This window comes from Nycticebus coucang, chromosome X (genome assembly GCF_027406575.1).
Source record: "Nycticebus coucang isolate mNycCou1 chromosome X, mNycCou1.pri, whole genome shotgun sequence".
In the NCBI taxonomy this organism is placed as follows: Eukaryota; Metazoa; Chordata; class Mammalia; order Primates; family Lorisidae; genus Nycticebus; species Nycticebus coucang.
Window position 1 is genome coordinate 157,093,605 of NC_069804.1, and position 285,598 is coordinate 157,379,202.

Consider the following 285,598-nt stretch of genomic DNA (forward strand, 5'->3'; position numbering starts at 1 on the left):
AAATGTAATTTAGAGTACCCTGAGAGAAGTGGCAAGCAATTCCCAGTGATGGAGAGGTTGACAAGAACTAGAGATTTTTATTTCACCTTAGTCATAAGCAAGACTAAAAGCCAGTAAAAAATTTTTATTATAACTAACATTTATTGACCATTAACTGTGACAGGTAGAGTCACCCCCTCAGTATTTAAGGGAGATTGGTTCCAGGACCCTCGTGGATACCAAACTCCATGCATGCTCAAGTTCCTGATATAAAATGGTATAGTATTTGCACACACCCTCCTGTATACCTTAAATCATCTCTAAATTACTTAAAATACCTAATGTGATGTAAATATTATATAAATGTTATCAGTTTTGTATTATTATTTATTTTTTGAATTTTTTTTATCCTTGGTTGGTTAAATCAGCAGATGTGGATCCCGAAGATGTGGGGGGCTAACTGTGCTATTCCAAGGATTTTCCACTTACTCTTCAGTTTTATGTAGATTAATTCATTTAGTCCTCCCAACTACCCAATGTATTATCATCCCCATTATAAAGATAAGGAAACAAAGGCATAGGGGAAGTTAAGTGGCTTATTCAAGAATTACAAAGCTAGAGTGACAGGGCTAAAATTCACTAGCATCAAAACTCATGCTATTCATCAATATGCTATTTCTTTCTTTTCCTTTTTTTTTTTTTGAGACAGAGCCTCAAGCTGCTGCCCTGGGTAGAGTGCCATGGCCTCACAGCAACCTCCAACTCCTGGGCTTAAGCGATTCTCTTGCCTCAGCCTCCCAAGTAGCTGGGACTACAGGCACCCACCACAATACCAGGCTATTTTTTGGTTATAGTTGTCATTGTTGTTTGGCAGGCCAGGGCTGGATTCAAACCTGCCAGCTCTGGTGTATATGGCTGGCGCCTCAGCCACTTGAGCTACAGGCACTGAGCCCATCAATACGCTATTATGTCCCCCTTTTCTATAAGATTGCTGCAATACCACAAGCTTGAAATTGCAAAGGTCAGCTCTCTCTCCCCTCCTCTCTTCTCCTCTCTCTTCTCTCTCTCTCTCTGTCTCAGTCTCTCCTCTCTCTCTCTCTCCCCCTCTCTTTTTCCTCTCTCTCTCTTTTCTCCCCTCTCTCTTCTTTTCTCTCCTCTTTGGTGCTGTTCTGCTGCATTCCTCCCTCACCAATAAAAACCTTTTGTACAAGCAAAAAAAAAAAAAAAAAAAAAAGAAATTGCAAAGGTCAGAATTAATGCAATGGTAATAATAATGGAAAAGTAGGGCGATTATTCTGAGAAATTTGGTAAGTGAAACTGACAGTGTGGGAGAACAACTGTGGCAACAAGAGGAATCTAAGATGACTCTCAGACTTCTGATTTGACTAACTGGGTAGTGGATGGGCCAGTCATACAAATGGGAAATTCAAGACAAGAACTCTGGCGGAAAAGATATAAATTATTGGTCATTTCATGTTTGATGTGACTGCAGACAAAAGGATAGCCCGGAGGCAATCAGAGATGCTAAAGCCTAAGAAAGAGATCCAGGCAAGTGGGGTAGATTTTGGAGTTTTCATGCAAATTTTTTTTGTAGTTTTTCATGTTATTATTTTACATGGGTTGTGGGCACAAAGCAATCCTCCTTAATAAATCTGACAATTATCTTCACTCAGGACATTTTTAATAACACACATTAAAAAAAACTATTCATCTTACAAATTGTTCCACAATCCAAACATACAATAATAGCTTGGAGCACATTTATAAAATAAAACCAAGCTCAGCACCCGTTGCACAGTGGTTACAGCGCCTGCCACACGCACAGAGGCTGGCAGGTTCGAACCCAGCCCGGGCCCGCTGGACAACAATGACAATTGCTACAAAAAAATAGGCGGGCGTTGTGGTGGGCACCTGTAGTCCCAGCTACTTGGGAGGCTGAGGCAAGAGAATCGCTTAAGCCCAAGAGTTGGAGGTTGCTGTGAGCTGTGACGCTACAGCACTCTACCCAGGGCGACAGCTTTAGACTCTGTCTCAAAAAAAAGAAAAGAAAAGTTTTCAATGAAGCCATGAGCTGCCCAGTGACCAGCTTACAGGACGTTGTGGAACACAGAAAGGCGTTGAAGTCTTTCCTTTTGGATTAGACAGGGACAAAAGAATGCTCGGACTCAGGCCCTGACAACAGGCAACGCCCCAGCCCTAAGCTCACCCACTTTAGACCGCGTGGAAACTAGGGGCCAAGAGGACAGACACCGGCGCCCCAGAGAAATGCAGGGTGCGAAGAGACAGCCTGGCTGAGGAAACCCGGGCCACGCCCGCGAACACTCCCACCAGCCCCAGGCTCTCGGTTTCCTACAGACCCCTCCCGCTATGGCTCTGGTTTCTCAATCGCCTCGCACAAAGCGGAAGTGACGTGCCCTGTCGCACCCGATTGGCGGAAGCAAAAATTGCTTTGCGGCCGATACGGAGATTGGTTTTCTTTTGGCTTCCGCTCTTGGTCCATGTGAGAAGTAGGTTGCTGAGATGAGCATGAACCGAGCTGCGGAAAGGTGAGGAATAAAGAGGGGGTGGGGGTGGGGTTCTGGGTCTCCTTGAGGGCCAGGTTCCCCAGCTTTTGGGAAATGGGCGCTGCCTTTTAACAGACAATGGTTCCCCTCCCTAGACGTTACTATTGGTAACCTACTGGTTACTATTTTCCGTGACCCATCCTTTCTACCCCATTTAATTTAATTTAATTTGCTCATTCCACTCTTCAGCATTTTAGAAGCATCCTTGTGGTCCTGATGTGGCCTCTATGTCTCCAGCTAAGTTAATATGTTGCCACTTTCCTTGTCACGTGACCCCTTTTCCTGCCTATGCTGCGGCCCGGCTTAACTCCGCGCAGGCGGTTGTGGGGGTTATAAACCCTACGTCTTGTAAACCTTTGCTGATTGGTATCGTTCACAACGTTTTCACTTTTGTGATGTTTCATGCCCCCGCCAGAATTAAATGTAATCCGTTTAATAATGTTTGCCTTGCAAATACCAATACGTCCTGTTAGATAACAGACGTTATAATTTGTTTGCGGGTACCAATCTCCTCAATTAAAAGCACCAACCTTGCCAAGCAAGCCGCAAGAAGAATGGTTTACTTAACTGCTTTGGATCAATTCCTTGTTTCCCCCTTCCCGGGAGCAAGTGGTTAAAGTGACACTTTTGAGGAGGCTGCACCTAAAGGGTGTCTAACATGTGGAGGATGCTTAGAAATAATACGCATGAAACTGCCTTATCTCAAGGGCCAGTATCAGCGTCCTCTGCCACCTCAAACCCTAGAATCTGACATTTTTATAGCTTCCCAGAGGCCAGTAGGAAAGGTGCCAAACACTGCAGTGTTAGAGCTTTTTCAGATAGTTTCGAATGGGTTACAACTGCTGCTCACCTCTTAGAGGTAATATCTGACTTTGGTTTAAATTCGATGTAGACAAATTTCCAAAGACGTTCACTCTGTTTTTTTTTTGTACATCTTTCAAGAGTTGGGGCTATTATGTGCTGAGAACTGAATGTTTTAATAGACTAGAAGTTTTCCAAATGCTACTATTTCTCTCTTGCCTCTTTTAACAGCCTCCTGGCTTTGAGCCAACATGAAGAACTAGTGGATTTGTCAAAAGACTACCCCTCGAGTCATAGTGAAGATGAGGTAGGTGACAACTGCTAAAACTGCCCTCAAAATCAGAGTAGACAGTACAGTGTATTTCTGGAAAAGAAGGGGATGGTAACATTGTATATATTTGTTCATGTCTTTCAGATTACACTTACTTAGTGACGTACAAAATATTGTATGAAGTGCTTTGGATATTTGAAGTCTGTAATTACAATCACTGTTATCAAGTCTTTTAAGTATAGTTCATGAGACCAAAACACATGGTCCTTGTCACATGATTTCCCCATTTCCCAAGTTTGGATTTCTATGGAGAGTTATTTAATTATCTGACTGAAATATACATGTATGTATTTTTAAGCTGGATCTCCAGCAGATGTTACAGGAATTCTAATTCTTTATTCCCTTAACAAAACTGCTTAAATTGTTTTTTCTTGGGTGGAAGCATACAGCATACCTGTTTCAGTAACAAGGAGGGTTTTTTTTAATTGTTTCCTCCCTAGGAATTGCTACCTTGGTGATTGTGACTATGACTTATACTGTATATTAGGGGGGGTTGTATCAGATCACACTGTATATTCTATACAGAAATATCATTCTCAGCCCTTTTTGTCCCAAAACAAGTTAGAACAGAAGCATGGCATTAGTTCCCAAGTTACTAAGGATCTGTGTTTCTTATAATAAAGAGTTTGGATTTTGAAACAGTTCTTTCAGTTTGAACTAGAATGCCTGCACACCAGACCTCATCTGATTCCCAAGTTATCCACTGATCAAAAGAATGAATGAGAAATTTTATATAGGCCTCAATCTTCATGTTGTCTTTTCCCACCCTTCATTATTCTGATGGGTTTTTCCTTTTCTGTGTCTAGGGGGACAATGATGGAGAGAGAAAGCATCAAAAGCTTCTGGAAGTGATCAATTCTGTTGGTGGAAAGAATAGGTAACATTCCCATCAGTTTGGGCAGATTGTAACTAGCTGCTTCTTCCATGAGACTTCTCTGCAGCTAACATTTATTGAGTGCCTAGTGTAAAGATCTTAATACCATTGCTTGGCATATAGTCAGCATTATGTAATTGTGAGCTTTATTATCCTTACCGCTATAATTGTGTTAGGCCTTCGTGCATTTGAATTGTTAGTTCGCACTTACAGTCTTTTGGAGCATTGAGTAGGCGTTACTTATTCCCATTAGAGAAGTTAATTGACTTACCCCCTTGGTCACCTGGCTCCCAAGTGGCAGATTCAGTTGTGTTTGAATCCAAGTCTGTTGTGTTTTCCACTATGCTTACCTTGTATAACCTTGTGTTCTTGAGGGGCTGAGTTTACATAAAGAGAAGAGATGAGGATTAGACTACCAGGTCCAGATTAGAAATAGGTATTTCTCGTTTGCTTCATGACAAAACCTGACCCTAGGAAATCAAAAACCTAAAGCCTTGCTTGAAGAAAGAAGTTCCCCTACAAAATGTATCCATTCTTATTGTATTGTTTTGCCTAATTTCAGGCAGAAATTGGCTGAGCGATCTGAGGCTAGTCTGAAAGTGTCAGAATTCAATGTCACTTCTGAGGGTAAGTTGAACAAAGAAAGATACCTAAGTGTGAAATTTGTGGAGTTCCAAAAGCACAGTGGTCACCTCATCCCCCCAGGAGCTGTCTTTGATGTAGTTCATGATTCATACCATAAGTACCTAGAAAGGTGAATGAGGAAGGGTAGTCAGATGACCTTGAGTTTCTTCCATTTCTCAAAGAAAGCCTGGAAGGCAGTAGTAGTCAGGGTTTCCTATGGAGCTTGATGAGATACTTTTGGCATAGAGGCTGACTTTTACTAGCTTAGTCATGTTTCATAATTGCATAGCTCTTTAGTATTCACAATTTCATTTTTATTTCAGTTCTCTCACAATGCTTTGAGTTAGGACAGGTAAATGTTTTCTTCAGCTGGAGTTCAGAGGTCAAGTTACCTACTCAAGGACCATCACCTAGTACAGTGTTTCTCAACCTTTTTTTCTTTAGACTTTTTTTTTTCTTCACTGCCTTCCTACTACCATAGGAAATCAAATACTCAGGAATAAGATTTTTTGGATAGCACTGAACTTTATAGAACTTTGTAATATCTGAGATTTTTTTTTGAACTTTGTAATATCTGAGATTTTTTTCAACCCCCTCCCCAACCAATTTCCACCCCTGGGAAGAGGGGTACAAAATCACCCCTATTAAGAATGCATTCTCACCACACCTATGGTGCATCTTACAAGGGTACATGTGAAACTTACTAAATGTAGAATGTAAATGTCTCAATATAATTAAGAAAATGCCAGGAAGGCTATGTTAACCAGTGTGATGAAAATGTGTCAAACGATCTATAAAACCAGTATATGGTGCCCCATGATTGCATTAATGTACACAGCTATGATTTAATAATAAAAAAAGAATACATTCTCCACAAGTATAGTGTAGGGAGGGAGAGGGGAAAGGAAGGAGAGTGATTGGCTGGATCTCACCTAATGTGCACAATGTGAGGGTGTTCAGCATGCCTCCTGTAGTTCAAGCTACAACTTGAACTTTACCCCAGAAACGAAAACAATGTAACTTAAATATCTATACTCTATATGAGTCTGAATTTTTTAAAAAAAATTTAAAAAATATGTTCTCTAGGGGCAGCTCCTGTGGCTCAAGGAGTAGGGTGCTAGCCCCATATACCAGAGGTGAGACGGGTTCACACCCAGCCCCAGCCAAAAACTGCAACAACAACAACAACAAAAAATACGTTCTCTAGTAAGTGTGACAGAATTGGGATTTTAGCCTAATACCAAGTCTAGATGCCAAATCATTTTTACCCTCTTCACAACTTAGGCAGCTGAAATGTGTTTTGTTTGTCGTAACTACTGATACAGCCTCTCAGAACAAGTAACAGTATATTCCAAGCATATTAATTCAGAAATCTATTGTACTTCTATGTATCAGTAACTGTTCTAGATACTAAAGCTACAGTGATAGTTAAGATATGATCTCAGAAGGCTTATATTCTAATGAGAGGAGACAGTGAATTAAACAAGATGGTGGATCCTAGTACTTTGGGAGACTGAGGCAGGACGATCACTTGAGGTCAGAAGTTTGAGACCAGCCTGAGCAAGAGCAAGACCTCATCTCTACAAAAATAGAAAAATGAGCTAGGTGCAATGCTGTGCACTTGCAGTCCCAGCTACTTGGGAGGCTGAGGCAGGAGGATCACTTGAGCTCAGGAGTGTGAGGTTGCTGTGAGCTATAATGATGCCACTGTACTCTATCCCAGGCAACAGGGTGAGGCCTTATCAAAAAAAAAAAAAAATGATTCGAGAAACTAGCTACTTTTAAATTGGTTAAGATCATTGAAGAAGCAAAATTTGAGATCTTAATAACAAAGTCAGCCATGCAAAAATAGATGAAAGCAGGTGGCGCCTGTGGCTCAGAGGAGTAGGGCGCCGGCCCCATATACCAGAGGTGGCGGGTTCAAAACCCATCCCCTGCCAAAAAAATAGATGAAAGCATTTCAAGCCAGGGAATAACTAGTGCAAAGGCTTTGGGGAAGAAACAACTGTTAGATGAATAGGAAGAAGGGCCACGTGACTAGAAAGTATAGTGGAGAATCGGGAGTAACATGAGGTTGGAGAGGCAAATAGGGACCAGATCCCCTAGGGCTATGTTGATGGGATTCCAGGTATAATATGGAGTCTCTGGAGGATTTTCAGCATGATCAGACATGCTGTGGTTTGTATTTTCAAAAAATTACTGGCCACTATGTTAAGAATGAATTGGGGCCGGCGCCTGTGGCTCAGTGGGTAGGGCGCTGGCCCCATATACCGAGGGTGGTGGGTTCAAGCCCAGCCCCGGCCAAACTGCAACAAAAAAATAGCCGGGTGTTGTGGCGGACGCCTGTGGTCCCAGCTACTCAGGAGGCTGAGGCAAGAGAATCGCCTAAGCCCAGGAGTTGGAGGTTGCTGTGAGCTGTGACGCCACGGCACTCTACCGAGGGCGATAAAGTGAGACTCTGCCTCTACGGAAAAAATAAAATAAAATAGAGAATGAATTGGAGGCTTTGCGCTGATAGCTCAGTGGTTAGGGCACCGGCCACATACACCACATGCAGGAAGGTTCGAACCCGGCCCAGGCCTGCTAAACAACAGAGATAACTGCAACAAAAAAATAGTTGGGTGCCTGTGGTCCCAGCTACTTGGGAGTTTGAGGCAAGAAAATCACTTAAGCCCAAGAGTTGGAGGTTGCTGTGAGCTGTGAAACCACAGCACTCTACCGAGGGCGACATAATAAAACTGTCTCAAAAAAAAAAGAATGAATTGCATTAGGGTAATGTAGCAGAGTGATGGTGTTGCCATAGTCATGAATAGGGGATTGAAGTAAGAGAATTATTCTTGATTCTCTGCATATTTGATATTCTACAAGCATTTTCTACTGAGGCTACTCCCTGTGTTATATTGAGATTTCACCTCACTTCAGTCTGACCAAAAAGTTTGGCCTTTCTGTAGGATCAGGAAGAAAGCTGGTCCTTGCAGATCTGCTTGAGCCAGGTAAAACTTCATCCTCATTGGCCACTGTGAAAAAGCAACTGAATAGAGTCAAATCAAAGAAGACTGTGGAGTTACCCCTTACCAAAGAAGAGGTTGAAAGGGTAAGTCACAGAGAAAATGGTCCACTAAGGGGAAGAAGTTGAAATGACAAGGGAAAGTGGGGTAATAGAAGAGCAAAAGGGGAAAGGCTTAAGAAATGTGAAAAGGGGGAGTTGTTATTTCCCCATCATGGACAAGATTAAAAACAATTAGGGGAAAATGTAGTCCTGAGAAGTAAGAGGTAATCTCTAGCATCCTGAGTCTGTCTTGGGCTAAGAAACATTGCCTCTAGTTCTTGTTAGTCCTTGGAGTTGGATGCTTAATTTTGTGGCTCTCTCCTTTTATGGACTTTGCCTGCTTTAGATCCACAGAGAAGTAGCATTCAATAAAACCTCACAAGTCCTCTCCAAATGGGATCCTATCGTCCTGAAGAACCGGCAAGCAGAGCAGCTGGTTTTTCCCCTGGAGAAGAAGCAGCCAGCATTTGCTCCCATTGAACATGTGCTCAGTGGCTGGAAGGTGAGTGCAACAAAAAGAAACTGAACCTGGGAAGGTGATTCATTGTCAGTCATGCAATACACAGGGGCTCTGTAGTCACTTTCATTTGCTTTTAGTATATGGTATTTGGCTATTTCCATTTGTGTTAAAATATCTGATTGCCAGTATAGAGGGAACATAACAATATTTTCTTTCTTATATTCAAGGTCATCAAAAGCACTTTTAAAACCACATTCTAATCCTAGGAAAACTGGGAACTGGATAGCATTAATGATGCCTTGAGATATATATGCAACAGAACCCAAAGTTTGCTTATAAAGGAGTACCACTTTGAAAAATGTGTTGCTACTAGTGACTAGAACTTCAGCAAGTAACTCATAATGACTGAGCCGCAAGGGGCAGAGGGGAGGTATTTTAGAGCTGGGTTTCCCAAACACTGACCCCTGACAAAGTTTTTATCCATCTGAACCAAAAGAATAATTCTGAGTATGTTTGTTTGGTACGCATCAAATGTTGCCAGCTCTTCTTTATTATGAGGTAATCCTTTCTACTTTAATGATCTTGATATCCTCTTTTATGAAATTATGGTGGTAATAAATGATGGAGTTGGGGGTGGAATGGTAGTTAGGCTTTTGGCAGAATTAAAAGTTGGTAATCGTATATGTTTGTCCCTAAAGTCTTCAATTTTTAGTCTATGAATGACTGCTTTAGAGCAGCTAGCCTACTTTTCCAATACACCATTGGTATGGAGTCTATAATGGGATTCTCTGTCTTAAATAGAAGAATGGCAAAAAACAGTAGTGCCCGAGCCATGAATAGATGCCTTGTTTTATGCTTCTCCTCTGTGCTTTCTAAAAATCCAGAGAATGATAGTATCTTATGTGCTGAGAAGTTTACCTAAAGCTAATTAAAATAAACATTGATTGCCACTATAGCTAGAAATTGAGCAAGTAGTAACTTATTAAGGGGATAAGCTCTGTTTCTGATTATGTTGTTGAAGTCACTACCATTCTCTTTCTAGGAGGCTTCCTTTTCCACATGAAAAAGAGATCAGGTTTAAAGTGTGGCTGCAGAATGAAGGGAGACTTTAGGAAAAAAAAATTTAAGAGGTAATACAATTTGTAGGATTCAAAAATAAAAAGCATAGAAGTTATGTAGTGAAGTCTGACCCCACCCCTGTGCCCTATCTGATCATTTTTACCCCCATGCTCACCCAAAAGTAACCACTGTTATAAGTTTTTGTTATTGTTGTTGACTTAACAGTTTTATTTATATATTCATGTTTACCTCCTTTTTTAATCAAAAAATGGTAGTACGCACTGTTCTGCACCTTGCTTTCTCCAGATACCAGTGTAATCTTGGAGACAGCAGGAGAATACCAAGTTTGTTATTAATGATAAGATGGTGGGCTAGGCGCCCGTAGCTCAGTGGTTAGGGCACCAGCCACATACACCTAGGCAGGCGGGTTCAAACCTGGCCCAGGCCTGCTAAAGAACAATGACAACTACAACCAAAAAATAGCCGGGCGTTGTGGCGGACGCCTGTAGTCCCAGCTACTTGGGAGGCTGAGGCAAGAGAATCACTTGAGCCCAAGAGCTGGAGGTTGCTGTGAGCTGTGATGCCACGGCACTCTACCGAGGGCAACATAGTGAGACTCTGTCTCAAAAAAAAAAAAAAAAAATGACAATATGGTGGTAGAGGAGGGTACACTAAGAATGGCACAGCTTCTTCAAGACAGAGTGGGGCCAGATGCTATACATTGAATATAGTGTACCATTTACTTATTCTGAGATTTATTTTTGAAAAATTATGCCAATATGGCACAGAGGAAATGCAAGTGCTAGAAATGATGTATAATAACTTATCACCTTCTTTCCATTATGTGTCTACACTAGCATTTCCTAAAGTGTTCTCAAAACCTTAGTCTCTCAGTAAACGCACAAAATAAGCCCTCACAAAGGGGATCGGGGTGCTAGAAAAGCTGCATGTCCCTGCTGGAAATTAGAGAAGCACAGCATAGCATTTTAAAGGCTGTGAAATTGTGGTGAAGATACCTTTCGGACCTAATCTAACCAGGGTATACAAGCTGGTTTTGTTAAAACTTGAATAAATTGGATTTCAGCTTTAAAAAATAAAGTAAGCCTTGTTGTTTGATGAGGAATGCATGTGGGGAAGAGCTAGTATCCAGTGCTGCCTCCACTCTCTCACTGTCTTACCTGACTGCCCTGTTGAAACTTCTCTCAAAGGGCACTACCGAAGGGCCTCAAAATTGCCAGATCCTAAGCCCTCTTAGTCTTTAGCCTATTTTACACCCTTGGCACATCACATTCTTAAAAACTCTCCTCCCGTAGTGTCTGTGACATACTCTTGGTATTTTATTTCTCTGACTTTTCTTAGTCCTTTTTATTGTTGCTCTGTAAATTCCATGACTTTCAACCATTCCCAATCTCTTCTTAACCTCCAGCCCCATATTCCATATACCTAGCAGGACACCTGGATTTCCATATGCACCCTAAACTTAGTACAGTCCAAACTAAGCTCTCGGTTTCCTTCCCCCAGGCTCCCAAAACATACACCACACCTTCACTCTGTAACTCAATTAACAGCCCAACTCCCTACCCCAGTCACTTAGGTTGGAAACTTCAGTCATCTGGTTCCTGCTTGTCCCCTTAACTGCCCTCTCCCCAGCCCATACCATGGGCTAATACTGTAAATTCTCTCTTTAATAGCTCTCGGATCATGTTGCCTCTTCATTTTCACTTTCATTGTCCTAAAGTACTTATCCTTTGGAACTGTATATGTATCCTCTCTACAATCACTGGGTTTTTCTTGCTGAAACACAAGACTGTCTCTCCTACTTAAAATCCTTCAAAGGCTTCCACTTACAGAATAAAATAAAAGCACCCATCATTTTAGCTACACTGGACAGCATGTTCTCTTACATACAGTCAGTTTTTGAGATAAAGTCTCACTTTGTCACCCTCAATAGAGTGCCATAGCATCACAGCTCACAGTAACCTCAGATTCTTGGGTTCAAGTGATCCTCTTGCCTCAGCCTCCTGAGTAGCTGGGACTACAGGTGCCCGCCACAACATCCAGTTAATTTTTCTGTTTTTAGTAGAGACAGGGTCTCACTTTTGCTGAGGCTGGTCTCAAACTCCTGAGCTCAGGCAATCCACCTGTGTTGGCCTACAGAGTGCTGGGATTATAGCCATGAGCCACTGCACTCAGCCTACTCAAATACAATTTAAAAAGTCACTTCCCCTAAGCCTTACCCACCTCCTAGTAAGAATTTATGACTCTCCCTTTGTGATTACCCCTATAGAATAACATTTAATGTATTAAGTTATGTTGTTAATGTTATATGTATCTCTTTGCTCTGAAAGGCTATGAGCTCCATGAGGACAGGAGCTATCTTAATCAATTGTGTATTCCTAGCACCCCACACAAGTGCCTAGAAAGTCTGCAATCAATAAATGTTTGTAAATTGAATTGAATTGAAGGGAGATCACAACATAGTAATATAAATCACTGTACCCTATGATTGATCACTGCTGCAAATACCAAAAATGGAAGAACATGTACCTTTACTATTCAGTGGAATAGGTTTATGGTTAAATCAATAGCACCATGTAATGTGTGATGATGTATGTTTATGTATTTGTCCAGATATTTGTAAGTTTAATACTGACCATGATGTATATGACTATTGAAAAAAACCACACATAATGTGTGTGTGAGGTTTGCAACTGCCTCTTTTGCCTAGGGCTGTCTTTGTGCCTTGCGAGAGTGGGCTGTGGCATGATTGGCCTGATTATTTTAGCCATCCTCACAGTATCAGTCAAGCAGCAAACTAGGGCTTTTATGAACATGTGAAATATCTGGTTCACATTTAATTCATTTCATACATAAAACAGACACTTTGCCTAACATGCAAAATGAACTGGAAACTGAGGAATTCGAGCCAGAGTTAGAAAACAGAGTTTGAACTGTCAGAAGCAGGCTAATTACATTGAAGGTCATATTTTAAGGCTATGTCTTTTTGTGCCCAGGAAATTAAAACACATACCCTTAAGCTAAATTTGTACAATGTGCCAAAGAATGTTATATTTTTCTTGTTTCCTTTCAACAGTAATGAATGATACCAGGAAAATACACATACATTATTTGTAGCAGTTGGCTATGATTTGAAAAGTGGAGGTTCCCCTCTGAGCCATTGTTTAGATCTATTTCCTGGTTATACCATCAATGCCAAATAATACTTACCTTAAGATCTAACCTCCCCTTCCTTCTAGAATTTTTTTTTTTTTTTGAGACTGAGTTTCACTTTGTCGCCCTGGGTAGAGTGCTGTGGCATCATAGCTCACAGTGACCTCAAACTCCTGGGCTCAAGCAATTCTCTTGCCTCAGCCTCCCAAATAGCTAGGACTTACAGGTGCCTGCCACAAAGCCCAGCTATTTTTTAGAGATGGGGTCTCACTCTTGCTCAGGCTGGTCTTGAATTCGTGAGCTCAAACAGTCCACCCGCCTCAGCCTCCCAGAGTGCTGGGATCATAGAAATATTCTTAAAAGGAGGCTTATAGTGTGAATCTGAGATTTCCTAACTATAAGGCAATAGTTAGGTGCTTCAAATATACAGTATAAGGACTAATTAACTATCAACACTGTTGTTAAGTTGGTACTGCTGTTCCTCTCCTACCAGCATTTACCTTAAGGGCATCCTGCTTAGATTCTTAAGAGAATAGAATTCTGTTTTACATATACAGTAGAACCTCCTCCATAGTTGACCACCTCCCTACATTAATCACCTCCTAAAGTTAACCTAATTTTCATAGACCAGACATGCACCACATGAACATATCAATACAGTAGGTCTAGTTCCTTAGGGTGACTACCTCCATGTATCAGCCATACATTACAGTCCCAAAGGTGGTCAACTTACTATATGGGTAACCTAAAAACAGAGTGATTCTCTTCAGTAATATTAGAGTAACCTCAAAATTTGTTTGTTGAAGTTGTCTTAGATCAGAATAAAATAAGGTTTTATTTACACAACTGAACTGTAAACCAAAACCCCCTTTTACTGTAACAGCCAATCCCATCCAGTTAGTGATTCCAATTATAGTTTCATAAATTAGACAGTCATAGGAATGACTATAAAAGAAAGAGAAAGCTATAAAAGCATGGCTTAAGACTCAGAATGTTTTGTTATCCCCTTAAGGCAAGAACTCCCCTGGAGCAGGAAATTTTTAACCTCCTCCATAAGAACAAGCAGCCAGTGACAGACCCTTTACTGACTCCTGTGGAAAAGGCCTCTCTCAAAGCCATGAGTCTAGAAGAGGTAAGTGTCATTGGATCTTCAATATACCCAGGCTTGCTATGCTTCTCCCAGCATTTGCTGCCCTCATAGTCTAAGAGCCACTGTTAATGTCACTCATTCATTGTAGGCAAAGATGCGCCGAGCAGAGCTTCAGAGAGCCAGGGCTCTCCAGTCCTACTATGAGGCCAGGGCTCGAAGAGCGAAGAAAATCAAAAGCAAAAAGTAAGGAGGCCCTGTGAACTGTCCTTTGGTTCTATGGGAGAAAGTGATGTCACTAGTCATAATTAATTCTTAAGAGAGAACCTTTTATGTGGTAAGAAGAGTCATATAAAAGTCCAAAATAGGAGTGACTAGCCTTTTTTCCCCTAAAACAACTTCATATAGTTTTACCTAGTTCAGTAACATCCTCTCCTCTGGTTTTGGCTTTCATTCTTGGTTTTGCCAAAGAAAAGTACTGTTCGGTTACTTTCTGTTTCCCTATATCATGGAGTGGTTCTGCAGAATAAGCTCTTACTTCCACAGCTTCCTTCCTGCCTTTTTGCCTCTTTGAAATTCATTCTACTCTTCCCTTTGGCTATAGAAGGAAAATGGACTCTGTGGGGACCAAGAATTCTGGCATTTGTCTGATGCCCCAAACTGGCTCCCTGTGGCCAACTAGCTCTATGATGTCCATTCGAGCCCCTTGCTTAGAGAAACCTTTCGGGTGGGACGGGCACTTGTGCCTATGGCATCAGTGCTTCAGCTAAACCTCTGAACTCTTTCCTCCTACACCTTCTCATCCTATAGGCATCACAAAGTCATGAAGAAAGGAAAGGCCAAGGAAGCCCTAAAGGAGTTTGAGCACCTGCGGAAGGTCAATCCGACTGCAGCCTTGGAAGAACTGGAAAAAATGGAGAAGGCCAGGATGATGGTGAGACTTTCTCTAACCCTTCTCACCTCCATTCCTTTGAACCAGCTTTTCCTGGAAGGTGCTAGGGATCTCATACTGTCTTCTCTTTCCAGGAGCGAATGAGCCTTAAGCACCAGAACAGCGGGAAATGGGCCAAGTCAAAGGCAATTATGGCCAAATATGACCTGGAGGTAAGAGACCATCAAGGTGAGAAAAGATTTGGAATTGGAGGAGAGAGAGGAAAATCAGTCATTAAGGATGCTAGCAGAAACAAGGTTGGGGAAGATCCAGGAGGATGGATGGAAAACAAGCAGTCTAATAAGGCATCAGGAAAATCTCTAAGGCGGAGAGGACAATGACCAGGAACAAGGTAGAAAAGGAGAGATGAAAGGGAAACAGCATTGAAGGCCAAGTCCAGCAAAGGGGAGAGGAGCTTTTATTTTATTTTATTTTATTTTTTTGTAGAGACAGAGTCTCACTTTATCGCCCTCGGTAGAGTGCCATGGCATCACACAGCTCACAGCAACCTCCAACTCCAGGGCCCAAGCGATTCTCTTGCCTCAGCCTCCCGAGTAGCTGGGACTACAGGCGCCCACCGCAATGCCCAGCTATTTTTTGGTTTGCAGTTCAGCCGGGGCCGGGTTTGAACCGGCACCCTCGGCATATGGGGCCGGCGCCCTACCGACTGAGGCACAGGCGCCGCCCAAGCTTTTATTTTTTAATCTTGTGTTGAAACCTTAAGGGCAAAGAACTTGTTTTCCATTTTATTCCATAGCTACTAATACAATATTGTATGTGCAGTTGAAATCAGTAAGAAGCAATAAGAAATAACTATTAAATCAAGATGAAACAACTTTAAGAAATGGACCAGCCTGGTCGGGCATGGTGGTGCATGCCTATAGTCAGAACTACTCAAGAGACTGAGGTGGGAGGATTCTTTGAGCCCAGGAGTTCAAGACTGCTCTGAGCTAAGATGGCACTGCTGCACTCCAGCCTCAACAACAAAAAGAAACCCTCCCTGTCTATAAAAGAAAAAAAGAGGCTAGGTGCAGTGGCTCACACCTGAAATCCTAGTACTCAGGGAGGCCAAGACAGGCGGATTGCTTATAGGTTCGACACCAGCCTGAACCAGAGCGAGACCCCATCTCTAAAAATATCCAGGCATTGGCGGCGCCTGTGGCTCAGTCGGTAAGGTGCCAGCCCCATATACCGAGGGTGGCGGGTTCAAACCCGGCCCCGGCCAAACTGCAACCAAAAAATAGCCGGGCGTTGTGGCGGGCGCCTGTAGTCCCAGCTACTCGGGAGGCTGAGGCAAGAGAATCACTTAAGCCCAGGAGTTGGAGGTTGCTGTGAGCTGTATGAGGCCATGGCACTCTACCGAAGGCCATAAAGTGAGACTCTGTCTCTACAAAAAAAAAAAAAAAAAAAAATTATATCCAGGCATTATGGCAAGTGCCTGTAGTCCTAGCTACTCGGGAGGCTGAAGCAAGAGAATCACTTGAGCCCAAGAATTCGGGGTTTCTGTGAGCTATGACACCACAGCAGTCTACCAAGGGCAACAAAGTATAACTGTCTAAAAAAAAAAAAAAGAGGGTGGCACCTGTGGCTCAGTGAGTAGGGCGCGGACCCCATATACTGAGGCTGGTGGGTTCAAACCCGGCCCTAGCCAAACTGCAACAAAAAATAGCCGGGCGTTGTGGCGGGCACCTATAGTCCCAGCTACTGGGGAGGCTGAGGCAAGAGAATCACCTAAGCCCAGGAGCTGGAGGTTGCTGTGAGCTGTGAGGGCACGGCACCCTACCAAGGGCAATAAAGTAAGACTCTGTCGCTACCAAAAAAAAAAAAAAGGAAAGAAAGAAACAGACCAAGAAATGTGTTAGTGTGGTTATTAATGACAAGGCTGTTGTGCTTTCTCCAGGCTCGGCAAGCTATGCAGGAACAATTGGCCAAGAGCAAAGAACTGATGCAGAAACTCCAGGTAGTCTCAGAGAGTGAAGAAGAAGGAGGCACAGAAGAACTCCTTGTCCCTGATGCAGTAAATGAAGTGCAGATGAATGCAGATGGACCAAATCCCTGGATGTTCAGGAGTTGCACCAGTGACACAAAAGAGGCTGAAATCCAGGAGGACCCTGAACAACTGCCAGAGCCTGTGGCCCACAAGATTTCCGAAAGTGAGGGAGATGAAAGACCAGTTGCAGAAGAAATGTTGTTAAAAGAATTTGAGGAAAGGCAATCCCTTAGAGAAATGTCTGAGCTCAACCAGGAAGGCAGTCAAGAAACACAAGGTAAGCTGTGACGAAATGGAAGGAAGAACTTCATAGTGCTCTGAATGGACTATGAAAGAAAAGTGTCCACCTACACATGCTGCATAGTGATTAGGCCCTGGGGACTTTGAAGAGTGAGGGCACTGGGTCCCTAAAGAGAAATTAGATTCATAATAATAGGTGTTTAAAAAGCAGTCATCTGCATGGCTGTGCAGTGTGTTCAGACACATTTTCTGCTCTTGGGGGCTTACAGTCTCCAGAAAGATATAACAATAACCGTCCTTAAAGTAAGGGCATGATTTAGCATTCTTGGCACCTACAAACCAGAGAATAAAAGGTACAATGGGACAGCAAGTCTGTTCACATTTATAGGCATAGAAAGGTGGACTTTGAGACATTAATGAAACTTCTCAAAATTGCTGGAGTTTTTGTTTTGTTGGTAAGTAGAAGTGGCTTTTTCTTTTTTTTCTTTCTTTTTTTTTTTTTGAGACAGTCTCACTCTGTTGCCCCAGGCTGGAGTACTGTGGCATCAGCCTAGCTCACAGCAACCTCAGACTCCTAGGCTCAAGCAATTCTTTTGCCTCAGCTTCCCAAATAGCTGGGACTACAGGCACCGCCACAATGCCTCCTTAATTGTTTCTATACTTACTAGAGATGGGGTCTTTTCCTTTGCTCAGGCTGGTCTCAAACTCCTGAGCTCAGGCAGTCCACTCACCTTGGCCTCCTAGAGTACTAGTATTATAGGACTGAGCCACTGTGCCCAGTCATTTTTTGCACTTATTGCTGGTTTAGATGTGTCTATGGGGTGAGGCTTTATGGGAATGAATGGCTCCACAGGCTACCTGGTAAATTAGAATTGTGACCCCATGCTCAGACTCTATTTGTGTATTTTCTAACTGTTATCTTGAAGAGATTTTATATTAACAATATTAGTACCCTTGAGATTGGTCAGAGAGCTCCCATTCTGGGGATAAACCAGAATATTAAAAAACCTTAGGAGGGGCGGCACCTATGGCTCAAAGGAGTAGGGCGCCAGCCCCATATGCCGGAGGTAGTGGGTTCAAACCCAGCCCCAGCCAAAAACTGCAAAAAAATAAAAAATAAAAAACCTTAGGAGACTACCTACATTCACAAATCACCTGGCTATCTGGACAGATTCTCAGGTCTCATTTGGTTTCACACAGGAATGCATTTAGATGAAAGGAAAAATCTGTTTTTACATGGTAAAAATTAATTTCTTAAGACCTGTTAATTTGGAATATGTTATAGTGAGCTTTACTTTAAAGGTTTCAGCTAAAGATTTCTGGGATTAATAGTTACAAGTAGCCACTTCTGAGAGGATTTTGGAGAGTAGCACTGCAGGCTGAGATTGTGAGGCAGATCATATACAACCACAGGACCCTAGCAGCATTCTCTTGAGTCTTTTTTTTTTTTTTGGGAGACAGAATCTCACTATGTCACCTTCAATAGAGTGTTATGGCATCACAGCTCACAGCAAGCCCAAACTGTGGGCTTAAGTGGTCCTCTTGCCTCAGCCTCCCAAGTAGCTGGGACTACAGGCGCCCGCCACAACTCCTGGCTGTTTTTTGTTGCAGTTGTCGTTATGATAGCAGGCCCGGGCTGGGTTCAAGCCTGCCAGCCTCTGTGCATGTGCCAGTGCCATAACCACTGTGCTATGGGTGCTGAGCCACTCTTGAGCCTTCTTAACTGAACTGGCCATCTAGCTAAATGTATAGAACAGTTGGTTGCAGTCTGAAAGTGGATTTGGATTTCCTCGGATAATAAATATGTAGAATTTTCCCAAACCTTACAACAAAGAGTGTTCTAAAATAATAAGTCATGGACTCCAATCAAAATGAGCATACCTTGACTCTTGAGAAATAAACATATATGTGTGTCCAAAGGCCAGATCTGAAGAGCTGCAATGGATTTAAGCCAAAGCTTAGAGAACAGGATAGACTTGGGAGTGAAGGCAACTTGAGTCAGTACAAAGGACAGTTTATGCTCTGTTTTTTTTTGTTTGTTTTTTGTTTTTTTTTTTTTTTGGCTGGGGCTGGATTTGAACCCACCACCTCCAGCATATGGGGCCGGCGCCCTACCCCTTTGAGCCACAGGTGCCGCCTCAAAGGACAGTTTAGAAGTCTGCTGCTGCCATGTTTACCTTCAGGCTTAGTGGTATTTGAGACTTAGTGGTATTTGCTCAGATGTTGCCAGTGACTGGAGGGTGCAAGCTACATCCACTATTCAAAAGCAGCTACTTCATTTGTTTTTGACTTGGCCATAGCAGATTATTAAAGATAGGTAGTGGGAAGGCCAGGTGTAGTGGTTCACACCTGTAATCCTAGCACTCTAGGAGGCCAAAGCGGGTGGATTGCCTAAGCTCACAAGTTCAAGGTGAGCCTGAGCAAGTGCGAGATCCCTCCTCTGAAAAATAGCTGGGCATTGTGGCAGGCACCTGTAGTCCCAACTACTTGGGAGGCTGAGATAAGAGAATCACTTGAGCCCTAGAGTTTGAGGTTGCTGTGAGCTATGACACCATGGCACTCTACCGAGGGTGACAAAATGAAACTCTGTCTCAAAAAAAAAAAAAAATGATATGGAGTGCGAATTCTTTTTTTTTTCCCCCTCCCCCCCCGAGACAGAGCCTCAAGCTGTCACCCTGGGTAGAGTGCTGTAGCATCACAGCTCACAGCAACCTCCAACTCCTGGGCTCAAGCAATTTTCCTGCCTCCGCCTCCCAAATAGCTGGGACTACAGGTGACCACCACAATGCCTGGCTATTTTTTTGTTGTCGTCGTTGCAGCCATCATTGTTGTTTGGCAGACCCAGGCTGGATTTGAACCCACCAGCTCAGGTGTATGTGTCTGGTGCCTTAGCCACTTGAGCCACAGGTGCCAAGTCTGGAGTGCGAATTCTTGAGTCAAGATAAAACAATCCTGGATAAGGTTTTTTTATAAGTAGTAAAACAAATTCAGAGGCCACCTATTAAAATGGTTTTTGTTTTTCAATTTGGAACTTAGGGCAGTCTTCCCTAGCAGAGTTTACTGTACAGAAAAATTTAAGCAATAGTACCAGTTAAATAGTGAGTCATTGCCAAAGATTGGAATAGGACCCAGGATGTCTGCATCCCAACATGCTCCTTTTAACTACTAAACTCTATTGCCTGCCATTTGACAGGTCATGACTGGTGACCTTTCAAGGAGATCCAGCTTACAGAATCTTCCTCATTTGTCATTGTTAGAATGTGTTAGGTGGTATCTAGTGCACCCAGTGGATGCTCAACAAATGCAAAGAAACTTCCCAATATCTTTTTTCTGATGGCTTTCACCTTCCCCCTACAGATTCTAGCAGCCAGGAGGTGCTGTTTGAATTGAGAACACTGTCTCTGAAGTGCAGGAAAAAACATCAGTCCAGGAAGCAAAACACAAGTTTGCTGGGAACTGTTCCCCAGGTCCAGAGAGAGGAACCTGTCCCTGAAGATGAAGAGCCCCAGTTGTTTCAGAGGCCAGAGAGAGTACAGACTCTGGAAAAGCTGGAAGAGCTGGAGAAAGAAGGATGTTTTCAAAATCAGGAGCTTCCCAGACCTGTGTTAGAAGGGCAGCAGTTGGAGAGGAACTTAAATACTCAGCCCGGTGGCCCTAAGAAGAAAAAGGAGGAGCAAATGATTGACCTGCAGAACCTCCTAACCACAAAATCTCCTTCCATGAAGTCTTTAGCAGTTCCCACAACAATAGAGGAGTCGGTGAGCAGAGCCAGGGTCATGGGCCATTGTGGGGGATCGGAGCTGGTGCAGAAAGTATCCTTGGACAAGGAGTAGTGAAGCTTTATTTCACTGAGGATACTTTTCAGTAATTGAAAGGTCCAGAATAGTATGGGGTCAGGCTGGTCCCAGTGACATTTTTAATAGATGGAAATATGTGGATACTGCCAAGGCCCCCACATCCTAAATCCTGAGCTACCAAAACTTGTCTGATGTGGCTCTAAAACTGTCCTCAGAGGAAAGCTCTGACCAGACCCCAGGCGGGACAACTCAAAGGTGAGTCATTGAGCAGTTGGCCAGGGTTTTATTCAATGGGATCTCATGTGGTCAAGGAACCTTTTATTTTTTTTTTTTTTTTTGAGACAGAGTCTCACCATGCTGCCCTCAGTAGATTGCTGTAGCATCATAGCTCACAGCAACCTCCAACTCTTGGGCTTAAGGGATTCTCTTGCCTCAGCCTCCCAAGTAGCTGGGACTGCAGATGCCTGCCACAACGCCCGGCTGTTTTTTTTGTTGTTGTTGTCATTGTTTAGCAGGCCTCGGCTAAAACCCGCCTGCCTCAGTGTATGTGGCTGGCACCATAACCACTGTGCTAAGGGCACTGAGCCCTGTCTTTTGAGGGATACAAGCTAGAGGAAGCCCACATTCTGGCCAGGCTACTTGGAGTCCTGCTACTAACACAGACCATTCCTTCCTCCATCCTGCAGTTCCCTTACTGAAAAGTTTAAAATTGTGTCATGATAATGAGCTAGGAATACTTACCCTAGGGAAAAGAAAATTAGAGCTTGATTGGCTGCTGATTGGTTTAGACTGCAAGACCATCATTGTTCACCAATTCCCCCTAGGGGGCGCTAAAGTGTCACGACCTAAAATTCAAGGGTGCTTGCTATGAACCATGGCTCATTAGGCAAGCTTGTAGTTCTCACTCTTCTTTCTTCCCAGGAAGATAAAGCAGAGAGACACCAAAAGCAGATGATAAAGGAAGCTTTTGCTGGGGATGATGTCATCAGAGACTTCTTGAAAGAAAAGAGGGAAGCTATGGAGGCGAGTAGGCCAAAGGACGTGGACCTGACGCTGCCTGGCTGGGGCGAGTGGGGTGGTGTGGGCCTGAAGCCCAGTACCAAGAAAAGACGCCGGTAAGAACAAGGAAGAAATCCTATCAGAAAGGCACTTGGTTCTCTCACCTTGCCCTTAAGTGTCCTCCCTGTCCTTTTGATTAAGTCCTTAATGGTCCTAGTCAAGACATCCTGCTGTTTTGCTTTCCAGGTTTCTCATTAAAGCCCCTGAGGGTCCTCCAAGAAAAGACAAGAATTTGCCAAATGTGATTGTCAATGAGAAGCGAAACATCCATGCAGCTGCTCATCAGGTGAGTCCTTAGCTTTTTAGCTGCCTATTCTCTTTGCCTGGCTCTCTTGCTTGAGAGGAGAAATCTAGTGGTCTGTGGTCAAGAATCAAATCCATTGTTTTCACTGACTGACCGTGAGATTAATAATTCCAGATAGACTATGTTGTTTTAATTACTGACTGGAAAGATTTAGACTTAAAGGGTAATTTGGGCAGCAACAGTAAGCCTCCCAACTCTGCATTTTCAACTAGGATACTAGATAATTCTGATGCAGCTGGGTTTACCAAACTCAGAGTTACCATTCTGCAGGCTCGTATTTATAGTCACCTCCATAGTATCCCTTTTCTCGTTCAAGAAGTCTCTGATGACATAGGCAGGGGAAAAGGGTCCTTCACCAAGCCATGATTCCATGTAATAGGTAGAATATGGATCTCAATAAAAATCACTCTCCCCTTCCCAGGGTGATTAGTCTTTTGTTTTTTTGAGACAGAGTCTTACTATATTACTCTCAGTAGAGTGCTGTAGCATCACAGCTCACAGCAATCTTGTAGTAAGTTATACACTGCAGATTCCAGCATACAATAGAATAAAGTGCTTCCAGTTGGGGTGGTTGGGGAACTCCTGAGACTGAATACTTTGTCCAGGTGTTCTTTTTCTTTTCTCTTCCCCAGGGTGACATGCACTCATTTAGCCATGGACCCAAATAAGACATTCTCTTCACCTAAAGAGAATCTGTTTCCTTCACTACTGTCAAGACTACCAGATAGTACTCAGCTTCTCTTGAATGTTCCATTGGATATCTCCAAAGACTCCTACTGATTTTTACTCCCCCATTTTTTTTTTTTTTTTTTGCCTCCTCTGGCCACTAGGGAAGTGTTTAAAGATTGTTTAAATGTCTGAAGGTAGCAATGTAGTAGAGTACCAGGAAAGGAGAAGGAGCCATAGGTTCTGTTTTCCCATGCTGCTCCTAATTTACTTAGGTCAAGCACTTCCCTTCCCTAAGCCAGACAGGTCAAGGGAAATGACAGTTGCCAATATTTAGGGCCTTCCAGCTTTTTATTCTGTGATGCCAAAAGATGAAGCTAACTGTGACATCCTAGTAGATATCCAGGATTCAGTCTATCTTTGGGTACCTTAAAACATCAATTATAGGGTGGCACCTGTGGCTCAGTGGGTAGAGTGCTGGCCCCATATAGCGAGGGTGGTGGGTTCAAACCTGGCCCCGGCCAAACTGCAACAAAAAAATAGCTGGGCTTTGTGGTGGGCAACTGTAGTCCCAGCTACTCGGGAGGCTGAGACAAGAGAATCGCCTAAGCCCAGGAGTTGGAGGTTGCTGTGAGCTGTGATGCCACAGCACTCTACCAAGGGCCATAAAGTGAGACTCTGTCTCTACAAAAAAAAAAAAAAATCAATTATATGTATCAAGGAGAGGTTAGGAAAGGATTGAGAACATGAAGACGGTAGAAGTGTCATAAAATCCACAGGGATACACAAAAGCCTGGGTACTTCCTGCAGTCATGGTGTTATATAGGAAAACACGCTCTGGGACAGAAGCCTTGAGCCACTGTAGCTAGACAGATAATGTCAGAGTATTTTTTAATTCCAAATTGCTGGGTAAACCCAGGGGATCCTGAGCTAACTTAGGTTCATTTACTCCTAAAAGTCCTCAGGCAGATTGGGACTCCTAAGATTAGATGGGAGCACTAGGATGCCTTACCATCTCAGTAACTTAGTCACTGGCAGTTCTCATGTAGGACTATGACCTCAACCAAAACAGTACCTGACTTGAGTTGTCATTAGAGTATATAACTGCACCTCTGGCTAACACCAAGTCACTCTTCCTTCCTTTCCAGGTGCGTGTACTCCCATATCCATTCACCCACCATCAACAATTTGAAAGGACCATCCAGACCCCTATAGGATCCACGTGGAACACCCAGAGGGCCTTCCAAAAGCTGACTACTCCCAAGGTTGTCACCAAGCCAGGCCATATCATTAAGCCCATAAAAGCAGAGGATGTGGGCTACCGGTCTTCCTCCAGGTCGGACCTCTCTGTCATACAGAGGAATCCTAAACAACTCTCTGCATTTCACAAAAAGCAGTTAAAGAAAAACTCTATAGATTGAGTTGCTCCTGGAGGAGTGACATCTTGATGCCTGGGACCAGGAGCCCTGTATGCTCCTCCTTTGGCCCAGTTTTACTCTACTGCAGGATGGATTCCAAAAGTGGCTAAGCACACTGTGGGTATAGTTAAGCTGCATTTTAGAAATAAAGGCATTTTTATCTATTTAACTAGAGTATATTCTGTGTTATCCCCCAGTTGAATCATGTTTTTTAAGTCAGACACCTTTGGATGCTCCAGTGTACATTTCTCAAGTTGTACTTGTCAGCTTTACCCCTGCCCCTCATTTTCTTACCAAGGATTATGTAGTGGTCCTAAATCAGAATGAGAGAATGTATCCTATTCCATGATCTTAAATATAAATATGTCACATCATATGATCCACCATAGATAACTGCCAATTTGAAGAGTGAAAAAGTGAGTGATACAATGTAATGTATTTTAGCCTCTCCACCTAGAAACAGGATGTACAAACTCTGCATTTAGATTATGCCCCAGATGGATCCTAAGACCAGGGTGGTGCTGAAGCTGAATTCTGTCCCCACAAATCTAGCCAGTATTATTTACCTCATGTTTGTGAATTTCCCAGCTTACACAGATTGCTGTCCAGAGTATCTCATACTTATTTTCTCATAACAAGATAAGGAGGGTTTACCTTACTTTACAGATAAGGTAAATGTGATTTCAGAAATGAACCTCAATTCCATTTCTTTCATAGCTCAGGGCCAAGCACTCACCATTGATTCAAAGTATAGTTATTACTATTACTTGCATTACTTTGCAATATGGCAGTTCACACAGGATTCTCAGCTCTGAGGAACTTGCCTTTGCCCCTGCAACTAGAGATTCCTACCAAGGAATTTGGGGAACCCTTCAGTTTCCAAAGACATACCCACTACTGCACTTCACCTCCTGCCTTGGAAGTTCAGCCCCACCCTGAGCATTTTGGGGCCAAAATGGGTTAATTGTTCTGTGTCACCGGCCCCTCTGAAAAGTTGTTGAAAGTTATGAGCCCTCTCCAGAAAAACGCACAAACATGTACATATTTCCTGTAAAATCTCAGGGGCTTTAGAGACATTTAGAATCCCTTGGAGCTCCATCACCACAAGTTTTCTTTTGCAATTCCTCCCAGAGATATGGCCCACTCTTCCAAGCACATCACTCTCCAAATCAGTTCCAAAATGTTTAGACCTCAAAGGTAGCTAGTCCCAAACCTTTATAGGCAAACGATTTCAGATAAGAGTGGTATATCTAGTGCTACACATTAGTGACTGAGCAGGGATTAAACTCGTAAATTAACTCTGAAGCCAAAAGCCACAGCAGAATTTCTGTGAACCCCTACAATTGCTAATCCTAAAAAACAGCCTGGGATTTGGGAGGAAAGGGTAACGAATATGTTGAGCAGCGTTCAGTGCCCAAAGGTAATTTTTAAATTATACATTGACTTGAGATTATCCAAGATCTACTTGCTGGCTGACACTTAAATCAGTAGCCAGCAGTGAGAAATCGGGGACCCCTGCACCCGGCTGACCAGTCTGAGAGACCACAACATGCTCTCACTCTTTCGAACACAAAGCTGCCACCTCTGTCCCACCCACCCCCAAATTGAAGGGCCCAATCAAGTGCCCCCAGTAAACGGCCAATCCCCTACTTTCCCGGGACCCTCCTCAGCTCCGTTTGCTCCCCGCTGCCCAGGAGTGATGCGAGCGACCCCATCCTTAAAAGGGGAGGGGCAGGCGCCAGAACATGCTATAAATGACGCCCACTCCCAGCCTTCCAAGCCCCCAAACGGATTCGATTATTGTTTCGTGGGGCTTTTTTTTTTTTTTCTTCCTCCGAACCTCCGAAGTGTTCTCCCTTCCCATTGGCCGAAGCTGCCCCTTGACGCCACCCTGGCCTTGCTTGCTGATTGGTCCATTCTGGATGTGCCCAAGCCTTTTTCCCAGGGTGTGGCGCCCCCCCCCGCCCCCTACAGGGTTCTGACCCCTGGCTCCTCCCTTCCCCCCCAACCCCCCCTCTCTGTTCCGAATGGTACCGCCCTGGCTCGGCTCCCCCACGGCCCAGGCCTCTGCCCTTAGGGCCCCCGGACGGGGCGGGGCACGCTGGGGACGGGCAGAGGGCGGTGGTGGCGCCTTCCTGCCGAGCCCGAGGCCGCCCCCGCCACCTTCTCCAACCCTCGTAGGTCCCACTTTCCCCTGGGTCGTTTTCGACCTGCCGTGGTAGCCCCGTCCCGTCTGTGCAGCCCCCACCGAGCTCTTTTGGTCATCTGGAACAGCAGCGTTAAATCCCAGATCTCAGCGCTCCACACACGCCCATCCGCCTCCGCCCTCGGGATCTCTCAGCGCTCCCTTTCCCCGTGTCTGCTCACCCTTCTCCTCCCGAGCCCGCCGAAGCCCCAGCCCCCTTTCCCTGCCGAGTGTCCATCCTCAGAACCCTCTCCTCATGTGTGGCCAGGCCTCCCCTCCCCTTCGTGGCCAATGTGGTGGAGCACTCCAACCCCCACCTTTCTCCGTACCCCCGCGCTCCCTTCTTATGTTGTCCCTTCACGTCCCTCTCTAAGTCCCTCCTACACCATGTCCCCGCACACACATGCCCCTCCCTCCCAGGCGTCCCCCGGCGCCCCTCCCCTACCCCTGCACGTCTATGCCCCTCCCACCCACCCCGTCCTTTTGTCTCCTCTTTGGTCTCTAAGTCCCCCGCCCCTCCCTCACTCCCGCCCTCGTTTGCTGCGAGCACGCTCTTATCTTCCCCAGGTCCCCGCGCCCCGCCCCCTGGCCGCGCCCCGCTGGCCCCCTCCCTTCGGCGGCCCCATCTCCGCCCTCCGCGCTCCGCCCTCCCTCCGGAGGCTTTGGCCCGCCAGCCGGGCTGACCTCCCCGTTCCTCGCTCGCTCCTCCTGCCGCCACCGCCGCTCCCCAACCCACCCTTCTCGGGCCGGCAGCTCGAGCTCCCGAGCGCTCTCCCCACATACGCACTCCCTCCGCCCTGCCTCGCTCGCTGCTCGCCAGAGCCCTGCAGCGGCCTGGCCCAGAGCTGCGCGCAACCAGCCCTCGTGGGAGCCTTTGGCACCCCGTGGCCGCGAGCACCCCTCGGAGGGCATTCCGCCTAGGAGTTCGAACTCCCGCACAGCCAGTTCGCCCCCGCCCAGCCTGGCCCTCGGAAGCCGCCTGGAGCGCAGGCGCCTGTCGGAAGTGTTTTGGGGGCCCGCCGTATGTGCTCCTCTTGTAGCCTAGGCCTGTCAGGCGTGCCCTGGGGCGTCGCCCCGACCTGACCTCCAGGGATGACTTTACCCAGAACCTTCTCCCACCTCCTGCTCCAAACCTATGTCACCAATGCCGAGCTTGCGCTCGGCTGGTGAAGTGAGGGTGGGGGACCTGACAGTTCTACGACCTGTCAACGTAGAACTGTCAGGCCCTAAGAGGGAGGTCAGTGACACACCCGGGTCACCCTGGGAGAGAGGACGAGGCTTTGGCCCCTACCTCTTTGCCCCGAATTTTCCCTTCCACACCGCTCAGAGCGACATTGCCTCTGGCGCTTTGTATTACCACCCAGGCGGTGGAGGACTGGAATCAAACCCTCGAACTGACTTAGGATGAGGGATGTGGCTCGATTAAATAAAAATTCCAGCCACATGGCAATAGGCACTAAAAGGAAAAAGTCTATTCATTGATGCCCAAGTTGACGTGTTTCCTCACTTGAACCTTTTCCCCCAGCCCTCACTCAGTCAGGCATACCTATTTACCCACCAGAATGGAAGCTCTTTGAAGGGGGACCTATGGCTCACTCAATGGATCCCTTGTGATTGGTGGACAAATGGATGTATTTGTTAACTGCCCGCCTTGGGGATCTGTGTTATTATTGTGTGACTTAAGGTTGTACACTCGGGAGGGCCAGGACTGGGTTTGGATTACTAGCTCGTGCCAGGCACAGCATGATGCCCAAAGGCATTATCAATGCTTTTTGAGGCTGATGTAACCTAATTATGCAGGAGGCAGATGCCTACCTCTTGGTCCCCAGAACACCCAGTTCCAGACCATGTCCCGAGTGAGGAAAAACTAAGGAGCTGTCTTAGCTCATCCCCAATAGGAGGCTGACTTGCTGGGGCCAGATACAGTTACAGCCACCATCACAACACACTGGGTGATGTAGCTTTCTAGTACTGGGAATGGTTTGCAGGACTTTAACTCCATTTGCAAATGGAGCTGGGAGCAAAGTGTAGCCAGGTTTTCTCAGTGTGAAGCAAACTGGCCCATATAAGGATCAAACCTGTAGCACTCCATCCATTTGCCCCAAGGTCGAGCAGAACACCAATCTGTCAGAAGAGGGAGGCTGCAAAAAAATTGGACTTGATCAACAGAGCGATGATCAACAGCAGTTATTCTAGCGGTAGGGGGACAGTGGAAGTGCTCCTGTCTCCCCTTTATGGATGCAAGATTCACCCTGTACTTTGCAGCAGGTCATTTGTAACCTGGTCATTTTAGAGTTACTCCAACTCCCTGCCCACTTCACATCACTACCCCCAGCCAGAAGGGTCTTCTTGGTCCTTCTTAAGCCCTACCCAGTCTTCACTCAAGCCAGCCTGCTCTAAATGGACAAGGTCAGTGATCCAAGCAGAAACTGAAACAGTAACAATCGGACAGTGTCCAGAGACTCCGGCAGAGATGCCTCGGAGCACCCGGCCTCCTCCTCTGCCTTGGCACAGATGTTCTTATTGTCCTGGAAAGAAATACCAAATTCCCTCCCCAAGCACAATACTCTGGGAATTAGCTCCCAAAGACAGAGTCCCCTGCCCAGCCTAGTTCCTCTACCCCTTAAAATTATTCAGACTAGGATTGTTATCATCCCTCGTCCTCATCCTAGCCAAGATTTCTCCCCCTGATGAAGGAAATTATGGGGAGTGGGGCTGGAGCTGCATTAGAAGATTGCTAAACTGTTCTGTAGTTCTCTTTAGAGACTGTTAGCACATCAAAATACATATTTGGAAAATGCTCACAATTGACACTGGGAGAAAAACAGTAAACACAGTGTCACTTTGCCAGGCTCAACAGTTTTGTTTTGTTTTGTTTAAATGCTAATGGCCTCAAATGGGGAGCAGCATCCATCAGTTAAATAAACAAGCCATTAGACTGAGACTAGAAGTGTCAACACATGACTAATCTACTAATTGGGAGAAGGCTTCGCGTAGTGAGGAGCAAGGCAGCAAAGCATGCTGGAGGCTATGCAGTGGACTGCTCATGCACGTAGCACCTGGGGTTACAGCCAACAAGACCTGAGTTTGAGTCCTGCCTAGTTGTTAGGGGTATGGCCTTCAGTGAGTTATTTCATTTCTCTGAGCCTCTGTGTCCCATTCTGTAAAATGGGGACATTAATAGTACCTACATATCACAGGCTTATTATGGGGATGAACTGAGATAATACAAGTAAACTTTAGTGGTGCATCATACAAGCCTGCTCCATCATTCATATTTGGTACCTATTGGCTAGTATTGCTAAGGTCCCTCGCACATAGTAGACAGTCAAAAAAAGATTTAAAAGAATTGACTTATAGTTGCTGGATATTAGCCATAAAAGGTGAATATGGTCCCCAGGCATGGACTCCTGGTGTCCCCAGACCCCTCCCAATACAACTGGCAAAAGGATGCTTTTGGTTGGTTAATTCCAACTTCTTAAGACCATCCCTTTAACCTGGAATTCACTCTAGCCCTTAAGGATGGACTGTCTTGTCCCAAGGTTGCTGAATCCTAGATTCTTCTCTCCTGGAACCACCCTAAAAAGCGTGGGTTAAGCTGGCCCTCCCAAGTGGGGACCAGCTAGGCAGTGTCATTCTAGGCATCCTTCCCCAGACAACTAGGCCCATCCTTATAGAAAGTATTGTGGGCAGTTTTGTTTTTTTTTTTTGTTTTTGTTTTTGTTTTTTTTGTAGAGACAGAGTTTCACTTTATTGCCCTCGGTAGAGTGCCGTGGCGTCAACCTCCAACTCCTGGGCTCAAGTAATTTTCTTGCCTTAGCCTCCCAAATAGCTGGGACTACAGGCGCCCGCCACAACACCCAGCTATTTTTTTTTCCCCCCGCAGTTGTCATTGTTGTTTAGCAGGCCCAGGCTGGGTTTGAACCTGCCAGCCTTGGTGTATGTAGCCAGCACCCTACCCACTGAGCTATAGGCTGAGATAATACATCCTATGGGATGTTCTTGATTGCCTCCTTCCGCCTATGGGATGTTCTTTTTTTTTTTGGTTTTTGGCCGGGGCTAGGTTTGAACCCGCCACCTCCGGCATATGGGACCGGCGCCCTACTCCTTGAGCCACAGGCGCCGCCCCATGGGATGTTCTTGATTGCCTCCTTCCTGTTACGTGTGGAGACAGGTGGTGATCACAGTATTGAGGAGGGCCAGAGTATGGGGATTGGAGGCAAGAACCCTCAGGAGAAATAACTCTGACCTAGACAAAGCCCACTGTCCTGGTCGTCTGTGAAGAACACATGTCCTCAGCCAAATTGAGTCTCCTTCTTCACTTGCCAGCCCTACACTCCTTCACAGACACTCTCTTAGCCTTCTCCTCTCCTTCCTTCCTGTTTCAGGAAAGTTTTGCTCTCTATCTGAAAGGTTGGTAAGTTTAGACAATTCCTTCTGTGCAGGTAAGGAGTTAAGCTAATGGTTGCTTCACATGTCACCCCCACCCCCAGGTCTTGAAAAATCCTTGAAAAAATCCTTAAGGTGCCTGGAAAGGAATGAAAACAAATATCAGGTAATTTCTGGCCCTTTGAGAACTGATATGGCATGAGCAGGAAAAAAAGTTTTACTCTTCAGGGCCATCATGTCTCCTTATAAATTCTGTCCTGAACTCAGGTCCTTGAGTAGACCCATATTAGGCACTCTCCTCTCCAGTTCTACACCTGAATTAACCCCTTCCCCAGAAACCAGATTACTTCTCGCTTTTTTTTTTTTTTGAGACAGAGCCTCAAGCTGTCACCCTGGGTAGAGTGCAGTGGCATCATAGCTCACAGCAACCTCAAACTCCTGGGCTCAAGCAAGTCTCCGGTCTCCGCCTCCCAAGTAGCTGGGACTACAGGCACCCACCACAACGCCTGGCTATTTTTTGGTTGCAGCCGTCATTGTTGTTTTGGCAGGCCCGGGCTGGATTCGAACCCGCCAGCTCAGGTGTATGTGGCTGGCGCCTTAGCCACTTGAGCCACAGGCACCGAGCCTACTTCTCACCTTTTTGTTGTTGTTGTTGCAGGTGTTCTTGTTGTTTAGCTGGCCCAGGCCAGGCTCAAACCACCAGCCTCAAGTGCATGTGACTGGCACCGTAACCACTGTGCTACAGCACCGAGCCCAAAACCAGATTAGTTCTAAAGCTACATTCTTCTTCATCTACATCTCCCAGCTGAGCCAGGAACAATAGGTCCCTTCCTGGCTCTGCACTTAATTAGCAAATAGCAGGTTAATCTGATCAACGAAGCCCTCTCTACAACTGTTGAGTGGTAAAGAGTTAATGTATTTTCTTGCCTGCCACACCCAACTGAACTGCTATTCGCAAAGCATACCAGGTATGTCCTGTTCCAGAGTCTGTACTGTTAGCAATCGTTCTCCAAGCCTGTAACCAGGTCCTGTGACCAGGACCCCACCTTGTTCTTGGCAAATCAAACTATTCCTCAAAGGACCAGCTGAATTATCCCTGCCTCCAAGAAGGTGCCCACAGTACCCCTCAGGTGAAGTCATCTTCCCTCCCCTATGGATTTACAGCACTTTGTCCCTCTTTGAGGGCCCCTTTGCCCATTCTGCCTGGGATAAAAAATAGTTGGTTGGTTGTTCTCTTCTATGGGAAAGATGTAACCTTTTTGGGAACAAAAAAGATGTAACTTTTTGGGAACAAGAAGTGCTTCTACTTCTTTTTGTATGAAAGTTTGTTACAAACCTACAAAAATAAGGAGAAAGATGTAACTTTTTTGGGAACAAGAAGTTCTTCTACTTCTTTTTGTATAAAAGTTTGTTACAAACCTACAAAAATAAGCAGATCATAACATGAACCCCCATCACCTCCATTCCACTACTGTGCCTCCCACACAAACAGTCCTAGCACTGCCTTGAACAGCACTTTGAACAAAGAAGCTAGGACTTCATGGTAAATGGTGGGAATTCAGGTTTTCGGAGTAAATTCCTGGGAATGGCATGGGATTGGGGTTGGTTACTAATTTAAAAATCCATGCTTGAGCACCTACTATGAGCCAAGCACTTTACAGATTATCCTGTTTCACCCTTCCTACAACTTTACAGGGTGGGTACTATTATTATCCCCACTTTACAGATGAGGTTCAGAGAGGTGAAGGGACTTCCTCTGGGTCACCCAGATAGGCAATGGCAGAACTGGGATTTGAATTTTAAGTCCTGTGCCCTTCTCACTGTGCCCTGAAGCCTGCCTCACAGGGTGCCAAATGGGCTGCCACCAACTCTGCTTCCATTTTACAACATGCAAGACATGCTTTGTACATACCCTTGGAAAGTAGTATGCACACGTACACACACACATGCAGTGACATGCATGGTCACAATATGATTGTAAGATAATTATACTGATCTTTGTTCTTGCAATCAGTCTCCTCATTTTATATGTCCCCTCTTATCCTTGCAAGCATGAGCATGGGGGTTGGCTGCAGGGCAGGGCAAGAATACTGAGCCAGGAAGTTAGGAGAAGAGGGGAAGCCTCCCCCATGGTACCCTGAGAACATGTAGTTTTCAAAAGGGAAACAAAGTATTTCTCCTTGCCCCCACTAGTACATTACACTCTCTTAAGTCTTTACAAAAAAAAAAAAAAAAAAATCTCTACAATGGTAGTCCCAGGTGCTTGGGAGGCTGAGGCAGGAGAATCGCAGAAGCCCAAGAGCTGGAGGTTGCTGTGAGTCCTGTGACGTCATGGCACTCTACCCGAGGGCGGTAAAGTGAGACTCTGTCTCTACAAAAAAAAAAAAAAAAAAAAGATCTCTACAATGACCTTGCAACTGGCAGCTTCCTCTTAAGCCATACTGGTTGCTTGCTGCCTCCCTCCCTCAGCAATTATGGCTCTTTGTAGCCTTTGTGTTTTATGCACCAGCACCCTGCCACCTCCACCTGAACTCATGATGTTCCTCTAGCCTGAGATGCCCTCCTTATCACTCTGTATACGTTTACATGGATGGAGCTGGAACATATCCTACTTGGCAAAGTATCTCAAGAATGGAAGAAAAAATATCCAAAGTACTCAGTACTATTATGAAACCAATTTACAATCACTCACACTTTCACATGAAGAATAGATCACAACTATGGCCCAGGATAAAGGAGGGAGGTCGGGGGATAGGAGGGGAGGGGGGAGGTCAGATCGAGGGAGGCTGAATGGTGGGATCACATCTATAGTGCATAATGCAAGAGTACATATCGGATCTATTAAGTATAGAGTATAAATGTCTTAACACAATAATTAAGTAAACGAGATGAGGTATGTATTAACCAGTGTGATGTAAGCGTTCTTAATTCTGTATGAAATCAGCACATTGTAACCCATAAATGCATCAATGTATACATGATCTATGTGTTCATGATTTAATAAAAAAAAAAAAAAGAAAAAGAAATAAATTCTCCAAGTAGAAGTTCAAATCTCACCTCCTCCCAGAAGCCATCCCTGGTTCTGACTACCTTTCAACTTTTTGATCTGGTCCGATTTTTTTTTTTTAACCCGAATATTGATCCTAGGCTCACTCTCATTCTAGTTATTTCTTATAAGCTGTTTCCTTGACCACAGTGTAAGCCCCTTAAGCTCACTGTTTCAGCTACAGAGAAATAAAGGAAAATCTTTCAGGAAAGACATGCAGTCATCTTCCTTTTTCTTCCCATGGTCCTCTTGCTCCCTCCATGTTGCCTCTTGGGTGTCTATGCTGGCATCTTTTCTACAAAGACCTCATGAGGTAAACAGGAGATTCACATATTTACTTTCATCTCTCCTTTTTATTTTTTCATTCTGTCTTTCATTTACCCCAGTGGGCAGAGGGCTAACTGGGGTCTGAAAATCCTTAAACCACAGAAAATTCCCCCTGAAGCTACTCACAGGCTTTTTTAGGTCTAAGCCTTTGTAGGATGAGAAACAAAATCTATGGGCAGTGCCTGTGCCTCAAAGGAGTAGGGCGCCGGCCCCATATGCCGGCAGAGGTGGCAGGTTCAAACCCAGCCCGGGCCAAAAAAAAAAGAAAGAAAATCTATTGGATGTCTTAATGCCTGCAGTGCTGCTTCCCATGTCCCTCCTCTTTGCCTACTTCACCTTCTCCCTCCTCCCCCCCACTCCCCTGCAAACACACACACACAAATTAACCACTAGAAAGAGACAACCCATTTTCCAGATTTCAGGAACTTCAAGCAGAGAATGTTGGGTAATAGCATTCTACAGACTCAGAGACAAGACCATCTCATGCCACCAAAGGAATTTTTGTTTGTTTGAAACAGAGTCTCACTATGTCACCCTCGGTAGAGTGCTGTGGCATCACAACTCACAGCAATCTCAAACTCTTGGGCTGAAGCGATTCTCTTGCCCCAGCCTCCCAAGTAGCTGGGACTACAGGCACCTGCCACAATGCCCAGCTATTTTTTGGTTGTAGCTGTCGTTCTTGTTTAGCAGGCCCGGGCCGGGCTCAAACCTGCCAGCTTCGGTGTATGTGGCCGGCACCCTACTCACTGAGCTACAGGCGCCAAGCCCACCAAAAGAATTTTTTCCACCTGACAAAATGCTGGCCATTAAGGAGTCACCTTAATTTTTGAGCAGTAACAACAGGAATATAACTCCCATACCAGGCCAGGCAAGATCAAGAAAGGCCAGGATTGAGCACCACCCTCCACCCCCAGAAGTCTAAGCTAGAGGTGGGAGGAGCAGTGTCTTACCCTTTAAAAGGCCCAGGACAATGTCCACCCTTCCAGTGCCTGTAGAATTGTAACTGTCTTGGCACCACATGTACCTCCTAGCTGGGGCTAAAATTAGAGATACTTCACACATATTGTATATTGTATTCAGTTCTCTTGTGTATTATCACATACGCACTCCTCCTCCCCCCACCAAGCAAGTAGACAGGAGCAGGAAGGCTATTGCTGCTCCTTTGTACAGATGGAGGAACTGAGGCACTGAGGGGATGACACAAATGGTCCAATTTTCTCACAGGAAGGGAAATTCCTTTCCAGTTTTGGGGACCTCCTTATCCCTGGGGGGCCCAGTCATCTCAGGTGAGGTTCCCAGCATTGGGGAGTTCTGACAGAGCTTCGAGGAATGGAGGTGAAGATGAAATGGTCCATTCATTTCTGTCACTCCAGTTCCCTTAACCAGACATCACAGGTCGCATCTTCTTTTCCCTCCATCTCTTCTGGCACTGGTCCAACAGCTCTCTCAACACTCCCCACCCTTGTGCCCCACCCCAGCTTTCCAAAAGCCTTTCAAGAACTCCCTTGCCTCATCTAACTAGGGGGACCAAGAAAAGTCTTCTGGGCCTGGTCCTTCTGATCTAGTAGGATGAGGGCTCTGCATATCCACATGAACTGGTAAGAAAGGTTTTTTCAAAAGAAGACAGACTCTCCCCAAGATCCAATGCTGTCTCTGGGCACCATCCCACGGAGCTCTGAACTTGCCCTTGCCCTTCTTGTTAAAAGTTAAATGTGCCTGCCTACCTATAAGAAAGTGCCACTCTTGGGTGGCATCTGTGGCTCAGTGAGTAGGGCATTGGCCCCATATACCGAGGGTGGCAGGTTCAAACCCAGCCCTGGCCAAACTGCAACAAAAAAATAGCCGGGCGTTGTGGCGGGCGCCTGTAGTCCCAGCTGCTCGGGAGGCTGAGGCAAGAGAATCGCGTGAGCCCAAGAGCTGGAGGTTGCTGTGAGTCCTGTGACGTCTTGACACTCTACTGAGGGTGGTAGTGAGACTCTGTCTCTACAAAAAAAAAAAAAAAGAAAGAAAGAAAGTGCCACTCTTGCTTGACCCTTGAAGGGAGGAGATTGTCTTGATTCATCCATGTGCTCCCCTAAACCTCCTTTCAAGCATACAGATTTGTATGATGAGAATAAGCAGGTAAAAAAAAAAAAGGTTCATTGGCTCGGCACCCATAGCACAGTGGTTATGGAACCAGCCACATACACCGAGGCTGGCGGGTTTGAAACTAGCCCTAGCCAGCTAAACAACGATGACAACTGAAACAACAACAAAAAATAGCTGGGGGCAGTGCCTGTGGCTCAGTGGGTAAGGCACCAGCTCCATATACTCAGGGTGGCGGTTGGAACTCAGCCCCAGACAAACTGCAACAAAAAATATCTGGGCATTGTGGCAGGCACCTGTAGTCCCAGCTACTCGGAAAGCTGAGGCAAGAGAATCACCTAAGCCCAGGAGTTGGAGGTTGCTGTGAGCTGTGACACCACAGCACTCTACTGAGGGCGACACAGCGAGACTCTCTCTCAATAAATAAATAAATAAGCAAACAAACAAATAAATAAATAAATAAAAATTTTTAAAAGGTTCATTGTGCCACACAGATCAAGATTCAGACTCTGGCCAGGATTAGGAAGATTGGTCTGTGTGTGGAGTTGAAGGGTCCACTGTAGCCTGGAAAAAGGTGAGGGTTTAATATGTGGCCAGGGTTAGGGCCAAATTAGAAGTTAGGGCATTTGTCTATCTTTGAGTCAGCCTATTCAAGAATGTCTGGTCATGGTCCCTGTCTGAAACAAGGTTTAACCAGGATACCTTGTACTATAAGTCACTGAAAGGTCTCTGAAGTCAGCCTCAGGGGGCTTGACTTCTAGGTCTGACACTAATTTCTGTGTGGTGTTAAGCAAGTTACTGCCCCCCTCTGATCCTCAGTTTCCTGGTCCAAACAATGGAGCAAGCAGTCTGAATTTCTAAGGTGCCATCTACTTCTGAAAATGTACTACTTTGGGTCCCTGGGAGTATTATAAAAACTGTTCTATAAGTCTCACAGAGCTAAAAATAAGACAATATAAGAGAAAAGAATCTGAGAAAATGCAAAGTACCAAAGAGAAATGAAAAATTATTTTTCTCCTTTAAAAATATTATAAAAGTATCATACGCTCATTATAGAAGTTTTGAAAATATTGGAAATTAAAAAGAGCATAAAAATCACTTGTAAGGCCAGGCCGGTGGCTCTGGCTGTAATCCCAGCACTCTGGGAGGCTGAGGAGGACAGATCGCCTGAGCTCATGAGTTCGAGACCAGCATCAGCTAGGGTAAGATCCAGTCTCTAAAGATAGCCGAGCATTGTGGCAGGTACCTGTAGTCCCAGCTACTTCGGAGGCTGAGGGAAGAGAATCACTTGAGCCCAAGAGTTTGAGGTTGCTGTGAGCTATGACGCCACGGCTCTCTACCGGGGGACAAAGTGAGACTCTGTCTCAAAAAAAAAAAAATCACTTGTAATCTACCACATAAGCAGGGGTCCTCAAACTTTTTAAACAGGGGGCCAGCTCACTGTCCCTCAGACCGTTGGAGGGCCAGACTATAGTTTAAAAAAAAAACTATGAACAAATTCCTATGCATACTGCACATACCTTATTTTGAAGTAAAAAACAAAACAGGAACAAATACAATCACACCGCCTCATGTGGCCCACAGGCTGCAGTTTGAGGACCCCTGACATAGAGTTTAGCACCGTTAACATTCCAGTATTTTATATTTATTTATTTATTATTATTATTTTTTTTTTTTGGTTTTTGGCCAGGGCTAGGTTTGAACCCGCCACCTCTGGCATATGGGACCGGCGCCCTACTCCTTGAGCCACAGGCACCACCCTATTATTTATTTTAAATGAAAATGAAATGCTGTATATAACTGTTTTGTAACCTGCATTTTTCATGTAAAATGTATATTGCATTTTCCAATGTCATTAAAAATCCTTTGAAAATATGATTAAAAAATTTTTTTTTGTAGGCTCGGTGCCCGTAGCACCGTGGTTACGGTGCCAGCCACATACACCAAGGGTGACAGGTTCAAACCTGGCCTGGGCCAGCTAAACAACAATGACAACTGCAACAAAAAGAATAGCCAGGCATTTTGGCGGGTGCCTGCAGTCCCAGCTACTTGGGAGGCTGAGGCAAGAGAATCACTTAACCCCAAGAGTTTGAAGTTGCTGTGAGCTGTGACATCATGGCACTCTACCAAGGGCGACATAGTGAGACTCTGTCTCAACGACAAAAAAAAAAAAAATTGTAGGGAAGCACCCATAGCTCAGTAGGTAGGGCGCTAACCACATACACTTAAGCTGGCAGGTTCAAACCTGGCCCAGGCCAGCTAAAGAACAGTGACAACTACAACAAAAAATAGCTGGGTGTTATGGCCAGTACCTGTAGTCCCAGCTACTTGGGAGGCTGAGGCAAGAGAATTGCGTAAGCCCAAGAGTTTGAGGTTGCTGTGAGCTGTGACACCATGGCCCTCTACCAAAGGCAACATAGTAAGACTCTGTCTCAAAAAAATTTTTTTAATTTTATTTACCCAAGCTTTTTTTGTGGTATTAGATTGTTTACCCTTTTTGTTATCCTTATATTATTTTTCTAATGTAATTTCTTTTATTTATTTATTTTTCTTTTTTATTAAGTCATTTGTACATAGATCATAAATACATTTATGCCATTATGGGATTCGATGTGTTGATTATTTGTACAAATTGGAGTGCTTACATCCTACTAGTCAACATAGCTTTCACCTCATTTACCCAATTACAGCATTAAGACATTTGTGTTCTACACCTGATAGATCCAACTTGTACTTGCAATGTGCTCCATAGGTGTGGTCCCTCTACTAATTCTCCCTCTATCACCTCCCCCAATATAATTTCTTTTTTTTTTTTTTTTTTTTTTGTAGAGACAGAGTCTCACTATACCACCCTCAGGTAGAGTGCCGTGGCGTCACAGGGCTCACAGCAACCTCTAACTCTTGGGCTTACGCAATTCTCTTGCCTCAGCCTCCCAAGCAGCTGGGACGACAGGCGCGTGCCACAACGCCCAGCTATTTTTCTGTTGCAGTTTGGCCAGGGCTGGGTCTGAACCCGCCACCCTCGGCATATGGGGCTGGAGCCCTACTCACTGAGCCACAGGCACCGCCCCCCAATATAATTTCTTATTAACAACTTTGTGCATATCTGATTTTAGGAATAACTCAATCAAGAGGTATACACATTAAAATTCTATGATGGAAAATTTCAAACACATACAAAAGTAAAATAGTATTACAAACCCCAATCTTGTTTCACCTACATTCCACCCATGGCCTCCTTCCAATGGATTATTTTTGAAGCAAATCCTGGACATCATATAATTTTGGCATGCATATTTTTAACATGTAAAGTCCCATTATAGAAAATACCAGAAAATTCAAATAAAACTGCAGTGACAGAAAGCAGATCCATGGTTGTCTGAAAACAGAAGTGGAGGAAGAGATAAATTATAAAGTGGCATGAGCAAAGTTTAGGACGTGATAAATTTTTTTTTTAATTTTTATTATTTTTTTTTGTTTGGGATTCATTGAGGGTACAAATAATTAGGTTACACTGATTGTATTTGTGTTGGATATGTTTTGTATCCTGATTATACCAGTGGTTTCATGAGTGGACACACATGTCAAAACTTACTGAATTGTATGATTTAAATGGATGCAGATAATTTTAGCTAAATTATCCCCTTCAATAAAGCTGATTTTTTTTTTTTTTTTTTGGCCGGGGCTGGGTTTGAACCCGCCACCTCCGGCATATGGGATCGGCGCCCTACCTGCTGAGCCACAGGCGCCGCCCAATAAAGCTGATTTTTAAAATCTGCTTCCCTAAGCTCTTACTGACACTGAGTATTATTAAAATAAATAAATATTAAAATAAATAAGATGTAAGATGTATACCCTATATTCTTTCCAACTTGATGGACAAAAATGTTATGTCAGTATCTCACTATTTGAATTTGGGCTTCTTTAGTAGTGTTGCATGTTTTTACAAGTTTATCAACTGTTAGTATTTCTTGTTTTGTGAATTGTCAATTCATGTTCTTTGCCTACTTTTCTAACGAGGTGTTTGTCTTTTTCTTGTGGATTTGTAAGACTTCTTTATATATCAAGGATGCTAAAACTCTGTCACATATTGCAAATACTCCTTGCCTGTTGGCCTTCTAATTTTGCTTTTGGAGTTATTATTTTTTAAAATAACAAGTTTTACATTTTTACATAGCCATATCTAAGCATAACATCCTTTATTGTTTCTTCTTTTTTTACCTTTATGCCCAGAAAGACTTTCCCTACTCCATCAGGATCAGAGTGAGAATTCACCCATTTTCTTTTTCTTCTCTTTCTTCCTTCCTTTCCTTCCCTTCCCTCCCTCCCTCCCTCTTCCTTTCTTCTTCTTTCTTTTACAATCTCTCACTCTCTGGAGTATATTGGCCCCATCATAGCTCACTGCAGCCTTAAATTCCTGGGCTCAAGCAATCCTCCTGCCTCAGCCTCCTGAGTAGCTATGATTACAGGCATGTGCTACCATGCCTGGCTAATTTTTCTTCTTTGTCTTCTTTTTTTTTTTTTTTGAGCCAGAGCCTCAAGCTGTCACCCTGGGTAGAGTGCTGTGGCATCACAGCTCACAGCAACCTCCAACTCCTGGGCTTAAGCGATTCTCTTGCCTCAGCCTTCTAAGTAGCTGGGACTATAGGCACCCGCCACAACACCCGGCTATTTTTTGGTTGTAGTTGTCATTGTTGTTTGGCAGGCCTGGGCTGGATTCAAACCCGCCAGCTCTGGTGTATGTGGCTGGCACCTTAGCTTCTTGAACTACAGGCACCGAACCAATTTTTCTTATTTCTATAGAGACAAGATTCTCCTTTTTTTCCCCAGGCTTGTCTTGAACTCCTGTGTCAAGTGTTCTCCCATTTTGACCTCCCAAAGTGCTGGGATTGCAATTATGAGCCATCAAGCATGACCTCATCCATTTTCCTCTGATTGTTAATGGTTTTATTTTGGCCATTCTTGATCACTCTGTAACACAGTAGAAGCATAGTATAGGCTTTGGAGTCAGAAGGAGCTGGGATCAAATCTCAGCTCCACTGCTTACTTACTATGTGTGTGACCAAAGACATTTTCAGCTAGCTTGTCATATAAAATGGGGATGATAATAGTTTCTAACTTGCAAGGTTGTTTTAAGGATTAAATAAAATAATATTTGTGGAGCAGCTGTGCCCAAGAAACATCAGTGGCTGTAATTGACATTTTTGGCTTTGGTTGCTCAGTAAGCAAACACCCTGATGATTTGAAACAAAACCTGAGGAACATGGAAGGCAGATATTCCCTCTCTCCACTTGGCAACTAGGTAGTGGGGATGTGACTAAGGGTCTGCCAGCCAGATGCTATCTCTCTCTCTGGACGTTAGAACTTGAGCATTACAGAACTGCAGGGGAGAGTAGCAATTATTCCCGGAGGTCTCAGCAGCCAGGCGACCAGAAGCACAGTGGTAAGTCTCTAGAGGGAGTCATGCTGTCGTGGCATCCTAAGCAAGCCAGGCCTGTGGCATGATCCTTATTGTGCCTACTTCCCCTGGTCCCTATCCTTCTCCTGAGGCAGGTTCTTCATATTTCCAGTCACAGTGAGAACTCTCATAGCCTTCAAGAAAACTCCTTTTCTGCTTACGGTGGAGTGAAATTCTGTGGTTTGCAACCAAGAGCCTGACTGATTAAGCTGCTCTGGGACTTCCTTGGGTGGATGGCATGAGTGCTAACTTTTTTCTGCAAATAATCAGATATCCCCAAACCACTGGTTAAATAATGCATTCTTTGCCCACTGATTTGAAATGAGTGACATTTCCTTCTCTTTCTGTTTTTTTTTTTTTTTTTTGAGACAGAGTCTCACTTTGTCACCCTAGGTAGAGTGCCGTGGCATCATCATAGCTCATAACAACTTCAAACTAATCATCTCAAGCAATCCTCCAGCCTCAGTCTGAGGCTGCGACAACAGACACCTGCCACAATGCTAGGCTAGTTTTTCTATTTTTAGTAGAGCACAGGATCTCTCTCTTGCTCAGGCTGGTCTCAAACTCCACCTGCCTCGGCCTCCCAGAGTGTGAAATGGGTGACATTTTCCGTTGAAATCAGCTCTTACTCTTGGGACTGTCCTGCTATATAGAATCCCACGCCTCTCTTAGAATCCCAGTGGTTCTTTCTTTTTTCTTTCTTTTTTTTTTTTTTTGTATTATTATTCTCTTCTCTACAAGGAAAGTGTCATGTTCTAGAACCCCAGGCTGCCTGCTTGGTAATAAACCCTCTTGATAACTAAGGCTTTCCCTATCTTTCTTTCTTTCTTTTTTTTGAGACAGAGTCTCACTTTTTCGCCACCGTCTCCCCCCCTCCCATAGAGAGGAGCGTCATAGCTCACAGCAACTTCAGACTCTTGGGCTCAAGCGATTCTCTTGCCTCAGCCTCCCAAGTAGTTGGATCTATAGGCACCGGCCACAACACCCAGCTATTTTAGAGATGGGGTCTTGCTCTTGCTCAGGCTGGTCTCAAACTTCTGAGCTTAGGCAATCTGCCTGCCTCGGCCTCTCAGAGTGCTAGGATTACAGGTGGGCTTTTCCTATCTTGAAGTTGGAAGGCTGCATTCAGGAGCATGTTGGCTGTGCTAGTTCCAGCCCCAGTTTGGAAAAACTCAAAGGCGTAAGAGGGGTTTGCCTAATGAAAAAAAGAAACGGCCCAAGTAAAGCACTCAATCTCCCCATCTCCTCAGTGGCTCTCTATTATGTAATTCTCATTCTTACCAACACCCAAGAGAGTAGTTTTATGAACCTTCCTCCAGATGCAGGAACTAGAAAGATCTGGCCCTCCCAAGGCCTCTCTCAGTGGCTACAGTGCTCACCTCCTGGTCTACTTCTCTTTTTCCTGATCTACATTTTTTGTGACATCAAAACTGAGTTTGCAGAACAGTGCCACCTCTGGCTGAAAGTGAAAACAGGACTAGCCTCCAAAGAATCCTGGAGGAATCCTGGAGGAATCCTGCAGTCCAGGCCCAGGGGGCAGGCAAGGGAGTGAGGAGAGGATTCTCTGAGACAAAGGGTGTGTTAAGTTACAATACGATGCCAAAGAATGTCTTGGTTGCTGCTAAGTATAAGGGCAGACACCTGTGGTAATTAAGTGACAGTACCAATCCCAGAAAATATGTCAGGAAATAATTGAATCTGAATGCGGAGTATGGGGAACAGGTGGTTCCATAATTGTCTTCAGCAAAGACCTCCTAATCAAGGATATTACTGGAGTGGTCATGGGTAAAGGACAAAGAAGACAGTAGGCCTGGGAGCTTTTAAAAAGCGACAGGAATCTACACAATGGACTATTATGTGGCCACTAAAATGATGTTTACAAAGACCCATTTTAATAACATGAGGAAATTCTTGTTATAATTTCAAGTTAAAAAAAGCCAAACTATGAAGTTGTGTATTGACTTTCATCACAAACTATACAGAAAAACTATGCATTTTTAAAAAAATACCGGAGGCTTGGGCGGTGCCTGTGGCTCAGTGAGTAGGGCGCCAGCCCCATATACCGAGGGTGGCAGGTTCAAACCCAGCCCCAGCCAAACTGCAACAACAACAAAAAAATAGTCGGGCGTTGTGGCGGGCGCCTGTAGTCCCAGCTGCTCCGGAGGCTGAGGCAAGAGAATCACATAAGCCCAAGAGCTGGAGGTTGCTGTGAGCCGCATGTGACGCCACGGCACTCTACCGAGGGTGGTACGGTGAGACTCTATCTCTACAAAAATATATATATATATATACTGGAGGCTTGGCGAGTGTAGCTCAGTGGGTAGGGCGCCAGCCACAGACACAGGAACTGGCAGGTTTGAACCCAACCCAGGCCTGCCAAACAATGACAACTACAACAGAAAACTAGCCGGGCATTGTGGCGGGTACCTGTAGTCCCAGCTACTTGGAAGGCTGAAGCAAGAGAATTGCTTAAGCCCAAGAGTTGGAGGTTGCAGTGAGCTGTGACACCAGGGCACTCTACCCAGGGCGACAGCTTCAGACTCTGTCTCATAAATACATAAATAAAAAATACTGGAAGAGGGCGGCGCCTGTGGCTCAAGGAGTAGGGCGCCAGTCCCATATGCCGGAGGTGGTGGGTTCAAACCCAGCCCCGGCCAAAAAAAAAAAAATACTAGAAGGGGCTCGGTGCCTGTGGCTCAAGCGGCTAAGGCGCCAGCCACATACACCTGAGCTGGCGGGTTCGAATCCAGCCTGGGCCCGCCAAACAATGACCGCTGCAACTAAAAAAAAAAAAAAAATAGCCAGGCATTGTGGCGGACGCCTATAGTCCCAGCTACTTGGGAGGCAGAGGCAAGAGAATCGCTTGAGCCCAGGAGTTGGAGGTTGCTGTGAGCTGTGATGCCACGGCCCTCTACCCAGGGCAACAGCTTGAGGCTCTGTCTAAAAAAAAAACTGGAAGGGGCCAGGCGTGGTCACGGCTCATGCCTGTAATCCTAGCACTTTGGGATGTCAAATTGAGTAGATTGCTGAGTTCAAGACCAGTCTGAGCAAGACTAAATCTCTACAAAAAATAGAAAAACTGGCTTGGCGCCTATAGCACAGTGGTTATGGCGCCAGCCACATACACTGAGGGTGGCAGGTTTGAACCCGGTCCAGGCCAGCTAAACAACTGCAACCAAAAAATAGCCAGGCATTGTGGCGGGCGCCTGTAGCCCCAGCTACTTGGGAGGCTGAAGCAAGAGAATTGCTTAAGCCCAAGAGTTGGAGGTTGCTGTGAGCTTTGATGCCATAGTATTCTACCAAGGGTGACATAATGAGACTCTCTCTCAAAAAAAAAAAAATAATAGATAAGCACCTGTAGTCCCAGCTACTTGGGAGGCTGAGGCAAGAGGATTTCTTGAGCCCAACAGTTTGAGGTTGCTGTGAGCTATGACGCCATGGCACTCTACCTAAGGGTAGAGACTCAGAGTGAGACTGTCTCAAAAAATAAAAAATGCTGGAAGGAGGGCGGCGCCTGTGGCTCAGTGAGTAGGGCGCCAGCCCCATATGCCGAGGGTGGCGGGTTAAAACCCAGCCCTGGCCAAACTGCAACAGAAAAATAGCCGGGTGTTGTGGTGGGCGCCTGCAGTCCCAGCTGCTTGGGAGGCTGAGGCAAGAGAATCACGTAAGCCCAAGAGTTAGAGGTTGCTGTGAGCTGTGTGACATCATGGCACTCTACCCGAGGGTGGTACAGTGAGACTCTGTCTCTACAAAAAAAAAAAAAAAAAATACTGGAAGGAAATACACTAAAATATTAACAGCAGTTGACTGTCTTTTATGGTAGTTATGTAACAACATACCTGTGAAATAGTAAAGACTTACTTCTTTTAATTTCTTTTTTCCTTTTTTCTTTTCAGGCTCCATAGAGACTGTCAAAAATCGTCAATGCTGACTATATTTCAAGTCTTCATGGGGGGATAATGGGAAAAGTTTTCAATTAGCAATAATCGTACCTCAGATAAAACCCGTTCATTGGCAATAGTGCCACTGTGCAAATCTAATAGTAAGGACTTATTAAGTGTCAGGTTCTGGGCTTGGCATCTTACTTAGATAAAGTATCACCATACCTTTGCATAATAACCCCATGAGGCAATACTACACATTTATAGATGAGAAAACTGAGGCTCCCAGAAGCTACCTATCTAAAATCCACACAGTTCAGAAGTGGCATGATTAAAAATGATTTTTTTTTTTTTTGGATTGGCACTTGTAGCACAACGGCTAGGGCACCAGCCACATACACTGAAGCCGACAGGTTCGAACCTGGCCCGGGCCTGCCAAACAATAATAACAACTACAACAAATAGCCGGGCGTTGTGGTGGGTGCCTGTAGTCCCAGCTACTTGGGAGACTGAGGCAAGAGAATCGCTTAAGCCCAAGAGTTTGAGGTCACTGTGAGCTCTAATGCCACAGCACTCTACCGAAGGTGAAATAGTGAGACTCTGTCTCAAAAAATGATAATAATTTTTTCTTTCTGTATTTTCCAATTTTTTAATAATGAACATGTGCGTTCTGCCTTTTCCCAACAGTCCCTTTCCTCATGTAATCAATTAATCATGTAATAAGAGCAAAGGGAAGCATACTCTCCTACTCCTTAGAATTTGTGCTCTCTTTCTAAGTAGAGTGGGAGCCTCTAGGAAGGAACTTTTTCCCAGTTCTGAGCATAAAGGGGTTCATAGAGATATTGAATATATGTTTATGGAATAAAGGACTAAAGGAAGGAATAAATGAGTAACAGTCACAAAAAGGTTGGTGGTGATGATGTTGCTGCCTTGTATACAATATGCAAGGTATTTGGTGAAGGGGCAGCCTTTCACCAAATCATTGAGAAGGGTGCTTTTAGGTCTAAAGCCTTCCTATGAGACTTTGATTCCCTTGCCCTGGGCAACCCAGCCAGCTATTTCTCAACTAATATCCCTAGCCTTAGAGACCACATGTTCTAGGCTTGCCACCTAATGGGCTTGTAGCTACCATGTCCTTTCCCGCACAGTAGTCCTGTGTTCTTTGTCAGGCCCTAACTCCTAGTACAGCTCAGAGGCAGGCAGAGTGTAGAGGGGTCTAAGGTTAGGGAGATGCTGGATTCCTAGGACCCTTGAGAAGAAGCACCCTGTGGCTAACAAGAAGTTGACCAAATTTTGCAAACTAAAAGGAATAACAGATAAGTATTCACATGATTAAGATACTAATGAGAAAGGACCTACATGCCCAAGGAACACCTGACCTGCTCATAGGGACCTGGAATCTGAATTTGGAATTCCTGCCCTTGCTGTCTAACCCCAATGACTCCAGTGGTTATGGAGTCAATACCAAGACTCCTCTCAGTGCCCCTGGGCAATACTCATTGAGTGGGTGGCCACCTCCTATCCTTGTGGGGCAGGGGGACAGAGGACAGGATACTGACTTCATTTCCTCCTGGCCCCTGTTTCCTTAATGGAAAAAGCAGACCAAGGAAAGTTTTCATTGAACTGGTAGCATTTTCGAAAATTATACCCAATTCCCAGTAATCAGTACCAACAAGGGCCATCAGTAGGGCCTGCAATTAGATAAAGAAAAATAGTAATGTTTACAATCCAATTTGTTTAAAAACAACAGATTTGCCTTTATAATTATGAACCAGTGCAGGTTTCTGCTAGGAGCTGGCCTTGGCTCCAGTCCTCCTGCTCAGAATAGTCCTTCCACCTGTCCCTACATCCCTTGGACTCTAGAGCACTCCTCAGCCTTTATGGCCCACCTCAGATTCTACTTCCTCCAAGAAGACTTCTGGTTCCTGTCATTTTTCTTCTTCCTCTGTACTCCCTCTAGCACTTTGCTAGCATTGGACATACCCTCCTTCACTTTCAACCTTTTCTGTCTGTCTGTGACCTCTCTCCCTCACTCATTAAAAACTTCCACAAGGCAGGCTCAGCTGTTTTGTCCTGGGCTAGCCCCCTGGACCTAACACAGTGCTTAGCACAGTGGACTCCTCCATCAAGCCTCATTTGTTGTCGTCCAATGAGATAGACTCCGCCTACCCAGGGTCCCGACTCCTAGACGACTGGAGTGGAGAACTCCAAGGTCAGGGAGATTCCCTATTCCAGGGTCCCTGGGGAAGCCCCCTGCAGATAACAGGGAATTGCTTTTATTTTGCAAGCTAGAAAGGTACATTTACCAGGCCCAATTACAGCCAATTTTGTTGTTCCAGGAGTGGGGAAGATCAAATCTAGCAGCGAGGACAGAGTGAGATAGCAGGGGTGGGGGTAATAAAGGGCTCCTTTGGCGGGAGGACGGGCTCTCTGGCCCTCATTCGGTCACTGGACTCCCTAAGTGTGAGGTCAGAGAGTTGAGACTGGGGAAAAGAAGGAAAAGGAGGAGAACTGGGTTCCCCTCCTCCCTTTCTCTCGCCGTCCACGCCAGCCTCCTTCTCGGGCTCTTTGTCTGTCTGTCTGCCTGTCTGTAGTCTTTCCTTCGCGCTCTCGCGCGCGCTCTCTCTCGCCCCCACTCAGTCCACGTGACCGCCTGCTCTCTACCGCTCTAATCACCTCTTCCTGAGGCTGCACCTTTCGGTTGGTAACAGGAGACACTCGGGTGTTGGGGGCAGGATGGGTTTCCTTCCTCCGCTTTTTCCTCCTCGCTTTCTTGGGCAGCTCCAGCCGTTCCTCTCGGCGCGGCCTCCGGCCCTCCACCCCTCGAGGCTCCCAGCCCCCATAGCGCTCGCTCCCGCTCCCCTGCACCCCCCCTACTCCGCGCCTCCCTCCTCCCGGCAGCCAGCCCTCTTTGGGGAGGAGGCTTAGGCGCTGGGGACAGACAAAAGGGCTCGGATAGACCTGGGACACCCCATCATGCGGCCCCTCCCTCCTGGGGCTGCAGGCTTTCCCCCCCGCCCCTCCCCAGCCAGAGGTCTGGGGAGTTCGAGCCCTGAGGCATCCATTCCGAGCCGGGTTCGCGCCTATAGCTCTGCTGCTCTGCCTCCCGGTGCTGAGCCTCCGGGCGCTTCGAATACCAAGGAATGCACCGGCAAGGGTGGGGGAGAAGTTCCGAGAGTAGAGGCAGCTCTGTTGGTTCCCAGGCTGGAGAACGGCCAGCCTAAAGGAGGAGACTCAGGCCCCGCCATCGGAAGGTTCCCAGTTCTGTGAGGGTGACAAGATCTCCAACCTCAAGAAACTCCAAATATAATGAGAGAGACACCAGCCTCTGTCCCCTTTGCAGTCCAAACTCAAGAAATAAGGACGAATCCAAAAGTGGGACGAATGAGCCCTGTGAAGGGGGAGCTGGACCTGTCTTCGCTAACTCCTGGCAGAACCAGATCGTGCTTCCGGGCCATCTTGCCCAGCATTTAGCGAGCTGCTGCTCGGGTCCTACCAACCCCCGCCACCGAAATTTGGAATTAAAAGTGAACTCCCGGGCGGCGCCTGTGGCTCAGTCGGTAAGGCGCCGGCCCCATATACCGAGGGTGGCGGGTTCAAACCCGGCCCCCGGCCAAACTGCAACCAAAAAATAGCCGGGCGTTGTGGCGGGCGCCTGTAGTCCCAGCTACTCGGGAGGCTGAGGCAAGAGAATCGCTTAAGCCCAGGAGTTGGAGGTTGCTGTGAGCTGTGTGAGGCCATGGCACTCTACCGAGGGCCATAAAGTGAGACTCTGTCTCTACAAAAAAAAAAATAATAATAATAAAAGTGAACTCCCTCCCTTTTCAGACCAGGGCAAATCTTTAAACAAAGGCCACTGAGGATCAAAATTATCAAGTAAATCAGACAAAAACATTTTCCAGGTTTCCTCACTGTCAATGTGCTCTTACTAGTGCCTATAGCCATGGCCCTAGATACCTTGTGTATCCATTTTAGTACCTATGGAGGGACTATTTCCTTGAGCCACCCAGCAGGCCACTTAATACCATTTTAGTCAATAAAGCTAAGTCCCCTTAGGGGATACTGCCTGTGGCCTAAGCCACACTTGCTGCACCTTCAGTCATAGCTCTGGCCAATCCTAAGAGAAATGACCCAAATGCTGGGGTGGGGGGTGTGCCAGAAAGAATTCCATCTCTCCAGGATCCTGGGGAGGGACTTGAGCTGAGAAGTGCTTCAGGCTTGAGGGGTACCAGGCAGAACAGTACTTGCTTACAACAAAACCTAATAAGAGTAGTCACCACAGCTACTATTTATTGAACCCTTGCCAAGTGCCAAGTATATAGCACACATCATATTTACTCCCAATAACAGTGGCTCATGTGGTAGGTACTATTACTACCCAGTTTAACAGATAAGGAAACTATGGCTCAGAGAAGGTAACTTAAAGAGGTCACACAGCTGGAACCAAGTCTGGCTACACCCAAATCCAGGCCTTTAACCACTATACTATGCTGCCTCCTTCCCACGTGGAGTGATTCTAAGACTCCTCCAGATGGAACAGAGATAATTGTGGGCCAGGGCACAATCTTGCTGGAAACTGGCTATTTACCAAAATGTAGGGGTCAACAGGGGTCCAAAGCCATCCTGCTGGATTTATGAATGCCACAGACTCCCACACCAAAGTCCAGACTCCTAAATTCCTAACCTAGAATGCAAAGGAGACATCCTCTCTGCCCATCCCCACAGAAAGCATCCCACTTCTGGTTTCTGTCTTTTCTGGGTAGCAGTGAGGTTTGCAGGATGCCAGGCCATGGGTGAGCTTCTTGGAGCCAGTGTTGTGGGGGTGAGCTCGATAATGGACCCCCACTGCCCTACCCGAAGTCCTCCCCGGAGGGAGGACAAATAGGCCCATTGATTTGAGATCCTCCCAGAGGGCATTAGAGTAATGACTCTGGACTGTGTGATGCCTACACCCCCTTTGACCTACTGACTGACCCCTGCCCTGGGAGATTCCAAAGGCTACAAATCTCAGTTGCTTGTGGGCCATGTGGTTTGTGGCTGTTTGTAGTTTTGGAGGGGAGTGGGGGTAGGGGACACTGCATCTCACTGTGCCTGGCTTCCCCAGAGAACTAGCAAGGGGCAGGAAGGGCCTCTTCCAAACCCTGCCAAAACACACTGCAATGACTGATAGGGGCTCCATCATTTATTTTTGAAAGCAGCAGGGTTCTCGGCTCATTTGCATAAATGTTTGCACTGCCTGCTATATGTTGGTTTGGGAGAAGGGCACCAGGGCATAGAACATACATGACAGATTTGTAACTGGGCAGTTTGATCCTGCCCCTGGCTAGGTGAGTTAACCAATCAGCCAAAGATGGCCCTGTACCCTTTGTGTGTGTTTTCGAAAGCCCCTCTAAGTGCAAAGCCCAGCACCCAGAATATGCGTCAATAGAAAGACCTTGCCCCTAAGGGGGTGCTTCTAAGCCAGGTGTATAGGTGGATGGGTAGATAAGGCAGCATTTGACTCAAAAAAGACTGAGAGTCTGGATTCCTCATTTCTATTGTTTAACAGAGAAACATTTGAGTGCCTTCTATGTGCTAGGTACTTTACTAGGTACTGAGATAATAAATATCAAGACCTTGGTTCGGCACCTGTAGCTCAAGTGGCTAAGGCCCCAGCCACTTACACCAGAGCTGGTGGGTTTGAATCCAGCCCGGACCTGCCAAACAACAATGACAACTCCAACCAAAAAATAGCCGGGTGTTGTGGTGCCTGTAGTCCCAGCTACTTGGGAGGCTGAGGCAAGAGAATCGCTTAAGCCCAGGAGTTGGAGGTTGCTGTGAGCTGTGATGCCAAGGCACCCTACTCAGGGCGACAGCTTGAGGCTCTGTCTCAATAAATAAATAAATATCAAGACCTTGTCTCCATCATCAGGATACTCATAATCTAGCACAAGTGACAGAAACACAAATAGCCCTAGTGTGGTGTGCCAGCAGAGAGAGGATTGCTAAAGTAGCATTCAGCAGGTCGAAGTGGGGGTCTGAAGAAACTTGGTGGGTGGGTATGGCTGCTTAATGGAAGTCCTAAACATCAAACCCCCTCCCATTCGCAAGGTGTGTTTTAAGGTCTATTTCTAACTCCCTGGGTGTGAGCTCAACAAATCATTACACTCCCCAGGCAGCCTCAGTTTCTTCATCTTCAAAATGGGGACAATAATCTCTGAAGTGGGCCCCTGTGTGTCTTGTGCGTCCTATCTCCCGCTTTGCCTGGTCCTATAGCCAACATTGATCCCTATTCGAGGGCTAAGATCAGTTTCCACAAGACACCACCAGAACATGTGGCAGAACTGGAGGGTATGGAATAATGAGAGGTGGTGGGCGTGAAAGGCAGATGCGGTTAGGCGCAGGGCTGTGGTCCCAAAGGAAGGTGCAGGTAGAGGTAGGGGTTAAACCTGTATTCCGATTTAACCATCTTTCCAAAGCCCCCCTCTCCCCCACTGCTGAAGGCAGAGCTGAAGTGGCGGCACTGCCCCACCCCAAGCCCTGCAGCCAATCTTGAGGAGGAAGCACAGAGGGATGAGCTGTCTTTCCCGACCTCCAGCCAACGATCGGGGTTGCCTTAGTTTCTCTCTAGTCAAGCATTTGCCTTCACCGTTTTCTAAAATCCCAAATCTGACCCTTCCTTGGGGGGCGGGGGTTACCAGTTCCGTTAAGTTCCCTCCTTTCGGGGTAAAGAAGGACTTTCTTTAACTAGTCCTAAACTATTCCCTTGGGACTTCAAGGGGGAGCCAGAGCTCGGGTCCCGGCCCAGCTCCAGCAGGCTGCGCTGCCCCTCCAGGATTTCCCGCACTCTATTCGGCGAGGTCGGCTCAAACTTCGGCCTCCCACCAAGGAAACTCCGCTTTCCTTTAAAATGCAGAAACTCCCAGCCCACACCCCCGCCCCTCGGGCCGCCTCCTCCTTCTTCCCCCTCCGCCTTCGCCCTGGCTTTGGCTCCTCCCAGAGCCCTCGGCGTGGGGGCCTCCCTGCCACCTGCCCGCTGCCCATCCCACATGCAAAGCGTGACCGCCAGGGAAGAAAGCTGAGCGCGCGCCCACACCGGCCCTGCGCGGTGGCGACAGCGGAGCTCGCCTACTCCGTCCGTCTGCGCTTACCCAGCATGCACTTCCAGGCCCTGAGCTATCTCGGAGCCGCAGCCCCGGGGTCAGAGCGGCCAGAAGAAACAGGAAGTTTGGGACGGTCCTAGTGGTGAGGCCGGGAGTCCTAAATGGCAGGCCCTTAACTCCGCGCTGCCTCTCCCTTCCCCCCACTCCTTCCCTCTGGCGGACTTCCCTGGGGTCCGTTTCGGGGGCTGGCCTGAACTCCAAAAATCCAGATGTGTTTGGGGGTCATTCAAGGCACACTCCCAGGGTTCCCTTCGCGGTAGCATCTCCTTGCTTTGTGGATCAAGGGGTGGGGTGGAGGAAGACGGAGTGCTTCCGCCCTGGTGGGGTAGTAGTCCTTGAGGGTGGTTTGTCTTCTGCCCGAGGAGAGTGGGAAAGACGCTAGATTGGGGTGGAGATTGGGGAGCTGGATATTCGTTTCCCACCGCCAGTTGTTAGGAGGGGAGGGCAGTGGTTAGAACCCGCTCAGTCCAGGGTCGTTTTCCCTCCCTCTCCCTGCCTGTTGACTTTAATCTGCCCTCCACACTGACTTAGGTTGTCCCCATTATCTTCAGCCACCATCTCACAAACATGCACTGCTGTTCACAAGGGGCAGTGGGCAAAGGGAGAGGAGATGCCCAATGCAGTACCATTCCTAGAGAAGAGAACACAAAGGGCATGCCCTGTTGAAAGGGATCTCCACCTGCACACCCCTTACACCAGGCAGGAAGGACTGGATTCTCAGTTCCCTTGGCCTCACTGTTAGTCCTCACCCCTACCTTAGCATTAGCTAAACCAGTGACACAGACAACCTCAACTGGCCCCACTTGAGCCTCTCACTGACCTATAGCTGAAGGGAATATGGGTCACAGTTGATCCCAGTGACCCCTTAACCTCAGTATACAGTTCAGGTTGTGCAGACAAGTCTTTGTAGACACATTCACTCTCTTCCTATAGCCTTACACTCCCCTAGCCAAGGGGCTTCTCCCTCCCTGCTCAATAGAGGTTTCCAAGTTCTCCTTGATGCCTTCCACTTCTAGATTTGCTGAGAGGAGGTGAGGGAGAGTGAAGAACAAGGAAGAATATTTTGGAAGTAGGAAAGTGAAGGATTGTCTATAGAATGGACTATCAAGTGGAGACTGTCCTGAGCATAGTTTTCATCCCAGACATCCTCAGGTAGAATTAATTGTGCTTTGCTCTGTGCTCCCATAATGCGTGATTAATACCTCTATTATCACATTGTACCATAATTATTTGTTTACATGTATCTCTCCTTCATAGATGCTGAGCTCCTGGAGGGCAGAAACTATGCCTTATTCATCTCAAAGCTCCCTGCACAGCTCCTACCTCACAAAAGGTCTGTCACAGCGGCACCTGTGGCTCAGTGGGTAGGGCACCGGCCCCATATACCGAAGGTCGCAGGTTTGAACCCGGCCCTGGCCAAACTGCAACAACAACAACAAAAAATAGCCAGGCGTTGTGATGGGTGCCTGTAGTCCAGCTACTCGGGAAGCTGAGGCAAGAGAATTGTCTAAGCCCAGGAGTTGGAGGTTGCTGTGAGCTGTGACGCCACAGCACTCTATCAAGGGCGATAAAGTGAGACTCTGTCTCTTAAAAAAAAAAAAAAAAAAAAGCTCTGGATTTCACAGTCCATGAGCACTTAAAAAAAAAAAAAACGAAGGTCTGTTAAATACATAAACTAGAAAGGGAAGAGATTCAATGAGATGACCTCCAGCCTCCAGGATCTCATTCAGCTCTAATATTCTGTGATGCAACTTAACCATGCACCCACAGATGCACTTGCATTCATGTTAACGCATAAACAGAACAAATGTACAAATACCATCATTCCACAGTCTGGGTGCCAGTAGAAAACCACCCCTTGAATAGTGAACAGACATTACATGATGCTATGTAACTGGCCTTTTGAAAGTTGAACCTCCAAACCTAAACATCTGAGGTGTAAACAGCCAACGTTACGACTGGTTTGGCTGATTTATTTTCACTGCCCTAATTTTTAAGTAGCCACAGCCCTACATTGTAGAAACAGTGAACATTTGAGCTCAAAGTGTCCTCTGAGATCCTCTTGTCCAAGCCCCTTCATTTTACAGGTAAGGAAGTCCTGGGATCCAAAGTCAGACAGGAACAGAAATGTCAGTCCCATATTTTTGGAACTTGGAGCATGCATGTGTGTGACACATGTTTGTATGTAGGCCCCTGTCTGGACCTGCACACATGGTTGCCAACATGCACAGACATGGGTGCATCCCAAAACATGTGCCACCACTACACAGGCGTACACCCTCCCTCCTAGTACCCACCAAGCAAGTGAAGGTGGCCCTATCCCTATTAGGGAGGAGGCAGGGCTAGCTGCTGCTGATCAGGGAAGAGAGAATAGGGGTTACCAGAGCTAGGCAGCCCTTGCCAGAGTGCGTGCGAAAGGGACAGAGAAACCTACAACTTTGCAGCTGTCACTTAATGTGCTCGGCTCGCCTAGCTCCCCTCCGTTCTCCTCCGTCTGCAGAGGGTGAGAAGAAGAGACATTCCCAGCTCATTCTAGCGAGCGTGTGCAGGCTACAGGCGTGGTATGTGAGTATGCAATGCACTTCCAGCTGCTGCCTTACACTTTGAGAGCTGACAGACCACCCCTCCCCCCAAACAAAACTGCCTAGTGGGGCGGCTCTCACCCTCCACTGGCCTCTCTTCACATGGGCATGATTAAGGCAACCAGGACTTTGGCAAGCTCTTCTCAAAGGGAGAGAAACTGTGGCTTTTTCTGCACCTCGCCTGACTGCCTTTGCCTAGAGCGGATCTCCTCTCTCAGACCACCTCCAACTGGAAGTCCACACAGACTTTACCTCCCCCTACCAGCCTCTGATGGCCCCATTACCAAGTCCTCCTTTAATACTCTGGTTGATAGGGCAGCGCCCACATACACCTAGAGTGGTGGGTTCGAACCCAGCCTGGGCCAGCTAGAACAACAATGACAACCGCAACAACAACAAAAAAATAGCTGAGCATTGTGGCAGCTGCCCATAGTCCCAGCTACTTGGGAGGCTAAGGCAAGAGAATCGCTTTAGCCCAAGAATTTGAGATTCCTGTGAGCTATGACTCTTGAGCCCAAGAGTTTGAGGTTGCCGTGAACTGTGATGCCACACCACTCTACCCAACTCTGTCTCAAAAAAAAAAACCACTCTGGTTGATAGTTTGCATCCTAATTGTTGCTGTCTGCTCCTGCTTCCTGTTGGGGTCCTCTCACCCACTTCCACCCCTTTTAATATTTTCATACCCTTCTTGCCTTTATATAGTGCTTTACTTCAAAGCACTTTCCCATACATGTCTAACCACAACATAAGGCAAGTATTAGTAGCTTCATTTTATGTGCTGGGCAACTGAAGCTCAGAGAAGATAAGCAAGCTGCCCAAGGTCACACAGCTGATACAGTGGGCTAGGGAAGGGATGCAATCTCTATCTTGGACTACAATTCACATGCTTTGTCCACTCTGCCACCTTAATGCCCAGTTGATTACTAGCTACCCAGAGGTAGGGAGCTATCTTCCCCTTTCTTTTGCACCTCCAGGGCACCTGAAGTAGGACTAGATCTCTACATGCTGGGCATTCTGAGGCCTGGACAGCTAGACAGACTGATGATACAGCCTGCCAGCAAATCCTGGAAACTCCAGGAAAGGATAGGCACTTGCAGACTAATGGTGGTGTGCGCAGCCAGGGTCTTAGGCAGTCCCCACCCCTTCCCTCTCTTCTTTGCCCCAAGTTGCTGGATGAAAGAGCAAAGCCCAGGCGGAGAGGGAGCATCCCTCCGTGTAGACCCCGGCTTTCCCCTCCCCCTCTCTGGGGCTTCAGAGTGTTCAGAGCTCATGAATAAAGCTAATATTGGAACTAAGTCTTATACTAGTCGGAGAGGGACTGTTGTCTAGATTCTTCCTTGCAGGGACGCTTTGTGCCAATAGACTGCCCGGAGGCCCTAGCCCTTTGGCTGCTGCTGGCTCGATGGGAGGGCGCCCCCCTCGCGTTCGCCTTTATGAGTCTCAGCTGATTTCCCTTGAGGGCGGCCCCACTAGGCAGCGCCCCCCGCCCCCCACCGGACTCTCTCACAGTACCTGGGCCCCGCCCCGACTGTCCTTAGGGGCGGGGCCCGCCCTTGGGCAAGCTGGGGCAGGAAGTGGTTGCAATTACACACTCCCGCCCCGCACGGGCTCGGCTGTCAGAGCAACAATGCTAACTCGGCCGGCCCCAGACCTCAGGGCCCGGGCTGCGAGAGGGCTCGGCCCGGGGTCTCCTGGGTTGGAATGAAGCTTCTTTCCTGAGGGAAGGGAGTTTCCAAGGCTGGATGAGGCTGAAAGCCTCTGTGGACTGTTCCTCACATCCAGGGATAAAGGGAAGGGGTCGCAGGTCTCGGTTCCCATCCCAGCATGGCAGCCACTCGGTACAGTCATCCCTTTTTAGCCTGGCCACTAGCTGACGGCAGCTTTTACCTGCTGTTTAGGCCCCCTGCTCGCAACTGGCAAGACAGAGTTCTGATTCCTCCTACCAGGGAAGGACACGCTTTGATCCTCTACTACTACAAACCACCATGGAACAGTGGTTTTTATATCCCCTACTCCTCCCTCGTTTCTTAGGCATTTCCATCTGAGGCCAGCTCCGGGCCAGGTGGAGGGTGTGTTTGGTGTGGCAAAGCCATTGGGGAAGAACCACTTGGAGAGAAGGATGAACAGGGGGAGTTTGAGAACGTTTGGTTGGGATGGCTTCAGAACTCCCTGGGGTAGGCTTTCACTGGAAGCATCTTCAGCTCAGAAAATTGGGGCTACATTAGAGGAATGGAGGTAGAAGGCGACTCAATGAAGAAACTGGACAGATGAAGAAGATACGGGAAGACATGCGAATAAATGGGGATGAAGGAAGTAGTTTTTTTTTTTTTCTTAAGGCCTAGAAACTCAGTGGCTACAACAGGGACTTTTCTTTGCACTTCACTAGTGTCTTTTCCTGCAAACCTAGGTTGCTTGGGTTTGTCTGCACACTGCAGGGTCTGAACTTAGCACTTGCCTGAACAGATTTGGAGCCCCATTTAACATCTTCCAAAAAGCTTCAGGGTACCCTCCTTTCCTTGTTCTATTGAAACTACTCCCCTTCTCCCCGGACAGGCCTGCCCAATTTGCTGAGGTAGGCTAGGGCTCCCTTTGGGACTGCTTGAAGAGAAGGGCCTCCCTTGCTCACCAATCTTGGCTGGAGCCAAAGGCTTTGCATCTTAGCTTGGAGGGCTAGCTGGTCAGAACCCTTTACCCTAAGGTTCCAGGCTCCCTAGAGTCTGGGAAGCTAAGTCATAGGCAACTTCAGGCTCCACAGACAGCATAGCAAGAGAAAGAGGGAAGCAAAAAAAAGGGTGAAAAGAGAAAAACCCACGATGATGTCTGTTACCAGAGGGCAGAAGAGCCTCTTGATCCTGCCTTAGTCTTGCTTCATTCTCAGATGGAGCTCACAATCAGAAGATTGTTTTTGAATGTGAAGCACAATGACAAGACCCAGGATAAAACAAGGGAATAAGGATGGGAAATGTTTGTATAAACTACTAAGTTCTATACAGATGTAAGGGATTATTACTATTATCAATAGGCATTACAAACTTTTGTTTTCTTCCCATGGATCTGGTTTATTCAATACTCTCCTTATATAGCAGGATGACAGAGCCAGGTTAACTCTGGGATTTTGGGGATTTTGGGTGAAGCCTCATGTGTCTGTGTATGAGTATGTGTGAGAGAGAAAGAGAAAGAAAGAAATGGGATGGGAAGGCATGATTGAGTAGAACCCCCTTCCCTCAAACATTTGTGCCCTGGCACAAACACGAAGGAGTGGAAGGTGCCTGTAGCACAGTGGTTATAGCGCCAACCACATGCTCCGAGGGTGGCAGGTTCAAACCTGGCCCGGACCTGCTAGAAAACAACAATGACAACTGCAAACAAAAAATATCTGGGCATTATGGTGGGCACCGAGTCCCAGCTACTTGGGAGGCTGAGGCAAGAGAATCACTTAAGCCCAAGAGTTTGAGGTTGCTGTGAGCTGTGACGCCAAAGCACTCTACTGAGGGTGACATAGTGAGACTCTGTCTCAAAATAAATAAATAAAAATAATCGCGAAGGAGAGACTTGAAGGGGAGAAGACCTCACAAATCATATGGCTAAAGAGGTCAAAGAGACAAGTTTTGTTGTATCTATACCCTCAAGCGTTCACTCTGCCCACTGAATGAATGATGGAATGGAATCAAAGAGGGATGTTTCACCCTTCGGCTTCCTCTGGTGCTGGTATGCTACTGATTTTGTACAGATAAGTCTCAGCTCTTTTCAGCTATAGGAATCACATCTTTTTTTTTTCTTTTTATTTATTTATTTATTTATTTATTTATTTTTTTGTAGAGACAAAGTCTCACTTTATGGCCCTTGGTAGAGTGCCGTGGCATCACACAGCTCACAGCAACCTCCAACTCCTGGGCTTAAGTGATTCTCCTGCCTCAGCCTCCCGAGTAGCTGGGACTACAGGCGCCCGCCACAACGCCCAGCTATTTTTTGGTTGCAGTTTGGCCGGGGCCGGGTTTGAACCCGCCACCCTCAGCATATGGGGCCGGTGCCTTACCGACTGAGCCATAGGCGCCACCCAGGAATCACATCTTAAGTGGTGTGTCCCTGCAAGTCTGTGGTAGCAAGTCACCATATCCCTGTATATCTCTGCCACAACAAGTGGCCTGGTGCTTAGAGGCCAGGACACAACCAAGGACACTCACACCATACGTGTTATAGCTATTTGAGTTTTCACAAGGTCCTTCAGGATCCTGCAAAGCCTCAAACCCTTCTGAACATCAGTCAACCAACAAATGGGGTCATGAATGGGAAACACTTTGTGACCTTCAAGACCCCATACAAATGTAAGGAATTGTTGGTTTGTATTGCAAAAAAAGCATTCTGATTCTTTGAGGACTGTGGCTATTTGGATTTTGGCAGATGGGACTTTACCATGTTATAAAATGTGTATGTGTGGGGGTGTCTGCCACGTGCTCATCTTCAGTGAAAGGGCCATAGACAGAAACCTATCTGACCAAATAGCATGTACAAAGAGTCATTTAGACGACACAGAGCCACTATTGGTGAGTTAACAAGAATTCTCTGGGGTGGCACCTGTAGCTCAGTGGGTAGGGCACCAGCCACATACACCAAGGCTGGCAGGTTTGAACCCGGGCCGGGCCAGCTAAAACAACAATGACAACTGCAACAAAAAATAGCCAGATGTTGTGGCAGGTGCCTATAGTCCCAGCTATTTGGGAGGCTGAGGCAAGAGAATCTCTTAAGCCCAAGAGTTTGAGGTTGCTGTGAGCTGTAATGCCATGGCACTCTTCCGAAGGCAGCAGTGAGGATGTCTCAAAAAAAAATTTTTTTTTCTCTGCTTCTGCTCCTCTATTTTCCTTTTTCTTTTCTCCTTCCTTCCTTTCTTTTTTTGAGGCAGAGTCTTGCTGTATTACCCAGGCTGGTCTAGAACTCCTGGTGTTAAGCAACCCTCCCACCTCAGTCTCTCAAAAAGCTGGGAGCATAGGAGCAAGCCACTGCACCTGGTCCCCCTATATCCTTTTCTTTTCTTTCTTTCTTTCTTTTTTTTTTTTTTTTTTTTGTAGAGACAGAGTTTCACTTTATTGCCCTCGGTAGAATGCCGTGGTGTCACACGGCTCACAGCAACCTCCAACTCCTGGGCTTAGGCGATTCTCCTGCCTCAGCCTCCCGAGTAGCTGGGACTACAGGCACCTGCCACAACGCCAGGCTATTTTTGTGTTGCAGTTTGGTGGGGGCTGGGTTTGAACCCACCACCCTGGGTATATGGGGCCAGTGCCCTGCTCACTGAGCCACAGGCACCGACCTTTTTTTTTTTTTGAGACGGAATCTTGTCACCCTCAGTAGAGTGCTATGGCGTTACAGCTCACAGCAACCTCAAACTCTTGGGTTCAAGAGATCCTCTTGCCTAAGCCTCCCAAGTAGCTGGGACTACAGGTGCCCACCGAAACAGCCAGCTATTTTTGGGTTGCAGTTTGGCCGGGGCGGGGTTTGAACCTGCCACCCTCAGTATATGGGGCCAGCACCCTACTCACTGAGCCACAGGCACCACCCAGTAGTTGTCATTGTTGTTTGGCAGGCCCGGGCTGAATTCGAACCTGCCAGCTTCCGTGTATGTGGCTGGTGCCCTAGCCACTGAGCTACAGGCGCCAAGACCCTATGTCCTTTTCAATATACTTTTGTATAGGTGCACTCGTTGTATTCACCCCACAACACTATGCCACTGTTAAGTTTCTCTGAGTTGAGTTTGGTAGAATAAGGTACACAGTGAGCTCAGAAGAATCTACTTTTGAGACTTGCAGGTTGAGGAATTTGCCTAGGAGAAATTTTCAAGCGGAGAAAAACATGATCTGTGTAGTCCTGACAAGACACTCCAAACCCATGTCAACTTCCCTCCATTCCCTGTCCTCACAAAGCTGCTCTACAACTCTAGACCAAGAAGAAGGCTCGCTTTCATTCAGTTATTCAATCAACAAACAGGTATTGAGCTTCCTTTGGTGCCAGGCCTGGGGCTATAGAGATGAAGAAACTCACCATTTACCCCCTCACCTCTCAAGCGACAGGTTTTATGGCATCTTTATCCCTTCAAGGCTCTCCTTGATCTCCATTTTATTCTGCTAAGCAAAGTCAGGGCTAATGGTTTAGAATCCAACCTTGGGTGAGCAACAAGGGACCCCTTTAGAGAGGGCAATGTTCAGAACATCAAATGAGGCACTTAGACACGGGCTATGGGTATCACAAACCTCTAGAGGAAATGCAAGGGTTTTGTGTTTTTTTGGTTTTTTTTGTCCACGTCCTTGAAAAGTCAGGAGACTAATCATGTGAACACCGTTGTGTTGGAATAGCATTCTCACCTCAGGTTATTTCAAAGCAGATGCTTTGGGTCGGGAAGGTCTCCTCTAATAAGTCCAGCCTAGGGTGTCACCTTCTAGGGGGCAGTTAAAGGACTATCTTACTTGCCCCCAAGACATGGCTATATGCATCCTTAGTGGTCAAACTCTAGTTAACTGGAACACTCAGGCAGAATGACTTACTGGATTTTGGAATTTTCTAATTTACTAAAGGTTCTTCCAACTCTTTTTCTGTTTAGCTGCTTGGTGTGAAAAATCTAAAATGCATGAGCCCACTTTCTGGATTGTCAGTAGAGTCTGGTAAGCAACTTGATGAATCTCTCTTTGTTGAATGAGTATTTTGCAGGGATTTCCGATCAATGAATCTCAAAATGTGGTTCCCCCAACCCAATCCATGAAGTCTGTGGGAAAGTCTATGAATTATGTCTAGTATTTCATAAAATCTAGTGAAACCAGTACATGAATCTGTTGCAGAGACTAATAACAACATCAAGTGCTTTTTAGCTGGAATTAAATGACTTCAGTGTGGCTTCAGATCTCAGGCAGATCCGAAGTTATGATGCCATTTTTTGTTTTTTGGGGTTTTTTTGTTTGTTTGTTTGTTTTTGTAGAGACAGAGTCTCACTTTATTGCCCTCCGTAGAGTGCTGTGGCATCACACAGCTCACAGCAACCTCCAACTCCTGGGCTTAGGCAATTATCCTGCCTCAGCCTCCAAGTAGCTGGGACCACAGGCACCCGCCACAACGCCCGGCGATTTCTTTGTTGCAGTTTGGCCAGGGCCGGCTTTGAACCTGCCACCCTTAATATATGGGGCCGGCATCCTACCCACTGAGCCACAGGTGCCGCCCTTTTTTGTTTTTTTTTCTTTTCTTTTCTTTTTTTGAGACAAAGTCTCACTTTGTAGCCCTCAGTAGAGTGCTGGGGCATCATAGCTCACAGCAACCCCAAACTCCTGGGCTCAAGCAGTTCTCTTGTTTCAGCCTCCCAAGTAGCTGGGATTATAGGTGCCTGCCACAACACTCAGCTATTTATAGAGTTGGAGGTCCCACTCTTCCTCAGGCTGGTCTTGAACTCCTGAACTCAGGCAATCTACCTGCCTTAGCTTCCTGGAGTACTAGGATTATAGGTGTGAGCCACTGTGCCCAGACTTTTTTTTTTTTTTTTTTGAAACAGGTCTTATTCTGTCACCCTGGCTAGAGTGTAGTGGCATCATTAGAGTTCATTGCAACTTAAAACTCCTAGGTTCAAGTGATCATCCCACATCAGCCTCCTGAGTATCTGGGACTACAGGGGCATGCCACCACATCGAGATAATTCTATTTTTTCGTAAGGACAGTACCTTGCTCTTGCTCAGGCTGGTCTTGAACTCCTGACTTCAACCAATTCTCCCACCGCAGCCTTCCAAGGTGCTAGGATTACACGGGTTGACTACTGCACCTAAACTAGTTTTTTGTGTATTTGATACATTTTTTTAATTTTTATTTATTAGAGATTGGGCACGGTGGCTCATGCCTGTAATCCTAGCACTCTGGGAGGCCAAGGTGGGTAAATCACCTGAGCTTACTAGTTCGAGACCAGCCTCAGCTAGAGGGAGACCCCATCTCTAAAAAAATAGCCGGGTGTTGTAGAGGGCACCTGTAGTCCGAGCTACTCGGGAGGCTGAGGCAAGAGAATCACTTGAGCCCAGGAGTTTGAGGTTAATGTCAGTTATGATGCCACGGCACTCTACCAAGGGCAACAAAGTGAGACTCTGTCTCAAAAAAAAATGTATTTGTTAGAATTATTATTATTATCTACCCTTGGTAGAGTACCGTGGCGTGGCACAGCTCATAGTAACCTCCAACTCCTGGGCTTAGGCGATTCTCTTACCTCAGCCTCCTGAGTAGCTGGGACTACAGGCGCCCACCACAATGCCTGGCTATTTTTTTGTTGTTGCAGTTTGGCCAGGGGATGGGCTGAACTCGCCACCCTCAGTATATGGGGCCAGAGTCCTACCCACTGAGCCACAGGCACCACCCAGAATTATTTTTTTTTTTTTCAATTTTTTTTGGGACAGGGTTTTACGACGTCACCCTTGGTAGAGTGCCATGGCGTCACAGCTCAAGGCAACCTCCAACTCTTGGGCTTAAGCAATTCTCTTGCCTCATCCTCCCAAGTAGCTGGGACTACAGGCACCCACCACAATGCCCAGCTATTTTTTGTTGAGGTTGTCATTGTTGTCTAGCTGGTCTGGGCCCAGCTTGAAGCCACCGGCCTTGGTGTCTGTGGCCAGTGCCCTACCCACTGTGTATAAGCGCTGAGCCAGAATTATTATTATTTTTTTTTTTTTGAGGTGTGAGCCACCACGTCTGGCCAAAGGGCCAGCTAATTTTTTTTTTTTTGCAACAGTCTCACTATCTTGCCCTCGGTAGAGTGCTGTGGCATCACAGCTCACAGCAACCTCAAACTCTTGGGCTTAAGCTATTCTTTTGCCTCAGACTCCCAAGTAGCTGGGACTACAGGTGCCCAACACAACGCCTGGCTATTTTTTTTGTTGCAGTTGTCATTGTTGTTTAGCAGGCCCTGGCCGGGTTCAAACTCGCCAGCCTCAGTGTATGTGGTTGGTGCCCAAACCACTGAGCTACAGGCGCTGAGCTGTGGGCCAGCTAATTTTAAATTCTTTTTTGTAGAGACAGAGTCTCACTATGTTGCCCACACTAGTCTCAAGCTCCTGGCCTCATGAGATCCTCTCACTGAGGCTTCCCAAAATGCTGGGATTATAGGTATAAGACACCATGCCCAGCCTAGATAAGTCTTTTGAACACAGCAGGATAAGGGCACAGACTCTGGAGCCAGAATGCCTGGATTTGAATCCTCACTTCAAAACTTACTATCTGGGAATGGATAAACAAATTATAGCCTATCCATACAATGGAATGTTATTCAACCATAAAAAGGAATAAAGTACTGATATATTCTATGACATGGAGGAACCTCAAAAACATTATGTAAAGTAAAAGAAACCAGACACAGAAAGGCCACTTATTATATGATTACATTTAAATGAAATATCCAGAGTAGGTAAATCCATAGAAGCAGAAAGCAGATAGGTGGTTGCCAGAAGCTGGGGGGAGTGGGAAATAGGGGAGCAACTGCTTAACAGGCATGAAGTTTCATTTTGGGATGATAAAAACATCTTTATTTATTTATTTATTTTTTTTCCATAGAGACAGAGTCTCACTTTACCGCCTTCGGTAGAGTGCCATGATGTCACAGGACTCACAGCAACCTCTAGGCTCTTGGGCTTCCACGATTCTCCTGCCTCAGCCTCCCGAGCAGCTGAGACTACAGGCACCCACCACAGTGCCCGGCTATTTTTTGGTTGCAGTTCAGCCAGGGCTGTGTTTGAACCCACCACCCTCGGTATATGGGGCCGGCGCCCTACTCACTGAGCCATAGGTGCCACCCAATAAAAACATCTTGAAAGTAGAAAGTGGTGGTTATATATTGAATGTACGAAATGCCACTGAATTGTATATCTTCTTATTAACTAATTTATTTTTTTAAACACAGTCTCACTCTGTTGCCCGGGCTAGAGTGCCATAGCATCAGCCTAGTTTACAGCAACCTCAAACTCCTAAGTTCAAGCAATCCTTCTGCCTCAGCCTCCTAAGTAGCTAGGACTACAGGCACCTGCCACAACACTCAGATTTTATTTTTATTTTTTCTGAAACAGAGTCCTGTTCTGTCATTGAAGCCTTGAACTCCTGTCTGGGCTCAAGTGATTCTCCTGCCTCACACTCCCAAGTAGCTGAGACTATAGGTGCAAGCCACCATGCCTGGCTAATGTTTTTTTCTTTTCTTTTCTGAGACAGAATCTCACTCGGTTGCCCTGGGTAGAGTGCCGTGCATAGCTCACAACAACCTTAAACTCCTGGGTTCAAGAGAGATCCTCTTGCCTCAGCCTTCTAAATAGCTGGAACTACAGGTGCCCACCACAATGCCCAGCTATTTTTAGTAGAGACAGGGTCTTGCTCTTGCTCTTGCTCAGGCTGGTCTTGAACTCCTGAACTCTGGAAATCCACTCATTTTGGCCTACCAAAGTGCTAGGATTATAGGTGTGAGCCACCACCCTCAGCCTCATTTTCCTATTTTTTTTTTTTTTTGTAAAGACAGTCTTACTTTACTGCCCTCGGTGGAGTGCCATGACGTCACAGGATTCACAGCAACCTCTAGGTCTTGGGCTTATGCGATTCTCTTGCCTCAGCCTCCTGAGCAGCTGGGACTACAAGCGCCTGCCACAGTGCCTGGCTATTTTTCGGTTGCACTTTGGCCGAGGCTGGGTTTGAACCCACCACCCTAGTTATATGGGGCCGGCACCCTACTCACTGAGCCACAGGTGCCGCCCTCATTTTCCTATTTTTTGTAGGAATGGGATCTTACTATGTTGTTGTGAATTGTACACTTTAAAATGATTATTTTTGAGTCAGTGCCCATAGCACAGTAGTTACGGTGCCAGCCACATACACTGGGGCTGGAGGGTTCAAAACCAGCCTGGGGCAGCTAAACAATGACAACTGCAACAAAAAATAGCCTGGCATCGTGGCAGGCACCTGTAGTCCCAGCTACTTGGGAGGCTGAGGCAAGAGAATCACTTCAGCCCAAGAGTTTGAGATTGCTATGAGCTGTGACACCACAGCACTCTTACCAAGGGGGACATAGTGAGAGTCTGTCTCAAAATAAATAAATAAATAAAATGGTTATTTTATATTGTACGAATTTGACTTCAATTGAAAAAATTTTACTAGCTGGACAACCTTCAGCAAGTCACTGAATCTGTATCTCAGTTTCTTCATCCATAAAAGGGGAAAATAATATTATCTACATTATAGGATTGCTGTATTAAATAAGTTAATATTTGTAAAATCCCTAGAATAGTGTCTGGCCCATATAACTGTGTGTTAAATGGAACCCATTCGTTTGGTTGGGGTGGCTTATGCATGTAATCCCAGCACTCTGGGAGGACGAAGGGGATGGATCACTTAAGCTCACGAGGTCAAGACCAGCCTGAGCCAGAGCAAGACCCATCTCTAAAAAATAGCCAGGTGTTGTGGTGGGCGCTTATAGTCCCAGCTACTTGGGAGGCTGAGGCAAGAGGATCACTTGAACCCAAGAGTTTGAGATTGCTGTGAGTTAAGATACCATGGCACTCTACCAAGGGTGACCAAGTGAGACTGTCTCAAAAAAAAAAGAAAAAACAAGCTAGACAATGTGGTGAGTGCCTGTAGTCCCAGCTACTTGGGAGACTAAGGCAGAAGGATCCCTTAAGCCCAAGGCTGGTTGCTGTGAGCTATGACACCATGGTACTCTACCTAGGGCGACAAAGTGAGACTCTCTCTCACAAAAATGAAGTGAAATGAAATAAAAATTGGCTCAGGGTGGCGCCTGTGGCTCAGTGAATAGGGCACCGGCCCCATATACCGAGGGTGGCGGGTTGAAACCCAGCCCCGGCCAAACTGCAACAACAACAAAAAAAGAGCCAGGTGTTGTTGTGGGCACCTGTAATCCCAGCTACTTGGGAGGCTGAGGCAAGAGAATCTCCTAAGCCCAAGAGCTGGAGGTTGCTGTGAGCTGTGATGCCACAGCATTCTACTGAGGGTGCCAAAGTGAGACTCTGTCTCTAAAAAAAAAAAAAATTGGCTCAGCGCTCATAGCTCAGTGGTTATGACACTAGCCACATATACCGAGGCTGGTGGTTTCGAATCCAGCCTGAGTCTACCAAACAACAATGACAACTGCAACAACAACAACAACAAAAATAGCCAGGCATTGTGGCAAGCTCCTGTAGTCCCAGCTACTTGGGAGGCTGAGGCAAGAGAACCATTTGAGCCCAAGAGTTTGAAGTTGCTGTGAGTTGTGATGCCACAGCATCTACCAAGGGTGACCAAGTGAGACTCTGTCTCAAAAAAAATAATAATTAAAATAAAATAAAAGGGACTCACAAAGGGAAAGAAATAATAAAAGCCTTGGTAGTGCAAAGTTTGGATATCTCTGGTGAAGATGAAAATGGAAATAGTGACTTTCAATATGTAGTCCAAGAACTCGCTGGTTGTAGAATTTCCTGTGGAGATTGTTAGAAATGCAGAAATGAAACACTACCCCATACCTATCCAATAAAACCTTGAGTGGGAGGGTGCTTTGAAATCTAAATTTTAGCAAGCTCTCTCTGGTGATTATGATGTATATTAAAGTTTGAGAAAACATGCTGTAAGAGTATAGACCAAATGTTTACTGAAGGCAGAACATTTATCCCCTGGATTATAAAAAAAAAAAATCCAAATCCCAGGCTTTAACTTGTTTTTTAGTTATCTTCTGACTTTTGTCACAAAATGGACAACTTCTCCCCTCTGGAGCCCCTTGAAGTTCATTGAGCAAGAACAGACACACATGAATACAAATAAACACACATACACAAACCCGAAATAAGAGTGATATCTTTACTGAGTTATCTATAGCAGCAAAACTATGTGCTTACTCTGTGCTGTTAATGTTGGAAGCTCTAAGCTGGGCCATGTGGCAGACACAATAAAACATGGCCCTTGCTGTCCAGATACCTACAAATTCTAAGAAACAAGATGGCTACTAAAAAAGCAGGGGGTTTTGTGGGTGGTTGGTTGGTTTAAGAAGTGTGGTATGTGGGAAGATGGAGGGTTGGTAGAAGGCATGGTGGGCATGACTTGAAGGGATTTGTGCCCCCATTTCTCCCCACTAATGCCTGCTGTCAGTCAGTCTTAAAGGGTTCATGGAATACTATCTGCTCAAACATTGCCAGGCATTATGGAGAATGCTGCTTTCTATGACAAGGTGCCTGCTCTCTGATGGCAATGGTCTAATGAAGGCACAGAGCACAAAAGAGAGCTAAGTGCTAAACTGTGCAGTACTTACCTATGGGCCAAGAGTTCAGGGACCATGGTGGACAGGATGGGAGAGCTTTTCAGGGCAAAAGCATTAGCACAAAGCTTCATGGAAGTGGGGCTTGAAGGGTTTGACAAGGTGGAGGGGATCTCAGCTATTGGCACATGGATAGGCTCAAGAATGGTATATGTGGTTTAGCAAGGCACCTCAGTTTGACATCCTTAAGCCTTTATAGAATTACCATCACAGCAAGAGGGACATAGCCACTATAAATTCTGTGGAATTTGATGAGCACTCACCGACATGGGCCAGTGAATTGGGTGCTATTTCAATATTCTTTAGCCTCTCTTGATGGGAGAAGTAATAGTTTTACTGAAAGTTCTTGCTCAATTTTATTCCATTACTCTAGCCAAAAATACACCTCTTTTTCTTTATTTTTGTGTTGTGGCTTTTATTCTCAGGCTTGAGTGAAGAAGGTGCTCTTAAGTTATTCTTTTTTTTTTTTTTTGAGACAGAATCTAAAGCTGTCACCCTGGGTAGAGTGCTATGGTGACATCATAGCTCACAGCAACCTCCAATTCTTGGACTCTAGCAGTCCTCTTGATTCAGTTTTTTTTTTTTTTTTTGAGACAGCGCTTCAAGCTGTCACCCTGGGTAGAGTGCCGTAGCATCACAGCTCACAGCAACCTCCAATTCCTGGGCTCAAGTGATTAATTCTCCTGCCTCTGTCTCACAAGTAGTTGGGACTACAGGCGCCCGCCACAACACCCAGCTATTTTTTGGTTGCAGCCATCATTCTTGTTTGGTGGGCCCAGGCTGGATTTGAACCCACCAGCTCAGGTGTATGTGGATGGTGCCTTAGCCGCTTGAGCCATAGGCGCCAAGCCGATTCAGTTTTTGAGTCTCACTATGTCTCCCTTGGTAGAGTGCTGTGGCATCACAGCTCACAGCAACCTCCAACTCTTGGACTTAAGCAATTCTCTTGCCTCAGCCTCCCAAGTAGTTGGGACTACAGGAACCAGCCACAATGCCCAGCTGTTTTTAGAGATGGGGTCTCGCTCTGGCTCAGGGTGGTCTTGAACCTGTGAGCTCAGGCAATCCACCTGCCTCAGCCTCCCAAGGGCTGGGATTACAGGCGTGAGCCACCTTGCCTGACCCCTGGCTATTTTTTTAGTTGTCATTGTTGTTTAGCTGGCCCGGGCTGGGCTTGAACCCACCACTGTCAGTATATGTGGCTGGCGCTGTAACCACTGTGCTATGGGCTCAGCGCCCTGAGCTAGTTTTTTGTATTTTTTAGTAGTGACAGGGGTGGGAGGGGTGTCTCGCTCTTGCTCAGGCTGGTCTCAAACCTGTGAGCTCAGGGCAATCCACCCACATAGGCCTCCCAGAGTGCTAGGATTACAGGCATGAGCCACCACCTCGGGCAAATTCTGAATTCTTTAAAAATCCCTTAGGTTTGTCATGGGGCTAGAGTGTAGTGGAGTCATCATAGCTCAGAGTGCCCTACAAACTCAAACTCCTGGGCTCCAGTGAGTCTTGCCTTAGCCTCCCAAGTAGCTGGGATTACTGGTATGTGCCACCACACCCAGCTAATTTTTTTTTCTTTCTTTCTCTTCTTTTCTTTTCCTTCTTCTTTTTTTTTTTTTTTTTTTTTTTGTAGAAACAGGGTATTACTCGTGCTCAGGCTAGTCTCAAACTCCTGGCCTCAGCAATCCTCCTGCCTCAGCCTCCTAAAGTGCTAGGATTATAGGTGTGAGCCACCACACCTGGTCCCCCTTAAGTTTTATAAAAAAGACTACTATGGAGCGTCTACTAGGTGCCAGGCACTGTTTTAAGCACTAACACACAAGAACATTTTTAGAAGTAGTTATTAGCCCCCGTTTTATAAATGAAGAAACTGAGACTTGCAGAAAAGTTGAGTGTCCAAGGTGATGTCTCTAGGAAGTGGTGGAGCCAGGATTCAGCTGTCTGTCTAACTTCAGAGACTGTGTGCATAATCCCTAAATGAGAAAAGAAAGACTAAAAGAGACCAAGACTTAAAAATGAGTCTTTGGCAAGAAGGGCGTCAGCTTCCCCACAATAAAATAAGAGGAATGGAGTGGGATCATCCAGGCATTCATTAGAAGAAACTTTTTTTTTTAGAGACAGAGTCTTGGCTCGGTGACTGTAGCTCAAGCAGCTAAGGCTCCAGCCACATACACCTGAGCTGGTGGGTTCGAATCCGGTCCGGGCCTGCCAAACAACAATGATAGCTACAACCAAAAATAGCTGGGCATTGTGGCGAGTGCCTGTAGTTCCAGCTACTTCGGAGGCCGAGGCAAGAGAATCTCTTGAGCCCAGGAGTTGGAGGTTGCTGTGAGCTGTGATGCCACAGCACTCTACCTAGGGCGACAGCTTGAGGCTCTGTCTCAAAAGAAGAAAACAAAGAGAGACAGAGTCTCACTTTGTCACTCTCGGTAGGGTGCCATGGCGTCACAGCTCATAGAAACCTCCAGCACTTGGGCTTAGGCGATTCTCTTGCCTCAGTCTCCCAAGTAGCTGGAACTACAGGTGCCCACCACAACACTCAGCTATTTTTTTTTTTTTTGGTTGTAGTTGTCATGGTTTTTTGGCAGGGTTCGAACCCGCCAACTCCAGTGTATGTGGCTGGCGCCCTAGCCGCTGAGCTACAGGCGCTGAGCCTTAAGAAACATTTCTAGAAGTCCTATTCCATGTCAAGGTGGGAAATCTTGGGAGGAGAGGAAGGAGACTGTGTCACACAGATGAGAAATATTGAGTCCCTTCATCCAAGGAACTAAAGATCTGGTTTAGCAGTTCTCAACCTGTGGGTCGTGACCCACAGGAACAGTATTAAAGGGCTGCAGCATTAGGAAGGTTGAGAACCACTGATCTAGTTGGAGAAAGAGATAGGCAGAGTGTAGAAGTGCTAACTAAAGGGGCAAGCTAAATACTTATGGGGTACCACAAAGGAGCAGTTAACTTTCATGGGGAGGGCGTGGGAGTCAGAGAAGGGGGCATGAAAGAGCTTGAGTAATAGTTGAATGAGATTTTAATAAGCAGAGAAGAACATGTAAGAAGCTGAGGGAGCAAAGTGGAGAAAGCGCACATTTTGTTCAAGGAATGGCAAGAGGTCTGGTTTGTTTAGAACAGGGGGCTTGTGAGGGGCAGGGAAGGAAAGGAGGCTGGAACAGATCAGGGAGGCCCTGAAAGTTAGGGGAAGGCACATGGACTGGATTTTGTTGGCAGTGGACAGCCATGGTCAGTTTTTCAGGAGGGCAGATATTCTTAGAGCCCCTTCCCACCTCTAGCACTGTATGTTTAAGAACTGTTGAGAATCTAGGAGTCTTTGGGAAGGGAGGATGGTCAGCAAGATGAGGGGCTTGACCTGGTGAGGCCTCTGGGGTGATTGCAGCCCCCTTCTTCATTTTTCCTCCCTGGCTATAAAATCCAGAAAGGTTGTTGGTTGTTTACAGAGTTAAGTTTAACCAGACATGCTGTCTCCCCATCTAGACCTGGGGCTCTGAGAGGGCAGAGACCAGGCCTTCATCAGCCATTTGTTCTCAGGGAGCCAGAACTTTTAGTCTCCAGCTTTTGTGATGTGCTGGAATGCATTTAAGGCAGAAGCCCTGCTTGCAACAAGGTTTGCGCCTTTGAGATTTGCAGATAGGGGCAAGGAATCCTCCTCCAACCCCACTTGCCCCTGGAACATAAAGTGAAACACTAGAGAGCACATGGAGTAACACATAGTTTCTCTTTCAAGCTTATAGGGCTGTTTTTGTACCCTTCACTCCCCTGGTCCTCTTTCAGTGGGAGGCAACTTAGAATGAGCCCTTTGGCAGTCTGAGACCCTGAGTTCCAAACCTCACCTCACCTTCAATTGACTGAGGTGCAGAGAGTGAAGGGAAATTTGCTTCATTCTGATTAACTCTTAAGATCTAAACCACTGGGATATATATATATATATATATATATATATATATATATATATATATATATATATATATATATATATATATTTTGTCACAGGATTGGGCTATTTTACCAGTGAGACAAGGCCTCTGATTGCAAAACACAGCAGAGAATTAAAGTAATTATCCTATGGATTTAATCAGAGGTTAGTTTGGGGCCTAAATTCCTCCAGGACCCCCACATGCCCTGCTATGTCTGATAAGCTTTAGGAAGGCAGGGCCCAGACCAGTGTCACCCCCGAGGGAGGCTGGTGATAATAACTCTTGCATAAGTCCAGGAGTTTATGCTGTATAAAACTCATCCATACCTCATTTGATGCTTGTGAGGGATGTAGGGCAGGGATACTGTCTTCCACATTTAAGTAGGAGTGGGGGAGAAGAAAAACACAGTAACTGACATTAGGCTAGCTCTACTCAGTCAAATGTCAGGGCTTGCTTGAGGTCTCATTGTTAACTATTTGACAACATAGGAGTAGGGCCTGGTTTTTAGAACTCCCCAAAACAGTACCCTTCCCATTACATCAAGATGCCTCTCTCTGGCTCAGCGCCTGTAGCTCAAGTGTCTAGGGCGCCAGCCACGTACATCAGAGCTGGTGGGTTCGAATCCAGCCCGGTCCTGCCAAACAAAAATGACAACTACAACCAAAAATAGCCGGGCATTATGGCAAATGCTTGTAGTCCCAGCAACTTGGAAGACTGAGGCAAGAAAATTGCTTGAGCCCAAGAGTTTGAGTTTTCTGTTAGCTGTGATGCCACAGCACTCTACCCAGGGTGACAGCTTGAGACTCTGTCTCAAAAAAAAAAAAGATGCCACTGCAAGAGTTGAGGCCTGGGTTAGTAGATGGGAGTAATAATTAAGAAAAACAATCTGGGGCGGCACCTGTGGCTCAGTCGGTAAGGTGCCGGCCCCATATACCGAGGGTGATGGGTTCAAACCCGGCCCCGGCCAAACTGCAACCAAAAAATAGCTGGGCGTTGTGGCGGGCGCCTGTGGTCCCGGCTGCTCGGGAGGCTGAGGCAAGAGAATCGCTTAAGCCCAGGAGTTGGAGGTTGCTGTGAGCTGTGTGAGGCCACGGCACTCTACGGAGGGCCATAAAGTGAGACTGTCTCTACAAAAAAAAAAGAAAAAAGAAAAACAATCTGTTTGAAAAAGGACCATTTTGGCATTAAATGGAGGTGCTGTACCATACTGAAAAGATCTCTGGATGTACCGTAAGGACTACTGGGGTTGAGTCCTAGCTCAGGAACTCACTAGCCATGTGACCTTGAACAAGCCACTCATAGACTCTCCTAGACTCAGTTTCTTCAATTACAAAATCAAGAATCATAGCCAGAAATGAAATAACACAAGTGAAAGGGCTTTGCAAACACTACAATGCTGTACAAAGGTAAGGTATTATTATTATGGTTATGTTGTGGCTCTAGCCTCAAATAAAATAATCATTAATATCTACATTCTTTTTTTTTCGCAGAGACACAGTCTCACTTTACCGCCCTTGGTAGAGTGCCATGACGTCACACGGCTCACAGCAACCTCCAGCTCTTGGGCTTAGGCAATTCTCTTGCCTCAGCCTCCCGAGCAGCTGGGACTACAGGTGCCCGCCACAATGCCTGGCTATTTTTTTGTTGCAGTTTGGCCAGGCTGGGTATGAACCCACTACCCTCGGTATATGGGGCCAGTGCCCTACACACTGAGCCACAGGTGCCGCCCAATATTTACATGCTTTACAAGGATTCCCACAGCTCCCTCAACCCGGCTCCTTGGTTTCCCATCATCTCCTGTAGGGCAGGAAGCCTGGCCCCCAATAGGAAAGGGCTCAGAGAAGCTAGAACTTCAGCCAGGAAATAACCATCTTGCCCCAATCTTCATTTCACCAGATAAATTAGGCTGCCAAATGGTTAGACACAGACTAGTAAGAATCAAGGTGTTTGGGATCCATTTCAGCCTCAAACCAAGGAGCAAAGTAGCCCTAAGGCCTTAAAGACCCTTAGAGAAGGCTGGGTGCCTGTAGCTCAGCGTAGGGTGCCAGCCACATACGCCAGAGCTGGTGGGTTTGAACTCAGCCTGGGCCTGCCAAACAACTACAACTACAACCGAAAAATAGCTGGGCACTGTGGCAGGTGCCTGTAGTCCCAGCTATAGGGAGGCTGAGGCAAGAGAATCTCTTAAACCCAAGAGTTTGAGGTTGCTGTGAGCTATGACACCACAGCACTCTACTGACGACGGTAACAGCTTGAGACTCTGTCTCAAAAAAAAAAAAAGCCATTAGAGAAGTGGAGATTTAGTAATTACTAGATTAATAAAATCGGTGATAACAGTTTATGGGAATCAAAGAGGAAATGGTGGCATCTGCATTATCAGACCCCAGAGAGGCAATGTCCCCCTTAATAAAGCATTTTGAGTTCATATATTGATTAGCTTAAACAAATTATTTCCAGATCTTCACTCACCCTTGGTACAAGTTAGGCCAAACACTTTTTAAGGTGGATGTGTGGTAAATGGGAGGGTAGGAGTGGCCAAGTAAAATACCTAGTGAGGAGGTTCCCAAAGCAAAATAAAATGGCCAATGCCATGTCCATGTTTCTGACAATAGGTTTTGAAATTGGTGAGGATGAGCAAGGGAGGTCATGGAACATCAGGCTCAGGCAACAGTAATGCCACTGCAGCCTTAGATAACTTGCCCCAACTCAGGCACATCCCTCAAACAAGGTGAGGGAGACCTACCAGGCAATTCTCAACTGCCATCTCTAAAGTCCTTCCAAAGGAGAGAAGACACCCCATAGCTTAATGATGGAATCTCTGGGCCTAAGAGAAGCAAGGGAGAGTGGGAAGGAGAAGGATGAAGACATTAATCCTGCAGGCCTTCCTTCTAGTCCAAATGACCCTCTAGTTTCTTTAGTATAGATAAATATATAATAAATGATATTAATATATCTGCACATAAAGATTAAAAAAATTACTGCGATTCATTTCACAATCTGTTTACAAAGCACTGAATTCTCCAGGAACTGCTCGGCACCTCCCCTAATACCCTCTAGGCTGAGGCGATGTCTTTGAAGTCCAAGCTCAGGGTTGGAGCAGAAAGAAACACCCTAAGCCTGAAAGCAAATCGGGCCGGCTGTTTCAGCTCCTTTGCAAGCTGCTCTTCGGAGTCAATGTAAAGTCATCAGAGTTCAAATGTGGATGGACCACAAGCTTCTCAGCCCTTCAGTCCCGGGCATGGCCAGGGGATGTAAACACACAGGAGGATTTCTTCCTTTGGCCAGGAGGGGAGTCGAGGGTAAGGGTCAGGGGCTCAGATTGGTGGTGACTGAGGAAGCGGAGGAAAGCCGGCAGAAGCCGAGTCCTCTGGAGCTAGGTTTTCTTGAGCTGGGAGTCGTGTAGGATTCCCCCTTTAAACAGACCTTTCGAACCCCTTCTTCTCCTTTCTCCAGCAGGTCTCGCCCCCACCCCTATGCCCAGATGCCTCCACGTCCAGGTGGGGGCTGCCTGTTTAAAGTAGCTGGGGGGGGGTGCTGCCCAGGAGATTGTCACGAAGGGTGGACCGCCCTGGAGACGCGAGGCGAGGCGGCGAGCCCCAGCATTTTCCCTTTCCCAGTACCCCAGCACCTGTCCCACTTTAGCGCTGGGGCTGGGGCTGGGGCTGCGCCCGTGGGCGGCTTCCGAGCCAGAGCGCCAGAACCACTCACCGAGGTCGCTGGCGGTAGGGAAGTGGGGGCCGGGGGAGGGGCGGGGCGTCCCATGGGGGCGTTACCCCCCACAGCTTGCAGGACCCTCCGCCCCCAGCCATCCCCTGCATACACTGTAGCTAAACAGGGGAAGAGAGAGTCACACATAAAGCATGATCTAGAAAGCTCGCTCTCCGACCCTGAACGGCATTGCTCGCCCCCCCCTCCTAGAGCTGGGGGCTGGCGGGGAAGGTGGCTCCGTTCTTCCCCCCGTGGCCAGTGCGGGGTCTGCGGCTGCCCGGTGAGGTTCCGGCTTCCCCAGGGCGGGCAGGGGGAGCCCCGAGAACTGCAGGCCCGCCCCCCCTTCCTCCTCCTCCTTCTCCTCCTCCCCCACGTGTCCTCCCGGAGCCCAGAGGCCTGATCCCAGCACCTCCCGCCACCTCCCTCCTCCTCCCGCTTCGCCCGTTTCCCCGGCGGCGTGGAGAAGAGCAAAGTTGCGACAGCGGCAGGGGGCTCTGTCCAGGTGAAGGGGGCGCCATAGCGGGGGTGGGGGGAGAAGGCGCAGTCCTGCGGCGGGGGCGGGGGGAGGATAAAGAAACTTGCTTTCCGAGGCCCCCACCCCGCGTGGGTTTGGATCTTGCGTGGACCAAGCCCTCGTGGCAAGTCACGGCAACGCCGCCAGGACCGAGGCCGGCACCGGGACCCGGACCTAGACCGCGCGCTTGGGCCGGCTCGGCGGGCGCAGGCAGCGGGCCAGGCCAGCACCCAGGCAAGGGCGGGGTGGGTGGCCATACACCGGACCGAATCGGGGATTCCAGTGGCGTGGGTGCCGGCCGAACCCGGACCGGGCCGAGTTGGGTGGCGAAGTAGGACGTGGATTTGGGGGCGGGGCGCGGCGGGAGGGGGAAACCAGGCCGGGCCGGACTGGCCTGGGCGTGGGGGCGGGGGGCGAGTTCGGGGCACTTGCTGGGCTCTGGACCGAGCGGTAGGGCGGGGCGGCGTTAGGGGCTGGGCCGGACCCGAGGGGAGAGAGCTAGGGGAGGGGAGCCGGGGGTGGAGTAGGGGCGTGGAGTTGTGAGCGGGGTCTGGCCTCGGCCGGGGGCGAAGGTAGATCGGCGGGGCCGGGAGCCGAGGGAGGGAGGCCCGCGGCAGCGCAGCGGCAGCACAGGCCAGCTTCCGCGGAGTTTGTGCCCCTGCTTCCCGGGCTCCGGTGGCTCACGCGCACAAATGGGGCTAGGGGACTGAAAGGTAAGCAACTGCAAGTGTTAGACGGTGTTCGGCGGTAATTCCTGGAAAAGCGAGGAAAGACACAGTCTGCGATTATGCCGCACCCCCCCCCATCTCTTAGCATGTGGATTCTGTTCTCAGGGGGCTGTGGACCCTCCCCTCCACAATCCTTTCACTCTCCAGCATTCCCACCTCTTTCCTCCTTCCTCAGCCATCTGATTATCCTAGGGGTATATGTTTTGGGGTGGACGGCTACTGGGGAAGGGCTTTATACTTCTCCACAGCGGCAAGCCTGGTAGGTAATCTTATTTCTACGAGGCAGCTTCGCTTCTAGTCGCATGGACATTCGGGTTTAGATAATTTAGCCCCCACCCCGAAGCGATTTGATGGCTTCTAAGAAAAAAGAAGAATCCCGGGATTTCCACGGCTGGGATGAGGTTTGAGGATTGGGATTCACTCCCAGCTCACTTCCACTATCAACCCCTCTTTACTGTGAACCACTTCCACCGGGATAAAAACCTAGGGGGTGGGGGGAACAGAAGTATTAACGTGCTTCTCTATCTCTACACAGGGTCAGCGTGGCGAAGGACGGCTAATCTCGGAGAGAAAGTAGTCACCAGTCCAACTCAGGTCACCCCCACTATGACTTCGGTGAGGGGGGCAAGGCTAAGAAGGGGATACTGATGGTTAGGGGCCCAGTATAAGGGAGGGGGCTCAGTAGTCGCCCCCAGAGGGAGTCCGTTTTTTGGCGGGGAGAGGGGGAGGCCGAGTCCCGGATTCAGGGGAGGGGTTCCGGGGAGGGAGATGGGGGGTGGCGACGATGGTGGGGGAGGCGGAAAGAAGGGGGGAATCACGCCCTGCCTGCAAGGGGAGCCTCCCTCAGGCCCGTGGTAGAAGGAGACTGTATGTGTCTGTTTGGAGGTTGCCCAGCAGGAGAGATCTGGGGTCCCCAGATTTGCACACTAGATCAGGCACCAATGGCCTGAGAAAGTCAGGTCGGGGCATAAGGTGGAGAGCATTGGAAGAAAGAGAGAGACCGTTGGCCTTGGCGCACGGATCTTCTCCCTTCCTCAACCTCCCCCTTAGAGGGGCGTCGAGATGGGGGGCGTGGGGCTCCTGCAACCCCGCGGATCGAGTGCCTCCGCCTCTCCCGGGAGTCTAGCTTTTTGCCCAGCTTGCTGCAGCCACTGCTGCCTCCCTCTCCGGAATCCGCTCGGTCCTCTCAGCGATCCCCTCCTCCTCCCCTCCCCTCCCAGTGTCACCGGGGCTGCTTGGCTCTGCCCCCTTCGCCGCCGCTTGCTCCCTTCTTTCGTCCCTCCCTCTCTTGCTCGCTCCCTCCCTTCGCCTCCTCCTCCCCATTGCCCCCCCCGCGGAAGCGGCATTCTGGGAGTTGTAGTGCTGAGGGATCGAAGCGCTGGAATTGGCGCCGCCCGCAGACTCGGCCGGACTCCACTTCCCGTCGAGCCCTGCGACCGGCACCCACTCCGCCAGGCTTCGCTCGCACACAGACACACACACACACCGCTCTCCCCCTCACTCTTCGGCTCGCCGCGGCTGCTGCCAGTGTGTGGCTCTGTCTCTCCTCCGCTTTGGTGAGCCCTCCCTTCTTCCTCTCAGTTCCTAGAGTCCGACCGCCGCCGCCGCCGAGTGAGAGGAGAAGGAGGTCGGTGGCGATAAGGGGCGGAGGGAGGCATCAGATCGGGGAAGTATTAGGCGGGTGGCGGTTCTGAGGGGGTAAGAGGGAGCCCGGGTGGCGGCCTGAGCCTCCCCGCGGAGCCGACCCGGGAACAGGTGCGTCTTTTTTCTCTCTCCCCCAACCCTTCCACCGGTTTTGACTCCCTGGCTTTTTCGTATCCCCCCCACCCATTTCTTTCTATCTTAAGCCTTTCTCCAACCCGGTCCCTTCTTCACCCTACGGCCCCTCAGCTTGCTCCCCAGGGGCGCCGTCCTCTTCTTGTCCCCGGACGTAGCTCTCCCTGTAGCCTGCTCTGTCCTCGCCCCTCCCTTCGGGACAGCTCCCTTCCACTTCCCACCTTAGTACCCCATCCCTTGCCCTGCCCTACCCCCTTCTGGACCCCCTTCTCTCTCAGCCAGGTGAGACTTGTTCGCCACAAACCAAGTCTTCCTGACTGGGTGGGGGTCTCCATGGAAACGGGGGGTCGGTTGATTCTGAGGGGGGGAAACCATGGGAATTACCCCACTCCTCAGAAAGGGAGGTGGAAGCTACGGTCTTGTGAACTACCTGGCCCCAACGCCCGATTCGAGGATCCGTCGATCTGAAGGGAGGCTGGCTAGCAGGGCAGGGCGAGAAAAGGCTTGTTTTTTTTTTTTTTTTTTTTTTTGAGGGGGGGTGTCCGTGATGAAGTCTTGAAGAGACCTGGAGAAAATATCCTCCAACCTCTGAGGGGAGGTGCGACGGGTTCTCTTCAGTGCTGCTTTCTTCCCGGTGCTGGGGTGAGGGAACTGTAGGGTAAGGGGTACCCCTAGGTGGCGGCGGGGCCTGGGTTCGGGAGTGGGAGTGCTGTGATGGGGGCAGGGGCAATTATCCGAGTCCCTGGAAAAAAGGCGGGGGATGACTTCGGAGCGCCCTGGCTCCGCTGCCCTCGCTCTAGGGGCGGGGGCCGCCGGGCCAGGCGCAGCAGATAGGGGGCTTAAATTGAAGGAGGAGATGAGGGCAATTCCTACTAGCCCTGACAAGCCAGGGGGGAAGATCTGGCGTGTAAGCCCACCACCCGCTTCATGCCAGGCCTGGAAACTAGGGGTCGACGAGCGAAGCAGAGGGCTGGAAGGAGGGAGGCTCCAGTTACGGGGCCGGGTTTCGGGATCAGGGGCAATCCCCTGGCCCTTGGAGAAGGAGGGAGAGGGATGGCTGCGAACCCCAGGGCTCCCCCACCCCAGGTCCTAAGGGGCGTGAGGAACGGATAGCAGGCCCACTAGAGCTGGATTCGAGCTGATCGCGGCCGGGGAGTGGGGGGGCTTGGTGGTGGGCTTCGGTGGGGGAGCAGTCCGGCGGCGGGGCGGGCGGGCGGGGCGTGGGGCTTCGGCGGGCGGCGGGGCGGGGCCGGGGCGGCGCTGCTGCCGCCGGCGCCGCCGCCGCTGCCGCTCCTGCTGGGGCCGCCGCAGCCGTTGCCGCCGCCGCCGCTGCCGCCGCTTCTGGGCGGGGAGCCGAGGCCAAAGAGTCCCGTGCCGGGGCAGAGGGCGCAAGCTGCGTGCTGTGGGAGGGGGCCGTCCTGGGGGCGGGGGCAGGCGGGGGGGTGGAGCCCCCGACGGGGGGCGGTACGAACCGTGAAGAAGACGCGGAGGAACCGGGGGCCGAGTGCATGGAGGACGAGGTGCTGGGAGAAGGTAGGGGTGTGGGTCCCGCGACGGCCCTCGTGGGCTTGGCTCCTCGAGGTTCAGCTTTGGGACAGAACCCTGCTGGGACGCTCACAGGCCCAGGAAGGGATAGGGAGGTGAACTGGACTGTGGAGGGGGCCTTCCACGTCGGGGTCCCGCCGAGAGGAAGGCTGGGCCAGAGAGACGTCCGGGGCAAGGCTGGGAGGAGCCGGCCGCACCTCGGCTGGAGATTTCACGTTATGGAGGTGCAGGAGATCGTTGTAGGGAGATGTGCTTGAGGGAAAAGGTGGGAGGGAAGCACACTACAAACGCGGGAGGCCAACAGCACAGGCCGGTGGGGGTGCCCTTCTATTTCCCTCACACCTTCTCCCTCCTACAGTGGAAGCACTATGTTTTTGTTTTATTGTTTTGAAATTTTCAACATTTGCTGATCAAAACTGTTGATGTGGTGATACTCATTCTTGGTGTCTCCTAGAATAGACAGTAAGAACAGGCTTTCCTTGGTAAGCATGAGTCTAGCCCAAGGTTTAGAGGCTCACACCAGAGTGTGAGAAGGAGGCCCGGGAACTTCATGCCACAGCATTAATACTCTCAAGGCAGTTTGGAGGTCGTCCCTGTGGCACAGAGGTTATAGTTGTAAAAATCTTTGTGGAGACTTCTGGGGATGCAGTTGTAGGTTAGTGTTACACTAATCAGTGTACCGCTAACATGGTTCTTTCAACTTAGAAGGCTATTTCTCAAAAGCACTCTGGTGAAACATTTTATGGGAAAATAAACAGAGGATGCATTTCAAGTTGGGAGTGGATTAGGTGGATAATAAAATTCCAAGGTTGGAAGGGACTTTAAAGGTCTTCTAGTTCTTTGTTTATCTGCCCTGTCCTTGAGTGTTGGAATTGAGAGAGCTTTATTATGTGCGTGGGGGGGTGGTAAGTGGCACAATAAAGGATGTTCATTGGGGTCAGAGTTTAGGGTACTCTAATTGGGTGATGTCACCTCACCATGTGGTACTAAAGATGACAGTATGTAGGAAAGAAATTTGGGCAATTCTACTGGGGATCACTCAGGGACTCCAAATAGAAGCAAAAGGTTGGGGAGGAACCTGTGAAATTCTGATGGAGAAGCAGTTAGTAGGAAAGACTGGGGGAGCTGGGAAAAGCGCGGGGGTCTTGGTAAGTCAAGAGAACCTGAGGGTTGACATGGCCATCTTGACTAAGTCATTAGGATATTGCTAGGCACACATCTTTTGATAGGGAAACTGAGGCAACTGCCTGTGAGGTAGATGTGGAGAATGAGAGGCTCAGGCTTTTGTGCATAGAGCTTTGCTAAAATTGACTTTTAAGAGGGCTGACCCTGTTACCAGCTTTGCAGCAAGGATAGGTTTCTTTTCATTCTGGTTCTGAGAAGACCAGGATTTGGGAAGTCACTGATGGAGAGAGGGGAGGGAATGCTGATGTCTGGATTAAGGAGGATTGGTACTTTGGACTAGGCCAATACAGAAGGGATGGTAAATTATTAGTATATGGCAGAGAAAAGCTAAGGCCCTGGCAAGCTCTGCTGCTGGAATGGGGATTGGACAGAGTGGAGGGGAGTTCCAGAAGAAATGTTGGCTACAACAAGAGCACCTAAGTGGATCTCAGTATTTTGATTTGTCTGGAAAGGGTAGGGAGAGTGAGAGGGTCCCGTTCTTTCTCCCTGGCATAGACTTTCTTGGAAACAAAGGGCAAAGGGGGTTACTCTTGAGGTCTCTGTTTTATTCATGATACAGTTCACTAAATAGAAAAATGTTTGATACAGGTGGCAGAGATTCTGTTGATATGATTAATCTGGATTAGGGGTTAGGGGACATCTTTGAGAGAAGCATAATTATGGAAGAAAAACACTAGAAAGGAAGAAGGCAAAAATAAGTCAAGAGGGTGTGGGCAGCGAAGAGGGAAAGAAGATGGTCATCATGGTAAGGCCAACTAAAGAAAAAGTAGAACCTTGAAATCTTAAGGATAATGTTCTTCAAAGTAAGGTTTGAAGAACCCTGAATGCTTATTGCACTTTCATGCTAGCATCACTAAGTTTGGGGCAAGAGAGAAAGAAAATACTGGGTAAAAGTAGGGTTAGGGGGAAATTGGCATTTTGGAACAAATAAAAATATATTATCTTGCCAAGGAATAGAGAACTTAGTATATAGGATTAAAATGCAGAATGTGAAAGAAGAAAAGAAAGAAAAAAGAGCCAGAGGAGGAAGACACCCACATGTCTTTTGAAGCTGGTATTGAGGAATGGAAAATTTACCATTGATAGATACTATGGGAGAGTTCAGGAAGCAGAGGTTACCTGAGACCCAGGGATTACACATTTAAGTATTCATTAGAAAATCCTAACCAAAGTAAGTAGTAAGGGTACCAAATTGGGAAAGGGATTCACTGTCCTAAATAGAATGAATGGCCTCGAAAGGAGGAGAATGTTGGAATACACTAGTTTTTCTACTCAGCAGGTGGGAGGGATCTTAGGTACAAGGAGGTAACTGATGGAAATCCTAGAGTGAAACCAGATAAAGAACAGTGGCATGAGAGCCCTGGGCCAGAATTTGAGGGTAAGGTAGGGGCATGGATGAAAAGATTCAATCAGGGGTTGGACTGGAGGCCATATAGAGGTTTTTACTGATTTTGGGCTAAGCTAAGCTTGGGATGGACAAGAATGGCCATGCAGAGCAGAGAGTTGTTCTCTAGGGCCAACTAACATCTGAGAATCAGAAGAAATTTGAGGTTAAGTTTGAATAGGAAAGTGAATAACAGAGTAGAACAGATAGAGTGGTGCATAAAGTAGAAATTGTTGAGGTAAAATAGACAGGAAAGGGGAGAAGCCACTAAAGATCACGTAAGGCGTAGAGAAGACTCTAGAATTTTGAGTTTTCAAGAAAGAAAGGAAATTTCTTTTTTTTTTTTTTTTAATTGTTGGGGATTCATTGAGGGTACAATAAGCCAGGTTACACTGATTGCATTTGTTAGGTAAAGTCCCTCTTGCAATCATGTCTTGCCCCCAGAAGGTGTGGCACACACCAAGGCTCCACCCCTCTCCCTCCTTCCCTCTCTCTGCTTTTGAAAGGAAATTTCTTAATGCTGGAGTTTGAATTAGGTGTGAATCCGTAGTTGCCAAAATGTTTAGCATCAGGATGGCCAAAGAGGGAGCTAATACATACGTACCTTTTAGTTACTAGGATGCTAATACAGTTTTTTTTTTGTTGTTGTTGTTTGTTTGTTTGTTTTTTGAGACAGAGCCTCAAGCTGTCGCCCTGGGTAGAGTGCCTTGCCATGGCATCACAACTCACAGCAACCTCCAACTCCTGGGCTTAAGTGATTCTCTTGCCTCAGCCTCCCAAGTAGCTGGGACTACAGGCGCCCACTACAACACCTGGTTATTTTTTGGTTGTAGTTGTTATTGTTGTTTGGCAGGCCCGGGTTGGGTTCAAACCAGCCAGCACTGGTATATGTGGCTGGCACCTTAGCCGCGTGAGCTATAGGTGCTGAGCCAGCTAATATAGTATTTTATATCATCTCATATATGAATTGGGCTTTATTAATGCAAGTGTTTGAATGGTCATCATTAAAATAACATAGAAACAGTTCTCTTTCTAAATCATCCCTGTTCCCACTGTTAGTAACTTAAAAACAATCTTTTATGATGAGAACTTTCTTTGGTGAACTGAAGTTGCTTTCTGGTCAAGAGTAAAATTTAACTCAGTATTTCTTTCTATCCTCATAATTCAAATACATCTTCTTTAAAAAAGTAATTGCAGGCTACATGTCAAGTTCATATTTTCCCTGGTCAATGAATTGTGTGAATTTTAGACAGATGATTCATTATTTGTCAAATGTAATGGGTAATTTTCAGATTTACCCATCAGAGTATGTGAGGCAGAATATAGCTTCATTTGGATCTTAAGACGTCTTTAAACTTCTTGTCTGTGAACAATCTAGGTACTAAGGAGCAGGAAAAGCTTTGTGTTGGGGGCTTCTTTTTTTTTTGTGACAGGGGCCGGGTTTGAACCCGCCACCTCCGGCATATGGGACCGGCGCCCTACTCCTTGAGCCACAGGCACCACCCAGGGCTTCTTTACTGACGATCTGCTAAGAAACAAAATTCAGTTACCTAATTACCAGGGTATGCCTAGAAATCATAGTGTTGGTGCTGTTTAAGAGTACAGTTGAGTTTTGTTATGATGCTGGTGTCCAGACTCAAGAAAAGGAGATTTTCGTTTTTCCAAGTTCTGTGGATAAGTGCACCATATATGACTATGATCCCAAGGGTGAGTGGGTACGCTTTTTTTTTTTTTTTTTTGTGGAGACAGAGTCTCACTTTACTGCCTTCGGTAGAGTGCCATGATGTCACAGGACTCACAGCAACCTCTAGCTCTTGAGCTTCTGTGATTCTCCTGCCTCAGCCTCCCGAGCAGCTGTGACTACAGGCGCCCACCACAACGCCCGGCTATTTTTTGGTTGCAGTTCAGCTGGGGCTGGGTTTGAACCCGCCACCCTCGGTATATGGGGCCGGCGCCCTACTCACTGAGCCACAGGTGCCACCCGAGTTGGTACACTTTTATTGTTGAATTTATGAAATGGTTTGGTATCTTCTTCTTTTTTTTTTTTTGTAGAGACAGAGTCTCACTTTATGGCCCTGGGTAGAGTGCTGTGGCATCACACAGCTCACAGCAACCTCTAACTTCTGGGCTTAAGCGATTCTCTTGCCTCAGCCTCCCGAGTAGCTGGGACTACAGGCGCCCGCCACAACGCCCGGCTATTTTTGGTTGCAGTTTAGCTGGGGCCGGGTTTGAACCCGCCACCCTTGGTATATGGGGCCAGCGCCCTACTGACTGAGCCACAGGCGCCGCCCCGGTATCTTCTTGTGACAAGGCTATACTTGGTTTAACTTGCCTGTACCATGCCCAGATTAATATAGTGCAATTGTTCTCAAACTTGAGTACACATCAGGATTACCTGAACGGATTTGGAGACATACAGCCTTTAGGTTAGGATCCTTGCTTTTCTACTTCCTAGCTATGTTGCAGGAAGCAAGTCACTTAACTTTCTTTGAGCTTCAATTTTCTCATCTATATATACAATGGAGATGATAATACCAAATTCACAGAGCATGAGATGATGTATATATATATAGTGCCAGGCCCATTATAGGTGCCCTATGAATGGAATCTATATTATTTCATAACCTAATTTATCTTGTTCAGTTGTGTCCCATGACATTACCTTTTTTTTTTTTTTTTTTTAGAGACAGTCTTACTTTATCACCTTCGGTAGAGTGCCGTGGCATTACAGCTCACAGTAACCTCCAACTCTGGGTTTAGGTGATTCTCTTGCCTTAGCCGCCCAAGTAGCTGGGATTACAGGTGCCTGCCACAACACCTGGCTATTTTTTTTTGTTGTTGTTGTTGCAGTTTGGCCGGGGCTGGGTTTGAACCCACCACCCTCGGTATATGGGGCCAGCGCCCTACTCACTGAGCCACAAGGCGCCGCCCATGACGTTACCTTTTATATTACATTATAATAAAAAGAGTGGTAGAATGAAGACTATCAATAGATCCTGAGTGCTCCCCTCATATCTTGATTCTCTGTCCTCTTTATTCATATTCCTACTGTGTTAGTACACATTTAGCATTTATGGCCTGGTAGGAAGAAATAGCTTTGACTCATCACCTTATCTACCTTTTAGGTAGATGTGGCACCTTCTTTAACAGCTGTGCTGTAATACTTCTCAATATTTCAGTACAGGAACTGAAGAGTATATATCCAGTTGAAACTTTAGGGGACATTTTGGGCCATGGGTGACATTTTAAAAAGCCATCGCTTTCTGAAAAGGGCTGCTGTGTTTAATTATGACTGGTTGGGCTTTCCAGCTGTCTCTGACATCTGGAAATTCTACAAAAGCTGGTAGATAGAGCCTGGGTCTGTTATGGCTCTATGACAAGGCAGTTTATCAGTGATAGAATGGGTGAGAATAGTATCTCAAATAGCTCTGGATTCCCCAAGCCAGACTTCTGAGTAGAGAAAACTGATGGCTTATAAAATAGATCTCTTGTAGCTAGGGTGGACTTTGATGCCAATAGTCTGTTCTCTGTCAGCTATGCCTGTATTGGGAGAGAGTGATGCCAGGCCAATCTAAAACAGAAATTAATGATTTCTGGCTCAGCTCCTGTAGCTAAGTGGTTAGGGTGCTGGACACGTACACCAGGGCTGGCGGGTTCGAACCCGGCCTGGGCCTGCTAAACAACAATGACAACGAAAACAAAAAAAAAATAGCTGGGTGTTGTGGTGGACCTAGCCTGTAGTCCCAGCTACTTGGGAGGCTGAGGCAAGAGAATTGCTTAAGCCCAAGAGTTGGAGGTTGCTGTGAGCTGTGATGCCATAACACTACTGAGAGCGAAATAGGGAGACTTTATCTCAAAAAAAAAAAAAAAATTCTGTTTGACTCTGGAAATGCATTATTATTCTCTAGCTGCCCTCCTCCCCAGCAGATTTACCTTCCTATTTATATTCTGTTTAGGCAAATATTAAAATGAGTTGTTCTCTGAGCATGCATCTACTGACATTGGCAGAAGGCAGTTCATAAGTCAGCTGGACTTAAAAATTAGCTGTGGCTAAACCACTCTCAGATAATTGGAAGTTGATTTTATTGTTGTTCTGGCTTGATTTTATTTTATTTCTGTGATTGTCTTTTTTTTTTTTTTTTTTTTTTTGTAGAGACAGAGTCTCACTTTATGGCCCTCAGTAGAGTGCCATGGCATCACACAGCTCACAGCAACCTCCAACTCCTGGGCCTAAGCGATTCTCTTGCCTCGGCCTCCCGAGCAGCTGGGACTACAGGCGCCCGCCACAACGCCCAGCTATTCTTTGGTTGCAGTTCAGCCGGGGCCGGGTTTGAACCCGCCACCCTCGGTACATGGGGCTGGCGCCTTACCGACTGAGCCACAGGTGCCGCCCTCTGTGATTGTCTTTATTGTAGAAGTAAAGGAAAGAAAGAAGAGAAAGTTTATGTGAGAGCAGGAGAAGTAAAAGCAATCCATAAACCCAATGATTTTTACATGGGATTCTTGGCCACTGTGTGAAATAGAGAGGGTTTTATTTTTCCCCAGTAGTTTAGCAAATATTTATTGAGCATATGTGTGCCTTGTACCATGCTAGACACTATTGGGGGGCTATTAAAAGAAGTGGAAAATAACTGGGCACAGTATGGTGAGCTTATTATAGTCTCAGTGACTTAGGAGGCTGAGCTAGGAGGATCACTTGAGGCCAGGTGTTTGAGAACAGCCTGGGAAGCATAGTGAGACCTCATTGAGACAAAATTGTTTTAAAAAATATAAATAGCCAGGTGTGGTGGTGTGTGCTGGGTCTGGTAGTTCCAGCTACTTGGAAGGCTGAGGCAGGAGGATCTCTTGAGCCCAGCCTAAGCAACATAGGAAGACCTCATCTCTAATGAATGAATGAATCAATGAAGTAGAAAATATTCTTTCAAGCCTTGAAGAACCTGTGGACTGGCAGCAAGTTGAGTCAATACTGAGACTTTGAAACTCTTTGAGCTAATACTGTTTATTAAAAGGTATATACCTTTGAATGAGTAATATACTATATAAAATTAGTCAAACCTATAGCTGGACCTGGTCTGAACTGGGAGAATAGAAAAAAATAATCTAATAGTGGTCTCTCTGAATATTTGTATATGCATTCCAGGTGACTTTTTTATTTTAATATTATTTATTATTATTTTTTTTTTATAGAGACAGAGTCTCACTGTACCGCCCTCAGGTAGAGTGCCGTGGCGTCACACGGCTCACAGCAACCTCTAACTCTTGGGCTTACGCCATTCTCCTGCCTCAGCCTCCCGAGCAGCTGGGACTACAGGCGCCCGCCACAACGCCCGGCTATTTTTCTGTTGCAGTTTGGCTGGGGCTGGGCTTGAACCCGCCACCCTCGGCATGTGGGGCCGGCGCCCTGCTCACTGAGCCACAGGCGCCGCCCCATATTTTAATATTATTTTTTAAAGACAGAGTCTTACTTTATCACCCTTGGTAGAGTGCCGTGGCATCACAGCTCACAGCAACCTCCAACTCCTAGGCTTAGGCGATTCTCTTGCCTCAGCCTCCCAAGTAACTGGGACTACAGGTGCCCACCACAATGCCCAGCTATTTTTTGTTGCAGTTTGGTTGGGGCCGGGCTCAAACCCACCACTCTCGGTATCGGGCCAGCGTCCTACTCGCTGAGCTGCCCCCAGGTGACTTTTTTTTTTTTTTTGTAGAGACAGAGTCTCACTTTATCACCCTTGGTAGAGTGCCATGGCGTCACACAGCTCACAGCAACCTCCAACTCCTAGGCTTAGGCGATTCTCTTGCCTCAGCCTCCCAAGTAGCTGGGATTACAGGCGCCCGCCACAACGCCCGGCTATTTTTTTGTTGCAGTTTGGCCCGGCCGGGTTTGAACCCACCACCCTCGGCATGTGGGGCCGGCGCCCTACCCGCTGAGCCACAGGCGCCGCCCCAGGTGACTTTTTTTAAAAAAAGCAAAATTGTATAAGGAGTCCTCTTTAGGAGAAAAATTCTATATCATGAATGCAGTACACTAAAATGGAGACATTAGAGGACCACTGTCACAGTCTATAGCAGGCGAGACACAGAAGCACCACAAAAGGAATTCAAGTCTCATAATGATTCAACTTTGGAGTATGAGAGACACACTAAATGTTTATGTGATCCCGCTAAAGACCAAGATGGAGGAAAGCCAACTCTTGTTTTCAGACTTGAAATTATAAGTGTTCAAAAAATGACCCTAGCTACTTAGGATGACCTATTTTATAAGAGATCATCTTGCTTGGTCAACAAGCTAGAGTATAGTGGCATGTAACGTTGAATTCCTGGGCTCAAGCAATCTTCCTGTCTCAGCCTCCAGAGTAGCTTGGACTACAGGCATGCACCACCATGTCTGGCTAATTTTTAGTTTTTTTTTTTTTGAGACAGAGTTTCACTATGTCACCCTTGGTAGAGTGCTGTGGAGTCACAGCTCACAGCACCCTCAGACTCTTTGGGCTTAAGTGATTCTCTTGCCTCAGCCTCCCAAGTAGCTAGACGACAGGTGCCTGCCACGATGCTTAGCTATTTTTTGTTGCAGTTGTCATTGTTGTTTAGCTGGCCCAGGCCAGGTTTGAACCCGCCACCCTTGGTGTATGTGGTGGGTGTGGTAACCACTGTGCTATGGGCACCAAGCCTAATTTTTAATTTTTTATAGAGACAGGGTTCACTATGTTGCCCATGCTAGTCTGGAACTCCTAGCCTCAAACAATCCTGTTATCTTCGCCTCTCAAAATTCTGGGATTACTAGCATGAGCCACCACACCCAGCCTGGACTGATACTTTGACGTGACTTTGTTTTTTGAAAAGGACTGATGAATTTCACAATAAATGCTTAAGTTTTCTAGTTGTATAAAATCCTGTAGCTAGGGCGGTGCCTGTGGCTCAGTCGGTAAGGCGCCGGCCCCATATACCGAGGGTGGCGGGTTCAAACCCGGCCCCGGCCAAAACTGCAACCAAAAAATAGCCGGGCGTTGTGGCGGGTGCCTGTAGTCGCAGCTACTCGGGAGGCTGAGGCAAGAGAATCGCTTAAGCCCAGGAGTTGGAGGTTGCTGTGAGCTGTGTGAGGCCATGGCACTCTACCAAGGGCCATAAAGTGAGACTCTGTCTCTACAAAAAAAAAAAAAAAATCCTGTAGCTAGAACCTACATCTAGAATAAAGTTAGAATGAAGTGTCTTCTTTTTTTTTGAGACAGAGTCTTGTTTTGTAGCCCTCGGTAGAGTGCTGTTGCGTCACAGCTCACAGCAACCTCCAACTCTTGGGTTTAATCGATTCTCTTGCCTCAGTCTCTCAAGTAGCTGGGGTGACAGGCACCTGCCACAAGGCCCGGCTAGTTTTAGAGATGAGGTCTTGCTCTGCCTTAGGCTGGTCTCGAACATGTGAGCTCAGGCAATCCACCCACCTCAGCCTCCCAAGTGCTGGGATTACAGGCGTGAGCCACCGCATCTGTTTTTTTTCTTTTCTTTCCCTTTTTTTTTTTTTTTTGAGACAGAGTCTCAAGCCATCTCCCTGGGTAGAGTGCTGTAGCGTTAATAGCTCACAGCAACTTCCAACTCTTGGGTTCAAACTATCCCCTTGTCTCAGTTTTTCTATTTTTAGTAGAGACGAGGTCACACTTTTTGCTCAGGCTGGTCTTGAACTCGTGAGCTCAAGCAATCCACTTGCCTCAGTCTCGCAGAGTACTAGGATTATAGGCATGAGCCACTGCACCCTCCTGGATTCAAATGATTCTTCTGCCTCAGCTTCCCAAGTAGTTGGGACTATAGGTGTGCACCACCATTCCCAGATAATTTTTCTGTTTTTTGTAGAGACAGGGCCCTATTCTTGCTCAGGCTGGTCTCAAACTCCTGGCCTCAAGCAATCCTCTCTTCTCAGTCTCCCAGAGTACTAGGATTATAGGCATGAGCCATCGTGCCTGGCCAAAGTGTCTTTAAGTGGAGTAGAATAACTTCCTTACTTCTGGGAATGGAAGTGAGTAGTGTTTGAATAATAGGAAAGAAGTATTACAGCAGCAGGTAGAAAAGTTAAAATAATCTGGTGGTATAAAAATGTAAGTGAAAGATTAAAACTTTTTTTTTTTTTTTTTTGCAGTTTTTGGCTGGGGCTAGGGTTTGAACCCTCCATCTCCGGCATATGGGGCCAGCACCCTACTCCTTGAGCCACAGGCACAGCCGAAAGATTAAAACTTTTTCATTTGCCTATTTTATTGTTGGGATAAATTGCCTTTGGGCCTTCTAAATGTTTTTATGTTATTTTCAATTTTCACTAGGAACTAGTAGTTTATGCCCATTTTGCAGGTGACATGATAAGGTCTGAGATGGTGGGAAGTGAGGACTAGGAGTGCCCCCCAAGTTTTTCCTCCACAGTGTAGGCTATGTGTGCTGTTTGATTAGATGGTTCTGAATGGATTTTGGATATTCCTAAACAGTGAATTGTCCCTGAAAGGATGGGATTCAGTACTATTGAGATTGACAAAGGTATGGAATGGGATTGGCTGGTAATGCTCACAGAGGAAGGGAGATTGCAGGCCCTGGGCAGTTAGTTGAGATAAATATCCAGCCTCTTGAGGTGACTACTTCAGAGGTAGCAACATTCATTTGAATGAGTTCAAATAAATAGTTAACTTTACTTTTTTATTCAGTCTCATAAATGTTTATAAATAAGGTTGTTAAACATGGAGGTACCCAAGTAGTCTATGAAGGTGTCCGGGCTGGAACTGTGTGCAGGCAACTGATCCCTGGGGTAAACACCAGTGTGAAGTATTTAGATAGGAAAAAAAATATCCAGGGAACTAGAAAATGTTAAAAGAAATTTAGTTAGGCAGAAGGTTGGGATGAACAGCAGAAAGAGTCCTTCTTCGTTCCTTAAATGGCCTGGCAGATTATTTTCAGATGAATGTGTGTGTGTCTGTGTGTGGTGGTGGTGATAGAGGAACCTACTTGGCATGACAGGAAACAAAGTGATTGGGGCATGTCAGTGGGACTCTTGGATGTCAGGGAATGCTATTTGGTTACTAGTAGGGAAAGATAAGAGAATATAAATATTGGGGGGAAAGCCTGAGTAGAACATTAGAATACTCTTACATGGGCCGTCATTAAAATAGAACAATTTATTTTATTTTTTTCCAGACAGAGTCTCACTATGTCGCCCTTGGTAGAGTGCCATGGCGTCACAGCTCATAGCAACCTCCAACTCTTGGTCTTAAGCGATTCTCTTGCCTCAGACTCCCAAGTAGTTAGGACTACAGGCATTGGCCACAACCACAACGCCCGGCTACTTTTTTGTTGTTGTTGTCATTGTTTTTTTTTTTTTTTTTTTTTTAAGCAGGTCTAGGTTGGGTTTGAACCCTCCAGCCCTGGTATATGTGTCTGGCACTCTTACCACTGAGCTATGGGCGCTGAGCCAAAGTAGAATAGTTTTAATTTGAGAGAATTTCTCAGTTGGAGACAGGGTTGGGGGTATGTCATGAAGTAGGGAAAAAGGAATATTAGTCTCCTGTTAAATATACATAGAAGGAGCCACCAGGGGGGTAATATCTCTAATAGGAGTTCCATATCTAAAGCCAGTTATCTGTGCTATGTATATGTACATTTTCCTATGGAAAATGATGAGAAGTTTTGACTTCTCTCTGAAGGCACTCCAGTGACTGGGTAGAAGCCATGGCCTTTTGCCTTTAGCCTTGAGATCTCATTGTCCGTGGTCTCTCAGATCTCCTCAGGGATGTCTAGATGCTGTTTTTTCCAATGTGGGATAATGGGATAGCCTCTCCTTTGTTTCTGTGAAGTTTGTCTCTGTCTCATGAGAACTTTACCAAGAGCTCTGGGTTTCTTTTCTTTCTTTCTTTTTTTTTTTTTTTTTTTTTTGAAACAGAGTCTCAAGCTGTCACCCTGGGTAGAGTGCTGTGGCGTCACAGCAACCTCCAACTCTTGGGCTTAAGCAATTCTCTTGCCTCGGCCTCCCAAGTAGTTGGGATTACAGGCACCCACCCCAACACTTGGCTATTTTTTGGTTGTAGTTGTCATTGTTTTGGTGGGCCTGGGCTGGATTTGAACCCACTAGCTCCAGTGTATGTGGCTGGCGCCTTAGCCGCTTGAGCTATAGGCACCAAGCCAGAGCTCTGGGTTTCTATTGGAGCAATAGGTCCCAAAGTTGGTTTTTACTACTCATTAGTCATCATGGACCCAACCCTTTTCCTTAAACTGTCTACTGGCCACGCCTATCCTCTTGAGGACAGATTCAGGGCCAGGCTTCAAGATGAATATTTTCCAGCTCTTTCATTTTTTTAAACTCATAATTGCTTCCAGGTCACCAGGCAGTATGAACCAAGAAGAGCCTGGGGAGATACTACCAGATTTAGTTTAATCAAGACCTTGTTAATCTTGGGTTCTAATTTACTGTCTTAATGGTAGAGTCTAACATGAATGAATGGGCAGGTTTCATGTTATGTGTAGAGCAGCGGTTCTCAACCTGTGGGTTGCAACCCACAGGAACTGTATTAAAGGCTTACGGTATCAGGTTGAGAACCATTGGTGTAGAGGGACTAGTTGTGTTCCACAGTTGCCAGCTCTTACTGTTCTGCACTTAAGGGGTCTTTGGCCACAAAGGGAGCTATGTGTGATTCTGCAGCACTTGTCAACTTGATGAACACCCTATCTGATCATTTGCAGAGTTAAAAATTTTCTAAGTAGTACCTACATTGCTAAAAATTATTTGTCAGGTAGATGCGCTATTTACCTCCTTTAATGTCCTTCTCTTCCTCACATACACAGTGACAACCATTCTTTTGCTTGTAATTGTGAAATCTGTTTGGTATCTTCATTTAAAAAAAAAAAATTCTACCCCATCTGTAAAATCTCCTTTGAGATTTTTGTCCTGCCCACCCCCTATTAGTAATTTTTCCAACCCCAACTTGGGCGACAATTTGATGTCATTCTTTCCCTTTTGAGAACATATTCTCTCTAAACATATTCTCTCTAAACTTGTATAAAATGTCTGTCTTCTGTGCTTCCCCATAGTGTTTCAGTTTGGCCCATTATGGTGAAATATTTCAGGTTCCCCTATTTCATTTTTTCCCATTTGGTTGTGATATGCGATGGGCTCCTCTTTTATGCCCAACACACCTACCCTTGTCTTCTAGTGTTTTTCATTTGGATTTTTTTAAAAGATCACTATTTCATTATGGTTTCTCTTCCGTTCGGCCCTCAGCTTAGCTGTTATTTTCACCATTTTAAAATTATTGCTCTCCTATTAGTCCATTTCCTTTTTGGTTTCTTCTGTTCCATAGTGTGGTGATTGTGTTTGGCTATCTACTCTGTGTTGTCTGCTGCTTGGATTCATTTCCTCATATCTTAATTTTTTAATTTCTTTTATTAACACATTTTTTTCATAGCAATGGAGTCTGTATATTGCCCGGGCTGCTCTCAAATTGTTGACCTCCCATGAGCTGGGATTATAGGTGTGAGGCACTATACCTGGCCGTTTCCTTAGATCTTAGTTAGTCCTCCTAACTTTTGAATGCATGAGCCTCCTAAATTGAAAATATTTATTTTTTCAGCCATACTCATGGCTTTGGATTGGTGGAGCATGTGTTTTCCTTTGTCTTCACCATGAGTTATATATGTCTTTTTTTTTTTTTTTTTTTTGAGAGAGGGTCTCACTATGTCACGCCAGGTAAAGTGCCATGGCGTCACAACTCACAACAACCTCAGACTCTTGGGCTTAAGTGATTCTCTTGCCTTAGCCTCCCAAGTAGCTGGGACTACAGACATTGGCCACAATGCCCAGCTATTTTTTTTTTTTTGTCGTTGTTTAGCAGGTCTTGGCAGGGTTTGAACCCACCAGCCCTGGTGCGTGTGGCCAGTGCCTTAACCACTGAGTAATGGGTGCTGAGCCTTTTCTCTTTCTTTCTTTTTTTTTTTTTTGAGACAGTTGCACTTTGTCACCCTCAATAGAGTGCCCTGGCATCATAGCTCACAGTAAACTTCAAACACTTGGGCTCAAGCAATTTTCTTGCTTCAGCCTTCCAAGTAGCTGAGATTATAGGCACCTACCACAATGTCTGGCTATTTTTTAGAGACAGGGTCTCGCTCTTCCTCAGGCTGGCCTCGAACCTGTGAGCTCAGCCATTCCACCCGCCTGGGCCTGCCAGAGTGCTAGGATTACAGGCGTGAGCCACCGTGCCCAGCCTGTATGTGTCTTTTGAGTTTTTTTCCCCAAAGTGGGAATAGCTCATGGTCCCACTGCCTTCTGGGCAGTCAACAGCATTTGATTCTTGGGCCATGCAGCTGTTCATTTCTTAACAATTACATGGTTGTGACATCTGGAAAAATCCTTTGAGGTATTTCATATACTTGGGCCTGTGCTTCCTGGGTCATTTGGGATTACCAAATTTCATTCAAGTTCCTTTTTGGAACTTCACCTTTGATGTGATGGTTCCGATCAGAGAGGGGGAGATAGAGAGAGAGGAAAAAATGGGGTATGGGTGCTTCAAATGAAAAGCAAGCGAGTACGCAACCGTGTACACCAGTGAACCCTCCAAGTGTGGCATGTCTGCAAAAGATTTTCCTTTTTGCTTATCTCTGCTGAGTAATTTACAGTTGAGTGGTTACTAATTTGATTGGACATGATAAAACAAAACTCTAGGCTTACTGGATAAGAATCTCCAGGGCTGAGACCTATGGATCTGTATTTCGGGCAAGCTCCCCAGTTTGGGAAACATTGCTTTACGCAGACCATCCTGACTTCTTCCTACCTTCCTATGTGGACATTGATGCAGTCAGGCGTTCTCTAGTGCTGCTTTGGAAGTTCCCTTTGCTTTCTCTCTGGTTCAGGAGGACCAATCTTGCTTTCTTATATAGACCACTTAGTTCAGAATTCTCCTGCCTGTATTTCTTCCCCCTCTTCATCTGCAAAAGCTACTATTAATTAGCAGCAATGGGCTTCAAATAGGAAGTGGTGCTCCTCTGACAAAATCATTATAGAGGATTGGGAGGCAAAGATTTCAGTGGATGCTCCATCATGAGGATCTTGTGAAATAGGGTGTGCAGTATCAGTTTTGCTCTCTAGATAGCCATAAAATATGTAGTGTATAGTAATTATTTTGGTTTTAAGTTTGGTTTTCTTTTCTTTTTGTTTGGTCTAAAACCCTTTTATGTAGGTGATGTTTTATACGTTCTTTTTCCAAATGCCAGGATTCTCTTCCAATTTCTGCCTCAGAGTCTACAAACTACTATTCCCCTCTAAACAGACCAAAAATAAACATGAGAGTGAAAAATCTATTGCCACTGACTTATATCTGCTGCTTATAGGTATTTAGGTAGCAACTAAAACTTGTATGTGTTGAAATGTATATTATGACAAGAATGGCTCCTTCCATTGCCTCAGTCATCTAATGCTTTCTAGAGAGAAAAGATGAAAAAAGTACCTGGTGGGTGGTGCCCCGGCCAGCATCTGTAGTCCCAGCTACTTGGGAGGCTGAGGCAAGAGAATCGCTTAAGCCCAAGAGTTGGAGGTTGCTGTGAGCTGTGATGCCACAGCAATCTTCCCAGGGCAACAGCTTGAGACTCTTGTCTCAAAAAAAAAAAGTACCTGGTGTAGCAGCCAATAGGTTGAGCTATTGTTTCTTAAACTGAGGATATTCCTAGTCCAAGAAACAGTCAAAACTTGATTAATGAGTATGTCCAGGGAATGGGATCCTTGCTAAAAATCTTTTTAAAATGGCCAGGCACGGTGGCTCACGCCTGTAATCCTAGCAATCTGGGAGGCTGAGGCAGGCGGATTGTTTGAGCTCACAAGTTCAAGACCAGTCTGAGCAAAAGCAAGACCCTGTTTCTACTAAAAATAGAAAAACTGAGGCAAGAGGATCGCTTGAGCCCGAGTTGGAGGTTGCTGTGAGCTATGATGCCATAACACTGTACCCAGGGGGACAGCTTGAGTCTCTGTCTCAAAAAAAAAAAAACTTTCTAAAATTATGCTAACTTGCGTAACTGTCTTAGTAATGTTAAAAGATAACTTTCAGAGAAAGGTAAAAAAAAAAATAAGGACTCTCTTGCAGATATAAAAACGAACACGTGTTAAAGATTTTATTTTACTCAGTTAATCAACAAGGGAACCAGACAGATACTACAGCCAGTTCAAAGAAAAAGTTAAAAAGCACAAATTTATGGAGTAAAGGAATTGAATTGCAAATGGAAACAAAACTGTTTTTTCTACAGTGGGGAGGGAAGTCAATCCAAACTCTATGGGACAAGATAGACTTTATATGTTCATCAGTTACAATTTATAGAGACACAAAATAGCTTAAAGGCAATTAACTGGGCTAAAATCAGACAGCTCAGAAGGGTGTGCCATGCATAGCTTTTTTCATTTAAGTACAAAATTCTTTTCTATAGTAAGGAAGCATGGTGAACATTTTTTGTTTGTTTAATTTTGCTGTTTGTAATTTCTAGGGGTTATCACCTCATTTCCTATCCAGAAGTCAGTTGCATGTAATTCGCATTTACTGAGTACTTACTATATGTAAGGTGTTGCAGAGGAACCAGAAACAGAAATGATGCTGCTTCTTACCTTGAGTAGCTGTTTGTCTGATGGGGGAGACAGACATGCCATGCCCCCAACTAACCATACTGCAGAGGAGAATAAGAATCAGTGCTGTGGTAGAAGTAGAAATTAGATGTTTAGGAAAATCAGAGAGGAAGCGGTTAACTGGTCAGGGGCTCAGGGACGAATGGATAACATTTAAGCTAGGTCTTAAGGGATGACAGAGGAAATGGGGCATGAGGAGAGGCTGTTTCAGGGTGTGGAAGCAGTATAGTCCTAAAGCTAGATGGTCTGCTTGGGAAGAGTCAGGAATGGGGGTGGTGGTGGCAGGAAACAGGCAGGACGTGGTGGAAGAGGAGGCTGGAGAGGAGGTTTGAAGGCTAGTTTCTGAGGTCCCTGAAGATTATATTAAGAAAAATAGGCTTGATGCTGAAGCTCCCAGGGAAGCTGTTGAAAGCTTTTGAGGAGGGAGGGGGTGATATGATCGAACAGGCATTTTAGAAATGAATTGATTGTAGAATCAAGAGTGGAGGCAAAGGCAACAGTTAAGAGGCTATTGTAATATTCTGGGTGAGAGCTGATGAGGACCTGCATGAGGGTAGTGGCAAGAGAGGTAGAAGGTGAAGATAGAGACAGCATTATTGAGGCTTGACTCCTGATTGGATATGGGTGACAGAGGGAGAGAAAGAGTTGAAGATGACAAGGGAGACATTTCTAGGCTAGGGAACAGTGTGCTATTAACTAAGATGGGAAACGTGCTGCGTGCTGAGCATGGGGGTTGCAGAGAGGGTTTATGGGAACAGATAATGAGTATGGTTTGAGACATGTTGAGTTTGAGGGGCTTGGTGGACATCCAATTAATGATGAGTTGCTGGCAGCTGGAAATTCTGGTCTGGGCCTAAGGAGAGAGGTCAGGGCTAGAGATACAGATTGGGGAGTCATCAGAGCACCAAGGGTGAATTGAAACTGGGAGCTCGTGAGCTGAGAGTACAGGGGCAGTGCTGACAACTCTCACAGAGGGAGAGAGATGGGGTGGGAAAGTCAGGGAGAGTGAGAAAAAGGCAGAGGAGGAGGAAAAGAGAAGCAGAGGGAAACAGACAGACAGACTGAAGGCCAAAAAGTAAAAGGGAGGGGGAAGTACAGGAGACGGAGAAAGGAAAGCAGGGAGAGGGAGGAGAGACTGAGGGTAATGGGGAAGGTGAGATAAAGCAAGGAGAGGACAGGGGAGAGAGGTGGAAAGGGGGAGGAAGTCAGGGGAGAAGGGATGGAGAAAGAAAGGGAGGAGGGGGTTGGGTGGGGTAGGAAGGGAAGGAGGGAAGGACCCTTGAGACACAGGAAGAGGAAGGAATGGGTGAGGGGGGCAGAGGTGAGGAGAGCCAGAGAGCCAGATACAGGGTAGACCTCAGTGAATGCACAGGTCCCTGAGGTGGGCACTGGGAGAAAAGGACCCCAGAGAAACCAGAAGGCACTGGATCAGAGGAGCTAGGAGAGGGGAAAGTATAAAGAAAAAGGGTGAAGGAAACAAGCTGTCCTGCTCTGCAGAGATGGGGAGCAGGATGAGGCCCAGCAAGGGCAAGGGTGGACACATCTCTGCTCACCTCTTACTGTCTCCCTCTTGTCAACACTAGCCTATTGGCTGTACCATCATCTTAGTGGGAAACTGCCTGCCCAGGACCCTGGCATAGCACCCATCCCTCTGCATGGAATGCTCTTCACCCAAATATTCACATGGCTTGCTCCTTCATTTCCTTCATGTTGTCTAAATACCTCCTTCTCAGCAAAGCCTAACATGATCACCCTATTTCAAATTGTAGCCTACCTGTCCCACACCCCTCCACTGTCTCCATGTTTGTTAACCTGTATTGCACCACCTTCTAACATGCTGTAACATAGGGTCTCAAGACAAGCTCATTGGATAAAGCTATTTTCTTGGAAGGTGAATTGACTGTGCCCTGGTTGTCAACAGTGAGAGCTGGACATTGGTTGGTGAAGGAAGTGCTAGGTCATGGGGATGACAGACTAATAGGAAGGGACAAGGACAGAAACATGTGGTTCTTGATGGAACTAGTTTTTTGTTTGCTTGTTAGTCATCAGAGTACAGGAATATCACCTGATTTGGAGGGATCTTTATGTTTAACCTGAAGTCAGAATAGAGTTTTTTTGTTGTTATTGTTTTTGAGACATAGCCTCAAGTTGTTGCCCTGGGTAGAATGCTGTGGCATCACAGCTTACAGCAACCTCCAACTCCTGGGCTCAAGCGATTCGCCTGCCTCCACTCCCAAGTAGCTGGGACTATAGGTGCCCGCCATAACGCCCGGCTATCCCTTGGTTGCAGCCGTCATTGTTGTTTGGCGGGCCCAGGCTGGGTTTGAACCTGCCAGCTCAGGTGTATTGAGCTTGAGCCACAGGCACCGAGCTAGAATAGAGTGTTTTTGAAGGGCTTACTTATAATGAAAGCATGTGCTTCCTCTGGAGAGCTAAAATTGCCTGTGTCACTCAAATACTTTGGTACCATGGAATAGAGAGTAGATGAGAAAAAGATCCCCAGTAGTCTTTGAATGCACCATTCATATGTGGGTACAACCCTCTAATTGTAGTTGGTTAGGTTAAATGTAGAAAAACATACTGTCATTTCATTGTCTGAAATAGATCGAATTTCCTTGAATACTCAAGTGTTTCTGTCTTTTACAGTAATTTAAAAATCACCCTAGGTGATTAACAGTGTCCTCATCTCCATCCTAAAACCTATGGATTCCTAGAAGCCTAGAGCTCTCTGTTCCCCATTTGGACCTTAATTTTACATAGCAAGCTGGTTTGTGAGAGAGACTGCTTTGACATTTCAATGCAATCATTACCTTTATTGAAATGTTTCTGTGTAAAAGGTAGTTAAAGCAGCTGTCCTGTTACACATTTTGATTGTGTTGGCTTTTTCCCCAGGGGGAGTGGCCACAGCGGGTCCTATCTGGAGGTGAGTGGCTGTCATGATCTCTACAGCACCGCTCTACAGCGGCGTGCACAACTGGACTAGTTCTGACCGGATTCGCATGTGTGGCATCAACGAAGAGAGGTGAGGAAGCTTGGAAGGTGACTATTGCTGGCCCCCATTGAGTGATACATGGTCACTGGAGGGGTGACCATATGCGATAGGGCCTGGGGAGGGACCCTGAAGAGGAGACTCTTCTTGATTAGTTTTGAGATTTCTGAGATAAGGGATGAGTGAGTGGCCTGCTCTACCTGTGCCTGTTTAGATGAAGGTGAGGAGGCCAAAAGATGACTTTTTGCCAGCTAGTACTTGTCTACTCATTAAGAGCTGTCAGATTGTGGAGTAAGGAAAAGCTCAGGTGATTGCAACTTTTAGTTAGTGCTCAAGGATATGTGTAAGATATTTTTGGTCCTTATCTAGGCCTGGAAGAAAGGTGGTTTCATCATTCAACTTTATACTAGGAACTGGTAGTAGGCATGCTTACAGTCAGCACTTTCCTGCAGCATGAGGCTACTCCTGATTTGAAATGAGATTCTTATGAAGTATTAAAGGAAGATGAGCCTGTCCAACATAGTTCTAACACAACATTGAGAGTTGGTGATGCTTGCCTGATGTGTGTGTCTTCAAATTTCTCTTCACCAAAATAATTTGGTTGAACAAGATGTGCTATTTCCTGATCATGTCCCATAATAAGGGCTCTCAGAATGGCCTTCAGAATTTATACTTAACTTTCATAACCCTTGGCCAGAGATCTCTGTATGATGACTACAGTGCCTTTTCCATTTTCAGAGAAGGTATAGCATCCCCATGCTTGCTGGTGTTTTGCTGTTATTTCAGTACATTTTTTTTTTTCTTTTTTTGTAGACACAGAGTCTCACTGTACTGCCCTCGGGTAGAGTGCCATGGCGTCACACAGCTCACAGCAACCTCTAACTCTTGGGCCTACGCGATTCTCTTGCCTCAGCCTCCCAAGCAGCTGGGACTACAGGCGCGCACCACAATGCCCGGCTATTTTTCTGTTGCAGTTTGGCCGGGGCTGGGTCTGAACCCGCCACCCTCGGCATATGGGGCTGGCACCCTACTCACTAAGCCACAGGCGCCGCCCTTCAGTACATTGTTTAAATTCAAATACAGCAGTTAAATCACCAAAAACATACAACGACATGGCTTTTCCCAGGATTGAAGAGCTGATATATCTTGAGTAAATCTTACAAGTGTGCATCCACATATGGAGGGATATTGGTGATTTTGAAGAGAAAAGGAGTGGATGTCTTTGTGTTTATCCACTTTCTTTTTCTTTTCCTAACTGAAGAAGTGTGTACTTGTCTGAGGTTACGGTTAGGAGAATAGACCTCTTTATTTTCTTAAGCTATTAGTGCCTGATAGCTTATGGTTTCTGTACTGAGGAACAAGTTAGAGATGGACTTAAAAGGAATTTAAAATCAGAATACAAAAGTCAAGACCAAGGAAAATAAGACAAAATTTCTCTCAAATGCTGAGGAAGAAATGTAATTTCCTTTGCATATGAGGTATGTCCTTAGATAATTACTAAGAGATAGATGATCTAGGGAAAGGCAGAGTGGTGGTATTGATTTGTGTAAGTATTCACTGCCAGTTTGTGTTGATCTAATTATAAGTAGTTGAGACTTTGATCCAGAGATTTGGACTAGAGCCTTCAGAACCAGTGGACAAGTTACCTTGGTTCACTCTAAATCCCTACCAAGAAAGGAGCAGGAAGTGGGCTTAAAACCTGATTTTCCCTCCTATGGACCTTTCTTGGCATGCTAACTGACCAAATGTGTCTTAGATGGTTTAGATGACCTTTTAAGAGTTGTCACTTCTGTTCTCATTCACCCTTATTGTCACATTCTTGCCATAGTTCAAGCCATGCTACTGCTGTTTGCCAAAATGTGATCTTTATTTATAAAACCCATCTCCTTCAGCCCTTTACATGAGTAGAATGTAGAAATTTGGGGTATAAGGCTGTACTTGGGGGTTAACTCTAGCAGGGGTCCTCAAACTTTTCAAACAGGGGGCCAGTTCACTGCCCCTCAGACCGTTGGAGGGCCAGACTATAGTTTTCTTTAAAAAAAACTGAGGGTGGCGCCTGTGGCTCAAGGAGTAGAGCGCCGGTCACATATGCCGGAGGTGGCGGGTTCAAACCTAGCCCCAGCCAAAAACCACAAAAAATAAATAAATAAATAAATAAATAAATAAAAACTATGAACAAATATTCCTGTGCACACTGCACATATCTTATTTTGAAGTAAAAAAATGGGAACAAATACAATCACACCACCTCATGTGGCCTGCGGGCCACAGTTTGAGGACCTCTGCTCTAAAGTGATACTTTAGAAGCCTGCCCAGCTTTAGCATCTGTGGTTGGGAACCTCACAACAGGGCAGATGGGCTTGCTGCTGGCTCTAGGTGGCTGACCCTAGTCAAACTTCTGTAAGTAATCAGTTTGTTTACTTGTTTGCTTTTTTTCTAGTATTAGTTCATGCCTTCATTGAACAAGCGTTTATTCAACACAAATAGAGTGAACCAATAGTCAAGGTGGTTAGTGCTCTGGAGTGGCATGTACAGGTTCTGTGGGAATCTAGAAGCAGAAATGACCAATTTCTTGGGGAAATAAGGGAAGGCTTCCTGGAGACAATGCTATTGAAGCTTGAGGGATGAGCTTGAGGAATGAGTAGGAGTTTGAGCTGAGAACTGGTGTTTCCCTGAGATAATAAGACAGTCTTTTTATTCCAGTTATTCCCTGGAATGAAGACAGTCTTGGGGTAGGGTGACACTTGAGCCAGGAAGAGTCTGCAGGGGCCAGGAGGTAAGGAGTCTTGTGTGTGCTGATGATATATAAGAGTTAGTCTGGGCCAAATAAAAACTGATAAAGGTCCAGTTTGACAGTGGTGCTAGCCCTTAATAATTAGGAAAAAGGCCCTGAGAGGTCATGCCCGTTTCTGGTTTAAGTTCAACAAAGCTTTGAGCATAACAGCCCTGTGTCCTTGCTGTTCCCTCCTACCCTTGCATCCCACCCACACCCTCATAACCCAGCTCTCCTCAGACCCCCTCCCTGCAAGTTATCCCTGTCCCAGGCTCTTTTCTCAATGGAGCAATTTAATGTTTGCTTAGCCTGCACACCCTCTCCTTAGAGGATTTGAAACGTGGCCATACAACATTTTCCTAGTGCATTGAGGGCTGGCACTCAGGCGTGGGGATAGCTGGAGTAGCTAGCACTGCTGTTGCTTGGCCTGGCTCTGTGGTTCTCCGGTGACTTGCCTTCGAGGGCAGGGTTTCTGCTTTCAAGTGTGATTTCAGGCGTGTGGGAGCTGAGCATAGGGGAGCGAGTATGCAGCTCACTCTCCTTTGTATGGTCAGGAGAGAAAAGAATGTAAATAAATAGTGCCTTCCCATGTGGGGTTGGCGAAGGGGAGACTGCTGGCACTATTGTCTTCCCCCCAAAACCATCCCTGGCAAGTCTAGTTAGAACATGCTTCCCCCAGCCCAAGGCTAGGTATAGGTCCTGCTTTTCTGGTCTCTGAGGAGTTGATGTGAAAAATATTTTCTCTTTTCCTTGGGCCTTCCCTTCAGACCTCCTGACTGAATGTAAAGCCCTTGCCTTTCCTTACAGTCATTTCTGTTTGTCACCAGCAGTCATTTCTAGCCGTGGAACCCTGCCACTTTTGCCAGCCTAGCTGCCTTTTAAAGGGAATAATTCTCTCCCCCTTGGTTAACCCCTTCTGGAACCCCAGAAAGATGGGGAGAGAGAGAGGCCCATGGTGCCTCTCCTTGCCTTTTTTGCTTCTCTTGCTCCAGGTACAATTTTGGAGTCCCAGTTTCAACAAGAAGGAGAGAGTTAGCAGGGCCGTGTACCTCCTTGTTGGCTAGGGTGGCTGATGGGGCAGGAGCCAGCTTCTACTATGGCTGTCTTCAGGAGCTCTGGGTGAGGCTCCAAAGAACGGGGTTGACCCTACGCGCAGTGCATTTCCCAGGGGCACACAGAGCAGTCCTATAGTTTGCCCACCCAGGAAACACAGTGTTTATGTTGGGGCTTCATTTCTTTAACCCAAACCTCCTCCTTGCCTGCTTCTACCCCCCAAGTTCCTCCCCCAGGAATTTCCTCCCTAAGGCAGTGGGCAGTAGTTCTCACCTTACTTAAAATACCAAACTTTACCCTTTCAGGCTGACTTTTTTTTTTTTTTTTTTGTTAGACCATTTTCTTACCTGTAATTTGGAGAAGACTTTTTGAGCAGGAAGAGCTACAGTTGAGTTTTCCTCCTTTGGAACCCAGCTCTCTGGCCTTGATCCCTTTTCTCTGTACTATAATAACCTGAATATGGGATCTGTGGCCTTGAGGGAATCCCTTTAAGTTGAAAGAGAGTCTTATGGTGCTAGAATGCTGGGAGGGGACATAGGGCCCTGGCAGGGAATGAGACACAGGCAAGGGCAGAAGGAAAGTAGAAGGGAGGACGCTGGTTGGAATTCTAGAAAAGGGGGAGATATCTCCTGGAGGGAAAGAAGTGGTGTCCTTAAGATGCCCTTGGTACCCAGTGATGTGGCCTCAAAGCAGTATCATTACGTGTCCTAATAGACTAGACCTGAAAACACAATGAGGGTGGTGGTTTGTTTTAGAAAAGGATTACCCATATGTCATTTTTATTTTTATTTTTATTTTGAGACAAATCACAGCAACCTCAAATTCTTGGGCTTTAGCGATTCTCTTGCCTCAGCCTCCCAAGTAGCTGTGACTACAGGCGCCCGCCACAACACCCGGCTATTTTTTTGTTGCAGGTATCATTGTTGTTTAGCTGGCCCAGGCTGGGCTTGAACCCGCCAGCCTTGGTGCATGTGGCTGGTGCCGTAACCACTATGTTATGGGTGCCAGGCCCCATATGGCATTTTCAGCTAGTTTCCCTTATAGACTTAAAATAGGATTGTATTGAAAAGAAAAATAGTTTGCATGTCTTTTGAGGCCTTTAGTGGTTCATATTTCTCTCCCTTTGGCCAATGCCCTATACATCCTGGGTGGTGACCCTGATGAGAAAGCTCTGGGGAAAAGGTAAAGGTGCTAGGATGTTTGCCACACTCCTGGCAAGATCCTGGGATAAACAGCCCAACTAGGGGAGTCTAGGCTCCTTGGCAGGAACTTGCAAAGCTGGGTGTGGAAGTTGCAACCTGGACCCCCCACCCCCACTCCAGTTCTCCATGATCCCCTCCAAACTACCAAGGGAAGCAAGACAGGAAGGTTTTATGGAAACCCAGGCAGACAGTGGGCATTTGGGGGAAGATGGTAATGGCTCAAAGACTGGGCCTCATGTCCCTTGTCTGGTTGTGTCTTCCATACTAGAAGAGCACCTCTTTCTGATGAGGAGTCCACGACAGGTGACTGCCAGCACTTTGGATCTCAGGAGTTTTGTGTCAGCGGCAGTTTTTCCAAGGTAAGGGGCCATGTAAAGCCACATGCTACCTGTGAAATGGAGGAGCTGAGCTACCCAGTTGTGCCCAGCCTGTCATCCCAAGAAGGGGGCAGGAAGGGACAGGGTACCTCCTGGGAATTGGCATGGGGAAACAGAAATTGACTGGCCTTTGCTTCTGCTGAGATGTGGTTGGTCAAGCTACAGTTGCCACTGAGGGGCCCAGGACATTTACACCATCCACTCGGAGCTAGCTAAGACGTGCATGCTATTCTGTCACTGCAGGTGGAGCTCACGGCAGGTGGAAGTGGCAGCAATGCCCGGGGGGCAGATTCAGATGGCACTGCAACAGAAAAACTTGGGCAGAAGTCAGAAGACAAGTCTGACGACCCACAGCCAAAAATGGACTATGCTGGGAATGCGGCAGAGGCTGAGGGCCTCTTGGCACCACTGAGCAGCCCAGGAGACGGGCTCAAGCTTCCTGCTCCTGACAGTGCTGAGGCAAGCAACAACAGGGCTGACTGCTCCTGGACTCCCCTCAACACCCAAATGAGCAAACAGGTTGACTGCTCAGCCGTCGGAGTAAAGGCTTTAGACTCTCGGCACAGTGTCGGGGAGAAGAATACTTTCATTTTGGCAACTCTGGGGACTGGAGTCCCTGTTGAAGGGACCCTGCCTCTTGTTACCACTAATTTCAGTCCATTGCCAGCCCCCATTTGTCCCCCTGCTCCCGGTTCGGCCTCTGTCCCCCAATCTGTTCCAGATCCATTCCAGGTTCCCCTTTCTGTCCCTGCCCCAGTGCCCCATTCCGGGCTCGTTCCAGTCCAAGTTGCCACTTCGGTTCCAGCTCCTTCCCCTCCCTTGGCACCAGTCCCTGCTCTGGCTCCAGCACCACCATCACTGCCCACGCTTATCTCTGACTCGAACCCCCTTTCGGTTTCAGCCTCAGTCTTGGTGCCTGTGCCAGTTTCTGCTCCCCCCTCAGGCTCAGTTCCCCTGTCCACTCCAGCTCCCACACCCCTCTCAGTTCCAGTTTCAGCTCCTCCGTTGGCTCTGATTCAGGCTCCTGTGCCCCCTTCAGCTCCAACCTTGGTTCTTGCTCCTGTACCCACTCCAGTTCTGGCTCCCCTGCCTGCATCCACACCTCCAGCAGCTCCTGCCCCCCAATCTGTGCCGATGCCCACCCCAACCCCATCTTCAGGCCCACCTTCTACCCCTACCCTCATCCCTGCCTTTGCTCCCACGCCGGTGCCTGCACCCACCCCAGCCCCAATCTTTACTCCAGCCCCCACACCCATGCCTGCTGCCACACCAACTGCCATTCCCACCTCTGCACCCATCCCGGCCTCCTTCAGTTTGAGTCGAGTATGTTTTCCTGCAGCTCAGGCACCAGCTATGCAAAAAGTACCCCTGTCCTTTCAGCCAGGGACAGTGCTGACCCCGAGCCAGCCACTGGTATATATCCCACCTCCGAGCTGTGGGCAGCCGCTCAGTGTGGCCACACTGCCAACCACACTGGGGGTTTCCTCTACTCTCACACTCCCAGTCCTGCCATCTTACCTGCAGGACAGGTGTCTTCCGGGTGTGCTGGCTTCCCCAGAGCTCCGGTCTTACCCATATGCATTTTCTGTGGCCCGGCCTCTGACTTCAGATTCCAAGCTGGTCTCCCTGGAGGTGAACAGGCTCCCTTGCACTTCCCCATCTGGCAGCACCACCACCCAGCCTGCACCTGATGGGGTCCCTGGGCCTTTGGCAGATACCTCTCTTGCCACTGCTTCTGCCAAGGTGCTTCCAGCTCCACAGCCTTTGCTGCCAGCCCCCAGTGGGAGCTCAGCCCCACTACACCCTGCCAAGATGCCAGGTGGCACTGAGCAGCAAACAGAAGGGACTTCTGTTACCTTTTCTCCCCTCAAGTCACCTCCACAGCTGGAGCGAGAGATGGCCTCTCCATCTGAGTGTAGTGAGATGCCCCTTGATCTCTCCTCCAAGTCTAACCGCCAGAAGCTTCCATTGCCGAACCAGCGCAAGACACCCCCCATGCCTGTGTTGACGCCTGTGCACACCAGCAGCAAGGCCCTCCTCTCCACAGTCCTGTCTAGGTCTCAGCGCACAACACAGGCTGCTGGCAGCAATGTCACCTCCTGCCTGGGCTCTGCTTCCTCGCCTTTTGTCATCTTTCCCGAGATTGTGAGGAATGGGGACCCAAGCACCTGGGTGAAAAACTCAACTGCGCTGATCAGCACCATTCCTGGCACCTATGTGGGAGTGGCCAACCCAGTGCCTGCATCCCTGCTGCTGAACAAAGATCTCAACTTGGGCCTCAACCGTGACCCCCGCCATCTCCCCAAGCAGGAGCCTATTTCCATCATTGATCAAGGAGAGCCTAAGAACACTGGTGCCACGTGTGGCAAGAAGGGAAGCCAGGCTAGTGCTGAGGGACAGCCAAGCACAGTCAAACGATACACCCCAGCCTGCATTGCCCCTGGGCTGCCAGCGTGTCAAACCAAGGAGCTCTCTTTGTGGAAACCCACAGGGCCAGCAAATATTTATCCACGGTGTTCAGTCAATGGGAAACCCACCAGCACCCAGGTTCTGCCTGTTGGCTGGTCACCATACCACCATGCATCTCTGCTTTCCATTGGTATTTCCAGTGCCGGGCAGTTGACCCCCACTCAGGGGGTGCCCGTCAGGCCCACCAGTGTCGTTTCTGAGCTTTCTGGTGTGCCATCTCTTGGTTCTAGTGAAGCTGTGCATGGACTTTCTGAGGGGCAGCCACGGGCTGGGGGCCCATTTGCTCCAGAGCAGGACACTGTCACAAAGAACAAACCTTGCCGGATTGCTGCCAAGCCTTATGAAGAACAAGTCAACCCTGTCCTCTTGACCCTCAGCCCTCAGACAGGGACTCTTGCACTGTCTGTTCAGCCTAGCAGTGCGGACATTCGAGTAAATCAGGGGCCTGAGGAATCAGAGAGCCACCTCCGTTCTGACAGCACTCCTAAAATGGAAAGCCCCCAGGGGGCTTGTAGTATAAAGCTAGCAGGAGATACGAAGCCTAAGAACCAAGTGCTGGCTACCTATATGTCCCATGAACTGGTCCTGGCCACCCCTCAGAACCTGCGCAAGATGCCTGAGCTACCTTTGCTACCTCATGACAGCCACCCCAAGGAACTCATCGTGGATGTGGTTCCGAGCAGCAAGAGGAGCTCTAGCACAGAGCTTTCACAGCTTGGAAGCCAGGTGGACCTGGGGCGGGTGAAAATGGAGAAGGTGGATAGTGACATGGCCTTCAATTTAGCCACCTGCTTCCGGGCTGATGGCCTCCCAGCAGCTCCCCAGAGGAGCCAAGCTGAAGTTCGGGGTAAGGCTGGGCAGGCTCGAGTGAAACAGGAAAGTATAGGGGTCTTTGCTTGCAAGAACAAGTGGCAGTCAGATGATATGACCGAATCTCTGCCATCTAAGAAGATGAAGTGCAAAGAGAAGGATGGTGAAGAGCAGCAGCAGCAGCTGCCACAAACCAAGGCCGTGGTCCGGAGCTCCCACAGACCGAAGGTGAGTGCCACATAGTCAAGGGTAGTGCTGAGTTGGTCTACTTCACCTGCAGAGGGCAACCTTCTGTCACCCTTCCCTCATGGCACTGTGTTTTGAGTAACTGTGAGCTGAACTGATTAGAAGACTTTTCAAAAGTGAATAATGACTTGCTGTCCCCTTTCTAAGTTACATTTTCTATATATGGTGTTTTAGTATCGGATGTGGGAAATAATTCTGTCCCTGAGGCTAAGGAAGCCATTGTCCCAGATGAGGTTGGAAAGTAGAAGAAGGTATTGGTGAGGGAAATCAATTAATGACAGGCTGTTTCTTCCTTGAATAACCAGTCTTCCTTTTCCTTTGCTGAAACGAGCACTGGCCATGAGAACTTGGGGACTGGAGAAGGGCCTTTGACAGGGTCATTCCTTATACCTTTATGGGGAGCCTGTTTAGGATTTGCTTGGAGTTTGGTTAAGTCATAGCCAGTTTTGCTTCAGGGCTAACCCACCAGTTTCCTACCCCCTCAAATGCTTGAGATGGCAGGTTTGGGTTTTGGCATATTGAGAATTTGGTGTGCAAGGCAAGTGGGCATCTGGATTTTGTCATTTGTTGTTGTTTGTTTTTTTTCTGAGACAAGAGTCTTGCTCTGTCACCCTGGTTAGAGTCCAGTGGTGTCATCATAGCTCACATCAAACCACAGTCAGAAAATATGTACAATGGCACACCTTAACTAGTCACTAATTTTCACTGTTGTGAAAATCATTTGATTTAGGATTAAACAAATGGTTTCACATTAAAAAAACAACAAACAGACAAAAAAAAGACTTCTGGGCTCAAGTGATCCTCCTGCTTCAGCCTCCCAAGTAGCTGGGACTACAGGCATGTGCTGTAGCACCTGGCTCATTTTTCTATTTTCGATAGAGACTGGGTCTTGCTCTTGCTTAGGCTGGTCTTGAACTCCTTAGCTCAAGCAGTCCTCTTGCCTCAGCCTCCCAGAGTGCCAGGATTATAAGTGTGAGCCACCATGCCCAGGCTTGACCTTGGTTCTTAATCGGTGGCAGAGTTCTAGGAAAAAAGGTGGGTCCAGAAACTCTGGACTAGAATCCAGTGGTCCTCCAAGAGAGTCTTAAAACAGTTGAGCATGGGGTTTATTCAGAATATGTAACAATTTGAAGTTCTGTTAATAAGCCTTCAACTAGTATATTGGTGTATACTAAGGGACAGATTTCTAGCCAAAGAGTTGTGTTTGTGGTATAAGTTTAGTCTTTTTTGGACCATAGACTGCTTTGGAAAGCTGATAAGGGCTATGGACCTTGTCCTCAGAATTTAGCCAGTAATTTCAGGGTGTTTATGCCTGCCATGTTCCAAAGCCCACTCAGGGACTCCAGGTTAAGAAATTCTGGGAAAGAGCTTGGGTGGGTTTCACTCAGTGACCTCACAACCACCCCTGTATGTCAGAGACATACAAAATAGGAACATGGGTCATGACACAGTAGAACAAGTAACATTTGGTCCGGTAACTGCAGTCTGCCCTTGGTGGTAATAATAATGGTAACAATTCTTGATGTTAGAGTCATTACTGTTTGTTGAACTCCTATTATATGTCAAGTGCTTTCTACATATGTTATCTAATTTAATCCTTACAATAACTGTGTGAAATGAATGCTACATCAGCTTGCAGGTGAGAAAATGAAGGAAACAGGCTCAGAGAGGGTAAGTTACCTAGAGTTACATAGCTACCAAATGGCAGAGCTAGAAGTCAAACTCCAGCTTTTTTGGCTCCAAAGTCAATGTTCTTCTTTAGCTCTGCCATGTTATCTTCCACTCTCTTGCTATAGAACTGTTTCACTAAATGTTTAGCAAGTGTTTGTTGAATGGCTACTTAGGCAGTGGGGAATGTATCCTTATGAGAGTAGTATGGTGGATTGGTGAGGACTGTGCTCTCCGGAGCCAGGTACAGAGCCCAGATTTAAATTTTGGCCCCACCTCTTCCCATATGTGTGATATTGGTCAAGCTGCTTAATATCTCTGGCCCTGTTTCCTCACCTTTAGGTGAGACAATAATAATATACATTCATTGAGTTGTTGTGAAGATTAAATTAGATGATGATGTGAGATGTCAGAACAGGTAACTGCATAGAGACAGAAGTGGACTAGTGGTTGCTAGGGCTGAGGACAATGAGGTAATTGGGGAGTGACTGCTTAATGGGTATAGGGTTTCCTGGGGCGATGTAAAATGTTCTGGAACTAGATAAGTGGTGATGGTTACACAGCTCTGTGACTATACTAAAAGAAACTGAATTGTACACTTAAATAAGTAAATTACATGGTATATCTCAGAAATAAATGATATCTCAATAAAGTGGTTAAAAAAAAAAGGATTAGGCCAGACAGAGTGGCTTCTACCTGTAATCCCAGCACTTTGGGGGGCCAAGGCAGGAGGACTGTTTGAGGCTAGGAGTTAAATACCAGCCTGAGCAACATAGCAAGGCACCATCTGTACAAAAATTTTTAAAAGTTAGCCAGACATGGTGGCACACTCCTGTAGTCCTCCTCAGGGTGCTGAAATAGGAAGATCATGGGGCAGTGCCTGTGGCTCAAAGGAGTAGGGCGCTAGGCCCATATGCCGGAGGTGGTGGGTTCAAAACCCAGCCCTGGCCAAAAACTGCAAAAAAAAAAAAAAAAAAAAACCCTAGGAAGATCATTGGAGCCTAGGAGTTTGTGGTTGCTGTGAGCTATGATGCACTCTAGCCTGGTCTACAGAATGAGACCCTGTCTCAAAAACAAACAAAAAAAAGGATTAAATGAGGTGATATGTATAAGTGCTCAGAATAGTACCTAATATAGTAAGTGTTCAGTTAGTGTCAGTGGGTGCTGCTATTATTGTTAGTATTATAAACAGATAGGGTCCTTGCCCTCATGGAGCTTATGTTTTGCAGATGACTCAGTAGCAGGCAAGCAGTACCCCTTCCTGTATTAGGATAACAGTTTATTGTGCACACTGGCAGATTGAGAGGGTAGAGAATAAAATTAAGAGGATCTAAGGCCAGGGCTCAGCCCTTTGTAACTACCCATAACAATTCAGTAAATGTCCATTTTTCAGGAGAGCAAATAACTTAGCTCTTTCACTATATTCCATTTTCCTGAGGAAGAAACCATTGATCTGCAAACTAAGATCAGGGGATCATTCCAAACTAGCCCCCAAGAATCAAAACAGCCTCCTGATGGGGCGGCACTTGTACTTTAGGGGGTAGGGTGCCGGCCACATAGATTGAGGCTGGCAGGTTCGAACATAGCCTGAGCCAACTAAAACAACAATGACAACAACAAAAAACAAAGAACAAAACAAACAAACAAAAGAAAAAAAAAAAAAAACAGGCTCTGTTGTCTGCCCTACCTGCCCAAGGCCTCCTGAAATCCTAAAGGGCCTTCTGAATCATCAAAGAGACTTTTGCTTCATTTGGTGCTGGACGTATTTTATTGTCTTCTCATTCTTTGGAAAAATATTTCAAAATTCTTTTAACCGGAGCATTCTTCTCACATGGTCTGCCTATTCTCCCAACTTTTTGAAAAAGTTGTCGCGTACGATTTATTTTTTACTTTGAGGAAAGTATTTTTTATTCTTGCAAGAAAATGCAGACAGGTGGGTGGTGCAGGTGGTGCCTGTGGCTTAGTGGGTAGGTCGCTGGCCCCATATACCAAGGGTGATGGGTTCGAACCTGGCCCGGCCAAATTGCAACAACAACAAAAAAATAGCCGGGCATTGTGGCAGGCGCCTGCAGTCCCAGCTACTCGGGAGGTTGAGGCAAGAGAATCGCCTAAGCCTAGGAGTTGGAGGTTGCTGTAAGCTGTGACTCCACGAGCACTTTACCGAGGGTGATAAAGTGAGACCCTGTCTCTAAAAAAACAAAAACAAAAACGAAGGGTGGTGCCTATGGCTCAAGGAGTAGGGTGCCGGCTCCATATACTGGGAGTGGTGGGTTCAAGCCTAGTCCTGGCCAAAAACTGCAAAAAAAAAAAAAAAAAAGAAAGAAAGAAAAGAAAAGAAAATGCAGACAGTCTTGGTGCCTGCAGCACAGTGGTTATGCTGCCAGCTACATACACTGAGGGTGGCGGATTGGAACCCGGCCCCAGGCCAGCTAAATAACTTCAACAACAAAAACAAAAAAAATAGCTAGGTGTTGTGGTGGGCACCTGTAGTCCCAGTTACTTGGGAGGCTAAGGCAAGAGAATCACTTAAGCCTAAGAGGAGGTTGCTGTGAGCTATGATGCTATAGCATTCTACTGAGGGCAACATAGTGAGACTCTGTCTCAAAAAAAAAAAAGTGCAGATAAATCCCTTCTAGATGTTCTGTTTTACTTGTTTTTGTCTATCTTAGGAAGTAAAAGTGAATGATCTGTACTTGAAAGAGCCAGCTGAACATGATATTCAGAAATAAATAGGACATGTTCAAATTTATATGTATTTGACTTTATTCCTCCTGACTTAAAAATAGTTTTTCTCTGGCCATACCTGAAGGTCAAATTTTAAGCAGAAGTTCCACATCTTCCTCTTTCCTCCCAGGTTTTTCCTTCTCCTAATATTTTGATTTGTAGGAAGTGGCAACAAGCAAAGGGGGAAACTGAACTTGAACTTTTAGCTTAGCCCTCTACTGAATAAGAAGCTGGAGGAGTTCATGGGATGGGGGAGTACCCAGCATTTGATGGGTAGTGGTGACTCCCTACCCCTGGAGAATTTAGATCCCTGAAATGTTCCATTAGTAAGATATCTTCTATCTCCTTAGCTGGAACTGGACAGTGATAATCTTCTAGAAGATGAGGTGTAGGTCTGCTTTGGGAAAAACAACTCAAGCAGGTTAACTCTTTTTTTCCTCCTAGAACCTGCTTTCATTTTTGTTCTTGTTCTTTTCTTTCTTTATTTCTTTTTTCTTTTTCTTTTTTGAGACAGAGTCTCACTCTGTTGCCCATGCTAGAGTGCCCTGTGTCCCAGTAACTCACAGCAACCTCACACTTATGGGCTCAAGCAATCCTCCTGTGCCTCAGTCTCCCAAGTAGCTAAGACTACAGGCACCTGCATACCTGGCTAATTTTTTCTATTTTTAGTAGAGATGGGTCTTGGCTCTTGCTCAGGCTGGCCTTTGAACTCCTGAGCTCAAGCAGTCCTCCTGCCTCAGCCTCCCAGAGTGCTAGAATTATAGGCATGAGCCACCATGCCTGGCCTAGGACCTGCTTTTGTTGTTCAAATGTTTTGTTTATTCTGCACTCCCAGCATACTAGAGTATTGGCAATACCTACACTACCCTATTTCTTGTTTGGTGGCATGGAGAGACCTCAAAGCTTGTGATAATACATGACTGTAAGGCTGACAGTGCCCTTGTAGCATATGAGCACAGCCATTGTGCTTCTTGGTTGCACCAGGCAGTGGGCATGAGAGAGGCTGAGTGGAAGCAGCTGAGAAAGGGAGAAGGGGAGGAGAGGTAGGGAGAGCTGATACCAAGAGGCCCAAGCTGGGGACCAGGAGCCCCAGGCCATAGTGCCTGCCCTGTGTCTTTGTTGCTGCAAGCACAAGTGGGCTAGCTTGCAGGGTGGCATGGTACATGGTAACCCCTTGAGTAAGTAGACACATTGGGCTGGGTGTTGACCTGGACAAATCATTCAACCTCTTGTCTTGGAGCTTTAGTTTCCTCACCTGTTCAGTGGGGATAATATTAGCTTCTCGTCTCAGGGTTTTTGGGAGGATATAGTCAAATAATAGAGATGAGAGAATTTTGAAAAGTTGGAAGTGCTACAAAGTATAAAATGGCATTATTAATAATGCCTGGGCCTTTTCATTGTGTCTCATAAACATAGGGAGGTTTGAATTGCTCCTGTATCATGTTTTTCTTCTTGCCTTAGTTGAATCTATTTTCTGGTATTAATTTGCATGTGAAAACAGACAATTTTTCTTGAGTTGGCCCATACTGGAAATTATTTTCAGTTGTTGGTGTCAATACTATTCACAGTGAAGTTATTTGAACAATGTAGTCACCCAACTTGCAGAAGAGGCATTTTGTTTAATGCTGGTCTCTCCATTGGCATTTGGATATAGAAAGTATGGGGCCTGACTTTGCACCTTTTAAAATGACTTTGGGTATGTATTCAATGGCTTGTGAACACAGACTCTGTAGACCTCTTAAAAGTGATGGGGTACAGATGTCTTTGGGGATTTACCAGATTCAGATTCAGAAGAGTGTATAGCCCACTGTGGAAGACAGCACTTGGTCCTGTTCCCCCTGATCCCCCCACCCCAGGTGGCTTGTATCCACGTGTCAGAAACAGGTCACAATAGCTCAGCCCTGGGAGAGCTTTCTTACAAAGAAAAACTGACCTCAGACCTGATTCTCTCTACCTCTTCACAGTGCCGAAAGTTGCCCAGTGATCCCCAGGAACCCACCAAGAAAAGCCCCAAGGAGGCTTTGGATTCAGGAAAAGAGCACAATGGAGTCAGGGGAAAGCACAAGCTCCGGCAGCCAACAAAGCCGGAGTCCCAGTCTCCAGGCAAACGAGCTGAAGGCCATGAGGAAGGTAGGCCTTAGAGGCCCTGGACCTCTGGACTAGGCTACAGAGGGATCCCTGTGGCATGGTGGTGAGGGGAGAGGGGCTTGGAGACTGACTGGAAGGTGAGATTTCTTCACTAGGGAAAGGAGCAATGATTGACACCTCTAGGGGCCAAGGCAAGGGAAGCGAAGCAGGGGCTCATTCTGCTCACCCTGGATGCCAGAATAAGACACACTCTGAAGGCTGAAGGAGGTGTTTTTCATACAGACAAATGTCAGTCCTACAACAGAGTAGCCAATCCATTTCCCTGCAATGGGTCTAGGCCCAAAGAAGAAACAGGGTTAAGGAGGATTTAGACAAGAACAGCAGAATGGGGTTTAATTACACTGTTTTCTCTCCCTTTGAATATATTGGAAAACTCCTATTCTAAAAAGATAAAAATAAAAAGTTAGCTAGCTAGCTAGAAGGGTTTAGAGAAATCCTGCAACCTTTATTATTCAGGGATACATAGGGTGTTTGGGATGTGGGGTAGTGTATGTGTGCTTAACCCGTGCACTCTGCCACAAATACTTCCTCTGCACCCTCATCAGGAAGAGAATCCCAGGCATTCTTGACCAGAGTAGACGGTGTTCATTGCCTCACCTATCTGACATGATCTGCCTCTTCTAGTCTGTTCTTATATAGCAGTTTTCCTCTATCCATTGTTCCCTGCCCCCATCTTCCTGCCTTGGGCAGTCCACTAAGATTCATTGAGGTTGCCCTTCTCTGGGATCTGCTCCAGCTCAGTTACAACTTTGTTGAGGCATAGCAGCCTCAGAGTTACACAGGCAGCTGGGCCTCCTTTCTGTTATGCTATTGAACTGATACTGTACACTGCCTTTTTTGGCGTCAGCCAAAGTGACCAAATTTCTAGTTTTAAAAAATTAGTAGGAATTCCTCATTATCTTTAAGATGTACACATGAGATAGCAGCATAAAGGGAGCTAATAACGGTAACCTAGGGCAACCATAGAGTAAACACAAACCTTCCTATGATTTTTCCACTTAAGCCTCTCAGGTGGGCTTTTTGGTTTTTAGACTGATTGTGATGTCTCTGCTTTCTTTCCTGAAACCACACATCCCTCCAGGTTCCTTGGAAAAGAAAGCAAAGAGCAGTTTCCGTGACTTCATTCCCGTGGTTCTGAGCACCCGGACGCGTAGTCAGTCTGGTGAGTGAGACTAAGGCGATGGCCTCTTTTGGAATTGTTTACACAAAAGGGGTAGCAGTCTGGTTTACCATTGGTCCAGGTAGAGTGCTGGGAATGTAATTCATTGTGCCAAGATGGCCAGCTCCTTGCAGTGACAATGGCCCCAGTGGCAGTAGGGGCCATTGCCCATGATTTTAGGGCTATTTATTTAATTTTTCAGATCAGGGATTTGACATTTCTTGTCAAGACCCCATGGTGGAAAGAGGAAATTCCTGTGCCATGCAGGAAAGTTTGTTCTCCTCCATGCTTTGGTATCTTGTGATTATTGAGGCCAATCTTTGGCATAGACATTTAACCTTTGGGCCTTGGTCATATTGTCCTTTGTGATAGACATCATCAAAATTGGAAAAGTCATTGATTCATAAGAGCTAGAAGAATCACATTTTGCCGCCTGAGTTTGTATCAGTCAACCCCCAGGGTCTAAAAAAAAAGATAGCCCTTTCCTGTCTCTTCAGCTTTCTGCGAGACTCCATGGTGGTACAAAAGACTAGAGATGGTTTCCTGATTCACCCAGATTTCTATGCAAATTGGACAGAATGGGGAGGCAGGGCACAGTGTATGTAAACTCAGTTGTCTGACATTCCATTAACTGGCACCTCCGCACATGGCAAGCACAGTGGTGGTAATTGGGGCTCGTAATGATGGCCTAAAGGCCTCGCAAAATCCTGAAGTGTCCTCTGAATCATCAAAGAGCGATTACATTACAGCCAGTCCCATTTTAGTGTTAAACATGCTGTACTGTATTTGATTCTTTGGAAATTGGTGATCCCTGTGTGATCTCTATGGTGATTTTGTATTAACCAGAATATTAGATTAACCAGAACACTTCATTCCCTGCCTGGTCTACATAGTGGAAAGATTATTAGTTATTTGCTGTCTTTAAACAGTCTGACTGACTTGAAAGCTTTGGTCAAGGACTGCTCTGTTTGCCTCAAACCATTTTTTTCTTCTGCTGACCTCACTTGGGTCTGGGGATTGTCGAGTTAATAGCTGGGCCTTGGGAAAAAGATGGTAGTGTCTCAGCCGCTTCCAAGGAAGGTGTCAGATCTCCTGTAGTGTGAAACTGGGCCAATTTAGGATTGGACTTTTGTTAGCAGAGTTGTAGGAAAGAATGGGGAGACAAAATTGTCTTTTGGCAAGGTAGCTTAGGAAGACAAGAAAGGTGCAGTCCATCCTGGGGTGGTTGGGAGCGGAGTGGGAAGTGCTTGCCCACTGGCAAGGAACAGCTGCAACATTGTGGGGGGAGGTGCCAGTGAGGAAGCTCCACCCCTGAGCTCTTGGCAATTCAGGAGGAGGTGGGGTCAACTTAAGGGAAGAGGGCCTGGCTGGGTGCATTTGGGTGTGACTCAAACAGGCTGTTTCAACAGGAAAAGGACTCTTTCTGGCTTCATTTTTCTTGAGGCTCTCCTTTTGTGATGATTCTGCTTGACCAGGGTGGCTGTGTCCCTGAGGTTGGTGGTGCCACTGAGTGAGCCAGGGCTGGAGAGTCCTTCTTCATCCTCTTCTAGACCCTGATTTCCCAAACACTTGTGGCCCGCTTTCACACAATGCTCGGTGTTTCATAAGCACCAAGCAAGAGATCGTAGGTGAATTCAAGTGACACAGTAACATGGATGAGCAAGGCTATATGTTTTTAATACTTGATTGTTGTCTGGTATATTGGACTCATAAAGCACTTACAGGTGAAAGATCTCATTTGAGCCTCAAAAAAGTCCTGTGTGGTCCATAGGGGAGAAGAGTGTCCCCGTTTTATAGATGAGAAACTGCAGTGAAGGAACTTTGCCAAAGTGCACAGCTAATAACTGGCAGAGCCTGAACTTGAACCCAGATCTTCAAACTCCTAGTCCAGGGCACTCGCTTCGACACCATACTTTGTCCTTTGAAGAGGTACCTGACCGTCCTCTGTACATCCCGTCCACAGGAAGCATCTGTAGCTCCTTTGCTGGTATGGCAGACAGTGACATGGGAAGCCAAGAAGTCTTTCCCACGGAAGAGGAAGAGGAAGTGTCCCCCACCCCGGCTAAGCGTCGCAAGGTGAGAAAGACCCAGCAGGACACCCAGTATCGCAGCCATCATGCCCAGGACAAGACCCTGCTGAGCCACGGCCGCAGGCACTTATGGCGAGCCCGAGAAATGCCCTGGAGGACAGAGGCTGCCCGGCAAATGTGGGACACCAATGAGGAGGAGGAGGAAGATGAGGAGGATGGCCTGGTGAAGAGGAAGAAACGGAGAAGGCAGAAGAGCCGAAAATATGAGACTGGGGAGTACTTGACCGAGCAAGAAGAAGAGCAACGGCGAAAAGGGAGAGCAGGTAAGGCTGGCCAGGGCTGCTGTTACCTCCACCAGTGTGTCTTCTAGGAACCCTCGGGCATCTCTACGCCAGCCAAACACCTCAGGACCCAGAGAAACCTGGTGCTATGACCTCCAGCTGCCAGAGGGGGTCACTCAACTTCAGCCCTGAGTTATTGGCTTTGGGTTGAGATTGCATGAGTTTGGACTGGCCTACAGGTGAGCTGAGGACCGAAGGCCCAAGCCCTTTAGTTTCTTATAGAAGTCTGAACGTGTAGACAAGGCTACCATGACCTCCTTGGCATGGGACAACTCAGTGCCAGGGAGTTCTCTGGTTGGCTTGAGGGAGTCGAAACTTTCAGGAGGACAGGTTCTCTCTCCTAGAATTTTGGGTTTAAGAAGAAAGAGGGAATCAGCTGCCTTTCCTGGGAATGCCTCAAACCCCTAAACTAAAAAGAAGTACAGTGGTTCACTCAAACCAACAGAAGAACTTCAAGTAGAAGCGGGCACAACTTTGCTTTCTCAGTTAAAGCCACAATGATTGTTCAGAGGCGGAATGAAGCTTTGAGGTGAGACAAGCAAGGTGGCATCATTTTTGTTGGACCTCAGTTGGCAAAGCAGGCAGCCCAAAGAGAAAACCAGGCTTTCTTTTACTACGTCAGATGCTATGATATACAATCATGGAGACACAGACTGTCACAGAGGCTAATAGGAGTATGTTCCGCTACATGCTATTGAGGTCCATTCCTATAGAGGATTTCTAATTGAGCAAAAAGCATATCTCTGGGTTCCATAAGAGCACCTCTGCTTCTCACTTTCATTGCCTGACCTTTATCCTGGAAGCACGAATTGATTGCCTCCTATAATGCATTCATCCTGAGCTGCCAGTAAACATCTTCAGTCTCCTTATTAGCTATAACTGAATAATCCCATTGAATGGGTAGTAGATTCTGGGTTTGCTATAATGCAAAGAAGGCTTGACCTCATTCTGGCTCTGTTTAAGTGGAGGTATATATGATACTGATCCTATGCTCAAGAGAGTAATTGTGCTAATTTTCATCAACTATGTGAAAGAGTGAGGACAATTTTCCCTTCTATGAGCTGTCAAGCTGTTGGCCTCAACCACTTGTGTTAGGATGAAGAAGAGCTTTTGTATATCACCTGATATTCTCTAATGGGGACTGGTTTGCTAGCTTGGAAGCTTCCTGTGGAACTTATAAGCTCTTGGAACCGGAAAGACCTACAAGGTTGCCTGGTCCAGTTTGCCACCCAACGTAGAAATAGAGATAGCTTTTACCTGACTATGAATATCAACTTGAAAGATAGGTAGCAGGCTCGATGCCTGTGGCTCAAGCAGCTAAGGTGCCAGCCACATACACCAGAGCTGACAAGTTCAAATCCAGCCCGGGCCTGCCAAACAACAATGATGGCTACAACCAAAAAAAAAAAATATATATATATAGACAGGTGTTGTGGCAGGCGCATTCTTGTGAGGTAGCTAGAGTTTGTGTGAACACCTCTAGTAATGTGGAGAACACCACTGATTGAAGCATCCTATTCAATTTGGGGGAAGCTCCAATTGTTGGAAAGTAGGTTGTTCTCCTTCTATGGATCTGTCAAAGAGTTTTTCATTGAGGCAGCTGGTTTTGGCATGTGGTTTGGTCACCTTCCTCCAGATCTTATTATGGCATCTTCATGCAGGACTTGCCTGGCAAACATCTTCCTACTCAGAAAGCTCCAATCCCTCCTAATGCTACCTATCTTTTTTTTTTTTTTTTTTTTTTTTGAGACAGAGCCTCAAGCTGTCGCCCTGGGTAGTGTCGTGCATCACAGCTCACAGCAACCTCCAACTCCTGGCTTAAGCGATTCTCTTGCCTCAGCCTCCCAAGTAGCTGGGACTACAGGCGCCTGCCACAACACCTGTCTATATATATATATATTTTTTTTTGGTTGTAGCCATCATTGTTGTTTGGTAGGCCCGGGCTGGATTTGAACTTGTCAGCTCTGGTGTATGTGGCTGGCACCTTAGCTGCTTGAGCCACAGGCATCGAGCCTGCTACCTATCTTTCAAGTTGATATTCATAGTCAGGTAAAAGCTAGACTAGGCAGGTCACCCTACTCCTGACTGAGCCTCATGACCTTTCCTTTCATCCTGGGCTTTGCTATCTCCCTTCTTGATCTACAGGGGAGGTAGAGAGGGCCACTTCCACTCATAAACCTGCTACCTCCACTCTCTAGTCCTTTGTGTGCTACTAGAAATCCCTTGCTCCTCTGTAATTGAATAAACTCCAGAGCCTGTCCTGCCCTGGGTAGACAGGGGTGTTTCTTTGCCTGGGCAAAGCACACTATAATGTGACTTCCTCATGCTTCCTGAGGTCCTCACAAGGCACAGTTCTGTTCCTTCCTCTTTTGCCTGAGCTTAAACTTGTTGCATCAAAATTCTGAGTTTAGGCTGGGTGCAATAGCTCATGCCTGTAATCCTAGCACTTCTGGAGCCAAAGGTGGGAGGATCACTTGAGGCCAGGGATTTGAAGACCAGCTCAAGGAACATAGTGAGACCTGGTCTCTACAACAATTGAAAAATGAGCTGGGTGTACTGGCAGATACCTGTGGTTTCAGCTACTCAGGAGGCTGAGGTAGGAGGATCACTTGAGCCCAGGAGTTAGAGGTTGCAGTGAGCTATGATCATGTCACTGTGCTCTAGCCTAGGTGAGAGTAAGACCCTGTTCAAACAAAAATAAAAAATGAGAATCCTGGGTTTAAAATGTTCTAGTTGGAAGTGTCATTATAGACCATATCATACTAGTAATTATTGGACAGGCAGTAGGGACCTACTAGCAAGCTGGGGCTAGTTGGGAGAAGAGGATGGTACAGTAGCTTTTCTTCTAAGAGTTGTGCATAAGCTATAGCCAGGTCTTCCTACTGGAACAGTGATTCTCACATCTGCATCTGCCCTTAGCAATGTCACAGGTGAGAGCCTCTGTCAAGGTTGGAGGAGGCAAGTTGGGGACTCTTGGATCTCAATTCCTTCATTTCACAAATTGGGGAAACGGAATCTGCAGTTAATTCATTTCATAGACATACTGATCTCTTGCCATATGCTACACATGGTGTCCAGTTCTGTAGGGGAACTAAAGAACACATGGTCATGGCCCTACTTCAGGAGCTTACACTTAAATAATATAATAATGATGCCTTATTCCAAATAGCACTTTATAGCCAGGTGCAGTGGCTCACGCCTGTGATCCTAGCACTCTGGGAGGACAAGGCAGGTAGATTGCATGAGCTCAAGAGTTCAAGACCAGCCTGAGCAAGAGCAAGAGCAAGACCCTGTTTCTTTTTTGTAGAGACAGAGTCTCACTTTATGGCCCTTGGTAGAGTGTAGTGGCATCACACAGCTCACAGCAACCTCCAGCTCCTGGGCTTAAGCTATTCTCTTGCCTCAGCCTCCCGAGTAGCTGGGACTACAGGTGCCCACCACAGCACCCAGCTATTTTTTTTTGTTGTTGTTGTTGTTGTTGCAGTTTGGCCGGGGCTGGGTTTGAACCCGCCACCGTTGGCATATGGGGCCAGCGCCCTACTCACTGAGCCACAGGCGCCACCCAAGACCCTGTTTCTACTAAAAATAGAAAAACTAGCCAGGCACTGTGGCTGGCACCTGTAGTCGCAGCTACTCAGGAGGCTGAGGCAAAAGAATCACTTGAGCCCAAGAATTTGAGGTTGCTATGAGCTATGACATCATGACACTTAACCCCAGGATGACTGAGACTCTGTCTCAAATCCTCCCCCCAAAAATAAACAAATAGCACTTTATAAAAGGGCTTTACATACATCACTTCATTTCATTCTCGTACCACTCCTGGGATGTGGATTATGTTCTCCCCATTTTACAGATATGGAAACTGAGTCTCAGCGATTATGACTTGCTTCCAGCCAATCACAACAGTTACTGACCAAGCCACTTAACACTAATGTTAAAAGATGTGTGTAAATACAATCTGTCACCCCTTTACATGGGGGTTAGGACAGGCCCTATGAGATGAAGCTCTTGATAATGGAGTTTCCAGCAGGCTGTTTTGAAATTAGAATGTGCTTTGTTCAGCGAGCTGTGGCTAGAATTAGAGATATTGTCCGCTGTGTTTCAGTGACATTGATGACTTGATTTCCACTCAGGGAGGGTAGCAGGTTTCTACTCTAGACTACCAGCTAAGTAGGCCCATGAAACCTTCTTGTTTTGGGAAGTTTCTCTGACTTTGATCTTTGTGTCCTTAGAGGATGGCAATTGGAGGAGTCAAGTGGGTAGAGCTGAGGCTGTGGAGGCAGCCTTCTATCACTTTTTCCCCACTCCTTTGTACTTGATAGTTGCCATCAGCAGAGTGACTAAATTTGCTTCCATACTAGAATGAGACAAAGGGGATAGAGAAAAAGCTGAAAAGGAATTACCATGTGCTTAGGACTGTGGGGAAATGTTCAAGTTAAAATTTCCCTCCTCTTGGAGACAGGTGGCCTTCTTGGACAGATGGGCTACCTCCTGTTGTCAGGGCTGGGAGCTGTCCCCTGCTTGTAGAGGCAGAACTTTGATATTGAAGTAGTGCATCCATTCATGAAGCATTTAGTCAGAGATGCCCTAAAGACTGATAATAGTTATACATCTTTGCACTAAGACTCTAATCCCCAAAGTCCTCTGATTCATCTTCAAGGAAGGTGTTGCTTTTCTCTGACATCCATTCTTTCTTGTTTCTTGCCTTCAGATTTAAAGTCCCATAAGCAGAAGACTTCCTCCCAGAGTTCGGAGCACTGCCTCAGGAATAGGAACCTTCTTTTGCCCAACAAAGCCCAGGGGATCTCGGATTCACCAAATGGTTTCCTCCCAAATAACCTGGAAGAGCCGGCCTGCCTTGAAAATTCAGAAAAGCCATCAGGAAAACGAAAGTGCAAGACCAAGCACATGGCAAATGTCTCAGAAGAAGGAAAGGTATGTTCCCATCAAGGGGAGTTGTGCAGGAGAGGGGAGCAGGCCAGAGAAGGCAGGCTTCCCACCATGTTCCTCAGCCAATAGTCCTCTGTGGGAGAGAGTGGATGGGGACTCAAATTAACCCATGTTTATGAAAGTCTTCTAAATTAGTTCTATAAGGGTCAAAGGGCAGATTTAAAGAATGGGAACTACTACTACAGTTATAGCTAATTATAGGTTTTGGCTCATGATGGCTTTTCCTCTACAATCCTTGGATCTCCTTTCAGTTAAGGAAGAGTTAAAGAACATGGCAGGATGTTAGCCTGAATAGCTTGTTAATGTCCAATCAAGAAGCTTTTCTCTGGGCTTAACTCATTAGAAACCAATCATGGAGCTTTTTGAGTCAATCAAGGTAGAAAACAACTTATAGGAGCAAGATTTGGATGTTCAGACAAAGATTGCTTGAGGGTGGGGACAAAGGAATTCCGCGTAGGTCCAGCTTATAGCTACCTTTCCCCACCCCTGCTTCCCAGTTCCTTTGCTTCTCATGGAAGCATAGAATTAAGTGGGCACTCACCAGTCAGTAGCCAGGCAAGCATTCCTAGAACTGTTGTTCAAAATCGACATCTCTTTTGAGTCTGAAATTCATAGCATTGGTGTTGAGTTCCATGTTGTACTTTTAGAGGAAAAAATCAGATGGTCCTCATCTGGGGTAAGCTTTATATTTGAGAGTAGTGCAGGTCCAGATTCAAATGTATACACATGATATGTGTTTGTCATTGAAAACCCAAAGCAAAAGGTTATTTTGGGCTTGTCTTTTTGTTGTTGTTTGTTTGTTTGTCTTTGTTTTTGTTTTTGAGATGGTCTCGCCCTCGGTAGAGTGCTGTGGCGTCACAGCTCACAGCAACCTCCAGCTCTTGAGCTTAGGCGATTCCTCCTGCCTCAGCCTCCTGAGTAGTTGAGACTACAGGCACTCACCACAACGCCCGGCTATTTTTTCTTGGAATTTGGGTTGTGGGCCGGTTTCGAACCTGCCACCCTTGGTATATGGGGCTGGCTCCCTACTAACTGAGCCACAGGCACCGCCCATCTTGGGCTTGTTTTGTTGGTTGTGGTTCCTATGGATCTCTCCAGCTCCAGAGCAGGAGTTCTGAACAGCACTGTTGGGAGACCTAGTTGTTTGTGTTCCTTCCTTTCTTCTTCTCTTCCCAGAACCTTATTCCAGCTCAGATCAGGTACTCACGCTTATTTCCTTCTCTTTAAAAATGGAAGTGTTGCACCTACCCTCTGAATATCATGAATGCTTGGGGGAACAAAGAAGGCAGTGTCTGTGACAGGCTTTGATAACTGTGAAGTTCTCTCCAAGAATTGGTGTGCATCATCGTGCTTCAGGCAGAGGCAGGAAAGAGGAAACAGAGGCATGATGTGGCAAGGTAGTAGTGCCCATTCCCTCCCCCCAGTGTGAGAGGACAGAGAACCTGGGGAAAAGCAGGGAACTCTTGTCTGTGCTAAGTGCTTCATCCACATTATCACTCCTAATTCACAAAGCACCTCTTAGAAGCACCTCACTTCAGTATGGTGAAGAAATAGAGGCTCTAAGGTTAAGGGACTTATGTAAGGTCACTCAGTTGTCATGAGTGACAGAGTTGGGACATGAAGCAAGCCTGTCTGCCTTTGGAGCCCTGGGTTGTTCCTATGAATCCCAGCCTCTGAATGGGTGGCTTCTGCTTACATCTGGGAGACACTGGGGGAAGAGGGCAGTTGAATAGAAGAACTGCTACCTCAAGTAGTTCTGGCAAAAGGTGAGTATCCCGGCTGGGCATGGTGGCTCCGTAGCTCACACCTGTAATCCTAGCACTCTGGGAGGCCGAGGCAGGTGGATTACCTGAGTTTAAGAGTTCGAGCATTGTGGCGGGTGCCTGTAGTCCCAGCTACTTGAGAGGCTGAGGCAAGAGAATCTCTTGAGCCTAAGAGTATGAAGTTTCTGTGAGTTTTGATGCCACGGCACTCTACAGAGGGCAACAAAATGAGACTCTGTCTCAAAAAAAAAAGGGGGTGAGTATCTCAGGCTCCTGGTCTCCCACTCTTCCCACTCCCCAGGCACTCAAATGGATGGCCTCATCCCACACAGAGGTATCCTGCCGCCTGACATTCAGCAGCACACTCTACTGCTTCTGTCTTATTATTCTGTCTGGCAGTGTGTCTGCTGAAATGTTCTCCTGGAGAGGTTTTTGTCCCTCCCTAGGGCCTCCCTTTATCCCTCCCGCCTTTCTTTCTGTCCCAGTCACTACCACCTGCTCCAGTTGCCCCCATGACACAGGGCTTTGTAGTGGGAAGCAAGGGGGGAGGAGGGCGGGGGATGCTCCTGCAACACTAAAGCAGGGCATTAGCCAAGGGTTTCTTCCCACAGGGGCTCAGAGCCAGAGGGAAGGGAGAGAGGTGGGGTCCCCCAGTTCTTGTTCTTCTCCCTCTCAGGCAGCCTGCTTCACTGCTTTGTGGCAGCTCTGGCCCCCAGAAGGAGAGGCACCCTTTGGTTTCCGACTTGGCTTTAGCAAAACCCTGGGTACTTAACCCACATCCTCCAGTCCTGTCGTTGTACACTCTATCCTCCTAGCAATAAAGCGGTGTTATGCTCTCATAGCTGGTGCCTTCCTGCCAGAGATTGTACTTCTCTGCCCTTTCAAGATGGGGGACTCATTGTGGCTTCTTATTGTCTTGGGGCCTACCAGAGGAAACAAAGGCCCTGAGCCCTCATTTTTCCTCTGCTACTGTTCTTTTCCTGACTTTGTCTTTCTAGACAACTTTTCTGGCTGCCCAGGGCTCTGTGTATAGCTGGCTTAAACCAACTCTACAAATATTTGTTTAATAATGTGTCCAACTCTGAGTTAAATGCTTTAAGGAACAGAAAAAAAAAGATGACAGTATAAACCCTGCCCTCAAGTAGCTTAAAACCTAGCAGGAGAGGCAAGACTTTCCTGTGAAGCACTGGAAAGAAAAAAGAAAGTGAGGCATCAGGCATCAGATTATGTGATTCAGACTAGGTGCTCTGGATATGCAGAGAAAGAGGGTAGGGGGACCAGAGGGTTATAGAATACTGTAGACAACGTAGGACTGAAGTGAGACCTTGGTGCTCTGAGGGATTTGGATAAGTAGGATGTATTAGTTATCTTTGTGGTGTAATAAATTACTCTAAAACTTAGCAGCTTTATACAACAATAAACATGTATTGTCTCAGTTTCTGGGGGTCAGGAGTTCAGGAGCATCTTAGCTGGGCTTGGCTTGGGGTGTCTCATGAGATTGCAATTGTGAGGTGTCATCCAGGGCGGCATTCATCTGAAGGCTTGACTGGAACTGGAGGATCTGCTTCCAGGGTAGCTGCTCACATGGATGGCATTAATGCTGGTCGTTGACAAAAGCCTGCCTTTCCTTACACTGTAGATTTTTCCAAAGGGCTGCTTGAGTGTCCTTAGGACTCAGGAACTGGCTTTCCCCACTGTGAGTGATCCAAAATGAGAGCAAGGCAGAAGCCACAGTGTCTTTTAGGACACCATCATTTTTGCAATCTCCTGTTAGTTGCACAGGTGATCCCTTTACAACACAGGAGGGGGTACACAAGGGGTACACAAGAGCATGAATGTCAGTGGATGAGAATTGCAGGGGCCATCTTGGAGGCTGGATACTCCAGTCTGCCGTCAGCCCCCCAGTGACTTATGTTCTTCTCACACATAAAGTATATCCCCCTTGCGAAAGCTCCCCCAAAATCTCATCCAATTATGGCATCAGCTCCCAGTTGAGAATCTCATCATCTAACTTAGGTCCAACTTAGGTCCAAGTACACATGAGCCTCCTTTGATTGGGTTCTTGAATATAGCTCCTCAAGCACAGTTTCTCCTGGTCTGAAGACCCCTGAACTAGAGACAAGTTACTTGCCCTCACAGACCCATATACCACAGTAGGACAGGCATAGGAACCCTTTGTAGATATTCCAGTTCAAAATTGTGGTGGGGGGAGAGAGAGACAGGAGTCGCTCTCAAGGTTCTGATTCTCTTCATGTTTTGTGAGCAATTGCCTTGTAGCTCATTATTTCAAAGACCCTGCAAGAGAGAAATTGAGGCTCCATGAGGTTGGCCTTTGCCCCAGGTCTTGTACCTGTCTGATTCTCAAACCTGAGCTAATCCCACCACCCCAAGTGGGCCTGAGTATGATCTGGGGACATGGTGCAGTAAAAGATAAAAGCCTGTGAGGGTTGGCTGTGGGGGAGGGAAGGTATTTGCAATAAGAGTGAAGCTTTAGAAGTTTAGGAGCTATGACTCTTTAGTCAAAGATACCTGTATGCACTTCTCTTAACTTTTCAGAGTTCACTTCAGCATAATTATTTATATATAGGACTTGTAAGCACCTCAATAAATGGGGATTTTGAGGTTGGTAAAGAAGGTGTGCGGAGTGCTTGAGAGAAGCTGAGATATCTCCTCAATCTCTGATTGCCAGTCCTTTCATCGTTCCTTGGTCTGTGGGCTTAAGGATTTGAGCCTCTTCATGTCTCCCCAATGAGTAGAAATGCAGGGGAGCCTGTGCTGGTCCTAGAAATACTTAAGGTGGCTAGTTGACCACCCAGCCTCTAGCTTTAAACCTGATGGTGGTCTGGGTCATTTAGGGTGCTGTAAGCAAAACATAGCATGGACATAGATGAAATGAGCTGGCCTTGGCAGCTGAGTGGAATGGCCATGATGGGTGGGATGTGTTACTGGGCCTGATCTAGCACTGCATCTCTGCTTCCAGGGCAAAAGTCGTTGGAGCCAGCAGAAGACACGATCTCCCAAATCTCTCACCCCAACAAAACCTACAGACCCATGTACACCCTCTAAGTCCCGAAGTGCCGGCCCAGAGGAGGCCTCAGAATCACCTACAACTAGGCAGATTCCCCCAGAGGCACGTCGGCTCATAGTAAACAAAAATGCTGGTGAGACCCTCTTGCAGAGGGCCGCACGTCTTGGATATAAGGTAAGGGAGCTCCCAGGGCTCAGGGTGCCATTGGACTGAGCATCTGTGGGGAAGTTTCTCTCCATGGAACCTTCTGGGGCTTGAGTCCAGGCTGGCCTTCTACTGCCAAGATTGCCCCTGGGGCTCCTTGACCCTCACCCTTCTGATCTCAGTGCGTGGGAATGCAAGCTCATTTGAATGTCATTTGGGGATGAACACAATTGAAATGGAAACACAGTATTGTGTAGTACATTCATGGACTAGGAGCAGGATTTTTTAATGTTTATATTGTCTTGAATTTCCCTGTGTGGTAGGTTTCCTCCTCTGGCTTCCTCTCATTTCGGCTTCCGGGAGAGGGGTCAGGAGTGTGTTTAAGGGGCAAGGCTGAGCTAACCCCACCTCATACTTACTTACCTATAGGTTGGAAAGAAGGCAGGAAAGGAAGCTGGCCACTTGAGCAGCTCTTCTGTTGTATTAAGAGTTCTGATTACTTCATATCATTTAATCTTCACAGTAAGCCTATAGAAGTATGATTTATTATCCCCATTTTATGGATGAAAAAATAGGGGCTTAGCACTGTTAAATGATATGTCCAAGATCACTCAACTACTGCATAAACATGAGTCTGGTTTCAAACTAAGGATTTTGATTCCCAAGTGTGACAGTAGGGTGGAAGACTGAGTCATTTACATTAAGTTATGTTGTTGTACATCTTAGTCATTTTTCATTTTTTGTTGAATATGTGTCTTTGCTCTCAACACTGATTATTTCCCTGGGGTTTGGTCCCAGCAGTGGAGTTGCTGGTTAGTTATAGAGTGTGCCTTTTGTTTTAAGGCTTTCTATCCCTATACCTGACTCATTTTAAGCCAGCCGTGCTCCCAGCCAGGCTGGTCAGCCCAGGAGAGCTGATGTGACAGTGTCTCCCTGTCAAGCCACCCATCTTTTCTGAGCACCCAGTGTGGGTGCCTGGATAGCTGCTAAGGGAGACCTGAAGCAGAAATGAAGACCAATCCTTGCCATCAAGGTTAATTGTCTTGTACCCTGGGTAACACCAGCAAACAGAAAACCATCGGGGAAGCAAAGAGGACAGGGCTGGAGTGCAGGGCAGCCTGTCGGGAGGACTGGAGAAGCCCTTTGAGGTTTTGTGGAACAGATGAACATCTGCACTGGTATGGAAGGCAGGAGGCCTCACACTTTTTCTCAGGTAAAGGCAGCCTGACAGTTTCTGTATACAGGTGGCAGAACCCCCACCACAGGCACTCTCAAGACCAGCTAGCTTGTGAGCTCTCAGGCAGAACAGCGTGGAGCAGCCCATATCCTGAGTGTCCTGGAGAGAGGGCTGGCGATAGTGCCTTGGTGGGGTCTGATTCTCAGAAAGCCGGGCAGCCAGTGACACTGCCAGCCTCTTCCTCCCCCTCAGCTTTTCTACCAGCTTCATCTCATTCTAGCTAAGGTTCTTCAGGACCCTGGAGTTCCACCCTCTGGTCCTATCATCTCAGCCCAATTAAGTCAGTTTTAAAGTGTGCACGAATGCCAACTGGATTATACTCAGATGATCCTTATTTGAGGGGAGGGCTGGAACTGATGACCCTGATATGAACATTGGTCTTGCTGAGACCAGCATCCAAGGAGTCCTTAAGACAGCTCTTTCTTTTTCTTTCTTTCTTTTTTTTTTTTGCAGTTTCTGGCTGGGGCTAGGTTTGAACCCGCCACCTCTGGCATATGGGGCTGCCGCCCTACTCCTTTGAGCCACTGGCCCCTCCCAAGACAGCGCTTTCTTGTTCTTGAATTACTGCTAGAAGCTATGCTTGTTTTTCCAATCTGAGGCTGGCTTGCCAAGCTCAGGGAGGCATGGTCTGAGCACTTGAGCTCTAGTGGGTGGGTGGGCCTCCCTGAGGACACCATCCACATGAGTGTTCTTGACCATAAGAAATGTTTCCCGGGCAGTGCCTGTGGCTCAGTGAGTAGGGCGCCGGCCCCATATGCCGAGGGTGGCAGGTTCAAACCCAGCCCCGGCCAAACTGCAACAGAAAATAGCCGGGCGTTGTGGCGGGCGCCTGTAGTCCCAGCTGCTCGGGAGGCTGAGGCAAGAGAATCGCGTAAGCCCATGAGTTAGAGGTTGCTGTGAGCCATGTGACGCCCCGGCACTCTACCCAAGGGCGGTACAGTGAGACTCTGTCTCTACAAAAAAAAAAAAAAAAATGTTTCCCTACTGCCAAAGAAACAGCCCAGAGCTGGGGCCCTGGTGATAGCAGCTCAGGACTAACTTTGTTAAGGAAAGATTTGGAGACTTGTCACCCATATAAAGAGCAGACTCTCTGAGAATTCTCAGACAATACTTGGGATCTTCAAGTTTCTCTGGGATGAGTTCAAGAATTAGTTCTCTCTTTGTTCATGGAGCTGTTCCTGTCCCCACAGGACGTTGTTCTCTACTGCCTCCAGAAAGACAACGAGGATGTGAATCACCGGGACAATGCGGGCTACACAGCACTGCATGAGGCCTGCTCCCGTGGTTGGACTGACATCCTGAACATCCTGCTGGAGCATGGGGCCAATGTGAACTGCAGTGCTCAGGATGGCACAAGGCAAGAAGGCTACTCCTTTCCCAGGCCAGACTGCGAGTTGCAGAGAGGACAGTCAGGCATTTCAGAAAGACCTCTATAGACTGAGCAGGGAACCAGTTTAGAGCAGGGGCCAATGAGCTCCTGGATGGCCCCTGTTCATTAGTTATTAAGAGGAGGAGGGCTGGGCAGCACCTGTGGCTCAGTGAGCAGGGCGCCAGCCCCATATACCAAGGGTGGCGGGTTCAAACCCAGCCCCGGCCGAACTGCAATAAAAAAAAAAAAAATAGCCGGGCGTTGGGCGGCTCCTGTGGCTCAGTGAGTAGGGTGCCGGCCCCATATGCCGAGGGTGGCGGGTTCAAACCCGGCCCCGGCCAAACTGCAGCGGAAAAATGGCCGGGCGTTGTGGCGGGCGCCTGTGGTCCCAGCTACTCGGGAGGCTGAGGCAAGAGAATCGCGTAAGCCCGAGAGTTGGAGGTTGCTGTGAGCCGTGTGACGCCACGGCACTCTACCAGAGGGCGGTACAGTGAGACTCTGTCTCTACAAAAAAAAAAAAAAAATAGCCGGGCATTGTGGCAGGCACCTGTAGTACCAGCTACTCAGGAGGCTGAGGCAGGAGAATCGCCTAAGCCCAGGAGTTGGAGGTTGCTGTGAGCTGTGTGATGCCACGGTACTCTACCGAGGGCAATAAAGTGAAACTCTGTCTCTACAAAAAAAAAAAAAGAGGAGGAGGGCTGTGTGATCATCCCACATATGCAGTTGTCACTGGGAAGACCACTCAGCTTGGTAGGGCACTTGTCTCAGGCAGACTCTGAGGCTTTAGGAACTAGGAGACTGACCTGAGGGTAACGTTCCAGGTTTGATTTTTAAAATTTGATCTCTGGCGGCACCTGTGGCTCAAGGAGTAGGGAGCTGGCCCCATATACCGGAGTTGGCGGGTTCAAACCTGGCCCCAGCCAAAAACTGAAAAAAAATTAAATAAAATAAAATTTGATCTCGAGATAACTTTTTTTTTAAAAATCAGCTTTATTTATTTTATTTTATTATTTTATTTTTTTTTGAGACAGAGCCTCAAGCTGTCACCCTGGGTAGAATGCTGTGGCATCACAGCTCACAGCAATCTCCAACTCCTGGGCTTAAGCGATTCTCTTGCCTCAGCCTTCCAAGTAGCTGGGACCACAGGTGCCTGCCACAACGCCTGGCTATTTTTTTAGTTGCAGCCGTCATTGTTCGGTGGGCCCAGGCTGGATTCGAACCCGCCAGCTCAGGTGTATGTGGCTGGTGCCTTAGCCACTTGAGCCACCGGCACCAAGCCTCTAGATACTTTTTTAAAGATACACCTGTTGTGTCTTAAAGAAATTGTACCCATTCTCTTCTGTTCTACCACAGGGCCTACTTCCTGGGCAAAGTAGAGATAGGAGCTGCAGACCAAATAGGGGGCTCTACACTCCGCTCTACACTCTGCTCATCCTCTTCTTGGGCAGTCATCTGGGTCCCTTACTTCTTACCCCCAGCTGTTTAAACTTTATCCTATGTCAGTGACCTATTACTGCCCAATTCCAGAACCACCAGTGGAGTGACACTATGCCCTGGAGACTGTTCCAAGACAAGGGGAGAACATAGGAGTGAGAGTAATGGGAGGGAGGAGGTGGGGAGATGATAGTGGGGATTACAGGCCAGAAGTGGCTCTCCTGTCATAGCCTTAACCCCTATTACACTGGGGTTACTCTGGAGTCATCTTATTTCTTTCCCTTGATATGGCAGCCTAAAGCCTAGACGCCCTGTTCCCACTTGGGTCCTGTTGTCCTCAACTTTGTCTTACCTCCACAGGCCAGTTCATGATGCAGTGGTCAATGACAACTTGGAGACCATCTGGCTCCTGCTGTCCTATGGGGCTGACCCCACACTGGCTACCTACTCAGGCCAGACAGCGATGAAGCTGGCCAGTAGTGACACCATGAAGCGCTTTCTCAGTGGTAAGCACAGCTCAGACTTGACACTATCATCCTTAGGGCTAGCCTCTGATTCCTGAACTCGTGAGGATATCCTCCTCATTTCCCTCCATCTCAAACAGCTTCCACAAGGGACATCTGCCCTCTTCACAGGCTGTCCTTCCAATGTCTCAGAAATCTCTTTCCATTTCAAAAGGGCCTCTTCCTCTCATCCCCTAGCCGTGAGTGCCTGCATCCTCTTTAAGGTCTGGGGGCCCACAGGGACTCACTTCACAGCTAGGTATCTCCAGTAGGCCTCTTTGTGGGACAGCAGCCCTACTAGTAGACCTAGTTGGGGGCAGTATTTGTTGACCCGTGAGCTTTGAATGGACTGTCAGTTGCAAAGCAGTGACATGTAGAATTTTGCTTTTGTTTTTGCAATTTCTCTTTGTTGGTGATCAAAGTAGAACCCCTAGGACCCTTCCCAAAGCTTTATCCCTCACAGCTTTTGCCTGTGGAAACTATAGTGTTCCTCTGCATCCCAGCATCTTCCTTCTTTCCATGTCTTTCTTTTCTTCCTTCACCTGCCCCTTCTGGAAAAGTATATAATGTTGAAGCCTATGGCAAGGGCCAGAAGCCAACTCGCATTTATTTTCTCATTAGTGGAAAGCAGATGTTTGACTATAGTTAGACAACTCTATGGAGTTGGGCAGAGGAGGAGGTGAGTCTAGTTTGGGCATGCTCGGTAGCAATCTCCTCAGCCTTGACCTCTGCATAAAGGAACCCTGCATCTTATGACATTACAGCTTGACCTTTGCTCAAGTAGTTACTTCTTCAGACTGCCTGAACAACTGGGCAGTTGGGACTTATATCTCTGAACCTCTTCGGAGGCATCGGTGTTTATGGTAGAACCCCTCTTAGACCAGGAGCAAACAGGACCAAGGATTTGCCTATGAGTACACCTTCCTTTCACCTGGGATTTAGCCCTAGTTAGTCCTAAACTCCTATCTCTCCGGAGATACACTTCTGGGCTGCCAAGTAGGTGCTCATTTGTTTACTAAACAAAGGTCAACTAGGCTGATGATGGAAGAAGAAACAAAAGGACTTGAACTAAAGGTCCTCATGGAAGGAAGACTAGGGAGGGGCTCAGAGAGGTTGATAGGAGGCTGCCAAGGCAGATCTGGACTCCTGCTCAGCCAGCCTCCACTCAGGTCTCAGTCTAGCTGACTAAACCCTGGAGTATAAGCCTCAAGCCCACACAGCCTGACCCAGCCTCTCCCTAGTAGGAGCAAAGAGAGTTACCTTTTCTGTCTTTCCTCCCTGCAGTTCTTGGTTCCCAACACACTGTCTTTGAGGGGCAGAGCAGCTTTGGGATGTTCATTCAGTTTTTTATCCTGTACCAGTGATGACTGCTTCCCTTTAGCTGAGCCATCACTGCGGTAGAGGGCTTAAAGCAAGCCACCCTTTGTGTGTCATCCCCTAGTCGTGAGTGCCTGCATCCTCTTTAAGGTCTGGGAGCCCACAAGGACCCACTTCACAGCTAGGTATGAAGTGGGTCCCACATACTGTGCACACATACACTGTCCTTCTAGACACATATACATGTTGTCTGGACTCCACTGGGTTCACAGGAAGGTCTGGCATAAACATCCAGAGCATCTTCATATGATAAAGGCACCACATGAAGCTCTGCCTTTGATAAACTTGCTTACACCAGAGGCCTCTTTAGGCTAGAACCTACCTTCTGAGGGTCTTGGGGGCTCTCTCTGACCACCTTAGTAAGCAATGAACTCCTTGTTTCTCCAAGTCCTTCTCTAAAACCCCAGAGGAAGCTGAATGTTGAAACCATTTTAAGTCATTAAAAATGAGAAATAAACACATTTTTCTGTCATCTTCTTTTAGTCAATTTATCCTAGCTACTAGCTAGCCTTTTGACACCTCCTTAAACTAACTTGAATGCCATTCTGTGTTGTAGAATCCAGAGAAGGCTTTTCTTAGCTCATAGCATTTTCTGGCTTGTCTAGGCTGCGAAAACTCATTCAGATCTTGACACCATTGCTCAATTTTTGGACACGGAGCTGGCTTAATAATGGGGTTTGGGAGCCAACGGAGTGTTACAAACTGGGCCACCTCTTTTCCATGCAAAGGCAGTGCTCTGTATGGCTGTTAGGGAAAGTTCTAGGAGCTTGGCTTAACACCCTAGAGAGGTAGGCACTGATAGGAATCAGTGGATGCCCCCAAAGGGGGAACTTGGGCCCAAAGGCTGCTGGGTTTGGGGTGAGAAGACAGTACTCAGAAGATTTTTTTGTTTTGTTTTGTTTTTAATTGAAGTGAAGTTTACCTAACATAACTGTTCTAAAGCAAACAATTCAGTGGCATTTAGTGTACTCATTATGTTGTACTGTCATCTTCAGGGCTGTTTTGATGCCTTGAACTGAGTCCTTGTCTCTTTTCTTCTTCCCGTGCACCACCACCCACCCCCAGACCTCTGGGTAGAGTTGTATAGTGGCCGAAGGGTGCACTGGAAGTCAGAGTTTAGGGAAGTTTTGCCCTCCCCCATTCCACTTCTCCAGCCCTGGGCCTGGATACATTTACGTGGAATTCTGTATTTTTTTTTTTACTTACCTGTCTGGTTGAGGTATTTAAAAAGGTTTTTGCTTTTCATCCCCAAACATTTGCCATACCAGACTCTCTATAGATAATTGTCTTCATCTGCCCCTAGTGGAGGTCCCCCTGGGCAGAAAATGAAGGTGAATCCCCATAGGGTGTGGGGGACTCTATTTTCTGTAGGAGGACAAGGTGAGCAAGAGCATCAGGGTTGTGCCTCGTGTAGAAGCTCCCTGGCTTTGTGCAGGGTTCCTGTTCTGGAAAAGTTGTTGGGGAATCAAATCATTTTCTAAGTATACAAAGACATGTATCCATTTATGGGTATCCTATAGTGAATCCTATTGTAAAGTAGAAGATGCTAGTAATTCATATGGGCTGCAAACGTGAATTTTTTTTATGTTGGGTTAGCTAAAGGCCCATTTCTGCTGAGATTGTGAAGGAGGGATTTGGACTCCTTCATTCATCTATTTGCTTATCTATTTATTGAGCACCTATTAGATTTTGGGTGCTGTGCTGTGTGTAGAAGGCCAGATAGTAAACCCTTTCTACCTCATGCTCAGCCTTAGCTCCCCAAGCTGTCCAAACCCCGAGAGCCCTCTAAAGGGTCACCCTTTTGGGCAAAATTGGAGCCAGGCATATGACTCACTTACCTTTGACCCTTTAGAGAAAAGAGCAATAACCAAGCTAGCTGAAGGAAAACAGACTCGTTTTTCCTCTCAGAAAGAATGTGGGGGTAGGGGAAGTTGGTGCAGTTTGGTTGGGGGTATCAGAGGAAGTATCAGGACTGCTCTGCCTTCCACTGATGAAAGGGTTAGCAATTTACCACTTGAGGTCACTGAATCACAGGTTTTTGTTTTTCCTGACAGAGACCCCATGTGAACCTATGTTTAAGGCCTCTTTTCTTTCTTTTCCTTTCATGTCCCTCAGCTGGTTGACTTAGTTGGAGGCCATGGGGTGGGATGTGATGGGACCCTGGAAAAGAGACAAACTGATTGTTGGGGTGGCCACTCACATTGAGGTGAAAGGCTCTATTCTTAACAATGAATCCCTGAGGGTGCTTTTTAAAAAATTCTTGAGACAAAATTAATGTAATATAAAATTAAGCATTTAAAAGTGAACAATTCAGTGGCATTTAGTATATTCACTACCTTGTGCAAGCACGACCTCTCTTTTAGTTCCAAAACATTTTCATCAGCCTAAAATGGAACCCCATACCCATTCCAGGGGTCCTCAAACTTTTAAACAGGGGGCCAGTTCACTGTCCCTCAGACTGTTGGAGGGCCGGACTATAGTTTAAAAAAAAAAAAACAAACTATGAACAAATTCCTATGCATACTGCACATATCTTATTTTGAAGTAAAAAAAACAAAATGGGAACAAATACAATCACATCGCCTCATGTGGCCTATGGGCCGTAGTTTGAGGACCCCTGCAACAGTTGCTTCCTATTCCCCCTTTCTTCCTACCCCCAGAAAATACTAATTACTCTGTTTCTATGGATTTACCTCTTCTAGACATTTCATATAAATGGAATCATATGATAGGGGGCCTTTTGTGTCTGTTTTTTTTTCCATGTAGTCCATCAATGCGTTAGCATATTTCAGTATTTCAATCCTTTTTATTGCTGTATAATATTGTATAGTATGCATATATACACCATTTTGTTAATCCAGTCATCCTTTGATGGACATTTGGGCTGTGTTCATCTACTTGGCTATTATGAATAGAGCTGCTATGAGCATACATGTACACATATTTGTTTGAGTATCCATTTTTACTTCTTTGGGGTATATGTGTATACCTAGGAGTAAATTGCTGGGCCCAGGGTACTTTTTCAAGGAAAGGATCAGAGTAAAGGACTAAAAGTTGTGGGCTGAAGGTAGGGGAGAGGGAGGATCAAGGAAAAGGAAGGTCACTCTTCACCCTGATTGTATGTGAACTTTTATGAGGAAATGTGAATTGAAACTGCCACAATCAAGCAAACTTTGGAGTTCCTTTCATGTGCCACTCATGGGCCTGTTTAGCTTCTTTGTTCATGCCAGTTAACTTTTGGCTGTCTCAAAAAGGCAAATTCACCTGCAAATGGCAAAAACTTGGCAGTTAGCAAAGAGAATTAGAGGAATGTGCTAGAGGCTCTGAAGGCAGTTCCTAGAGAGGAGTCCCGGGAATGTGGTGAGCCAGGGCTGCTCTGTTGGAATCCTCTTGTTGGGGAGAGGAGGGCAGCAGTCATTTGAAAGCATATGTTTCAGTGTGCTGGTAAAACAAGCATTTTATAGTCTCACTTTTTGGTAATTTATTCCTGCCTCCACCCCTCTCCGGATATTTATTAAGCTCTTGCTGTATGCCAGGCACTGGGCTTAGGAACATGAGAGATGATAGTGAAGAAGACAGCCATGGTCCCTGCCTTTTTGGCAGCCACCAATTATCTCCCATGACACCTAGCACAAGGTTAAGCACAATAGACACCTACCTGACAAATACTTCTGGAAGAAACTATTTCCAACTCTCAAGTGACACAGGGTACTGAAGAGCGTATGAGCCAGCAGCAGGACCTCAATCTTTTCACAGAAGGCACAGAAGACCTAATGTGCATGACTAAAGGTTTCCTGCTCGGCTCAGTCATTACTTTGAAAGCTTCTTACTGAACTGCTTTATGCTACTGGGAACTCCTCATTTCCTGGAAGGTTGCTAAAAAATGAGGAGTTATAGTAGCTCACAATAGCTAACATGCATTCTTATTGACAGGATGGTCCCAGAGGGATTTGGGTCACGGGGGTGCTTTCCATTGGAGGAAACTAGCTCTGTTCCTTTGAGAGTGGCCACCAACTTCCTCCAGGGATTTGCTTTTCATAGGGTACCCTCACCTGCACCCTTTGGACTCTTCTTCTGGTTACTCAGGTGTCAATTGAGGGGTGGTGGCAACCGTATACAACTAAGTTTGCCAGTTATACTAGGTGGCATATTGGCAACCACTGGCCATGTGCCCACAGATGACACAATTAAATTTGTCATGAAAGCCAGTGGACCTGTTTTTTGTCCAGGTGAGACTGAGAAGTGAAACAGTTGCACTAGATAATGCCTAGTTAGGAGACAAGGAGGGTAAGGGGGTGTGGCCTGACATCTGTCTTTAGGGTTTAAACTACGTTTACCATTTTAAAATGCATAATTGAGTGACAATAAGTGCATTCACAATGTTATACAGCCATCACCACTATCTAGTTTCAGAACATTTTTTGCCATTTCAGAAGGAAACCATGTCTCCATTACCAGTTATTCCCCATCCCCCTCTTTGCATCACTACTAGCAGCTACAAATTTGCTATCTATCTCTGTAGATTTGCTTCTTCTAGATATTTCATATAAATGGAATCATATAATGTGGGGCCTTTTGTGTCTAGTTTCTGTCACCTAGCATCATGTAACATGTCAGAATTTTCCTTCCTTTTTAAGGCTGAATAATATTCTACTGGGTGGATATACCACAATTTGTTTATCCACTTATCTATTGATGAACACTTGGGCTGTGTTTAGCTTTTTACTATCATCAATAGAGCATCTGTGAACATGCATGTACATGTACTTGTCTGAGTATCTGTTTTCAGTTCTTTTGTGTATATACTTAGGAGTGACAGTGCTGGGTCATATGGTAATTCTGTGTTTACCTTTTTTTTTTTGAGACAGTCTCATTATGTCACCCTCGGTAGAGTGCTGTGGCATCACGGCTCACAGCAACCTCAAACTCTTGTGCTCAGCCTCAAACTCTCTTGCCTCAGACTCCCAAGTAGCTGGGACTACAGGCACCTGCCACAAAGCCCTGCCATTTTTTTTTTTTTGCAGTTATCATTGTTGTTTGGCAGGCCCCGGGGCCACGTTTGAACCCACCAGCTTCAGTGTATGTGGCTGGCGCCCTAGCTGTTGAGCTACAGGCGCTGAACCTGTGTTTACATTTTTGAGGAACCACTAAACTCTTTTGTCAGCAGCAGAACTATTTAGTATTTCCACCAGAAATTTCATCAGTTGAAGGGCATTTGGACAGTTTCCACCTTTGGGCTATTGTGAATAGAGCTGTAGCGAACATTTGTGTATAAGTTTTTGTTTGAACACCTGTTGTCCATTCTTTTGGGTCTGTACCTGAGAGTGGAAGCAAGAGGTTTTACGGGGATAAAACTGGCCATTTTCCCCATGGTTTTCAAAGATAAAACAGAAGGAATTATGTTTATTAATCTTAACTATAATTTGGAGAAATCGTGATTAGATAGATGAACATTGTGACTAGCAGAGAACTAATATAGATAGGTTTAGTTTCTACTTGTACAGAACCCTACTCCCTTTAAAACAGGGGTCTCAAACCTAAATGCCGTTAGGTTGATCATGTAAAAGAGGGAGACAGACTGGGTGGGGAATGGTGAACTGAAGCCCACATATGTCACCACTCTCTCCAGCTAACTATTGAATTTGGACACAGTTTGCCAGATCTTCTGTTTTTGTTTTTTTTTTTCCCATAAAAAAATTGGAAATCTGGACTGTTAAGTTAAAAGTGCCCAATTTCACGGCACCTGTGGCTCAGTCAGTAGGGCGCTGGCCCCATATACCTAGGGTGGTGGGTTCAAACCTGGCCCCGGCCGAACTGCAGCAAAAAAATAGCCGGGTGTTGTGGCGGGCACCTGTAGTCCCAGCTACTTGGGAGGCTGAGGCAAGAGAATCGCTTAAGCCCAGGAGTTGGAGGTTGCTTTGAGCTGTGTGATGCCATGGCACTCTTCCGAGAGCGATAAAGTGAGACTCTGTCTCTACAAAAAAAAAAAAAAGTGCCCAATTTCAAAATGTTGGACATGAATTAAATTTTTGTAAACACTGGGCAAAACCGCAGACAGTCAACAAGCTAGATTAGGCTCCTGGCTACTGGTTTGTAGTCTCTGACCAAGAGCAGGACATGTCCCTTTCTCTGGTCATGCCTGGCCACTCTTGTGGTCCTTCCTTCCTGCCTCCCATTCTCCTAGCCTCCTATATGTGGACTTTGCTCTAAGACTCCTTCAGCCTGCCCTCCTTGTCTCACTGCTTTCTCTTCTTTCATTAGATCACCTCTCGGATCTTCAGGGCCGGGCAGAAGGTGATCCTGGTGTATCCTGGGATTTTTACAGCAGTTCTGTGTTAGGTAAGTTTTAAGTGGGATTCTTCCCACCCTTATCTGTGGCACAGAGATGTGGAATTTGATTTTGCTTTCACTGATTCTTCTCAATGATAGGAGTAGCCCTGTGGGGATATCCGTTCTTCACCTGTTAGTAGCTTATAGACCCTTTCAGCCCAAACCCTAACACATTTTTCCCCCAGACTCAGAAGTCATTTACCTAAACCAGGAGATGCAGCACTGATTTAGACTAAGCCATCTCTTGTTGGCCTCTACCACTCCTCACCCTGGCCACTTTATTTTTTTGAGACAAAGTCTCATTCTGTTGCCCACGCTTAGAGTGCTGTGACTTCAGCCTCCCTAACAGCTGGGATTACAGGCACCCACCACAATACCCAACTAATTTTTGTATTTTTTATTAGAGAAAATGTCTTGATCTTACTGAGGCTGGTCTCAAACTCCTGAGCTTGAGAAATCTTCCTTCCTTGGCCTCTCAGAGTGGTAGGATAATAGGTGTGAGCCACTGGGCCACTGTGGGTAATTTTTATTTTTATTTTTACTTATTTTTATTTATTTATTTATTTATTCATTTTTTTTTAAGAGGCAGAGTCTTACTTTGTCACCCTCGGTAGAGTGCTGTGGCGTCACAGCTCACAGTAACTTCCAGCTCTGGGGCTTAGGCGATTCTCTTGCTTCAACCTCCCAAGTAGCTGGGACTACAGCACCCGCCACAACACTCGGCTATTTTTTTGTTGCAGTTTGTCCGGGGCTGGGTTCAAATCCACCACCCTTGGTATATGGGGCTGGCGCCCTATTCACTGAGCCACAGACCCTGCCCTATTTATTCATTTATTTTTTTGAGATAGAGTCTCACTATGTCACCCTCAGTAGCATGCCATGGCATCACAGCTCACAGTAACCTCAAACTCTTAGGCTCAAGTGATCCTCTTGCCTCAGCCTCCCAAGTAGCTGGTTCTATAGGCGCCCACAACAATTCCCAGCTATTTTTTTTGTTGTTGTTGTTATTGTTGACATTGTTTAGTAGGCCCAGGCCAGGTTCGAACCCACCAGCCCTGGTGCATGTGGCTGGCGCCCTAACCACTGAGCTATGGACACCAAGCCTGTGGGTACTTTTTAAATTCTCTTCCCTAAATGGCTAGTGCCTGTAGTCCCTGCTACTCAGGAAGCTGAGACATGAGGATCCCTTGAACTCAGGAGTTTGAGGTTGCTGTGAGCTATGATAACACCACAGCACTCTACCCAGGGTGACAGGGTGAGACTGTCTCAAAAAAAAATTCTCAGCCGGGCGTTGTGGCGGGCGCCTGTAGTCCCAGCTGCTCGGGAGGCTGAGGCAGGAGAATCGCTGAAGCCCAAAAGCTAGAGGTTGCTGTGAGTCCTGTGACATCATGGCACTCTACTGAAGGCGGTAAATTGAGACTCTGTCTCTACAAAAAAAAAATCTTATTTCCTGGTTTCTTTCTCCTCTCTTGCTTTGTCTTAACCCTGCCAGAAGCCACTATGAGCATTGTCACCTCTTCTCATATTATTCATACTCAAGCAGGGCCAAGCCCTGCCCCTACAAGGCACACATAGTTTTGAGATAGCTTCTGTCTCCTGAGACTTTAGTATTCTGACCCCAGATTTCTTCTCCTGAAAGATAGCACATCTTTATCCATGGTTGTTTTCTAGCATCACCCATTGGACTAGGGGCTGAGGAGAAAGGGAAGAACCTATCCCTAAGCTTGGATGAAGTTGCAACAAGAGAAGGTTGGGATGGAATGCAACAGTCCACACCCAGACATGAGCCCTCAGTAGGTTTCAGGGATCCCTGCAGGCAATGAGGCAGCTTGGGAAAGCTGCAGCCAGAGAAGGGGAGGTGTTTTTACCTTGCTCTTGGCTGCTGATAGTATCTTCAGGCTTCCATCTCCAACAGCTGAGCAGGTCATCCTTCACATCACCTTGCTTCCAATCGGAGGGTGGAAGAATGTAATAAATTTCTGGCCACAAAATGCATTCTTCCAGGACTAGAACTTTCACGTGCCCACCCAAGGATGAGAGCCATGGGATTAGCAAAGCCTCACTCCAACCAGTGGCTTGTGGCCTTCTTGTTTATCTCCCCAGCACCACCTTTTGCACTCCTGATACAGCATTTCTTTTTTTCAGTTTTGTGCATGTAGCCAAGTCCTAATTTCCTACGTGCTCTTCTTACAGAGGAAAAAGACGGGTTTGCCTGTGACCTCCTGCATAATCCTCCTGGGAACTCTGATCAAGAAGGAGATGATGTGGAAGAGGATGATTTCATGTTCGAACTGTCAGACAAGCCTCTTCTCCCTTGCTACAACCTGCAAGTGTCAGTGTCCTGTGGGTAAGTGTCTGAGAGATCCATAGGGACCAAGTGCCAGGATCCTGGCATCCCCTGGCTGATCTCCCCAGGAGGGTAGAGTTCTCCAGGAAAAAGTGAGGACCTGGCAAATGAGCACTAGAGCATAGGAAAGATAGATGATAATACAGGACACAAAGGCCTTTCCAGCCCTGATCAGTTATGTTCAAACTAGAGGCTGAAGGCTCTAGATCAGTGGTTCTTAACCTTCCTAATGCTGTGACCCTTTAATACAGTTCCTGTGGGTCACGACCCACAGGTTGAGAACCACTGCTCTATATGCAGTTCTTGAACCCAAAGTCTAGATTTACTTTTGAGAGGTTTTTTTTGCCCTGTTCCTGGGTGTGAGAGATGATCTGGGGAGATATTTGGACTGATAACAGTATTAGAATCTCCAAAATGTTTGTAGTTTCTAGGGACAACCAGACAGAATGTTTGAAATTGAGATTGTTGGAAAAGCCAGGACATACGTTTGCCATAGCTGTGGGGCCAGTAGGGTCCTTCAGGAACCCACAGGCTTCCTTCTCATAGCCATATATAAGTGTTGATGAGTTGGTGGCACCAATGCTGTCATCAGCTCAGATTACTGCATATATTATAACAGGGATCATCAGTTTTCAGAGACTAGAATATACCTGAGACTTAACATTAGAAGGAACCCAATTTAATCCTTATTTGATGACGCAGAAGTCAGCAGCACCGTGGTTGATGCTGGTCTTCCATAGGTCGGCTCATAAAAGTATGGATTTGTAGGATGAATTGCCCTTTTGTTCTTAGCCTCTGTTAATTGTTTTTTCTTATTGGTGTCGTCATGTATTTCAAATAACTTTTGTAAACAATTTGAAGGGTAATTTGTTTTTGATAACTCTTCTTTAAAATATCAGACTCTATTTGAAAAACAAGTGAACTAGCATGAGGTGCACAGTGTAGGGAGCTGGGCAGACAGTGGATTAGGAGCCCTTCAAGTGATACCCTCTGTTTATGGCCCTAACCATTAGACCACAGTTTATTTGCATCCCTTCCCCCATGGCCTAATAAGAATAAAAATAGCCTATATGATCACACTAGTAGGGTGTCAAGTTTCAGGGCTTTTGGTCCTTATTCTTCTGGGCATAAGCTGATCCCTGAGGGTGGGGCGGGGCCTTTGGGATATAGTATTGCACAGTTAATTAATTCCTCCGAAGTATTCAGCACCTCCTTCCCTGAAACAGGATCTTGGACCCCAGGTAGTAAAAGGACCAGGGTAGTCTCTTGTTTTAGGTGTGGACAGAACATGGGCCACCAAGGGCTCCGTGTTCCTCAGTGAGCTAGGTAGCAGGCATGTTGTCCAGCCAGAGCTCCTTACTAGCAAAACCTAGTTTTCCTGATGTTATATCCTCCAGTACTTGTTCCAGAGCTGCTTTTCCCCAGGGCTACAGCACAATGTGAAATTATCTGTTCTTTAAGAAGTATGGGGAGTGTAGAATGATGACTCTGAGGCCCTGTGGGATTCAGAAGAGCCTTCTGAATTATCAAAGCAAGACTGAATTCTGATCACTGGGGTGAATATTCTGAGGTTCCCCCCCCAATTCTTTGGGAGTAATGATCCTCCTTTCCCTAATTGTATGAGGTGACAGAGTTCACCATCATTTGGAAGAAATTTAGAGATAAGGATTGTAGGTCTGGGCAGATGTTTTAGGTGCTATGTAGAATATTTGATTCCATAAACATGTCTTAAGCAGCTGTACCAGGTCAAACTCAGAGAACCAGATCATAGTTCTGGCCTTCAAAGAATCCATGGGATAGTGGAGTAGACAGATAGCATATAATTAACTCCAATAGAAGAAAAAATGGGTCAGGCACAGTGGCTCATGCCTGTGATCCCAGAACTTTAGGAGGCTAAATCAGGAGGATTGCTTGAGGCCAGGTGTTGGATACCAGCCTGGGCAACATAGTTAAGACTCTGTTTCTACAAAACTTAAAATAATCAGTCTGGCATTGTTGCACATGCATGTAGTCCCAGCTACTTGAGAGACAGGGGTGGGATGTTGGCTTGAGCCCAGGAGTTTCAGGCTGGTGTGAGCTATATTCATGCCACTGTACTCCAGCCTGGGGAATAGAGCAAGAGCTCATTTGTAAAAAACAAGACAAAATGTCCTAAGCAGATTTATTATTGTACAAAACTCAATGAGTCAAGTAAAAAAAGTTCCATTTGAACCACAGGTTAAGTTTCTTTCGCATCCTTTCTGAAATGGGCTGTGGTTAGAAGTATTATAATAAGCATGGGAACCAAGTGCCATGTGAGCATGGGTAAGGTTTCATGGGCATCTAAGGTAGCCCCGAATGGAGAGTAGGATGAAGGATGTGATCGTGGGACATACAAGTTCAGAAAATTCAGAAAGCAGGTGTAGTCTTGTCTCTCATGGCTGGCACTTGGTAGGGTGGGAGATACTCTGTGTGTATGTGTGTTTTATAATAATTTGATATTAATACAATATCAGGGGTGTGGGCTAAGCCCTGGGGAAGCCTGCTAAAGAGTTTTAGGTTTTGGCAGGCCCAGTTCCCTCCTGCTTGCTTTTTGTTGGGAGAAGTCAGGCATGGATTGAGTACTTGCCATTTAGCTAAAATCTGGACCAGGTAACATGGGGGGCAAGAGAAAATTTGATAATTCAGGTTGGCTATTGGGCTCAAGAGTTTGAATAAGGTCATGTTTAGAAGTTCTTGTATAATATGCTAAAGAATTTGGAGTTTTTCTGAGGCACTGAGAATCCCTTGACTGTTGTTTAGGGAGAGAGTAGAAGGTCAGTTCCTGGCTTGGCACTAGTAGCACAGTGGTCACAGCGCCAGCCACATACACTGAGGCTGGTGGGTTCGAACCCAGGCTGGGCCAGCTAAACAACAATGACAACTGCAACAAAAGAAATAGCCAGGCATTGTGGCGGGCGCCTGTAGTCCCAGCTACTTGGGAGGCTGAGGCAAGAGAATTGCTGAACCCCAAGAGTTTGAAGTTGCTGTGAGCTGTGATGCCACAGCACTCTGCTGCGGGCAACAGAGTAAGACTCTTATCTCAAAAAAGAAGGTCAGTTCCTTTTTAGAAAATTCTAATGCTAAGAGAGGATCTAATGAGGGTGGGTCGGGGTGTGGAAGAATGACTTTTGACAGAAGGAAACCAGTTAGAAGGCTGACACAGTATAGCCCAGGCCAGAAATGGTGAAAGCTGGAACTGGGACAGTGGAATGGCAAGGAGGGAAACCCTGTAAACCAAGGAGGCAACATTTCTTCCTGGTTTAGTCCAGGGACGCATTTGGCCCCTGACCGGCCTCTCTAACACCCCTTCCAGCTGTCCCCAGTCTGCTGCCCAGTCAAGTGTGCTCGGCAAAGTCAGACTCTCTGTAATGTGAGCTCTGGCCCTGCAAAAACACTGGTGCTGCTGCAGAGAAAAAACTTGTCTAATGCATTCCAGAGCCAGAGAGAGAAATGCCTTTTGGATTACCCGCAGTTTAGGCCTTTCTCCACGGCTCCCTCTCTGCTGGGGAAGATCTTGGAGAACCAGGAGGCAGGGCATGATGGAGTGAGAACTGGAGGAAGAACAAGCCAGGGTTGGCAGGGGCGGGAGTGAGGGAAAGACTGGGCCTGGCACGTGGTAAATCCCAGGTCACAGGGGTGTGGGCTAAGCCCTGGGGAAGCCTGCTAAAGAGTTTTAGGTTTTGGCAGGCCCTGTTCCCTCCTGCTTGCTTTTTGTTGGGAGAAGTCAGTCATGGATTGAGTACTTGCCATTTAGCTAAAATCTGGACCAGGTAACATAGGGGGCAAAAGAAAATATTTGCCTCAGTTACGTCTAAGAAGCTTGTGGATGGGGTTGAGGAGTAGCCAGACTGGCAGTGAGTCATAATGGAAGACTCTGGTGCTCACAAAACAGCCTTCGAAGGCCGTGCTCCTGGCCATTGCTCCCATGGCTTCTCAAGTCACCTTCCTAATGCCTGTTCTTGCTTTTTTAGGCCTTCCAACTGGTTCCTCTTTTCCGATGTCCTGAAGAGGCTGAAGCTTTCCTCCAGGATCTTTCAGGCCCGGTTCCCGCACTTTGAAATTGTCACCTTGCCTAAGGCTGAGTTCTTCCGGCAGGTGGCCTCCAGTCAGCTGCTGACCCCTGCTGAGTGGCCTGGAGGCTTGGCGGAGGGAACTCCCCCAGGCTCCTCTGAGACTGTAGAGCTGGTGCGGTATGAGCCAGACCTACTTCGGCTGCTAGGGTCGGAGGTGGAATTCCAGTCTTGGAACAGTTGACCAGGAAAACAGCCCCTCCCTTTTCTTCTTTCTCCTCCTGAGTTCACCCTTCCCCCACCTCCCATGTCTTCCCCACTGAGCACCAGACTGCAGAATGAGGCAATAATATGGACCAACAAGAAGCCGCCTTATCAATGCCAGCATTAGTGACTGGACTTTTTTTGTTCTTTTGGTTACAATTAGTTCTCATCTCCCTGTCATTGTCATTGTTGTGGTTGGTGGTGGGGGTGGAAAGTTGAACTCCACATCTGAAGACAACAGGTCCTGGGAGTGGTGGGGAGGTGGCACCAGGGTTCCTTGGACTGGCCTTTTTGTGTATGACTGAGACCCAACCAGGGCCCTAGGTGGCTGCAGCCTGTCCAGTGGAGAAATTAGAAAAGCCCAAATTTCTGAATACCCCCCTCTGTTCCCCTGTGTTCTTCTGTCTTCCATAGTATTTATTTTATTAGTATTTAATTTGTATTGTTTCATTGGTTTCTGATAAGTCTGTATCACTGTGACAATTTGAGACAACTTGTTGTATTGAGGGACTTTCTTTACCTCTTTTCTTTTTCTTTCTTGATAAGCTCTGACAAAGTTATTTCCAGGTGGTTTTTCCCCCCACTGGGGAGGGGGCAGGGTGGGATGGGGACATGGTTTTGTGATTAATGAAGCTGGCTGCTGCTGGCTTGGGGCTGGGGGTAAATCCTGAGGCTTTGGTGCTCCCCCTCCCCTGCCAGTTTTCTCTCTCACCCTCGCCAGAGCAGCCCTACTACCTTGAGGTTATGGGGAGGGGAGGATTGTGGGGCAAGAGGTTAATGAGTTATTCTGATAAAGGATAATAGAGAAGGGGTCTGAGGGTCTTCCCTCCTGGCACTTTTTCACTGCTCCCCTAAGAGGGCATGAAAGGAGTTCTTGCATCTTTCCCTTGCGCCTCCACTCCTGCCCCATCCTAGCCTCCTCCTCTCAAGATGCTGAGCCTCTAATTCCCCAGCCTTCACTTCCCATTTCTGCCCCTTCCCAGATAGGCAGCACCCCTTTCTCTTCTCCCCCATTCTCCTTTGGAATTTCCAGAGGTCTCTGGGACTGACTGCCAGATGTGAAATCTAGGTGTCAGCTGTTTCCTAGGCAAGGGCAGGAAACTAATCTCCAGCCTAGGCTCTACTCTTGCCTGGAAACCTGTGGCTGAGTGTATGGCCCCACAAGCCCCCCCCAGCTGGGTTTGTTTAGGGAGAAATAGAGGAGCTTGGGTTGCTTCCCTTACCCCACTCCCTCTGTGGCATTGTCTTTCCTACCCTTGTTTTTATTTTTCTACCAATTGCTATTTTTCCGAACAATCCTTGTAGAGAGTTTGTACCATCCAAAGGCAGGAGGGCCTTGTGGCCCGCTGTGGTTGGAGATGGTACAGTTTTATTGTACAGGTGCTAAAACAACAACAACAAAAAGAAGAAAATGGAAAAAAAAAGATTAAAAAAAAAAAAGGAAAAAAAAAAAAAGCCAGTTTGAGGATGGGACAATCTGTTCTCTGGAGGCTCCTGACCCATGCAGGAGCATTGGTGGTTATTTTCTTTGTATTGTGTTTGTTCTTTGTTCCTGGGGGGGGGAAATTCTGGCCCCCCTTCTGTAGGACTGCTCCCCACTCCCACCATACTGCCCAGTTGGTTTTGAACAGTTGTTCTCCCTTTTTAAGAAAAAAAAAAAAAAATATATATATATATATATATAAAGTTGAGGGGGTTTGGATTTTAATTTTTTGGTTTTGTTGGGGTTCCTGGTATTGTGTGGTTTATTTTATGTTTTATGTTTGCCTCTACTTTTTGCATTTGGGTGTGTATTCTGGCTGCCCTTTATGTTTCATTTTAAGCAAATGGCTATGGAGTCAAAAACACTTGCATACTGAAAAACTTGTGTCGGGGCTTCTGCCTCCTGTCTCTCTTTTTATTCTTCTCCCCTTTGTGGTTTTTTGGTGGTTTCAGAAGATGAGCACCCCATTCAGTAAATGGGATCCTGCTTTACAGTTATAGGTCCTGAGGGTACAATGAATGAAGGCAAGGTAGAGTGGCTAGTGAACATTTAGGTCACTGGGTCATGATATGGAAAGAAAAGGCAAGATGGGCAAATCCTGGGGGGTGGGCTAGTGGGGAAAATCGAGTATAGGCTTACGTTGCTTGCATCAGGTAGGTAGCCCTAGCTTTCCCTTTCCATGTTTGCTATAGGAAGGAGCCCTCTCTTTGGTGTCTGTGGGGAACGAACTTCCTTAAGAAAATTCCCTGGGCTCGGCGCCTGTAGCTCAAGCGGCTAAGGCGCTAGCCACATACACCAGAGTTGGCGGGTTCGAATCCAGCCCAGGCCTGCCAAACAACAATGACAACTGCAACCAAAAAATAGCCGGGTGTTGTGGCGGGCGCCTATAGTCCCAGATACTTGGGAGACTGAGGCAAGAGAATCGCTTAAGCCCAGGAGTTACAGGTTGCTGTGAGCTGTGATGCTACAGCACTCTACCCAGGGTTACAGCTTGAGGCTCTTCTAAAAAAAAAAAAAAGAAAAGAAAGAAAATTCCCTACCCGCCCTGGATTACCCTGCCCTCTAGTGGCATGGTCTTCTCACTGCCCTCATGGCTATGCCAGCACCTCACCTGTCTATGCACACAGCGCAGGCCTGCCATGCTTGTTTTCCTGTGACTCGGCTACCAGGAAGGCAAGATTTTACATTTTTAACTCCCCCTTCTGAAAACCAGTGGTAAAAGTCATGATGTTTTGGGCCTGCTGATTTAGAATGCACCCGTTTCCATCTGAGGGGAAGGGGATGTTTGAGAGATGTGAGATGAGGCCCTTTGAAGCTATACTCTTAGGGTCTGTGGCTTCAGTGTCTGGAGAGTCCTGTCAGAATGTAGGAGAGGACATCTCTATGTCTGGCGGGCTAGAGTCCAACCGTCCCCAGGACTGACTTGTGAGTTATGCTGTCTTTGCTCAGGCCCACTTGCCCTGGGTCTTGCTGCTCAGATGTACCCTGTTTCCCCGAAAATAAGACAGTGTCTTATTTTAAGGTGTGCTCCCAAAGATGTGCTAGGTCTTATTTTTCAGGGGACGTCTTATCTTTCCTGTAAGTAGGTCTTATTTTCGGAGGATGTCTTATTTTCGGGGAAACAGGGTAGGAGCATCATCGTCTTTAAGCCCTAGCATTAATCTAATCTTTCTCACTGGCCCACCCTTCCCATTTCTGATCCTGAGGGCTTCCCTCTACAATAGCCACCTTTCTGGGTTCCCAAACAATCCCATAATGGTTCTGATTTCAGATCCATCCTCTGGAACTTTGAGTTAAGTAAAGAAATCAGACACGCCAATAGGTCATGAAAAGCTCTGTGGTGAATGTAAGATTCAGATAGTCAGATAGGTCCAGGATGCTATCCCCAAAAGGGGATGGATGGCCAAAGGTACTAGGGTGGGTGGGAGAGGTGATTCCCAGTTGATACTAAAATAAGTAGAATTAGATGTGGCAGAGAAGAACCTTTGAATTGAGGGGGACAATCTGAGCGAAGGCTTATAGACAAAAAAGTTAAAAGCAGAATCAGTTTCTCTTTTTTTTGCTTTTGGGGTCCTTTCCCCAGGTTACCTGGAGTCCCACTACCTTTCTGCCAGATGGTAAAGATCAAGACTGTGGTATTAAATCTACATCCTCAGGTTTGAGGTGAGGCCAGTTGGTGACCTCTTATTAAATGATCTAGTCCTTTCAGTATGGTGAGGGGGAAAGAGCCATCACCACTACTAACTACCTAGGCTGACCCTGGGTGAGAACCTTATCTTTTAAATTCATTCCTTCATTGCTCCATCTGCCAAAAGGTGCCCAATTTACCCTCCAACCAATGAGGATAGGACTGAGGATTGTACTGAGGACAAGACATGGCTGCTTACCCAAAATTAGTTCCTCCTTTCCACCGAGGTCAAAAGCCTGACGTTAATGACTGCCTTACCAGAATGGCCCTCTTTGGGCTTGGAAAAGTGGTCCTGCTGCAGTCTCGGTATTCCCAAAGAAGGGACCATCTCCGTATCCCTATTTGTGGGGGGGTGGGGGAGGCAGTAAACTCCTGCCCCTTCTATAATGACCGGGAAGCCTGTTGGGTGTTTTACTGAGTCCCACCCCTGGTAGGATAAGCGAGTGTAAGGAGAGGTGGGGTCTGTCCCAAGGACGTCCTGCTTAGCTGCTAGAGGCTCGAAGTGCTCCGGCCTTCTGGACTTGCAGCGGGGAGCCCGGAGCTCCATGTATTCCCTTAGTGCATGGGCTCCCACCGCGAGGGCCGCTGGCAAACCACAGCGTCCGGCAGCGGGTGGGACGCCTCCACGGCTTCGCGCCGGCCCTCCAGGGCCCTCCACTGGCAAACGGATGTCACAGGCGCCTCGATCCATCTCTGATTTCAAGGTGGAAAGTGGCAGCGCATACAAGCGCAGCTAAAGGCAGACCAGGCCTGACACCCCGTGGCAGAGACAGCCTGGGGCTCACGCCTGCAGCCTGAAACCGGCGGTAGCCGGTGCATGAGGCCCAACGCCGCGAGCGCTCTCCTGCTGGTTTGGGAGGTTGGGAGAGGCGGACGCCAGGGGCAGGGCCAGAGCTCGGCTGGCCAATGGGGAGAGCGCGTTCTCTGGCCTGCTAAATTCCCCTTGGACAGTGAAGAGGGTACCATTGGAAAGTTCGAAGCTCCAGAGCAATGGAGGGCGTCGATGGGGCTGGAGCAGCCCAGAGACAATAGAGGGCTCCGCGACTTGATAGAGGGAAGAGAAGACTGGAGGCACGGTGGCCTGGGGCCGTAGTGGTAGGACCCACCCTGGCTGTCCCTCCCTTCCCAGGCTCTGCCAAGCCACCCTCCGGCCGTCACTGGCTCCACAGCGCCACCTGCTGGATATCTGCCTCCACGTCCGGCCAAAGTTCGTCACGGCCAAAGCTCGCAGACGCTGCATCTGCTGGCAAGGAGGAAGTTCTCTTCCCCTAGGTCCAACGGCTTCAGAGCTATCGCTCCTGCACCTATGTCAACTACCTCTTTTAGAGTACATTATGGGATCAAAAAGGCCTGTGACTGTCAACTTCTCCAGCCCCACCTACCAGGGCTGACACTTCTACCACTCAGTCCCACCCAGGGATGAGGAAATAGTGGTGAGGCAGTCCCTGGAAGGAGGCAACAGCAGCAGCAAAGGGCCAGAGTTAGGGGAATTACCTGTGGCAGCCAGTGATGACAAAATACAGCTGTAAGTATCCCTGGGCTCCCTGTGGACCTTGCTGTCCGGGGATGGCTAGAGACAGAAGTAAAGGAAGCTTCTGTGGTTACCTGCAGTGTTACATGTGGGGCCAAAAGCTACAGTAGCTTCCAAGTATGGATTGTCTTCTTGTCTGCAGTAGTAGAGGGCAAAAGTCCCCCAAATTGTAATCAGGACTCATTCTTTCAATAAACATTTATTGAGCACCTACTGTGTGCCAGGCACTGTGCTGAGGCGCTGGGGATACATCAGTGACTGACACACAGTCCCTGTCCTTGAGGAGCTCACAGTCTATCAGGAGAAACATAACATAAACACATAATTAAGGAACTGCAATGTGCTAAGTGCTACAATAAGAGGTATATACAAAGTGCTGTGGGAGCCCAGAGGAGGGAGCAACACATCAGCTGCTGGGAGATAAGGGTCATCTGGACTTGTAACTCCATTAAACCATCGCAAAGGCAAAGATGTTGTTACCACATGACCCTGGTTGAAAAGAACCTGTCTCCTGAGATTCTCCTCTAGTCCTCGCCTATAACTACATCAGCACAGGTTAGTTTATCTGATTAGCTAGTTTAACACTTTGAGTAGGAAAGAAACTGGACAGGGAAGTTTCTTTAGGGACAGAGGATTTTCAAAGTAGTAACAATCTCGAGTGCCAAGGTGGGGGGGGGGGTACCATGAGGGCACTGAGCCAGGAAGGTCAGGCCCTGGGCAGTGGAGCACCTGGAATGAGTGCCTATGCAGAGGGGAGATCAGGAGTCACCTACTTTGAAGTTGGGTCCCCATCTCCCACCTGCTCCATCAATAACCGTTCCTTGATGCTGTCTGCTTCGTACTGTGCCCTGTTCTGTGGGTGATGCAGGACCCCTGCTCCTCAGGAGGTAACACCCTGACTGGGGAGACTAAATAGGTACAGGTTATTGAAGGTTTAAGTAATAGTTTGTGATTATAGTAGAGGAAATGTCACAGGCTGTTGATGACCAGTTGCCTAAAAGAGTGGCAATTGCAATGAGTTTAAAGAACTCACTTAAGGAGAGGCTGGTTTGGGGAGGCAGATTCTAGGAATTGAGTGTTGAAGGATGGACATGATTTAGTTGGGACCAGCAGAATAGGAAGAGCATTCTGGTTGAGCAGAGTCAAGTAAAGCAAAAAACACAGAGGTGGGGAATTGTGAACAGAGGCATGTTCAAAGGTCAGCGGAGGCAGCATGCATAGTTGGCTGGAAATGTCAGTCAGACCTGATGGTAAGGGGCTTGATGGCAGCCAAGGACTTGAGGCTTTGTCCTGAGCCCTACATGTACTCCCCCATGCCTCCTCCAAGACCCTGGGACTGGATTCAGCAACTAAAAGGTTAATGTCAGGCTGCCTAGAAAGCACTGAAAATTCAGTTACTTGATTATCACCCCTACCTGTAGGCCAGGAGGAGTCACTGAAGGCTTTTTGGCAGAGGGACAGAATTGGTACTCTGGCGGATAGGAGGTGTTGAGATAGGTCACATCTGGGGCCATTGATATGTGTTGGAGGGAGTTTTGGGGTAGTTTGGGCAAAGCTGGGGGCTCTGGGAGTATGGAAGAAAGGCCAGATTTTAGAGACTTGAAAACTGCATGGTGAACTTAGGGAGATGGGGAAGGGGATGGGGGAATGTGAAGGCAGCCATCAGATGGCTCTGAAATTTCGAGCTTAGAAAGCCAGGAAAATGGTGGCACACTAACAGAAATAGGTTAGTCATGATGGCCTTTTGTTTGTTTTTTAGAGGTTTTCTGGGAGTGTGGAAAGAAGTTTTAAAAATCCATTTTTGAGAGGCTGACATCTAGGTGGGAATACCCAACAGATCACTAGAAATGTGAGCCAGGAACTTAGGGGAAAAAGTAGGGGCTGGAGCCCTAGATTTAGGATTCATTCCCAAAGAGCTAGAATGACCCCAGAATGGTTGAGACCCTGGGGGAACACCAACATTGGACATGGCAGAGAGGAGCTGGCAGCAATGTAGACAAAGGGTGATGGGGGAGAGAGAGGAGAGCCCAGCTAGTGTGGCTCAGAGGGGCCAGAACTGTGAAGAAGATATTTGCTTTCACCTCGAGGGTGTATGTGACCTTCCAATGATGAGTTTCTATGGAGTTGGGGCAGGGGTGGCAGAAAGCAGACTTTAGACAGGGATAAGGCCACCCCTGACACATACAGTGCCTTTGTGCAATTTCTTTAAAAAAAAAAGAAAGAAAGAAAAGGTGACTCTTTTACAAGATGCTTACTTTCAACCATCAGGAAATTCATAATAAACTGACTTTATTAGAAAAAGGCACTTTAATGCCAACTGCTGAAAATGTGTGGTAAATGCAACTGCACAACTCTCTTGGGGGTAGGACAGGGAGGAGAGGGGAGAAGGGAGCCGGGAGAGAGGGGTAGTTGGCTTGGCAGCAAATGGAAGAGAGACAAGAGCAGCCAGGGGAGGTAGTTAGGTCAAGTGGATGGTTTTGTGCCAAGGACATAGCGAAGGTCCTCAGGCACTGATTCACATTAATCAGAGCCATCAGATTAGAGTTGTTTCTGAGGCTAACATTTCATAGCCTTTCCCCTAAACTTGGCAGGGGAGAGGCAAACTAACTTGAATGGAGAGGGGAGGGGGATCCAGGTCCTCAGTCACCAAGGGGTTGACACTAAGAGAATGAGTTGACCCTTCCTTGGAGAGAGCAATGAGGGAAGTGAGAAGCCATGGAAAACAGGGGAAGTGTCCTGGAAACTCATGGGGAACTCATGTCTGCCGACTCCTATCTTCTTGGCGAAGAAGGAATCCGGGTTAAGTATGAAAAACTGGAGATAAGGGGCAACACTCCACACGAGGTCTGCTGCAGGAGTGGGCTGGCCAACCTGCGAGGTGAGGGGAGCAGGTCACAGGCTGGCTAAGTGGCAGTTGCCCCTGCAGCATGCGCAGGAGTGGAGGATGCCCAATCTAGGTCATGTGGAACTAGCCCCAGCAACGCTGGGCAACTGGAAAATGTCAGGCATGAAAGTAATCAAGAGGGAACCCAGGACTGGGATATAGGTCTGGGTGCCAGTGAAGGCTGTTTCCAGCATGGAGCTGGTGTTACCCAAAGAGCCTGTCCCTGGGCACAAACATCCAATTAGGTCAGACTCTGTGGAGGGGAGGACAGGGAGGCACGTTGCCCCAGACTAATGCTTCAGCAAAGCACTCTGGGGTAGCCAAGTTCCCAGCCCAGCAGCAGGGTGACTTTGGTGGGTAACCAGGCTAACTTCGGGAAGATACCCCTGGTAAGTTCTTTCCCCTCTCATTGTGCTTTTATCTTACTTGGCCTTCTTGTCCCTTAGGAGCATATCTTCCCCAATGTGCATACCCACTAAAGCTCTCCTACCCTGCATCTATGACATCTCTCCAGATTTGGGGACTCCAACCATACCCCACAGTCTCAAAACAACTGAATCTTGGCATGCACAAAGAGAATTAGAGAATGTTTTCCCTTTCAAAAAAATCTGCATGCCTGTGGCTGAACAACAGAAAGATACACACACTATTAGAAGACTAGACCTCACAGCTACACTCATCCTCCCCAAAGAAACTAAGATAAAGACCCACAAGTACACACAAATACATACAGAAATATTCACATATGGGATAGCAAATTCCCTGTGTAGGGCAAGTAGGTGGCGAGATCCAGCCAGGTAGAAAGACTGTCTCGTGAAGACCCTGCACCAGCCTTGGCTACAAAATTCTCCCTGGCTCCGGGGATTTTTCCTCCATCACCAAGTCAGCCCATTATCCTGCCAAGAGCATATCCCCTAGTGCTCTTGAAGGCCATAGTCTGACGCCAGGGATGTACCAACTAGGCATAGTTTGGACATGGTGATGCCTGGCAGGGCTGGGACCTGGGGGCACTGAAATGTAGGGGCAAGTGTGCTACTTAAGTCTCTATGACAATGCAACTCATTTTCACCTGGTGGGTGACACTTCTCCTGACCCCTCTGTTTATATGTCATGGGGCTCCATCTTAATAAGGGAAGTGGGGTTGAATGGAGAAAAGGAGGCTGGGGTTGAAGATCTGGTCAGCAGGCTCCCAGATGTGTTCACACTAGGCTCAGCCATTACCAGGGACCCTGAGCCTGAAGAGAGCTCAAGTTCAGCCACCGGAGTCAGCCCAACAGTAGGGCGGCTGGGAGAAGAGAAAGTCTGGTTCCCCAGAAGGCTCGAATTGTGGGAACCTCTTGAAACCACCTGGGTTGGAAGTGGCTGAAGATGAGCCTGATCTCTCAGGAGCTCCCTCAGGGTCTCTTTGGGAACTAGCAGCCCCTCCACTTGGGTCCCGCTCACCATCCCCTGCACGTATGAAGAGGACCTCAGTGACCCCTCCTTGACCCCAGGGACTGCTGTGGCACCAGAAGTCCTGATGAAGGCAGCAATGACAGTCCCAGGGGACTGAGAGCTGGGCCCTGCTGGTCTAACCCCTGTGACCGAGGGTGGTGCTGGGTTGGTCGGACGGTTGGCCCCAGCCAAAAGCTGGGGGAGGCCACTGAGAATCAGTGGAGCCCCTGGGGCTGCCACCTGCCTATCTGAGAAACTGGTGTTCAGAGGGAAAGAGGCCTGCAAAGTGAAGGTGTCCTTGAAGGTTGAGGCAGGTGGAACACTCTGGAGAACAAGCTGGGTAGAAGCAGTAGTGCTGGCAGGAGGCCCATTGGTCAGCATCGTGGTCAGTGGGATTGTCTGCAGGGTCAAGGATGAGCCTGACCCTATTTCTAGGCGGATGTTGCTGGGCACTGAAGATTTACTAAGAAGAAACAGAACAAAGTTGGTTAGGGCAGGAGGCATCCTCCATCTGCTAAGAAGGAGGGGACGAGAGGAATGGAGCTGAAGGTGCTTTGTCTGTTTTTTTTTGTTTGTTTTTGAGACAGAGTCTCACTATGTCGCCCTCAGTAGAGGGCCATGGTGTCACAGCTTACAGCAATCTCAAACTCTTGGGCTTAAGCAATTCTCTTGCCTTAGCCTCCTGAGTAGCTGAGACTACAGGTGCCTGCCACAACACCAGGCCATGCTTTTGGTTGCAGCTGTCGTTGTTTAGCTGGCCTGGGCCGGGCTCGAACCCACCAGCCTTGGTGTATGTGGCTGGTGCCCTACTCACTGAGCTATGGGCACCAAGCCTGTCTTTCTTTGTTGTTATAATTAACATTTGTTGAGGACTTAGTATAACCATTCCCAGTGATTGACACGGACATTTCACTCAATCCTCAAAACAGCGCACAAGCTGTATATGAATAATCTGATTTTGCAGCTTGAGGAACCTGAGGCACAGGAAGGTTACATAACTTGCCCTAAAACCACTCAGCTAGTAAGCACTAGAGCAGAGACAGACATCTAGGCCTTGTGACCCCAGAGCTCATGTTTTGCACCATTCTACTCTACTGCCTCCCCTCTTCAGAAGGGCATCTCAGTGAGCCAGGCCAGCATAGTGAGAGGTACATACACGTAACCCAGACAAAGTCTTTTTCAGGGAAAGTTGGAGGTCCCTTAGCAGGTATGAGAAATAGTGAGAGCTGGCTGGGTGGACCTGGAAGTCTTGAGGAAGGCAGAGCAAGTGTCCCTGTAATATCCTCTGTTGCCTCTTTTCTGGAGTGGAGGAGGCCTGAGGGGATGGGGCTAGACATGGAAGCCCTGGTGACTTCTTTTTTTTTTTTTTTTTTTTTTATTGTTGGGGATTCATTGAGGGTACAATAAGCCAGTCCCTGGTGACTTCTTGGGGAGCCCTCTGGTGTAACAGCCCTAGCTGTCAGCAGAAACCACCTAGGTCAAGTGCTGGCTTTGCCTTGACTGCTTGATGTATGACCTCAAGCAAGTCAATTTTCCTCTCTTAACCAATTCCCCTACTGGCTTCCCAGGGGTTCTGTGAGGATCTCATGAGCCTAGAGATACAACAGGTGACAATGAAACCTACCCTGAGCTGGCACAGTGGCTCACGCCTGTAATCCCAGCACTCTGAGAGGCTGAGGTGGGAGAATTGCTTGAGCTCAGGAGTTTGAGACTTGTCTGAGCAAGAGTGAGACCCTGACTCACTAAAAAAATAAAATACCCAGCCAGGTGCTGTAGCAAGCACCTGTAATCCCAGCGGCTTCTGGAGGCTGAGGCAGCCGTATGCCCCCAGCCTGAGTCTGAGGTTGCAGTGAAGTATGACGCCATTGCATTCTGCTCAGGGCATAGGGTGGGACTCTGTCTCAACAACAAAAACAAAAAAACTGACCCTGAGCATGAGGTACTATGTGAAGACTCATAATTACTTGGTGCCCTTACCTCACAGCTTTGGTAAGTTTGACCTGGCTCTCTGGTGGGGAGACAAGCATGGTGGAGGTAGTGGGGGTCTCCTCATCTAGAGATGGTCCCAATTCCAGATTTTCATATGATTGGACACCAACGTGCTGAACCTTCGGCTTCTCCCGGGAAGAGCCACCCTTTCCCTGAGCAGCAGCTCTGGCTGAGACCCTGGAGCTGGTTCGCCGGGGGGTACTGGTGGAAGCTGTAGAGGTCTGAGGTGGGGCTGCTGTGGCTTCACTTCCCTCATCCTCATCATCAATCACCACCAGGTCTTTGGGCATCTCCTTAAACTGGTATACCAGCCTCTGCCCTTCCACTTTGGCCAGGATGCCTCTTTGGTAGTAGTATCTGAAGGATGAAGGGTGGGGAGAGGGGAGTTAGCCAGGAACTAATTGGGGAGGCCTTCTATCTCCTCCCCAGCATACCTCCAGAGGTGGGCAAGCTGAGGCTGGCCAGGGGCCCAGGGGCATGGGAAGGGGTACAGTCAATGCTTGGGTTTGTAAAGCTTTTATGAAACATCTGAGATTCCCCCCTGAGGACTCGAAGGATCTACACAAAGGGTTTTCAAATGCCACCCACCCCTAGCCTGCTCTAGAGGAGGGGAGGAGGAGTGGGAGGAGTGGCTGGAGGAAGGAACTAGGAATGAGGCAGGGTGGATGGGGGACTCAGCAGTCCTCCAGGCTACGATACCACATCTAGGGCAACTCAAGCCTATCTCCCTGGGGCTGTGGCTTGCAGACTGTGAAGAAAGACCTTCTCGGAGAAGGGGACAACTAAGCTGCTCTTCCCACATGACATGTAAAAAGGCTAGGTCAGAGATGCAAGGGAGGGGGTTTTCTTCTCAGAAGGGGTCTGGGGAAGGGGCATAGGGACAACCCAATGGGAAGGTTACAAGACCTGTTTTTTTTGAGACAGAGTCTCGCCATGTCACCCTCGGTAGAGTGCTGTGGCATCACAGCTCACAGCAACCTCAAACTCTCGGGCTCAAGCGATTCTCTTACCTCAGCCTCCCAAATAGCTGGGACTACAGGCGCCCACCACAACGCCCGGCTACAAGACCTGTTTTCTTAAAGGACAAATCAGGTCTGCATTGAAGGGGGAGAGACTCTTGGAACTTAAGGATGGGCTTAGTGACTCCCCCAGGGCAGAGATTCTGTGTCCCAAGCATCTCCTACCTTAGTGCCCGCCCCATCGTCTCATAGTTCATGTCAGGCTTGTTTTTCTGCTTTCCCCACAACCTGGACACAGCTTTGGAGTCTACCAGCTTGAAGATGCCCTTCTCTCGCTGGGTCCACTTGATGTACTTGGGACAAGTGTTTCTGTCTTGCAGCAGCGCCAAAAGGAACTCCCACAGATAGATGGTGCTGCCTGCAGAGGGGCAGGTGGTGAGGGGCACCCTGACAGCAGGGAAGGGGCACCCTTCCCATGTCACCTGACTCCCAGCCATACCTTTGCCATCTTTTGATTTCTTCCGTATGGGGATGCTGGGGTCAGTGACAGGTGAGGTACTTCGGTTGCCCTTGGTCTTCCGGACTATGAGAGGAAGGTGGGGGAGAGAATGAGGACCAGCTCCTGAGAGAGAGGGCCCAAGAGCTGGCCAAGTTGGGTGCAACAAGGCCAACAAGGAGGAGCCAGGTCACCAGGGCTGGAGGCCCAATTCACTCACCACAGCCCTCAGACATTTCCACCCTCATGTTCAAGCTCCCAAGGTAGCACCGCAACTAGGCTATGATGTGGGGAAATGGAGTGCTTCCACATGCATCACTTTGATGAGAACAGAATATGCTTAGCCTAACTTTTGAAATGAAAAGGCAGCCTGAAGGCACCACTGTTGTGCAGGTAAGTGTGGGGCTGAGGGTTTGGCTGCTATGCTGACAAGGCATTATCAGCCAGCCATCACCTGAGTAAATCAATAACACCCGGGCTTGGGAAAGCCCAAAGTCCTTTCTCATATATGGCCTTAGCTTCATAAGCTCCACAGAAGGGAGATAAGCTCCAAGGATGACTCGTCTTTTATAGGCAGAGGCCCCCAGAGGTCCAGGGGGCCAAGCAGGTATTTAAACTCCCAGCCTAGGATTCACTCCATCGGGATTGTTGGCACTTCTCACGGGGTTTACACATGCTGGTTAGACAAGAGCAGAACAGAAAATGTCAGACTACGGGCAGGCCAACGAATGAGGCCAGGTTTTATGGAAAAAGAGACCTTTTAGTCCTCCCTGGCCACACCAGAGAGCTGGCCTCCTACTGTGCCCGAGTCTTGGCTGACTCAAACCCTCAAGATCTCCCTGACACCACCCCCACCGCCAACCCCCTGGAGACACACACACACTCCCTCCCCCTTCTCTTACTTCTCTTCTTTGATTTTGCAATCTTCTTGGTACTTTCCTCTTTGGGGACCTTCTCCTCCAGAGAAGGTGCCTCCTGGTTACTAGTGTCAAGTGCCCTGTTCAGGACATCGGGATCACAGGCAGAAAACAGGTAGTTGGGCAGAGAGATGGCTGAAGCAGGGTCTGAGTCTGGAAACATTTCGGAGGTATTGACTGCAAGAAGAAAGGCCTGAGGTGGGCGGGGCCCAGCACGGGGCCAGGGCGGGGCCTCCCACAGCTGGAGAGAATGGTGGGTTTCTAGGGAGGGCGGAGCTTTTCCCCATGGCCCCAGACACAGGATACACCTGAAAATGCCTCATATGTCTCCTACCACCAGGGGAGGAAACATCTGTAGCGCCGTGGGGACAAGCTGGCCCCAATCACAGCTGCCACATGTATAGCCCACTGCTGGGTCTGAGGAAGTTCTGGGTGGCATTCAGAATAAAGGGCCACCTTGATTTAGTCCTTCACTTATTTCACAACTCTAGGGGGCCTTAGAAATCATTTAGTTCAATTCCTTTGCTTTCCTGATGAGGAAACTGAAATAGACTCAGAGATGGCAAGTCATGTGCCCAAGGTCACACAGCAAGTTGGTGCTTGGTATAGGCAGGCCCTCAGTAAATATTGTTCAATCCTGGATTCAACAAATCGAATATTGAATATTAGCAAGAGTCCAGACTAGAAATCTCTTCTAACTTTTATCACCATAGGTTAGTTTTGCTTATTCTTTTTTAGAGACAGAGTCTCACTTTGTCACCCTTGGTAGAGTGCCGTGGCATCATAACTCACAGCAACCTCAAACTCCTGGGCTTAAGCAATTCTCTTGCCTCAGCCTCCCAAGTAGCTAGGACTACAGGCACCCACCACAACGCCTGGCTATTTTTAGAGATGAGGTCTGGCTCGGGCTAAGGCTGGTCTCGAACCTGTGAGCTCAGGCAATTCACCGGCCTTGGCCTCCCAAGTGGTAGGATTATTGGCGTGAGCCACCCCACCTGGCTGGACTAGAAATCTCTTAACATTTAGTATTAGTGCTTTCATTCCCCCTCTATGTCACAGCTCCCCCTTAGGAGAAGGAGGGTTGAGGGAACCCTTCTATGGTGTTAGGGTATCCGCTGAGAGGGCACTGGGAGGAGCCTGCTTTGGGGGACTTCTGGGGAGTCAGGAGCCAGGCAGGACCAGCAGGGATCAAGCCGGCCTCTAAGAACAGGGAAAGGATGAAGATGTTCCAAGCCTGGTAGGTTTCTAAATAAGTCACACCCTGCATTTCTTAAGTTTTCTTGGGAGCCAAACAAAAGAGCAGAGGGACCTGAAAAAGTCACCCTGGCCAATATTATTCAGCCTTAAAAAGGAAAGAAATTCTGACACATGCTACAGTACAAACAGACTTTAAGGACATGATGCTAAGTGAAATAAGCAGTTGCAAAAAGACAAAAGTTACACGTGTCAGGGGGTATGGTACATATGCCTGCATGCACATGTGCCTGGGAATCCAATATGCAGATGGGATATTTTATTCTTTTTCTTTCTTTTTTTTTTTTTTGAGACAGAGTCTTACTTCGTCTCCCTCGGTAGAGAGATAGGATATCTTAAAAAGGAAAAAAATTTTTTTTGTTCCCTTGAGTGAAGGCCCTGGGTCTCAAACTTACAGATCTGCTTCTCATCCAGGATGTCATCAAGAGAGTCCATATTTAGCAAGAGTTCAGTTGTTGACATGCTGTGTGAGGTGGCCTCATTTTCATCTGGTTCCAGGTTCCATGAGGGGCGCAGGAGAGAAGAAAAATTCCCTCAGGCCACAGGCAGAGGGGACAGCTAGAATCAGGGCTAGCCCAAACATAGTACTAAGGAACCAAGTGAGTGATAAGCCAAGGAGCCCCCGGGACCCTGGCCAGAGCTACTGAGGACAGTGGGAAGGACCTAGTGCCCCTCCTGTCCTAATTGGTCTCCACTCCTCATTGTCCCACCCCATCTAGAAAGATCAGGGATCCATTAAGATGGTTCCTCCTCTCTGAAGCAATACTATCTTTCCTTAAGGGTCTTCATCATTCTGTATGGGGTTAGTAGAAGCTGTTGTGCTGTTCCCTGATGACAGAACCCGCTCTTTACCACACCTTCCCTGCCCAGGTGGGGAACAGACCTTCCAGCAAAAAACTGCCTTCCAGTATGTCATCCTCAGTCATACACAAAGTCCCATCCGTTAAGATGCCATTGTGAACGTCGTCCAGATCCAGTCCTGAGTATAGATGCAGTAATTCGGGGTAGGGGACCTGCTCCACGATCACAGCTGGGAACACGGAGGGGTCTTCCAACTAGAGAGAAGAAAAGGATCTGGTTCAAGGTTCACTCTCCTTTTCTAGGAAGCCCCTCACACACACGCCAGAAGCTGACACTTTGTGCAATTTCTAACTCTTGGGGACCCTCAGAGACAGCCTTTTGTATAGGATGACATTGCTCTGTGTCCAGTCTCACTAGGTGATTCTCCAAGTAGGTTCTTGATTAATAGGGATGAGTTATCTCTGGACCACCTGCACTCAACCAAGGACAAGTATTATTTTTAATTGGTTGTAGTTATGAGTTACTCTGTGGCCGGTTAGGGCTCAGTCTATGAGAAGTGGCTGAGGCCAGTAGGAAAGGATTAGTTGATGGCAAGTTCAAGGGGCTCAGGTAAAGGACTCAGCCTACAGTCAGGGTTGGGGACCTAGTTCACGACCAGAATTAGGGGCTCAGACATCTTAGGACTCAGCCTATGGCAACGACGGTGGGAATGAAGACAGAACAGAGGCATTACAGAAGTGGAAAGCTCAAGGTCCAGTCACTGTGTGGATATGAGAGGGTGTTTCAGTTTCTAGCTGGATTCAGCAGACACATAGGAACATTGCTTATGTGAAGGATAAGCCCAAGAGGAGGAAAAACAGGTTTTGGAGAAAGATAAAAGATATCATGTCTGGTTGTGGTGAGCTTCAGGTACCTTTGGGACATCTAAAATGGAGATGCCTATCAGGGAGTCAAAACTAAGCATCCAAGAGTTCAAAAGGGAACTGGTAGTCGCTCAATCCCTTGGAGTAGATAAGATGAGAACATAAGTGTTCTGAAATTAAGCAAAGCTAAATTAAAAAAAAGGAGTGTGTTGTAACTGTTTTTAACAAACTCTGTATTGACACATTTGAGTGCCTATCAAAAAGGAAAACTTTGTGTATATAAATAAATAAACCAAAATACACCAGAATGTTAATAATAGTTATATTTTGGTTGTGGGACTTGGGGCATTTTTTTTGTTTTATTTCTACTTTTCTGTAGATTTCAAATTTTTTTTTCAGGAGGGTGTTGATTCTCTTTTCATCAAAAAAGAATGAGAATTGTCCCATCTAATGCTCCTGAAAAATCCAGAAGAATAAAAACTGATAAAAGGCCTTTGGGTTTGGCCACTTGGTAGTCACCTTGGCTAGAGCACTTTCAGAACAGTGTCACGGTCCCAGGCCAAGTTATAACATGACAGAGAGGACAGACTGAGGCAAGTAACTGGGTGTAACATTTAAGGCCCCAGGCCAGGTGCAGTGGCTCATGCCTGTAATCCTAGCACTCTGGGAGGCCTAGGCTGGTGGATTGCCTGAGCTCATGGATTCGAGACCAGACTGAGCAAGAGCGAGACCCTGTCTCTAAAAATAGCCAGGTATTAAGGTGGGCGCCTGTAGTTCCAGCTACTTGGGAGGCTGAGGCAAAAGGATCACTTGAGCCCAGGAGTTTGAGGTTGCTGTGAACTATGATGACACCACTTCACTCTAGCCCAGGCCACAGAGCAAAACTCTTGTCTCCAAAACAAAATAAATAAATAAATAAATAAAATAAAAATTTTAAAGGTAATGATAACTATGGAAAAATTAAAAATTCAGTCCTTCAATTGCACTAGCCACATTTCATATGTTCCATAGCCACATGTGACTGGTGCCTCATACTAAAGAGCACAAATATGAAAATTTCCAGCATTACAGAAAATTCTACTGGATTGTGCTAATCTAAAACCAGACTACTGAGGTTTGAAACCAAGCTCTGCTACTTACTAGCAGTGTGACTTTGAGCAAGTTACCTATTCTGTGTATCAGTTTCCTCATTTATAAAATTGGGGTGATCACAGGATTGACTCCATAGGATTGTTTGAACAGATAAATACACATAATGGCCCCCACAACAGGGCCTGGCATAGATGCAGTTCTTAGTTTTATTTCTTAATCTGGGTGGGTTTCTTAACATGGGTGTTCATTTGGCTTGGTGCCTGTAGCTCAGTGGCTAGGGTGCCAGCCACATACACCAGAGCTGGCGGGTTTGAATCTAGCCCAGGCCTGCCAAACAACAATGATAACTACAACCAAAAAAATAGCCAGGCATTGTGGCGGGCACCTGTAGTCCCAGCTATTTGGGAGGCTGAGGCAAGAGAATTGCTTAAGCCCAAAAAGAGTTTGAGGTTGCTATGAGCTGTGACGCCATAGCACTCTACTGAGGGTGACATAGTAAGATTATGTCTCAAAAAAAATTTGGTGTTCATTTTATAGTTATATATATGTGTGTGTATATATATGATTTAGGTATACATATTTTGTCTACATGATACATTTCACAATAAAAATATTCTTTCTTAAAATGAGTGAAAGGGAGATGAGAAAGTAAAAACAGACGGTGGAGACTATCATGGGGCGGGAAGAAAGGAGCTAAGAAAGTGGTTTTTTAAAGAGAGGGCAGTAAGAAAGGAAGGGTTCCTTTTAGGCTTAGGGAGATATGAAGATGCTCAAGGTTGAGGAGGAAGATCTGGGAGGTCTGAAGGACACAGAGAGACAGGAGGCGATTGATGGTTTGAGGTCTTGAAGGAGGCAGGAGAGAACAGATTAAGTACAGAAGCAAGGAGTTCCCCTTGCAAAGAAGAGGGATATTTCTTTTTGTAGGCCAGTGGGAAGGAAATAAGAAGAGGAGATATTATAGACAAAAAGGACAAGGGAGGGAACTGAGGGCGTCCTTGGCTTTGAGCTTCTCTCTGGATTGGAGGAGAGGCTGTCTGCTTAGAGTGGAGGAGCAAGCTTGGAGGTAAGAACACCTTCAAAGAACAGAAAAAGTTGCTGAGTAGACTAGAAACAAGTAAAAAATGACAAGCAGCGTTGAGAACCCAGGTATGGTTTGATTTTTCTGCCTTTCTCCTAGCCTGAGGCCTTCCATGAGGCGAGGTACACTGAAGGTGCTCAGTAAAACTGAGAAGGTGGGACACAGTGGCTCACATCTGTAACCCCAGTACTTTGGGGGGCAAAGGCAGGAGGATCGCTTGAGGCCAGGAGTTTGAGAACAGCCTGGGCAATAACAACAACAACAACAAAAATACAAAAATAAAAACAAAGAAAATAGGGCAGCACCTGTGGCTCAGTGGGTAGGGTGCCGGCCCCATATACCAAGAGTGGCGGGTTCAAACCCGGCCCCAGCCAAACTGCAAAAAACAAAAAAATAGCCGGGCGTCTTGGTGGGCACCTGGTAGTCCCAGGTACTTGGGAGGCTAAGGCAAAAGAATCGCCTAAGCCCAGGAATTGGAGGTTGCTGTGAGCTGTGACACCACGGCACTCTACCGAGGGTGATAATGTGAGACTCTGTCTCAAAAAACAAACAAAAAAAACCAGAACATAAAATAAATTAGCTGGCCACAGTAGTTCATGCTTATAGTCATAACTACTCAGGAAGCTGAGCCAGGAAGACTGCTTCAGCCTGGCAGGTGGAGGTTGCAGTGAGTTGTGATCCTGCCACTACACTCTAGGTGACAGAGTGAGAACCTGTCTCGTAAAAAAATAAAAGTAATTTAACTATAGCCCAGGATGAAGGAGGGCAGAGGAGAGGGAAGGTAGGGGAGAGGGGAGTTTGGACGGAGGGAAGGTAAGGTGGGACCACACCTATGGTGCATATTGCAAGGGTACATGTCAAATATATTAAGTGTAGAGTATAAATGTCTTAACACAATAATTAAACAAGTGAGGTGAAGACTATGTTAACTAGTTTGATGTAAGCATTCCAAATTGTATATAAAATCAGCACATTGTACCCCATAAATGCATTAATGTGTACAGTTATGATTTAATAAAAAATAAAGGAGAAGGGGAAAAAAGTAGCTCAAGCGGCTAAGGCACCAGCCACATAACCAGAGCTGGTGGGTTCGAATCCAGCCTGGGCCTGCCAAACAACAATGACAACTACAACAAAAAAAAGCCGGGCATTGTGGCAGGCGCCTGTAGTCTCAGCTACTTGAGAGGCTGAGGCAAAAGAATTGCTTAATCCCAGGAGTTGGAGGTTGCTGTGAGCTGTGATGCTACGGCACTCTACCCAGGGCGACAGCTTGAGGCTCTGTCTCAAAACAAACAAACAAACAAACAAAATTGCTCTACTTTGGGTAAGAACGCACTGGCCAGTAAGTTCAAGGTGCTTGAAGGCCACTAGGGGGCGGCCTTTCGTAGGCTGCTACAGACGGGATATTTTTTTTCTTCCTCACAAGGATTTAGGATAGAAGGCATTAAATTAGGTTAGGATGCCCTTTGAGATAATCAATCCAGTTGTATCTCTTCTATGAGAAGACAGGGAGATGGCAATTAGATAGGAAAGGGGATAGTATTTGCCCAAGTGACACTGGTCAAACTGGGATCAGAACACAGGGCTCCTGACTCCTAATCTTTCATTCCTTCTACCATACCTGATGGCCCCTTCTTTCTCCATTTTGTGAAAGGAGGAGAGTGAAGGGTAGTGCTGAGTGTATCAGGACGAAAAATGTACCAGTGCAGGGAAGGTATGGAGCAGTGGGGACCTCATCAAGCACCAGAATCCTGTCCTATTTTCCAAATTTCCAATTTCCTCCCACCAAAAGACCCCATTTCCAGTTTGTCCTGAATCCTGAGGTTGAGGCCAGAAAGACAGTTATGGAAGGGCCAGCAACTAGGCCAGAGACATGAGTCTGAATTCCAAAGACATGGACTGCTCCTGCCAGTTCCAGCTGGCAGTACTCTCTCTTGCTATGCTGTTGACCCAGCAGCGTTCTCCCTGTGATACTTCAGGTGAGGGAAGTGGCTGAAAATGCATATGATGGTCAGTGTGCACCCTGTGCACACAGTCCCCGTTGCTGACTGACTGATTAGCTCAGCTGATTTGCTTAGCAGCTGCGTGGCTGCCATGGTGATCGTGTGTGGGCAATCAGCTCCCTAAATGACCACCTGATGACTACTGACCAGCCGCATGAGTGACCAGCTCGTGTACAGGCCTGAGCATAGTAGGTGTTTGCTCACTGGCTGTCTGCCTGCCTGTGCCAATCTCATCATCTGTGCTGTTCTACTGGGCTTTATTCTCTGAGACCATACCTGGTGGAGATCATCCATCCCGTTGCTTGCAAACTCAAAGATCAGGTCGCTGGGCTGTAAGGCAATAGCCATGCTGTCTTCTCAGAGAGCCGACAGCAGGACCCACAGGGCCCTCTGTAACCGCGGTTCTTTCTTGACAAAGAGATGCACTCAGGTACCTTGTGAGTTGCAGTACAACAGGGATGTAGAAGACTGGAGGAGCTGGTGGTCTAAGCCAGGCTTAAAGCTGCATGTTGAGCTGGGCCAATCGCAGGAGCAACCTGGGGAGAAGGGAGAGAAGGGGATAGTGGGTAAATCACCTTCCTTGAGCTCTGTTGGCCAGGATAGCTAGTGAACCAGAGAGACCCTGCTATGCCAGGGCAGACTGTCAGTAGAAGAATGGCCAAAACGGGAGAAGAAAGGAGGCAGGTAAAGAAAGAAAGAAAAAGAAGTCAATGGAATGGCCTCCACTGGGAAGTGGCTGAGCCTTGGTGCCAGTCTGGGTCACCAACATCTATATCTCACATTAGCCCTGAACACATGTGGCCTCCCTCCCTCCCTGCCCCACCCCTTTTTCCAAAGAAGCTGCCAGACAGAGGGACTCTGGGCTCTCCCCACCCTGAAGATAAATCCCCAGGGCATGGGCATGGGGGAAATCAGGATGCCAGCCTGGCTACATGGAGGGGGCAGTAGCATGAAGGATCCCTACAACTCCCTTGGCTTGGGGATGAATTTGGTGTGAGGGGGTGCAAGTGAGGACACATGGGTATACAGGGTGCTCTTCCTGACTCTGCTTGGCTCTAGTCAAAGTTAGGCTCGATTTACTTTGGAAGTAGGAAGAAAGCCTCGCAGTGGGGATTGTGTTGTGTCAGGTCCAGCAGTGGCCTAACCCTGTTCTTAGGGATGAAACTCTCAGATGCGGCCACACCTCCATAGAGCCTGGAGATGGAGGGGGGGCAACTGGGCCACATACCCTGTGTGTTCATCAGCATGCCCCACCCCCACTGCCACTGCCTGCCAGAGAGGATGGCCTCTGTGCTGTGTGTGGGTTTATGTTCTTGGTTCAGCTTTGCTTTCAGTTTCAAGACTGAACTGTCACCCTGGGAACTAGTGAGTAGAGCCCCGACTGGGGGAGGGGCGAGTGGAACCTTCCCCATCCTCCAGGGCCAGCTCAGGCCCCTTTTCCAGGAAATCTTCTGTGTCTACTGCAGCCTACACATGCCTCTCATCTCTCTGCGTGCCTCCTGTGCTCATGGTCTGGACCTTGGGTGCTCCTATGGCATCTGGGCCAGCTGGGCTCCTCAGGACTGTCAATGCCCTGGTGGCCCATCCACTGTCAGCAGCGGTCCTCCTCCACCCTGAACACTTGGGCTGCTCCCCTTCCAGAAGCTATGTCTTTGGCCCTTCAGGTCCCATTTAAAGTGTGTGGATGTGAGTGTGGGTGGGTCTACAAACAGACTGGTTCAACCACAAGTGCCTGAAGACTAGGTTACACACACCACAGTAGCATTGACACACCACGTCCATGACACTCCGTTGGCAGTGCCAGGGTGGCAAAACCTTCTCCTGGCTCAGAAAAATGAGGAACTTCAGAGAGGGGTAAAAGGAAAGAAGGGGGGCACCACGGTGACCTCCCTGATGACCGCTCTGCCCCACGGCAGACACCCAGGCCTCTCCCACTTCCTTTCCGTTAGCCCACAGGGTCGGCCCCACCCTCTCCACACCCCCACCCCCACACCTTTCCATCCACCCCAACAAAAAGTCTGGAGAAGTCGCTCAACTCAACTCAACTCAACCTGTCAGGTCTGAGTTGCTCTTCGGGCGAATGAGAGACGGAGCTCGGCTAGGTCCGCCCTGGGAGGAGGCGGTGGCAATGGGAAAAACGTGGTCCTAGCCCTGGGTGTGCTCCTCCCACCCCTACCTGCCCCCACCTGACCCTGCCAGTGACCCTTCTCCAGGGGCCTGTGAAGCCTCCCAGGGCCATTTATGCTTGGAAGGTCTGTCCCCCACTAGCCTAAGTGCCCAAGGCTGTCACATTCCACAGCAGCTCCTCCCTCCCACAGGCTGCTTACCCCCAGGAAACATTCTCATACTAATCAAATGAAAGGTGATCACTTTCACTTAATCCCACTTTATCTAAACAAAAACCTCCTGCCTGCCTCCTCTCCACAAGGTCATTCGCTATGGCCCTTACCTCTAGGTTTACTCATCTCTGAGGTTTCTGTTCACATGTTAGTACAGGGTGGACATAAAGTTCAAGTGCAATTTGCGATGTTGAACTATTTTATTTTTTAAGTTTTAATTTTTTTTTTTTGAGACAGAGTCTCACTTTGTCACCCTTGGTAGAGTGCCATAGTGTCATGGCTCACAGCAACCTCAAATTCTTGGGCTCAAGTGATCCTCTTGCCTCAGCCTCCCAGTAGTACACGTGCCCGCCACAATGCCCAGCTATTTTTGGAGATGGGGTCTCACTCATGCTCAGGCTGACCTCGAATTCCTGAACTCAAGCCATCCCCCTGCCTCAGCCTCCCAGAGTGCTAGCATGTTAAACTATTTTAAATTGCACATGAACTTTATGTCCATCCTGTATTTCATTTCTGCAAGTTTATTGCCAGTGCATTTTCCTGGGGCAAATCTATGCGCCTTCCTTACTGCCTCTCCCACCCCTTATTAGATAGTCACTTCCTTGAGGGCAGGGACGACTGTGTGATTGATTAAACCTGAACACACTGCACTATGCCTGGCATACAGCAGGCACTCAGTTCATGTTTGTGGGATGGATGGATGGATGGATGGATGGGTGGGTGATATTGGTCAGTCAGCATCTGTCAGGTGTGTTTTCTGGGCAATGTGTGTCCATGTGTGCAGCGAGTGTGGGGTGTCACACACTCTTACATGCGAGTGAGAGAAATGTGAGTACTCCCTGAGGTGACTTCTGTATACTTCTCCATTGTCATTTACATGGTGAGTTCTGTGTTCACTGTGGGTGTGCAAGCACGCTTGTAGGTACATGTATGCATGGGGTGTGCGCATGTGTTCCAAGTATGAGCACATGTGCGTGAGAGCCTCTGTGTGTCAAAGGGCTGCCCTGGTCTGGCCAGCAAAGCCACAAGCTCAGTCGTTGGTTCCTCCTCCTCTGAGCCAGCTACAAGCTGCCTTGTATGAGTGACAAACACTGTGTAATGCTGGCTCCAGGAGGCTGTGCTGAAGATGAGGGTGGGGCTGGGGCAGGGGCAGGGGTTCTTCTGGTTTTGTGGGGTAGTGCTTCTCAGGAAGAGAGTGCCAGCACCTGAGTAGGGATGTGGCCCATGTATCTTTGGGGTGAGTCCCCCAAGGCCCATCAGCTAGGGAGCTGGTCCGAGATGGGTGGCAGCCACTGCACTGTATTGGATGAAACTCTTGGCCATCAATGCAGAGGAGAGATTTGAAATAAAAAACAGTTCTAATTGCATTCTGGTATGTGTCTGTATGTTGAAGTATCTAAGTCCAGGACGTGGCTGGTGCAGGTTATGCTGGCCTAGGACTATGAGTGATTGTGAGGGTGTCCTCAGCAACTGAGGCAGATCCTGCTGATCCATCCTGAAGCCAAGGCTAAGCAATACTCCCCCCATCTTGGAACCTCCCAGTCCAGAAAGTTCCCCCCTCCCCCTTCAGATGTTTGAGGATTTGAAAGTGAGAGGTGGAGAGAGCCTTATTTGCATGTTCACTCACTCTCCCTGTCAGAGGAGTGAACCATCTCCCCCCCTTAAGTCCCTCAAAATAACCTCCCTCTCCCAGGAACCTGAAACCAAGGAAGCTACCACCACAGAAGGCCCGCCCTGCGCCCTGCTGGAGGCCAGAGAGGCCCACACCAGGGGCTCCCCTCTCCTTTGGATGGGACACAGCTTCAGAGGCCTAGAGCCTGGACTCTGACTTGCCAGCAAATGGGGGACTCCAGAGGGACACACAGACACTAGGCTCAGGAATTGAGGCTCCTGGGAGCCCTTAGTAACTGATGGTGAATTCCCCCTAAGTGAGCACTGCTCAGCTCACTACTGGCTCCAAATTCTCCTCCCCGGTGGAAAGAACTCCGCTCCCTCATTGCCTTCTCAGTAATGCAAAATCCCTGGCTCCCAGGGCCTGTCTTACTGAGCTGAAAGTAAAACCTTTGTGAGAGGACATGGGCCCTGGACACCCATGTGAGCCTGTGTACCGTGTGTACCCTGTATTCCGCAGGAGGGAGTGAGCAGGCCAAGACGCCCACCTCCTGGCCTGCAAATGCACACCTCAGGCTCTCTGTGGCTCTGACTGCATTTCAAAACCAAAGCCAAATAGAAGTGGTTTGAGCTGCTCCTGTGTCACCACAACTGGGCCTCCCTCAGACATACAGACCCTTTCTGGGACCATCACTGGAACATTCCAAGTAGTGTCCAGTACCCACCCATCAGGACCTCCCATACAGAAAACAGCCCTGATGTGAAAGCCATGTCCACAGTATGTGTGGAATGAGTTTAAATCCACACTCGTTCAGCTGACCCAATGGCTGTCACAGAATTGCTGGTAACATCCGTGGCATTTTCACACATGCCAGAAAACATGGAGGCCAGATGGTCAGCTAGGCCACAAAGCACAATTCTTCTCCAGTTCCTCATCCCCTTGAAGCCTGCTCTCACTCCTGAAATACCTTGTCCTCCATGAAACCTTTCTGGAATTCTCTGGAAAGGAAGTGACAATTTCCTTCATGCCATTTCCCACTCTCTCAACACCCTTCCCCCCAACCACAAACAAAATGGAGACTACCCCAGGAACAGCTGTACCTTCTGCTTAAAAACAGCCCCTTCTTGGCTAATAGTCATCAAGCAGGGAATTGCCTGCTGCACCATGTGACCAGCAGTGCGTATTTAAAAGACAGAAGCCCAGAGTCGGGGATCCAGTGTGTGGACCTGGACAGAGCAGAATGAACTTCTCCACAGGACTCAAACCCATGACCTTGGCCCAGTTAGGCTGGACTCCAATCAGCGAACTCATCTTTCTCCTTAGGCAAGTGCCCGGAGAAGCCCCCACAGCTATTTTGTTAGCTCCTGCTCCTCTATTCCTCTCTTCCAACCGCCCCCTCCATTTAAGATGAAATCAGGAAGAGGGAGGGGGAAAAAATAAAGGTTTTGCAAGCTCAGTTGGTTGGGGTTTCTCTGTGCTTATTTACAAGAAACCCAGTTTCCTTCCTTGCCCCCCATCAGTGTTTGATTCCAGGGCACAGTCTGTCCCAATTCCTATGGCAAGGTGGCCCAGAGCTGCTTGCCTGTTCCTGCCTTCCCAGGCTCTGATCTGTCCCAGAGGAGAGGTGATTAGGGTGGCAGGAGATAGCAGGCCCCAGGCAAAGAGATGCTCCCTCCTCTTTCTCCAGGGGCCCCATAGCCCACTGTGGTGTACCCCATCCAGGTTGGTGGAAGAGGGAAATGCTCTCCTGGCTGCATCTCAACAAGATGTGTGACAGTGGAAAAGCTGGCCATCTTTCTGGGCTGTGGTTTCAGTCATCCTTCAAGTGGGTGAGGGCTACAGGTAATCCAGGCTTAGCAGGTGCTCATCAGGGAGTCTCGGGTGAATGAAGATGGTAGTGGGAAAGCACTTTAAAAATTAAAAAGCACTCATCCAGATTATGAGTCTCAAGTGACCTCCCAGAGAGCTGGGGAGCATTAAGCCCCAGACAGTGGTCCCCGCAACTGGCCCCAGAACATAGATGGAGGGCTGGAGGGTTCCAGCTGTTAATTGGGAAGTGGCTGGCTCCTTGCCTGGGTTGGGGGCCCTGGAGAGAGGAGCAGGCTGCTTGTGGCTGGTGCTGCGCTCCCAGTCCCCTGTCCTTGCTGAGCCCCAGCCCTTTGGGTTGTGGTTATGTGGCAAGAAGAACACTACAGAAGCCCCAGTAGCAGAGGAAGGTGGGGGAAGGTTACTGACAAAGGGAACCTATTTCTCCAGCTGCCCTGAGAAAGCCAAAAGAGCACCCCCTGGAGGTGCCTGTGGCCACCACATCCTCATCTCTAGTGCTTCAGGGAAGAGGAAGGGACAGAGTGGCTCTAAGCCAGGGATGGGAGAACTCTGCAGGAATAGGGGGAAAACCACATCCGGGACAGCTATGAACTCACCTGCCACTACAGCCTAGGAGGACCCCCTAATCTCCTGCAGACCTTGGAGTGTAAGCTTCCCAGGTAGAATCCAGCTCTGCCGTGGGTTGAGACAGGTCATGTTCCTCCTCTGAAGAACAGGGCTATCCTACCTAGCTCAAGGGGTTGTTACTAAAGGCCAGTGAGTTAATGTGGGTAAAAGCTGTCTGCTATGTCCTAGATGTGTTTTTCAATTTCCTGCTCTGATTTTTGACTTTGGGCCAGGATTGCTCATTAAATATTCAGCACACCTTTATGTGCATGGAGAGGAAGAAACAGAAATGGACATGGTGGGGTGAAATGAAGGCTGAAGGGACATAACCAACAATAGTCAAATTCATGGGCTGGGCACAGTGGTTCACGCCTGTAATCCTAACACTCTGGGGAGGCTGAGGCAGGAGGATTGCTTGAGTTCAGGAGTTCAAGACCAGCCTGTGCAAGAACAAGACTTGTTGTCTCTAAACACTAACCAGGCATTGTGGCGGGCACCTGTAGTCTCAGCTACTTGGCAGGCTGAGGCAAGGGGATGGCTTGAGCCCAAAAGTTTGAGGTTGCTGCGAGCTATGATGCCACAGCATTCTACCCAGGGTGACAAAGTGAGACTATCTCAAAAAAAAAAAAAAGTAAAATTTATGTAGAGAGAAACACCAATCTGCAGGCCCGCCAAACAACGACAGCTGCAACCAAAAAATAGTAGTGGTGGGCACCTGTAGTTCCAGCTACTTGGGAGGCAGAGGCAGGAGAATCGCTTGAGCCCAGGAGTTGAGGTTGCTGTGAGCTGTGATGCCACAGTACTCTACCCAGGGCGACAGCTTGAGGTTCTGTCTCAAAAAAAAGAAAAGAAAAGAAACACCAATCTGACTACAGGGAGAGGGGAGGATTGGTTGTGGATCTGGATAAGTGGATGGGACCTAAATCCATCAGACAGTGCCATGAGACCTTCATTTGGAGAGCAACTGAAAGTTATTATAGATTCCTGAGCAGAAAAAAGCAGGGGGTTTTCTGAGACAAGGTTTCACCGTCACTCAGGCTAGAACGCAGTGGCACAATCAGAGCTCACTGTAGCCTCGGACTCCTGGGAATCAAGCAATGCTTCTGCCTCAGCCTCCCAAGTAGCTAGAACTACAGCTGTGCATCACTGTGCTCTGCTATTTTTTTTTTTTTTTTGAGACAGAGTCTCACTATGTCACCCTTGGTAGAGTGCCGTGGCGTCACAGCTCACAACAACCTCAGACTCTTGGGCTTAAGCGAGTCTCTTGCTTCAGCCTCCCAGTAGCTGGGACTACAGGCGCCAGCCACAATGCCCAGCTATTTTGTTGTTGTTGTAGTTGTCTTTGTTGTTTGGCGGGCTTGGGCTGGGTTCAAACCCGCCAGCTCTGGTGTATGTGGCTGGCACCCTACTGCTGAGCTACAGATGTTGAGCCAGTCCTGCTATTTTTCTTTTTTTTTTGAGACAGAGCCTCAAGCTGTCATCCTGGGTAGAGTGCTGTGGCATCACAGCTCACAGCAACCTCCAACTCCTGGGCTCAAGCGATTCTCCTGTCTCCGCCTCCCAAGTAGCTGGGATTACAGGTGCCTTCCACAATGCCCGGCTATTTTTTTGGTTGCAGCTGTCATTGTTGTTTGGCAGGCCCAGGCTGGATTCGAACCCGTCAGCTTAGGTGTATGTGGCTGGTGTCTTAGCGGATTGAGCCACAGGCACCGAGCCTATTTTATTTATTTATTTATTTAGAGACAGAGTCTCACTTTATCACCCTCAGTAGAGCTGTGGCATCACAGCTCACAGCAACCTCAAACTCCTGGACTTAGGTGATTCTCCTGCCTCAGCCTCCCTAGTAGCTGGGACCACACGCACCCTCCACAATGCCCGGCTATTTTTTGTTGCAGTTTGGCCGGGGCTGGGTTTGAACCTGCCACCCTTGGTATATGGGGCAGCGCCCTACCCACTGAGCCACAGGCACTGCTCAGTCCTGCTATTTTTTTGAAACTATTTTTTGGAACAATGGCATCTCGTTATGTTGCCCAGGCTGGTGTCAAACTCCTGGGCTCAACAGATCCTCCCACCTTGGCCTCCCAAAGTGCTGGGATTACAGGTGTGAGCCACCACACTCAGCAAAGCAGTTCTTTGGGAAGAGCAGTTTGCTCTGGGTATGAGCCCAATACAGTAGCTATGGAGGACACCAAGATGTCAGCCTGTTCTTGCTGTAAGAATGTTAAAAGACACAGAGTGGGGCAGGAAATATGGCAGGGCAGTGTATTCAGCTTGGACATTCTGAAGTTGGGATTTTCTTGAAAACCCTAGGAATAATGGGGAGGGGCAGACAGTCATTTTGCTAAGCCTCCATTCTATCTGGAGGTGGGGCTAAGGGCAGAAGGGGCAAACACAGGCACCCAGTGGCTGAATGAGCTGGCCTCACCTAGAACAGTTGGTGCAATATAATGATGTGGCAGAGAGTGGCATGTGCTGAATGAATGGTGACTTAGAATGACACCCAACCCTAGCCCCCAGAAAGGCCTGATTGCTTCCATTGTTGGGGGAGGGAGAGAGGCAACAGAAACACTGACCAGATACTAATTAAATTAATTAGTGGGTTTTTTCAAACTGGGGTAATCTGTGACTGGGCACCAACAGGATATTAAGTCAGATAACTTTTATTGAAGGGCTAGTGTTCTTTGTGAAGGCCCTGCCAGTGTGTCCTAGAAACTAATACCATGGCTCCTTGATCAGATCTGGGACTCTCCTGTGTGGGAGGTGCTGTGGTGGGGTCACTCCCTTCTTGGCACTGGGTGTCCCTCCCAAATATCCTCTTCCTCCACTAGCCACTCCCCAGGCCAGCAAAAACAAAGGGCAGTATTGCAGGCATAAGGCCCATATTCCAGCATCCCCTACACGGAGGCAGAAAGACAGCCTCTCAGGCCTGGCCAGACAGGGAGGGCAGCTTCAGCTCTGAAATTCATTGAAAGCTCCTTGGATTCCTCCTTCTCTCTCACCCACACTATTAAAACCTCCCCTTGAAGGCGGTGCCTGTGGCTCAAAGGAGTAGGGTGCCGGCCCCATATACCAGAGGTGGCGGGTTCAAACACAGCTCCGGCCAAAAACTGCAAATAAACAAATAAAATAAAACCTGTCCTTGAGTCAGAGTCCCAGGATATCAAAGTTAAAAGGGATCTGAAAGATGATTGCACCCACCTCTTTTATTACCCGACTCGGGGAATCGACTTGCTCAAGTTCACAATGCTGGTCTCCCGCTTGTCTCCTACCAGTGACTTCCAGGTGACCCCTCTTCTTTCCCTCCTCATTGTCTCCCTGCAGCTCAACAAAGCCACCCCTTTCCTCTGGCACACACAGCAGAACGCACAGCAGCTGAAGATCCAGGCTGGCAAATAACAATGAGGCCACACATGTGCAGAACACATTTAAATTTCACAGTGACTGCACCATCTTTGTGCCTTTGTTCACACTGTCCCCTAGGCCTGATATGGCCTCCCCCAACTTTTGCAGTTCTAGATCTGAAGCAAATGTCACCTTTTCAAAGCCTTCTCAGCTTCCTCCCCACCTGCTGGTAGGTCTCTCCTCTTCCTCATGACACCTTAGCTTGACGTCTCAGACCAAGCAAGAGATTGAAAACTACGGCCCAAATGCCTAATCCAGCCTGCTGTCTGTTTTCATATGACCCGTGAACTAAGAATTTTTTTCTTACATTTTTTGTTTGAGACAGAGTCTCACTCTGTTGCCCAGGCTAGAGTGCCATGGCGTCACTGCAACCTCAAACTCCTGGGCTCACGTGATTCTCCTGCCTCAGACTCCCAAGTAGCTGGGACTATAGGCCTATTTTTTGTGTGGAGATAGGGCCTCACTCTTGCTCAGGTTGGTCTGGAACTCCTGGCCTTAAGCAATCCTCCTGTCTTTGGCCTCCCAGAGTGTTAGGATGCAGGCATGAGCTACTGTATCTGGCCCTGGTTTTTATATTTTTAAACAATGGGAGAAAAAATAAAAAAGAAGGCTATTTTGTGACACATAGCTTTATTGGGACACAGCTATGCTCATTTGTTTATGTATGGTCTGTGGCTACTTTTGCCTTGTAAGTAATTGTGACAGAGTTCATATGGGCTGCGGTGCCTAAAATATTTATCATCTAGACCTTTACAGGAAAAGTTTGCTGACCCTGAGACTGTGAATGAACTCATTAAGCTCATTTCTGAGAAGAATGTCACACAACACTTGGGGATGGAGGTGCCTGGAAGGACGTGTGGGACCCCAAATACAACTTAGCAGATTTTCATCAGAAAGAAGGTCCTGTTTCAGGGTTAGGAGACCTGAGTTCTGGTCCTGGCTCTGCCCATGATGTCACCTCAAGCAAGTCACTTGTGCTTTATGCACCTCTATTTCCTCATCTGCACAATGAGAGGGTTGGACTGGGTAGTCTCAGTCCCTTTCTAGCCCTGTGATTTAGAGAGTGATCTGTTGCATTTCCAATGGTCCAGTCCTGATCATCTACTCTCAGAACCAAAGCTTGCAGAAGGGTCCCCTGCCCAGCTATGGATTTCTGCTGCCCCTGTGGGCCCTCGTCCATACTCACGTGCCCTGCCCTGCCCTTCCGCCGAGCTGTCTGTCCTACTGTTTGAATTCCTCTCCCTGAAAAATGAAGATGGCCTCAGTTGGGTGGGCTGAAAGATTCCACTTTTTTAGAAGGGGTAGCAAGGAAAGGACTTTCACCTCTCCCCAGCCTCCCAGGGCCCACAGCCGACAGGCAGTGGGGCAGGCGATAGGGCCACCTCTCACCGCACCCCAGCTCTGCCGGCCGGAAACAGCCCCTCTCTGCCACTTCCTGCCCCAGGGGTTTCAGCAGTTTCCCCTTCTGGGCCTGCCGGCCCTCCCAGCCCCGCCCCTGCCTCGCACAGGTCAGGGAGTGCAGAGAGGGGAGGGGCCCTGAGTGGCGACTGGGGAGGATCCCTCACAGGAAGGCTGAGGAGACAGCTGGCTACACAAGGGGACGCCCCAGCAGCAGGTCTACCGGCAGCTTTGGGTTAAGGGGCGGATACAGACTGATGCATTACCTGGGAGGGAGACTGGGGCTGTTTCCACAAACTGTCCCCTGCTACCAGATGAGTAGAAATGACGTAACCATTTTACCTAGCTATTGCCCAGGGGTGGAGTGAGCCTAGCCTTAGAGGAGTGGATAAAAAAATGGAATATAAATGCTTAGGTCAATGTCCAGTAAGGATTAGCCCCAGGTGGCTTTGCATGAAGGGACGGGTTGAAGCAAGAGGGTCTAATAGCAGGCCAAGGATGAGGGATTAATTTGGAGAACCAAGTGACACTGAAATCTATGTCACTTCATAATTTTTCAGGGGGCTTGTCCCTAGTGCCAATGGACAGAGGCAACAATGGCGAGCAAAGTCCAGTTATGCCTCGGTATCTGCAGGGCATAGGCTGCAGGACCCCTGGGTGTACCAAAATCTGAGGATACTCAAGGCTCACAGTTGGTTCTGCAGAACCCACAATGTATGAAAAGTTGGTCCTCCAAAAATGTGGGTTTATTTAAAAAAAATGTGGGTTTATGCATCTGGCAAATACTGTAAAAAAATCCACGTGAAAGTGGACCTGTGAGGTTCAAACCCATGTTGTTCAAGGGTCAAGTGGATTATATCACATGTGTGTCAAGGGTACTGGCATTTTCTGGGTGATGGAACAGGAAACTCTCACATTCTATAGTGGCTGATGATTTGGTGTGGTGACTTAACACTTGCAAGGTGGGGCTCCTAGCAGTAGGTCTGTGTGCCTATAACAGATCCTGCAGGCAGCAGGTGATCTGCTTGGTGAGACCATCCCAAGGCCATGGGTCAGAACAGCAGTAACAGCCTGAGGTCCTGGACCTCTTCCGAGTCCTCCTAGGGACAGGCCAGAACACATGACACTGTTTCTAGAAGCCTTGATGCCTGGGATGGGAGTCTACTGGTGGGTGGACACAATCACCTTAGTCCCCTCATGGTGTTATTGTTCCACGAGGTTCAAGGAGTTGTGAGAGAAGCTAAGGGGACTCCTAGAAATAATGGTTCTGGATGTGCCAGCCAAAACTTCATGAGATGACCTTGATACCGCTCTAGGATCTGAGAAGTTAATCTCTTGCACCTAAGGCCAAGAGCCCTCTCCAGACAGACTTCTTGTCAAGAGAGCGGGGTCCCCCTTTTCCCTGTCCTCTCTCCTTCCATGGCCCCTCAAGACAAATAGGAACCAGTTCCCCAAAGATAGGCCCTGTCGCCCCTGAGAGGAGTGCCTGCTTCTCTACCCTTGTGGGTTGGAGTGAATACTGATTCACAGCTGGCATGAGGGACGCCAAGGAAACCTCAGAGACAGCATCTGGATATGCACCTGGGTTCCTGCCAGCCCCTCCCTCCATCTGCAGTGCAAACCCAGGGCTAGGGTTTGGTGACAAGCCTGGCTCAAAGTTGGTGGCACGTGTTTGGAAAGCACATTGAGCCTGGGTGGAGAGGGTGGAAGTATTTGAGGTTCATGCCAGTTCAGGGTGAGCACTTGTGGAGTTGGAACTGATCTAAGCCTGTGGTGGGCCCGGGATGGTGGGTGTGGCCACTGTGGCCTTAGCCATGGCCTGCTGGGGGAGGAGCAGAGGGGCGCGGGTGCTTGTGTAAATGTGGGCAAGATTTTCTTCAGCGCCCTCTGATATCACTTCATATTGCTCCTCCTGCTTCTAGGGAAGGGGGCCAGGCAGAGAAATTACAGGGTGACAAGGTAGAGCACAGGGAAGGTGGCAGGGATTTATACTACTGGGGTACAGACTGTGGGGATGGTGTTGTGCCAGACACTTGACATACGTTATCTCTGTTCAGTCTTACACCATCCTTACAAAGTAGCTAGGGAGTAGCACTGGGTTTGAACCCAGGTTTATTTCCAACATATGTTGAACTTTGTTTTCAGTAAAATCTATTGTTTTGGTAATAATTCTGTTTTAACAGTTCCATTTTTAAAATAGCAGAAGTGAGGCTCACAGATTAGGTAACATAACCAAGGCCTGATGCCAAAGAATGGAAGAACTCAAACCCAGACCTGTATGACCTTGATCTCCAAGTCCCTGCTTTTCCTTCTGCCTAAGCCGGGGACCAATCTATCTGCTAGGATCCCTAGCTCTGGGCTTGCTCACAATTCTCAACTTGGAAGCCTCTGAGCCCCTGCAGGGTCCCCTAAAAAAAAACTTCCCAGGACTGTGTCCCATGACCCTTGAGGCCTCAATCTAAAACCAATGCTTGCTGCATCTCGTAAGAGAATACTAACTTCCTGGGCCAAGTCTACACCAAAATGGTGACCATGTGAGCTCCTGTGGCCAGCTGTGGAGAAGGAGGACTGTAGTAGGAGACTTCCAGTTCTGTTGATGTGGAAGCTGACTTGTCCTATACCTCAGGGGCCTACTGTTTCCAGAGAGTTTCCTGGTATCAGATCTAAAGTAGCTATGCCATGGTTCCTGCCCCATAAATATACATTTGGTCTTGGCTTATACATAATGTAAGTCTGAGTTCTTATCTTGAGGTGTTGGTTCACATGTTTATTCAAATATTTATGGAAAGTCAGCCTTGAACACCTCATAGGTACCAGGCCTGTAGCCAGGGGCTTGATCACTGGGCCCACCCTATTCTTTCTTCTCTGTGGTAGGTATCTAAGTTCCCAGTAAACTGAGTTAGCCCATCTACCTAAACAATATTGCCAGGTTCTGCCCCCAAACATGTCTATAGCAAGTGTCTCTTCAAAACTGAGGCCCATAGAGTTGACTGATGAGGAGAAAAAAACAAAAACAAAGGCCCAGGGGTTGAGGAGAAATAGGGACAGTATTAATGGGTATGGGGTTTATTTTGTGAGGATGATGAAAATGTTCCAAAATAGATTCTGGTGATAGATGTACAATTTTGTGAATATGCTAAAAATCACTGAAGTGTACACTGCGAATGGATGAATTTTATGCTATGTGAACTGTATCTAAGAACGCTTTTTTTTTTTTTTTTTTAAATCTGATGCCTATAGACGGGCAGCAGCACACCCAAGGCCACACAAGTTGAGGTCTTTTGATTTATGATTCTGAGGCTCTTTCCTCCTCCCAGTCTCCCTATAATCCTAAACAAGAATAAGTACAGGTTCAGTGGGTGTGCACAGCAGGTCCAGCCCTAAGCATGAAGGTTGGAGGCTAAAACTAAAGCATTAGGGTAGACAGTGGAAAAACAGTCCAAAGCAGGAGTTTTAATTGCAGGTCTGCCGTTAATGTGCCAAGTCCCTACTTCTTTCTGAATCCCAGTGTTCCCAGCTGTAAAGTGAAGTGAATGAGTTAGGTGATCCTTTGATAAGGCTTGGTGCGTTCTGACCCTCCAAGGTTCCAATTAGAAAGCACTGCAAGACAGAACAGAATGAAGTGCCCCGCTGCAGGAAGCCTTTGACACAATTAGGTGTTGGAATTGATGCTGCTCACTGACGGTGATGATCAGGATTTTCCTGTGAGAGTCAAATTCTCTCGGATAGTCCTTCTGCTGAGTTTCTCTATGGAGGGTAAGCTTGCTTCAGCTTCTCTACTTGCCTCCGCCCCACCCAGCAGTGTTAGGTAGCAGAGCAACCCCAAATAGAGACCCATTGATCATCTCCTTTTGAGATGTCAGGAGCCAGGGTCTTGGCCAGGCGCCCAGGTAGGCAGCCCCACCTTGCGTTGAGCTTGCCTCCATGGTGGAGGAGTGATCGCCAATGACCACCAGTCTAGTCCCCACTGGACAGGATGTTTCGATGTTTCCACATCAGGCCCCACTTCCTGCAGCTAGATCTGGGCTCCGGTTTCCCCCCTCTCCTGCCATCTGGTTGCCTGCCCTCTGCCCCCTCCCCTTGCTGGGTGTTTACAGGCTGCCTTATCAGCCTGGGGAATCTGGGCCTCACCCCGCCGGCTGCCCCGCCCTGCCCAGCCCAGACAGCCTGCCCTGGGCCCTACCTGCTCTTTCGTCACTAAAGGCACTGGCAGCGCAGCGTGGAGCCCCCCCTGCACCTCTGGCAGGCAGCAGGTATGGATAAAGACTTGCTGCCTGGCGCAGGCCCTCAGTGCCTGGGGCCTTGCTTGCTAGAGTGAAACCTGAATATGCACAGAGCTTTCCCTAGCTGGGAGCGCCTGTGTTCTTTTGAAATTGTCCTCATCTCTATCCGTAGGCTATGGGGACAGGAATGAAAGGCTTAGGCTGCTGAGGAGGCTAACTTAGGCCTGGAATGTCTTTTTTTTTTTTTTTTTTTTTTTGAGACAGTCTCACTATGTCTCCCTCAGTAGAGGGCTATGGCGTCACAGCTCACAGCAACCTCAAACTCTTGGGCTTAAGAGATTCTCTTGCCTCAGCCTCCCAGTAGCTGGGACTACAGTCGCCTGCCACAACGCCCAGCTATTTTTTTGTTCTTGTTGTCGTTGTTTAGCTGGCCCGGCCAGATTCAAACCCGCCAGCCCTGGTGTATGTGACCGGAACCCTAACCACTGAGCTACAGGCACAGAGGCAGGCCTGGAATGTCTTGATGGTTCTTCTGTCCTCAGCCACCTGGGAATAAGTGGGAACAGCAGTAGGCTGGTAGGCTCTGAGAGTCCAGGCAGATTCATTTATTATTTTTAATTAAAGATCACTGTAAACACTAAGCTAAAGGAAGGGCTGAATGAGGGGCTGCAGGCTGAGTGATATGGAGGAGGTGAGGCTGGGAAATCTCTTGGCATAGTCTTGGTCATTCCACACTCAGAATTCTGAGCCTCGGGGATCCCAAGCTGTCTGTGTCCACCCTGCCCTAAGATCTGCACACCCACCAAAAGGCTAGGATGAGGCCAGAGCTAACTTAAAAGACCTTCCCCAGAACATAAGAGTCTAAGTTTTTTTTAATCTCCATGAGGACAATAGAAAGGGCATAGATTTTTTCCATCAAATGTGTTTGAACCAAGGAGGGAGACAGTGATGAGGACAGCATGCAATGAAGATGCTTAGATTAATGGATTTCCCTTCTAGCACTTTGGGCTAAAATCATGAAAGTTCAAGGTTTTTTTTTTAAGACAGAGTCTTACTTTGTCGCCCTCAGTAGAGTGTCGTGGCATCATAGCTCACAGCAACCTCAAACTCTTGGGCTCAAGCAATTCTCTTGTCTCAGCCTCCCCAGTAACTGGGACTACAGGTGCCTTCCACAATGACCACCTATTTTTAGAGACAAGGTCTCACTCTTGCTCTGGTTGGTCTTGAACCTGTGAGCTCAAGCATTCCACCCTCCTCGGCCTCCCAGAGTGCTAAGATTACAGGCGTGAGCCACCGCACCTGGCCTAAAGTTCAAGTTCTGACCTGCCTGTAGGCAGGTCCCACAGGGACAAGGCCTGCTTACTAAAGCTAACAAAGCCCCAGACTGGGAGTCAAGGCCACAATTCAGACACAATTCAAATGAGACCCAACTCATCTTCCAGAAGCTTCCATTTTGTTTTTATTATTTATATATTTATTTTGAGATAGAGCCTCACTCTGCTGCCAGGGATATCCGCCTAGGTCACAGCAACCTCAAACTACTGGGTTCAAGCCATCTTCCTGCCTCAGCCTTCCAAGTAGTTGGGACTACAGGTGCTCACCACAACACCTGGGTAATTTTTTTTTCTATTTTTAGTAGAGACAGGGTCTCACTCTTGTTCAGGCTGGTCTCGAACTCCTGAGCTCAACAGATCCTCCCACCTCGGCCTCCCAGAGTGCTAGGATTACAAGCACGAGCCACCTCACCTAGCCTCAGAAGCTTCCATTGTGTTCATTGATAAATCATTGAATATTTATTTGAGATAGGAGAGTGGAACATTCATATTTAAGACTGAATGCCGTACTTCTAAGAAACTGTTATGAGACTATGCCATTCTAGGTCTCTAGAGTACAATTCAATAGTCTGAGGCACTTGGGTGGGAAAGTACAGAAAAGCTCTGCTAAGGCAATCTTCCCACTAAATGGGGTATGTAACCAGGTCACATGGCTTTCACAGTCTTGGGTCCCCTTGCCACTGGAGATTTCATGCTACCCAGAGTTCCTTGTAGGCTTACTGACCCTACTAGCTGTCAGAGTTCCATGTTTTTTCCCTGTATGAAAACTTTCAGGTTACCATCTCATCTCCCCAGGAATAGACTTTCCTACCACTCAGAAAAATCATAAGCCATTTACTATTACTGTGTTATTATCTGACATTGAGTTAAGTATCATATCTATCCTTAATATATTTTCATTTAAGAAGATCATATGGATGGGCGGCGCCTGTGGCTCAGTGAGTAGGGCGCCGGCCCCATATGCCGAGGGTGGCGGGTTCAAACCCAGCCCTGGCCAAACTGCAACAAAAAAATAGCCGGGCGTTGTGGCGGGCGCCTGTAGTCCCAGCTGCTCGGGAGGCTGAGGCAAGAGAATCGCGTAAGCCCAAGAGTTAGAGGTTGCTGTGAGCTATGTGACACCACGGCACTCTACCGAGGGCGGTACAGTGAGACTCTGTCTCTACAAAAAAAAAAAAAAAAAGAAGATCATATGGAGCTATCATGCTTTAACCCAGTAATTTTCAACTGGTGTGCCATAGCACACTGGTATACCATGAAAGGATCTTAGCTGTGCTGTGAAAAATTTTAAAAATCACTAATTAAATTATTTTCAACAGCTACTTGGGAGGCTGAGGCAAGAGAATCGCCTAAGCCCAAGAGTTGGAGTGAGCTGTGACGCCATAGCACTCTACCGAGGGCGACAAAATGAGACTGTCTCTAAAAAAAAAAAAAAAAAAAAATTATTTTTATCACACTTTATGGGGGCAAGACATGATTGCAAGAGGGACTTTACCTAACAATTGCAATCAGTGTAACCTGGCTTATTGTACCCTCAATGAATCCCCAACAATAAAAAAAAATATATATATTTTTAAAAAAGGGTCAAAGCACAGTAAGTATATTCTTTTTTAAAACTCTTTTTTTGATCAATATAATGCAAGTGTGCTGTGGAATTTTAACTATAGTTTCAAGAGTGCTGTGAAATAAAAAAGGTTGGGAAAATACTGCTTTAACCCGAGGAGGGGCTCCAGGGCCAGTGGTGGGCCAAACCAGTGGGATAGGTGAGCTAGAGGGTGTTCTCAGTGGTTCTATCTCTCATCACATCAGTAGCCATTGAGCAAGCTAGTCTTTACCATACGCCCCATGCCTGTGGGCTCTGTTAGAAAGCTATGTGGAGTGGACACGAAAGTCCTTTGAAAAGCTAAAAACTAGGATTAGTACAACAAAAAGCCCACTTGACTACAGTGACGAAGATCAAGTTCCAATCTTGGCCCTGCCTCTGCCTAGCTCCTCCCTCAGCTTCTGAGCTGGTGCCAACTCCTACTCCAGGACACACATTTAGATCTATGGCTGTGGCCACACCAGCCAGACTCAGCAGAGCCTTCCAGTCCAAACTCATCTGCTTGGTTTCCAAAGGTCCTTCACAGTCTGACCCCGCCCTACCTACTCGGGCTTGTTTCCCATGATTTCCCAACTCAAGCCTGGGCTTCAAGCCCAGTGGTCTCCTCATGGTCCCCTGAGGGAACATTCCAGGCTCATTCACAGAGTTTCTCAGGCCTGCCATGCCCTTGTTGCTCCTTTTTGGCTAATCAAATAGCGCCCATCCAGCAGGGTCCTAACCAAGTTCCCCAACCCCATGAAGCTGGCTATGCCCTGACAACTATAGTTCACACCCACGGAATCCCAATCTCTAAACTCCCATAGCTCATAAATTCTACCATGCAAATCTCTTAATCCCACAGGGTTTTGAATTGCTTTTTCATTATTTCATATGTAGCTCTTCTTTCCCCCAACAGGCAGTAAAAAACGTGGAATCAAGGCTTATTTCGTCTCCTGATTCTAACACGTCTGAGTATTCATGAATTAAGTCCGTGTAAATTCTCAACCCAAATGAGATCTCTAGAAATGAGACTACGAGTCTGGATAGATATTAGGGCTACAGACTAGACGTAGGGTAGGGGTAGAGTTGGGGAACAAAGGTCTCCAGGGCTCTACCATTAATTTTCCTCTTGTGGGGCTGTGCCTGTGGCTCAGTTGGGTAGGGCGCTGGCCCCATATGCCGAGGGTGGCGGGTTTGAACCTGGCCCCGGCCAAAAAGCAACAAAAAAAATAGCTGAGCATTGTAGTGGGCGCCTGGGGAGGCTGAGGCAAGAGAATCACCTAAGCCCAAGAGCTGGAGGTTGCTGTGAACTGTGATGCCACAGCACTCTGCCAAGGGCAACAAAATGAGACTCTGTCTCTTTAAAAAAAAAAAAGAAAAATTCCTCTCATGCTCCAAGCCTCTGTTAGGGGCAACACATACCAGTTACAGTCATTTATTCTAAGTAGCATTGAGAAGGTTGTAGATGATCAGGTTATCATCAAAGCATTCTCTCTTTGTACAAAATAAGTGTTTCTACCCTGGGAATATTGATTGCAAGTCTGATCACTGGACACTCAGGAAAGACTTCATGATGGTCTAAAAGCTAAAATGATTCAAGAGAATGGAGTGTGAGGATAACTATATGAGAACAAAATCTTATTTAAAGAGGCTTTGGGTGATCTAGATAGACAAGGCTGAAAAAGGATATAATTGACGTCTACGAAATGATGGATGGGGAAGATAGTTATGCACCCAATCACCAAAAATAAGTTACAAACAAAGGCCAAATAATAAATAGTCCTATTTTACAAATGCATAGTAAACTTAAGGAACTCTTCAGCCTAAAAATATCAATGAAAAGAAAATAATCTAAAATAATAGTACCTTCAAAGATAAACGTGATTATAAAATAAGATTTAAAAAGCAAGGCAAAACATATTTGCTACCACAAAAAATAGTGCAAACAGAATAAATTCAAGTATTGAAGGAAAATGAAGGCTAGGTGCAGTGGCTCATGCCTGTGATCCCAGCACTTTGGGAGGCTGAGGTGGGAGGATCACTTGAGGTCAAGAGTTTGAAACCAGCCTGAGCAACAAAGCAAGACCTCCACCACTACAAAAAAAATTAGCTGGACATGGTTGCAAGTGCATATGATCCTAGCTATTTGGGAGGTTGAAGCAGGATTATTGGAGTCCAGTAGTTTGAGGTTGCTGTGAGCAAGACTGATGTCACAGCACTCTAGCCTGGGCAAAGAAAATTAGGCTCAGTGCCCATAGCTCAGAGGTTAGGGAGCCGGCCACATACACCAAGGCTGACAGGTTCAAACCCAGCCCGGGCCTGTCAAACAACAATGACAACTACAACAAAGTAGTTGTGGCGGGTGCCTGTAGTCCCAGCTACTTGAGAGGCTGAGGCAAGAGAATCGCTTAAACCTAAGAGTTTGAAGTTGTTGTGAGCTGTGACACCACGACCCTTTACTGAAGGCAACATAGTGAGACTCTGTCTCAAAAAAAGAAAAAAAAGAAAAAAGAAAATTATAAAGCTACAGTAATCAAAACGTTGGTATTGACATAAAGATAAACAAGTAAATCAATCAATGAAATAGAATAGAGTCCAGAAATTAACTTACATATATAAGGACAATAGCAGTGGATTGGTGATATAGCCTTTTCAACAACTGGTGCTAGAATAATTGGGTAACCGTACACAAAAAAAATAAATTTGGATTCATACTTCTTTTTTTTTTTTTTTTTTTTTTTTTTGAGACAGAGCCTCAAACTGTCACCCTGGGTAGAGTGCAGTGGCATCATAGCTCAAAGCAACCTCTAACTCCTGGGCTCAAGTGATTCTCCTGCCTCTGCCTCCCAAGTAGCTGGGACTACAGGCGCCTGTCACAATGCCCGGCTGTTTTTTGTTGCAGCCATCATTGTTGTTTGGCGGGCCCAGGCTGGATTCAAACCCGCCAGCTCAGGTGTATGTGGCTGACCACTTGAGTCACAGGCACCGAGCCTGGATTCATACTTCCTACAATACAGAAAAATTAACTCAAAATGGATCATAGACCAAAATGTAAAGCCTAAAATTATAAAACTTCTAAAAGATATGTAAGACAAAATATTTTGTGATCTAGGGCTAGGTGAAGATTTCTTAGATATAGGACCAAAAGCATGATCCAGGTTGTGCGCAGTGGCTCACACCTGTAATCCCAGGTAGGCTGGGAGGCTAAGGTGAGTGGATCACCTGAGCTCAGGAATTGAAGATCAACCTGAGCAAGAGTGAGACCCCAATGCTAAAAAATAGCTGTGCACTATGGCATGTGCCTGTAGTCCCAGGTAATTGGGAGGCTGAGGCAAGAGAATCACTTGAGCCCAAGAGTTTGAAGTTGCTGTGAGCTATGAGGCCAAGGCACTCTACTGAGGGTGACAAAGTGACACTCTGTCTCAAAAAAAAGGCTTGATCCATAAAAGGAAAAACTGATTCAGAATTAAACTTCATCAGAATTAAAAACTTCCCTTCAGAAAACACTGTGAAGTGAATGAAAAGACAAGCCAGTCTTTCCAAAGCATGTATCTGATAAAGGTCTTGTATTCAAAATATATAAAGCACTCCAAAAACTCAACTACAAGATAACAGACAACTCAATTTAAAAATGGGCAAAAGATTTGAAAAGATACCTCACCAAACGCTGGGTGCCTGTATCTCAATGGTTAGAGCATTGGCCCTGTGCACCGGGCCTGGCGGGTTTGAACTCTGCTCGCTAAACAAAAAAAAAGATACCTCATCAAAGAAGATATATGGATGACAAGTATATGAAAGGATATTCAGCATCATCAATCATTAGGGAAATACGAATTAAAACCACAGTGAGATACTACTGCATACCTATTAGAATGGCTAAAAGTAAAAAGACTGCCCATACCAAGTGTTAGTGAAGATGCAGAACAACTGGAATTCTCAGTTGGTGCAAATGTAAAATGGTGCAGCTACTCTGGAAAACTTTTTTTTTTTCTTTTTGAGACAGAGACTCACTATGTTGCCCTCAACCTCAAACTCTTGGGCTTAAGCGATTCTCTTGCCTTCGCCTCCCAAGTAGCTGGGACAACGGGCGCCCGCCACAACGTCTGGCTAATTTTCTTTTGTTGTAGTTGTCATTGTTGTTTAGCAGGCCCAAGCCAGGTTCGAACCCGCCAGCCCCAGTGTATGTGGTCGGCGCCCTAACCATTGAACCACAGGTGCCGAACCTTGGAAAACAGTTTGACAGTTTCTTAAAAAGTTGAACCTAGACTCAGTGCCCATAGCACAGTGGTTATGGCACCACCACATACACTGGCGCCAGCTAAAAACAACAGTATCTCAAAAAAAAAAAGTTGAGGGTGGCTCCTGTGGCTCAGTGGGTAGGGCACCAGCCCCATATACTGAGGGTGGCTGGTTCGAGCCCGGCCCCCGCCAAACTGCAACAAAAACATAGCTGGGCATTATGGCGGGTGCCTGTGGTCCCAGCTACTCGGGAGGCTGAGGCAAGAGAATCGCCTAAGCCCAGGAGTTGGAGGTTGCTGTGAGCTGTGATGCCACGGCACTCTACCCAGAGCAATAAAGTGAGACTCTATCTCTAAAAAAAAGGGGAAAAAAAGTTGAACCTATACTATTGTATAATTCACTTATTCTACTCCTAGGTATTTAACCAAGTAAAAGGAAATATATAGTCATAAAAAGGTTTGTACACAGATATTCATAAGCAGCTTTCTTTGTAATGCCTAAAAACTGGAAGAAAACACCAAATGCCTATCGACTGAATGGATAAACAATGTATAGTTTATCCATACAATGGAATGCCACTTAACAATAAAAAGGAATGAAATACTGATATATACAATAACCTGGGTTGATTTTAAAATAAATATGCTGGGGTGACGCTTGTGGCTCAAAGGAGTAGGGTAAAAGCCCCATATGCAAGAGGTTGCGGGTTCAAATCTAGCCCCGGACAAAAACTGCAAAAATCCCCCCAAAAAACAAACAACAACAACAACAAATAAATAAATATGCTGAGTGGAGAGATGTGAGACCAAAAAAGAGTGCACGCTATATATGACTCCTATTATATAACACTTTAGAAAATTCAAACTAATCAATAATGACAGAAAGTATAACAGTAGTTGTCTGAGGACAGGAGGGAGGGATTGCCAGGGGACATGAGGACACTTTCCAGGAGTGAGGCACATGCCCCTCTCTTGATTGTGGTGATGGTTTCACAGGTATATGTATATGTCAAGTATTATCAACTTGTACACTTGGAAACACATAAAGCTTATTGTATGTCAATATTACCTCAAAACTGTTAAATAAAAGGGAAGAAGAAGGTCCCAGATTGGATGAAATAACACAACAACACTAAGAACAATAATGACAAACACTACATAATTCTATTCCATAACATTGCTATGTAACTGTACTCTGTAACTACTCTGCAATGGTAGTAAAAAACAAAAGAAGTAATAATGCCTATGCGCTCTCCTAAAAAAAAAAAAAAAAAAAAAAAGATTCCTTGATGCCACCAGTACAGACAAATTCTCAACCTTGGTGCTTACTTAGTGTGCTGATTTTAATGGGCTTGTGTTATTTTGTCACTTGCTTACTCCAGTGCCAATGCTATTGTCCTACTGAGCATGGAGTGGCCCTAGAGCACAACCAATGGTCTCCCTTTCTTCTTTTGAAAGGCCATCTGTGCCCTTGCCTCCAGGCAGCATTCTGCAATGAAGCTGAAGAAGAAGAATAATCTTTCTCTGGACAACCAATGGACCCATGATCAACTAATCCACAGACATGAAGTACCCCAGGATGGTTGGCATATGAGCTCCTGCCTACTATGGGGCTAAGCGCATGTGTATTACTACAGCTCTAGAATTGTCTAGAATTGGATTTAGATCCTTCTGAGCAAGGCCTGTTGTGTGTGTGTGTTTTTAGGATCAGTGTGACGCCAAAAAAGTGGTCACCTAATGAAACAGGTGTTTTCTATACATAGATTCTCACAGAATCAGTGGAGCTCAACTAGGCTGTTATCCTCAGAGGGCCTTATGGAAAAAAGACAGATTATCTCCTAAGTCTGAGTCTAAGTACCTCTTTGTTATCAGGTCATCAGGAATTTGGGGAGGTTAAGATTAATTGCCCACCCTCCCATCCCCCAAGGCCTAGCAGTTCTAACCTGGTAGGTGGGGACCAAGGGACTGAGTGCAGTGCTCCACTCAGGGTGGTCCAGTTTATCCCAGGCTGCCTGTCCCTACAGGTAGTCAGAGACTCCTCAAGCAAAAACAGTCCAGTCAGGCTTGCCACGTGTAGCACAGTGGTTATGGCGCCAGCCACATACACCGAGACTGGCAGGTTCGAACGTGGCCTGAGCCTGCTAAACGACAATGACAACCGCAACAAAAAAAATAGCCGTGCGTTGTGGCAGGTGCCTGTAGCCCCAGCTACTTGGGAGGCTGAGGCAAGAGAATCGTCTGAGCCCAGGAGTTTGAGGTTGCTGTGAGCTGTGACGCCATAGCACTCTACCCAGGGTGACATAGTGAGACTCTGTCTCAAAAAAAAAAAAAAAGGCTCAGCACCTGTGGCTCAAGCAGTTAGGGCACCAGCCACATACACCTGAGCTGGCAGATTCGAATCCAGCCCAGGCCCGCCGAACGACAATGACGGCTGCAACCAAAAAATAGCCGGGTGTTGTGGCGGGCGCCTGTAGTCCCAGCTACTTGGGAGGGACACAGGAGAATGGCTTAAGCCCAGGAGTTGGAGGTTACTGTGAGTTATGATGACATGGCACTCTACCCAGGGCGACAGCTTGAGGCTCTGTCTCAAAAAAAGAAAAAAACAAAGTCCAATCAATAGCAAGTGGAACCTCCAAGTTACTTTCTGGGAAGGCCACATAAAAGGAATGGCCCCCAGCCCACTGGGAGCTCTTCTGGGCAAAGGCAATGGCCTAGCCTCAACCCTAGGCCTCCAGTATTGGCCCAGAATGGACCCATTATCTATTCTAGTGAAAGAGGGAGAAAGTGACCAATGGTTGGTTGGTTGGCTCCAAAGATTCTATAGTCGGCAGGGTAATGTCAACAAACCGGTGATTGCTAAATCACCCAGGGGTAGAATGTTAGACCTTTTCCTCAAAGAAATTAACTTACTTTATTTCTGCAGCAAATATACTCAAGATGAAAACAGTAAAGGGATAAAGATGCCAATGTTAATACAAATATTAAAGATTTGAGTTTCACTTTTCACACAGCACTGCTCTTCTCTATCTCACACACATACACACACATGTACCACATCCTCTCCCCAATCCTGTGTGATGGCACAGTTAAACTTTTAGCAGAAAAACCAGGAAAATCCCCCTCTTGGTTTCAGGAATGGGTGTGGCATGCCTTGCCAGCACTGCCAGAGAAGTGGTTGATTCCAGGAGCCTATCAATGTCAAAGATGTGTGAAGGGAAAATAACAACAAAACTATAATCGCCACAGGAATAATAATAACAGTGAACACTTACTGGATGGTGACTATGTGCCAGGCACTCTGCTGCTTTACATGCACCATCTCATTAATCCTCACTCCAACCCTGCGAGGTGGGCCCCGAGATTCAGAGTGCCTAAGTAATAAGCCTATAGTCACACAAGCAGCAAGTGGTAGGTCTGGGATACAAAAGAACAAAAGAATACAGACAGCCTGTGCTGTTCTTCTTCTAGATGATAAAATTTCTTGGCAAGGATTGGGTCAGATTGAAAGAGGATAGGAAGCTTCAGGAGAGGCAGGAGTTCAGAGAGGTAGGAAGTGCCAACCCTAGGACAAGAAAATGGCCTATCCACAAAGTGGGAACCCAAGGCAAAGCCTGCTCAACCTGGGCAAGCTACTTCACTTCTTGCTTCCCTTAGCCCATCTGAGAAATGTTCTAGCACTTTCCCTTGCAGATCTTCCTACATGAAAAACTCTTTCTTGCTACTTGACCTTCCTCCTCACCCTGGGAGCAGGCTTAGGGTCACTTTGCCAAGAAACTCACCTTAAAACACATTTTCCTATCAAGAAGTCAGGGCACTTGCTATGTCCTTCACTGTTGAAAAGTGCTGGGGGCGGGCAGGGCAAGAGGGCAATGAGAGAGGAAAAATGATGAGTGTGTATGTGGGTGGGGTAGGAGGGACTTCAAGGTGTATTTATCCAATTAAATCCAACAAGGGCCAAGTCCCCTCCATGTTCAGTTCAGGATACACATAACCAGCAGAACAAATATGTGTCTAGTCCTTGGTGGTCTAGGCACAAACACATGGGATTCACTAGATCCTTTACTTCCCAAGTGCCTGTGGGGGAAATAATTATGAAAAATTCTCTCCTATACTTGAACCTCTGGGCTTCCAGAGAAATTCCAGAACCATTGGGAAAAGTGGGACCCAGCCAGCCCATGTCCCTGTGGACACCTGTGGCTTGTCAGTTCTCCTGTCCCTTTGGTGCCACCTATCTCTCCTCCCCACTGCCCTTTACTGGGCTTGTGGGGATGGAGGAGTTCAAAATGAAATCCCCTCAGCTTGGGTGGCAGGGAAGCCTGGCCACCCTTTGTCTTATCAATGCACTCTGGGCCACTTTGTATCTCCTGGAGTAGAGACTGGGGTTTGCACTGAGCCACCCACACTCACTGATCTGGTCTTTTATGTGACACGCATTTGCCAAACAATTATCCAGGCTTCGAAGGTCAGTCTGTGGCCAGGGAATAGAGAGAAAGCATCTTTTCTCCCTTTTCTGCTGAGCCCAGTCTCCCCCTCACTGCCCCCACCCCCCTTCAAGGTCTAGCTTGAGCCCGCATCACTCACAAAGCCTTCCCTCCCTCCCCCAGCTGCCGCTGACCTCAGAGTCCTGGCCATGCTGGCCCCTGCTCCAAGGAGCACAATTAGCACCTGACCAGCCACTGGCCTGGCTGCTTGTCCTCGCCTCTGATTGTTTCAGTGTCTTAGTCATCTCTTCCCCACCATGTCCTTCTCTCGTCTCCCCAGCAGCGCCTAGCACAGGTTGGGCACACAGTAGGTGTTAATAAATGTCTGCTGAAGTGAAACTCAGCAGCACCTATGAGGTCACAACCCTCATAAGCACCCCGACCAGCAGTTTCTTGGCAACCAGCTCTAGGGCCCGAGCTACAGGGCATTAGTAGCGCTGTCGCTATTACAGGACACACGAGGCTCAGCGGCCAGAGATTTGCAGGCAGGTTGGTGTTGATGAGAAAAGCCCCTGACCCCTAGGAAAGCGCCCATGGGATTCTGGGTACCTCATGTGAACTTCCTTTCTCCCCTGCAGAACTAGTTTTCGGTCTGAGAACCACAAAGGGAATAAATTGGCATTGAAGCCAGAAACCGCTCTGAAGTTGAGAAATCCAGGAGAGATAATCAAGCCCAGGTTTGGGTCAAGCCCACCCAGAGGAGAGAAGGGGACCCCAGCAATATGCAGGAGGCGTGGCAGGCATGAGCCCTGTCACTACAGAGGAGTGCTTGGGGCTAATGCCCCAAGTAATGCCCCTAAGTAATGCTCTCCTGCTCTGTAACTCAGCAAATGACAACCTACATGCTTGCCACCTGCAGCCTGTACAGGAACCAATGTCCCTTTTCTTATTATTTACCCAAATCCCAAGGCAGGCCTTTGTGTTTGTGTGTGGTGTGTGTATGTGTGTGTGTGAGAGAGAGAAAGAGAGACAGCGCACGAAAGAGATAGGGGTCATCCAGATCAGAACCTAGCTGGGGACTCCAAAGCAAGGAGAAGCCTCCAAGTCTGGGGTGCCTGGCTACCCACACTGGCTCAGGGATTTCAGCCTGGCTTCAAATTACAGTTGTTTATGATTTAATTTTATTAAATTATAAATATCTCCTCTCAGCTGGGCACAGGGGCTCACACCTGTAATCCTAGTACAGAAGGCTGAGGTGGGAGGATTGCTTGAGCTCAGGAGTTCAAGAACAGCCTGAGCCAAGTGAGACCATGTCTGTACTAAAAATGGAAAAATTAGCCAGGTGCTGTGATGGGCACCTATAGTCCCAGATACTTGGGTGGCTGAGGCAGAAGGATGGCTTGAACTCAGGAGTTTGAAGTTTCTGTAAGCTATGATGACACCACAGCACTCTAGCCTGGGGCAACAGAGTTAAGACCTTGTCTCAAAAAAAAAAAAAAAAAAAAAAAACATGTCTTTGGATATATACCTAGTAAGGAATTATAGGATCAAATGACAGATCTATTTTTAGATCTCTAAGTATTCTCCAAACATCTTTCCAAAAGGACCATACTAGTTTGCATTCCCACCAGCAGTGCAGAAGCGTTCCCTTTTCTCTACATCCGCGCCAACATCTCTGGTTTTGGGATTTTGCGATGTGGGCTAATCTTAATGGAGTTAAATGATATCTCAAAGTAGTTTTGATTTGCATTTCTCTGATGGTTAAGGATGATGAGCATTTTTTCATGTGTCATGATTGCATTATTGTACACAGCTATGATTTAATAAAAAAAAAAAAACATATCTCTTCTCCCTACCCACCTCTGTCCCACACAAGAAGGTACACACAATCCTGGAAGGAAGGTGCTATCTTCTTCACATCAATATTTTCCTTACAGCTACTTCTCTGGGGCCCAGTACTTCTCTTAGGCACTATATTAGACAATATCATATCATATCTCCAGCTCGAACTTACTGTGTGCTACACACTAATTAGCAGCTTATATGTATTAATGTAATCTTATGAAGTAGGTTTCAATTGACAGGTGAGGAAACTAAGGCATACAATCAACCAGGATCATACAGCTAGAAAATTAAACAGCTGGGATTTCAATCTCATGTGGCTCTAGGAACTGGAGGTAAAATAAGAAAGTTGGGGTTGAAGCAGTATGGAAAAGATAAAAGCCAAGCTTAGGGTCAGAAGTTTCCCTGGGAAGGGAATCCCCTCAGCCTGTGTCTGGCTGGGTCTCTCAATTTTGCAGGACTAGGGGCGTTTTGGACAAACTATCAATCAGGCCCACACAGACAGATCACATTCCCCTCATTTTTAGATCTCAGTATCACAGAGGAGACAGAAGCCACTATGCCACCACTTAGCACTAGGTGGAGGAGGATGGATTTCAGGTCCCCAGTTCATCGGGTGGGCAACAGTTCCTGAGCAACCACCGAGCAAACAGTGCAGCAAAGGGAGGAATGCCAGACATAGTTGCAAACAAGCCACTCCTTCGGCTCACAGCAAGAGGCTGGGTGAGGGTGGCAACGTGGAGCCTGCTGCATGGTCCTCCCCAACAAGAGATCCCTGGCTTTGAACCCAGCCCCAGAGACAACCACATGCAAGGCAGTCTCTTCCCCATACTAGCTGGTGGGGATAGGAAGTCCTTCCTGACAATCTTCATTTAACTCAACATAGCTCCTTCTATGCTGCTTCTGCACTGAATTAATGGTTGAGAAAGCACTTTATAACGAGGAATACCCTGTGTAACTAACTGCAAGGAAGGATTGGCATTTTTGCTGGGCATATGTGCTCCCTGGGCATTTACAGTACCAAAGCGTCCTGTCATCCCAAAGGGAAGAGGTAGAACTGTTCCCTTTACCCTGCTCCAACTTGGCACTCAGGGCAGGGGTCAGCTCGCACCTGGAGGTGAGTCCCCAGTGGGCGGGTGTGCCCACCAGCTGTTGGGGCTGAGCAGTGGTGGCTCAGGCTGGGGTGGTGGTGACCTCACTTCCGTTCCTACCTCCCCAGTACTCCTCCCATTTAAGGCCCCACCAGGCCAAAATCGAGAAGTCCAAGGTTAACTGTTCCTCCCCACTTTAAGAGCTAATTAAAATGATTAGCTACAATGAACTGTCAAACATTAACCAAAAGAAGCTGCAGGACCAGACAGGCCTCTATTTCGGGTAGAGGGATGAGAGGCAGGAATCAAATGGCCATCAAATCCCTCCGATGGGGTGTGGTGGGGGGGTGGTTGCAGCCTGTGAGAAGCCCACCGAGCTAAGGTGCCAAAGGGTCAGGAGGTGACTCTGGTCAGGGAGCATATTGTCCGGAGGAAAGGGCAGCAGGGTTAGGGTGCAGTGGAGAGGTCAGGAATTCACTGACTGGCTATTGCCTGTGTAGTCCCCCAAACCGCCAAAGCAAGGTGCTGGCGTCTGGGGACCCACGCTGTGTGGCTGCTGAGTCCCCTAGGTGGCACCAGGGGAGGGAACAGGGAGGCGGGAGAACCCGGGAAAGCGGGAAAGGGAAGGCTGGCGGCTGGCTCACGGGGAAACTCTGGCCCCTGCCAAGGTCCCTATCTTGGCGATCCAATTCTCCGAGTCATAGATTTATGTGCATGTGTGTGCTTGTGATTCTAAAGTGCCTAGCCCTAGAGGCCCGAGGGGTTGCCCGACCTACCTAGCGGCCTCGCCACAGTCCGCCCAACCTCCCGTGCTCATGCATCGAGCTTTTGGGGGCTCTCTGTCATGCTCGGCCCCATCACGGGACCTGGGCTGCCCCGGGAGCCAATCGATTCCACTTCTACCCAGTGATCAGGATCTCCGTTCCTAAGCACACACGCGGGGAGGTGCAAGAACAGCACGCCGCGGCTCTCCCACCCTCCCTCAGGACCCCAACCCCACTCTGGGGCCTCGGCATTCTCGATCCCGCTCTCAGGCAAACTTTCCGAGGTCCCCGAAGGCTGCAAGAAGCAGCGCTATCGACGTACCTGAGGCCAAGTGGCTCGCGGGCCAGGCTCGATCGCCGGGCCCGTGTCGGTCTCCGTGGTTCCCTCCCCGCTCTGGGGACCAGACGCGGGTCCCCAGCCCCGCCAGCCCGCCTTCTCCCCTCGGAAGCCAGGCCTGGCAAGCGACGCTGGGAACACGGCGCCGGCGAAAGGAGAAGTGGAAGTTGAGAGCGGCGCCGGGTCGGTCTCCACGGCCGCCAGGGCCACCGGCCCCCTCCCTCGCTCCCCCCTCCTGCCTCTCCTCCCTGCCCGCCCGCCCCCGCCGCCCCGCGCCCGTGACTCACCTCGGCGCCGCTGCAGGCTGGTCCCGGCGGGTGAGGCGCAGGGCTCTCCCACACGTCGCGCCACCAATGGCAAGTTGGAGGGCTAGATGCAAATGCCAGGTGAGACGGCGGCGCCCCGGATAAAAGGAGTTGGGGGGCGGGGTGGAGCGCGGGGATATGGAGCGCAGGTTCGGGAGGGCCACACCGAGGGAGGGGGCGGGGGGGCGCCCGGGGAGGGGGCGCGAGCTGGCGGAGACCTGCACTGAGACAACCGAGCGAAAGGGGAAATTGCACTAGAGACACACGTCCCCGCAGGCGGCGGCTGGGGCGGGCGCGAAGGAGGCAGGGCGGGAGGGAAGGAAGAGCCGGAGGGAGGGACCGACGGGAGGGACCGCGGGCGGGCTGGTTGGGGGAGGGAGCGAGGGAGGGACGAGACGTCTCGGTGGAAACAGCGCCCCTCCACCCCTGGCCCTCCGCGGTCGCCAGCACGGCAGGGGGAGCCGTGCCAGGGGCCCGCGCGGCCTCGCCTTTCCCTCGTGGCTCGCTCGGGGATGGAGAGTGCAGAGCACCCGCAGAGCCCACGTCGCGCTCCAGGCCCAGGGCTCGCGGCTCTGTCCAGACCTTTCCCGTTGGAGGCTCCCACACAATGCCGCCCCCCACCCCAGAGTCGGCGGGGACTCTGGAAGGCTGCGACCATCCCCCTGAACCCGTGCAAGTGGAAACTCGCTTGACACCTTTGGGCCCAACCCTGCACTCCACATTATTGAGCTCCTGCTGTGTGCGGCCAGGGCGGGACGGCGGACCGAGCAGTGGGTGAGGCCAGAAGATGCCCAGAGGATACAAGTCTGGAACAGTATGCCAAACACCGCGGGATCCCTGTTCAAATACATCGTGCGCTTGGGTGACTGGAGAGTTTCTGGGATATCTTCGGGGAAGTCGAGCCTAGGGGTCCTACGGGTCAAAGCCCAGTCAAGGCCAGGGAGGATACAATCAGGGGAGGGTCTGGAGAGAAGGGCTGGCACAGCAGGTGCAAAGACAGAGCTGGGGTGCTGGGAAGAAGCCCATTCCCACTTTTCTTCCCAGTCCAAAGCCAGGCTGCTGTCTGTACTCGAGGTGTTCGCCTGCCCCCCAGTCTCCCATTCTGTCTCATCTTTGTCCCCTCAGTGTCCATAGCAGCCCCCCTACCTGGGCCTCCAGCTAGGAGCCTAAATGTAAGGGAGTCTGCTGAGAATTGTCACTCCTTATGACTCTACATATTCTGGGGGAGGGGCCCAATGAGGCCTCAGCTTTGGCAGAAAGCAGCAAAGCTGAAGGAGCCCCAGGGGAGATGGGCCCTCTGAGGGGCCGGATGGTCAAAGGGCCTGAGGTTCAAGGGCCTACTCAGCCACCAACATCTGCCTGCTTCCCCAGCCTTGGGAAAGGACGATCCCCAGCACAGGATTGGGGCAGGGGAGGAGTGGTGGTGGATGATGGCCATGAAGGCAGCTGCACAACACAAGTTTGAAGGGAAAGATCTAGTGGGTGGACCCAGTCACTGGTCCCTGAGACCTCCTAGCTACCCATAGCCAAGTCCCTGGAACAAGCACCAAGAGCAAATTTTCACTTCTTTTTTACAAGTGGGCATGCTTTACCCCGGTGATTCTAGATCCTTGAGTCACATAGTTCTTTGCTGGCCTCTTGCCCATGAGCCTGCCCTCAAATTTGTGGTAGATCCCAGATGCCTCTAAGCCCCCTTTAACTTCACTAATAGACACACATGTGCACACACATACATATACACAGACTCTTGCTCATTTTGCTAAGAGGTCAGTGGTTTCCTACAGTGCATCTTACAAGGGTACATGTTAAATTTACTAAATGTAGAATATAAATGTCTTAACACAATAACTAAGAAAATGCTGTGAAGGCTATGTTAACTAGTTTGATGAAAATATTTCAAATTGTATATAAAACCTGCACATTGTACCCCATGATTGCATTAATGTACACAGCTATGATTTAATAAAAAATTTTGAAGATGAAAAAAAGAAGAGGTCAGTTGTCTCTAACATTAGACAGACTGGGGTTCCTATTCCAGCTGCATCATTTATCAGCTATGTGACTTAGGGCAAGTCAAACTCTCTGAGCCTCATTTTCCTTATTTTTAAATTGAGTATAATAAGAACCTACCTCACAAGGGTATGGCGAGGATTCTATGAGTTAACCTACGTCTGTGGAATTGTCTGGGGCTTACTAAGCATTCAATAAATGCTAGCTGTCTTTGCCATCATCTTCATCCTCATTTCCTGTCACCAACCCGCCTCTCAGGAGAAAGTATAACAGGGCTAGGGCAGAAGCTGCTGAGGACCAATGGTGAATCCTTACTGCGAGTGAATGTGGTTTGAAGCAAGGCTGAAGCCCCAAGACAGAGCTTGAGGCGATACTTTCCTCTTGGGGAGGGCAGGAAAAGAGGTCAGTGCTGCCAGCCAGCTCATGGTGACTGGCCTAAATGCCTGCCAGTGACCTGCAGGTGGGAATCCCATAAGTTCCCACCTTCAAGCTCAGCTGCTTACTGGGAACTAACCACAGCCCCATGACCTGGTACTTGTAGCCAAAGCAAACCCAACCTCTCTTGCCCTTCCTGATGACCTCGCAGGTCCCTATTCTGCCAGCCCTTCCCCATCTGACTCCCCATTCTGCCACTTATCCCTTGGATGAGCCCCCACCAGGTGGGGCCAGCCAGTCTGAGATCACCACCCTCCTGACGACAGCCACACTGTCTCTGCCAATAGCTCATTCCCTGACTTGGCAGGAATTCCCCTTCTCGAGTTGACACCGTGGATGCCCAGGCACACCATTGGTAGTGCACTCACAATCTCTCTCCTTCTAGCCCTGTTTCCCCCACTCTCCAACCCTGACTTGATGATTTCAGGCCTCAGCACCTGGGTCCTGCTAGCAGCAGGGGCCCTCCTGACTCTCACAGCCCATGTGGGGCTACTTCCCCACATGTACACTCAATGCAACTTGACAACTTTAGGAGCCCCTCTTTATCTCCTCTTTCAAGTAATGCCTGCTAGCCCATGTTCTTCTGCAAATCACCCCATGTTCTTTGGGGACGAAGTGGCTGATTCTTCCCTCCACACCTTAACTCCTTTGGACTCAACAAGTTCTATTCAAACCTGTGGCCAGAACAAAATACCACAACACCACAGCTTCTGTGGCCAGGGCCCTTAAATGCTGCCACAGACACATACTAGAAAAGTTGCCTATTGATCAGACTTTTGGAATGAGAAGCATATTCAAAGGCCAGGAAAGAAGTTATGGTTTAAAAGGAATCCTCCCAACTGTAAAGCTGAGAAGCCCCCCAAAATCCTTTCTAGAAAGACAGAAATCATTCTTCTGTTGTAACCCCAGGTTTGCATCTATTGGGTTTACGTGACAAGGCCCTAGGTATCCAAATGACAGAATTCTGGAAGTCCGGGTTGTAGCTAGTGGGTATAAGCAGTGTTTGCTCTAAAAAACAGTGGCTCACACTTGTAATCCTAACATTTTGGAAGGCCATGGTGGGAGGATTGCTTGAGGCCAGAAGTTTGAGACCAGCCTGATGAACAAAGTGATACTCCCATCTCTTGAAAAAAGAAAATTAGGCGGTGCCTATGGCTCAAAGGAGTAGGGCAGCGGCCCCATATGCCGGAGGTGGCGGGTTCAAACCCAGCCCCGGCCCAAAAACTGCAAAAAAAAAAAAAAAAAAGAAAGAAAGAAAGAAAAGAAAAGAAAATTAGCCAGGTGTGGTGCTATGTACCTGTAGTCTCAGCTACTCAAGAGGCCGAGGTGGGAGAATCTCTTGAGCCCAGGAGTTTGAGACCAGCTTGAGCAACAATAATAAGACTTCATCATTCAAAAAAATAATTTAAAAAAATAGCTGGGCACCGTGGCACACACTTGTAGTCCCAGCTACTTGAGAGGCTGAGGCAGGAGGATCACTTGAGCCCAGGAGTTTGAGGCTGCAGTGAGCTATGATGGCACCACTGCACTTCAGTCCAGGTGGCAGAGCAAAACTCTGTCTTTAAAATAAATAAATAAAGGCCAGGAGTGGTGGCTCACACCTGTAATCCCAGCACTCTGGGAAGCCGAGACACTTGAGCTCATGAGTTCAAGACCAGCCTGAGCAAGAGCAGGCTGCCTCTAAAAATAGCTGGGCATTGTGGCTGGCACCTGTATTAGGCCCAGCTACTTGACAGGCTGAGGCAATAGAATCATTTGAGTCTAAGAGTTTGAGGTTGCTGTGAGCTAGGACACCAGGGCATTCTAGTGAGGATGACAAAGTGAAGCTTTGTCATAAATAAATAAATAAATCTTGTTGAGTAACTGCAAAATGGAATTCCTTGGCTAGGTTATACAAAAGCCCTCCTTCTCCTTCCCAGATGGTGGTCTGTTGCCTTAACCGTATTGGGGGTTGGAATATAGCCAGGCTAAAGAATAGGCACATGCAGATGGGAGGATAGAGTTAGTAGCCATTTCCTACATCATGACTTTCATCTGGCCAGTCATTTTCCTCGGTTGAGGAGCATGCCTGACTGGGGATCTTGGAAAGCCACTTGCTCCCTCCAGCCCACTTGGGTCAGTATACAATCATTAAAACAGAATAATACGCTTCCCCTCTAGGGCCTTGATGAGACAGGCCTTGGCACTGTAAGAGTCCCTACAAAATTTCAGAGGACTGCTGGTTTCACTTCTTGGTGAGCTGGAAGCAGCTCAGGGGGGTCTGCCTGGAGGCAGATAACTGCTGGCTGACACAGGAGATGCTGCCAGCCCTGAGCCTGTGCTTACCATGTGAAGCCTGGGCAGTGGCTGCTAGGAGGCACTGTCCCATGCACGCACAGCTGAGGAATCATCCTGTTGTTTGGGAAACAGATTCAGTGCCCTTCAGGAGGGCCCTCTGGGATGGTGGGAGATTTAGAGGGGTGGGTGAGGCAGAAGGAAGTAAGCCTGTGGTTCACTTGAAAAAAAAAAGTGTATGAAGGCTATGTTAACCTGTTTGATGAAAATATTTCAAATTGTATATAAAACCAGCACATTGTACCCCATGATTGCATTAATGTACACAGCTATGATTTAATAAAAAAGAGAGAGAGAGAAATAAGTACAAATGGACTAGTATGTCAACATGTGGAAGTTTTGCCACAGGGGACACCAAGTGATTTCTGCAGGCCCTTCAATATGCTGGGGGTCAGGGGCAAGGAGCCATAAGGCTAGTGTTCCCTCTTTCAGATGGAGAAGAGTCCCAGGGGAGGAGAGGAGGTTCTAGTCACATTGCCTGTGGCTCTACATATTATAACAAAGTGAATGTTGTCCTGTGGAGTTTTGCAAGGATGTGGCAGTAAGGCCAGACCCAGAGGAGTCAGTGTGGGTACCTGAATAGGAGGAGAGATCAGGAAGGACTCACACTGGGACACCACAGTGGGGACATGGGGCCTGACTGAAGATACCCACAACTGGGGATGAGGTGGGATGGGGGAGTGGCTGTTAGGGGGACGCTAAGGTTTGCACCTAGAGGTAGGTAATTCCAATCCTTCAGGTTTCCTCCATCTCCCAGGGAAATGAGGACAAGCCTGAGAAGGTTAGTAGAAGCCATAGCAGTAGCCCAATGAGAATGCAGCCACTAGTCAGTTTCCCCACCCACCCACCCCCACGTCAGGGCTCGAAGGTGGTTGTTGTTGTTGAATGCAGAAAAATGCAACATTTAATGTCTATAAAGGTGCAGTATGAGTCATTTCACGGAATGTCTAGGCCCCTTCGCTGGCAGCAAACAAACTTTCCAGCCCTCTTTTAAGGAAGCCATCCAACTCGGCTGCTGCTGCTGGCCAGTGTGTAAGAGTGTGTGAATGTGCACGTGGGTCCATTTGCGAGATGGTCTCTGTTTGGGCCTTGCCTTCCTATGTCTGTATCTGTGTGGGTGAAACAGATGTGAGGGTGTAACCACGGCCTCTGTGTGTGTGTGTGTGTGTGTGTGTGTTAGAGGGGTTGAGTCTTGGATGTGCACGGTCCTCTAGTGTATGTGTGTGTGTGTGTCTGCAAGGCAGTATGGTATGAGAGCCTGTGAGTCTGAGGGTGTCTACGTGTACATTTTTTTCCTCATCACTGCCAAATTATCTTCCCATCTCTCCCCTCACAAAGTGAAGGACTGAAGGAGGGAAGCTAGCAGGGGAGGGGAGAGAGGCCGGAGGGAAACCAAAGCAATTCCACTCATTGGAGGAACATGTCAGCCAAGGATGAAACTGAAACCGAGGCTGCAGCAGCTCAAAGGCACCAGCACCCTGGGATCGTCCCAGGCTTCGGTTCCTCCCACTCTCCCGCCCCCTGTAGCCGGCTGATTAGTCAGCCTGAAATTCCCATCCTGCAGCCTGGACTTGGGGTTGAGGCAGTGACGTTAGGCTAGAACTCGCCCCATCAAGCACGTGACCCCATTAGCACCCATTATCACATTAACACAAATTAGTATATCAGATCCCCTCTCAGTCACCTAGTAGGGCACGGGGCCAGGCTGGAGGGAGAGCTCACGGCTCAGGCCCCGCTCTGGGAGAAGAAGCTAGTATGATGGCATCAAGGGAGGGTGCAGGCTGACGACTGCAGGTCAGATAGGGGACAGAAAGAGGGGAGGAGTGGGTGTCAAGCTTTGCCAATTTGATCTTTTCCCTCAGTAGTGCTTTGGGAGGAGACACCTTGGGGAGGGGGCTAGGAGAAAGGGGGTTTCCAGGAATAGCTGGGCACCGCCCTGTAGGAAGGAGGCCCGGGCTCTGAGGTCTGGGCGGGAGACAGACGGTATTTCTCCTGGCACACAGTGAAACCTGGGAACGTTTAGGAGGATCCTTTGGGTTCCCTCCCCTTTCCTCTTCTTTATGGAAAAATCTTTAGATAACTTTCTCAGATGGCATAAGTCACCCTGAAAGCAGGATAGCCGATTGGACTGGCAGGGGAGAAGTGGCACCCAGAATGCTAGTGCAGGGTGAAGCTTTTATTTTTTGGCACAGAAAAAGGGGAAACACTTCGCACATATTTTATATGTAAAGCCGCATCACAGAAGGGACCACTCTAGCCTCTGGAAAGGGTGAGGTTGGAACACCCAACAACTCACCGTCTCAATTCAAAGGTGGCCGGCCACAGGTTATTTTTGTGCCCTGATATTCACAATATGTTAGCTAAACCACCACTTAACTATGAACCACCATGAGGAGGTCTAACGCAGCATTAAGAGTTAGGACCCAAAGCTCTAGCTACGAAGCCTACGCTTGCAGGTTTGAGCTCAGAGGAGCCTCTTAGCTTTTTTTTCTTACACACATATAGCTGCAGAAGACCAGATTGAAAAGCACGAAACCCCTAATACGACTCAGGCTGAGCCTCTAGTCCTCATCTAGGCTGAGCCCTGGCCACAGTCTGTGTCCCTGTACTAGAGATGCATTCTCGGTCTCAAGGGAGTGGAGCTACAGAGTGGCCGTTCAGGGAAACCCACCCCCAACGCGGAGACGCGACTCAAAGTTTCCATTCTACTGCCCGAGGGTCAAGAAAGCCATCCCAGGAGAGCAAAGACCGCCCTGAAACTGCAATCCCTTTGCTGCAGTGAAGAGCCACCCGGAGCTCTGCGGGACCTGGGAGGCGGCCCAAGGGACTTGGAAGAAGCACGGACTAGCCAGCCCCCCGCCCGAGGCGCTCGCGCGGCAGGACTGCTCAGGTGGGAGCGCGGTCTTTTCTCGAGTGGAGGAGCCTGCCCAAGGGGCTGCGGGGCTGCGGTGCCCCGTCACGCCTTTCTCTGGCCACCCGCTTTGTAGGCTCGCGCGCTTTTCAAACTCCGGCTCCGGGTGGGCTCAGCGCCCTCGCCACGCGAGCGGGACGCCCTGAAGCGCCACCTACAGGCCGAAGCGCGCGGCGTGGCGTCTGGGGCCGAGGTGGCCGCGGCGGCGGCGACGGGAACTGGCGTCCAGGGAGGACCAGGAGAAAGCTGAGGAGAGGTCGGCTCCTCTGCCCTTAGCTTTGCCAGCCGGCGCGCGGCCTCCCCTCGTTGTCCCAGTCCCGAGGCTTGTCCCTGCGTGGTGCACGCAGCGGGTGCTCCGACCTTCCACCCCGGCTGCAGCACTCTGAGCGGCCTCCTGCCCCGGGTGCCTCTTCTCGGGAAGCAGTGAAGTCACACTGGGCCCGATCCGCTGACTCATGAGAATGAGGATCCTCCCTGCTCTCCGGCACACCCCTAGAAACTTCCCCTCGATTTCTTTCCTGCTACCGCTCACTCCCTTCTTCCCGTCCCCTCTAACTAGGATGGCTCTGGGCTCCGGAGTTAGAATTCAGCGCGGCGCCCGGGAGGAAAGTGGTGGGCCAGAGTCCCCGTGGAGACCTCCCCGCTTCTGTCCAGCACGATTACCTGTGCCATTCTGGGGCGCCCAGGGAATGACCAGAAGGGAACTGCATGTTTGCAACATTGGGCAAAGCTCTAAGGTGTCCTTTTTATAATTAGCCACCTCATTTCAGGGAGTGCCTGCCAAATAGGGTGTCTGGGGATCCCCTTCCCTCCTCGGGTGAACCGCCTTGGGAGCTCACCTGAAAGCTGATGTCTCTTCTTTGGAACTTCCTGTTCCAAAGAACAGGCGAGCACGGAGGGTTGCTTGTGCCTGCGGGGACTTGGAACTTATGTGCCCCCTAGGGCGCAAGTGTGGAGTATCCCAAATCTAGATCTTTCCTGGCCCCCTGCGGTTAAATCAAACTAACATCTGCCCCCTAGGGCACAAGTGTGGAGTATCCCAAGACTAGATCTTTCCTGGCCCCCTGCCATTAAGTCAAACTAACATCATGTGCCCCCTAGGGTCCAAGTGTGGAGTATCCCAAGCCTAAATCTTTCCTGGCCCCCTGCATTAAGTCAAACTGAAAGCCTGAGAGGTCACTGTGATGCTTCCTCCTGGAACTTGGTAGTAGACAAGTTCAAGTTGGGGTGGGGGTTACTTTGAGGCCAAATATTCTCGGGTTTTACCCCATACCCATGTGCCAGTAGTTTGAAGACAGTGGAAGAATGAGTGGATTGGCTTGTCTTATCACCCTTCCACTGGGTTCCTTGGAATATTAGTTTCTTTTTCCTTCCTTCTTTCTTTCTTTCCTTCCTTCCTTCCTTCCTTCCTTCCTTCCTTCCTTCCTTCCTTCCTTCCTTCCTTCCTTCCTTCCTTCCTTCCTTCCTTCCTTCCTTCCTTCCTTCCTTCCTTCCTTCCCTCCCTCCCTCCTTCCTTCCCTCCCTCTCTCCTTCCCTCCCTCCTTCCTTCCTTCCTTCCTTCCTTCCTTCCTTCCTTCTCTCAAAAAAAAAAAAATGTTGCCCTGGGTAGAGTACCATGGTGTCACAGCTCACAGCAACCTCAAACTCTTGGGCTTAAGAGATCCTCTTGCCTCAGCCTCCCAAGTAGCTAGGACTACAGGTGCCTGCCACAATGCCCTGCTATTTTGTTGTTGTTGCCACTGTTGTTTTAGCTGGCCTGGACCGGGTTCAAACCGGCCAGCCTCGGTGTATGTGGGCCGGTACCCTACCCACTGAGCTATGGGCGCAGGCCTGGAATATTAGTTTCAACAAGGTGGCTGAGGTCTTCAAGCCCAGGCCAGGGAAGGCTTCAAGCTGGAGGATCTCTGTTGGCCTCTGAAACACCTAAAACTCACTCCCCTTTCCTTCCAGAGGGCCATGGTCCTTAATAAGAATGCTTTCCCACACAGCAAATCATAGTACTGGATTGACATTTTTTCCTAACATGCAGTTTCCTTTTGTCTGTATGGTAAGATCTGGGTTCTGAGGGTTGCAAGCTTCCTGGCTCACTTGTCACTGCACTTCAAGGCATGGCTCTGCCAAGGCCATGGTCAATGTGGAAATGGCCAGGGACTAAGAACAAGGAGGGTGTAAGGGCTGGTGTTAGGTCTTGGGGCTTATATGGCATGAAGATGTTTTCTGAGCTCCTACCTTGGCATCAAGTTGAGATCTTCCCTGGATTATGGTAGCTGTCCACCCACCAGTTCTGCAGGGTGTTTTTTTTTGGGGGGGATTTGGAGTTATTAAATGGCTAGGAAGGAATGTATGTGCTAGGATCATGGCTGAGAACAGTCCTACTGTCAAGCCTTCCTTGGGGAGGTTCTGGGTTTGAGGCCAAACATTAGCTTAGGGGTTGTGTTTCATGGAGCCCAAAACAAAACCAAACCCCAGCAAACCTGTAAATCTGGTTGGCCAAAGGGACAACAGAGGCATGGTGGGAAGATGGTCACCAAGGGCTTTGGGGTCCATGAGCATCTACTCTAGATCTTAGAGATAAACAGCAAGGGAGCCCATACACACGTGGGGAAAGTCCTGTGCCAAGCACCAAGAGACTGTTCCATACACACCAGGTTAGGGCTGAAAGTGGAAAGATTATACTGTTCTCTCATTTTATGGATGAGGAAGCTGAGACCTAGAAAGTAGGCCCAAGGCCATTCGGGTAATGGGCGGCAGAACTAAGACTGAAACCCAGAAAAATGTTCTTTCCACTGTGCTTCACCGCTTCAGGAGAAAAAATATGGGCAGAGGGTAGGTACCTCCTGGAACCTGAGAAAGAAATACAGGGAGAAAGAAAATAAGACAGAAGACTGCAGAAACTCTGAGAGGACAGAGGGAGAATGGAAGGCCTGAGGAAAAGTGAAGAGGGTGACGTGTAATCTCTGGCAAAAGGAAAGTCAGCTTCATCTATTAATTATCATCACACTCTCCAAGTTTTGTTCCTAGTAATGACAGAGAAGACACAACCATAGAATGGGAGAAGGACCACAATTTGGTCACCCTACAGAAAAACCTAAAATAGATAGAATCAGGACAGTAACACAGTCAGAGGAGCAATGAAGTTCCAATCAGAACTCACACATTGTATTTCTGAGCTTAGGTTGTGCTGAGCATCCCTCAGGACTTGTCTGTGGCTGCCACTAGGTTATAAAGCCATCGAAGGGACTATATAGTACTCATCTTCCTCTTCAGGGCTTGCCACAGTACCATAGCATGCAATAGTTCCTCAGAAAGTTTGGTAGAAAATGTTATGTAAATAAATACTTTCAGGTATGTGTGTATGTATTTATAAACTCAACACCTATGTGTTGGTACTATGTTAGGTACTGCCTGAGAAGCATTTGTGTTGCAGTGCAAATGCCTAGACATTCTAGGTGGGAACCTGCCTGGGAAGCTGGGTACCTCTGTCTACTGACATGAAAACCTAACTCCTGGGCCTTCTGTAACTGAGACACAGATCTCATCAGCTTCACTGGGACTGGGTAAAGGTCTATAAGAAGGTACAGGGTTAGGCAAAGTTCACTGGGGTTTCTGCCTGGTAGTGGACTACCAGAAGAAATATGGGCTATTTTTGTCCAAATTATTTGGGCCCTCCAGCCAAAGACTACCAGGCACACTTTTGTGATTGAATAAGTTGGATTTATTGCCTATTGCAGCAAAGGAGAAGGTGCCCTGTGGGGAACCAGAGGTGTGTCAGGAAGAGGGAGCTGGAAAGGACTTACAGGATTCAAGTTGGGTTGGGGGACTTGGAGGAGGGTTTAAGGAAGCCAGGCTTTGCTCTGGATTGGGGACACTGTCAAGAAGCAGGGGTAATTAGGGAGGGGGTGGGGCCTTGGTGTGTGCCACAACTTCTGGGGCAAGACATGATTGCAAGAGGGACTTTACCTAACAAATGCAATCAGTGTAACCTGGCTTATTGTACCCTCAATGAATCCCCAACAATAAAAAAAATAAATAAATAAATAAAAATTAAAAAAAGAACAGAAAAAATAAAATAGCAGGGGTAATTATTTGATTAGATTTGGTATCTTACTATTTTTTTTTTTTGAGACAGAGTCTCACTTTTGTTGCCCTCAGTAAAGTGCTGTGGCATCACAGCTCACGGCAACCTCCAACTCTTGGGCTTAAGTGATTCTTTTGCCTCAGCCTCCCAAATAGCTGGGACTATAGGCACCAGCCACAATACCCAGCTATTTTTGTTGCAGTTGTCACTGCTATTTTAGCTGATCAGAGCCAGGTTCGAAGCCCCCACCCACGGTATATGGGGCCCATGCCCTACCCACTGAGCCATAGGTGCAGTATATAAAATATACTCAAAAAATAATAAAAATATTATTTTTGAGATAGACTCTCAGGCTGTTGCCCAGGCTAGAGTGCCATGGCATCAGCCTAGTTCATAGCAACCTAAAACTCCTGGGCTTCAAGAGCTCCTCCTGCCTCAGCCTCCCAAGTAACTGGGACTATAGCCACCCACCAGGAAGCCCAGCTAATTTTTTCTATTTTATTTATTTATTATTTTGCAGTTTTTCGCCGGGGCTGGGTTTGAACCCGCCACCTCCAGCATATGGGGCTGGCGCCCTACTCCTTTGAGTCAAAGGCATCACCCATTTTTTTTTTTTTTTTAGAGAGTCTCACTTTGTCACCCTTGGTAGAGTGCCATAGCATCACAGCTGACAGCAACCTCAAACACTTGGGCTTAAGCGACTCTGGCCTCAGCCTCCCAAGGAGCTGGGACTACAGGCGCCCGCCACAACGCTGGCTATTTTTTGTTGCAGTTTGATGGGGGCTGGGTTTGAACCCACCACCCTCGGTATATGGGGCCGGCACCCTATTCACTGAGCCACAGACGCTGCCCAATTTTTTCTTTTCTTTTTCTTTTTAGTTATTTATTTATTTATTTGTGGGTTTTGGCCAGGGCTGGGTTTGAACCCGCCACCTCCGGCATATGGGACCAGCGCCCTGCCCCTTTGAGCCACAGGCGCTGCCCCTCTTTTCTTTTTCTTTTGAGACAGAGCCTCAAAAGAAGGCTGGGTAGGGTGCTGTGGCACCCTGGGTAGGGTGCTGTGGCATCACAGCTCACAGCAACCTCCAACTCCTGGGCTTAAGCGATTCTCTTGCCTCAGCCTCCTAAGTAGCTGGGACTACAGGCGCCCACCACAATGCCTGGCTATTTTCTGGTTGTAGTTGTCATTGTTGTGTGGTGGATGGGGCTGTTCGAACCCGCCAGCTCTGGTGTATGTGGCTAGCACGGAGCCCACCCAATTTTTTTCTATTTTTAGTAGACATTTTAGTCTTGCTCTTGCTCAGGCTGGTCTTGAACTCCTGAGCTCAAGGGATCCTCCTGCCTTGGCTTCCCAGAGTTTGGGTTACAGGTGTGAGTGACTGTGCCTGGCCTGGGTATCTTATTATTAAATAAATAAATCTCATGCAATAGGAGGGTGGACTGCAGCAAAGCTAAAGCTGCAATTGGTAAGGAAGCAGCAGTTACTCACATTAGCCAGGATGCGGGGGGGGGTGTGTGTTTGGTTGTTTTTGAGGTTTGGGCAATGTTCGTGTTTTTGTCCATGTTCACATGATTATGGAGTGGTCTTGTTTTTGTCTCTACTCACCATGGTGACAGAGTGGCCTTGCACGATACTGGTGTTCTGTGAATCTATGTTCAATAAAACATGCAAACCTAGCTGTGAGCGCTAGGCCAGTTGGTAGCCACACCAAAACCTTGCAATAGTACCAGACCAGCTTCAGGTTGTCAGGGCTGCTTTTTTCTCCAATGTTCATTTTGAGATGATCCCTGGTTTCCAACAAGGGCTTGGCAGTCCAGTATCTAAATATTTAGACCCTCCCTGTACTCTGACCTAGTCACACCCATATGTAGAACCAGCCAGGCAGGGGAACGTCATCACTGGCTTTGGCTGTATCTGTGTGTGGTTTTGTGTACGTGTGCCTGTGCCCGCCAGAAATTCCCTGATAAGATGGGAAAGAGGCCAGAGGCAGTCCTACTTCACCTCTGGGCCCAGCAGGACTTCCCCTCTGCCCAGAAGGCAAGGCACTGGGATTGAGTCCCAACAATCTCCAGGGCAGCAGGGGTGCCTAGCTTTAGGTGGAGTCAGAGAAGGACATACAGGGGATATCACAGCAGCCAAACTTGAGAGGAGCGGGAAAGGAAAGGGGTAGTGGGGGAAGGGAGGGGAGAGTTCCTTTGTATAAATCGGTCTCTTGAGAAGCTGCTGATTTTCCTTCAAGGAAGCAGCCTGCAGTAGGACACTGTGGATTCCCACCCCCATCCCTTTCTGTTTTAAGCCTCTTGTCTCCAAAACAGGCAGTGTTGATTAGAACAACAACAAAAAAAATCACAAATGTCGACCTTGTCCTTTACCTAGGGTCTTAATCTAACTCCTTTCCAATCAAACTTCTTAGTTCCGTTTTTCCAGCTTTAAAATTTTGGGACATCTCCTACCTGCTGTGCTTCATAGGGATCCAGGCAAATGCTAGGGTTAACACTAAGTCATGTCATGGACCATCTGATATCATTTGTAAAAGGGCAAAGGAAAGCAGGGCTGAAGTCAAGTGCGTGGACTCCAAACACTTACTATTTTGACAAAGCCTGACTCTTCTTCTCAAGGCATGACTAGCCCTGTACTGCACTACAGTATGGTCCAGCTAATCACAAACCAGCTATCGAGGGTCAAATCTCAACTGGCACAGCTTGTCTATGGAGTCAGAAATCAAGACCCTGTGATCCTTGGGGCATTGGGCAGATTAAATGTATCCTGGGGTAAATGGCAAGTTGTGGCAGTGGGTGATGAGGGTCTGAATGTCCTCTCATAAACAACTTGAATTACAGAGATCGGAGACAGGCTCATTTTTACAGTCAGCCCTGTTATCTAGCCATCATCCAACCAATGACTGACTTGTTCAGCACTTTCTCAGGGTTTTGGGAGGTGTGGCATGTGGCTTCTATCCTGAGAAAAAAGTCTCTACTCTGGGATAGCTTACAATCCTGTCCAAATGACTAAGTGGTAAGTCTGACTGGAGTCCAGAAATGAGAAAATTCGTGCATGGGTACTAGTCCAACTGGTACCGTGCCGCCAAGGTAGGGCTTGATCTGGGCCTTGAAAGATGAAGCAGGATTTGAATACAGGTAAAAGGCAAGAGAATTGGCACTCCAGATGTCAAGAGCAGAAATACAAGTTTAAAGGTGACAGTAAACCAGATGTGTATGTATATGTGTGTGTATTAAAAGTTACAGAAAGGAAATTGGACAGAGTTGGGTGAGACCACAGACTATTGTGGAAGACTTTGGACTCTCTGTGGTTGGTGACAAGGAGTCACTGTACATTCTTAGGGAGGGAACATGGACCAAGTGGGGCTTTGGACAGTGACCTAGAAGCAATAGTTGACTAAGAATGGCTTCACTGGTCGATCTCCCAATTCTTGGCATGTCCACAGTACTTTGTGTATCCTTCTATGGACATAACTCACTGTATTTTACTTCTGCACCCACGTCTCCAGTCCTCACTGACACTAGAAGGTCCTTAAAAGCAGTAGTCATATTTTATCCATCTTCCTATTCTGACATCTACCTGGCTCACAGTAGGCACTCAATGAACACTGATTAGATGAAAAGATTGTTTTAATTTTAATTAACTTAATTACAATGACATATCATATAAGGATGATTATCGACAGTGATTACTGTTGAAGAATTAGACTAAATTGCATATAACACTGAAACTAGACAAATCACAATTTGTTTTTTTTTTTAAAATGATTTGTGAAACACTTTAGGATCACAGAGTATCTTACCCCCAAATTTGTAAGCAGCAATTACTATTGCATAATAAATCCTATCTCACAGGATACTAGAGTTTTCTACATTTGGATTTTTTTTCATATTTGGATTTTTTTTTTCTTTGAGACAGAGCCTCAAGCTGTCGCCCTGGGTAGAGTGCCGTGGCATCACAGCTCACAACAACCTCCAACTCCTGGGCTCAAGCAATTCTCCTGCCTTTGCCTCCCAAGTAGGTGGGACTATTGGTGCCCGCCACAACACCTGACTATTTTTTGTCATTTTTGTCATATTTTTAACATCTATCATTGTTGTTTGGTGGGCTGGGGATGGATTCAAACCCGTCAGCTCAGGTGTATGTGGCTGGCGCCTTAGCCACTTGAGCCATAGGTGCCGAGCCACATTGGGATTTTTTTTTTTAATGCCTAGGATGCACTAAGAGGATCTACATATGGATTTGGATGTCATGCAGCAGATCGTATTCCACTAAACCTGTATCTGTTCCATAAGAAGCTGTTCTAGGGGGCGGCTCCTACGGCTCAGTGAGTAGGGCGCTGGCCCCATATGCCGAGGGTGGTGGGTTCAAACCCAGCCCTGGCCAAACTGCAACAAAAAAATAGTTGGGCGTTGTGGTGGGCGCCTGTGGTCCCAGCTGCTCGGGAGGCTGAGGCAAGAGAATCGCTTAAGTCCCAGAAGTTGGAGGTTGCTGTGAGCCGTGTGACATCATGGCACTCTACCGGAGGGCAGTACAGTGAGACTCTGTCTCTACAAAAAAAAAAAAAAAGAAAAAAAAAGAAGCTGTTCTAGCACCTCAAAATCTTAACAGTGGGGACTTGGCCTGTTCGAGTATTCACAAGGGATTTGGCTGAAGCTGCAACTCCCTTTAATCAAGCCCAATATTTTAAAAAATTGAGACTGGTAATAATTTTCTCTTTACATACAGAAAGATGCACATAGGATTCCTGAAAGTAGTAAACATTTTCTCTTAATTGAAATAAGATCTTACTATTCATTTTTTTTTTTTTTGAGACAGAGTCTTACTCTGTCACCCTTGGTAGAGTGCCGTGGCATCACACAGCTCACGGCAACCTCAAACTCTTGGGCTTAAGTGATTCTCTTGCCTCAGCCTCCCAAGTAGCTGGGACTATAGGTGCCCGACACAATACATGGCTACTTTTTGGTTATAGTTGTCGTTGTTTGGCTGGGCTGGATTCAAACCCACTAGCTCTAGTGTATGTGGCTGGCACCCTAGCGGCTGAGCTACAGGCGAAGAGCCAAGATTTTATTTTTTTAAAAATAAAAACGTTGTCTCTCTCACACACACACACAAAAGTTAAGTAATTTAAAATGCCAAAAAAGGGCAGCGCCTATGGCTCAAATGAGTAGGGTGCCAGCCCCACATACTGGAGGTGGCAGGTTCAAACCCAGCCCTGGTCAAAAACTGTAAAATGCCAAAAAAGAGCTGACTGATGAACCTGTGAATTACATTCCCAGGAAATCATCTGTAAAGTGAGTTGTACCTATAAGCATATTTTAGAGAGGAGTTAAGAGAGGGCAGATTTCTAATATGGGAGACAGTGGGCAGGAATCAAGAGATCATGATTCCTCAAGGAGATGGCTTCAGGTTTAGCTGCAAAGCATCCTGCTTCTGAACTTCTTTATTAGCAGTAAACATCCTTTCTGTCCCCTGCAGAATTAAGTTCTGGGACAGGAGTTGTTCCAGGCATAACTGAGTCTACAGTGTGTCCCAAAAGTCGTCATACATAGGAAAAGTGGGAAATTGTAGGTAAATCTACATTTATAAAATATTCATTAGAAAATCCTACAAAGGCTTGGCGCCCTTGGAAGCTGCTACAATTTGCTTGCTCTCTAATACGCATAGTTTTCCTCCTTCACCTATCCACCCCCTTTGAAAGAGAACAGAAGTTTATTTAGAAGAATCATATTTTATTTCATGATGTGAACATTAAGAATTAGCCTGCATGGTTGAAAATATTCACAAAGGACTTGATTATTCACACTCATATGCACAGAGTTTACCAAATAAAAAATGCTCCTTTACCCATCCAACCCTATCAGAGATGGTGAAGTGCTTGCCTATTCCACAGTGGGGCTTCAGTCTTCGTGAATATTGAATAGTTTGGCTACTTCGTTGAGATCTTCATGTTGTTCACCGTCCTTAATGATCTGAGGGAGACAGTTAACAACAGGTCCCTAACTCACTCCATGTGCATTCAGACCAGACCCACACAATGGGGCAGCCTGGGCCACAGTGGGAGGGAGTTGTGGGAATGGCTTTCTACAAAATGAGCAGCTTGCCAAACTCTCAGGCCACCCAGCCAAGTCCCAAGTGAAAAAGAATGTTCCTGAGCCAAGGCTACACCTTGTTCTGCTCAGGCACAATTTGACCTGGGTGGAGGATGCATCTTGGGGCACCTAATGAAGTCATGGAGGCACTTTCCAACCCACGCTTTCCATCTTCCTCTGAGAACTCTGATAAGCACCTACCTTCCTTGCTATTGGCATTCTATTAAAGATGTTCCAAAGCACGATCCCCACGACCACTTTGTCTCTGAGGTAGAAGATGACACCTTTGCCGTAATCTTCCCCTTGGACAGGGGCTTGTGGAACTGTAGGAGTGCTGGGAGGAATAGCAATTTCCGAAGCTTCAGACTCTGTCTCACTCTCTGATCGGATACCAGTCCCTGTGGCCAACCCCCAAAACAAACAAACATACAAAGTCAAAACTTTAATTATGAGCTTAAGAAATTCTACAAGGCAATTATCTTTTGAGACCTACACCAAGCTGCTTCTAGATAATTTTTCTGTGCCCTCTCAGTAAACCTTGGCTTTCTCCAGCCCCTCTCCAATGACAAAACCAAGGAAAGTTCTTCCTGGCCAGCTTTAGGCATTGGGTCAGTCTTACCCCAAACATCCCCCCCTTACCCTCTTGTTTAAATTTACGCTATATATATTTCCTGGTATCTGAATTTCTTCAAATCTTCAGATCTTGTCCTCTGAGAAATATTCTAGAACTGCACATGGTCTAGTACAGTAGCCACTAGCTACACAGAGCTATTTAAATGAACACTATTTCAAATTAAAGTAAATGTAAAATTCAGTTCCTCATTTGTACTCACCACATTTCAATGCTCAATAGCCCCATTTGACTAGTGCCTAAAGTACTGGACGGAGTAAGAAGAGACCATTTCCATCACAGGAGATAGTTCTATTGGACAGTACTCCTAAAGAGACACTAGCCAAAGCAGAAGACACTTCCATATAGAAAAAAATAAGAAAAAACACAGTGGAGGCATTTCCTCACAGAGGAGAAGGAGGAGGGGAAAGGTGTGGCCTTGTCTTCTGAGAACCATCAGCCTCCAAATAACACAGCACAGTGACAAAGCAGGGGTATAGAATATACCCAGGTTACACAGAAAAAGGACCTACATATCCATATAATGTCTTGCTTTCTCCTTCTTAAAGAGCAACTTGCCCCTGAAATACCTCTGGCAAAAGGACACAGAGGTTAAATAACTAGAGCCAAGGTCATAGAACAAGGCCTAGGAGTTAATGAAAGAGACGTGTGTGGGAGAGAAGTCCATTCCAAGAGAGGTGCCTCCCATCTAAAGAAAACCTGGCAAAAAAAATAAATAAATAAACCCTGACATTAAGATCCATTAGAGGCAACTGAAGAACTACTCAGCCCAGTTCTCTAGTGTCCAAGCCCCATGGAGGATAGCAGGTCCTAAGCTAAGGCTCTCAGGTCTGGTTCTTCAGAATAGCATGAAGCAAAAACAAACAAAGAAGAAGAAAGAAAAACACAAAAACGGGCGGCACCTGTGGCTCAGTCGGTAAAGCACTAGCCCCATATACCAAGGGTGGCGGGTTCAAACCCGGCCCCGGCTGAACTGCAACCAAAAAATAGCTGGGTGTTGTGGCGGGCGCCTCCCAGCTACTTGGGAGGTTGAGGCAAGAGAATCGCTTAAGCCCAGGAGTTGGAGGTTGCTGTGAGCTGTGTGATGCCAGGGCACTCTACTGAGGGCCATAAAGTGAGACTCTGTCTCTACAAAAAAAGAAAAACACAAAAACAGGGGCAACACCGGTGGCTCAGTGGGTAGGGCACCAGCCCCATTATCGAGGGTGGCAGGCTTGAACTTGGCCTCGGCCAAACTGCAACAACAACAAAAAAATAGCTGGGTGTTGTGGCAGGTGCCTGTGGTCCCAGCTACTTGGGAGGCCGAGGCAAGAGAATTGCCTCAGCCCAGGAGTTGGAGGTTGATGTGAGCTGTGATGCCACGGCACTCTACCAAGGGTGATAAAGTGAGATTCTGTCTCTTAAAAAAAAAAAAAAAAAAAAGGGCGGTGCCTGTGGCTCAAAGGAGTAGGGCGCTGGGCCCATATACTGGAGGTGGCGGGTTCAAACCCAGCCCCAGTAAAAAAAAAAAAAAAAAAAAGACAAAAACCACACATACAAAAACAAAACCTAAAAGTTCCATCCAGTTTTTTTTTTTTTCTTCATCACACAAGTCTCCCTATCCACTAGAGAACAGAGTCATTGAGCCAGCCACTGTCCACTGTCTAGGATGGATACCCACAATATTTAAGTCTATGCTTTGACCAGGATACCTGATTTTGCCAGATCTTAGACCACTAAAGAGTGAGGACCTAGGGTTTGGTTTCTTTTAAAACACAACATGAAGAGAGGCTTTCACTAACAGCTCCCTCTGGCCAATACAGAAACCCCTTATTCAGGAGAATTTGGACCACTGTTTCTCAACACTCTTGGAAGTGGTTGGACTTCCTTACCTGACTGCTCTGTGGCAGATTTTGGGTTGTCCTGTGCAGTTGCTTTTGCAAAAACACCAACTGTGGGCAAACTACTGTCCACAAGACCAATAGCTTCATAGCCAACATCAGGGCCCAAATCACTCCTAAGGAAGGAAAAAGAAGAGGGTGTTCTGTTAAGGGTCTATGAGGAATGACATGGTAGCACATATTCTCTGTGACACTACACTTTCACACAAACCAAAGAACTTAGTATGTGTAACAACAAAAATACCAAACAGATCTGTCACAGCTAGAGCATCTAGGGACAAGCATGAGAAAGCAAGATTAACCTAAACAGCTGTTATTTGTCCTGAAGAAGCTATTATTTATATCCCATATCCATACAAGGATCCAAACTTTCCTAAATTTATCTGTGCTTTTTTTCCCAAACCACATTTGGGAACTGATGGATTTCCTTTGTTATTCACTATCTTTCTTTAATTCACCTAAAAGCTGCCTTTCTGAAGCTTTAAAGAGTGTTCCATATTTTGGAATTCAGAATTTGAGATGTTTTATGGTTTCACTGACCTACAGTAGTCCCCCTTAGCCTTCACTTCTTGACTCTGGAATGCTCTCTATAAACAGGCACCTTCATCTCCTTGGTGATCTGCTTTTACCTGCTCTTCTTGGAAACTTTCCCTATCATCATCATACCTTTCTTAATATGCTAAGAACTTCACAGGACATTTGAGGCACATATTACCATGCTTTTTCATAATAATCTAGGATGCTCTAGCTGTTTTGTTTCTGGCGCTCTACAATTTATCTTCTTGGCAACAGTAGCTCATTGGGCTGCTGTCTTCAGGGAATAGTCTATAATGGCTCCTTGCAATCTGTTCTAGACTCTCACTGATAATTATATAGTTATAGACTGTTTTTGCCTAACTGCATTATCTTACATGTGTTAATCCATTTGCTATTTTTAAATTAATTAATTATGTTCTTGGACATGGCGGGCACTCTGTCACCAAGGTTGGACAGGAGTAGTGTGATCATAACTCACTGTAACCTGGAACTCATGGGCTCAAGTGATCCTCCTGTCTCAGCCTCTCAAGTAGCTGGGACTGAAAGTATGTACAACTATGCTTGCTAACATTTCTGTTTTTTTTGTTTTTTTTTTTTGGTTGTAGTTGTCATTGTTGTTTGGCAGACCCAGGCTGGATTCGAACCCCCCAGCCTTGGTGTATGTGGCTGGCACCCTAGCTGCTGAGCTACCAGCATCAAGCCTTCTTCTTCTTCTTTTTTTTTTTTTTTTAAATAGAGATGTGGTCTTGCTAGGTTAGCTTGTCTTGACTTCCTGGCCTCAAGGCAATCATCTGCCTCAGCCTTCCAAAGTGCTTGGATTATAGGTGTGAACTACTGGACTTGGCCCTCCATCTGTTCTTTTTTTGTAGCCCACTCATAAAACTGTGTGTGACTGTCCCAAAATGTACTTCCATCACCTGAGATATCCCTAACAGAAATCACTTAGAGGCTTCTTGAAGTTTTTACGTACTCCATCTTTCAAATCACAAGATAAATGTATGTCAAATAAGGCTAGCCAGCCAGGGTCAGGAATGGTCACTGCTAACCTTCCTTTATCCAAAGAACTGCCTATGTATGCCTGACTTTGCATTGCTGATCATAAGGGTTACGTATGAATAGGCTGCTTCCCCACCCCCCGCACATTGAGCTTAATAGGGTTACTAGCAAATAACAAATTAAAATATACTGGTGTCTACACCTAAGAGTATACTTTTGTACCACCTACTATTTGTCAGAAGTGCGGGTACCATCTCCATTCATTTATTTCATCTAACATATCAAACAGAACACTTTTATTTTATTTGAGACTGGGTCTTGCTCTGTTGCCCAGACTAGAGTGCAGTGGCACAATCATAACTCACTATAACCTCAAATTCCTGGCCTTAAGCCATCCTCTTGCCTCAGCTTCCTGAGTAGCTATGACTACAGGTGAGCACTACCATAGCTGGGTATTTTTATTATTATTATTTTTTTTTTTTTTTTTTTTTTTGTAGAGACAGAGTCTCACTATTTTGCCCAGGCTGGTCCCAAATTCCTGGCCTCAAGTGATCCTCCCATCTTGGCCTCCCAGAGTGCTGGGATTACAGGTATGAAGCACTGTGCCGAGCCCCAAACACAATGTTTTTTTTGTTTATTTGGTTTTTGACACAGTCTCACTATGTCACCCTGGGTAGAGTGCCATGGCATCACAGCTCACAGCAACCTCCAACTCTTGGGCTTTTTTTTCTTTTTTGTCTTTTTGAGACACAGTCTAAAGTTGTCGCCCTGGGTAGAGTGCTATGGCGTCACAGCTCACAGCAACCTCCAACTCTTGGGCTTAAGCAATTCTCTTGCCTCAGCCTCCCAAGTAGCTGGGACTACAGGTGCCCACCACAATACCTGACTATTTTTTGGTTGTAGTTGTCATTGTTGTTTGGTGGGCCTGGGCTGGATTCGAACTCGCCAGCTCTGGTATATGTGGCTGGCGCTCTAGCCGCTTGAGCTATAGGCAAAGTGCCCAAACACAATGTTTTTAACAGATGGCTACTTGGGGATAGAACGTGTGAATGTGAGATGGAATTTTCTCCCCTCTGCATGAAGCTAACTGACTCACAACAAAACCAAACCATAACTCTGTGTTATGGGCCTAGTGATACTGCATTCTAACCTATTGAGTCCCCACAGCACACCATTACCAGAACATTGACTGATGCCAGTATGGCTTAGCAGCTCCGGTCATATTTTCACCAGCCAATCTTCCACTCACAACAGCGTGATCGTGGTGCTCTACCCGTCTCCTCCCCAACTTTATATCGTAGAAGCATGCAGCATCTCCTGCCTTTGGAAACAAATACACAATAAGAATACATGATATAAAAGCAAGTTAAAGACAAAACAAAGTTTGGGGCTCAAAGAACCCTTGAAATGGTAACGTTTTCCATTTATAGACCAGAATCATACCAAACTATCAAAAACAGTTGCTATTCCTTTTTTTTTTTTTTTTTTTTTGTAGAGACAGAGTCTCACTTTATGGCCCTCGGTAGAGTGCTGTGGCCTCACACAGCTCACAGCAACCTCCAACTCCTGGGCTTACAGATTCTCTTGCCTCAGCCTCCCGAGTAGCTGGGACTACAGGCGGCCGCCACAACGCCTGGCTATTTTTTGGTTGCAGTTTGGCCGGGGCCGGGTTTGAACCCGCCACCCTCAGTATATGGGGCCGGCGCCCTACCTACTGAGCCACAGGCGCTGCCCTGCTATTCCATTTTTAATAAGTATTCTGCTTCACAAAGCTAACCTAAATCTTCTATGCTTACACCTACTTCTCATTCTGTCCTTAGTAGATGGATTTTGAATAACCATGATTTGCAGAATATTCTTTTCTTTTCTATATGTAGAAATTGGCTTTTAGGTATGACTGCCTCTCATCTAGAAATCTTTCCTAAAATAAGATTTCTTTTTGTCATTTAGTGTTCATTCACTCAACAAATATTTATAAAATACTTATTATATACAAAAGCATTATGCTGTTCAGGCTGCTGAGACAAAACTGAGATGGAACTTGCCTATGAGGAGTGTAAAACCTAGTACAGGAAGATACAGCACTATTCATAACTACAGTGCAATGTAAACAAATAATAAGCCACATGAGAGGTACAGATTAAGTGAGCTAAGTGTTTCAAGCAGAGATGGAGAACCCCCAACTGAGGCCAACATGGCCAGCTTCATGAAGGATGTGGTATTTGAGTTCTCTAACCCTTTGTTCATCTTTTTAGCTATTCAGACTCCCCCCAAACTACTTAAAAAGCCAACAAAAAAATGACAAAATAAACTGTGAAATTCACTTAATGAAATACTATATAGTCATTAGACTACAGAGTCTGAAGCAACACGAGAAATACTCACATTTATGATATTAAGAAGAGCAAAATAAAAATGTTTATATATAGTACACTTGCCATAATTGTGTGAAACAAACAAAAAACCCTATGTGCAAGAAAACAAAAGGGGGCGGTGCCTGTGGCTCAGTGGGTAGGGCACCAGCCCCATATACTGAGGGTGGTGGGTTTGAACCCAGCCCCGGCCAGCTAAAACAGCAACGAGAACTGCAACAAAAAATAGCTGGGCCTTGTAGTGGGCGCCTGTAGTCCCAGCTACTTGGGAGGCTGAGGCAAGAGAATCACTGAAGCCCAAGAGTTGGAGGTTGCTGTGAGCTGTGATGCCACAGCACTCTACCCAAGGCAACAAAGTAAGACTGTCTCAAAGGAAAAAAAAAAAAAGAAAAGAAAACAAAAGGAAGAAAATACACGAAAAATATAAATGGTTTGCTGCAGGTGATTTTCATCCTTTCTCTTTGTCTGTGTCTTCTACATTGAGCACACATTATTTTCATAACAGTTGTAAAAACTGTAGTACATGTTATCTTAAAGAAAAAGAAGCTTTGTATGGGAAAAAAATTCCTCCAAGGCTCTTGTGTCCTTAGTTGCAAGAGTCCATAATCAAACACAATACACTTGTAACTAGCAATGGGGAAATTACCTCATGGTTCCTACACACTGTAGTCTTATTTGTATCATAATAGATTTTTAAAAATAGCTAAAAATGGTACTCAAGGAAAACGAAAACAGAGTAATTTTCCTTTCTAGGGAACATGTTATAAAACTGCTTCATCCTCTATGCCCTGGACTCACACTTGAGCAAAGAAAACAGCAGATCCATCTGAAGGCTGTGCACTTGCCCACCAGGGGTTATGTCGATGGCTGTTGCCAACAAGTAGAACTGGAAGAGCTCTACTCCTGCAGGCATGCACACTGCTCATTTCATCTTCCACTAGCTTGCAGATGAGTCCATAGCTGGTCTAAAACAAGCAGTTCACAAGTTTCTATTCTCTACCCTCAGCTTCCAAACACTTTGACCCTATTAGGTTAAGCTGTCAATGAGCTTTAGCACACCACTTGGGCAGGCCTATTCACAAGCTGGGGACAATGAACTGTGCCTGGTCATGTTGTAGCATACTTACCACCCAGATGTTAGAGCGTGCTTGTAACTCTGCATTTACCCGGAAGCCACCAAAATCTGAGTCTATTTCCAGCCCACCAGTCTTGGCCAACTCAACATTGGGCTCAAGGCCCACAGCTGTCACTATGTGGTCAGTTTCTACCTAAGGCAAAAAGAAATAGTCTAGTCAATTACCATAGTCCCAATTACATCTACGGACAGAACAACTGACCATCGTACCACTAAGAATAATTAGGCCTTTAAAAAATCATGGCTTAACTTACCTCTGTTAAATAGATTTTAAGTTCTATTTCATAAGCCTTCTCGACCCCTTCCCACTCACATACCCTCTATCATCTGAGCAGGAATCTGCCACCCTAGGCAAGACTCCAAAATCTGTGATACAGACAGGGAAGGGTTAAGGGAAAGTGGTTCACAGGTATCTACTCTGACTCTCATCAGTCTCTGCTTTAATGAAAGGACAGTTAATTCAGAAAATTATGACAGGTTAATGGCGACTGCCAAGAAAACTAATCTACTGGTGTAGAATGAAGGGGTAAGAATGAGGAAAGGGGAAGGAAAAGCTGAAAAGTCTCCTGGCAGCCTGCCTTTCCCCTCCTTACCTTCCTGCCGTCTTTTAGCTTGATGAGTAACTTGCCACCGCTGACTCCAACTGACTGCACAATGGCATTGGGCATCACCTTAACTCCCTCTGTAAAGGCAAACAAGACCTGAGGCTGAGCCTACAAGCCTATTACCTTCACGGGAAGTAGGGAAGCTAACTAGAGGTTTCCCCACCATACAACCAACAGTCATTAGTATGCAAGCAGCTGTTGAGAGCAGCAAGAACCTACCCCCACAATTCATTTTCAGCACTTTTGGATATTTGGTTCATCAGATTTAGAACGCCCAGATAAATTTGGCTGAGTGGAGAATGGTAGAAACATTTCATCTACCAGGTTATAGGGCTAATGTCAAGGGGGGGGTGTCCCACAGAAGCTAACTTTGCCTTAGGCTACACACAAAGGAAACAGAGTGGCAGCAAGTGGAAAAAGTCTCTCTACCTCCTCTGACTTTTTCCATGGTCCAGTTGCTGAGGTATTCAGGAAGGATCTTTCCCATATTTCCTTTCTCGGGGAAGAGTTGAATCACTTCTGTGCCCAAGGCTCGAGCTGGGAAGAAGAAATAGATAATTACGGTAGGACACAAATACAAATCCTAGAAAGGTAGGAAGAGAAGTAAAGGAGCGGCAGACAGCCCTTACTAAATGCAGGGCAGAGCTGCAACCCGGTCAGAGTACCTACTTGTGGGGGCTTGGGGCATGAGGGCCTTGGTTCTCAAGTTCATTCAGAAAGCAAATACGACATGTGCCAGAACTGCTGCCCCCAGATTAAGCTACAGACTGTGAACTCAGCACACTTCCACCCATGCAGTCACCTCGGGTTTACAAAAGTTCTATGCCAGCAGCGCCTGTGGCTCAAGGAGTAGGGCACTGGCCCCAGATGCCAGGAATGGCGGGTTCAAACCTGGCCCTGGCCAAAAACTGAAAAAAAAAAAAAAAAAAAAGTTCTTTGCAACCTCTACTTAGGATGTACCCTCTTGAGAAGATACCTTGATTTCACGTAGCTGAAGAATAACATTAAGAAAACTGGTTGATGGGTGGTGCCTGTGGCTCAGTGGGTAGGGAGCTGACCCCATAAACCGAGGGTGGTGGGTTTGAACCTGGTCCCAGCCAAACTGCAACAAAAAAATAGCTGGGCATTATGGCAGGTGCCTGTAGTCCCAGCTAGTTGTGAGGCTGAGGCAAGATAATCACCTAAGCCCAGGAGTTTGAGATTGCTGTGAGCTGTGACGCCATAGCACTCTACCAAGGGTGATAAAGTGAGACTCTGTCTCTAAAAAAAAAAGAAAAGAAAACTGGTTGCCATGAAACATTCAAATTGGAGCCTATGGATATGTCAAACTGGGAACCACCATGTGCCTGAAGGAAGTTTTTGGCTTTTTATAGGAAGTAGCAGTTCAAATATACAGTTCTGTAATCTGTATTGCCCTTATCATCTTTATAACTTACTTTTCTTAATATAGTAGAACCACTATAATAAGGTGACCACCCAAGGGACGGTAACAAACCAATCAACAGATGGAGGTGGTCAACATAAGGAACTAGGCCTTATGTACTGATATGCACATAGGGTGCATATCCGGTCTATAAAAATTAGGTCAAAATGAGGTGATCAATGTAGGGAGGCGGTCAACTATGGAGCTTCTATTATAATTTATTTCTAAGGAGTCCAGGCAGAGGCTAGAGGAAAGGAAAGAAAGCACTGCTACTAAGTTACTCAGAGACAGCTTTTCAGTCACCAAGGGATCCCTCACCAGAACTAATCTCAATGCTTAGCTTTTCACTGTATAAACCTTAATCAAACTCTTTCCACTGCTCCTGGCAAATACAGCCCCTAGAATTCATGAGAATACACTGAAAAGCATGTGATATAAGACTACAGAAAAAAATTAAGGTCACTCCCTAATACTCACCTTTTCTTCCAAGAGCACAGGCCAGTTCACTACCAAGGAAGCCCCCACCAATAATTGTAATTGACTTGACTTCCCGTGAAATCTTCTCCAAGGCTCTATAGTCTCCAATCTGCAAGATCACACCAGTTTGGTCCATTAAATTCCCAAAGGGGCATAGGATAATAATACTAGGAAATATTCTCTAAATCTTTGACAACAGTAATTTGCACAGAACATCTTCTCCTTGTAGAAATTGGCTCAATTATAGCCTTTATGTTATTAATGCAAATTTCTTCACAGAAACATTCCTTCTATCAAAAGTGGCTCTCAACTGGTTTTGTCCCCTGTTCCCAGAAGGACATCTGGCAATATCTAGAGACATTTTCAGTTTTGGGAGCAGAGAGGTGGCATTTACTAGGTACAGGCCAGGGATCCTGCTAACATCCTACAATGCACTGGACAGCCCTCTACAACAATTATCTGGTCCTCAATGTCCAGAATGCTGAGGTAGACACACTTTGTTCTATCAAAAACTTAAAGGACAAGGCAATGACAAGGCTAGATTACAGTGGCTCACCGCTTGTAATCTTAGCACTCTGGGAGGCCGAGGTGGGTGGACTGCCTGAGCTCACGGATTCAAGACCAGCCTCAACAGGACTAAGATTTAGTCTCTACAAATAGGCCAGTGTTGTGGCGGGCAACTGTAGTCCCAGCTACTTGGGAGGCTGAGGCAGGAGAATCGCTTAAGCCCAAAGAGTTTGAGGTTGCTGTGAACTATGATGCTATGGCACTCTACCAAGGATGACAAAGTGAGACTCTGTTCAAAAAAAAAAAAAAAAAGAAAAACCTTAAAGGACAGTATGAATCTTCTCAAATATCCTAAGAGTGGCTGGGAAATTACAGAAGGTTTCATAAACAAAGCACTGTATTATGAAGTAAAATACTCCCTTCCTGTTACCCTAGGTACTCTTTGTTTTTTTTTTTTTTTTTTGAGACGGAGTTTCATTATGTCACCCTCGGTAGAGTGCCATGGCTTTACAGCTCAGTGAACTCAAACTCTTGGGCTGAAGTGATTCTCCTGCCTCAGCCTCCCAAGTAGCTGGGACTACAGGCGCCTGCCACAATGCCCAGCTATTTTTTTGTTGTAGTTGTCATTGTTGTTTTAGCAGGCCTGGGCTGGGTTCGAACCTGCCGGCCCCGGTGTATGTGGCTGGTGCCCTAACTACTGGCATGGGTGCCAAGCCTACCTAGGTACTCTTAACTTTTCTCCCCAAAGTCTCCACACAGCACTTGCAATGAAAAATATGAGGAGGCTATAAGGGGTTCCAATGAATCAAATGCATCAGGAAAAAACTATGGAAGGGTAATCAAAAGGAATTATAACAAGCAATAAAAACACTATGGGTATTTTTTTCTCTTAGGAGCTTAAAACCCTTGAGTGAGGTATTTGAAGCACAGAGAGAGGAAGTGACTTGCTCAAGGCCAGATGACAAGACTGAAGAAGAGCCATAAATAGAACTTGGACCTCCCAATTCCCAGGTGGGTACTTGGGCACCATAAGATTATACTACTTTTTCAAAAACAACACAAGGAAAACATGAAAGCAGACAATTACCTTTCTGAAAAGTGTTGTTCTGCTCTTCACCTCTGCTCCAGCCCTATCGATGGCAGATAGACTTCTTGGAGTGCCTCCTGGAAATAAGAGGAGGAAAACCCTTTAGTCCCATGAGCTGGGGCTAGCCAGATGCCCTGCCTAGGTGGAGCTCTCTTCACTTAGGCTATGGAGTATGTGTGCTCCCTGCTGGTGCTACAGTAAAAACAACAGGATAAGGCTTTGTTTTCTTTCACTTCCCCTCAGGGCAGGCTTTTTATCAATTTCCTTGAGAAGCAGGAGTCTCTCCTCAAGGAGTCCGCCATCTCCCTAGCTGGCCAATAAGCCTCCACTTCTCTTCTTGTTTCTCACGAGGATTCACCAGTTAGCATGGTTCCATGGGTTTAATCAACTGCTTCAGTCTCTCTTGATTTCTGATGGGAACTGGCAATGAAGCCACGAGGCTGTATCATTTTCAGGGCATAGGGCATAGGGCACAGGATGAAGGCTAAGTAGGGAGATAAAAAAAGGGCAACTTCTTCGAGCCTTTACTGGGAGGAATGACAAGGATAATCCAGAAGGGCTGGTGATCCAAGATGCTTAGACTTAACCAGATTTTGCACTGAGAGGAGACACTTACTTCAGATTCTAGGTTCCAGTGTTTTGTAAGATTAAGTAGTAATGCCTTCTGTAGAGAAGGCTGGACTCTGAAACTTGAATGAGCTGTATCAGGGAAGAAAGCCATCTCTAGAAATGCTCACCTGTTGCAATCAAGCACTTTTCATAGGTTATTTGAGAGCCATCATTAAGTTTCACCATGCTGTCTCTCACATCCAGCTGTACTACCTGGTAAAGTCACACACATACACAAAAAAGACAGATGAATTAGCTTTTTTTTTTTTTTTTTGAGACAGAGTCTCAAGCTGTCACCCTGGGTAGAGTGCCATGGTGTCATGGCTCACAGCAACCTCAAACTCTTGGGCTCAAGCGATTCTCTTGCCCCAGCCTCCCAAGTACCTGGGACTACAGGTGCCTGCTGCAACACCTGGCTATCTCCTTTTTTGTTGTTGCAGTTGTCACTGTTGTTTTAGCTGGCCCAGGCCAGGTTCAAACGCGCTAGCCTCAGTGTATGTGGCCGGCACCCTACTCACTGAGCTACAGGTGCTGCCCGAGATGAATTAGCTCTGAACAAAACTTATTGAGCTATAATTCATATCACATAAAATTCACCATTTTCAAGTGTACAATTCATAGTCACAAGGTTGTGCAATACTCACTATTATCTAATTCCAGAACATTTCCAGCATTTCCTCCCCACAAAAATCCTCCAGATCTATTTCTTAGCTGTCGGCCCAATGAGAAGAATTAGTTTTGACCTAAAGTGATCCTTGAGAAAACATTTCCAAGTAATCATCAGAACAATAGTTTCTGGTACCCAATTTCTTCAAATGGTCACAAGTTTCTAAGTAACCAAAATTAGAGCAAGCCATGACAGTCCTAAAATCCCTGCCTGATTTGTAGAAATGGAGAACAGAAATAGTCTTTTTTTTTTTTTTTTAATGAGACAGAGTCTCACTATGTTGCCCTTGGTAGAGTGCTATGGCGTCACAGCTCACAGCAACCTCCAACTCTTGGGCTTAAGCAAAACTCTTGCCTCAGCCTCCCTAGTAGCTAGGACTATAGGTGCCTGCCACAACGCCCTGCTATTTTTTGGTTATAGTTGTCATTGTTGTTTGGCAGGCCCAGGCTGGGTTCGAACCCGCCAGCTCCGGTGTATGTGGCTGGTGCTCTAGCCACTAAGCTACAGGCGTCAAGCCTTCATCATCTTTCTATCAGGAAGTAATACACTTACAGTGAGTGATATTACTAAGAGCTTGGGCTTTGGAATCAGAACATCTGGGTTCTAATTCTACCTGGGCTCAAATTCTGTTTCCATTACTTATTAGCTGTGTGGGTTTAGAAAAGTTATTTACCATTTATTTATTTAATTAAAAAGCTCAATCTCTTTCACTATAAGGTGAAATAATCATACTGCTTCATAAGATTATTAAGAGGGTGAAATGAGATAGTATACGAAAAACATTTCACAAAAAAAAACCTGTTTATAAGGTTAGAATAGGTACTACACAAATTTTAGCTCTTACTTTTTTCATCATCATTATTACCACTACTATTCTAATTTGGGCTTCCATCATCTCTTACCTAAATTACTGCAATCTTCTAAATAGTCTATCTGTAGTCTTTCCCTTTGAAATCCATCCTCCTAACAGCCCCTAGTGATTATTTAAAATTCAATTGCCCAAAACTCAGCCCACAGCCCCCATCACTTGCAGATAAAGCTCAAGCTCTTGCACATGACAAAGCCCACTGCAATCAAGGCCCTGCATAACCTCTTGGTTTCATCTCTTGCCACTCTCTAACTTGTACCTAACACCTCTATCAGTAACTAGCGAGTTGTATTTCCTAGCACCAAACATGCTTTTTCTTTTTCATGCCTTTGCTTATGCTGTTTTTTTGAGACAGAATCTCACTATGTCATCCTCAATAGAGTGCCATGGCATCACGGCTCACAGCAACCTCAAACTCTTGGGCATAAGTGATTCTCTTGTCTCAGCCTCCCAAGTAGCTGGGACTTCAGGCACCCACCACAATGCCCGGCTATTTTTTGTTTTTGTTGCAGTTGTAATTGTTGTTTAGCAGGCCCAGGCTGGGTTTGAACCCACCAGCCCCGGTGTATGTGGCCAGCGTCCTAACCACTGAGGTATGGGCGCTGAGACTGTGCTATTCTTTTTTACTTGAATGGTTCTCCATTCCATAAGACTTCCCATTCTGTAAGACTTTCTCTTCCAGGAAGCCTTCCCCAAAACCATCACTCTAATGGGCAGGCTTCCCTGTAATTCCTAGCACAAATCATGTATAATCTTTCTTACTATACATCTATGTTCTATGATTACTTGCTCATGTTTCTGCCTATACTGTTAGCCCCTAAAGGTAGGGTCTGTTATTTGCACATAGGGGACACTTGATACATAATGTCTCATTACCAGCTTAGCTACACACATATATTCATCTTCTTTGCCTAACGTCCCCTTGTAGGCGAAGATGTGGGCCTGTCTCTACCAAAGGTCAATCCCTCTACTTATGCTCTGGATTCCATCTATTCTAGGCTTTGCTAACTTCAGAAAACTCTTTCTTCTCTACTAAAACATTGCCATTAGTTATAAACACACTCTGGTACCTCCCATTAACAAAAACGAAACATAATACAACAAAACAAAACCCTCCAAGGACCCCCAAAATGCCCTCCAATAACTGTCCCTATTACTCAGGCATTCACTTTTGTGAAGTCTAACAGTATTTTCCACGCCAAGTTATGCCTGGATTATTTTATCCTGAATAATATACATTTTTAAATCATTGGTCATTAATAATCACAGAGAAAAGTTAGTGTGGAAAAAAAGGAAGAGGAAGGGCAGAGGCGCAAACAAGAGAGTTAACAGCTTTTAGGGTCACGGTCCATGATAATGACTTCCCTGGGAAGTTTAGTTGGCATGTTACTCTAGATTCTAATACTGCTGCTTTCCCTAGAAAGACACATTCAGCAATATTAAACTTAAAGTGACTCAATCCTTCTTTGATGAACTACAATAGCAGGACAGACTTAGACAGTAGTGGAAAAACATGTCACCATATTTGCTGGGGGCACATATGTAGAACCTCACCAAGCAAACAGCCTATTAATTTACCTTCTTTCCAGTGAGGACAGCCACACCACCATTTTCAATATGAGGCAGGTCTTGAGCAGAGACATAGAAAGAAGGTGGCTGGAAGTATATGCTGTATAAAGAAAAGGAGTACAATGTTATAAGCACGTCGAACTGCAATCTGCTTCCTCCATGGCTTTAATAAAATTGTTTCCACTATGAAAAACTTTCAGATGACTGGGCGTGTTGTCTCCCGCCTGTAATCCCAGCACTTTGGGAGGCCAAGGCGAGTGGATTGCCTGAGCTCACAGGTTCGAGACCAGCCTTGAGCCAGAGCAAGACCCCATCTCTAAAAATAACCAGGTATTGTGGCAGGTGCCTGTAGTCGCAGCTACTTGGGAAGCTGAGGCAAGAGAATCGCTTGAGCCCAAGAGTTTGCTGTGAACTATGACGAGCCATGGCATTCTACCAAGGGTGACAAAGTGAGACTCTGTCTCAAAAAAAAAAAAAAAAAAAAAAAAAAAGAAAAGAAAAACTTTCAGGAACATTTTTCTTTCTTTTTTTTTTTTGTAGAGACAGAGTCTCACTTTATGGCCCTTGGTAGAGTGCCGTGGCCTCACACAGCTCACAGCAACCTCCAACTCCTGGGCTTAAGCCATTCTCTTGCCTCAGCCTCCCGAGTAGCTGGGACTACAGGCGCCCACCACAACGCCCAGCTATTTTTTTGGTTGCAGTTTGGCCGGGGCCGGGTTTGAACCCGCCACCCTCGGCATATGGGGCCGGCGCCCTACCGACTGAGCCACAGGCGCCGCCCCAGGAACATTTTTCAAAGTAAGTCTACAAGGCTACTAAATCTTGGTCATGACTGGCTTATATAGAGGTACTCTAGATCCACAGTTATCGAATGGGGCCCCCTGAGTATGTGTGGCAATATCTGGAAACATTTTTGGTTGGTAACAACTTGGGAAGGGATATTACTGGTATCTAGTGCGTATCTACCCAAGGATGCTGCTAAACATCCTAAGACGCACAGGATGGCCACTCACCTACAGCAAAGAATTACCTTGCTCCAAATATCAACAGTGCTGAGGTTGAGAAACCCTGTTCTAGATTTAGGTTTATTTCAAAGTAAGAACAAGAGGAATACCCAAGGAGCTGGGTATTCACACATCTACCAAAATGGGTTGTCCAGAATGATGCTAGTCAATGAACAACCAGCTCTAGGTCCTGAGAGGATTCTGCCTCAACCAGTTAATTAACTATAATACATTAATTAAGGAGTAGTTAACTTAATTGGAAGTATGCATCCTGCTTGAAACTGTCATGAAACATGACAGTGTGACGGAGGAGGGGAGGTTTGTAAAATTTAGTCCAGTATCAAAGGAATCACTAATAAGAAAAATAATTTGAACTCAAAAAGCATGGTACTAGAGTTGCGATCTAAAGAGTTCTTTAGAAGGAAAAAGCTTCTGGACCTGTGTTTTCAAGTCTCTTGTGCACATATTCAAATAAAGAGGCTCTTCCTTACAGTCTTCCCACTCTATTCCCACAGTTTTGATTGCCTGCTAGAATGTCAAAGAACGTGCCATTACACTGTTTCTTTTCTTTTGCTTTTATGGGACACGCCTAGTCAGGTATAAAGAAGTGACAACACAGGCCAAGATGATCTTCACCAAAGAACTGACAATACAGGCCAAGCTGATCTTCACCAGAGAAGCATAACTTAAAGGTTCCAGAAATAGGAGCATTAGTATTTCAGAGGCCGACACTGTCAACTGTTGGTGAATCTGGTAACAGAATTCAGGACCCTTCCCCTTTGTAGTCTGTTATCTCTAAGCTGTACCAAGTGTGCACCATAGTGGACTCCAGTGGACGGACAAGTCATGGTCATTAGCAAAATCCTAACCTACCCTATACTTAGTTAAAGTTCTTAGGCCCATTTTACATAAGTGAACACACCTTCTCTCTTTTCCATTCCACTGTTTGAATCGCAGTGTCTTTGTGACATTTGGATCATCTGAAAACCACAATTCTTTTGAAAGAGGAGGTCGCATATATGGCAGCTCGGGATCTTCAGATACAATCAGTACCTTTAGACACAAAAAACAGTGATACATACAGCCACATCATTTAAGAGGCAAATGTCTGAGTGTTCGTATTGGCTAAGTGCTTGCCAATCATACCCTCTGTGCCAAGCAAAAGAACATACACCTTACCCTGGCCCCAGGATCCCGAGCCCGGATGGATCTAGCTGCAGCAAAAGCAGCAGTGCCTCCACCGATTAGTAGGAAAGGAACATGGCTTGGTACCCTGACTTGAGGACCTGGCTCTCCTTCTAGAGCTGTAAGCAATAGATCAGAAAGGATGAATCGTCTTGAATCTTGGGTGACTCCTTGCCATTATTAAAAAAAAAAAAAAAAAAAAAGAATCACTTTGCACTTGTCTCAACTCTTCACATAAAGCTGATGAAATACAGTACCTAAGCTAATCTTTAGCTTTGCAGCATCCTGGTTGGAGAGGAAAAGCAGGTATCCTTTTCATTTCACAAGTGAAAAATTTTTTAAAAAGGTGAATGATTTCACCAATGTCATTTATTCATAAGGTTTATACCAGAATTAATACCTAGTTTAAATATTTAGTTACAGTAGAGCCTCCATAATTGACCACCTCCTTAACTTGACCTAATTTTCATACACTGGACATTCACCACATGTACATATTATGTACATATTAGTACAGTAGGCCTAGTTCCTTATGGTGACCACCTCTGTATGTTGACCAGTTTGTTACAGTTCCTTGGGTGGTCAACTTACAGAGGTTTTACTGTATTTCTAAAATACATTAGAAAGTATATACTAGAAGGCCTACCCTTCCCATCAATTTCCTAGTGACCACCAGGAAGATATTAAGTTCAGTTTTGCCTTTTGTTAACAACAAAGGAGGAAAATCCAGGAGGTCAACTGACGATTACTATATAATGATGAAGAATAAGGAGGTGCTATTGAAGAAAGCAACACAAATCGCCCACCCAGAATTATGGGGCTCATTAAAGGATTAAAACAGTCTTCTCTGAAAAATCAAGTTAATCATATGGGATGGAAGTGATGCCCAGGGCTACGTGCTTTAGAAAAACAAACATATCTTCAACAACTTGAAACTCCAAAGACTTAAAAGGAGAACAAAACAGACCAAAAGAATTTCCTCATTGAAAAACTGGCTTTCAAAAAAAAAAAAAAAAGAAAAACTGGCTTTCATCTCTTTTCTGATAGTTTTCCTTATCAAGGTTGCCTTTTAGGAGTCTAATATTAAAAAAAAAACGACCAACAATAATTGTTATTAATTTTATTCCCCAACCCAAATTCCAGCCAAATACTTTAACAAATCCCTTCCAGTTCTGGGGTAATACCATACTTTCTGGAAACATATAATCTCACGCCATCATCACTTCTATAAGATATCCATAAATCACAGCACCAAAACTCTAACTTTCCCTTTCTGAGTTTCAAATAGTAGCAAAAAGTAAGACAATACTCACCAGATAATGCAGCCCTTTTCTGTTTCTCTTCTGGTGTCAGCCCTAACCCTGATATTCTTTCATTGTATCTTTTTTGGTCATCTTTTATAGTCTTGTAGGCCTGGAGACCCAAACATGGAGAAAGTTTACTTCACCACACAGCTAGCTCATACCATAATATTATCTTTCAATTAAATGAGAAGAAGCTTTTGTCTACCTGACATTAGCTGCTCCATGTTAAAACTACACGTTAAAAGGCAAAGTTATTTTCTTAAGAAAGAAAATATGCTGGGTACGTACACACTTGGTGTGGAAAGAAAATGCATGAACGGATGCAAATGTTCCAGTTTCAGATTTTCTTAGGCTCTCCGAAAAGAACTCTCATATTGTCCAGGCACGGTGGCTCACACCTGTAATCCTACTACTCTGGGAGGCTGAGACAGAGGATTGCTTGAGCTCAGGAGATTGAGACTAGTCTGAGCAAGAGAGAGACCCCATCTCTATTAAAAAAAAAAATAGGGCGGCACCTGTGGCTCAAAGGGGTAGGGTGTCGGCCTCACATGCTGGAGGTGGTGGCGGGTTCAAACCCAGCCCCTGCCAAAAAAACTGCAAAAAAAAAGAAAAAAAAATATATATATATATAAAGTAGCTGGGTGTTGTGGCAGGGACCTATAGTCCCAGCTACTCAGGAGACTGAGGCAAGTGGATCGCTTCAGCCCAAGAGTTTGACGTTACTGTGAGCTATGATGCGATGCCACAGCACTCTACCCAGGGCACAGAGTGAGACACTCTCTCTCTCTCAAAAAAAAAAAAAAAGAACCCTCAGATTTATTTCTAAATGTAAAGCTAAAGAAAAAACAATCACTGTATACAAGAAGAACTAAGTGCTAGAAAAGGCTAAACGTTGTATCAATTCGAGAAAGGTTTTAACTACCCTGGACATGGGCTTTGAAATCAATTTTTCTTTTTTTTTGTAGAAACAGGGTCTCACTGTACCGCCCTCAGGTAGAGTGCCGTGGCGTCACACGGCTCACAGCAACCTCTAACTCTTGGGCTTACGCGATTCTCTTGCGTCAGCCTCCCGAGCAGCTGGGACTACAGGTGCCTGCCACAACGCCCGGCTATTTTTTTGTTGCAGTTTGGCCGGGGCTGGGCTTGAACCCGCCACCCTTGGCATATGGGGCTGGCACCCTACTCACTGAGCCACAGGTGCCGCCCTTGAAATCAATTTATATAGTTCTGGGTAGGAAGCTGGGACATAAATATTCCTAGTAGATGTTCTGGGTTTTGCTGGGTACTCAGATAATGCTTGGAAACATGGCCACCTGTACCCTATTCTGATCAGGTAACTTATTTTTCCCTGAGTAGTCTATCTCCTTTTCCTAAATTCATGAAGCAGAAGGAATCCTATTCGGAAAAACTATACACAGATAATTTACTAAAAGTCAAACATCTGCTGTATTTCTAACATACTACCTTCTCAACTCTTTCAAATTAAATAAGGGTCATCTTCGTATCATGACCAATTTTTTTTTGGAGGGGGGGTGTTTACATATAGCACAAGAGTTTGTTTACCAGAGATTAAAAAAAAAAAAATGGTAAGAATGATTTTTCAAATTACAGCATTTTTTACTCTTTTGTACTCCATAAGGTAACAAGATAAGAATTTAAGTGACCTTATGTTAAATATAATCTCAGATTAGTTAATGAATTGTAAGAGAAAGTAAAGACAGTCAGAAGTATCATAAAACATATTCTAAGAATATTTATATGACCCCCTTACAGAGCAGCCCATTAGGTAATATACTGCAATTGGGAAACATGGACCCTGAAATATGGATTTAACATTTACCAGCCTGGATGCATTTAATATACGAGATGAATGGGACAGATAGTTAAGTACCATATGTTAAAAGACAATGGTTATTCCTTGAATTTACCACTAAATTTATCAAATAAATGAGCTGAATTCAATTAACATTAATCTCAGAAAGAAACTTTTTTTCTTGGCATCAGATATTATATACCTAAAAAATATTTTTTATAAGAAAGGAACTTTTGGGTTGCACTGGCCCCATATACTAGAGGTGGTGGGTTCAAACCTGGCCCCAGCCAAAAAATGGAAAATGCAAAAAAAAAAAAAAAAAAAGGAACTTTTACCTAAAAAGATGACTTCACCTGGTCAACATAAGTGAAAAGAGAAATAAACTGAGACCATGTTCACATTGAGAGGATACCAAAAATTAGCCTAAGTCCAGCTCACACTTCCTAATGCCTTTACACGTGAAGGGAAGAGTAGACCAAGAAACTGCTTGAAGTTTAGTGAGGAAAGGTTTGTCTCGTGGCTGAGTGCAGTGGCTCACGCCTGTAATTCTAGCACTCTGGGAGGCCGAGGTGGGTGGATTGCCTGAGCTCACAGGTTCAAGACCAGTCTGAGCCAGAGTGAGACCTTGTATCTAAAAATAGCTGGATGTTGTGGCAGGTGCGTATAGTCCCAGCTACTCAGGAGGCTGAGGCAAGAGAATTTGCTTCAGCCCAAGAGTTTGAGGCTGCTGTGAGCTATGACACCACTGCATTCTACTGAGGGTGACAAAGTAAGACTCTGTCTCAAAAAAAAAAAAAAAAAGGTGGAGACTATGGCTCAGGGAGTAGGGCGCCGGCCCCATATACTGAGGGTTGCGGGTTTGAACCCAGCCTCAGCCAAACTGCAACAAAAAAATAGCCAGGCCTGTGGCAGGTGCCTGTAGTCCCAGCTACTAGGGAAGCAGAGGCAAGAGAATCGCCTAAGCCCAAGAGCTGGAGGTTGCTGTGAGTTATGACACCACTGCACTCTACGGAGGCTGATATAGTGAGACTCTGTCTCTAAAAAAATAAAAAAGAAAGACAGACAGTTTTGTCTCATTTGTGTGTGTGTTTTATCCTTCAACCAAAGGTTTCTGTATTCCTAGTTTTTTTTTTTTTTTTTTTTTTTTGTAGAGACAGAGTCTCACCTTACCGCCTTCAGTAGAGTGCCATGATGTACACAGGACTCACAGCAACCTCTAGCTCTTGGGCTTCCGCGATTCTCTTGCCTCAGCCTCCCGAGTAGTTTTTTTTTTTTTTTTTTTGAGACTGAGTCTCACTCTGTCACCCTAGGTAGAGTGCTGTGGAGTCATAGCTGATAGCAATCTCAAACTCTTGGGCTTGAGCAATCCCATTGCCTCAGCCTTCCAAGTAGCTGGGACTACATGTGCCTGCCACAACACCTAACTAGTCTATTTTTAGTACAGACAGGGTCTCACTCTTGCTCAGGCAGGTCTCCAACTCCTGAGCTCACGTGATCCACCCACCTCAGCCTCCCAGGGTGCTAGGATTATAGGTGTGATCCACTGAACCCGGCCCGTATTGCTAGTTTGAACAGATGCCCAATTAATAACCCGAATACATGTTAGGTTAAGAAAAACTACAAATTTATCAAAAATATTAATGGGAATAACTTTTTTTAAAAGGTGAACATGGTGGCATTTATTCAACTTAATGAAATTTGAAGGGAAACAGGTCATTTTCTAAGTGGGGCAATGAAATCCTATCAGTTTAACAATGGCAAAGAGTCCAGATACTAAATCTCATTAAATATTCTACTGGCCACTTTGGTTCTGCCCACTGACAAATACCAGAAGACCAGGATTAGGAAACCTGCCTAGGGTCATAGAGAATGTCACTAGCAAGAGGAGGAAAAATTCTCACATCAACAATCAGGAGTTCCTACTTACAATCCAAGCAGCAAAAACACGGTTCAAACCATTTCTTCTCAAACTGTGGTTACAACCCATTAGTGGGCTGTGAAATCAATTTACTAGGTTAGGACCAACTTCAAAAAAAAAACACAAACAGAAGAATAGGAACTATTTAGAGTATACAAGTATTACAGCTAGTAAGAGCAGCACTTCTTGGAACTTAGTTTTAGTTTTACGTATTTGTAGTTATCTAACAGGTTACAAGATACAGCGTACTTCTTTCTGTAGATGATGGTAAAATTTTCAAAACTCCACCAGTTTATGCTCTTCATTTGCAGGGATACAGAGGGAGGAAGGTAAAGAGCTCCCAATACAGGAATTGCTAAAGTAGTATCTATACTTAAGTTAGAAACATTTCCAGCCAGAGTCTGTGGCTCACACTTGTAATCCTAGCACTCTGAGAGGATCCCTTGAGCTCAGGAGTTCAAGACCAGCCTGAGCAAGAGTGAGACCCCATCTCTACTAAAAATAGAAAAATTAGGCTTGGCGCCTATAGCTCAGCGGCTAGGGTGCCGGCCACATACACTGGAGCTGGCTGGTTCAAACCCAGCCCTGGCCTGCCAAACAACAATAACAACTACAATCAAAAAATAGCTGGGGAAAAAAAAAATAGCCGGGGACTATGGTGGGTGCCTGTAGTCCCAGCTACTTGGGAGGCTGAGGCAAGAAGATTGCTTGAACCCAGGAGTTTGAGGAAAGTTGAGCTAGGCTGAGGCCACAGCATTCTAGCCTGGGCAATAGAGTGAGATACTGTCTCAAAAACAAAAACAAAACAAAAAAAGGAACATTTATTCAAATGAGAAAAAAAGTTATAAAGGAACACTGTTATGGACCACATGTCTGCCTGCACCCAAAATTCATTATTGAAACCCTAACGACAAATATGATGGAGTTTGGTGATGGAGTTTTAGGAAAGTGATAAAGATTAAATGAAGTCATAAGGGTAGAGCCTTAATCTGACAGGGCTGGTGCACGTGAGACACAGCAAGAAGGTGGCTGTCTGAAAGCCAAGAAGAGAGCATTCCCGGGAAACTAAACCCCATCTGATCATAATCTTGTCTCTCCAGCCTTCAAAACCACGAAAAAATAAACTTCTGTTGTTTAAGCCACATATTTTGTTATGGCAGCCTGAGAAAAGAATACAAACACTAAACAACTTATAGCCACGTCTCACCAAATCTGAACACTGATTTTAAGTTAACTCTTATCTTGAGACTAATACCAATTTCAGAGAAAAAAATCTAAGCCACCTCAGACCAAGTTTTCAATGATTTAAAACCTAAAACAAAACTGCAAAACAGTTTGATAACAACTGTAGGTAGACAAAAGCTTATCATTTAGCTTGCAACCACTACATGTATGATATAGCAGCTTTATTATTACCAGTGTTAGATAAACACAGAGTGCAATGAGACATTTAACTGAATGGCTTGAGAGGAACTTGTACTTCTTAGATATTTCTAAGCCAGGAGGAAGCAACAGTGACTGGCATCAAGAGAATTTGCACTGTCAACTCTGTGGAGGCCATCCAACTCTGGTATACCAACACAAACCAGAGGTGTAACAGGTTGAAATTGTCACAAATATATTGAAGGCATACACTTTAAGTCTATTTTTGAATGAATGGGGTGGAACTGATGGGAAAAGTTGAGATATGAAATGGAAAAGTTAAGGCTCAGAGGGTAGTATCTAAATTATGAATGAGAGGCATTTAAGAAAGCAAGCTATATGAGTGTGCTAGCTTGTACCACTTCAGCCACTAGTTTGACCAAATTAGAGGTTACAAAAGGGATACTGCCAAACAAATTTACTTTGAAGTAGAGGCTGGGTGGGTGGAGAGAATATGACAATTTCTATGGCTTTTTGGACCTCCTCAGAAGCATTCAATAAAATGCCTTTTCACAGTAAAAGTTAGGTTAATTGTTTCCCACAAAACACAAAAATTACATTTTGCCTGAAATGATTCAAAATAGTATTCTTTACCTTTACTTGCTATTCAACATTTACTCTTTGAGACTGTCTTGTCAGAGATGCAGCACTAAAGCACAATATAATTTAGCAGCATAAAACATAATTATGAAATTGGCAAAAGTTTCAGAGAAAGATTTGATGATGAGGATTTGTAATAATTATTAGATGTATCTGGTAGGACTTCAACATTTCAAAGAGTGAGATTTAAAGACTCTCTAGTGACTGACAATGTCTCTTTAATAAATACCTAAAGAAAGCACATGCTGTGAATACTTTATTGTATTCTAATGGATCAAGTTTTCTTTAGTGCCATGATCTCACCCACCCTACCCCCAAATGTATTTTAGTGTAAACATCTTACATAACAAACTCCTGCCCCAGTCATTGTTGCTCCTATAATTAAGAAGTATACTAGGCTGCTGCCATCTTTCTCAGAAGCACCTGTAGTCGCTAGTGATCTAGAAGGGGATCTTAGGTGATGACACTGCACAACTGTAGGTAAAGATAAGACCAAGGAGGAAACAAAAGGAAATAGAAAGTGCACTAAGTATTAATGAAGAAACATTCAATACAAAGGCAGGGAAGCAGTTTTGGTTATCCTGTGCTAAAAAAAAAAAAAAAAGGAAAAAGAAAAATGCTGCTTCAGAATTGGAGGAGAATATATATTTCCTCAAAGCATCTTATCAGACACCTATTTCCTACTTTGATTTGACTCACAGCTGGCAAAAGCTGTCTACTTTTTGTGTGTATTTGGGAGTCTGGTCAGGGTATAATGATATATGTAGTCTCAAATAATTTTCACATTCTTCTTTAAATCTAGTATCCAAGGAACAAAGGTAAGTGCACTGTGTACCAATGTAAAAAGAACTAAAATTGTCATAGCTTCTAACCATTTGCTTTTAGTAAATAAGTAAAAAAAAAAAAAAAAAAGTTTTCTTCAATCAAGGGTGTTAATAGGTGTTATCTAAAGTTGGTTCCTTACCAGATCCAACTTTAGACTGATCTGCTTAGTCAAAGTAAACCTGCCAAATCAAAAAAGAAAAGAAAAAAAAAATCTACAGAATTAATTCCTCTGTGACCTGCTAAGCTGATCAGAATTAATTTAAGAAGATATAATTGTGCTACTATTACGTAGCAGTTAAACACCGTATTTCTCACCTCATACAAACTCCATTCTAAAATCGGAGATTCTAGGCCTGCTTCTATAATTTAGTCTTTGGGTGAAATTCAGAGATAGTTTTCCTGTTAGGAATGCTTAACATTTTTGATTGAAGGCTGTTGTTTTTAAATGTCAATCTCAAGCTGAGGAAAAATAAAATATTTGACAAATAAGTCAAAATCAAATTTTGTGCTAAGGAGCTGCAATGAACTTTGACTTTATTCATAGGTTAGTGTGTTACATGTAAGAGAACAGGGACAGTTTTGTGGGTTAGTCAAGTCTAAGAAAATGTACTGGCATTCAAATAAAAAGGCAACTGAAAGGGGCAGAGACCAGTCAACATGATATTAAATTTCAGTCATTCTCAAATTGGCTCCATTAGGATATTAGACAGTGGGCAGTTTAAAGAAGGCTCTTTGGAAATTTTTTCCAGAAGGAGAAAGGAGAATTAGTTGCAAAAGTTTTAAAGCAGAGGAATATTGAGTCTGTTAATGGGAACTGTTTGGCAGCTTCTTCACACAAGCTGCTTTTCTACTTACGTATGCACCAGCTCCTATTGTTGACAAGCCCACAAGAAGGACTAACACAGAATTATCGATTCTGCTCCCTGATGCACCAGAGCTAGCCATTTGTCTTGTCATGTGGAATTCTGGAGGAACATGCCATCGCTGGAACGAGTTGCCTAAGGAACATAATTTATTAAGACACACACAGAAATAAAATAGTTAATACATGTTTATGATTAAATGTCAATGCATTGAACAAGTAAAGATTTATTGCTCACTGAGCTGTGGGTGTTCACTGTTAAATGACTAAGAAAAATATAATCAAAACCATATACATAAAGACTACAGATATCTGAATGAACACTCTTTTTTTTTTTTTTTTTGTAGAGACAGGGTCTCACTTTATGGCCCCCTCAGTAGAGTGCCATGGCCTCACACAGCTCACAGCAACCTCCAACTCCTGGGCTTAGGCGATTCTCTTGCCTCAGCCTCCCGAGTAGCTGGGACTACAGGCGGCCGCCACAACGCCCGGCTATTTTTTGGTTGCAGTTTGGCCGGGGCGGGGTTTGAACCCGTCACCCTCGGTATATGGGGCCGGCGCCTTACCGACTGAGCCACAGGCGCCGCCCTGAATGAACACTCTTAAGTTGCTAGAGTTTTAAACTTTTTTTTAATTATTAAATCATAGCTGTGTATTTTTTTTTTTTTTAAGAGACAGAGTCTCACTTTGTTGCCCTCAGTAGAGTGCCGTGGTCACAGCTCATAGCAACCTCCAGCTCTTGGACTTAGACGATTCTCTTGCCTGAGCCTCCCGGGTAGCTGGGACTACAGGCGCCCACCACAACACCCAGCTATTTTGTTGTTGTTGTTGTTGCAGTTTGGCTGGGGCCGGGTTCGAACCCGCCAGCCTCAGTATATGGGGCTGGCGCCCTACTCACTGAGCCACAGGCGCTGTCCCAGTTGCTAAAGTTTTTAGAAGTACAATTTAGATTGCAAGAGGGACTTTACCTAACAATTGCAATCAGTGTAACCTGACTTATTGTACCCTCAATGAATCCCCAACAATAATAAAAAAAAAAACAGTACAATTTAATGCTACCCAGTGAGGAAATTTATAGTTTCTAGAAAAGATGATGAATAATGTATAAGAAGTCCAGTTAATCAAACACCTCCCTTCGTATCTTCACCATAACTGAAATAAACAGAGAGATGACTGAATAGGTAGATACACAAACTTAACCAGGGACTACTTGGGACGTTATAACAACCAGTTAAGGAATAATCTAAATCACTCAAACCTTGCACAAAATGAAGCCCTACAATGCAATCTAACCAGGATACAGTTTAGTCTTGTGTGAAACATAATGTGTCCTGGAAGATAAAAAATACTAAATCTCAGGAGAAAATCATAAAAAAAAACCACTGAAATTTATCTCCCCGAAAGAATTAAGGAATTATGAAATATTTTTTAGAATGACAAAAATTTAAATGTCTACCAACTTCTTGGCTCTTACTCCTCCAAATTAATAAAGAATATTTTACATAAAACTACATAGAGCTATGTAATGATCTCACGATCACAGTAACACTCATACATAGAAACATAAGAGCTTCTTTTTTTTTTATATTGGCAATGATACTTTAATTGCAGTTCATAGATAAATTAAATGGTCTTTAAAATTACTTTACCAATATTGATGCAAAAGAAAACAAGTAGTCATAAGTAGTCTTATAAGTTATAAGTTGTCTTATAAGTTGTTTTAAGTAGAACTATGGTACAAAGTCCATTGAAAATACATTGAAATTCATTAATTCAGGTTACATTTAGTGAGTGGACCAAGCATTAGAAGAAAGTTTAAATCACATAAGTACTCTTTCTTTAGTTGACTATATATGGTAGATAATCTTTTACAGGCAAAGTAAGAACAATTCTTCCCAAAAATTAAATGAGTATCTTATGAAAATTCACATTTGGATGTTACTGCCTATGGAATAAATTTCAAATTCTTTAATATGGCTTTCAAAATGTTGCAAAGTATGGTCCCATTTCAAGTTTCCAACCAGTATTGCCTCTATTTCCAACCTCAATGCCCTATTTCCCAGGACCAAACAGGGCTGCATGCCAGCTGAGTTTCATAGGTTCTTTTCTCTAGGAAGGCACTGGCATTTTCAGGCAAAGAAAGATTTCAATACCTTCTCTGCTTGTAATTATTCCTGTTTGTGGACTATCAACCTATATTACCAGATTTTTTCTGCCAAGGACTAGATAGTAAATATTTTCAGCTTTGTGAGCCATTTTGTCTCTGCTGCAACTACTCAGTTATACTGATGCTACATACAAGCAGCCATAGACAATACAGAAGTGAATGGCTGTGGTCATAAAACTTTATAAACACTGAAATTTGACTTTCGTATCATTTTCATGTGTCACAAAATTGTCTATTTTTTCACCACCCATTTAAAAATGTAAAAACTACTATTAGCTCATGGGGCATACAAAAGCAGCAGGAGGTAGCTAACCAAATTTAACCTACGGCTAGTGTTTGCAGACCCTCAAGAGTACATCAGAATCCCCTGAAGGATTTATGAATACATAGCTGGCCAGGCCCACAGCCCCAGAGGTTCTGATGCAATACATCTGGGATAGGGCTCAAGAATTTACATTTCTAACAAATTCCTAGGTGATGCTGTTGCTGCTGGTAGAGTGAGGGACCATACTTTGAGAGCCATCTGTCTAGAAGCAGGGGTCCTCAAACTATGGCCTGCAGGCCACATGAGGCAGTGTGATTGTATTTGTTCCCTTTTTTTTTTTTTTTTTACTTCAAACTAAGATATGTGCAGTGTGCATAGGAATTTGTTCATAGTTGTTTTTTTTTTTTTTTTTTTTTAACTATAGTCCGGACCTCCAACGGTCTGAGGGACAGTGAACTGGTCCCCTGTTTAAAAAGTTTGAGGACCCCTGAATTATGTTCCTGTCCTGAGCAGGCTTTGAAAGACAAACAGAATGGGCCTTGGTAGTAACATCCCATCTATACTTGCAGAGATTCGAAATAGGGAGAGTTCCCCCCCATTGCTTTCACAATGTCAGGGTACAGAGGGGCAAAAACAAGCCCAATGTAGGTCTACTGTCTCTTATTTGAAATTCTTAGGATCATGTGTGTTTCAGAACTCAGAATTGTTTGGTGTTAAATATACAGTGCATATACCTTGCAGTGACACCGAGCACAGTAAAGGGCAGCAACCCACAGTCAAACACATTAACATTTCTTTTTTCTTTTTTTTTTGTTTGAGACAGAGTCTCACTTGGTTACCCTTGGTAGAGTGCTGTGGCATCTTAGTTCACTGCAACCTCAAATTCTTGGGTTCAAGTGATCCTCTTGCCTCAGCCTCCCAAGGAGGTGGTACTACAGGTGCCTGCCACAATGCCCGGCTATTTTTTAGAGACGGGGGTCTCCCTCTGGCTCAGGCTGGTCTCCAAACTGTGACCTCAGAAAATCCACCCGCCTCGGCCTCCCAAGTGCTGGGATTATAGGTGTGAGCCACCACCACCATTTCTATGACCAATCACATTAAGTGAGATTTTTAAAAATATTGAAAGTAGGCCAGGCCTGGTGACTCATGCTTGTAATCCTAGCACTCTGGGTGGCCACGGCAGGTGGATTGCTTGAGCTCATGAGTTTGAGACCAGCCTGAGCAAAACTGAGACCCATCTCCACTAAAAATAGAAAATCTGAAGCAAGAGAATCTCTCTCTTTTTTTTTTTTTTTTTTGTAGAGACAGAGTTTCACTTTATGGCCCTTGGTAGAGTGCCATGGCATCATACAGCTCACAGCAACCTCCAACTCCTGGGCCTAAGCGATTCTCCTGCCTCAGCCTCCCGAGTAGCTGGGACTACAGGCGCCCACCACAATGCCCGGCTATTTTTTGGTTGCAGTTCAGCCGGGGCCGGGTTTGAACCCGCCACTCTCGGTATATGGGGCTGGCGCCCTACTGACTGAGCCATAGGCACCGCCCGAAGCAAGACAATCTCTTAAGCCCAAGAGTTTGAGGTTGCTGTGAGCTATGATGTCATAGCACTCTACCCAGGGCAACAGCTTAAGACTCTGTCTCAAAAAAAAAAAAAAAAAAAAATTGTAGGTAGCTTCTTTCAGTTTAAGTTAGGTTTTACTGGCAAATTACAAAAATACGATGGTCCTATTTTGACTTCTAAATTATAGATAAGAGACTTTGGGGCTAGGCACAGGGTAATCCTAGTACTCAGGAAAGCAGAGGCAGGAGGACTGCTTGAGGCCGAGAGTTTGAGACCAGAGCAAGAGTGAGACCCTATATCTAAAATAAATAGGAAAATTAGCCAGGGATTGTGGTGGGGAACTATAGTCCCAGCTACCCTGGAGCCTGAGGCAGGATGATCATGTGAGCCCAGGAGTTTGAGGCTGCGGTGAACTATGATAAGGACACTGCACTCTAGCCTAGGTGACAGAGGAACACTCTGTCTTAAAAGAAAAAGTAAATTGATTTTTTAAACTGATAAGAACAGATACTATATCTGATCTGGGCCAAAAGGCTGAGAAGCAATTAGTAAATTGAAATTTAAAAAGTAAATTGGTTAATATTTAAACTACTGCCTGAAAAGAAGTATTATGAAATATTATTAACAAAACAATTTTTTTTTTTTTTTTTTTTTTGTAGAGACAGAGTCTCACTTTATGGCCCTCGGTAGAGTGCCGTGGCCTCACACGGCTCACAGCAACCTCCAACTCCTAGGCTTAAGCGATTCTCTTGCCTCAGCCTCCCGAGTAGCTGGGACTACAGGTGCCCGCCACAACGCCCGGCTATTTTTTGGTTGCAGTTTGGCCGGGGCCCGGTTTGAACCCGCCACCCTCGGTATATGGGGCCGGTGCCTTACCGACTGAGCCACAGGCGCCACCCTTAACAAAACAACTTTTTATCTATCTACAAAGTGACTTTAATTTTGTAAAAGATACTAAATATTATACCTTTACATTCCATTCCCATTTTCTTTTATTCATAAAATTACTCCCATACCTTTCCCCCCATAGCTTCCAAATTTTACATCATGACTGAAACATGCCTTTTCACTTGTCTTACAAATGGGGGGAAAGTCAATTTACTCCTTGACTTCTCACCCTTGAGCCAGTTTACCTGTTTTAAGTTTTCTGCAGTCAGATCGCACATATAGTGTGGTTTCTTCCTCACACTTACAATTCAATTCTGAATAAGCTAATTTGCTCTCTGCAATAGTGCCTGATACAGAGTAGGCATTTGTTCAATAAATATTTGTTGAATTAGTGAATACAAGAAGGGAACAGAGGGCGTGCCTGTGGCTCAAAGGAGTAGGTCGCCGGCCCCATATACCGGAGGTGGCGGATTCAAACCCAGCCTCGGTCAAAAACTGCAAAAAAAAAAAAAAAAAAGGAACAGAAATTCTTCCTAAGTCTACTGATATTGACTGAATATTTTATGTTTCTTTTTAGTGACAGGGTTTTGCTATGTTACTCAGGCTGGCCTTGAACAGCTGGGCTCAATCTCAGCCTCCTGAGTAGCTGGGGCTATAGACAGGCACCACTGCACCCACCTAACTGAACATTTTAAGGAATTCTTTGCAAAGAAGTTTAAACCAGATCCCATTTATTTCAGGTTGCTTAATAATAAATTAGCAATGTCACACACCACAGACTACCATTAGAATAGTACCTAAACCAGCCAGTTCATTTCTGTAGGTTTCATAATCTCCTGTCGCTCCATACTCCCAGAAGACCTTTTCCAGAAACACATCCTCATAATTGAGGCATCTAGAAATCCCAAATGGTTAAGAGGTCTATATCTTCTTGAGACTTGTTTCCTGAGTTTCAAACTGATTTTTTTCCACCATGGATAAAACACAGGACAAGATAAGCCTTGAGAGTTTGTCCATTGTAGCTAGATCTTTTTTTATAATGAATCCAACTACTGTATTTAACTTTATCAGCCCTTTTTGGTATCGACCCTTGCTGGAGAATGAAAGTAGTAATAACTATAGCACAGTGTGAACCACTCTGATGAAAGGCACAAAAGGTGGCTCAGCGCCTGTAGCTCAGCGGCTAGAGCGCAAGCCACATACTCTGGAGATGGCAGGTTCGAACCAAGCCAGGGCCTGCTAAACAACAATGACAACTACAACAAAAACAATAGCCGGGTGTTGTGGCGGACACCTGTAGTCCCAGCTATTTGGGAGGCTGAGGCAAGAGAATTGCTTAAGCCCAAGAGTTGGAGGTTGCTGTGAGCTGTGATGCCAAGGCACTCTACTGAGGGTGACATAGTGAGACTCTGTCTCAAAAAAAAAAAAAAAAAAAAGAAAGAAAAGAAAAGAAAAAAGAATGAAAGGCACAAAAGGAAAAATGATTTAGATGACAGAAAAGTGAATCTAACTCTGTCCTGCAAAGTTCACTTCTTCACAGTGCTGAACCAGGGCTCAGTCACTGAGAATTTACCATGTGCTAGACTAGATAAGATGCTGAGGACACAAAAACAAATAGGACATAATCCATGTCCTTGGGTAGCGTATAGTTTAGGAGGGCAGAATGGCTGCCACTATTCTGAATATGAGAAAATGGGCTTAATACAAGTTATAAGACACTCAGGTTGCTCAGTTTGGTTTTTTAATATTTAGGCCAGTGAAACAGAAGGAAGAGTCATTACTCATCCAAAACCATATTTACAAAAGTTGCCTGATCATATGAATTACATCAAGGGGCTTGTTAAAATAGATTCCAGATTCTCATTCATTCTTATTCTCTCCTACACTCTCATTCTCACTCCTAGGACTCTCTTGGAGATCCTAGAGTAGGTTTGGAGTTGGTCTTCTACTCGATTCATATGACCAAGCAACTTTTGGAAACATAAGCTAGAAAAAAGTTAAGACACATAGCAACACCTTTAAAAAGTTAGAAAATGCAAGAAACTCTACTCTCACAAATATGTAAATCTGAAAGAAATCGACCAATACCTGGAAGCACGCCACCTACCAAGACTTAGCCAGAACGAAGTGGAAATGTTGAACAGGCCTATATCAAGTTCTGAAATAGCATCAACTATACAAAATCTCCCTAAAAAGAAAAGCCCAGGACCAGACGGCTTTACGTCAGAATTCTACCAAACATTTAAAGAAGAACTAGTACCTATACTACTAAACCTCTTCCAAAATATAGAAAAAGAAGGAATATTACCCAGCACATTCTACGAAGCAAACATCACTTTGATCCCCAAACCAGGGAAAGACCCAACAAGAAAAGAAAATTGTAGACCAATATCACTAATGAATATAGATGCTAAAATACTCAGTAAGATCCTAACAAACAGAATCCAACAACACATCAAAAAAATTATACACCATGACCAAGTCGGATTTATCTCAGGGTCTCAAGGCTAGTTCAATATACGTAAATCTAAAAATGTAATTCAACACATAAACAAACTTAAAAATAAAGACCATGATTCTTTCAATTGATGCAGAAAAAGCTTTTGATAATATCCAGCATCCCTTCACGATCAGAGCACTTAAGAAAATTGGTATAGAAGGGACATTTCTTAAACTAATAGAGGCCATCTACAGAAAACCCACAGCCAATACCGTATTGAATGGAGTTAAATTGAAATCATTTCCACTTAGATCAGGAACCAGGCAAGGGTGCCCATTGTCTCCATTGCTCTTTAACATTATAATGGAAGTTTTAGCCATTGCAATTAGGGAAGAAAAGGCGATCAAGGGTATCCACGTAGGGTCAGAAGAGATCAAACTTTCACTCCTCGCAGATGATATGATTGTATATCTGGAAAACACTAGGGATTCTACTACAAAACTTTTAGAAGTGATCAAGGAATATAGCAATGTCTCAGGCTACAAAATCAACACCCATAAATCTGTAGCCTTTATATATACCAACAATAACCAAGCCGAACAAACAGTCAAGGACTGTATTCCTTTCACAATAGTGCCAAAGAAGATGAAATATTTGGGAGTATACCTAACAAAGGATGTGAAAGATCTCTACAAAGAGAACTATGAAACTCTAAGAAAAGAAATAGCCGAAGATGTTAACAGATGGAAAAACATACCATGCTCATGGCTGGGAAGAATCAACATTGTTAAAATGTCCATACTGCCCAAAGCAATATATAATTTTAATGCAATTCCTATTAAAGCTCCATTGTCATACTTCAAAGATCTTGAAAAAATAATACTTCGTTTTATATGGAATCAGAGAAAAACCTCGAATAGCCAAAACATTACTGAGCAATAAAAACAAAGCAGGAGGAATCACGCTACCAGACCTGAGACTGTACTATAAATCCATAGTGATCAAAACAGCATGGTACAGCACAAAAGCAGAGAAGTAGATGTCTGGAACAGAATAGATAACCAAGAGTTGGATCCAGCTACTTACCATTATTCGATCTTTGACAAGCCAATTAAAAACATTCAGTGGGGAAAAGATTCCCTATTTAACAAATGGTGCTGGGTAAACTGGCTGGCAACCTGTAGAAGATTGAAACTGGACCCACACCTTTCACCATTAACTAAGATAGACTCTCACTGGATAAAAGATTTAAACTTAAGACATGAAACTATAAAAATACTTGAAGAAAGTGCAGGGAAAACGCTTGAAGGAATCGGCCTGGGTGAATATTTTATGAGGAGGACTCCCCAGGCAATTGAAGCAGTATCAAAAATACACTACTGGGACCTGATCAAACTAAAAAGCTTCTGCACAGCCAAGAACATAGTGAGTAAAGCAAGCAGAGAGCCCTCAGAATGGGAGAAAATATTTGCAGGTTATACCGCCGATAAAGGTCTGATAACCAGAATCCACAGAGAACTCAAACGTATTAACAAGAAAAGAACACATGACCCCCATCTCAGGGTGGGCAAGGGACTTGAAGAGAAACTTCTCTAAAGATCGACGCACAATCTACAAACACATGAAAAAAAGCTCATCATCCTTAATCATCAGAGAAATGCAAATCAAAACTACTCTGAGACATCACCTAACCCTAGTAAGAGTAGCCCACATAACAAAATCCCAAAACCAGAAATGTTGGCGTGGATGTGGAGGAAAGGGCACACTTCTACACTGCTGGTGGGAATGCCCACTAATACGTTCCTTCTGGAAGGATGTTTGGAGAATACTTAGAGACCTAAAGATAGACCTGCCATTCGATCCTATAATTCCTTTACTAGGTTTATACCCAGAAGACCAAAAGTCACAATATAACAAAGACATTGGTACCAGAATGTTTATTGCAGCCCAATTCATAATTGCTAAGTCATGGAAGAAGCCCAAGTGCCCATCCACCCACGCATGGACCAGCAAATTGTGGTACATGTATACCATGGAATACTATGCAGCCTTAAAGAAAGATGGAGACTTTACCTCTTTCATGTTTACATGGATGGAGCTGGAACATATTCTTCTTAGCAAAGTATCTCAGGAATGGAAGAAAAAGTATCCAATGTACTCAGCCCTACTATGAAGCTAAATTATAGCTTTCATATGAAGGCTATAACCCAACTACAGCATAAGACTATGGGGAAAGGGCCAAGGAAGGGGAAGGGAGGGGGGAGGTTTTGGTAGAGGGAAGGTAATGGGTGGGGCCACATCTATGGTGCATCTTAGAATGGGTACAGGCGATTGCACTAATGTACACAGCTATGATTTAACAATTAAAAAAATTGTAAAAAATAAAAAATAAATAAATAAAATAAAATAAAAAGTTAGAAAATGGGCTTGGCACCCGTAGCACCATAGTTATGGCACCGGCCACAGACACTGAGGTTGGTGGGTTCAAACCCAGCCAGGGCCAGCTAAACAACGACAACTGCAACAAAAAAAATAAAATAGCCAGTGTTATGGCGGGCGCCTGTAGTCCCAGCTACTTGGGAGGCTGAGGCAAGAGAATTTCTTAAGCCCAAGAGTTTGAGGTTGCTGTGAGCTGTGGCACCACAGCACTCTATGGAGGGTGACACAGTGAGACTCTGTCTCAAAAAAAAAAAAGTTAGGGCGGCACCTGTGGCTCAGTCGGTGGGGCGCCGGCCCCATATACCGAGGGTGGCGGGTTCAAACTCGGCCACGGCCCCGGCCAAACTGCAACAAAAAAATAGCCGGGTGTTGTGGCGGGCGCCTGTAGTCCCAGCTACTAGGGAGGCTGAGGCAGGAGAATCGCTTAAGCCCAGGAGTTGGAGGTTGCTGTGAGCTGTGTGATGCCATGGCACTCTACCAAGGGCCATAAAGTGAAACTCTCTCTCTACAAAAAAAAAAAAGTTAGAAAATGTTCAGAAAATTTAATTTGTTAACAGGTTACAGAAAAGGTGGACTTCCCAAAGATTTTCTTCTGGAAAGCCTTATCTCAGCAGAAAGAGTAAGGTAACACTCATCTTCCATGCTTCAAAGAAAAAGTATCTTCGGCAGTATTCAGAAAGCTAGAATCCTTGCCCACAAAGAGCTCGTTTCCTTTTTTTTTTTTTTTTTTGTAGAGACAGAGTCTCACTTTATGGCCCTCGGTAGAGTGCCGTGGCCTCACACAGCTCACAGCAACCTCCAACTCCTGGGCTTAAGCGATTCTCTTGCCTCAGCCTCCTGAGTAGCTGGGACTACACGCACCTGCCACAAGCCCGGCTATTTTTTGGTTGCAGTTTGGCCGGGGCCGGGTTTGAACCCACCACCCTCGGTATATGGGGCCGGCGCCTTACTGACTGAGCCACAGGCGCCGGCCTCTGTTTCCTTTTTAAAGAGGTGAGGATTCCAAAGAAAAATGTTCAAACATTTGAACCTTAGTTCAGGAAGTCAGTGACCAGTTTGATCACATGGGCAGCACAATGTTTCGTAAATAAAATATTACAAAACAGAAAATATCTACTGTCTAACCCATTTGTTTCTCAGTGCTGAATGCAGACATAGAGTGGTGACTATTAGTTATCCTCAATCATATGCAATAGGAGGTAGAGCATCCAAATACATACACAGTACCTATTATTGTTTTTAAAGCAAAATGCAACATATAATGAAAGTGAACCTAACAATGGTGATAGATATGGACAGACAGATGCAAAGCAGGTTTAAAGTTTAAAGGTAAGGAGGAGCAGGAAATGATATATAAACAAACATGGCCACTTCTCCATTTGTGCAAAAACATATAGTAGATGCTACTATGAGAAAAAGAAATCAGATTAAAAGCAGTTAAAAATCAAGCCACAATGGGCGGCGCCTGTGGCTCAAAGGAGTAGGGTGCAGGCCCCATATGCCGGAGGTGGTGGGTTCAAACCCAGCTCCAGCCAAAACTGCAAAAAAAAAGAAAAGAAAAGAAATCAAGCCACAAAACAAAACTAATTCCTAAAAAGAGAGCATCATAATTTCTTTCTTTTCTTTCTTTTTTTGCAGCTTTTTGGCCAGGGCTGGGTTTGAACCCGCCACCTCCGGCATATGGGGTCAGCGCCCTACTCCTCTGAGCCACAGGCGCCACCCCATACTTTCTTTTTGAAATTATAATCCTACCCATACCCATTTTTTTTTTTTTTTTGGAGACAGAGTCTTGCTTTGCAGCCCTTGATAGAGCACTGTGGCATCATAGCTCACAGCAACCTCAAACTCTTGGGCTCAAGCGATTCTCTTGTCTCAGCCTCCCAAGTAGCTGGGACTACAGGCACCCGCCACAAGGCCTGACTATTTTTAGAGACAGGGTCTGGTCTTGTTCAGGCTTGACTCTAACGTGTGAGCTCAGGCAATCCACCTGCCTCAGCCTCCCACAGTGCTAGGACTATAGGCGTGAGCCACTGCGCCTGGCTACATTTTTTATTTTTAAAGCACTGAGGTGTTTCTGTATTGTGAAGTCCTCAAAAAATAACTTCTGACATTGCCAAGGCAAATGCCCTGGGGGTGGACAAAGATCATTATTATTTTTTAAAGGCACCTCCTACAGGTAGATCATTCATTACCCCCATGAAGTTGTGAAGGTTGAAAATAAGCAGGCTCAAGCCACGTTCAGATGAATTTATAAATATCTGGTGCACGATGGGCTAATTACTGGTAAAGGAACTGGACTTTTTGAGGTCAAGCTTTAGGAAGAAGTGTGGAGAAGTGGCAAGGGGATAGGGACTTACAGACTAACAAACTATTCTTAGCTCTACCTATGAATTAATTATGTGACCTTTGGCAAGTAATTTCACCTCCCTGTGCCTCAGTTTATTATCTATAAGATGAGTGGGTTGAACTTTACCATAAAATCCCCCAGGGCTTCAAAATGTGATTAAATACCTTTATGATAGAAAAATACAATGTGTTCTGCAAACTGTTTCTTTGAAGTGTTAAAGACTATTAAGAATACCAATGACCAGGCAGCACCTGTGGCTCAATAAGTAGGGCGCCGGCCCCATATACTGAGGGTGGCGGGCTCAAACCCGGCCCGGCCAAACTGCAACAGAAAAATATCCGGTCATTGTAGAGGGTGCCTGTAGTCCCAGCTACTCGGGAGGCTGAGGCAAGAGAATCGCCTAAACCCAGAAGTTTGAGGTTGCTGTGAGCTGTGTGACGCCACGGCACTCTACCCAGGGTGATAAAGTGAGACTCTGTCTATAAAAAAAAAAAAAAAAAAAAGCACTGACCAAGCATCCAAGCATCTCAAATAAATTCTGGGACAATTCTATTGGTGTCTAGTGCACAACCAAACGACTCCTCACTTGCACTGCACCCTTTCTGTTTCATAGGACATTTACATCCGTGGATCTCATCTATGATTAGTAAGATAGATCAGGTAATACCCTCATTTACACAAAAAAAGTTAGGCGTAGGGCTTAAACGTCCTGTTTAAAGTCTGACAATCAGTAAATGACAGTCTACTTGACCTGATTGCTCTAAACAGGCGAGGTGGGGGTCACGCGGAGGCAGTGACAGACAATACGAGATGGCCGGTTATCCTTGAACAGCAAACCCACCCAGGAAAGGCCTCAAGCCAACACAGGGTTCATATCTCTTGTAGGTCAGGTCAACAAGGCTACACCAATTCCTTTGCTTGCAAAACTCAGGGTTTAGGTCCCGCCAATCTGGAATTCACACTGAGTGTGTTAAGTTTGTCAAGGGTTAGGGAAGGACTGCAAGGTACAAGGAACCTAAGGAACCTAAGGCACCTAGGCCCTAGGACGCCGAGGTGGGGGTTTGTCCCGGATGGGTCAGTCACCTGGGAGCCGGTTTCTCTGCCTGGGGCTTCGGACGCACACGGTCCGCACCAAGGGCACCAGCTTCTGCTTCATAGCACCTGCCGCAAGGCCTCCACACCGGAACATTTCGGGAACTGGTACTCTGGACCTCCTCTTTTCTTTTCTTCTTACTCACCGACTGGGTCAAACACCGTGTGCCCCAGCCTGCACCCCCGCTCCCTTTACACGCACACTACGCAGGCTCCTCCTCCCAGCTCCGGGTGGGCATTGGACAGTGAAGCCGGCCCGCGGGAGCCGGAGAGGAGCAACGGTACTGGGGGCCTACTGCGCAGGCGCAGCAGTCAGTGCCGCCTTACGATTGGTCCACACAATGAGAAGGTTGGCGAATGCGCTTAGCTGTCCCCGCCACGCGTGCCAAGTGCCCCGCACCCGTTAGCAAGTTTCTGTGAGTTGTTGGCAACGTGCTGGGTTGAGCGAGTTCGGGAAGCTATTTAAGGAGGGGCCGCTGGAGCCGCTTTGCCTGGCGGTTATGGTTGGTGCTGTTGCTGTCAGTGACGGGAGCTGATAACAGCACCTCTTAAAGCCTGGCCCCAGTACTGCACTTTGTCCTTTGGTTTTAAGCCTTTAGCTAATAGTGACTTGAGCCTTCCGGATCCTCAGGGTTAAATCCACTTCCAGTCTTTCCATGGGTCCGAGCCAAGAACCTGGCTTCCCAGATCCGGCATGCACTTCCATCTTTTACAACTTACTGGTACTTTCTCACCTAACTCCAGTTTCCCGGACAAGTAATCATTCCGCGCTCTCTTTCTCCTTATTACTTTTGTGCAGTTCTGTGTCCTAGATGCTGTACCAGGTGCTGTGGATAGTCACGTATTATCATGGCCTCGGTGCTTGAGAGCAAGATGCTGGCAAAAAGAGTCTGTGCTCCACAAACTAGGAGAGAAATCCTAAACTGGACTTTCAGAGTTGTGGGAGGATTAGGGTGAGGGACTGAGTGTAAATAGACGTTTTGACTGTGCCAAATGTAAGCTAAGTTTGAAGTAATATCTTGGCTGTGTGCCGAACATGACATGCCTTTTTAAAGATTTGGGCAACATATTCATTTAACAAGGACTGTACGATGAAAAGGGACTCTTACGGTATGAAAATTACAGATGGTCCCTGACTTTTGACTCAGTTTTTGACTTTACGAAGTGTTTATCAGGACATAACCTCTTGTAAGCAGGCATCTAGACTTAAAATGGTTCGACTTACGATTTTTTGACTTTATGAACAGTTTATAGGGCATTAAATGCATTTCCAACTTAATATATTTTTGATTTACAATGAGTTTATTGGGACAAAGCCTTACAGTAAATTGAGGATCATCTGTATAGGAAGTGGTCACTGTCTAGTTGGGAGCTAGCTACTGAAATAATAAATACCTGAATGTAGTGCCAGAGCAAGAGAGGAATATGGGATTGAATCCTTCTCTTGCAAGAAGTGTTATTTGAGCCTCGTCTTGAAGGATGGGTAGTAAAATTAAAATAGTGGAAGATAAGTAACGATATTTCAGATGGTCAATACATTGGGACAAACAAGGTAACATTTTTAGTGGTTAAGCATATTGACCTTGGATTCAGACTGACCCAGGTTAAATCCTGGCTCTGCTACTTGGGCAAATCACTTACCTGTGCTTCATCTCCCTTATTTACCGATCCTCACAGAGGTGTTAGGAAGACTAAATGAGCTAATATTTGTAAAGTGTCTTATTTTTTTCTTTATTTTTTTTATTTTTATTTTTATTTTTTTGTAGAGACAGAGTCTCACTTTATGGCCCTCGGTAGAGTGCCATGGCCTCACACAGCTCACAGCAACCTCCAACTCCTGGGCTTAAGCGATTTTCTTGCCTCAGCCTCCCGAGTAGCTGGGACTACAGGCGCCCACCACAATGCCCGGCTATTTTTTTGTTGTTGCAAACTTGGCCGGGGCTGGGCCTGAACCCGCCACCCTCGGCACATGGGGCCGGCGCCCCACTCACTGAGCCACAGGCGCCGCCCTCTTTATTTTTTTTGTTGTTAAATCATAGCTGTGTACATTAATGCGATCATTAATGCGATCATAGCTGTGTACACTGGTTTTATAGACCGTTTGGCACATTTTTTTTTTTTTTTGTAGAGACAGAGTCTCACTTTACTGCCCTCGGTAGAGTGCCGTGGCATCAGACGGCTCACAGCAACCTCCAGCTCTTGGACTTACGCGATTCTCTTGCCTCAGCCTCCCGAGCAGCTGGGACTACAGGCGCCCGCCACAACGCCAGGCTATTTTTTTGTTGTTGTTGTTGTTGCAGTTTGGCCGGGGCTGGGTTTGAACCCGCCACCCTCGGTATATGGGGCCGGTGCCCTACTCACTGAGCCACAGGCACCGCCCCGTTTGGCACATTTTCATCACACTGGTTAATATAGCCTTCCTGGCATTTTCTTAGTTATTGTGTTAAGACATTTACATTCGGGGCGGCACCTGTGGCTCAAGGAGTGGGGCACCAGTGCCATATGTTGGAGGTGGCGGGTTCAAACCCAGCCCCAGCCAAAAACCACAAAAAAAAGGATATTTACATTCCACATTTACTAAGTTTCACATATACCCTTGTAAGATGCACCACAGGTGTAGTCCCACGGATCACCCTCCCTCCGCCCATCCTCCCCCCTCCCTCCCCTCCCTCTCCCCCGTATTCTTAGGTTATAACTGGGTTATAGCTTTCATGTTGTAAAGTGTTTTAGACGAAGCACCATTCTGTTTGTTAAATTTAAAGGTATTAAAAAACAAACCCAGAACATTTTCAGGGGACAATGACCAGAGAGTATATGCTTGGAAGTAGAGATAAGGACAGGTAAGTAAGGTTGGGTGGGATTTGACTTGGCAAAAGGGTTTGGCCCTAACCCTGTCGGTGATGAAGTTACTTATTTTCTTAGTGGAACAGGGATAGGACTGAAATTACAAAGGCATTATTTTAGGAAGTTTAATCTATGAGGCAGTTTTTATTGGGTAAAAATGATCCAGGGTTCCCTTCCCATTAAGCAGAGTAGATCAGTGTTAAGGCAGGCAATGGGTGACATTTTACCTAGAGCTGCTTTGGAGGATGAATATTGAAAATATAAATTCTAGAGTAAGGTAAAAAGAATTGTATTTCCTTAATATTTTAAAGGACTCAGATACATTGATGTTTATTGATATTTATAAAATGATAAGAAATATGTATGATTGAATACAAGGATAATTGTATCTGTTGGTAAAAGAAACTTTGGAAGGTTGTCAAAGTTGTGATAATGAGGTACCTATGAAAACAACTCCACAGGGGGGTCAGGCCTGTAATCCTAGCATTCTGGGAGGCTGAGGTGGGTGGATTGCCTTAGCTCAGGAGTTCAAGACTAGCCTGAGCCAGAGCGAGACCTCCATCTCTAAAAAAAGCCAGGCACTGTGGCAAGGGCCTGTAGTCTCAACTACTCGAGAGGCTGAGGCAGGAGGATTGCTTGAGCCCAAGAGTTTGAGGTTGCTGTGAGCTATGACGCCTTGGCATTTTACTGAGGGTGACAAAGTAAGATTCTCAAAAAAAAAAAGAAACAACTGCATACTTTCAAAAGGCAGTTATTTAGCAATGCACAGTTAACACAAAAGGCATCATACAGTACATTTTATGTTTTTTCAGTTTCCCTGGTCTTCTAATTTTAAAATTTGTGTATATATATATGTATATATAATTCTTTTTTTTTTGAAAAAGCAATGTAAAGTCATTGACCTCATTACAAAAATGTAAGTTAAGTATCCCCAAAACCTTACCCTACAGAGATAACACATACTTTTTGTTGGTGGAAGGAACTTATTTTGAGGTATCACATTTCCAGAAATCAAAGTTTCTTTCTTACAAAGGTAGAATGAGTGGCAAGTTTTTGCCAGAAGTGTGCATCTAAATAATCTTATGTGGATCTAACGTTGATTTTTTAATATCTCTCAGGAAGTTGGCATTAATTCTAGCTGTGAGTGTAACCTAATTCTTTGTACTCTCAATGAATCCCAAACAATAAAAATAATAATAAGATAAATAAAATTTAAAAAATTTCTAAGAATGATAAATGTTGTTTTGATAATTATTTAGGATATTAAAATACTATATGATAATACATGAAAAAAATTCTAGCTGTGAGTTGGCAAATCCTCTTTCCACTTTATGTACATGATGTCCCTAATTAATAACTCCCCCGCGCACAGTTTTTAACAGATATTCTTCTGTAAAGATCACCAGAGGCATTAGCTTCAAATCTGGAGAAACAATCCAGCAAACTATTATGTAGATATCAAACAAACCCCAAAATACTGTACAATGATGATTGATGCATGGTGATAATTGGTATTCACAATGATGGCCTTGGTTTAGCCAAGTAAGATTAAATCCTTATCTGGATGGTTTTATTTTTTATTTAATTTAATTAATTAATTTATTTATTTTGAGACAGAGCCTCAAGCTGTCGCCCTGGGTAGAGTGCTGTGGCATCACAGCTCACAGCAACCTCCAACTCCTGGGCTCAAGCGATTGTCCTGCATCTGCCTCCCGAGTAGCTGGGACTACAGGCGCCTGCCACACTGCCCAGCTATTTTTTGGTTGCAGCTGTCATTTTTGTTGGCGGGCCGGGCTGGATTCAAACCCTCCAGCTCAGATGTATGTGGCTGGTGCCTTAGCCACTTGAGCCACAGGTGCCAAGCCTATCTGAAAGGTTTTAATGCTGAATACTATAAGGTTTAAGAAATGGGTGACCCATATATATTATAAAAAGATAAGCTATAAATATATCTATTTCAGCTAATAACATTAAGTAGAAGACCCTTTTCTGAGTAACTTGGGCTTGGTTGAGTAGTCACATTACAATTTGCTTTCAAATATATCAATGATGCACCAGGTTGTTTTTCTCTCAGTGGGAGTAGATTTAGTCATGTTTTTCCACTTTCTGCAGCTCAGCCTCACACACGTGTGCTTCTTGAGTCTCTGACCTTAGTGACATTAGCAATAACTCATGTGTCAGTGCTATTGGCATATGTCAATGTTATCTTAGCCTGTGAAATACATAGAGGGAGGGGCACAGTCTTAAATGCGAACAAAATGGGTGCAATTTACTGTATGTAAAATTTACTTCAGTAAAGTTGACTTCAAACAAATTCTGAACCTGCAGATCACTTTCAAGAGACGGACTAGTGGCCTTGACCAAGATGTGTGATGAGTAGTAAGCTTCAGGAAGCTGCCTCCTAATACCGTAAGGAAGTTGTGTTCATTTACCATCTTCCAACCATAATCTAGGGTTCTGGCAAATTAGACCCAACCACTTTGTTCTACATTCAGTTGCGAGGGGGTGTGTGTGAGCCCTCCTAGGAATTTCCAACTCCTTTTGAAACCCCCCATTATAGAAGGACTTATGGTTATATGGAGGGCTGAGGAACGCAAGGCACTGTGGTTTAATACCATGTCCCCAAATCACTCTACCTGGACCTGTGATGGTTAGCCCCAGAAACAAAGTCCCCTTTTGCTGGAGCTGCAACCATTACTTCCCCCCTTCTCCTAACCTCTGTATGGCCCTCTCCCACAGTGGGCCTTTCCCATTGGCCAGCCAAACACAACCGACAGCGGCAGCCAATGGGAGCTGCTCTCCTGAACATTCAGAGGATGGGTGCTCGTGGTGTGATGAGGGGAGGTTGGCGCCTGGTACGCGCCCCCTTACATCTGGCAAGTCTGTGGCAGAAACAGTAACACCCCCCTACACACGCACACTCGCAGCGTCCCCCGCTCTCAGCTGTGCGGGGGCCCCCTCAATCTGCTGCGGGTCTTGGCAGCGCCCTCCCCTGCTGCTTGGGGCCCCGCGAGTGCACCTGCTTACTCAGTAAACAGAGCATCCTTTTATCCTAAGGCTGGGGAAGGAGAAGACCCACAGCGGGGAGCTGTGGAGGCACGGTTTGGCTGCCCGCTTCTCCCAAGGCGAAAGAGAGGTATCTTTGCCCCCAACGCCACCCGCGCCGAGTTGCGTTGCTCCGAGGACGAAGTGCTCCAGGGATGCCCTAGGGTGTAGCTGTCTTTGTCCTTTCCAGCTATTCTCTTTGGCCGCTGCCCCCCCCCAATGCACTCCAAGAAAGTGGGGGTGGAGAGCCTAAAACCTATAACAGAAACGGGGGCAAGGAGAAAGAAGTGTATCCCAGGGTGGTGTGTGCCGCTCAACCCACCCCTCTCCCCCAGTCTGTCCCTGGGGTCCAGGCAGGGAGCGTTGAGGCAAAGGTGCGGTGGCGGCTTGAGGAGCATCTGGTCTGAGGGTACACACAGGCAGGAGGCTCTCGGCTTGCACATCTCCTCCATCTCTCCTTCTCTCCCTGGCTTTTGTGTTAGTGCCTCGGAGCTACAAGGAGGGTGCGCTGGAGGAGGAGCGGGGCCCGGGCTGAGAGGCACCCCCCTTCACGCGCGCGCGCGCACACGTTGCCGGCGCACGCACACGCGCGCGGACATACACTCACAGACACACACACGCGCGCACAAAGCTCGTTCGCCTCGAGCACTAACGTGGCCGTTTTCTTTGTGTGGAACCCTCCAGGGGGGTTGGGGCCCCGGTTCGGTCCGGGGGAGATGGCGCAGCCCATCCTGGGCGATGGGAGCCTACAGCCCGCCTCAGCCGCTGGCCTGGCATCCCTGGAGCTCCACTCGTCCCTAGACCAGTATGTGCAGATTCGCATCTTCAAAATCATCGTGATTGGGGACTCCAACGTGGGGAAGACCTGCCTGACCTTTCGCTTTTGCGGAGGTTCCTTCCCAGACAAGACTGAAGCCACCATCGGCGTGGACTTCAGGGAGAAGACCGTGGAAATCGAGGGCGAGAAGATCAAGGTGATCCAGATGGTCAGATCTGGGAAGGGAGGGTTTTGGGAGGGGGCCTGGCCTGAGGCATAGCTCTCTAGTGGTTGTAACCGTCCGGGCGCATGGCTGTGTCACTGCTTGCTGACCCCAAGACCCTCGGAACCTCCTTTCGCCTCTTCCAGTGGCCACATCCCTACCTCATCCAATTTTTTAGGGCAAGTGGGATAGATTCTATGCTTACCCTTTGCCCCTGCTTGACAGCTCCTGCCGGAGATCCCATCCCTGAACCCCTAGATGAGCAGTGGCACCTGTGGGCAGAGGGAGGCATGAAGCATCCATCAGTCCTAGTCTGTGGTTTGGATCTCAAAGCACTTTACACATCTTGAGGTCTCTTCTACCTCTTGGGTTCCAATAGGCTGCAAAACCCCACTTTGGCTAAGGGGAGGAAAGGATGGAGATCCATGGTGAATTAAAGCTGTTTTATTTTAAATTGCAGTTTACAATTAAGATTAGGGCTGAGTTGGGATGGGGGTGTAATGGGGTAGTTCTGGCACAAAGCCATGAGCCCATCTAAAGAAATAGAGACAGGGTCACATGCTGGCCCTTCATAATAGACAAAACTTGTTCTTTTGGAACAGCCCCCTTCAAATGACACCTTTTTACTTGTCTGGGGTACCTAATGAATGAACTGCCCATTATTTATTCTATTGGTATTGTCTTCAAGAGGCCTTTGAAAAAAATACAGAGCAACTTAACTGAGGACCAAGGGAAATGCCTTTTCCTTTCCTCCCCCATTAGTTTATGAAATAGGATAACTACAAATATTGTTGTCTGACCATTTGTGCTCACTTTTAATTCAGAAAAGGTAGAAACTTGACAAGGCAGGAATATGTCAATGTGCAGGGGATGGTGGGACGACAGACATGGCAAGGGCAACTTCGTGTGTCAGGAGAGCAGAAGGTGGAAGGATTATGGGGAGAAAAGCACCTATAAAGCCACTGGGGACACTGAAATCCAGCTCTTCTAGAGTCACAGTGGCCTTTTCTTGAGCCTATGGTTGGACCTTAGACAGAATCAAAGTGAAGGTAAATCTCCCTCTTGTTGGTGAAACAGCAAAAGTGACCACAAGGTCCCTCTTCTGAGTGATGCGGGGGGGAAAGGGGCAAGTAACTGGAGAGACTGATGAAACACTCCAAACACTCCAAACTGTTCAAGACTCCTGGCTGTTTGATTATTAAAATGAACATGTTTTAATATGGCTTCAGAAACTGGGCCAAGGTACTAGATGGCAGGAAGATGGATAACTCAGTACTGATAAGAGAGAGCTCAGAGTCAGAACGATAGAGCATTATTTTGAAATTGGAGGAGAATTGGTACAATTCCCTTTAAAGTCAAAGTTATTTGTCTCTATCCTCTCCTAGGGCTGTGGTATGTTGACATTCGCTTGGTTAGGTCTTCCTCTAGTGTGTCTAGCTTCTTTAATATAAGATTCTGCAATTTCTAAAATATGCCTTTTTTATCCAAAGTAGAAATTTATTTATGGATGAGCTCTTAAACCTTTAGAAACCTTAAAGTTTAAGGCTATCATTTGTTTAAAATCAAGTGGCACAGTGAGCAGAGTTTTTTGGATTTAAAAGGGAGGAAATAAGTCCATCTAAAATTTAGATGGAGGAGAAAAGAAGTGTTTGGTAGTCTAGGGGAGGAGGGAGGAGGAAGGACGAGGAGAGAGGAGAGTGGAAAGCTAGAAGTAATAAATGGGCGGTGAAAAGAGTGGAAGAGAGTCACCACCCAATGGCCTTGGGAGAACTTGTATACTATTCCTTCCCTTTTAACACCCCTGTACTTAGTCGAACTGGATTTCACAGTCTGTGCCAAAGATTCCTGACTTTTTCCCAGAGGACAGAGTCTGTGACAATGTGACTCACTAGAAACAGAACTCAGCACAACACCACGTGCTGATAAGTGCTTAATACAGGTTTTTTTTGGAAGATGCTATTTTCAAGGGGACAAAGGCTTGTGATACTGCTCATGGAGCAGCCCTCTGAGAGCAGATTCTGAAGAAACTCAGAGTGAAGCATGGGAATGGTGAGATGGTGGCCCTGCCTCTTGTAAAGCTGCTGCAACCTCAGGGCCAGAGCTGGCAGGCAAGAGACTGGCATGTCCATGGGAAGATGGCAGAGCTTGGAAGCTAGCACGTGATCCAGACAGGAGAAGATTTGGCCCCACACTCTAGTTGGCCTGGAGTTTCTCAAGAAACAAGTGCCAAAGCCACCATGCTAGTAGGTGACTGCCAAGGGCTTCCCCCTTTGGGAGACAGAGAGAAGTCTAGTGTAACAGGCTGAAGTAGCCCTAGACCACAGCCAGCAATAGAAAGTTGTCAGTATAAAATACCAGTTCTCACAGGACAGTGACAGAGAGGTCTCAGCCTGCTCTTCTCAGTCCAAGAGTAGGGTGTGGCCCCTTGGGCTTCCTCCTGGTATCCCAGGGTAGCATACACATCCCCTGCTAGGTGATGGCTGTTTGGTGTAGTTGGGGCCACACTCTTAATTATCAGGGCCACCCCAGGGGACTGAAGCCCCATTTGGCATCTATAATCACTATGTCCTCCACCCTCACCCTATCACAACATTTACAATCCAGGTGTTTCTTGGTTAAAATGAACATCAAGAAAAGCCTCCATAGTCCTGACGCATTTCAACATTCAAAGAGCATTTCCAATTCACTGTGTTCACTCCACAGCACTGAAGTGTTTGATTACTGATTTACTATAAAGTTTATTTCATCCACTCCTATCTATAAAAGTTTATAAACAATGTCTTAAACATAAAAAAAGAAAAGCCTCCAATGAATAGGCAATAATAATAATAACAATTTCTATTTATTGAATAAATAAAGACCCCAGGTGAGGTGCTTTACATGTATTGTCTTATTTGATCCTCATAGCAGCCCTATGAAATCAGTACTTTTTTTTTGGGGGGTGCGGGGCTGGGTTCGAACTCACCACCTCCGGCGTATGGGACTGGCACCCCACCCCTTTGAGCCATAGGCGCTGCCAAATCAGTACTATTGTTATCATTCCCATTCCATAGATAAGCAGACTGGGGTTGAGAGAGATGAAATAACTTGCCCAATGGCACATGGAGCTAAGCTTTGGTTTTTGACTCTTGAGCCCAAGCACTTCACCATCCTTCACTTTGCCTTCCTTGTGACAGGGCCAGGATTCCAACCTAGATTCAGAGCCCACGCTCTTTACCATTGCACTCCACTATAGGGGGCAATAGACTCCACTGGATTGGAGGATTGTGCACGGTGGGGTGGGGAGGGGACGTAGAATGCCAGGCAGCTAGTCTTCTAGGCCAGGGAACATAGGATTATAGCCAGAGGACCTAAGAGCCTTATAATATGTCTCCTTCAACTGCATCTAAACACACTGAAACCATGTGGGTTTCACTTTTTGCACCTTGTCTGTCTCACCTTGGGTATGAGAATCAGAGAATGGGGTGGCACCTGTGGCTCAAAGGAGTAGGGCGCTGGCCCCCTATGCCGGAGGTGGTGGGTTCAAGCCCAGCCCAGCCAAAAACTGCAAAAAAAAAAAGAATCAGAGAATGTTCAGAGATAGAGATGCTCTAATCTCCTCCTTTTATAGATAGGAAACAGGCTCTAGGGACTTACCCAAGATCACAGAGGTCCAGGCCTAGAACTCAGGTCTCCTAACACCCTTTCTGGTGCTCTTTCCATTCATTATGCCACCTGACTTAAAAGAGCACATAAATCTCTATTCCAAGCTAGCTCCTTGGTTCATCCAACTCATGAAGTTATCTGTGACAGGGATACAGAGGGACATATATGGGAAAAGCTGACAGTCTTTCCTGGCATCAGCCTAGAAAGGGTGGAGGCATCCCCCAACTCCCCAAAGGGTAGGTGGAGTTTCCCTTAATGACCATTATATGTCTGTCACCTACAGATTTAGCTAAATCTCTTGTGTCTGTCTCTGTCTGAAAGCACTGGAAATGTTGAACAGCAGTGTGTGTGTTGGAGGAGGGCAGGTGGTACAGGGTAGGCTCAGAAACTAATTTTTGAACCATTCTTTGTAAATTCTTACAGAAGCCACCCTCCTGTCTAGTTGGGTTCCTTCCACAGGCTGGGCACTCTCTCTGCCTCAGCACTCAGGACCAAACTACAGGTCAGCCATAGCTGTAGGCAGGTGCGGCCCAGGACTATGGTTATCTCTTCCTTTGCTCTCACTGGGATAAGACACCTTCCTGTGTTACATTACTGAGTGCATGGAGGCTGAGCTGAGTGTTCCTCAGAAGCTGCCTGCAGTCAGAATGACATCATGTCTTTTGTAGGGCTTCTGGGCTTCCATCTCCTGCCAGTTAGCTTAATGGTTGATTATCCATCAGTGTTTCTCTGTCTCCTTGGCTGTCTCTCTCTCTCTCTGTAAGTTTCTCTTTGTCTCTGCCCTCCTTTGCCATTCTCTGTGTCAGCTTTGTGTATCTTAGATGCACATGGGACAGTCCAGCTAGTTGAAAACCGATTTCTTTTAAACTTTTCCCGTCATTCACTGAGGCATGCTCCAAAGGTTACAGATGTATTTGTCTCCCTTTTTGCACTTCTACCCTCCCCCATCAGCCTCCAACAAAAGGACATTGATGCCTCATCTATATAAAGATGCTAGATATGTTCCCTAGGGAAAAGAAAGACCCATGTCAGCTAAGAGCATATGCAGGGCCTGGAGGGGAGCTTGCTGAAACACCCAGGGAGGGATAGCCCCAGGAAAATGGTTCAAAAGGCTAGATGTATTTTTAGCAGCTCCCCACGCTGTCCCTTCAACCCTCCTTCAGCACCCCATCAACTTGGGCCTGTCCCCAGCCTCCCATGCCATGTTTCCAGCATTCCTCTCGCCTCCCCCTCCTCACTGGACTGCCCTGGCCTTGGCTCTGTCTCACCTTCGAGAAGCCAAGCTTTCTGTGCTCCGTAAAATGAGAACCAGTGGATCCACGGAACAGTGTTAGCAGGAGACAGCCCAATGGGCTTTCTGAGATGACAGAAACAACTAATATTTGTAGAGTACTTGACATTTTGCAAAGGCCCTTTCTCATCTGTGATTTCATTGGATCATCCTGGCAACTGTGAGAGCATCAAGTTCCCATTGTAGAGATGAGGAAAGTGAGGGAAGTTAAAGGACTTGCCTGGTCATTTACTCAGCTATTAATACTAAGAGGAGGAACTGCTCCTTTCCAACAGTACCTTATCAAGTCCAAGTCATTGTCCATGTAGATTTAATAGTGTAGGTTTCAGGCCTGGGAGGAAGGGAGAATATGTCATGTACTTATAAGAAATTTTAATACTGGCCAGTGCCTGTGGCTCAAAGGAGTAGGGTGCCAGCACCATATACCAGAGGTGGTGGGTTAAAACCCAGCCCTGGCCAAAAACTGCAAAAAGAAAGAAAGAAAGGAAGGAAGGAGGGAGGGAAGGAAGGAAAGAAAGAAAAGAAAAAAGAAATTCTAATACTAACAGCGTTCTTACACAGTTGCCATTGTTATCTTCAGTTTTCCACCTGAGGACACTTAAGATAAAGTCATTTACCCAAAGACACCTAACTGGTACATGATTGGGCCAAGAATTTGCAACCAAGTTGCTTTGACTCCACTATACCCTACTGGCCCTCTCAGAGAAAGGAGGATCAGAGAGCATGTATGTGATGAAGGGGCATTCATCACCCCTGTCTATGTGTGGCTGCAGTGCCCACAGGAAGGGAGGACAGGGTGGTAGGACAGCCTGCTGCAAAAGGGGGAGGAGATGCTTTCACAGACTGGCAGGGGTCAGGGATTTATGAGGATGCTGAGAAGAACAGGAACACTAAACCCTTAAACACAAATGAGATCATTTCGTGTGTCCAGTGAGCCTGACTGCCATGCTCTTCCTTTTTAGGGCTCTGAGGCCACACCACTGGTTCTTCTATTTTCTGCTGTGAGCAGCTTGCTTCCTGGCTCCCCTCTCAACTCAGACAGGGCTGCAAAGGACTCAGGATAGGGTATATAAAGAGCTAGAATGGGAGCATTGCCTACAGTTTCAATTCTGAGTCTCCAATAAAAGCTTTGAGGCTTCCGATAGTGTTGGAAAGGCAAAGGAGGTCTCCAGCAGGGAGGGCCTCCCTGCAGTTCCGGCAACTTGGGTGGCATACACAATTATGAAGCCAAAGAAAAGCCAAACGGCCAACCTTACTTAGCCTCAAACACCTCACACACTCCCACCCGTGTTCCTGTTAGTGGCAGGTATTTTTAGAGTCCTGAGCTCATGGTGTTAAAGCATCTGCCACATGCCTGAGGGCTGATAGGGATTCAGCCTTACTCAGAGGCAAGAGTTAAGCTGGGGGGGGATCAGGTGCCAAGTGGTGATGATATTCTCAGTCTATACCTGCTTTCTTCCCACTGACCTCGGTTCCTCTCCTGTCCTGTTCTCCCTTTCTTCCCGTTCAGAACAACAGAGACGTGTCTCTTCTTGCAGAAGCAAATCAGCCTTCAAGGACTTAAGTGTTTCTGTGTAACCAAAGTCAGATATCTCTCTGAAGTCACCTTAGCAGATGCCTAAAATGCCAGACTGCTGGTAGTTGGGGTGGCTTGGGCCAATCCTGCCTTTTGATAATGCTGCTAATGATGATGATGATGACAACCAAAGACTGCTTACAGTTTAGCTGGAGAGATGCCAGGAGCACTGAGGAAACAATTAGAAAACACATAAATAGGCTTGGCGCCTGTAGCTCAGCGGCTAGGGCGCCAGCCATATACACCAGGGCTGGCAGGTTCGAACCCTGCCTGGGCCTGCTAAACAACGACGACAAATACAACAAAATAGCCAGGCTATTTTGGGTGCCTGTGGTCCCAGCTACTCGGGAGGCTGAGGCAAGAGAATCGCCTAAGCCCAAGAATTTGAGGTTGCTGTGAGCTGTGACGCCATGGCAGTCTACCAAGGGCTACATAGACTCTGTCTCAAAAAAAAAGAAAACGCATAAATACATTCGAAGTGGTATGCCACAGACTCAAAGTGCAACAGACATTTCTAAGAAAAGAGGATTGAAGAGAAGGTGGAGGTTTGAGGAAGAAGGTGGAAGTATAAGCCAAACCTTGCAGAATGGGTATAGGGCAATGAGAGGGCAACAGTTCCGTAGGGGAAAGGTAGACCAGCAGGATCAAATGTACACAGGAGGGAATGAACCAGGTGTAGCTGAGTGGTTTGAAACCAGATTGGGAGGGGTCAAATTATGATGCCACATGCAGTAGATGGCTATTGGATACAGGTGGGGATTTAGGACGCCTAGTCTGAAAGCAGTGTTCAGGAGGCACTGGGGTGGAGACTGTAGTCCAGGAGTGAGGAGAGGAGGATCTGGCAGAGGGACATTAAAATTGAAATAGAAGAAGGGGGGCGGTGCCTGTGGCTCAAGGTGTAGGGCGCTGACCCCATATACCAGAGGTGGCGGGTTCAAACCCAGCCCTGGCCAAAAAATTGCAAAAAAAAGAAAGAAATAGAAGAAGGGTTAAATCTGAAGGTTGTGTCAAAGGAACTCAAAAGCCATGTGGACAGAGGAGATGAAGGGATGCCAGCACAATGAGAACTAATGTTCAGAACCATGACTCTGGGGCCCCGTAAGATCTTCACTCAGCCAAGAGATTCAATTATATTTACTAGATTATACTTACTGACTGCTAACTCCAAATAAAGGCTATACTTTGTTTTAAGAGCTGTAGTAGTCAATTAGTGACCATAATCAAATTTTCTTTGATAACTGAGAATTGTATAGGGCCTTGGGACCATCATTCTAAGCATGAATTTTTCTTGTCCAAGGCATTGGATGTACAAACGGTAATAGATTAGGCTGAATGTGTGTTGACTCCAGAGTATCCCCTGGGAGTTCTGTCTTTAAATATATTACTGATATCAGCTATTTTTCTTTAAAAGTTGGCCTTTATCCCAAAATCTGAGACACAGAAGAAAAATCCAGTGAGCTAAATGACCTTCTACATAACCAAAAAGTGAATTTAAAAATAAATTGAGCTAGAAATTGCGGTGCCTGTGGCTCAGTGAGTAGGATGCTGGCCCCATATACTAAGGGTGGTGAGTTCAAACCCAACCTCGACCAAACTGCAACAATAAAAAAAATAAATAAATAAAAACTTAAAAAAAAAGTAATGGGAAAAAACCCAACCCAAGACAAAGTAATGCAAGCAAAGTAAGGTATGCTTGCAGCAGAAAATTGGGAAAGTAAAAAAAAGGAGAAGAAAATAAAAATCACCTATAGTCCCATTGTCTATAAATAACCATTAATGTTCTGATATATGCACTATCAGTCTTTGTGTATATCTTTGTTTATTTTTTTTTATTTTTTTATTTTTGTAGAGAGAGAGTTTCACTTTACTGCCCTTGGTAGAGTGCTGTGGCGTCACACAGCTCACAGCAACCTCCAACTCCTGGGCTTAGGTGATTCTCCTGCCTCAGCCTCCCGAGTACCTGGGACTACAGGCGTCCGCCACAACGCCCGGCTATTTTTTGGTTGCAGTTTGGCCGGGGCTGGGTTTTAACCCGCCACCCTCGGCATATGGGGCTGGCGCCCTACTCACTGAGCCATAGGCCAATTTTTTAGTGTTTTTAAAAATTAGAACCATAGGTTGGGTGCAGTGGCTCATGCCTGCAATCCTAGCACTTTGGGAGGCTGAGGCGGGTGGATTGGCTGAGCTCAGGAGTTCAAGACCAGCCTGAGCCAGAGTGAGACCCCATATTAGAAAAACTAGCTGGGGCCTCATGGCAGGCGCCAGTAGTCCCAGCTACTTGGGAGGCTGAGGCAAGAAGATTTCATGAGTCCAAGAGTTTGAGGTTGCTGTGAACTGTGACGCCATGACACTCTATAGAGGGCAACAAAGTGAGACTCTGTCTCAAAAATAAATAAATAAATAAACTGATAAAAATTGGGACCCTAGCATATGAAAAATTTTGTATCCTGGGCGGCGCCTGTGGCTCAAGGAGTAGGGCGCCGGTCCCATATGCCAGAGGTGGCAGGTTCAAACCTAGCCCTGGCCAAAATAAAAAAAAAAAAAAAGAAAAATTTTGTATCCTGTGTGTTTTTGGATTTTTTTTTTTTTTTGAGACAGTCTATGTCACCCTCAGTAGAATGCTGTGGCATCAAAGCTCACAGCAACCTCCAAACTCTTAGGCTTAAGTGATTCTCTTGCCTCAGCCTCCCAAGTAGCTGGGACTACAGGCGCCAGCCACAATGCCCAGCTATTTTTTTGGTTGCAATTGTTATTGCTGATTTTAGCTGGCCTGGGCGGGGTTCGAACCTTCCAGCCTTGGTGTATGTGGCCAGCGTCCTACCCCCTGAGCACGGGTGCCGCCTGAAAACTTTTTTTTTTTTGCAGTTTTGGCCAGGGCTGAGTTTGAACCCGCTACCTCTGGCATATGGGGCCAGCACCCCACTCCTTTGAGCCACAGGCGCTACCCCTGAACACATTATTTTTAATGGATGCAAAATAGCCCATTATGTAAGATATATACCTTAGCTATTCCTCTCCTGATGAGTGTTTAGGTTGTTTCCTGTTATATAAAAAATACAGATGATACTGTGATTAAGATCTTTGTGTAGAATTTTGACCATATCCCTGCTATTTGTTTTCTCAAACCCAAACTCCTGGCCTCAAGCGATTCTCCCATCTCAGCTTCCAACAGTGCGAGGATTACAGGTGTGATACACTGCACCTGGCCTCGGCTATTTCTTTTGTATGTATTTCTGGAAGTGGGATTACAAGCTCTAAGAATTGTGAACATTTTTAAGGTTCTTGATAATATTGCCGGATTGCCCTTCAGAAAAGTTGACTAATTTGCATTCCTGGTTTTTCAACTAAAAACCTCAAGGTTTTTTTTTTTTTTTTTTTTTTGAGACAGAGTCTCGCTTTGTCACCCTTGGAAGAGTGCTGCGGCGTCATAGCTAACAGCAACCTCAAACTCCTGTGCTTAAGAGATCCTCTTGCCTCAACCTCCTAAATACCTGGGACTACAGGTGCCCACCACAACACCTGGCTATTTTTAGAGACAGGGTCTCGCTCTTGCTCAGGCTGGCCTTGAACTCATGAGCTCAGGCAATCTACCTGCCTCAGCCTCCCAGAGTGTTAGGATTATGATGTGAGCCACCGTAGCCAGCCAAAAAGCTCAAGTTTTTTTTTTTTTTTGAGACAGAGTCTCACTTTATCACCCTTGGTAGAGTGCCCCGGTGTCACAACTCACAGCAACCTCCAAATCCTGGGCTTAGGCGATTCTCTTGCCTCAGCCTCCCAAGTAGCTGGGACTACAAGTGCCCGCCAAAACACCCGGCTATTTTTTTGTTGCAGTTTGGCCAGGGCTGGCTGTGAACCTGCCACCCTTGGTATATGGGGCTGGCGCCCTGCTCACTCAGCCACAGGTGCTGCCCATCTCAAGATTTTTTTTTTTTTTTAACTCAAGATTCTCAGTGAACTATCTTAAGAAAAACTTGACAAATTCTGCAACTTCTAAGAACCACTTCCTGTGTCAGGACTCACAACCTCATTTTTATAATACTATATGTAGAACCATGTTTTCTCCTATCTGTTCATGTTTCCTTTTCTGACTCCACATACGGGTTTTTGTGTCTTACAGGTTCAGGTGTGGGACACAGCAGGTCAGGAACGCTTCCGCAAAAGCATGGTCGAGCATTACTACCGCAATGTGCATGCTGTGGTCTTTGTCTATGACGTCACCAAGATGACATCCTTTACCAACCTCAAAATGTGGATTCAAGAATGCAATGGGCATGCTGTGCCTCCACTAGTTCCGAAAGTGCTTGTGGGCAACAAGTGTGACTTGAGGGAACAGATCCAGGTGCCCTCCAACTTAGCCCTGAAATTTGCTGATGCCCACAACATGCTCTTGTTTGAAACATCAGCCAAGGACCCCAAAGAGAGCCAGAATGTGGAGTCAATTTTCATGTGCCTGGCTTGCCGATTGAAGACCCAGAAATCCCTGTTGTACCGTGATACTGAGAGGCAGCAGGGGAAGGTGCAGAAACTGGAGTTCCCACAGGAAGCTAACAGTAAAGCTTCCTGTCCTTGTTGAAACCAAATGGTGTAAATACAAGATAAATTATCGCTGGAGTTTTTTCTTTCCCTATTTTCCGTGCCTGCATAACCTGCTCGTTTCTGTACAAATTGATATCAAAATAAAATTTGTATAGATTATCACATGACTTTTTGTCTTGCTTTCCTCCAAGAAGACATTTCTGATGGTGATGAGTGGAAGAGGCAGCCTGTCCTACGAGGGTGATATATTGGTGCCAAGGAATGCTCCCTACTAGCTTCCTGTGCTTTCTGACATGCTCATCATTTGAGTCACTTCTTCAGGACTAATTAATTCTCTCACTCAGTATCGTCAGTGGGCAGAAATGCCTGGCGGGGTTGGGACACAGGCCAGAGTTGTTTTTCTAGAGAGCCAGTGCAGGTGGAAGGACAGAAATGTCTTGAAGAGAGATACAGACTCATCAATCTAGGTTTCCGAGATGTGTGCCTTGGTTGCCAAGATAGGTTGCTCTTTCCCTATTTCCCAAAGTTTAAGAATAAAAAGCACAGGGTGGTACCTGTGGCTCAGTTGGTAGGGCGCCGGCCCCATATACCGAGGGTGGCGGGTTCAAACCCGGCCCCGGCCAAACTGCAACCAAAAAATAGCCGGGCGTTGTGGCGGGCACCTGTAGTCCCAGCTACTCGGGAGGCTGAGGCAAGAGAATCGCTTAAGCCCAGGAGTTGGAGGTTGCTGTGAGCTGTGTGAAGCCATGGCACTCTATTGAGGGCCATAAAGTGAGACTCTGTCTCTACAAAAAAAAAAAAAAAAGAATAAAAAGCACAGGTTGCCCAATGTGCCCAAATGCTTCCAGAACCATTAGATTATGCTTCCCATTTTTCACCAGGCAGTCTTGGACACTAAGAGCATTTTTTTTTTGGCTGGGGCCTGGTTTGAACCTGCCACCTCCAGTATATGGGGCTGGCACCCTACTCCTTTGAGCCACAACACTGCCCCCAACACTAAGAGCATTTTGGAGCATCCTGCCCTTTCTTGCATGGGGCAGGACTCAAGCTAACAAATATCTATCATGTCCCTAGACCAGTTGTTCTCAATCTTCCTAATGCTGCGGCCGTTTAATACAGTTCCTATGGGTTGCGACCCACAGGTTGAGAACCGCAGCCCTAGACCTTTTCTGGAATAAACACACCAAGAAAACATATCCCTTATATCCCCAAACCCTATGATCTAGCTGCAGAAGTGATGTACATGCTGAAACTAGCTGTGAACAAAAATTAGACAACAACATCACCAAGTGTGAGGTTGTGCCTAGGGAATTGAGAGCATTATGTATTCAGTATCAAGGAAGGCTCACAGAAAAATAATTGGACTTCTTTTGTATGTTGAATAAAGTACATTTGGATTGGTAAAGAGGAAGTGAATGGGCAAGGGTGGCAGGAATGACCTTGGAGGTTGGACAGGAAGGCAACTAAGAATCAGGAGAGCTAAGCAGCACTAGTGGAGAACTGAGGTTCGGGAAGGCCTGCACACCAGGCCTGTTTGTACTTGTTTTTTGAGCCACTAGGTGATTTTGGTGGTTCCCCAGCAGGAGAATCCTATAGTTATTTCTTATAGATCTGGTCCTATTGACAAGAAAGCCCCTTGTCCAGGTGTTAAGGTAACTGAAAGTGGCTAAAAAGGCCAATTTACAATATTCCCAGGTAGATTCTTTGCTTGAGGGGTGGTCCTTTAGGGGAGTCTCTTGTTGGAATCCCACTATAAGAGTGTCCTGATAGGATAGCTCCTGAGCGCTTTCTTCTGTTAGGTGTATGCAGGTCTGCTCCCAGACAGCAAAGGGTAACACACACCAGATGTGCTCCCCACCCAAAGAGCCTGGTCCTGCTGGGCTCATTCTCTGTAGCCCTGGACACCCCAACCCATCTCCACCTGGCCTTAGGCTCAGCCCCGCCCTCAGGCTAGTTCTTATCATTTGGCCTCTGCCTGGATCCTACTATAATATTTGCAACTTGCTTGGTACACTAGCAAGAGCTGGTTTTCTTATTACCCAATGCCTATTCCCTGAATCTCACCCGAGGGGCAGCAATCCTGTTGTCTGTGGATGAATTGCTTGCTGAAACCCTGATTGCTATGCTTCTCTTGGATGGAATACTCCATGATCCTATCTCAGACTTTATATGCTGACTCTTTGTCTAGGACACAACCTGTTGTGACGCTTTTTGGCTCCTGTGACTTGGCTGCAAGTCTGGGCCACCTCTCAGTAACTGCAGCCACACTTGCCTATCCTAATGAGTGCATTTCTGTCTGGTTCCTGGCCCCTCGATCAGGGCCTCTTTCTGCTGTAACAGGGCTAAGGTGAGGGTGTTCTGAGTGTTATGAATCTTCTAACCAAGGCTGCCTCTTCTTAGAGCTGGATTGCCTCTAACACAGCGGTTCTCAACCTGTGGGTCGCGACCCACAGGAACTGTATTAAACAGCTGCAGCATTAGGAAGGTTGAGAACCACTGCTCTAACACCTTTCAGGCATTCAACCACCATTTACCAAGCACTCACTGTATGCCACTGTTCTAAGTCTCGGGGATACATAGGTGAACAAATAAAATCCTGCTCTCAAAAAAGAGACAGACGCTAAACAAGAAATGAGATATCTAAATGAGCTTACTTGAGAGAGTGACAAGGAATATAAGGGCCATAAAATAGGGTGAATGAGCAGAAAGTAGGAGAGGCTGGGGGCTGGGGAGGGCAATGCATTAGCTAGAGTGGTCACGAGGGCCTCTTTAAAGGGATACCATTTGAGCTGGGAACTGAAGGAAGAAAAGCAACCAGTTTTGTGACTTGGATGAAAACCCCAAGTAGAAGAAACAGCAAATGCCAAGGTCCTGAGGCAGGCATGAGGTTGGCATGTTTGAAGATCAGAAAGGAGACTATTATGGCTGGAATAGAGCAAGCAAGGGAGATAGTGGTGGGAGAGGAGGTAGAAAAGTAGGTAAGGCCAGGTCTACCAGGGCCCTGTGGGTCATGACTAAGAGTTTGGGCTTTATTTAAGTGCAGTGGGAAGCCAGGGGATTTTAGTCCCATATAGCCTCAGTAACCTTTGGAAAGATTCAGCAATCTTGCTGACCTGTGAGAAGGAAAAGCCAGCTGGGTGTGGTGGCTCAGACCTGTAATCCCAGCACTTTGGGAGGCTGAGGCAAGAGGATTCCTTGAGGCCAGGAGTTTGAGACCATCCTAGGCAACATAGTGAGACCCCCGGTCTCTACAAAAAGCAAAAACAAATTATCCAGGCACAGTGGTGAGTGCACCTGTAGTCCTAGCTGCTCAAGAGACCTAAGCAGAGTGATTGCTTGAGTCTAAGAGTTCAAGGCTACAGTGACCTATAACCATGCCAGTGCACTCGAACCTGGGGGACAGAGACCCTGTCTCTTAAAAAAATAAAAATAAAAAATAAAAGGAAAGCCTCTGCTTTTCTTAGCACTACTGAGACAGTAAGCTAGGCCTCCCTGGGTGACTTCTGAGCTTATAGGTTCAGCACTATGGAAGTCATTCTGGCTGGCCCCTACCTTTTTTTTTTGTGGCAGAGTCTCACTTGGTCACCCTTGTATGAGTGCTGTTGTGTCATAGCTCACAGCAACCTCAAACTCCTGCGCTTAAGCGATTCTCTTGCCAAAGCCTGGCAAGAGAATTGCTTGGCCCCTGCCATAAAGCTTGGCTATTTTTAGAGGTGGGGGTCTTGCTCTTGCTCAGGCTGATCTCGAACCTGTAAGCTCAGGCAATTCATCTGCCTCAGCCTCCCAAATGCGAAGATGACAGGCGTGAGCCACTGCTCCTGGCCTGGCCCCCATCTTAAAACCAGACTCTAGGGCAGCGCCTGTGGCTCAGTGGGTAGGATACCGGCCCCATATACTGAGGGTGGCGGGTTCGAACCCGGCCCCGGCCAAACTGCAACAAAAAATAGCCAGGCATTGTGGCGGGTGCCTGTAGTCCCAGCTACTCGGGAGGCCGAGGCAAGAGAATCACCTAAGCCCAGGAGTTGGAGGTTGCTGTGAGCTGTGACGCCATGGCACTCTACCAAGGGTGACAAAGTGAGACACTGTCTCAAAAAAACAAAACAACAACGACAACAAAAAACCAGACTCTGAACACTCCCACTAGATTGCCACCTTTTGGTCTTGCCAAGGCTCTGGTGATTTAGCTACAAATAGCAGGCACTCACCAGTCCTACCTGCTTCTGTCCTCTGCGCCTCACCTGCCTGATCCTGTCCATCCCCATAGTAGGAGACTGTTCTCCCACAGCCACCTGTGGGTAGCTGAAAAGTCCTGGGGCTCCCCCATTTGGTCCCAGGAACCCTGAGAATCTCCAGGCTCCACCCGATCTTCTCTTAGTTCCTTATAGGGGTCCCCAGTTCCTCTCCCACGGGGTGGGATGCAGGGCAAGAAGGTATACTAATATGGAGGCAGGACATCTCAGTAGGACCCTCGCACTGCTAGTAGGATCCCCTTTGCAGTCCCAGAACTGATCGATGGCAATGGCATGGTTGCACAGTGGTGCTCAGGCTTCCCTCAGATTGAGGGAAAGGATTTGGGAATGAGCTGGACCCAGAGCATATCCAGTAGAAGGGAACCCAGAAGGCCAGAGATCCATGTGATCCTTTTTTTTAATTAATTTATTTTTATTGTTAAATCATATCTGTGTACATTTGTGCAATCAAGGGGTACAATGTGTGGGTTTCATATGCAATCTGAAATATTCTCATCAAACTGTTCAACATAGCCTTCATGGCATTTTCTTAGTTACTGTATGTAGGCATTTGTATTCTGCATTTAGTTAAGTTTTGCCTGTACCCATTCTAAGATGCACCAGTAGGTGTTGCCCCACCCATTACCCTCCCTCCACCAAAACCTCCCCCCTCCCTTCCCCTTCTTTGGCCCTTTTCCCATAGTCTTGTGCTATAGTTGGGTTATAGTCTTCATGTGAAAGCTATAATTTAGCTTCATAGTAGGGCTGAGTACATTGGATACTTTTTCTTCCATTCTTGAGATACTTTGCTAAGAAGAATATGTTCCGGCTCCATCCATGTAAACATGAAAGAGGTAAAGTCTCCATCTTTCTTTAAGGCTGCATAGTATTCCATGGTATACATGTACTACAATTTGCTAGTCCATTCGTGGGTCGATGGGCACTTGGGCTTCTTCCATGACTTAGCAATTATGAATTGGGCTGCAATAAACATTCTGGTACAGATGTCTTTGTTATATTGTGATTTTTGGTCTTCTGGGTATAAACCTAGTAAAGGAATTACAGGATCAAATGGCAGGTCTATCTTTAGGTCTCTAAGTATTCTCCAAACATCCTTCCAGAAGGAACGTATTAGTGTGCATTCCCACCAGCAGTGTAGAAGAGTGAGTGCCCTTTTCTCCACATCCATGCCAACATCTCTGGTTTTGGGATTTTGTTATGTGGGCTACTCTTACTGGGGTTAGGTGATATCTCAAAGTAGTTTTGATTTGCATTTCTCTGATGATTAAGGATGATGAGCTTTTTTTCATGTGTTTGTAGATTGTGCGTCTGTCTTCTTTAGAGAAGTTTCTCTTCAAGTCCCTTGCCCGTCCTGAGATGGGGTCACGTGTTCTTTTCTTGCTAATACGTATGAGTTCTCTGAGATCCATGTGATCCTTGTTGCCATGAGAGTGGTGAGGAGTAGAGGGATTCAAATGAAGTAGAGTGCTTCTAGGCTCATTTAGCCTGACCAGTCTCTGGAACTATCCATGCTTGTTGCTATCTCTCTTCTGCAGTGCTCCTTCACTATCTAGACCTGTATCCTGGGGTCTTCACCTGGACTACAGAGGCAGGACCTGGAGAAATACCTTCTAAAATTTGAATGCCTACCATGTGCCAGGCACCGTGCTAAAACCCTTTATATTCATTCACTATCTCATTTAACTCTCCTTTAACCCTCTGGGGTAGGGATAATGATTTCCATTTTAGTGATAAGAATGTGGATGTAGCTGGGCATGCCTGTAATCCTGGCACTCTGGGAAGCTGAGGCAGGTGGATGTCTTGAGCTCAGGAGTTTGAGACCAGCCTGAGCAAAAGTAAGACCCCCATCTCTACTAAAAATAGAAAAATTAGCTGGGCTTGGTGGCGGGCGCCTGTAGTCCGAGTTATTTGGGAGGCTGAGGCAAGAGGATCTCCTGAACCCAGTAGTTTGAGGTTGCTGTGAGCTAGGCTGATGCTACTGTACTCTAGCCTGGGCAACAGAGTGAGACTCTGTCTCAAAACAAACAAACAAACAAACAAACAAAGGAATTTGGTGACTTGTCCAAGGAAATAAGTGATGAAACAAAATCTATCTCATTTCAAGTTTAGGTTTTTTCTGATATTATACTGTCCTTCCATCTAGTTCCAACTTCCAGGACCCTTGCAGGGGTGCCAGGTTTCCAGATCCTCACAGGGGCTGGGCCAGCAGGTTATTCAATATCCAGGAGGCATGTAGGACATTCCTCCCTGAACAGCATGCCCTTGACTGGACACTTCCAAGAAGCCCAAGTGGCTGACAGAAGTTGGTTCTGGGCCAAAGGTATCCATAAAATGTCCCTGCTGTGGACTCTAGCCGGGAACCACACAGCCCACTGGAGTCTGCAGCCAAGTCTTTGGGGCTGTAGGGTCTTGTCACTGTTTCCTATACCCCAAACTATCCCTTCCGCCTATTTCTGCTCATTGGCTCAGAGCCCCAGATCCAGCCTGTGGACAGTCTCAGCAGGGTCCTCCAGTCAGAGAGCCCCGGCCCAGGTGCTGCTCATCTCTCTGCCACCTAGAGTAGTGGTGGGGTGGATGCCCAGCCCAGAGTAGCTGCAGCAGCACTCCTTACCTCTGGAAACTGACTGCAGCCCACTCTGAGTGTGTGTTGGGGTGTGTGTGTGGAGATGTGCTGAGAGCTCCATTGGAGGTAAGGCGTGGCTTCTGCAAATTTGACCAGCAAATGCAGAGAAACCACTATTCTCTTGTAATATCTGAGGGGACAGAGCTGTCACCTTACCTTAAAGAGGCCCCCCTTCACCTGCCATCCCTTGTCAACTCATTGAAAGGGGCCCTGCTTCCTATGGAAGAGCTGCCCTAGGACCCTGACCTCCAAGTCCCTTGAAGATCCTAGCGTGATTCAAACATTGTACCCCATAAATGCAGTAATGTACACCGTTATGATTTAATTAAAAGAAAACAATAGAGGGGCCACATGGGCTAAAACCTTGTTCAGATTCCAAATCCTCTTGACTTCCATGCCCCTAAGGGCTGGTGCTGGGGCAGCAGTTCTGAGATTGGGGTCCCAGAGATTCCCCTAAATTAGTGGTTCCCAAATGCTGGTCGATAGATGACTGAATTAAATCAGTGGAGGACTTGTTAAAGTACAGATTCCTGGGGCACCAACCTCAAATGCTCTAGTAGATCCGAGAGTGGGCCCAGGAATTTGTATCGTTAAAATTCTAAAATCAGAAACTACTTTTTCTGAGCCAGAGCTTCAAAACCAGGTGAACCCCAGGGCGATCTGGGTAACCAGGGAACGCAGCCTGGTGAGGCAGATCCTTTCAGGCTCTAAATTTAGGATAAATGACACTGTTCCAGTCATACAATGCCCTTGGGATGTTCACCTGAAACCAACAGGCAAGAGCCTCTTAACTTTAAGAGACAATTTAAGACTAATCCTGACTATAAACACCTCCACACTGAGTACCACTCTGGACGCAAGGCACAAGACAAGATTGATAATACAGTAGAGATTGCATGTCTGCCATGCGCCTCCTGCTGGTAAAATTAGTGAAGGCAGGAGGCAGGAAAGTGTTCACCAGTTTTTCTGACCAGTATTGACCACTTCCTGGGATGGACATCTAACGAGAAGCAGCTACTCCTGGTTCTAATATGAGCACTTACACACTGGAACTAGAGGGGTTCCTCTTTCTCACAAGAGAGATAGGCTGAGAGCGCTCTGAAATGATCACTAGGGCTTAACTCTCCTAAGGGAAGTCTGTGAACTCTGGTAAGCGCTACTAGCCTGGAAGCAGGGAGGGAGAGAGGAGCGAAATTGAGAAACACCTTATCTGTCTATGGAGATGGATTTTGAAGCTGGGTAGATTTGTAGTCTTAAGAGAGACCACCAGAGAAATTTCCCCTAAGCCATGAGGCAGTTGAACTAGACTTGGAAATGCACCTCCTGACCTGATCCGACTCTGTGGGTAGTACTTGATCTCTTCCCCAATGACAAAGTATTGTGACCCTCTGAATTTAATCTTAAATTTCTGGAGGAAGTACAAGCACAGATAAGAAACCTGGCTGAGGGCGGCGCCTGTGGCTCAGTGAGTAGGGCGCCGGCCCCAGGTGCCAAGGGTGGCGGGTTCAAACCCAGCCCCGGCCAAACTGCAACAAAAAAATAGCCGGGCGTTGTGGCGGGCGCCTGTAGTCCCAGCTACTCGGGAGGCTGAGGCAGGAGAATCGCCTAAGCCCAGGAGTTGGAGGTTGCTGTGAGCCGTGTGACGCCACGGCACTCTACCGAGGGCAGTAAAGTGAAACTCTGTCTCTACAAAATAATAATAATAATAATAATAAAAAAAGAAACCTGGCTGACTTGACCACTACCCATCAATCTCAGGTAGAAACCAAGCTGCTTCATATAAAGGAGTTGTCCTTCAGGTAATGTTTTCCTGCTCGTCCTTCCAGGGAGATCATTATTTAAGGATAATATTGGACTACACCTAGTTTCCAGCCTCTACGCCTTCAACTGAAATAATGATAATTATTAATGACAGCTAACATTTATTGAGTACATACTGTATACTATGTTATGTGCTTAACATGGATTGTTATGCTTAATCTCACAATAGCCTCTAAGGCACAGAATGATCAAAGCATCTTGCTCAGGGCCACACAGCTGCCAAGTATCGGAACAGGATAGAACCTAGATCTGCCTAACTGCACAGCCCGAAGCACAATGCTAACTTCTCTTATTCTTCTCTATTATTTACAAGTTGAGAGGAGGATGTGCTCCTGGGCAGAATAAGTTAATGACCCCATTTCTCTTCATTTAGGATTGAGTAGCAGATTAGATGGGAGTTGATGCTAGATGCCAGGGTTTGAAGTGGTG

The 285,598-nt window shown here is 46.6% G+C and overlaps 5 protein-coding genes, 1 non-coding gene and 1 pseudogene across 14 annotated transcripts; 3 read left to right on the top strand and 4 right to left on the bottom strand.

Annotated features, from left to right (window-relative positions):
* The first annotated feature begins 2,409 nt into the window (after window positions 1-2,409).
* UTP14A (UTP14A small subunit processome component) lies at window positions 2,410-24,568 on the top strand. Its single transcript, XM_053580061.1, has 15 exons — window positions 2,410-2,525; window positions 3,576-3,651; window positions 4,482-4,552; window positions 5,112-5,176; window positions 8,125-8,267; window positions 8,569-8,724; window positions 13,925-14,044; window positions 14,151-14,245; window positions 14,810-14,933; window positions 15,026-15,103; window positions 16,831-17,197; window positions 20,518-20,918; window positions 21,879-22,072; window positions 22,203-22,302; window positions 24,135-24,568. The coding sequence occupies exons 1-15, from the start codon at window positions 2,500-2,502 to the stop codon at window positions 24,405-24,407; spliced, it is 2,289 nt and encodes a 762-aa protein (XP_053436036.1). The 5' UTR covers window positions 2,410-2,499; the 3' UTR covers window positions 24,408-24,568.
* Window positions 24,569-45,790: 21,222 nt separating this feature from the next.
* On the bottom strand, window positions 45,791-45,932 carry LOC128578600 (U4 spliceosomal RNA). Its single transcript, XR_008377747.1, has one exon. It is a non-coding gene; the product is annotated as a U4 spliceosomal RNA (small nuclear RNA).
* A 30,861-nt stretch (window positions 45,933-76,793) lies between these two features.
* Window positions 76,794-150,790, top strand: BCORL1 (BCL6 corepressor like 1). Of its 8 annotated transcripts, XM_053580456.1 has the most exons (17): window positions 77,499-77,630; window positions 78,181-78,260; window positions 101,042-101,171; window positions 103,842-103,914; window positions 104,904-105,030; window positions 106,435-106,525; window positions 106,787-110,050; window positions 116,425-116,590; window positions 117,690-117,770; window positions 119,731-120,120; window positions 124,850-125,073; window positions 129,832-130,053; window positions 132,451-132,617; window positions 134,424-134,569; window positions 142,205-142,282; window positions 144,467-144,620; window positions 148,613-150,790. In XM_053580456.1, the coding sequence occupies exons 5-17, from the start codon at window positions 104,984-104,986 to the stop codon at window positions 148,893-148,895; spliced, it is 5,313 nt and encodes a 1,770-aa protein (XP_053436431.1). In that variant the 5' UTR covers window positions 77,499-77,630; window positions 78,181-78,260; window positions 101,042-101,171; window positions 103,842-103,914; window positions 104,904-104,983; the 3' UTR covers window positions 148,896-150,790. The 8 variants fall into 8 exon arrangements, with proteins under 8 accessions (XP_053436430.1, XP_053436426.1, XP_053436434.1 ...); XM_053580455.1 differs by lacking the exons at window positions 77,499-77,630; window positions 103,842-103,914 and adding an exon at window positions 76,794-76,905; XM_053580458.1 differs by lacking the exon at window positions 104,904-105,030.
* Window positions 150,791-154,309: 3,519 nt separating this feature from the next.
* ELF4 (E74 like ETS transcription factor 4) lies at window positions 154,310-201,110 on the bottom strand. 2 transcript variants are annotated; one of them, XM_053580586.1, is made up of 10 exons: window positions 200,886-201,110; window positions 170,322-170,423; window positions 170,164-170,217; window positions 164,934-165,105; window positions 164,446-164,538; window positions 162,782-162,973; window positions 161,883-161,966; window positions 161,609-161,801; window positions 160,413-160,781; window positions 154,310-158,898 (listed from the first exon to the last, which is right to left on the bottom strand). In XM_053580586.1, exons 3-10 carry the CDS (start codon window positions 170,179-170,181, stop codon window positions 158,103-158,105), a joined length of 1,917 nt encoding a protein of 638 aa, XP_053436561.1. In that variant the 5' UTR covers window positions 170,182-170,217; window positions 170,322-170,423; window positions 200,886-201,110; the 3' UTR covers window positions 154,310-158,102. The 2 variants fall into 2 exon arrangements, with proteins under 2 accessions (XP_053436561.1, XP_053436560.1); XM_053580585.1 differs by having other exon boundaries at window positions 170,164-170,423.
* Window positions 201,111-218,689: 17,579 nt separating this feature from the next.
* Window positions 218,690-258,883, bottom strand: AIFM1 (apoptosis inducing factor mitochondria associated 1). Its single transcript, XM_053579482.1, has 16 exons — window positions 258,550-258,883; window positions 245,356-245,498; window positions 237,932-238,031; window positions 236,613-236,737; window positions 236,356-236,486; window positions 234,439-234,529; window positions 231,454-231,538; window positions 230,717-230,793; window positions 229,123-229,231; window positions 227,652-227,759; window positions 227,211-227,299; window positions 226,610-226,750; window positions 224,289-224,431; window positions 221,569-221,693; window positions 219,268-219,464; window positions 218,690-218,946 (listed from the first exon to the last, which is right to left on the bottom strand). Exons 1-16 carry the CDS (start codon window positions 258,653-258,655, stop codon window positions 218,875-218,877), a joined length of 1,842 nt encoding a protein of 613 aa, XP_053435457.1. The 5' UTR covers window positions 258,656-258,883; the 3' UTR covers window positions 218,690-218,874.
* Window positions 249,759-249,898, bottom strand: LOC128578569 (uncharacterized; annotated as a pseudogene).
* Window positions 258,884-264,441: 5,558 nt separating the features above from the next.
* On the top strand, window positions 264,442-276,634 carry RAB33A (RAB33A, member RAS oncogene family). The gene is made up of 3 exons (XM_053579710.1): window positions 264,442-264,538; window positions 265,132-265,421; window positions 276,057-276,634. Exons 2-3 carry the CDS (start codon window positions 265,164-265,166, stop codon window positions 276,510-276,512), a joined length of 714 nt encoding a protein of 237 aa, XP_053435685.1. The 5' UTR covers window positions 264,442-264,538; window positions 265,132-265,163; the 3' UTR covers window positions 276,513-276,634.
* Window positions 276,635-285,598: the final 8,964 nt, after the last annotated feature.

Bases quoted from the DNA above. Each gene is read 5' to 3' on its own strand.
- RAB33A (XM_053579710.1), top strand. From the start codon at position 265,164: ATGGCGCAGCCCATCCTGGGCGATGGGAGCCTACAGCCCGCCTCAGCC. The intron at 265,422-276,056 runs GTGATCCAGATG...TGTGTCTTACAG, and splicing joins TCGAGGGCGAGAAGATCAAG to GTTCAGGTGTGGGACACAGC.
- AIFM1 (XM_053579482.1), bottom strand. From the start codon at position 258,655: ATGTTCCGGTGTGGAGGCCTTGCGGCAGGTGCTATGAAGCAGAAGCTG. The intron at 231,539-234,438 runs GTAAATTAATAG...TGACTTTACCAG, and splicing joins CTGTCCTCACTGGAAAGAAG to GTAGTACAGCTGGATGTGAG. The intron at 221,694-224,288 runs GTAATGGTGTGC...TTCCTTCCTTAG, and splicing joins TGGCATCAGTCAATGTTCTG to GAGTGATTTGGGCCCTGATG.
- UTP14A (XM_053580061.1), top strand. From the start codon at position 2,500: ATGAGCATGAACCGAGCTGCGGAAAG. The intron at 5,177-8,124 runs GTAAGTTGAACA...GCCTTTCTGTAG, and splicing joins ATTCAATGTCACTTCTGAGG to GATCAGGAAGAAAGCTGGTC. The intron at 20,919-21,878 runs GTGAGCAGAGCC...CTTTCTTCCCAG, and splicing joins CCACAACAATAGAGGAGTCG to GAAGATAAAGCAGAGAGACA.
- ELF4 (XM_053580585.1), bottom strand. From the start codon at position 170,235: ATGGCTATTGCCTTACAGCCCAGCGACCTGATCTTTGAGTTTGCAAGC. The intron at 162,974-164,445 runs GTAAGTTTGAGA...TTCTTCTTGCAG, and splicing joins CCTGGATGAGAAGCAGATCT to TCAATACCTCCGAAATGTTT. The intron at 158,899-160,412 runs GTAAGGGCACCA...GTTTCTTCTTAG, and splicing joins AAACTTACCAAAGCTGTGAG to TAAATCTTCAGTGCCCAGCA.
- BCORL1 (XM_053580451.1), top strand. From the start codon at position 101,086: ATGATCTCTACAGCACCGCTCTACAGCGGCGTGCACAACTGGACTAGT. The intron at 130,054-132,450 runs GTAAGGGAGCTC...CTGTCCCCACAG, and splicing joins CCGCACGTCTTGGATATAAG to GACGTTGTTCTCTACTGCCT. The intron at 144,621-148,612 runs GTAAGTGTCTGA...TTGCTTTTTTAG, and splicing joins CAAGTGTCAGTGTCCTGTGG to GCCTTCCAACTGGTTCCTCT.